The sequence below is a fragment of the Chiloscyllium plagiosum genome, chromosome 16, assembly GCF_004010195.1.
Source record: "Chiloscyllium plagiosum isolate BGI_BamShark_2017 chromosome 16, ASM401019v2, whole genome shotgun sequence".
Taxonomy (NCBI): Eukaryota; Metazoa; Chordata; class Chondrichthyes; order Orectolobiformes; family Hemiscylliidae; genus Chiloscyllium; species Chiloscyllium plagiosum.
The window spans coordinates 30,483,420-30,685,938 of record NC_057725.1 but is presented as its reverse complement, the minus strand read 5'-3'; the positions used below and the strand labels follow the sequence as shown (position 1 = coordinate 30,685,938).

At 40.7% G+C, this 202,519-nt stretch overlaps 4 protein-coding genes and 1 non-coding gene across 6 annotated transcripts in view; 1 reads left to right on the top strand and 4 right to left on the bottom strand.

Moving 5' to 3' along the window:
* Positions 1-13,497, bottom strand: part of LOC122558083 (inositol 1,4,5-triphosphate receptor associated 2-like) — a 47,892-nt gene extending 34,395 nt beyond the window's left edge. Inside the window, exons 1-4 of the mRNA XM_043706403.1 lie at positions 12,974-13,497; positions 11,169-11,349; positions 7,271-7,326; positions 1,876-1,936 (exon numbers count right to left, since the gene is read on the bottom strand). Of these exons, the coding sequence (XP_043562338.1) occupies positions 1,876-1,936; positions 7,271-7,326; positions 11,169-11,349; positions 12,974-13,187 (512 nt within the window). The 5' untranslated portion in view covers positions 13,188-13,497. The remainder of the gene's footprint in view (positions 1-1,875; positions 1,937-7,270; positions 7,327-11,168; positions 11,350-12,973) is intronic.
* A 20,838-nt stretch (positions 13,498-34,335) lies between these two features.
* Positions 34,336-95,040, top strand: ctr9 (CTR9 homolog, Paf1/RNA polymerase II complex component). Of its 2 annotated transcripts, none has more exons than XM_043705683.1 (25): positions 34,336-34,444; positions 39,285-39,383; positions 43,510-43,749; positions 44,378-44,495; positions 45,512-45,601; positions 49,199-49,347; positions 50,829-50,936; positions 51,278-51,385; positions 52,332-52,568; positions 52,672-52,761; positions 54,177-54,305; positions 54,742-54,925; positions 57,226-57,314; positions 59,304-59,489; positions 63,394-63,481; positions 64,599-64,747; positions 65,666-65,782; positions 67,789-67,934; positions 68,023-68,094; positions 69,110-69,245; positions 77,901-78,041; positions 78,281-78,435; positions 82,395-82,497; positions 82,786-82,895; positions 88,739-88,866. In XM_043705683.1, the coding sequence occupies exons 1-25, from the start codon at positions 34,355-34,357 to the stop codon at positions 88,746-88,748; spliced, it is 3,144 nt and encodes a 1,047-aa protein (XP_043561618.1). In that variant the 5' UTR covers positions 34,336-34,354; the 3' UTR covers positions 88,749-88,866. The 2 variants fall into 2 exon arrangements, with proteins under 2 accessions (XP_043561618.1, XP_043561617.1); XM_043705682.1 differs by lacking the exon at positions 88,739-88,866 and adding an exon at positions 94,179-95,040 and having other exon boundaries at positions 34,337-34,444.
* Positions 95,041-122,111: 27,071 nt separating this feature from the next.
* Positions 122,112-149,191, bottom strand: LOC122557736 (eukaryotic translation initiation factor 4 gamma 2-like). Its single transcript, XM_043705681.1, has 21 exons — positions 149,081-149,191; positions 148,442-148,507; positions 146,250-146,318; positions 139,188-139,290; positions 136,502-136,636; positions 136,336-136,402; positions 136,105-136,256; positions 134,141-134,251; positions 133,455-133,538; positions 133,265-133,363; positions 133,040-133,181; positions 132,766-132,926; positions 131,560-131,673; positions 131,005-131,133; positions 130,363-130,461; positions 129,489-129,704; positions 126,805-127,063; positions 126,175-126,379; positions 125,424-125,629; positions 125,118-125,239; positions 122,112-124,937 (listed from the first exon to the last, which is right to left on the bottom strand). Exons 7-21 carry the CDS (start codon positions 136,186-136,188, stop codon positions 124,869-124,871), a joined length of 2,100 nt encoding a protein of 699 aa, XP_043561616.1. The 5' UTR covers positions 136,189-136,256; positions 136,336-136,402; positions 136,502-136,636; positions 139,188-139,290; positions 146,250-146,318; positions 148,442-148,507; positions 149,081-149,191; the 3' UTR covers positions 122,112-124,868.
* Positions 131,291-131,527, bottom strand: LOC122558152. Its single transcript, XR_006314053.1, has one exon. It is a non-coding gene; the product is annotated as a small nucleolar RNA SNORD97 (small nucleolar RNA).
* A 48,100-nt stretch (positions 149,192-197,291) lies between the features above and the next one.
* LOC122557735 (polypeptide N-acetylgalactosaminyltransferase 18-like) overlaps positions 197,292-202,519 on the bottom strand; it is a 242,246-nt gene continuing 237,018 nt past the window's right edge. Inside the window, exon 11 of the mRNA XM_043705680.1 lies at positions 197,292-197,925. Coding sequence (XP_043561615.1) covers positions 197,779-197,925 — 147 coding nt within the window. The 3' untranslated portion in view covers positions 197,292-197,778. The remainder of the gene's footprint in view (positions 197,926-202,519) is intronic.

The window sequence follows — 202,519 nt, the reverse complement described above, 5'->3', positions numbered from 1 at the left end:
GCCCAACAAGTCCACACCGACCCGCCGAAGCGCAACCCACCCATTTCCCTACATTTACCCCTTTTACGTAACACTACGGGCAAATTAGCATGGCCAATTCACCTGACCTGCACATCTTTGGACTGTGGGAGGAAACCGGAGCAGCCGGAGGAAACCCACGCAGACACGGGGAGAATGTGCAAACTCCACACAGTCAGTCGCCTGAGTCAGGAATTGAACCCAGGTCTCTGGCGCTGTGAGGCAGCAGTGCTAACCACTGTGCCGCCGTGCCGCCCTCATCAGTTCCCTCCATCATACCCCAATCCGCTCCTTCATCATTCCTAAAGGTTCCTCACTCCCCATGGCTCATTCCCATGCAATCGCAGAAGTTGCAACACTTGCCCTTTCACCTCCTACCTCTTCACTGCCTGAGGACACAAACTCACTTCCCAGGTGAAACAGTGTTTTACATGTATGTCTTTCAATCTAGTGTGCCGCCTTCACTCTTCACAATATGGTCTCTTTTACTTTGTCAAGATCAAATGCAGACACTGCTTAGCAGGATATGTTGCTTTGTCTGTAAGAATGATCGAGGAGAAAGTGAGGACTGCAGATGCTGGAGATCAGAGCTGAAAATGTGTTGCTGGAAAAGCGCAGCAGGTCAAGCAGCATCCAAGGAACAGGAGAATCGAGGAATAGGAATCCTGAAGAAGGGCTTATGCCCGAAACGTCGATTCTCCTGTTCCTTGGATGCTGCCTGACCTGCTGCGCTTTTCCAGCAACACATTTTCAGCTCTGTAAGAATGATGCCAACCTTCCAATTGCTTGACAATTCAGTAAAACACCTTGCTCCCATGCTAACATTTCCATCTTTGGTCTGCTACAGTGTTCCAATGAAACCCAATGCAAGTTGGAAGAATAATACTTTATTTTCCACATAGGCACTTTACAACCTCTGGTACTTAGTAGGGTTAAACAACTTCAGTGAACAACCTCTGTCTTCCATTTTTCTTACACCCTCACTCTCCCCAGTTGTGTCTTGTTGATTTTGCTGTCAGGAAAGCGGACCTATTTTCTCTTTTCCATATCGTCAGTTACACCTAGTTTACACCTCTATTCCTCCTTTAACATTATCACTCCCTTTGATGTTCCTTTTATCACAGAGGACTGTGTGACTTTGGTACTCGCCACCTCAGAAGTCAATGGAGGAAGGATCATTGAATATTTTAAAGGTGGAGGGAAGATGATTCTTGTTAAGCAATGGAATCAAATCAGATGGTAATGTGCAATTGAAGCACAACCCGGTCAACCGTGATCTTATTGAACAGGAGATTGGACTTGAGGGGCCATTTGGTCTATTTCTACTCAGAGGTGGAATGTTAAAATATGATAGAGCGGTGATGTACTAATTAAAAGATTGCTTCCAATTGCTCCTACTCTCCTTGTATTTCCTGAATGCGCTTTTGAAAATTATTATTGAACTTGATTTCACCACCCTTTTCCTTCATCATTTTAAGAACCTCAATAAATGCCCCCCACCCCCCCTCCAAATTCCATCCTTCTCCAATGAGAAAAAAAACTAGTCTCTCCATCCAAACTAAAAGCGCTCAAGACCAGTTAAGAATATCCCAGGTGTGGCCTGGGATATTCTTAACTGGTCTTGAAGGCTTATAGGTATTGCCTGGGATATCCAGATCCCCTTACTGTCAAGACTGTAACAAGATGGCTACCATCTCAAGAAGAGAAATTACAAACGTAATTTCCAACGTAAAGCAAACACATGACTAAAATTATATTATTAACCACGTCAAACAAAATACCAAGTTTGTGGAGACAGTTTATATAAGTTTCTTTTTGATTTTACTCCAAAAATATTTTGATTCGCTAGGTACATACATTTTAGAGCTGCCCATTTCTTCCTCCAATATTCCTGACATCACATGAGAAGTTTCCTCTCCTGTGAAGAAAAGAAATTATAAAAATTCAGGGATGATCTGAATTGTAAACTTCAAATTAGATGGCACAAATTAAATGCCTCCTGGAACCCGTCCTAAAAACATTCTGATATGACGTAATCACTGAAATTATATCACTGAAATTAAATGCTTCAAACAGAAATTGGCCAACAGGACCAAGTAAATTCCACAATATAAGACCTGGCAACTCAGCTTCTTGAATGTGTTATCTGTGGCCGAGGATATCAAATCAATCCATGTAATTTACTGTCACAATGTTTTATGCTTTGGTTCCATATAAAACTGTGCTGGAGACTGAATTTATCGATTTACTTTCACTGATATAAACAAATCTTCTAAAGTGGTAAGTGAAGTTGATAAGACTACATAAAATCAGACATATAGGACTGAACCTTAGAAGGTGGTGAATATGTGGAATTCTTTACCACAGAGGACTGTCAAAGGAGGGTCGTTAAGCATATTCAGGTTGTGATAGCCAGATTTCAAATCATTGAGGAAATCAAGGACCACAGGGATAAGGTAGGAAAGTAAAGTTGAGGATTATCAGATCAGTGACGATTTCATTTGCACAGCAGACTCAATGGGCTAAATGGCCTATTTCTGCTCCTCTATATTGTGGTCTTTTGGCTAAGTCTGAATTGCATCACTTTTTTTGTAAGTTATTCGCCACCAGGCCTAATGAGTCTTCTCATGACATCTCAGGATAGCAAATGTTGTCCCATTGTTCAAGAAGGGGAGTAGAGACAACCCAGGTAATTATAGACCAGTGAGCCTTACTTCGGTTGTGGGTAAAGTGTTGGAAAGAATTATAAGAGATAGGATCTATAAAGGAACAATTTGCTTAGGGATAGTCAACATGGTTTTGTAAAGGGTAGGCTGTGTCTCACAAACCTTACTGAGTTCTTTGAGAAGATGACTAAACAGGTGGATGAGAGTAAAGTGGTTGATATCGAGTGTGGAAAGAATTATAAGAGATAGGATCTATAAATATCTAGAAAGGAACAATTTGCTTAGGGATAGTCAACATGGTTTTGTAAAGGGTAGGTTGTGTCTCACAAACCTTACTGAGTTCTTTGAGAAGATGACTAAACAGGTGGATGAGAGTAAAGTGGTTGATATCGAGTGTACGGATTTCAGTAAAGCGTTTGAGAAGGATCCCCACAGTAGGCTAATGCAGAAAATATGGAGGCATGGGATTGAGGGTGATTTAGTGGTTTGGATTTGAAAATGGTTAGCTGAAAAAAGACAGAGGGTGGTGGTTGATTGGAAATGTTCATCAAGGAGTTCAGTTACTAGTCGTGTACCACAAGAATCTGTTTTGGGGCCACTGCTGTTTGTCATTTTTATAAATGACTTGAATGAGGGCATAAAAGAATGGGTTAGTAAATTTGAGGATGACACTAAAGTCAGTGGAGTTGTGGACAGTGCAGAAGGATGTTGCAGGTTACAGAGGGACATATAAGCTGCAAAGCTGAGCTGAGAGGTGAAAAATGGAGTTTAATGTAGAAAAGTGTGAGGTGATTCGCTTTGGAAGAAGTAACAACAATACAGAGTACTGGGCTAATGGTACGATTCTTGGTAAAGTAGAATGACAGAGAGATCTCTATGTCCATGTGCATAGATCCCTGATTGATAGGTTTGTTAAGAAGGCATACGATGTATTTGCTTTTATTGGTAGAGGGTTGGGTTTCAGAGCCATAAGGTCATGCTGCAGCTGTACAAAACTCTGGTGCGGCCATACTTGGAGTATTGCAGTTCTGGTCATTGCATTTTTGGAAGGATGTGGAACCTTTGGAAAGGGTTCAGCGGAGATTTACCAGGATGTTGCCTGGTATGGAGGGAGGGTCTTATGAGGAAAGGCTGAGAGACTTGAGACTGTTTTTGTTAGAGAGAAGATTAAGAGGTGACTTAACAGAGACATACAAAATGATCAGAGGTTTATATAGAGTGGACAGTGAGCATCTTTTTCTTCAGATGGTGATGGCTAGTATGAGGGTACCTCGCTTTAAACTGAGAGGTGATGGATATGGGACAGATGTCAGAGGTAGGTTCTTTATTCAAAGAGTAGTAAGGGCATGGAATGCCCTGCCTGCAAGAGTAGTAGACTTGTCAAACTAAAGGGCATTTAAATGGTCATTGGATAAATATATGGATGACAATGGAATAGTCATTCTTCCTTTTGACTGTGGACTGCATTTACACAAATGCAAAAGCATACTGGGTTTTCCCAATTAACTTGGTTTCTCTGTGTACAATTATAATCTCTTCAATGATTGATTGTCACCCCTTCCCCATGATATCAAGATAGTTGGCCTATAAGGCGGAATCTTTTGGGTCTGAGCGATGTATACTACGGTGAAGTGTGTGGCAGAATCAGGCAATATGTGCAGCAAGACCCATCTCAGCATTGAGATCATCCTGTTCCATCCTTTAAGCTTTTTACAAACAGTTCAGCAAGGTTCTCACTAGGCAGCAGCAGATGCCAACTGATGGTGATTATTGCTTGTTAAACAGTTGCAAACAGCCCAACCTGCCTCACTAATGATCAGCTCCCATCATACCAGCTTCGCCAAACAAGCTGGGCATCTAAAATACTTGCTGAAGAAACCAGAGCTATCACCAGGCAGATTCAGTTGACCACATGCTCTAAGCAACCTCCATGTTAAAAACCAAGCATCTACATGTCAGGGCATGTTCTATGGACACCAGCCTCACACAACCCACATTCATGGACATTCACCTGACATGTGCCAGATGCTAAGAATCCATGTGGTATATCTCCATTTCACTTACAGGATGCTTCAGCATTTCAATGCTGACAGTTGATCGACACCAGCAACAGTGTAACGCTGCAGCAACGTCATTGTGTACTCAGGGACACAAACCCAATTCGTCAACTGAACTAGGAAGAATCTCCAGTCTAGCTTTTCACTTGTTGTCATCATATTCACACTCTAAGTTTACCTCGATACTCACAGCATCCTGTCTTGCGATGCCTTGACATTTTGCACTTTTCCTCTTCAGACAGGCACATTTTACCACTGTCATGCCTTGCAGTTTAGTGGAGGCACAGTATCAGGAAGCTTGTCATAGTTGTCAGCTATGGAATTCTTTTTTGTATAATCAAAAGTGAAGTCACTGTGTCTTGACTGTCCTCTGGGATGGTCAATGAACGCTTGAAAAAGCTTTTTTAACACCTGTCCCAGTATCTGCTTAATATGGCTCTGTGTCAAATGTTGTTTGATAATGCTCTTGTGAAGTGTATTAGACATTGAAAGTGTATTCAAATAGCAAGACATTGTTGCTGTGGGGAGTACTTCCAAAAATACGTACAACTGAATATGGCCACCTCACAGAGCAATTGGGGATCCAGTTTAATATCTCATCCAAAGTATGGCAATTTTGACAATGCACAAATCCATCAGTGCTAACCCATATGCCTCTGAGCATCCTATAATGCACATTGTCTGATTATTGCCCTTTCAATAATCACACTCTCTCATTCCTCCTACAAGGGTGCTCCTTTGATTATCTGATAATCTTTGGTGCTGCATCTCCTTAAGCATTCCATAAGACAATAAACCATAAGAAGTAGGAGTAGAAGTAAGGCCATTTGGCCCATCGAGTCCACCCAGCCATTCAATCATGGCCAATGGGCATTTCAATGCTACTTACCCGCACTCTCCCCATATCCCTTAATTCCTTTCAAGATTAAGAATTTATCAATCTCTGTCTTGAACACATTTAATGTCCTGGCCTCTACTGTAGTCCATGGCAGTAAATTCCACAGGCCAACCACTCTCTGGCTGAAGAAATGTCTCCTCATTTCCATTCTAAACTGACCCCCTTTAATTCTAAGGCTGTGCCCACGAGTCCTAGTATCCCCACCTGATGGAAATAATTTCCCAGCAGCCACCCTTTCTAACTTACCCTTTGTAAGTTTCTATTAGATCTCCCCTCAACCTGCTGAACTTTAACGAATACAAGCCCAGGATCCTCAGCCATTCATCGTATGTTAGGCCTACCATTCCAGGGATTATCCATGTGAATCTCCGCTGGACACACTTCAGTGCCAGTATGTCCTTCCTGAGGTGTGGGGCTCAAAACTGGACACAGTGTTCTAAATGGGGCCTAATCAGAGCTTTATAAAGTCTTAGTAGCACCTCACTACTTTTACATTCCAACCCTCTTGAAATAAATGACAACATTACATTTGCTTTCTTAACCACAGACTCAACCTGCAAGTCAACCTTTCGAGAATCCTGTACTAGTACTCCCAGATCCCTTTGTTCTTTGGCTTTATGAATTTTCTCACTGTTTATAAAATTGTCCATGCCTGTGTTCTTTTTACCAAAGTGCAAGACCTCGCATTTGCTTATAATGAATTTCATCAACCATTTCTTGGACCATTCTCCTAAACTGCCTAAATCTTTCTGTAGTCTCCCTACCTCCTCAGAACTACGTGCCTGTCCACCTAACTTCATATCATCGGCGAACCTCGCCAGAATGCCCCCAATCTCTTCATCCAGATCATTTATATATAAAGTGAACAGCTGCGGCTCTAACACTGAACCCTGCGGGACACCAGTTGTCACCAGTTGCCATTCTGAAAAAGAACCTTTTATTCCAACTCTCTTCCTTCTGTCAGACAGCCAATCCTCAATCCATGCTAGTAGCTCACATCAAACACCATGGGCCCTCACCTCACTCAGCAGCCTCCCGTGAGGTACCTTATCAAAGGCCTTTTGGAAATCTAAGTAGTTAACATCCACTGGGTTTCCCTGGTGTAACCTACTTGATACCTCTTCAAGGAATTCTAACAGGTTTGTCAGGCAAACCTTACTAAATCCATGCTGACTTGTTCTAATTCGACCCTGCACTTCCAAGAATTTAGAAATCTCATCCTCAACGATGGATTCTAGAATTTTACCTACACCTGAGGTTAGGCTAATCGCCTATAATTTTCCATCTTTTGTCTTTATCCTTTCTTGAACAAGGGGGCAACAACAGCGATTTTCCAATCATCTGGAACTTTCCCTTTCTCCAGTGATTTTTGAAAGACTGCAACCAACGCCTCCGCTATTTCTTCAGCCACCTCCATTCTCTCAATATAGCCCCTCTAATGGTGCAGTGCAGTGACTCTTGTTACAACCGCTGTGTCCCTCAGTACTGCTCCTCTAACCGTGCAGACGTCCTCTAGTACTGACCCTTGGTCTACCATATTAATTTAATCTCAGCAACCTAGCTTAGATACACTCCATTCCTTCTTTATAAAAAATTCATGTGAACACTGGCATCTGCAAAAGTTTACTTACTGTCTATTGATTGAACAGAAGAATGTTCTCTCATATCTGCTTTATCATCAGATGGCCTGGAAAACAAGCATCAAAGACACTAAAAAGCATAAAGCACAGCCAAATTACATAAAGGAGGTACTGGTAAATCTAGTGGGGAATTCAGAAGAAACTTGTTCACCCAGAGCATGGTGAGAATGGAGAACTCTTCACCAGACAGAATAGTTGAGCCAAATAGCAAGGATGTATTTAAGGTAATTCTGGATAAGCATATGAGGAAGAAAGGAATAGAAGTATATTTTGATTGTAAGACAAAGACTTGTCTGATGAAGAATCACTGAACTTGAAACATAACTCTGCTTTCTTCCCACAGATGCTGCCATTTCTCCAGCAATTTCTGTTTTTTTTCTCTCAAATCTCCAGCATCCACAATTATTTTGTTTTATTTTAGTATACAATTCAATGGAATTTTGGAGCAGGCTTATGGGGTTAAATACCTTCATCCTGTTTCTGAAGTTCACTGATCGTCAATAGGCTGTTCAGTCAAGAAAAGCTCATGATGAAATTAATCACATCCTCACCAATATTTAAACAAATTTGGTTTGGAACAAAAACAAGAATAAATGCCCTACCAGAATTTTCTGTCCAGGATCACAGGAGGTGAGATGGTTTTTACTATCAGCCCCAAGAGAGGTCAGTTAGAGTGGCAGAGACCAGAGTTGGGTCTCAAAATCATCTCATTTTGTATGACATAGATCCACACACAGTAGAATGTGTATAATTCAATCCATTGGTAGAATTCCCACATAGGATTGACGGAACTGCAGTGGTTCAATGAGAAAGACCACAAGCTTTCTGAGGACAATGAAGTCCAAGCATTAATTGTCAGCCAGTCAATCTCCTCAAAGTCCCCAACTCAAATATAAATAATACTTTTCTTCTTTATGATTTGATTGTTGTGGTGAGTTTATATAATTGTTGTAAGCAACAACAGTGGGCTTCTGCTACCATTATCATCAAATATAAAATAATGAGGGGCATGGATAGGGTAAATAGACAAGGTCTTTTCCCTGGGGTGGGAGTGTCCAGAACTAGAGGGATAGGTTGAGAGGGGGAAAATGTAAAACGGACCAAAGGGACAACTTTTTCATATACATATACCCCTGTATATGAAGGAGCTGCCAGCGGAAGTGGTGGGGGCTGATACAATTACAACATTTAAAAGGCATCTGGTTTAGAGGGATATAGGCCAAGTGCTATCAAATGGGACTAGATTAGGTTAGGATATCTGGTCTTCATGGATCGAAGGTCTGTTTCCGTGCTGTACATCTTTATGACTCTATGACTCTATGATCAATACATGTTTACAAGGGAAGAGACTTAAATAGGAAGACAGGGGTATAGGAAGTCGGAGCAGGAGCAGGCAATTCAATCCTTGAAGACCACTCTGCCACTTAGCCTTTTGTCCCATTTTTCATCAGAAACATATCCATTCTTTCCTTGAATCTGTTGATTGACTCTGCTTCCACTGCACTCTGGGACAGTGAGTTCCACAGATTCTCAACCCTCTGAGAGAAGTAGTTTCTCCTCATCTCAGTTCTGAACCTACCTCCTCTTACTCTACATCCATGATCTCTTGTTTGCAATTATCCCATAAGGGGAATATCTGTTCACATCCACGTCATCAATTCCCTTTCACATTTTATATACCTCAACCAAATGTGCACCCCATCGCCACCATTTTCCCCGACCACACTCACCCAACCCCCACCATTCTTTTTAACTCCAGATGTACAAGCCCAAGCTATTCAACCGTTCCTCTAACAACAGCCGTTTCATCCCCGGAATCAACCTGGTGAACCTCCTCTGAACTGCCTCTAGTGCCACCACATCCATCCTCAATTAAGGACACCAAAACTGGACATCATATTCCAGGTGTGGTCTCACCAATGCCTTATATAATTGTAACAAACTTCTTTACTCTTATAATCCAGTATTTTTGCAATAAATGCTTGGATTCCATTTGCCTATCTGAGTATAAAGATCAACTACCACCATAAATTAACTGGATTAAATGGCTTGCTTCTATGCTTTCCTATGTAACTAGGCCTCAAAATTATCATTGATAAATAAGGTGGACTCATGTGTAATCCATCCACATGACATTCTGCCCGATTGGCTCATGAAATAGTTAATACATTAATTTTACACAGGTCAGCCACAACAACTTGCAGTTTTAACATAACTAAACCTGTCAAGGGGCTTCACAGGAGAAATTATCAGACAAAATTTGAGACCGAGCCCCATAAGTGGATAGCAGGCAAATGGTCAACCACGGAAAGGTAGTTTAAAGGAGCATGCTAATGGAGAAGAGTTTGAGAAGAGGTTTAGGGAGAGTATCCTAAAGTGCAGGAGTCCATCAGCAGGCAGCTCAGTCACCATTGGTGGAGTGATCAAATCACTTAGAAGGCACAATTTGAGATGCACAAAGATTTGTGTTTGACTTCACAAAAATACTTGCATTTACTTATGATTTGCAGATACCTGTGTTGGACTGGGGTGTACAAAGTTAAAAATCACACAATACCAAGTTATTGTCCAACAGGTTTAATTGGAAGCACTAGCTTTCGGAGCACTGCTTCTTCATCAGATGGCTATCACCTGATGAAGGAGCAGCACTCTGAAAGCTAGTGCTTCCAAATACACCTGTTAGACTATCACCTGGTGCTGTGTGATTTTTAACTTTGCATTTACTTAGCTCTTTTTTGCAATCTCATGGTATCTAAAAGCATTCCCAGATAATGAGGATCTTCTGAATGCAGTTTCTGTTGTGAGTAGAGAGTTTACACAACAGATACACGGGTGAGAACTTTTATTACACAGCAGAGAAGTCATGACCTGGCCAGAGCTCCAAAAGCTAGTATTTCCAAATAAACCTGTCGGACTATAACCTAATGTTGTGTGATTTTTAACTATGAGAATGGTGGAAACAGAGACAATCAATAATTTCAAAATGAAATTTTATAGCCACTTGATGGAAATAAACCTTCAAGGTTGTAAGGTTATGGAGGTTTATAAAAAGTCATGAGGGGCATGGATAGGATAAAAAGACAAAGTCTTTTCCCTGGGGTAGATGAGTCTGAACTAGAGGGCACAGGTTTAGCGTGAGGGGGGGAAGAGTCCTAAGAGGCAACTTTTTCGTGCAGAGGGTGATTTGTGTATGGAATGAGCTGCCAGAGGAAGTGCTGGAGGCTAGTACAACTGCAACATTTAAAAGACATCTAGATGGTATATGAACAGGAAGGGTTTGGAGGGATATGGGCCGGGTGCTGGCAAGTGGGACTAGACTGGGTTAGGATATCTGATCGGCATGGACAAGTTGGACCGAAGGGTCTGTTTCCGTGCTGTACATTTCTATGACTAGAACAAGGGAAGGGACTGTCTGAATTGCTTGATAGTAACTAGCATGGACTCAATTGTTTAAATAGCCTCCATAATGAAACTATAGCTCCAATATAGAAAAATACAGCAGAGAATTTGCATATAGAAAGCTCCAACAAACATCAAAGTGTTCAGGTTAAACGATCTACATTTTAAGTGATGTTGCTTAAGGGATAAATATTGGCCAGGTCATTAAAAAGAACTGCCTTACTCTTCTTCAAAATAGTGCTAACAGATCTTTTATGTTCATCTGAAAAATCAGTCCAGCGGTCAGGTTATTGCTTCATCCATAAAATAGAGGCTCCAATACTTTAGTGTCCAGCACTATACCAGAAGTGTTCGCTGGATAATGGATTTAAGCCTATAGAGTTGGTTTTGAATCCACAATCTCATGAACCAATGATAAATGTGTTTACCTATCACACCACAGTGGTTTCTATTTTAAACTATTAGAATTTGCTTTTATTTTTCAGATTACCCTTCCTGACAGCAAGTTGCAATCCATCTTTTCATTGTGGAATGGAATCGTTCACGGTCAACAGCAACATCCCTTTTGTTTGGATCAAGCATGTTGTACAATACATGTAGTCTGCCATACTTGTAGCTTTGTCCCGTCATTTCTTGCAAGTAACGAACAATCACTGATGTGGGAACTTTTCCTGTTGAACAAAATAAAAAGTCCAACCTTCAAGAACAGTGCTTCACAAATATCCTACTGTAGCTCAAAGGCCATATACACAAACTGCCTCATCCACTTGGGAGTACCATTCAAATATTATAGGTATGAATGGCAAACTACAAGGGGCCGTACACATGATTTCTCCAGAAACATACTCATAAGAACACAAGATCGTTTATCCCTCAAGCTTGTAATCCAATTAGATATCATAACTCTATTTACCTCATAGCTTGGTCCCATGTTGCCAGTGCGTCCTGACAGAATCTTTGAACAGCCTGGCTCTAATTTTAGAATATGATGCTTAGTTATGGACTCCCCACTAGAGGGACTTATCAAGCCGACCAAATGCACTGATGAGCTTAAAAATATCATTTCCATGATAAGTCTCTGGGAGAATGGCTAAGACATTTCCACCCACTCCTTCTTTGTCTCCTTATATAATTATCCAATTTCTTTTCGAAAGTGACACTTGAATCCTTCTCTGCCACACCAACAGGCTGTTGTATTATTGCACAGATCTCAGAAAGGCACTATAGCTTTAAGACAACTAGATGCCATCACAATATGTGATGGTCTAATATAAGAGATTTCCATTTTACTCTCTGTACAGAAAGCAAGCAGACAAGCAGTCAGTTAATTAGTCTATTAATGAGCTCGTCCACTTTCATGGATAGGAGGAAACTTTTACCCTTCAGTAGAAGGGTCAGTAATCAAGGGGGCATAGACTTAAGCTAAAGGGCAGGATATTTACAGGGGATTTGAGGAAACATTTTTTCACTCCAGAAGATATTTGAAATTTCTTGAAAGGGTGATAAATGCAGGAACCCTCGCAACAGTTCAGAAGAATTTAGATGGACACTTGAAATGCCACAGTATACAAACCTAGAGGCCAAGTACTAGAAAATGGAATTTAGTATATAGTTGTTTAATTACTGGCACAAACACTGATGAGCTGAAGGGCCTCTTTCTGTGCTATAACACTCTTTGAAACTAAATTTTTTCACTGAGAAAGTGCAAATCTTTGGAATTCTCCATGCTGTGTTGATCAGTATAGTCAAGTCAGAGAAGAATAGGATTTTGGGCACCAAGGCAATGTTGGGATTTTGGAATATGCTGGAAAAGTGGATCTGACATAGAAGATTAGGCATGATCTTACTGAATGACAGAGCAGGGTCAAAGAGATATATGGTGAAAGTGAGGACTGCAGATGCTGGAGATCAGAGTCAAGATTAGAGTGGTGCTGGAAAAGCACAGACGGTCAGGCAGCATCTGAGGAGCAGAAAAATTGATGTTTCGGACAAAAGCCCTTTTCCAGGAGCACTCTAATCTTGACTCTAAACAAGAGATATATAGCCTACTCTTGTTTCTATTATTCAAATACATATGGTCTTATATTCTAAGAATATTGGTTCTACTCTCAGATTATAGGTTTTGTTTTAAATGCCAAGAAGTCTTGATAAGTAACCAGAGGAAGAGTCAGACAGGAAGATATAAAGAAGAGAGAAAAGTAAAACAGGAAGAATCAGTCATGGGGAGACAGGACATGAGGAACATTTTACACAAATATCTCAAAAAGGAGATTTTAATATTTATAAATCATGTACCTGTGCCCTCTGTGTCACAAACTTTGAAGGTGAAGTTCAGCAAATCCTCTTCAGAGCAAATATTTGCTTCATTATCACTTTCTAATCTTTTTTCTGAAGGTAAGGTTTCAATGTCGCCTGTTGGAAGTTTATCACAAGTTAATAAATAAGCTAGATAAATGCTTTGGTGAACATACTGCTTGCAAAAGGTTAAAGCAAGCTGCATCTCACACATGCCTTAATGCCCAGCAATAATGATCAAAATCATACCACTGTGGGAGTAAGTTTTAAAAAGTGGGAAAGTGGGAGATAGGAAATTAGGGGACTGGAGATGCTGGGAGTATATTACTGCATGAAAAGTAAAAAGACAGATGAAGAAGAAAAAAATACATATGAACAAAAAGAGAATTTGAATTCTAATCCCACTGTAGCTGGGAATTCCATTTAAGACCTGGGAATTAAAAACTTGCTTTCAGATAAGTGATCATTGAAGATTTTGGATTACTGTAAAAGTGCAATTAAAGATGTGGATTGATGAGGGCAGAGCGGTAGATGTGATCTATATGGACTTCAGTAAGACGTTCGACAAGGTTCCCCATGGGAGACTGGTGAGCAAGGTTAGATCTCATGGAATACAGGGAGAACTCGTCATTTGGATACAGAACTGGGTCAAAGGTAGAAGACAGAGAGTAGTAGTGGAGGGTTGTTTTTCAGACTGGAGGCCTGTGACCAGTGGAGTGCCACAAGGATCGGTGCTGGGTCCACTACTTTTCATCATTTATATAAATTATTTGGATTGTCAGCATAAGAGGTTTGGTTAGTAAGTTTGCTGATGTCAACAAAATTGGAGATGTAGTGGACAGCTACATTAGATTACAACAGGATCTTGATCAGATGGGCCAATGGGCTGAGAAGTGGCAGATGGAGTTTAATCTAGATAAATGTGAGGTGCTGAATTTTGGGAAAGCAAATATTAGCAGGACTTATACACTTAATGGTAAAGTCCTAGGGAGTGTTGCTGAACAAAGAGACCTTGGAGTGCAGGTTCATAGCTCCTTGAAAATGGAGTCGCAGTTAGATAGGATAGTGAAGAAGGCGTTTGGTATGCTTTCCTTTATTGGTCAGAGTATTGAGTACAGGAATTGGGGGTCATGTTGCAGCTGTACAGGACATTGGTTAGGCCACTTTTGGAATATTGTGTGCAATTCTAGTCTCCTTCCTATTGGAAAGATATTGTGAAACTTGAAAGGGTTCAGAAAAGATTTACAAGGATGCTGCCAGGGTTGGGGGATTTGAGCTATAGGGAGAGGTTGAATAGGCTAGGGCTGTTTTCCTTGGAGCGTCAGAGGCTGAGGGGTGACCTTATAGAGGTTTATAAAATCATGAGGGGCATGGATAGGATAAATAGACAAAGTCTCTTCCCTGGGGTGGCGGAGTCCAGAACTAGAGGATATAGGTTTAGGGTGAGAGGGGAAAGATATAAAAGAGACCTAAGAGGCAACCTTTTCACTCAGAGGGTGGCACATGTATGGAATGAGTTACCAGAGGATGTGGTGGAGGCTAGTACAATTGCAACATTTAAAAGGCATCTGGATGGGTATATGGAATAGGAAAGATTTGGAGGGATATGGGCCGGGTGCTGGCAGGTGGGACGAGGTTGGGTTGGGATATCTGGTCAGCATGGATGAGTTGGACTGAAGGGTATGTTTCTGTGCTGTACATCTTTATGATTCTATGACTTTATGGTGCATAACTGTCCTTTTAGGGAATATAACCTGCTATTCTTGATCATTCTAGGTCTATATGTAACTCTAATTCCACACAGCAGTGCAAGTGACGCCCCCGATCACTCTCAACACAACATCGTCATCTAGCTCACTCCCAGTTCCTAATGTCTCATTACTCCTCCAAACAGCTAATCACAAGTGCAAACCTAGGATTGATGCTCATTCTTGTAGCAAATCCTTTGGCCCAATGACCAGAAATATTTACTTTGCTTAGTGAGGAATTACAAATACTCAAATCCTGCCAACCTAGTCAGTGAGTAGCATTACATTTAAATTAGATTTCCTACAGTGTGGAAACAGGCCCTTCAGCCCAACCAGTCCACACCGACCCTCTGAAGAGTAACCCACCCAGACCCATTTCCCCTCTAACTAATGCACCTAACACTATTCAGCTAATTCACCTATTCACAATTCACCTAACTTGCACATCTTTTGGACTATGAGAGGAAACCAGAGCACCCAGAGGAAACCCACACAGACAAGGGGAGAATGTGCAAACTCCACACAGTCGCCCGAGGCTAGAATCGAACCTGGGACCCCGGTGCTGTGAGGCAGCAGAGCTAACCACTGAGCCAACGTGCCACCCTTTTAATTAGTAGAATCAAAGTTCAAGTTTGAACAAATTTGGCTCTTGATTATTTGTTGTTCAAACTTACACTTTCTGCAGTGATGCAATAATGGAGATTCCCAAACTGCTATATCATTTTGTTTTCTATTTTTAATTGATTGTTACTTTCAACAGGAAATTGGATGACTTGATAGAAAAAATGGGAAAAGAGCAAGAGATGTGTTTGGCTTCACAAGAACCAGCTTAGACTTCATATACTGAATGGTCTACTTCTGCACAGCACTATTTTACCACTCTATGGCTTTTCAACCAGTGAATGCCAATTACTCTATTGAAACATATAATTTGCATTTATATGTCTTATTTCAGAAAGTCTTGTGGCACTGCAGGCTGCCATTGCTAGTTTTGTGATGTAACAACCATGATAAACACGAAGTGCTATTCATATTATCATAATAACACTGTCACAACAAAGACTGGAATGTTTCAAAAGAGCCCACCACTACCTTCACAGGAATAGGCATTTACTGATTACCTTGCCAGCGATTCACAGAACCTGAGGAAGAACTAAAAACAAGCATTAAAATGACTTTTTTTTTAAAAATGCTCAAAATACTCAGTAGAGAAACAGATTAACATTTCAGGTGTAGGGAAGATTCACAAGTTTGAAATGGGTGGGTCTACATATCAGAAAAGGATTGACAGGCTGGGTCTTTTCTCTCTTGAAAGAAGAAAGCTATAAAAGGTCTTTAAATTTTGAAAGGTTTTGACAGAGTGGATACAGACAGAATGTTTCCCCTTGTGGAAAATTGCATAACCAGTGGTCTTCAGTATAAGATAGACACCGAGAAATCCAAATGTAGATTCAGAGGCAACTCCTTCAACCAATGAGTGACAAGAATTGCAACATTTGTTCCCACAAGGCACAGTTGAAGTGAATGGTATAGAGGCAATTAAAAAAAAGCATATTAGAGATCAGGAAATAGACATTTACAATTATAAACTTAAATAAGAAAAAGTAAGAGGTGGAAACACAGGCACAGTCTGATACGGCCAAAAGGCCTAAATTTTTGTCATACATCATCCTATTTTGCTTCTGGACCAGTTAATCTATTCTTGTTGGTGGTAGTTGGGGAAAGATGTCTACAAAAACCTTCTTCTTCAAATAGTGGCATTGGAATGTTCCTGCCCTAATTTATGACTTTGTCATCACTAGATTTGATTATTCGAACACACATCTGTTGGTTTCCAAAACCTAATTCCATCCAAAGCTTTGCTGCCCATGTCTTACCTCACAGCAAGTCTATTTTCCTATCACTCTTGAACTCTCTGATCTCATTGGTGTAAGGCAGGAAAGTGGAATATAAGATTATCAGACAGACAAGATATCATTGAATTACACCACGTTTTTTAATGAGTCATATGGCTTACTTCTGCTCTTACATCTTATAGTCTGACTGGTGGAGTGGTTTCCAGTGATGCAACCAATAAAGATCAGGTGCACCGAGGCCAGAGTTGGAGTACTACAGAGATCATGGAAAGTTATAGTGCTGGAAGAGGTTACAGAGATAGTGAGGGGCTAGGCAATGGGTGCACTTGAACAACAAGGATGAGAATTTTAAAATTGAGGCATCGATAAACCTTGACTTGCATGCATCTAGTGATTTTAATGACTTAAAGTTGTTACTGTCTCAGTTATCAAGTCACCAACTAGCTGAACTAGTTTATTCTGATTAACTTCTGTTCTTTATTAGATTGCCTCTTCATCTCCTTTGACCTAATTAAAGGAAAATAGTTTTCTTTTCTCATCACTGAGGCCTTGATCCACCTTAGTCATTCTATTCTGCACACTCTCCACATTTTTCCAATATTCCAAACATTAACCAAAGGCTGAAGAGAATAGCCTTAGGAATGATTGCTACAAGTTTAACATTGCCCTTTTTTTTGTATGATCCCAAATATACAACCTAGGATCTCAAAATACTTCATTTCCATTGTTTTATCAACTGGTCAAACCCTACTGGTAAGGAAGGCAAGATGAAGGGTGAGCGACCGCCCCCCCCCCCAACCCCACCCTCCAAAAGAGTTCTTGATGTGCAGACATTGTTCACAAGTCCAGTAAGTAACAACAATAATTGTTAGCCACCTGGTTACTTACCTTGGAAAAGATGAGCCTTCAATAGGAAAAAAAATGTTGATCTTTCATAGCGAAGGAGTGCATTATAAGCTGGCAAAGCCTCTCAATTTTAAAATTTAAATATAAAATATTTTTTGAAGCATAGTTTCTTGACCCATGGAATAAAGTTGGGGCTTCCAAGGGAAAGTTTGGATGAGAATAGTGGATGCGGGCACAGTTACAACATTTACAAAAAAACATTTACATAGATGTGTGAATAGGAAACATTTGGAGGGATGTGAGCCAGGAACATGCAGGTAGAACTATTTTAGTTTGAGATTATGTTCGGCATGGACTGGTTGGGCCGAAGGGTCTGTTTCCGTGCTGTATGACTCTATGCACAAATACAAGAAACACACGAGGAGTCTGAGCAGCTTATCTCCACCTGATGTTCAATATGAGCATAGTTGATCATCTATCTCAACTTCACTTTCTCATTTTATCTTATTATTTTCAATCAGCTAAGAGTGTTTGAATGACTCACAGCCTTTATCAATGAAATCCACTTCTTCTCCTTCATAGATTTCATGAACTGCATCCTCTCCAGGTTTATGCATATTCACTAATGAGACACATTCAGTTGAGTTGGTGTCATTGTTCACATCCACAGATGAGCAAACTGTTCCACCTCCCAATCCAGAGTCTAAACATGTGACAGAATTGAATACTTGGGTCTGTTTGTGTTCATTATCAAATGCTTGGCTCCTCTGGAGAGATGGAAGGTTGACACGGCAAGAGGAATACTGCACACCATCAGACTTGATTTTAGAAGTCATTTTATTATCAGAAAACCTGCAGAAATGAATCAGAACAGCAGGATAGTTATGGAAATGGCATTTCCAAAATGTTGCAAGTTTTTTTTAGCAGCAGTGCGATGCTCAGGACTGCAACACTGTACAGCAGGTCTACTTGGAACTGTGTCAGTATCATCATTGCAACACCTACAAGCCCTCACAAAACTACCATAGAATCTAAATTGGATGTAGTGGTCATGGAGGGGGTGCAGCTCTGATTCCCAGAGTAATACTGGGATTAAAAGATTTAAATTCTAAGAACAGGTTCAAAAAACTAGGTTTGTATTCCCTCAAGTTTGGTAAGTTAATATCTGATCTAAATTGAGGTGGTCAAGATTACACAATTTGATGGGTTAGATTGAGATTTGATTTATTATTGCCACATGTACTGAGATACAATGGAAAGTATTGTTCTCCATGCTAACCAGACAGATCATTACCTTACATCAGGGTAATAGAACAGAATGGAGAATATAGTTTTACAGCTACTGAGAAGGCACAGAGAAAGATCAAATCTAATACATGAGAGATCCATTCATAAGTCTGATAACAGCTGGGAAGAAGCTGTTGTTAAATCTGTTGGTGTCTTCAAACTTTTGTATTCTCTGCCTGATGGAAGAGGGTGGAATAGGTTATAGCCGGGGTGGGACAGGTCTTTGATTATGTTGGCTGCTTTCCCAAGGCAACAAGAAGTGTAGATAGATTCAATGGAAGGAAGGCTGGCTTTCATAATGGACTGGGCTGCGTTCACAATGCTCTGTAATTTCTTGCGGTCGTGCCATACCAGTAGGAACAGCAGAATGCCATTTGGCTCCTTGAACATGCTTTGCTATTCAGTCAGAGCATGGCTAGTCTTCCAACTCAATTTCTTTCATGTCCAATACCCACAGCTCTTGACTCCCCAGAGTCCAAAAATCTATCTTTAATGCCTTGAAAAATTGAGATTTTTTTGTTGTAAAGAACTATGGCACCAAAACAGGTAGATTGAGTTAAAGTACAAATCAGCTATGATCTAGAGATTAAATAGCCTCCTCCCATTTCTATGGCTCAGATTGAGTAAGATTGGATTCAGTTACATAGCTTGACCATTGAAAATATTCCACTAATCTTGGACACACTCACAAACAGGAAAATATCCTGGAATAGGATCAATGGTGACTCTAATTAGGTATTAGTGGCTCATTAATACTTAACTCTAAAAGGTCCTCATTTTCCACAATAATTTTAGAAAATTAAGGCTTGTTTCTTCACAAGAACATAGAACCTCTGGAGATCTGATTGAGGTCTTTAAAATAATGGAACAAGTACAAAAGTACAAAATTGACAGGCAGGGAAAAAAGAACAACTGGTCCATGGACCCGGTTCCACACTATGATGACCAGAGCATCATGACTAAATAATTCCCACCCCTTGCAACACTATAATATCATGGAAGAGGGAAAGAAACAGATAAAATACATGTCCAAAATAAGGGGAAAGAAACTCAAAAAAATCCCTCTTCAACCTGATCAAGCAACTGAAAGCCAGTTTAAGAGAACAAGTAGTAGGCCTCATCTTGAATGTGACGGATGGACTATTTGAGTTATTACGTTAAGGAGAATCAGAAGACTGGCATTTCTGTAATGTAAAAATTGAATTGGATTAGATTATCACAAAGTATTTACAGCAAACAAGCTGGAAGAGGTTAAAAAGGATTTACTAGACTTACAGCAAAACTGAGAGGACATAGGAGGAAAGATTGAACAGATTGGAATTCTTTTGTCTCGAAAAAGAGAAGGTTGGAGGATCTGTTAAAGGTCTTTAAGGTTATAAAAGAGTTTAATATGGTAGACTTGTTAGGAAGACAAGAACTAAGGAGTATACAAATAAGATAGTCACAAATAAATCCAACAGATAATTCATAACAAGACTTTCACTGAGAGATTAATGAGTTAGTGGAACTCACCACCACATGGAATAGTTGAGGCAATTATAATGGATCCATTTAAAGGGAAGCTAGATAAATACAGAAGGGCAGAGAATAGAAGAATAGACTGATAGTGAGAGTTGAAAAGAGGTAGAAGAAACTTGCACAAAATATAAAAATCAACCTGGACCAGTTAGGCTGAATGACCAGCTTTTGTGTTACAATTTATTCTCCAAAAATAGGTAATTGTTTTACCTGTCCATGGAATTTTTTTTTTAAGATACAGATGGGGAGAACTTTTAAAGACAGTAAACTGCAATGCATACATCACCCATGATGTGTATCTTGACCTACATATGCAATGTATATTTGTTCCTTATCTATGACTTTGTTACTGGTAAACTTGACCATATTAACACATAACTGCCTGGCCTCCCATATGCTCTCTGAAAACTTAAGGTCATTCAAAACCCTCTGCCCAATTTGCATCAAGTACAGTTAATCAGTTTTCTCTATCCTGACTGGTTTACACTGGCTACTGGTTAAGACATGGATTAACTTTAAAATATTCATCCTTGTTTTCTAATCCCTTAATGACTTCACCCTTGCATGCTTCTATAACCTCCAACCCTACAATGGTCTTACATCGTTGTACTTCTCTAATTTGGACTCTTCAACATCCTTAATTGCTTCACCTTCAGCTGCCAGGAACTAAGCTCTGGAACTCCCACATTAGATTGTTCTGCCTCTCTAACTTTCTCTCTCTCTCTTCCTTTAACACTTCCTAAAGCCTACCTCTTTTACTAAGCTTTTGGTCATCTGCCCTGATATTGCCTTATGTGATTTGGTGTCAAATGTTGTTTCCTAAAACTCTTGTTTTGTGAAGAATCTTGAATGTTTTATTGTTAAAAGTATTACATAAATGCAATTACTTACCAACAAAAAAAAATTACTAATATTGGGCTATACATACAATATATGTACATTAAAAGTTTACAATATACACAATGTACTCTTAACAGCAATATGCATCTGTGCCTGACCAAGGGCCTACTTATGCAATATAAGCCTGATAAAGGTTCTACATTCCCAAACATTAGCCTTGACCTTTTATAAATGCTAATGTTATATTTTGTCTTTCCAGTATTTCATGCTCTCTATTTGTACGAGTAACATAGTCATTATCGCAAGATACTCAGGTTACAAGGGTTACACCAAATAAACTGGTGGACAAAATACAGATAGTGAACAGAACCTGTTGCAAGAACCAAAGATTTCTGGAGACTGGATTGGGAAATTACTGGCAATAAACATTTATATTGAAAGAAGCACAAACACAATGAGAAATATTAAGAGAATTTTACCTTTTACAAACATTTCAGGCCATAAATGTCCAGTTCCTCTGTTAAAAAAGAACTAACTCCAGGCTTATGAAGGCAATATATTTATTCAAGTTAAAATGGTTTTGGGATTAATGAAATTTAGCACATCACAATTTCGACAATTTCACGCAAACCTTCCTACTCTGGAATACATATCAAATATTGAAAGAAAATCACTAGAAATTACACGATCGTCGATGAATGCTGGTGTCGTATTGAATGAATCAAACCTTACTTCAAAAGCAGCTGACAATGACAGCTCCAATCTTTTCTGTTCCAGCCAATCCATGCATTAAAACCACCACAATAAATAATGGTTTCAAACCATGGGAACGGGAAGAAACCATTCAGCCCCTTCAAGACTGCTCTGTCATTCGATAAGATAATTGCTGATTTGTACCTTAATTCCAGTCCTTAACACCAACAAAATGCTATCAATTTCACTTTTACATTTATCATTTGACTCTGAGCCTCAACAACATTTGGTGCAGAGTTCCAGATTTACACTACTCTTTGTGTGAAGAAGTGCTTCCTGATTACTCCTGAATAGTTTAGCTCATTTAATTCTGCCCCATTGCTCTGAGTTCACACCCTTGTCCCTCGAGCCATCACATCCTTTAAGCATATTAAGCACTTCAATTAATCTGCCATTTAATATTTTATTACAGATATTTCAGGTGGTTTGTAGGCTGGAGGTGGTTAGAGTTAAGAGAGGATAAAGGATTTTGAACATATTTGAATTTTAAAGTTGATGCATTGTCAGGCTTGGAACCATATTGGCCAGAGAGCACATGGGTGATGATCTTGCAACTCTAATCTTGGTGTTCCAACCTCTCTCCTAGCAGTTACATAGAACTTACAGCTCAGAAATTAGAAATTTGGCTCTATAAAAGTGGGAAAAAAAAGATAAGAATGCCATTCCAATAATTGTGGGTAATTTTTATCTTCAAAAAGTTCGATCAAATACGTTTAAGGATAAGCTCATAGAATCTGTTTGGGACAGTCTCTAAGAACTGTACATTGTGCAAGTAACCCAGGAAATACTGGTACTTTTGGTGCTGGCAATTTGTAATGAAACAGGATTAAAGGTATTAGGCAAGAACTTTCAAAAGCTGATTGGGGGCAGATGACGACAGGTAAAGGGACGGCTGGAAAATGGGAAGTATTCAGAAATGAGATAACGAGAATCCAGAGAAAGTATATCCCTGTTAGGGTGAAAGGAAAGGCTGGCAGGTATAGGGAATGCTGGATAACTAACAAAATTGAGGATTTGGTTAAGAAAAAGAAGGAAGCATATGTCAGGTAAAGACAGGATAGATCGAGTGAATCCTTAGAAGAATATAAAGGCAGTAGGAGTATACTTGAGAGGGAAATCAGGAGGGCAAAAAGGGGACAAGAGATAACTTTGGCAAATAGAATTAAGGAGAATCCAAAGGGTTTTTACAAATATATTAAGGACAAAAGGATAACTAGGGACAGAATAGGACCCCATAAACATCAGCAAGGTGGCCTTTGTGTGGAGCCACAGAAAATGGAAGCGATACCAAACGAGTATTTTGCATTAGTATCTACTGTGGAAAAGGACATGGAAGATATAGAATGTAGGGAAATAGATGGTGACATCTTGCAAAATGTCCATATTACAGAGAAGGAAGTGCTGGATGTCTTGAAACGCATAAAGGTGGATAAATTCCTCGGACCTGATCAGGTGTACCCTAGAACTCTGTGGGAAGCTAGGGAAGTGATTGCTGGGCCTCTTGCTGAGATGTTTGTATCATTGATAGTCAGAGGTGAGATGCCGGAAGACTGGAGGTTGGCTAACGTGGTGCCACTATTTAAGAAGGGTGGTAAGGACAAGCCAGGGAACTATAGATCAGTGAGTCTGACATTGGTGGTGGGCAAGTTGTTGGAGGGAATCCTGAAAGACAGGATGTACTTGTATTTGGAAAGGCAAGGACTGATTAGGGATAGTCAACATGGCTTTGTGCGTGGGAAATCATGTCTCAAAAACTTGATTGAGTTTTTTGAAGAAGTAACAAAGAGTATTGATGAGGGCAGAGTGGTAGATGTGATCTATATGGACTTCGGTAAGGCGTTCGACAAGGTTCCACATGGGAGACTGATTAGCAAGGTTAGAGCTCATGGAATACAGGGAGAACTAGCCATTTGGATACAGAACTGGCACATAGGTAGAAGAGAGAGGCTGGTGGTGCAGGGTTGTTTTTTAGACTGGAGGCCTGTGACCAGTGGAGTGCCACAAGGATCGGTACTGGGCCCTTTACAGAGGAGGAAGTGCTGGATGTCTTGAAACGCATAAAGGTGGATAAATTCCTAGGACCACATCCTGATCATTTATATAAATGATTTGGATGTGAGCATAAGAGGTACAGTTAGTAAGTTTGCAGATGACACCAAAATTGGAGGTGTAGTGGACAGCGAAGAAGATTACAACAGGATCTTGATCAGATGGGCCAATGGGCTGAGAAGTGGCATTTGGAGTTTAATTCAGATAAATGCGAGGTGCTGCATTTTGGGAAAGCAAATCTTAGCAGGACTTATACACTTAATGGTAAGGTAAGTACAGGAGTTGGGAGGTCATGTTGCAGCTGTACAGGACATTGATAAGGCCACTGTTGGAATATTGCGTGCAATTCTGATCTCCTTCCTATCGGAAAGATGTTGTGAAACTTGAAAGGATTCAGAAAAGATTCACAAGGATGTTGCCAGGGATGGAGGATTTGAGTTATAGGGAGAGGCTGAACAGGCTGGGGCTGTTTTCCCTGGAGCATCGGGACCTTATAGAGGTTTACAAAATCATGAAGGAAATGGATAGGGTAAATAGACAAAGTCTTTTCTCTGGGGTGGGGGAGTCCAGAACTAGAGGGCATTGGTTTAGGGTGAGAGAGGAAAGATATAAATGAGACCTAAGAGGCAACATTTTCACGCAGAGGGTGGTGCGTGTATGGAATGAGCTGCCAGAGGAAGTGGTGGAGGCTGGTACAATTGCAACATTTAAAAGGCATTTTGGATGTGTATATGAATAGGAAGGGTTTGGAGGATATGGGCCGGGTGCAGGCAGGTGGACTAGATTGGTTTGGAATATCTGGTTGGCATGGACGGGTTGGACTGAAGGATCTATTTCTGTGCTGTACATCTCTATGACTCTAATTAATAATCTCATGATAAAAGTTGTTCCAGGGATAAGAGGCCATAACATATTATAATTTCACAGTTAGTTTGATGGTGAGAAATGTGGTCTAGTGTCTTTAATTTAAATAAAGACAATTATAAAAGATGAAGACAAGGGTTGGCTAAAGTGAAAAATAGATTAAAAGGTGATTCAATACATAAGTGGTGACAGACATTTAAGGAGACACTCTATAACTTGCATCAGCTATGTAGTTCCATTGAGAAAGAAAGAAGCTATGACAGGGATAAACCATCTTAGGGTTAGTGAGGAAAGTAAGGATGGTAGCAATTGAATAAAAAGGCATGCAATACTGTAAAGATTAGTGGTAGGCTGGAGGTTTGGGAAATGTTTAGATTCAACAAAATACGAGTAATAAGTCATAAAAAGGAGAACATAGATTAAACAAGTAAACTGGAAAGATATATAAAAGTTCAGAATCTATAAGTATACAAAGGGAGTAGCTAATGTAACTATTGTTCCTTTAGTGGATTTTTGTTATTCATTCAATGGATGTGGACATTGCTGGCTGGCCAGCATTTATTGCCCACCCCTAGTTGCCCTTGAGAAGGTAATGGTGAGTTGGCTTCTTGAACCGCTGTATTCAACCTGCAGTGGGTTGACCTACAATGCTGTTCAGGACAGAAATCCATGATTCTGACCCAGCAACAGCGAAGGGACTGCGATATGTTCCCACGTTAGGAGAGTGAGTGGCTTGGTGAGAAACTGCAGGTGATGGTGTTCCCATGTATCTGCCCCCCCTTGTCCTTCTGGATGGAAATGATTGTGGGTTTGAAAGATGCTGTCTGAGGATCTTTGATGAATTTCTGTGGTGCATCTTGTATATAGTACAAGCTGCAGATACTGAGCGCTGGTGGTGGAGAGAATGGATATTTGTGGGTGTGGTGCAAAGTGGGCCACTTTTTCCTGTGGTGGTTAGATTGCCTCTTATTGGCGATGGTCATAGTATGGCACTTGTGTGGTGCAAATATCACTTGCATGAATGAGGCTCAATAATTCATTGAGTGTGTTGCTGGGAAAGCACAGCAGGTCAGGCAGCATCTGAGGAGAAGGAGAATTGACGCTTCGGGCAATAGCCCTTCATCAGGAATGAATCAGGCTTATGCCCGAAACGTCGATTCTCCTGCTCATTGGATGCTGCCTGATCTGCTGTGCTTTCCCAACAACATGCACTCGACTCTGATCTCCAGCATCTCCAGTCCTCACTTTCTCCTAGGGAATTGATTGAGGGAAGTATGTAAATTACAGATTATGAAAAATATTTTATGTTGGTATTCACTGTAGAAAGCAGAAAGAGCATTGCATTAATGAATAGTTGAAAATTTAGGACAAAAAGAAAAAACTGTATCATGAGAGAAACAGTATTAGACACGTCAATAGGACTAAAAGTTGACAAGACCCCGGGACCTGATGACCAGAATCTTAGAATCTTAAAATAAATGACTGCAGAGAATACAAATTTATCACTTGCAATCTTCCAAAAATCTTCCTTAATCAACATAATAAAAAGTGGTTGTAGTTTTCACATTGCTGTTGTGGAAGTTTGCTGTCTATAAATTGACTGCCTCATTTCCTGCAGAACAGCAGTGATCTCACTTCAAAACTATGTTAATTGGCTGTAAAGTATTTTGGAAATATCTTTTTATTTAAAATTCCTTAGATTCTGGAACTGCCCCAGCAGTTTGGAATTTTCAACAAATATCTCTATAAGTGAGAGACACAGAAAGCAGGAAGCATTAGGCCAGTTAGTCTACATTTGTGGCTGGAAATACAGTAATCCATGACACAAAGTAGTAGCATGACATTTAGAAAATTATTGTTGTCTTTGGTTTCTCCTCATGTTCAAAGATGGCCAATCCTTCCAAGTGTACATCATCTATTGTGAATTCTAAAGTGGCTGTGGAACCTAATTGCAGACCTGCATGGCTTTCCTTAATGCCTGCATGGATGAACTAACTGATTTTGTTGGAATTCCCTTTTGTCTTTTTCTGCATGTATTGTGTGTTGTTCTGAGGTAGCAAGGCCATCACTTGCACTTGCTCCCCACATAGTTCTTTCTTATGCATTTTTTTCCCAATCAGTGGTGGACTTGGCACATTCCCGAGGTTCATCTTTAACAAGTCCTTGATTCTTAATTGCAGCCAACCTAACTGAAGTGATACCAGGTGCATAAGCTACACGTCCAATGACTGGCTGATTGATCCAAGTAGAATGCTCCTTTTGTTATTTGTAATGACAGATTATGGACCAAATTCAAAAAGCCTGTGCTTTGAATAGCCCAAATGATGATGTGAGGTGTGATTCAGACAGGACAGCTCTTTCTGAACAATCTTGAGGGCACTACTGGCTACATTTGCAAACAATCAGTCGAGCTCATGATTCATTCGCTCTTACTAGAAATTACCTATGTTCAAACACAGAGAACCAATTTCTAAACAAAAGGAGCATGTTCAAGCCTTCTATCTTTTTTTGCTATACCTGGGAGCTTAGGGAGCTACTGGTTTTCAGTTGCTTTGTCCATGGATATGCCTCAATCAGAATCCACTTGCCACCGATGTGCAGCCCTTTCTCCTGTAATTGTTCTCATTGTTTGATATTTGGGGTTCATTGCAATGAGTGTAAAACTTAATCAGCCACATGTTTCACTTATCAGCAATATTCAAGTATTCTAGTTGTAGCCGATCCAGAGAAGTATAGAAGTTCAGCATTAACTTCCCTGCTTTTGTACTTGCCATCTACATGTGAACCTTAAAATCCCATATGGTTTGCTAGCTGCTCTCTCAAAGCATTCAAAAATCTAATAATGTGTGTTTCCAAGGACCCTCTTCCCTGTGTGATTTAGCCTATATTGCCTCCCCTATCCTTTTGGCTAAAAAAAACTCACTTCTAAATTAAATTCTATTTTGTCACATGTCTGCCCATCCCATTAGCCTATCTATGTTCCTGTTGTAGTAGGTTAGTATAATCCTTCTTCACCAGGAACAGAATGTCTGAAATTGATCCATTTTATGATTGTCCATTTTGATAAAATCAGAAGCACAAATAAAGAGATTAAGGAAGACCAAATAAAGAATCTGAGCATTCTGTACATCAAACACAAAACAAAGTTTGGAGGTAATAACAAGTAATTTAAGAAGGCAAATGGAATGTTGGCCTTTATTGCAAGGGGATGAAATATAAAATGGGGACACGTGCTAGAACTGTACAGGGTGCTGTTGAGATGATATCTATACTTTGGCATACATTTTTATCTGTTCATTGAAGGATGGATTTACTTGCATTGGAGAGAGTTCACAGAAGCGTCATTAGATTGGTTCCTGTGATGAAAAGATTGGCTTATGGGGAAATGTTGAGTAGATTGGGACTACACTGCTAGGAATAGAGATGTTCTTATTGAAACATATAACATCTGTTTCTCCTGATATGGTCTCCTCTACTTCGAAGAGACCGAGTGCAAACTTGGGGACCAGATGTTAAGAAGCACTTCGACACACAAAGGATGGAGTGGAGATGACATTTTCATCTGCATACTGAAATTCCACAAGTGATGTCAGTGTAATTTTCCTCTTGGATTTCAAGCAATTGAGGTTGCAATGTTTTCTGTCTATCCTGTACATGATGTAGCTGCTGAGAGGCATTTCCTAATGTTAATTTTGAATAGCTTCTCCATTTAAGGTAGAGAAGAGGAAGAAATTTCGATCCCAGAGAGCTGTGGAAGCTGAATCATTGAATATATTCAGAGCTGAGAGAAGTTTTTAAACTACTGGGAACATCAAAATTTAAGAATGATATATGGACTGCAGAGGTTAAGTTATGAGAAAGGATTATATAATTTAGGCCTGTTTTCTCGAGAATACAGAAGATTAAAGGGTGATCTGATCGAAGCCTTCAAGATATTAATAGGGAAAGATGGGTAGATAAACTATTTGCACTGGTTAGCAATTCTAGGGCGACGAGCCATAGTCTGCAAATTAGGTCCAGATTATTCAGAAGAGATGTTAAGAAGCACTTCGACACACAAAGGATGGAGTGGAGATGACATTTTCATCTGCATACTGAAATTCCACAAGTGATGTCAGTGTAATTTTCCTCTTGGATTTCAAGCAATTGAGGTTGCAATGTTTTCTGTCTATCCTGTACATGATGTCCACACCATTGGGAAACTTATTCCTAACAATGTGAAGAATGGTGGCGATGAAAATGGAGAAAAGGATGGAGTCAGTGATACATTCCTGTTGATTTCAGTCTTGACGCTGAAGGTTTCTTTTACATTATCATCACTGAAAACATGCCAGTTGAGACCTCATTGAATGGCAGAATAGATTTGAAGAATGAATACAGTTTCTCCTGTTCCTATATTTCTAAAGTTGGCTTTAAAAATAATGTAGGAAAAGAAACTGAATAAAGGTTGCTGAAAGATAACACAGTTCACCCTTTGAAAATAGGTATATTGCATAAAGATCAATCTCCACAATCCATAATCTGCTGTATATTTATCAAAATTCTAGAAACGTGCCCCAGGATTTTCTGGGGTGCTGAAGCCTTCAAGTAAAACATTCAATAGAGTTAAACATTTTACTTGAAGGATCATGGATAAAGTGTGGAGCTGGAAAAAGCACAGCAGATCACACGTCAATAAATAGAGGGAGGGTGAGGGGTTTAGATTAGATTAGATTAGATTAGATTACTTACAGTGTGGAAACAGGCCCTTCGGCCCAACAAGTCCACACTGCCCCGCCGAAGCGCAACCCACCCATACCCCTACATTTACTCCTTACCTAACACTACGGGCAATTTAGCATGGCCAATTTACCTGACCTGCACATCTTTGGACTGTGGGAGGAAACCGGAGCACCCGGAGGAAACCCATGCAGACACGGGGAGAACGTGCAAACTCCACACAGTCAGTCGCCTGAGTAGGGAATTGAACCCGGGTCTCTGGCGCTGTGAGGCAGCAGTGCTAACCACTGTTGCCATCGTGCCGCCCGTTGGGGAGATGGTAGGTCAGATGGCATAGGTAGATGCAGGTGATTGTGATTGGTCAGTGGGAAGGGTGAAGTGGATAGATGGGAAGGAAGGGAGATAGGTTAGATCAAGTCAAAGGCGAGAGACAGAGAGGGTAGGCTGGACCTGGGATGAGGGAGATTTGAAAGCTCATGAATTCTATGTTAAGGCCATATGGTTGTAAGCTCCCAAGTTGAAGATGAGGTGTTCTTCCTCCAGTTTGTATGCCGCCTTATTTTGATGGTGGAGGAGGCCCACCGTCTTGGGAGTTGGGAGGGGGAGTTAAAATGGCTGGCAACCGGAAGATGGGGTTCACTGGAGCATATAAATCATAGATGTTCCCTGACTGGTCCCCAAGTTTGCACTCGGTCTCTTCGAAGTAGAGGAGACCATATCAGGAGAAACAGATGCAATAAATCAAGTTAGAGAAAATGCATGTGAATCTCTGCCGGACTTGAAATGATTCTCTGGGGCCTTGGACCAAGGTAGGAGGAGAGATGTGAGGGCAGGTTTTGCAAACTCCTGCGGCTGCAGGGAAAAGTGTCAGGTGTGGAGGAGAGCTTGGTTGGGATTGTGAACCAAACAAGGAAGTTGCACTGGGAACAGAAGGAAAACGGATAGAGATGGAGAGGGAAATATAATTTTGGTGGTGGGGTCAGCTTACAGGGGACAGAAATTGTGGAGTTTATGTGCTGGATTTGGAGATTGGTTGCCTGGAATGTGAGGATGAGGAGGACTCTATCCTTATTGTGGGTGGTGGGGGCGTGCGGTTTGAGAGCAGAGGTGTGGGAAATGGAGGAGATGCGGTTGAGGGCATTGTTGATCATGTGGGGGAAGTGGGGAATTACGGTCCTTGAACTAGGAGGACATCTGGGATGTTATGGAGTGGAATTGCTCATTCTGGGAGCAGATGTGGTGGAGGCGGAGGAATTGGGAGTAAGGGATTGCATTTTTGCAGGATTGGAGGTGGGAGGAGGACTAGCCAAGGTATCTGTGGGAGTCGGTGGGTTTGAAATGGATGTCAGTGCTGAGTCAGTTGCCGGAGATGGCGACAGAGAGGTCCAGGAGAAAGTGTCAGAGATGGTCCAGGTGAATTTGAGGTAAGGATGGAAGATGTGGGTGAAATAGATTAACTTTAGTTCCTTGTGGAAGCATGAGGCAGTGCCGATATATTAATCAGTGTAGCGGTGGAAAAGGTGGGGGATGCTGCTGGTGTAGCTGTGGAAGAAAAACCGTTCCATGTATCCTACGAAGAGGCAGACATAGCTCAGACTAATGTGGTTACCCCTAGCCACCCAGCTGGCTTGTAGGAAGCGGGAGGATTGAAAGGAAAAGTTATTAAGGGAGAAGCTGAGAGTGTTGGTGGAGGGGGACTGGTTGGGTCTATCGGAGAGGAAGAAACAGAGGTCTTTGAGGCCCTCCTCATGGGAAATACAGATGTAGAGAGACTAGATGTCGATGGTGAAGATGAGGTATTGGGGGCTGGAGAATTCAAAGTTGTGGAAAAGGTGGAGGGCCTTGGGTTGTGTCCCGAACGTAGGTGGGGAGTTCCTGGACCAAATGAGGACAGGATGGAGTCAAGATAAGACTCAAGATAAGTCAGGCAGAACTACGTTGGTGGCCATTGCCAAGGACAAGATGCTAGAAAAACTGAATGGCCTGAAGTTGGATAAATCACTTGGACCAGATGGACTCCACCCAGAGTTCTGAGGGAGATCACTGAAGCGATACTGGAAGTGTTAGTGGTGATCTTTCAGAAATTACTAGATCAGGAACGGTTCCAGAGGACTGGAAAATCGCTAACATGACAACTCTATTTAAAAAGGGAGTAAGGCAAAAGATGAAAAATGACAGACCCAATTAGCCTAACCTCAGTCATGGGTAAGATCCTGGAATCCATTCTGAAGGATGAGACTTCTGAACACTTGGAAGTATATGGTAAAATATGGCAAAGACAGCATGGTTTCATCAAGGGGAGGCCATGCCTGACAACTCTTCTAGAATTCTTTGAGGAAGTAATGAACAGGTTAGACCAAGGAGAGCCAATGGATATTATCTACCTGGGCTTCAAGAAGGCCTTTGACAAGATGCTGCACAGGAGTCTACTGAGTAAGCTAAGGGCCCATGGTGTCAGAGGCAAGGTGCTAACATGGATAGAAGCTTGGTTGTCTGGCAGAAAGCAAAGAGTGGGGATAAAAGGTCCTTCTCAGGATGGCAATAAGTGACAAGTGATGTTCCGCAAGGCTCAGTGTTGGGACTTTTCACTTTATACATTAAAGATCTAGATGAAGGAACTGAGGGCGTTCTGGTTAAGTTTGCAGACGATACAAAGATAGGCAGATGGACAGGTAGCATTGAGGAGGCAGGGAAGCTGCAGAAGGATTTGGACAGGTTAGGAGAGTGGGCAAAGAAGTGGCCAATGGAGTACAACATGGGAAAGTGTGAGGCCATGCACTTTGGTAGGAAGAATAGGGGCATGGACTATTTTCTAAATGCGGAGAAAATTCAGAAGTCTGAAGTGCAAAGACTCTTGGGAGTTCTCGTCCAGGATTCTCCAGAGTTCTCTCAAGATAAACTTGCAGGTTGAGTCAGTAGTTCGGAAGGCAAATGCAATGATGGCATTTATTTTGAGAGGACTTGAATATAAATGCAGGGATGTACTTCTGGGGCTCTATAAGGCTCTGATCAGACCACATTTGGAGCTTTGTATACAGTTTTGGGCCCCATATCTCAGGAAGGATGTACTGGCCCTGGAGTGCATTCAAAAGCGGTTCACAAGAATGGTCCCAGGAATGAAAAGGTTAATGTATGAGGATCGTTTGAGGACTCTGGGTTTATACTCGATGGAGTTTAGAAGGATGGGGGTGAATCTAATTGAAACATACAGAATATTGAATGGCCTGGACAGAGTGGATGTTGGGAAGATGTTTTCATTAATAGGAAAGCTTAGGACCAACAGCATAGCCTAGGAGTAAAGGGAAGACCTTTTAGAACTGAGATGAGGAGAAACTTCTTCAGCCAGAGTGATGAATGAATGGAATTCATTGCCACAGAAGACTGTGAAGGCCAGGTCATTGAATATATTTAAGGCTGAGACAGATAGGTTCTTGAGTATCAAAGGTTACAGGAAGAATCGGATGAGAAACTTATCAGCCATGATTGAAGGCAGAGCAGATTGATGGGCTGAATGGCCTAATTTCTACTCCTATGTCTTATGGTCTTAGGAGAGGAGTTCAGTGGGAAAGGTGCAGGCAGAGACAATCGGTCAACTGAGGCAGGAAGGTTTATGAATTCAAGGATGAAAGAGGAGTAGAAGCCATGGAACTTTAAGGAGTGAATTCCAGAACTGAGTGCGTATGAACTTAAAAATACAGCCACCAATAGTGGAACCATTAAAATCATGGATGTTTAATATACCTGAATTGGAGGAGCACAGGTATCTTGGAAGTTCTCGGGCTGGAGAAGATGAGAGGTATGAGGGCTGAGGGCAATAGAAAAACTTGAAAGCAAGGATGAGAGTTTTAAAATTCACTTGTTTCACCAGAAGGTAATTGAGTACAGGCATGATAGATAAATTTAATTTGGTCTGAGTAAGATCATGGGTAGCAGAACTTTGAATGACTTCTAGTTTAGGGAAGGTTAAATGTGAAGGGTCACCAGGAGTGCTTTGGAATAGTCAATTCAAAAGGTAACAAAGGTCACCAGTCAAAGTCCATTCTTGAATCCTGACCATTGTGTTTGGAGTAGGTTCAGTGTTATGACATGCATGTAAACTAAAGGTGCCACACAGGGATACCACACTCACAAATGTCACTATGCTACCTGTTTTCCCAATGGCACTACCTGAGCCTCCAATGTGTGAAAAGATACTGAGATAGAGACATCTACCACTTCCTCTAGCAGTTCATTCCACATAACATTGTGCATGTGTGAAAAAGTTGCCCCTCGGGTCCCTTTTAAATTTCTCCTCTCACCTTAAAGTTATGACCTCTAGTTTTAAACTCCCCCCTCCTAGGGAAAATACATTTGCTACTCACCTATCTATGCCCCTCATTATTTTATAAACCTCTACAAGGTCACCCTTCAACTTCCTATGCTCCAGTGAAGAAAGTTCCAGCCTCTTATTATAACTCAAATCCTCCAGTCCCGCTAATATCTTGTAAATCTTTTCTGCACCCTCTCCAATTTCATATCATTTCTATACCAGGGCGACCAGAACAGTAGGTCTACTTCAAAAGTGGCCTCATCAATATCCTGACATCCCAACTCCTATACTCAATGGTCTGAACAATGAAGGCAAATATCCTCGAAGGGCTGAATGGCCTCCTTTATTCCTAAAGTTTATAGATTACATTCAGAAAAGTAGAGCTGAGACCAAGGTTTGATATAACTGAATTTTAAAACAGGTCCAAGAGGCTGTTTGACCGACTTCAACTTCTTCCACTGAATGCAAACATTATTTATCTTACATACAATTTTTCCTTCACACACCTCCATGTGGTAACCCCACTGGAACTCGCTCACTTGGTACCACCCCCTTCCCCCCAGCGGCTTCCGGTGCCCGCACCGTGCCCCGGATGCAGACTCTGGGCCCTGGCTCCGGGGTTAGAGAGGCCGCGATGCTGTCGCGCGGATCCATCGAGATCCCGCTCCGGGACACGGATGAGGTGAGAGACCGGCAGCGTACGGCGAGGAGGAGGAGGAGGAGGGGAGGGCTCCGGAAGCGGGCCGGGAGGAGGGAGAGTTACCGCGGGGCGGGACCAAGCTCGGCAATCAGGCGCTGTCGGCCGAGACTTTACCCCGAAGGCCCCGCCTGTTGTGGCCGGGGGAGTGTGAGAGGTGCAGGGGCCACTGCTGGAAGGGGAGCGGTGGGGGAACCGGGAGTCCTGGCATTAGTTTTATTCTCAGTTAACATCAGTAAGGACAGTTTATAATATGATCGTTGTCGGATTGTTGTTTGAGTAATCTGGGCTGCGGGATCTTGCCGTATGCCCTTTAGCTACCGGATCTTAACTGTGTCCCAATTTGTCATTTGGATCTTGCTGTGTGCCATTTTGCAATGGGATCTTTTTTCCTGTCTCCCTACTGGCTGACACCTTTCCTAGTAATAAGTACTTAGTAGCAATGACAGTTCATGGCTGTAAACTGTTTGGGATGTCCTCAGATTCTGAAAGGTACTATGTAAAGGCAACGTCGTTCTCTTATTTTTGTTGTCTCCATGCTCATCTTCACAAACTTTGGGTTATTCGAAACTGCTATCCATGCTTCAGACTTTTACAGTGATGTCCACTAGCAATTTTACAAGCCAAGAGACAAACTCTTGGAAGTGAACTGATTTGGTGTAGAAAGCTGAAATTGGACCCTGCTTTCAAATTTTAAAGTTAGTCAAGTATGGTTTACATGATTTATTCAAACTTTCAGGCTCTTGTACCTCAGCTTCAGCCTCCTACCCTGTGTTCCCTTATATCCAAAAATGTACCAACCACTGTCTGAATAAACTCAATTACAGAGTATAAACAGTTCTGTGATATAGAAATTCCAAAAGGTTCATACCCTCTGAGCAGCCTTCCCTCTAATTTTCTTCCCAGCTGTACAGGCACCAGAGGTCCATGCATAGCAGTGACTTCCAGAAGCAAAAGTTCATGACACTGTCCACAAACTGTAGATTCCCCAGCAAAGGGAAAGGAAGCTTTTCTCTATCTAATTTGTCAAACACTTAGGAATTTTACGTGTTTCAATTGATGGTGGTGTATAAGCCTCATCAGTGATTTGTTTGATATATTAGAGGTCACAGCTCTCTATTAGAAACAATATTATTCCACCTGAAATGCTTTAAATAAAGGTTCCAAACAAAGTAGAAAAAAAATATTGTGCATGCTGGAAATCTGCAGTAAAATCCAAAAATGCTTGTAGCATCCAACAGCATCTGTGGAGATAGAAAGGAAGTTAACATTTTAAATCAAAGTGTGATGAAAAGCCACAGACCAGAAATGTTAACTGTTCCTCTTTCCATAGATGCTGCCAAGCCTAAGTGTTTTCAGCATTTTCTGTTTGCTTTCAAAGGAAAGCTGCTGTTATGGCTGCCAAACTCTGCCTCTTAGTTTAGTTTTATGATAACAACTGAACAAAAGTGATAATGTTAAGTTCTTTGAGTTTCTTCAGATTTTAGTCCTTTTTATTAGTTGTGTTTCTACACCAAAGAGAGAATTTCTAACTGACCATGAGAGCTCAATACTTCCTTTTTGGTTAATTAGAAAGGTCAACAAAAATTACCTCATGCAACATGCAGCTAAAATAATGCCATTGTGGCCTGAGCATTGCAAGCACGCATTATCTGTTTAAGAATTTAAAGAGTTATGGGCGAAAAGCTGGCAAATGGGACTAGACTAGTTTAGGATACCAGCATGGACGAGTTGGACCGAAGGGTCTGTTTATGTGCTGAACATGTCTATTACTCTAATTATAAAATATGGGATAAGTGGGCAAGGAGGGATCAAGTAAATGCTGGAGGGACTAGTATTGTGTTATTTTGGTTGGCACAACAAACATCACTGAAAGCATTATGAGCAATGTGCAAACGTGACTTTTGGGTGAGGGAGTAGAGAACCCAACATAAAATTTGGTTGTGGAGTGGAATTGGTCCTTTGATCAGCAGCATATGAACAGGACTGAATGAAACCAATTATAGTACCTCAAATCTAGCAGCCTTGGGAACAAAGTGTGCCAGATGTCAAATATTTTGAGATCTTTGGTCAAACATTTGGGCTGATGGCAGTTCGGGTCAAGTCAGGTTGGATGCTGTCAGGGTAGTTTGGAGCATAAGATAAAATGGTAGGAAAGCAGTAGAACCTATCTGAAGTCTCACTGCACCAATGCAGCCCTCTAGCCATAATTGTCCACTAAATTATTTTTAATATTTTACTAAATGAAAATTAATGCATTGAAGGGTATAACAATGGCAGGTTTCAGACATGGCTGGGATTTGGGTACCTGGGCTTGAGTTGCTCCATCTGTATTTGTTTTGCATTCTTTAGTGGGAGGTGAAAAAAGAGACTCATTTTCTGGTGGTGGACATGTCAAGAAAATCCTGAGATTTAGGCATACTATTTTAAGATTATGAGTGAGGCTTAATTTTATTGAGAAGTTATACCTCATAATAAATTTGCAAGGGATCGGTGCAAGATCACTTTTGTTTTTCATTTATGTAAATGATTTAGATGAGAATATAGAAAGCAAGGTCAAGGTTAAGTTTGCAGATGACACCAAAATTGGTGGTATAGAGATCTTGATGAGTTTGGTCAATTGGCTGAAGAGTGGCAAATGAAGTTTAATTTGGAAAAATGCAAGGTATTGCATTTCGGTAAAACAAGCAAAGACAAGACTTATTCAATTAAAAGTAGGACCTTGGACAGTGTTGTAGAAAGAGTCTTAGGAGTTCTGGTACATAATTCTTTGAAGTTTGTATCGCATAAAACTAAAGGGCATAGGTTTAATGTGAGAGGGGAAAGGTCTAAAAGGGACCTAAGGAACAACTTTCTGAAGCAGTGGGTGGTGCATGTATGGACTGAACTATCGAGGAAGTGATTTAACTGGTACAATTACAAGATGTAAAAGGCATCTGGACATGTATATGAATACAAAGATTTAGAGGGATATGGGCCAAATGCGGGCAAAGGGACTAGATTAATTTAGGATACCTGGTTGGCATGGAGGATTTGGATGGAATGGTTTGTTTCTGTGCTGTACATGTCTATGACTATTTAGACAGGGTGGTTAAGAAGGCATTTAGTATGCTTGCCTTCATTGCTGAGACTCTTGAATTAGGAGTTGGGGTGTCATGTTGAGGTCATGTGGGTGAGGCCTTTTCTGGAGTACAGTGTCCAGCTCTCATCGTGTTATAGGAAGGTTATTATTAAGCTAGAGAGGGTTCAGAAGAGATTTGCCAGAATGTTGCTGGGATTGGAGGGTTTGAGTTGTAAGGAGAGGCTGGATAGGCTGGGACCTTTTTCACTGGAGAATGAGAGATTGAGAGGTAACCTCATAGAGGTTTATAAAATAATGAGGGGTACAGATAAGGTGACCGGCAGGTGACTTTTCTTTAGGGTGGGGTATTTCAAGACTCGGGTATATTTTTAAGGTGAGAAGAGAAAGATTTTAAAAAAACATGAGGGGCAATTTTTTTTTACACAGTGGTTCGTGTGCAGAATGAACTTTGAGAGGAAGTGATGGATGTGGGTACAGTCACAACGTTTAAAAGACTTCTGGATAAGTATTTGAATAAGAAATATTTGGAGGAATATGGACTGATGGACCCAAGCACAAGCAAGAAGGACTAATTCAGTTTGGAATTGTGACTGGCATGGACTAAAGGGTCAGTTTCCGTGCTGTATGACTGAGTGGACATGTCTGCATTGACTTGTTACCCTTCTACTCTGTGTCTGCCAATGTATAGATTTTAAAATCCTTGTTTTCAAATCCTTCCATATCCCCTAAACTCCACTATCGGTAATCATGCCTTCAGCTACTTAGACCCGAATTTCTGGAACTCCTTCCCTAGACTTTTCCAGCTCTCCTCTTTTTCTTTAATACACTCTTTAAAACTTTCCTGTTTGGCTAAGTTTTTGGTTACCTGCCCTAATAGCTGTTTATATGGCTCTGTCTCAAATTGTTTTATAATGAATCCTGTGAAGCATCTTGGCATGGTTTACTGTGTTAAAGGTGCTTTATAAATGCAAGTTATTGTTCTTTGTTACTAAGCTGTTGGTTACCTTCTAAACTTTGAATGATCAGTTTTCCACATTTCTGTGGAGTATTTTGGATATTTCCATAAATGCAGACAGTCTTGAAGGAATGTACCCATCTGAAACTTCAGCTCAGTTTTTTTACTCTTAAAGATAATAATATTAAAAGTTTGAGTGTTCTGTACCTAATTCAGATTTTCTGCCTCCATTAAATTAATCAAGGAAAATGCTTCCTCCTGAAAACCGATGAGGATGAAGTTTGGCCAGTCATTTTATTTGAGTATTGCCTCTGTTGGCAGAGTGATCTGGTGCTAAGCAGTTTTTAAAAATGAATTCACAAGATGTGGCTGATGTTATTCATGTTAACATTTACTGTCCATTCCAAGTTGCTCGTAAGGAAGTGGTGAGATATCTTGAACTCCAATGAATAGCTTCCCAGGCCATTTCAGTGAGTTGTTAAAATTCAAACCATTGTTGTTGATCTGGAGTCACATTGGACAGACCAAGTAAAGACAACAGATAGTGAACTAGATCGGTTTTGTGACAATACAGTAGTTGACGGCTATTATTGCCAAGATCACCTTTTTCTTTCATGTTTTATTTTATTGATTTTAAATTTTCCATCTGTTTTTAAATCAAGCCTGTGGATCATTGGTCCAGCCTCTGGATTACTAGTCCAGTAACATAGCCACTATGGCAACATTAATTGGTTGTAAGGGAGTGGCGGATAGCCATATCTAACCTATATTTCACTGTTGTTCCTTAGGTCATTGAGCTTGATTTTGACCAGCTACCAGAGGGAGATGAAGTCATCAGTATTCTCAAGCAAGAACACACCCAGCTCCACATATGGATGGCCTTGGCGGTTTGTATTTCAGTACTTCTTACGGAGATGTAAAGAAGGACAATTATAAATATCCAGCAATAATCTGACCGTCGATTTGAATAAGAGAAATTTAGATAAGAGAATGTCACTGAAAGGTTGGCATCATTTGGTTGAAATGTCCCTGGTCTACTTGAGGTGTCTTGATGAACTAACTGAGGAGTTGACATTGTGGAGGCTGTGAACCCAAGCTTCTAATCTGCCTGAGATATGGGGTGGTGCTAGATGATCAGAGGATTACAAATTGCATCTGTTTGAGAAAAAGATAAACACATAATTGGTCAGTTGGGCTAACAGTGGTGGGCAATCTTATGGAAGCTAAGATAAATTAATTGTCACTTAGAAAATTTGTAAGTGGCAGTCAACATAAAATAGAGGATAGTTGTTTCTAATTGAATTGTTCAATGAAGCAATGGAGAAAGGTGTGATTGTGTCAATTTTTAAAAGACATTTGATAAAGTACCACATTGTTGTATTAGCAAAATTATAGCCCATATGCTCAAGGGCAGTGGCAGCTTGGATGCAAAATTAACTAAGGGTCAGAAACTCTAGAAGAGTGATGAATGGTACTTTTCAGACTGAAAGGCAGCATGCAGTAATGAGACCTGAAGGTTTACTGATCTTACTGATTAATGACCTAGATTCAGATATACAAGACATTTTTCAAAATTTGCAGTTTGCATGCAGCTTTCAGAGGTTGTAAACTATGAGGATGATAGTAGCAAGCTTCTGAAGGGCATAGATTGACTACTGAAATAGGCAGACACGTGGCAGATGAAATTTAACTCAGAATTATAAAATAAACATATTTTTGCAAAGAAATCAGAGAGGCAATATAAACGGGATGGTATAATTTTACAGTGGGTGTGGGAACAGACACATAGGCATAGGTTCACAAATATTTAAAGGTGGCAGCACAGCTATCAAGAAAGCATACAAGTTCCTTAGCTTTATTATTTGAAATGTAGAGTACACTTCAAGGAACTTGTGCTTTTCTGTATAAGGACCATTATACAAGGCAATGTCTTTAGTGTTAAGGCTTTGGAGGTGGGGCAAAGAGTAGCATTAAGATTAGTGACTTCAGTTATGTAAAAACTGGAGAAGCTAGGATTGTTTTGACTAGTACAAAGAACATAGAACATAGAAGAATACAGCGCAGTACAGGCCCTTTGGCCCTCGATGTTGCGCCGATCCAAGCCCACCTAACCTATACTAACCCACTATCCTCCATATACCTATCCAATGCCCGCTTAAATGCCCATAAAGAGGGAGAGTCCACCACTGCTACTGGCAGGGCATTCCATGAACTTACGACTCGCTGAGTGAAGAACCTACCCCAACTTCAGTCCTATATCTACCCCCCCTTAATTTAAAGCTATGCCCCCTCGTAATAGCTGACTCCATACGCTGGATTAGATTCTGGAGACAGGAATAGGGATGGATGTAGGGAGAGGCAGGCAGTCTGAGAGGCACAGACAGGGGGTGTTTCAGGGAGGAGAGTATTGTATATACTAACAGAGATATGGAACGTTATAGTGATGGAAGACATTTACTGTTATAAGAAGGCTTCTAGGTTCTGAAGTCTATAGGAAGGCAATGAAGAAAGCCAGGTTACTGGGATAGATTGAATTCCATTTGCCACCTTTCTGCCCAGCTCTGCAGCTTCTCTATATCCTGCTGTAACCTGCCACATCCTTCCTCACTGTCAACAACTCCTCTGACTTTCGTATCATCCGCAAACTTGCTTACCCAACCTTCTAACCCCTCTTCCATGTCATTTATAAAAATGACAAACAGCAATGGTCCCAAAACAGATCCTTGCGGAACACCGCTAGTGACGGCACTCCATGAAGAAACTTTGCCATCAACTACTACCCTCTGTCTTCTTCCATCCAGCCAATTCCTAATCCAAACCTCCAACTCACCCTCAATGCCATATCTCCGTATTTTCTGCAGTAGCCTACCATGGGGAACCTTATCAAACGCCTTACTAAAATCCATATATACCACATCTACCGCTTTCCCCTCATCAACCTCCTTCGTCACCTTTTCAAAGAATTCAATAAGGTTTGTGAGGCACGACCTGCCCTTCACAAAACCTTGCTGACTATCCTTGATCACATTATTCCTATCTAGATGTGCATAAATCCTATCCCTTACAATTCTCTCTAAGACTTTGCCCACAACAGAAGTGAGGCTCACCGGCCTATAGTTACTAGGGTTATCCCTACTCCCCTTTTTGAACAAGGGAACCACATTTGCTATCCTCCAGTCTTCTGGCACTACTCCTGTCGACAAAGAGGACATAAAAATCAAGGCCAATGGCTCTGCAATCTCCTCCCTTGCTTCCCAGAGAATCCTAGGATAAATGCCATCAGGCCCAGGGGACTTATCTTTTTTCACCTTTTCCAGGATTTCCAACACCTCTTCTCTACATACCTCAAAGCCATCCATTCTACTTATTTGTGACTCAGTATTCGCATCGACGACAATGCCCTGTTCCTGAGTAAATACTGAAGAAAAGTATTCATTCAGTGTCTCCCCAATCTCTTCCGCCTCCACACGCAACTTCCCACTACTATCCTTGACTGGACCTATTCCTACCCTAGTCATTCTTTTATTCCTAACATACCTATAGAAAGCCTTAGGGTTTTCCCTAATCCTACCGACTAAGGACCTTTCATGTCCCCTCCTTGCTGCTCTTAGCTCTCAAGGGAGGTTAAGGGAAGGGAGGTATTCAATTTAATGAGCGATTTTGTTAGAGTAAATAAGGAGAAGCTGTTGCAATGGCAAGGGGTTCCGTAACCAGAGGGCACAGATTTAGCTAAGGTGGGGACAAAATCCAAGGTGGAAATAAGACATTGTTTTCCATAGTAGACTGTGATCTGGAATGTGCTGCCTAGAAGAGTGGTAGAAGCAGATTCAGTATGAACATTCAAAAGAGATTTGAAAAATACTTGATTTTTTTCCAAAAAGGGCTTTAGGAAAGACCAGCAATTAATAGTTAGTTCTTTCAAAGAGTCTGCACAAATATAAGATGGGTGGACTGACTTTCTTCTGTCTATAATTCTAAAAGTCATAAGTTATTAAGTAATATCACTTGGACATTTTATGATCATTTTATCCTTCTGTATTGGAAGTGTGCATTGCTAGTAAAGCCAGCATTTATTGTTCAGTGATTATTGCTCTTGAACAGGTGAGAATAAGCCTCCTCCTTGAATTCCTGCAGTTCTTTTGTTATAAGCAATGTTGTTAGGAGGCTATTCCAGGATATTAACCCAGTGTCAGTGAATTAATGGCAATAAAGTTCCAAATGAGTGTTGCATGGCTTGGAGAGAAACTTTCAAATGCATCTGCTGCCCTAGCTCTTCTTGGTGGTAGAGTCATAGGTTTGGAAAGAGTTGTCAAAGAAGCCATTACACATTGCTTCAATGCATCTCACTGCTGCTACTGTGCACCGCTGGTGGAGGGAGCCAACATTTAATATGGTGGATGAATGGTGACTAGCCACATGAGTATTATTGGAACTTATTTGGCTTGACAAGTGGAGGTTGCTCATCTAATTAATGTCACTTATAGAGACATTAATGGAATCTGTCACCAAAAATAGATTCCAGATTAGAGAAAATTAGCATGGATTTGTGATGGGTAGGTCATATCTGACTAAATTGAAGAGATTAAACCTTTTTGGTTGGTGGCAGAAATCTAAGAAAAAGGCTTAACTTTGAAATCAGTGTCAAGCCAATCAAGACAAAAATTAGGATACACTTCTTCATGCAGCAGTTGATAGAAGTGTGGAACTCTTTCTGACAAAAAGCAGCAAATTCTTACTCAATTATCAGTTTTAAATCTGTGGTCAGTTGATTTTATTTATATACTAGCCAAATGTATGAAGATGACTGAAGTGAGGTCATGGAGAAGCCATGCCTTTTTTGACTGTTTTTCCCTGATGTTAGCTATAGGACTAGCTATGCATATCGATTATTTGGCAAGAAAATATTGGTTTTAAAAAAGTATTGGATTGAAAGTAATCTTATGATGAAATTAAAGGGCTCTTAGAATTTATTTTCATTCTCACAGGCAAATTAAAACCTTTCTTATCTTATAGCTGGAGTACTTCAAACAAGGAAAGACAGAAGATTTCGTAAAGTTACTAGAAGCTGCCCGTATTGATGGAAACCTGGATTATCGAGATCATGAGAAAGACCAGATGACATGTCTGGACACTCTTGCTGCTTACTATGTGCAACAGGCTCGGAAAGAGAAGAATAAAGATGCAAAGAAAGAGCTTATCACGCAAGCTACCTTGCTGTACACCATGGCTGATAAAATCATCATGTATGACCAGGTAAGTTTTCAAGCTTTGAGGATAAGGGATGGTATATACTGATCAAGTAAGAGATTGAGGGAGCTTAGGGAACCATGAAGTACAAAAGTTGCATGACACACACACACTCTGCATTAGGCATAACCAAGACTCAAATTACTCTCAGATTCAATAGAAAAAGGCAACTTGCTGAATTAAATCTTGCTCCTTTGCATTTGAATGAACTAACATGTCCTTGTCATAGAGTAAGATTGAGAAATACTAGCCCTAGTTATTCTGGAAACTAAGTCTGAAATACTCATTTGAAAAGTTTTTAAAATTATGAACATTTTGAAAGGAAAAGATGCATCAATTTATGGGGGAGATCAGAACTAGAGGCAATAAATATAAAATACCAAAAGGGAATTTCAGGTGATATCTAACTTGCTACCCCAATGAGTAGTAAGAGAGAAAAGCATAAATGGATTTTGGGGGAAAACAGATAAATACGTGAAGGAGGAAGGATTGGAAAGTTGTTGGAATGAGATGAAGTGTGGTATGGAAATATTGCCTGGAATAACCTGTTACTGTGCAGTAAATTCAATATAATTGACGTATTTTCTGCTTGCAGAGTGTACTGTCTGACCTTGTTCATACTGTTTGTCTTTAGAATCACTTGCTGGGTAGAGCCTGTTTCTGTCTGTTGGAGGGGGATAAAATGGACCAAGCTGAAGCACAGTTCAACTTTGTGCTAAATCAGTCACCAAATAACATCCCTGCACTCTTGGGTAAGAACTTTATCAAAGTGAGTTTTCAATGGTTTTTGATTCTGCTGAGAGAAGAGGCAGATCAGCAAAGTAGAATTGATTATGAGCAGTTAGGTCAGGAGAAGTGTCCAAATTCTTTATAAATCGTATGGGTACATGCCATGGAGCCACATGTCAGATTCAAACTATATAGTGTCGCTAACCTGCAGTTGGCTACAGCTATGAAGAAAAAATATTACGTTTGAACTTCTTAAAGGCTGTTTAGAACTAATTAAGTAGTAATTCTTGGTGTACTGAAGGAATTACAGCTGTGAATTTGCTCAGAAGAAGCTCCTATCAACCGCAGTAAGCTAAATATGCAGATAATTTGTTTAGCTGTTAGTTGATAGGTGAAAGTCAACCAGGGCAAATACCACTATACCTCTTCACATAGTATTGTTTGTTCTTTTTTTGCATCCACCTATTTCTTACAATTGAATGTAAATAATAAAACAACCATAGGTAGAAACAGACTGATACTGTGGTTGTCTGTACCATTTATGTCTAAGAATAAATGTAAGGGAAGATTGGCTCCAGCTTTTTCTTCAATGCCTAACATTTTGGAGCATAACACATCTGACAGACAGACAGGCCTTTGATCCATGCTTAACCCAAATCAGCACCTCTGACAGTTTAGTGTTCCACTAGTACTAATGTGGAACTGTGGGCCCTGATTATGTGGTGAAACCTCATGTTGTGATTGAACCTAAAACCTTGAAACTCAGATGAGGGTGTGAGCAATGTAGACAAGGCTGTAGGCACTAAGCCACCTGGTTAGGCATTTATCTAATTTAGTGTTTTATTTGCCAATGAGATAATGATTTCAAGAGTGTCTAATTTTAAACCTGCAATGCACCAAACTCAACTAGAGCAAATTTATAAACACAGAACTGACTTCATGACTGGACTGCTGGGTCTCTGAAGCTGCAGTTTTAAAACCCTCTGAGTGAATAATCAAGTTAATTTTTGTTGAGCGTCTCTTTATTTTCTCTTCTCAGGTAAAGCTTGTATTTCTTTTAATAAGAAAGATTACAGAGGTGCTTTGGCCTATTACAAGAAGGCCCTTCGGACCAATCCTGGATGCCCAGGTGAGGAGTAATTCACACTGCTGGCCCCAGGCTCAATGAAGATTCAAGTAAACTTTATTAACAGTGGGTTAACCCACAACTACCTTCTTGTAAATATGCCATTTAATTTACCTTTAATAATTGTTGTGAGGATTTAGACTGTACTGAATACAAAAAGTTTGTTTAAAGTATGAATTGCTGTGCAAATCGAAGCATAAGATCATAATTTGAAAACCATAACTAGGGTCACATCTATCCCTCTAAACCTATTCCTGAATACATTTACTTCAAAAGCCTCCTTTGTAAGCCCATACCCACAGGCAGATACAGATTGGCAGTGATTGTGATATTGAATTAATAATCCAGAGAGTGAATTCACATGTAACAATTTTTGAACTCTTAAGTTCAAACAATTTTGATATTACTTCACAAATTACTAGATATAGCAAGTTTCCAGGAAGCGCTCAGATTGGTGCAAAATGTCAACTGTTTTACTAATGTCCATTAGGAAAAAGAAATAAATCTCTCCTTATCTCATTAAAACCATATGTCACTTCTGTCTGTGTTACTCGAGTCCTGCACCCCTCCCCCCAACATGGTTGATTCTTAACTTCCCTTCAAAAAGATCCAATAAGTTAGTGAGATTATCAACCTGCTATTGGCCATTGAAGTCCTCTTCAGGACAAGATGGAATGGGCAATAAATGGCCAGCTTGATAATTCTGTTCATATTCTGAAATTTAATATTCAAGAATACCTTTCTTAATGCTTCCTTTGCAACCTCCTTGTATTCTTGTCGGTTCTGACCAACTAATTTTTCACCACTTGCAACTTATAGAACATCTTTAACATATTAAAATGTTTCAAGGTACTTCACAGGACTATTATGAGACAAAGTATTACACCAAGTTATACAAGGAGATACTCAGTCAAATGATATGCAAGGTGGAGAGCTGTAGGAAGAGAATTATAGAGCTTGGAGCCTAAGCAGCTAAAGATGTGACCACTAATGATGGAAGAATTATTGGTTGAGAGAAGTGGTGTTGGAGTGGAGCTGGGTGTTGTCAGCGTACATGTAAAAATGAACATCATGCTTTCAGACGATGTTGTTAAATGCAGGAAGAAGGCGAAGTAGAAGGGGGGTTGAGATGGTGTGGTGCTGGAAAAGCACAGTAGGTGAGGTAGCATCCAAGGAGCAGGGTAATTTTGCAAAGTGGAAGGGGTCCAAGGATAGAGGATTGGGAACACCACGGATAATAGTATAAGATCAATAAGAAAATCCATTACAACTGATGTTCTGTTTACAGTGAAGATGATATTCCCGACAATGTGGAAACAGGCCCTTTGACCCAACAAGTCCACACTGACTCTCCAAAGAGTAACCCACCCAGACCCATTTCCCCCTGACTAAAGCACCTAGCACTCTGGACAATTTAGCATGGCCAATTCATCTGACCTGCACATCTTTGGACTGTGGGAGGAAACCGGAGCACCCGGAGGAAACCCACACAGACATGGGGAGAATGTGCAAACTCCACACAGACAGTCACCTGAGGCGGGAATTGAACCCAGGTCCCCGGCGCTGTGAGGCAGCAGTGCTAACCACTGAGCCACCATGCCGCCCATTAATAAAAATTGATAAAAATTGAGCCATATAAAAGCAGTCGCAGTAAGATGGACATTGGGTTGTGTGGGATGGGGTTGATGTGGCTAGTCAGGAAACCTGACATCAGTTGTTCTTGAGCTCACTTGAATTTAGTGGTGGCTAATAAATTAAATTTCATTCACAAGACTTTCTATGCCTCCTGTAGGCCATTGAGAAAACTCTGGCAGCCTCAGTGAGGGAGTGGGTGTTATTGAATTCAAATTTCACCATCCGTCATGGCAGTATTCAACCTAATCTCCCCAGGATATTGACCTGGGGTTTTGGACTGTTAGTTGAATGGCATTATTACTAATCCCCTGCCTCTCCTTAGTTATAACAACAAGTTGCAAGGACTGGGCTTGTAATCTCTTGCATGCAAATGATTAAAGGATGAAAGCAAAACAGTGCTGGCAATCTGATTTGCCGGAAATACTGACCAAGTGAGATAGCATTTGTGAAGTGAGAAACAGACCTTTCAGGTTGATGACACTCTATCAGAACTTGAAAAACTTTCAGGTTATAACAGTGTTTGTGCAAGTAGAGAGACTGGGACAGGATAAAGAACAAATGGGAAGGTCTTATAGTCTGTAATGAGGAAGAGATTAAATATCAAAGAGATTATGGTGCAAGGAAATAGGGATAGTACGAGGATAAGTATAGAAACTGTGTGTCTTTAAGAATTGTACAATAGTAACAGCATAATCATTACTCTGCACCAGCTATCTGAAATATACAGGATCTGAAATTATTGAACTTAATGTTCAGTTCAGAAGTTGTGAAGTACCATATTGAAAGATGAGATATTGATTCATGATCTAATTGCATTGCTGGATAAAGCATCAGTGGTTGGATGGGCTTCTCCAATTCCTGATAATAAATAGGAAGCAAGTAATGCTGTTGAGACTCCTGAGCACCCTCCCTTGAAATTTCTACTTGTATCTTAAAAAATAGTGGATGTGGGTAACTTCTCCCAGTGCTTTATTCTTCGGTTTGAAGCAGTACCCTGCTCTTTACTTCCTCACCCTCTCCAACAAAAACAGATCAGAAAGCGCTATGCTCATGCCCTAGCTATTGTAGCTTTCAACTTTTGCTTCTCATTCCTGCTGCTAAGTTTTATAAGATGTTACAGTCTTCCTGCCTTATTATTTGGCACCTTTTGCTGCATGGCACTAAACAGAAAACCAGCTTACCCATAAGGATCATCCTTACGTCGAAATCAAACTTAATACTATACTTGACTCTGTCCACTTTATCACCCAAGTTTCAAAATAATTCTAACAGTACCATAAACCTTCCTAATAGGATTGTATTTGATTTGGAAGGGACTTTGATGTTGTGGAGTTTCCATACTCTTGCTGCCCTTATCCTCCTATGGTGGTGGAAGTTGTGATTTGGAAGATGTTGTTAAGGAAACCATGAGAAATTGCTGCAGTCTGTTTACCAGATATTGTCACTCTGCCTCAGCAGCAGATGGAATAAGGTTTTAAGTTATAAATGCATATGGCAGCAAAAGTGGCTGGTTGATAATCAAATTGGGAATTCAGTCTAGCTTTCTACTCTAATTCTGCCTCAGTTACATGAAGTATATGTCATTTAGTATATTGAATCATGGAATTGTAGTCTATAGACAGGTCATTTACCCTATAATGATTGTGTTGGCCTTAGAAACACCTGTCCCTCTCTACCTCTTCCTAGGTACTTCTAAATTTTTGTTTGTCAGCTATTCAGTTGTTTTCCACTAATTTTTTTTCTGTATCAAAACAACTCCATATATTTTTAGAGAACACTCATTCCTTTTGTTCTTCTCACAATGAATTTATGAGCTCTAGTGCAGATTGTCAGACCAGTGAAAATGTTTCTTTTTCCAGTTTGCCCTGTTAAAATCCTTTAGAAATATCACTTCTTGCATGAAAGAATAAGAAAATGTTTGTGTTAAGTTGATCACATCGTGATTCGTGTTATTTGTTTCCATAGCTGAGGTTCGGCTGGGAATGGGCCATTGCTTTGTGAAGCTAAGTAAACTAGAGAAAGCTCGCCTTGCATTTGGAAGGGCTCTGGATCTCAACCCTAAATGTGTCGGAGCACTGGTGGGGCTGGCTGTCCTGGAACTGAACAACAAAGAAGTGAGTTACCTATTTGGGATTCTATTGTACTCTGGGAGCGACAGCAGAACTGACAAAGAACAGGTTCACCAAATCTGTCAAACATAGTTACTTTTATCACTAGATTTAAAATGGATAAATGATGACTTGCATTCACAGAATGTCTTTTGTTGAATAACATTTCTCAAGCGAATCACAATTGGACTAATTTGTAAGGAAACAATTTTAAAGTATTTCTACAGGCAATCTAATGCAACAGAACAGTGATATTCAAAACTGTTGGAGATCCCAACAAAAAAGCCCTCTCAACCCCAGAATAGCTGCATCATCCTAACTTCAGAAATGCCAGATTCCTAAGGATAGACAATTATTTTTGTCTTCGTAGAATAGCACAGAAGGAAACTGTCTGGCCATTATACCTTCTCCAGCTGCTTTTTCTTTAGTCCTGCAGTTGTTTCCTTTTTAAGAATTTACTCAATGTTTATTTAAAACTTTGAATTATTTTTTCCTGCTCTTCTCCTCTATTCCTTTTGCTAATTACCTACAGTTATGATTCAGTGGGTGGTGCTGAAATATCTGACTCAACATGTTTTGGGTTCAAGTCCCGCATCAGTGGATTTAAGCACTTAATGTAAACTGATAGCCCTAGTACATTATTAAGAGAGTGCTGCACTTTCAGTTGAAAAATTAAACTAAAGCTTCTTCAAAACTGCTCAAAGAGTAGGAGAGTTCTGTGTCCTGGACAAGTATTTACCCGTCTGTCAGCATTACCAAATAGGATTACATGATTATTGTCCTGTGATCTGTACGATCTTGCTGTGTATAAATTGACTGTTCAATTTTCTACATTTCAACCAACCATGATGGTATTTTATTGTAAAGTGTTTTGGAACATTGTATAAATCCTATACAGAACAACCTCGATTATCCGAACGAAACAGACGGGGCATATTTTGTTCGGATAACAGATAAAATTTTTACAGCACCTTGAGATCTTGTTCGTATAATCCGAAATTCAGCTAATTGACGTTCGGATAACCAAGTTTGTTCTATAAATTCAAGTTTTGCTTTTTCCCTTATACCTGTGTTCATAGATCACTTATCCCACCTGCCTGCCCACATTTACTGTATCAGATTATTTTGTTGTGGGATAAATTAATGGGAAACAGAGGGTTCAAGGAGCAACAAAATCTGTTTTCAGGTAGAATGGATGGAGAGAAATTATAGTTACACATTTATTTGGTTCTACAATAAAGTCAGAACAGGTTTGGTTTCATGTTCTCTTTCTGTTCCTGAAAGTTTATGGTTCTCATGTTCACATAATTGATTGTGCAGGGTTCCCTGAAAACGTGACATTCTGTTGGCAAAATGAGAGGTGTCTAAAACCAGTCAGGTGAATGTTGATTTGTGGCATTAATGTGGCTGAGCTCACTGTTCATGTGATCATTTTGTGTTGAGTGTATTGGCTAAATTGAACTCACAGCCCTTTGTTATTTCCCAAGGCTGATTCCATCAAAAATGGCGTGCAACTACTCTCAAGAGCTTACACAATCGATCCCAGCAACCCCATGGTATTAAACCACCTGGCCAATCACTTCTTCTTCAAAAAGGTACAAAGGTGTACGTATATGGATATGGTGTTGTAGTTGTGATGTTGACAGATCATTAATCTAAGATCCTGGGCCAGTAATCCATCACACATAGTTCAAATCCCACTAGCGCAATCTCAGAAAATTTGAATTCAATTAAAGTGACAGTGAAGCTGTTGGATTGTTGGAAAAACCCAATTGGCTGAGGAATGATTTTATGGAAGAAAGTCTGCTACCCTTCAAACCATCAAGTAGGAAAAACTGAAGATTCAAATTTTTATCAGTCACACTCACACATGGTTTGTTTAAAATATGGTGCCATAGGGTTCAGTTTCTTGATTTGTTTCTCTGTCCCTTCCTAGGATTACAGCAAAGTACAGCACCTAGCTCTTCATGCCTTCCATAATACTGAGGTGGAGGCTATGCAAGCAGAAAGCTGTTATCAACTGGCTAGGTCCTTTCATGTACAGGTGAGTTAACTTTCTATCCAGCTTGTGTGATCATCGTACCAGTTTACAATAGGGAAGTCAGCTTGTTTGGACTTAAATATTAACCGACAGCAAGTTAGTAACAGCAGATGGCCATGCATTTTCTTGAGCCTCCCCTGCCATTCAATTGAATTAACATCTCAATTCCATTTAGCTGCTTTGATTTATTTATCTCTCAATCCTTACCCACCCAATCTCTAAATTGGTCAAAAATTGTCCAAGTTGTCAGTAAAGGTTGGAAAAAAAAAGCCTTGTTTTTAGTAATGGGATTTCAAGATGGCCCCTTATAGTTTTCCAGTTTGTGAAGACTGTCAGTTGAATTAATCAGATGAATGATTCACCATGCAACAAGGTGGAAAATGCAGAAACACAAGTTTGAAAATGAGGAAGCTGGTGAACTTTAGCGTACAGAGGTACAGGATAGTGGGTTATCAGAAGACTATTGGGAGTTGACATTACAAATGGGTTCAGTCCACAATTTGATAATCTTTTTATTCAGAAAGGAAAGAAAGATGAGTTGGCTGAGTTGAGATCAGAAGTAAAGGGAGGAAGAGAATCATTGGACCCTTTTGCTCTTTCTAAAAATTCTTGCAGCAATCAGGAAAAAAAAGGGCAGAGTGAGAAATTGAAATTATTTAACTTCGGGTAAAGAATTAGGTCAATGTCTGACTGATTCCCTTCCTGCAACTCCTGGAGTTTTGTGAATTATTGGTGAGGTCTGTTCTTCATTTTACCTGAACGAAGGTGTGACTCACTTGCCCATGCACTGCACTTTTTATACCTAATTGAGAAAAGGCAGCTCCATTTCTATATATAAATATAAATTAAAAGGGTCTTTTGCCCTGGTTTGTTGAGTACCTGGAGTGTGAGCTAAGCTTAGGACCTCATCGTTGACATACACCATACTTCTTCATTTGTGTGTTCGCAGGGTGATTATGACCAGGCTTTTCAATACTACTATCAAGCCACCCAGTTTGCTTCCACTACCTTTGTCCTGCCTTTCTTTGGCCTGGGACAGATGTACATTTATCGAGGGGACAAGGAGAATGCAGCGCAGTGCTTCGAGAAAGTTCTCAAGGCCTATCCCAACAATTATGAAACAATGAAGATTCTAGGTTCACTGTATGCCACCTCAGACGAGCAGGAGAAGAGAGAGGTTGCAAAGGTAAGCACCTGGGAATTATTATTTTGCTCAGTTTAGCTCTACTTGTTTTATTGTGTCAATAAATTGTTGCAAATCTTTTAAACTATATTCTCTTGTTTTTAAGGGACATTTAAAGAAAGTGACTGAACAATACCCAGATGATGTAGAGGCCTGGATTGAGCTAGCTCAGATCCTTGAACAATCAGATATTCAGGTATAGATGTAAAATACTTTGCTGCAAATCAACAATAAGGGAAGGTGCTGAAAGATACTCAGTGCATCAGTATCTGTGGAGAGAAAAGTAAACTTGATGTTTCAGATCTTTCATCCTAAGTGGAAGATGTTAGATGTGTAACAATATTTAAGCAAACACAAGTGCTTCGTAAGTGTGCAGTGGCATTTAAAAAAGGGTAGGTTCCTAAAAGGCTACAAAATAAGAGAAGTTTAAGAAAATGAATAACAAAGTAAAGCAAAAGGACGTAATAATGGAGCAGATGAATACAACCAAAGATGGTTCAGTTGGAGCTGCAAATGACAAATGGTAGAATAATTACCAACAACTGTTGCCTGAAAGAAATGGAGATGATGATTATGATCTGTAGTTATTGATATCGCTGATCAATATTCTGACTTATTCTGTTTCAGTAGGTAGATGTTAGAAAAAGAAAAGGTTTGTATTTATATATCACTGTGTCACCACCTCAGGATGACCAAAAGTGCTTTACAACCAGTGAGGTTTTGTCCACAAATGAAATATATGACCAGTGTATTTGTTTGCAGCAGGTCAATTGTTTTCCAAACATTTTTGCCCCATGTTCTTTGCTTTGCATTTGTCAGCATTGATCTAGAGTAGAATTTGAACCAGCAATCTCTATCTCTCAAACTGACACTGGTATAGAGAACATGGGCATAGAGGTAAACTCACTAAGGCTTCTTTACCAAGAATTTCAAACTCACCACCTCTAATTCCTAGAACTTCCTAAAAGCGCTGTGAATGTACTTGTACAACACAGACCGCAGCAATTCAAGAAGGCAACCTTTTAGCAGCGTTAAGCAACCACAGTCCTTTCAAAGTCATTTAGTAATACATGATAAATGCTGGCCTTGCCAATGATGTCTGCATTTCTTTGAACAAAAAGAATCACACTGTTGTCAGTGATGGCAGTGGAAACCAGGGACAGAAGCTGCTTTAAGTTTTGATTTGTTGATGCCTCTGTTCTGAAGAGATGGCCAAGCTTAATGTCTCTGCATTAAATTTCAATCTGCTGTGCACTTGCTAATTTCATCAGTCTTTATGTATCCTAAAGTCCTATATTATCCTCTTTACATTTCCAAGTTTGTGTCATCTGCAAACTTTGAAATGATGTCATGCGTATCCACGTCCAGGGTATTTAAAGTATATCAAAATTTAGATTAGATGATGGAATAAGTTTCAGCAATAGTCAATAAATGCCTGGGGTAATGTCAGGCATAGTATCAGTGACACAGAAATTATAGGGTGTCAGAATGGACTGCATGGCCTTTCTTCCTCCTTCGTTTTTCATGTATTCCTGTGCAATATTCACACATGGGGGCATTTTCCGACACAACTATATTAATTAATGGGGCCTTGCTGAATTCTGTTTGTAGGGTGCCCTATCAGCCTATGGGACAGCTACAAGAATCCTTCAGGAGAAGGTGCAAGCTGACGTTCCTCCTGAAATCCTAAACAATGTTGGAGCACTTCATTTCCGACTGGGAAACTTAGGAGAAGCCAAGGTAATCAGGCATTTAAATGAGCATTTAAATCAGACATTTACAATTCTCCCCATAGAACTTTGAGAGCTAATCATTGCATAATATAAAATGCCATCTTCCTTACCTTGCATTTTGCCGTTCTCCTTCCATCATCCATTTACCCTATCCCTTTCCTGTCCCCTTCCTCTTATGCTCCTCTCCATTTTATTAACTTATGCTCCTCCTCCCCCTCCTATTCAGCCAATTTGCACACAGTAAACTGCCACAAAGACCATTGAAATATAAAACCAGGTAATTATCTTTAGTGATAAATTGGTAGAATGTTAAATATTTATTCAGAATACTGGGGACAACACTCGTGCTTTTTCGAATAATAGATATTCTATAGTTATTGACCCTTTCAACAGACTTGATGCTTTTTAAGTTGCGAATAAAATGAGTTGTCCTTTTGTGGCAGAAATACTTCCTGGCATCACTCGAACGTGCCAAGGCTGAAGCAGAGCATGACGAGCATTACTACAATGCAATCTCAGTCACCACTTCCTATAACCTGGCCAGACTCTACGAGGCCCTGTGTGAATACCATGAAGCCGAAGTATTATACAAGAATGTTTTAAGAGAACATCCAAATTATGTGGACTGTAAGTTTACCTTGGACCTATTTTATTTTCTTGGGTGAAGGGGAAGTGATGCTTTTCATATTTAGTCAAGGGTAAATCTATGGTTTTTAGTCATGGTCTGTAGGTTTTGCATTATATTTGTTTATACAGTGAAGTCATGTTGTAGAGAAAATCTGCCTATTATAGCTGCTATGCTGATCATGATTTTGAGAAGATGCTGAGTGATTTGAGAAAAAAGAGGAACAGAAAGGTGACATCCAGATGTCCCAAAGGACCTTAAATGTAATTAAATAAACTTGAACTGGAGTCACCATTGCAATTAGGAAACCCAGCATCTAATTTTGTGCACAGTAAACTCCCACAAAGACCACTGAAGTATATAAAACTAGATGATAATTTTTAGTGCTTAATTGGTAGGATGATAAATATTTATTCAGAAAACTGAGGACAGCCCTCGTGTTTTTTTTTTAATAATATATTTGATTTATGTCGACTAAGTTAATAATCAAGAGAATGAGTTTGGATGCCACCATCGCTTTCAGAATTCACAGTTTAGCTTTTTTTTGGAATCTGGAAGAAAACAAGTGGGATCAGTGAAAAGAAAGCTACAATTGTCATTAAAAATCACTTGATTCACCAGTGTTTTTACCCACCCTGGGTCTATATGTAACACCAATCCCACACCAGGAGTTAATTGCCTTCTGAAGTATTCAAAATGAAACACTCCATTATACAAAACATGCTAGCAGCAGTTAGAAACATAAGACTTAGGAACAGGAGTAGGCTGTTTGATCTTTTGAGCCTGCTCTGCCATTCAATGAGATTATATCTGATCTAGTTGTGGTCTCAACTCCACTTTCTTGTCTGCAATCTATAAAAAATAACCTTTGACTCGATTGTTTGTCAAAAATCTATTTAACGCCGCCTTGAATAGATTTAAAGATCCAGTCTCCAGCACCTACTCAAGAAGAGAACTTTATAATCTTAACCCTTTGAAAGATTAGAAAAAACTTATCTCTATTTTTAAACAATGTCCCTTTGATTAATTCTTTCCTACAAGAGGGAACATCTTCCAAGTATCAATCCTATCCAGTCCCTGAATATCTTACATGCATCAATAAGATGATGTGCATTTTTTTAAACTCAACACAGGCTCAAACTGGGGTGGTTCTTTCATTAGGTAAGCCCTTCAATCCAGGAATGTGTCAACTGAACCTTCTGTGATTTGCTTATAAAACAATTTTTTTTCAAGTAGCTGTACACCGTACTTGGGGTGTGGTCTCAGTGTCGTGAAACTTTACTACTTTTATGTTCTACTCTCCTTGCACTAAACAACAACTATTAATTTGCCTTCTTACTGTACCTGTATACTTCATGACTAATGTACCAGGTCACCCAGCGTGCTCTCTACTACAGAGTTCTGCAGCTTCTTTCGATTTAAATATTATGCTGCTTTTGTGTTCTTCTTGCCAAATTTAACCGGTTCATATTTACCACATTATTCTCCAGTTGCAAAATGTTTGTCCAATTAACTTGCATATCTCTCTGCAGACACTCCACCTTTTCTTGACAATTTACTTTCTTGGTGTCATCAGCAACTGTAAATACATTATATTTAGTACCCTTATCTAAATCACCTGACCTATAGACTGTAAGTAGATAAGGATCCAGCAGATATATTTGGAAGTCCGCTAGTTCCAGTTAGCTAACCTGAGATCGATCCACTGAGTCGTAAGGCCCAGCACCAGCCTCTACAACAAGCAATGGACAGTAATTGCCAGCCTTAGCAGTAGCAGCACACAATCTGAAAATGAACTTGATAGAAGTGCTATTCGTTAAGAAAACTGTTTTAAGTGTTTAAGGACTTATTCAAATTCCATCACAAAATGCAAACTTGTGGCTTGCTCCATTTTGTGACTTCCCAGAATTTGCAATGAACTTCTTAAGATTAAGACTTGTGTTCCTGAAATAAGTGGAAGCATCATTTGCAAGTGTTGTGCATGACTGTTATAAGATCTCTAGTTCAGTGTAATGTTTTTCAGCGAACTAGTTCCTTGAAGGGGCTGTACAGTATTAAGTAATGTTAGGATATATTAATATCAATTCCTCGCATGTTTAAGAGTTCAAATAATCATATCAATTCCTCCTTGCTTTGTAATGTTCACATAAGTAGCCATTTAGGCATAAAATAAATGGCAGAGAATCCTTTACCCTTTTTTATTTATTCCACCATAGTTCATTCGCCTATCCTGAATTCTTTGTAGCATGACTTAATGAGAGATTTTATACTTACTTTTTCTCTCTGAACAAACCCCATACAGGTTATCTACGCTTGGGCTGCATGGCAAGAGACAAGGGGAATTTTTACGAAGCCTCTGATTGGTTTAAAGAAGCTCTACAGATCAACCAGGTTGGCTCAAGTGAAATTCCCAAAGGGATTTGTGGGTTCTTCTACAAATGAACCGATGAGATCATGACTGAACTAATAATCCTCAACTCCACTTTCCTGCCAAATTCTTGATTTCCTTACTGATTAAAAATCTGTTCATCTCTGCCTTGAATATAATTAGCCAATCCTCTACATACCTCTGTAGTAAAGAGTTCTACAAATTCACAACCCTCCAATAGAAGAAATGCTTCCTTATCTCTGTTTTAAATGGGTGACCTCTGGATCTGAGATTATGCCCTCTGATCTTGACTATCCCACAAAGGGAAACAAACTCTGTATTTAAACTGTCAAGCCCCTAAGATTCTTGTATGTTTCAATAAGGTCACAATTCCAATAAGTTCAGGCCCAATCTATTCTACCTCCCTAATGGTAAAATCCTTTTGTACTTTGGCTCAATCTAATCAACCTTGTCTGGATTGCCATTAATGCCAGCTTAGCATTCCTTAGGAACTAAAATTCACAGAATTCTAACTGTGCCTTGTCTACTCTTGGCAAGATTTCTCTATTTTTACAGTCTGTTCCCTTTGAAAAATTTTTTCTATTTCCTATTTTTCTTTCCTGTAACAATGCTGAACTTGCGTGCTAGCTCTTTCCACGAGTGCACAGAGGGCCCCAAAACCCTCCAAGGGTTTCTGGCAATCTTTCTCCATTTAAATAATTTTCAGCTACTTTATTCTTCATGATATAGTACATAACCTCCTATGTTTCCCAAATTATATTCCGTCTACCAAGTTTTTGCCTACTCACCTAACTGTCTGTATCCATCTATAGACATTTTGTCATCCTCACCACTTGCTTTTCCAACTATTTTTGCATCATCCGCAAACTTGGTGAGAGTACATTTACTTCTCTCATTCAAGTCATCATTATGTATTGTACATAATTTTGGCCCCAGTACTGATCCCTGTGTCACTGTGCTAGTTACAGTTTGCCATTCTCAAAATGGCCTCTTTATCCCAACTCTCTGTCCTCGATTAATTCGGCAATCCTTTATGTTAATACACCTTCCCAACATCATGAGCTCTTGTCTTACTAAGTAGTTTTAATAAGTAACCAAAACTGCATACAGTACTTCAGATTTGGCCTCACCCTGTACAACTGCAATATGTCATTCCTACTTCTGAACTCAAATTCTCTTGAATTGAATGCCACATGCCATTTACCTTCCTAATTGCTCAATGGGGCTATCTCAATTTTAATTAACTCGCATACTAATTAATAATTTAGCTCCTAACAACTCAGATTTTGTCAGCAGAACCTCCTTTATTCCCTCGATATTCTTGGAATCAATGTGAACAATGCCAACTGGATTCCTTCCTTCCCACCCCTATTTCTTCTCCAGCCCTGAGGGGATGTCCTTTAATGAAGCAAGTAGGCCTCATGATCAAGCTAAACTATTTTAAACCTTAGAGCCAAGTAAACTGTGATTACTTGCCAGATCCTCACCCATTAACTGGCTCTTTTCCCTGTGGAAGAGAAAAAAATCAATATCCGGAGGCTGAAATGTTTAAACGAAAACGACCAAACCTTTCTCTCCCTTGCTCCACTTCAGTCCCTGAAGCACTTAACTCTGGCAGTCTATCATAAGTCACAACTTTCCGCAGTTGGCAAAGTCTTATTCCAGTTATTTTTCACCTGATTTATTGACATCACCCTTCGATCTCTATATGCAAACCTTTGCACATGTAGGCACATTATCTCATATACATTCATTAAGCATTGAAGACCCAGTCAAGGTGAAAGCATCGATGACATTCATACAACTTTCTGCTACACTGTGATTTGCCCAGCAGTTGTATTGAACTACATCTATTTATTTCCTTTTGACTCTTGTGTAATAATGAAATTCGAGCTGCTGCTGTGAAGGAGAAGTCTTTAGGGATGCTTATTCATGAATTACTCTCAAAAACAACATTTTAAGTTAACCATTTGTTTTAATGTTATCTTCAGGATCATCCAGATGCATGGTCACTGATTGGGAATCTTCACTTGGCTAAGCAGGAATGGGGACCAGGACAAAAGAAGTTTGAAAGAATCTTGAAACAGCCATCAACTCAAAATGACACCTATTCCATGTTGGCCTTGGGTAATGTTTGGCTTCAGACTTTGCACCAACCAACTAGGGACAGAGAAAAGGTAAGAGAGAATTTATATTTAGATTGCATTTTTCACAATTCCAGGGTATCTTAAAGTGTTTTACAGCCAAAGCAGTTATTTTAAAGTATATTTTAAGGAACCCGTAGTCCTTAAAATAAGTCTGTGGAGGAAGCATTTGAACATTTTCGTGGCAAACCAAGCCAACATTTTAGTAGGTGCCTTAAAGCACTCACTGTTTACAAAATGTCAAATGAAAGCAGGCATGCAAAGCTTGAAGAAGGAGATAAAAGATGAAATGAAGTCTTTAATTTTGGACAGACTGTTTCAGGAGGCCCCATGCTTAAAGTTTCCTAGTAACAGCCTTTTTGCTGTTTCAGTACACACCTAGGTGTGTCAGTTCAAAGAAAAAACTCAAAGAAAATCTGGTGGTAAAACGAAAGACCTCTCTCCTGTAATTTCTATATATTTATTTTAGTAAATTACATTCTGGAAACCTGAAAATGTTCCAGAAATCAATACCTTTAACTTCCTCCTAAACTGTAAAAACTGAACTGTTGCTTCTAATTGACTCCCATCTAAACTAAAGAATGATTTAAAATTCTACTGCACTCAGAACAGGGCAACCCCAATTATCCGAACAGCATGTTTGGGGAGTATTCTGTTCGGATAATTGAATGTTCGGATAATCAAATGTTCAGATAACAGTTTACCCAAGCATTGCGACCTAGAGACCTTTTTCGGAAAATCTGAAATTCTGATAATTGGTGTTCGGATAATTGAGGTTGCACTGTATTGGGATCTCAGCGACAGGAAATCCATTGGACCATGAAAGTCTTCCCAATTTTTTAGACTTTATGTTTGAAATATTGGCTCACCAGAGTGTTTTTCCCATTTTTTGCCTTTTTAAAGAAAAAAAGTAACGTTTTTTCATAGTTGTCTTGTGTCTAATGTGAATGTGAATCTACACTGCATCCCTTCCAGTGCAAATCATTATCTTTCCTATGGACCAGAACTGTACACAGTACTTCAGCTCTGGCTTGGCCAAAGTTCTGTACACCTGCAACATAACCTCCCTGTTTTTATAACCTGTGTCTCGACTGATAGAACCTAATGTACTTGATGCCGCCTTAACTACCCTGTTAACCTGCCGTGTCACTTTTAGGGATTTGTGCTCAAGCACCTAAGATACCTCTGAGTTTCTCAGTAGCCCCAACATTCATACACTAGTTCCTTGTCTTGATGCTTCCAAAATGGTGCTTATTTAGACAGGTTGAGAGAGGGGCAGCTGCTCAGCAGGTGAGGTATAATGTGGATAAATGTGAGGTTACAAAACATTTGAATGGCAATAGTTTAGGCAACAAGACCTGGGTACCCTTGCGCACTAGTCACTGAACCTAAGCCTATAAGTGCAGTAGGCAATGAGGAAGGCAAATGCTATGTTGGCTTCATAGTGAGAGGATTTGAGTACAGGAGCAGGGATGTCTTACTGCAATTGTACTAGGGCCTTGGTGAGACCACATTGGATTGTTGTGTGCAGCTTTGTTCTCTGTATCTGAAGAGGGGAGTTCTGGCTATGGAAGGAAAGCAACAAATATATATCAGACTGATTCTGGGATAGCACAACTGACAAAATGATGAGAAACTGTATTGGTTAGGACTATGTGCACTAGAGTTTAGAAGAATGGTGGGGGAATTCATAGCAACCTTTAAGTTCTAACAGGACTAGACAGAGTAAACACAAGAAGAATGTTCCTGATGACCAGGGAGTCTAGGACCAGAGGTCACAGTCTAAGGATACCAAGTAAGGCCATTTAGTACTGAGATGAGAAATTTCTTCACCCCAAGGCTGATACGTCTGTGGAATTCTCTACCACAGAAAGCAGTTAGGAATGTTTTCAAGGAGATAGGTAGAGTCCTTGGGGTTAAAGGGATCATAGAGTATGGGGAGAAAGCAGGAGCAGCGTACTGAGTTGGATTGTCAACCAAGATCATATTAAATGGCAGAGCAGGCTCAAATGGCCTACTCCTCCTATTTTCTATGTTTCTGTGTTACACTTCCCTCATGCCCAATTTTGGCATCAAGAAGCCAATGAGAATTGGGGAAAACTCCACTGGTTGGAGTCATATTTACTGCAAAGGAAGATAGTTGTGGTCATTGGAGATTTCTGCAAGAGTTCTTCAGGCTAATCATTCTCAACTGCTTTGTCAATGCGTCACCTTCCATTTGTGAGGTCAGACATGAGGATGATTCTGCAACAAAATGGGACTAGTTTAGTTTGGGAAACTTGGTCAGCTTGGACAAGTTGGACCGAAGGGTCTGTTTTTGTGCTGTATGACTCCATGGTTGATCAGAAAATTGCATGATGTAGTGTTGAGTACCATTTGAGAATTCTTAAGGTATTGAAGCAGCCCATGTCCATGTGCAGCAAAACATGAACACCATTTAAGGCTTGGGCTAATAAATGCCAGGCAATGACCACCTTCAATAAGAAAGAATCTGATAGCAGCAGCATCTCTGAATCTCACACTATTAACATCCAGTAGGTTACTGTTAACCAGGTAGTTAGCTGGACTATGTACTGTCAACAAGAACTGGTCAGAGAGTGGGATTTCTGAGACAAATTACTCACCTCCTGACTCCCCAATGACCATCAGTCATCTACAAATACAAGTTAGGAGTGTAATGGACCACTGTCCACTTAGCATGGTGAGTACAGCTCTGACACCCAGAAAGGAACTTTTGTCACTATCCAGCACAAAGCAGCCTGCTTGATTGGCAATTCTTGCACTGCTATTAAATGGTAGCAGCAGTTTATAATATATACAAGATTCAATGTAGCAATTTACCAAGGCTATTCTTCCAAACCTGCAACCTCAACCAGTTAGAAGGATGAGGATGGCAGATGCATGGATAAGCCACTGCCTACAGGTTTCCTTCCAAGGCATGTGACATTTCAAGTATTTGCAAGTATTTTTTTCACTGTCACAGGATCAAAATCCCGGAACATGTTTCCCGGCAGCTCCATCAGTGCCAATACTACAAGGACAACAGCAGATCAAGGAACTGGCTTGCCATTGCCACCTTGAGAGAGTAATTATGGATAGGTAATAAATGTCAGTGATGTCCATATCCTATAAAATAATTTTAGCAATTTTAACAAATGGAGGGTGTTAAAATAGAATTTTAGCACCAAAATCATGTTATATTTTAACATGCTATAAGGCTCTTGGTTATCACAATATGTTGTCTGACTCAGTATGTGAAACACCCTAGAGCATTGCCTGGCATGTACAATTTACAATATTGCATTTAGGTCAAGGTCTTCATTCTAAATATCACAGAACTACAAAATTATCTCAGATAATTTTGGATTGGGATATCTGGTCGGCCTGGACGGGTTGGACCGAATGATCTGTTTACATGTTGTACGTCTCTATGACTCTATAATCATTTCATATTGCATTCATATCATCTGGAATTAAATCTAGCAGCCCCTCATTCATCATATGTGACCACAACCAGCTAAATTACGCATTGAAACTATTCAGATTATGCTCCAGGGGTAATGTTGAAGGTCTTGCAGTGTGGACAGCAAAAGATGCCTTTAAACATTTAAGTACAAGGCTCAACACAGAAGGGCTTATGCCCGAAACGTCGATTCTCCTGCTGTTTTGATGCTGCCTGACCTGCTGCGCTTTTCCAGCAACACGTTTTTCAGCTCAACACCAAGTATGCTGAGTCTCAGAGTCTGTGTTGGAGCAAATGGTGCATGATAATATCTGTAAATTTTTAAATCCCCAGCAGATTAATTAGCTCACTGCTTGAGTGTGTGATAAAAATATAAATTGATATTAACCTGGAGAGAATATATTTTATTTTGTTAGTACTTAGTAACTTGAGATGTGATGTTTTTCATACTTTGTCTGCTTTCCCATTTACTAGGAGAAACGGCACCAGGACCGGGCACTGGCAATCTACAAGCAAGTGCTTCGGAATGATCCCAAGAATTTGTATGCTGCTAATGGCATAGGTAGGTGCTGTTTAACATTTTAACAGAGGATGAGGAATAGAGGGCACCAGTTAGAGATTGGTTAGCCTAACTTTTATTGTTCAATATTTGTTGGACTCTAGCATTGTAGATAGGGGAACTGAACATATAGTCATACAGCACCGAAACAGACCTTTCGGTCCAACCAATCCATGCCGAACATAATCCCAAGCTAAATTAGTCCCACCTGCCTGCTTCTGTCCCATAGGCCCTCCTTCATCTTGAAATTGTTCAGCTAATTCAGAATACAGTAGTTTTCATGACAGTCGGACATGCCTAATAAATTTGAATTATTTTGAATAGATGACTAAAGTGGTTAGCATGAGTGTGTCTAAGTATGTTATTTTTATGAATTTACAAAAGATATTTAATAAAGTTTGACAATTTAAAAAAAATTGATAGAATTTAAGTATTGCTAGCATAATAAACTGTTAACCAAATTTGAAGCATTTGGAATCAAAGCCATATTATTGACTTGTTTAGGAATTTAGCTGAACAGAAGAACACAGTAGGCATAATCTATTGGTACTTGAATCAGCAATATGTAGCAAGTGATGCCATGCATGGATTTGTTGGAGCTTCAACCTTCACTGTTTTTATTAGTAAATTAGTTAATGGGATAGAAAGTCATATGTTCAAATTTGCTGATGACACAATATAAGATTTTTTCGCTTTCATAGAATACAAATATCACCGCAATTATCAACATGCCTTGCGTATCCCTAATTGTCCTTGACATGATGGTGATAAACTACTTTAGACTCTGGTCTAAGTACACCCATGGTGTGGTAGGAAGGAAGTTCGAGGATTTTGATCCAGCAACAATGAATGAATAGTGTTACATTTTCAAGTTATATGGCTTGAAAAGCAACTTGTAGATGATAGTGTTCCCATATATCTCCTTCCCTAATTCTGCTAAAAGTCAATGGCTGCAGTGCCATCAGAGAAGTTTAGTGGGTTGCTGCAGCGCCTCTTGTAGATGCTTTTGCACTTCCCTTTTTGTATAAAACCCAGGATCATACATGCGTTATTACTTTGTTGACCTGTGAACACCACAACAGTGATTTGAGAAAGTTCTTTTTACCTTGTCTCTTGATAGGTGCTGTATTGGCACACAAAGGGTATGTTCGTGAAGCTCGTGATGTATTTGCCCAGGTGAGGGAGGCTACAGCAGAAATAAGTGACGTCTGGCTAAACCTAGCACATATCTATGTAGAGCAGAAACAGTATATAAGTGCTGTCCAGATGGTAAGTGTCAACTATATATTTTATATAAACATTAGGGGGATCCTTGGCGGATGTAACTAGAGAATTAATAATGGGAGCAGAGAAATGATAGACAACTAAAACCAATTTTAAACTAACATCCCAAAGATAAAATAAAAAGGCGTTAATGGGAAGAAAGATCTTGTAACAGCCTCTATCAAAAGGGAAAATATATTTGACAAGCTAATGGCACTGACACCAGACATGTCACCAGGTCCTAATGGCCTTCATTCAAAGGTTTTAATGGGTGTGGTGACAGTTTTCTAAATAGTCCAACTCATTGGATTTGATTAAGGTTCTAGTGGATTGGAAAACTACAAATGTGACTCCCCGTACACAACAGGAAGGAGACAGAAAGCAGCAAAACGATAGGCCAGTTAGCTTAAAATCTGTCATGTGGAAAATTCTACAGCCCATTATTAAGGAAGAAATAGGGCATTTAGAAAAGCTTAACATAATCAGAGTCAACATGTTTTTGTGAAAAGGAAATGTTGCTAGAATTCTTTGAGAAAATAAAAACAAAATTAATAAAGGGGAGCTGGTGATGTAGTGTATTTGGAAGTTGGTCAGTGATCGGATTCTTATTTTTTGCTGCAAATTGCTCCCATAAATAGTATATTGCAGATTGTTCTTCCTATGAAAAGACTTAGCTGGAAAATGCAGTGGGAGACTGCACAAATTCACTTTTTATGGGCTTGTAGTGCTAACCATTGGCCTCAATTGGATTGGCAGAAAAAAGATTTCTATAACACCTTTCATTATCTCGAACTCCCAAATTACTTTCCAATCAATGAAGTACTTTTGAAGAATGATCACTGCTCTAAAGTAAGATTGGATCCCAGATTCCAGAATAGAAGTAGTGGGAATTTGTGACAACTCTTGTGTTTTTGTTTCCATTAGTATGAGAACTGCTTGAAGAAATTTTACAAACACCAGAGCACAGAGGTATTGCTGTTCCTAGCAAGAGCTTATTTCAAATGTGGAAAGCTTCAGGATTGCAAGCAGACTTTGCTGAAGGTAATTCCTTTTTAAGTTTGGAAGCGTCTAATTTTTGTGTCAAGACTTGGAACACATAAAGCCCATAAAGAGTCTTTGTGGTTATGACTCTGTTGTTCTTAATATTTTTGAACACTTCAGCCCCTATTTGAAATTATGTAATATTTACAGCGCAGGTATAGGCTGTTCAGCCCATCTGGTCTGTTTTAGTGTTCAATCTCAGTGAGTCTCTTCCCATTCAGTTTAATTTAGCTCTATTCATAAAACCTTTCATTTCTTTCTCTCGCCCTTGCTTGCAAAGGTATTTCTCTTCATTACTCCATGTGATGGGAAATTCCACATTCTAGCCATTCTAAATTACTTTGGAGAGACAGTTATGCAGCACGGAAACAGACCCTTCAGTCCAACCAGTTTATGCCAACCATAATTCCAAACTAAACTAGTCCCACCTGCCTTGCACTTGGCCTATATCCCTCCAAAAATTTCTTATTCATGTACTTATCCAAATATCTTTTAAACATTGTAAGTACTTGAATCTACCACTTCCTCTGGAAGTTCATTCCACACACAAACCATTGTATTTTTAAAAAAAATTGTTCCTCGTTTCTTTTTATTAAATCTTTCTCCTTTCACCTTAAAAATATGCCGCCCCCTTAATCCGCAACCTAGGGAAAAGACACCTGCCATTCACCCTATCGATATCCCTCATGATTTCATAAATCTCTATAAGGTCATCTCTTAACCTCCTATTCTCCAGTGAAAAAAGCCCTAGGCTGTCCTATTTGTGCTCTGAAAACTCCCCATCATTTTGTTACTTCCAACAGGGTTGTTGCATTGATCCCAACTTCATAACTTAACAATTCACTTCTGCACTTTGGTTCTGAACATCTATTGACCTTCCATTTAGAGAATTCGGTGATGAATTGCACATGCTCTCACATACTTTTATTTTGCTTGAAGGTAAGGCTAAAGCATTTGTAACCATCTTCTGTATAGTGATTGATCCATCGAACCGCCTCCAGTTGTCTCCATTGTAAAACATTTGAATTAGGTTCCTCAAGCCTTTTCTGCCATTCAATGAGATTATGGCTGACCTGATTGTGACTTCAACTGCACTTTCTTGCCACCCTTTAGCTTTCCTGTCATTCAAAAATCTGTTGATTGCTTTAAAAAAAATTCATTCACCCTCCCTCCATGACTCTAGGGAAGAAACTCTTAAATCTCAAAAGAAAAAATTCTCCTCATCTCCATTTTAATTTATTTTTAAAATCCGTTAATCATCCTAGATTACGGTCATCAACAATTCAGTTCACTTGATGCCATATCAGGAAACAGCTGGAGGATGCATTAAAGGTCAGAGGTCTGACAACATGCCAGCTATAGTTCAGAACCTTTGTGTTCCAGAATTAGTTATGCCCTTATTCAAATTGCTCTAATATAGCTACAGCATATGGACTGCATCAATTCAGGAAGACAATTTACCAATTTCCTTGGAGTGGCTCATGGGATGGTCAGTACATGCTGGCTTTACCAGCACTGCTCACGTCCAAAGGACAAATTTGAAGAAGGTCTTAAAATAATACCTGGTATATTGCTGATTTTCCTCTTCCAAGCACTAGGTCTAAGAAGGTCAATTGGAACAACTGTGTTGCCACACTAGACAATAAGGACAACGTGCATAAGACTGGGAATTGAGCCAATGATGTCTATAATCTGAAACAACCCAGCATAACTCCATGTTGTATGCAGGGGTCCTAATTTAGGAATACGATCCCATACAGGGGTGATTTTAAAGATCTGACAGACAAGCGCTTATGAGCAGCTATTTTACATTGTCATGCACTATGTTCCAACTTGTGTACGATTTGGCTTGTGAGTGGACCCAAAAACAGAACCTGTTTGGAACTGAGGGATCCCCTGTACATTGAAATGCTGGTGTATGAGATTTGTGATAATTTAGGAAAGCAGATAGGATATCCACTTAAGAGCAGAAGTTCAACAAATAAAGGAATGGTTTGTGTTCACAGGCCAGGCACGCGGCCCCTAATGACACCGTGCTTATGTTTAACATGGCCTTGGTGCTACAGAGATTAGCCACCTCTGTCCTCCGAGATGAAAAGAGCAACTTGAAGGCAGTATTGAACGCAGTCAAAGAACTGGAACTCGCCCATCGGTAAGATGTGGTGCATAGAGTTAAGCGCACAAAAGCTCAGGATGTGTTCCTTTCTTTAAGTTCTAATCCTGTGTTTTTCATCTTTCAGGTATTTCAAATATCTCAGTAATGCCGGGGATAAAATGCGATTTGATTTGGCTCAAGCTGCTGCAGAGGCAAGGTGCATGTCTCATGGTGCTAATAACTTGCATTTTACAGTGGGCTATCATTTATTGTACAATTTCAGTTAGTTGTAAAGGATGGTGATATAACCAAATGATCTGCTAGAAAGAAATTAGAGTAAATCTAGTAGGTTTGGAATCACATATAAACCAAAACCAAGAAAGATGACAGATTTCCTTCTCTAAGAAAAAGTAAAATGCCCAAGACAATTAACAGTAGACAAAAAATTCTGTAATCCACAAAAAAAATTAAGTTAGAGGATCTAAAGCTTTTACTCACTTCTCATTTCCATGCTTGCTGTTAATCAAGATTCATATTCTCAATCTGCCTTAATGTGGTTTAAATTTGCTCTTGATTATTAGTTCAGTATCACCAGATCACCATGACTTTTGTTTTATACAGCACCTTTAATGTCATAAATGGTCAAAATCTTTTGAAGAAAGTGTAGTCAAGACAAAAATTGTCAGGTATGAGACCTTGAGATCATAGAACCGGTGACCTTAAAGCTGGTCAAAGAGGTAGAATTTAAAAGAGTATCATAAAGGAGGAAAGAGGCCAGAAGGAAGTCCAGAGTTTCGCAGCACAGCCGAATTAATGCAAAAAGGGTATAACATGTTGAAAGAGACCACATTTTAAGGAGCGAGGAAATCTTTCATGTTTAGGCTGGAGGAGTTTACAGAGATAGGAAAGGATGTTGATTTGGATGGAGCTGGGTGAAGGGTGTGGGAAAAGGATGAGAATTTTAAAATTGAGGCTTTGCTGGACTGGAAACCAATGTAGATCAGCAAACACAAACATGATGGATGAATGAGACTGGAAGCAAGTTAGGATACTTTATCCTGGCATATGTTTAGCAATGTTTTGAATGAGCTGAAACTCACTAAAGGTTTAAGATGAGAGGCCAGCCTGGAGAGCCTTACACTGTGCAGGTGATAAAAGCATGGATAACTGTTTCAGCATTTTGCACTTGTTTATTACCCTTGGGTATTTGTCTATGTATGTGCATATTTCAGACAATGCTCTGATCTGATGAGCCAAGCCCAGTATCATGTGGCTCGTGCACGCAAACAGGATGAAGAGGATCGTGAGCTGCGCTGCAAGCAGGAGCAGCATAAGGAAATGCTGAGGATGCAAATGGTCAAAGAACAGGTCAGTAGCTCCATGACTTTTCAACCAGGAGCCCTAGTTTGTGACCACACAATGGAATCTCATGGGGCTGCACTTAAGGGAGAGATTTCTTATATAAAAAGACCTACGTTGATAATATTTTCTGACTGCCATGTGTTTTTGATTTATGCATTATTACATTACAGCCATAAGAACATCACTTCCCAAATTTCCTATATCCCAACAACTAAAATGAGAATGATTCCTGGCTGAAAGTAGTCACTCATATTCAAGGACCTGAGTCCATTTTAACTTGGAGTAATAGAGCAGACTGTGTCCAAATGAAGCAAGACCTGGACAATATTCAAGTTTAGGCTGACAAGTGGCAAGTAACATTTCTGCCATGTAAATGCCAGGCAAAGATAATCTCCAACAAGAGAAAATCTAATCGTCGTCCTTGATGTTCAATGGCATTACTATCTCTGAATTCCCCATTATCAACATTTTGGGTTAGTACTGATCAGAAACTGAAATGGACTAGCCATATGTGGCTACAAGTGCAGATCAATGGTTAGGAATCCTCTCTAAAGCAACTTATAAAGCAGACTGATTAACACCAAATCCACAAACCTTCACTCCTTCCCTCACCCATGCTGTTTGGCAGCAATGTGTGTACCATCTACAAGATGCACTCCAGAAACTCTCCAAGGTTTCTTAGACCCACACCTAATACTATCTTAAAGGACAGGGGCAGCGGATACATGAGAATGTCACCACCTGCAAGTTCCCCTCAAGACACTCACCATCCTGACTTTGAAATACTTTGCTATTTCTTTTGGTCTTTCTGGGTCAAAATCCTAGATTTCTGTGTTTCTGTACTTTCAACCTGAATCTAGACAAGATTCTGAGGCAGAGATCACATAATATTGTAAAATTTTTAGAGTGCAGGCACAGACCACTTGGCCTTCCTAGTCCATGCCAGTTTCACATTCCATGTGAACTACCTCCTGTCTCTCTTCATTCAATTCCCTTATCAAACCCTTCTATTCTTTCTCACACATAGTATCTACCTGTGCCTTAAATGCATTTAGGCCATTGCGTCAGTGATATTTGGTAACAAATTCCATGTTAGCTTTTTCCAGGTAAAGACATTGCTCATGAATTCCCTGTTGAATTTGTTGATGACAATGTATTTGTATTTCCTAGTTTTTTAGCTTGTCTGAGATTTTCTCTTTTGTTTTAACCTCTCCTGGGAAATTGCAAAGTTTTGTGGGGAGTTGTGGACAGAAAATTTCCACTGTGGCCACTGTGGTATGGAAGAGGCTTGATGGGTCAGCTAATCTTTTCCTTCCCATTTCATTTTGTATGTACATGTAGATGGGAGCAGTTAAAACTGGGCTTCAGGAAACAGATGACCAGGGGTTAGGACTCAACCTTCAATTTGGATTGCTATACAGAGTCAAAATTCTGCTTGATACATTGCTCATAAGTTAATGTTTTTGTTAATGAAATGTTTATTTGGTACTGTTTACCATGGCCCCAGTTAAATCTCTCAGCCAGCTGCCTCTAGTGTGGGTTCTTGATGAATGGGACAAGTTGATGCAGTGAATTTGTTGTGGGAGATCTAATTTTGTTTGGCTTAATACTGCTTTGGAAAGTGCTGAGGCATTATTTATTGGATCTGCCTATTAGACTCATTCGTAACTATTTGTATTTTTGGCCTTTGGTTTTGAAATCTCTCACAGATAGAAAACTGACTTTCCCTGATGGCTTTAACTTTTGAGCTGTATATCTCATTCAGTAATGCAAAAGAACACAAAATGAAAACTGGGCCAGTAGTAGTTTCTAAGTAATAATTGACAATGCATTTGAACCTTTGAACACTGCTGGAAGTGGTACCAAAATACAAGGAGAGGAGAGAGCTCTAGTTATATATATGTGTTTGTAAAAGACCCCATGATTTTGTCGAAGAAGAGCAAGAGCATTCTCCTGTGTCAGTATTTATCATACAGCATCTTTGAAGCAGATTATCTGGTCATTAACACATTACTATGTTTATGGAGGTTTACTGTGTGATGTTTGACTGTAACAATTCCAATATTAAAAATTTTGAAGTGTATTGCTGTGAAGCATTTTGCAGTGTCCTGAGATCGAGAAAGGCACTGAAGAAGTTCATTCTTCTTAAATTCAAATCCATTCTTTAGTTATTCTTACAATGAGTTCTATAGCATGTACTGGTGAGCTGTCCAAGGGTAGGTAGAACATAGAACAGTACAGCACAGAACGGCCCTTCAGCCCACAATGTTGTATCCTCATGTATGTACCCTCAAATTTCTGTGACCATATGCATGTCCAGTAGTCTCTTAAATGTCCCCAATGATCTTGCTTCCACAACTGCTGCTGGCAACGCATTCCATGCTCTCTCAACTCTCTGTGTAAAGAACCCGCCTCTGACATCCCCTCTATACTTTCCTCCAACCAGCTTAAAACTATGACCCCTCGTGTTAGTCATTTCTGCCCTGGGAAATAGTCTCTGGCTATCTTCTGCACAGGTTGCAGCCATGAGCTTTCCTGTTTGATTACTAGAGAGAGCTTCCAATTTTCAACTTTTGTGAACAAAATGACAAAGGAATAGAATATATTAAGTGGTTTTTCATTGTGTTCCTCATATCTGCATAAAGGAAACATAACTCCTCTTCCTGTAGAATCCTAAACAACTGAAAACTCATTGGTTCCACTGTTAGGCATGCCTCACACCCATAGCTTGGGATGCTTACCTGGACTTGGCATCTTGCAAAAGGTCAAAGATGACCACTCCCTAACTTTTTATGTGACCCTGCTACCCATTATGATGTAGAATATACAATATAAAACAGGTCCAGCCATCCACGTTAGCAATAATGCACAACTAAAGACCTACTGCTTATCAACACTTCCTCTTCTTTTCTCCCTCATTGAATTTTTACTGCTGTAAAGGAGGAGTACAACTAGTGCCACATACCTGTCTTTGCCATGTAGCCCTGCAAATATGTTTTTTTCAGTTAATGATCCAATTTCATTTTGAAAGCTTCAGTTGACCTGGCCTCCACCACACACTCGGGCAGCACAGTCAAGATCTGAAACCCTTCATGCTGCGACAAAGGTTTTATTCATGTTGCTATTGCTTTTATTTTTAGCCAATCATTTTATATCAGAGTTGTCCCTAGGGAGCAGTTTGTACCTACTCTGTTCAGACCCCTTGTAATGTTGAAAACCCCTATCAAATTTCCTCTCAACCATACCTTCTCCAAGGAAACCAGTCCCACTACTCCAATCTTTCTAAATAACTGAAGTTTCTAATCCCCGGAATTATTCTCATAGATCCTTTGTAAAGCCCATAACTGAATGCAATACTCCTTTTGAGGCTATACCAGTATTTTACATGAATTTCATATAATGTATTTGCTTTTTTTCTATGTCCCTGTTGTTCAACCCAAAATGCTCTTTATATTTTAATTAACCTGTTGATATGTTTATGACACCTATAGGAGGAGGCACAAGTGTCTGGACCAGACCAAAATACTGTGTGCTTTAATAGTCATGATTTGGAGATGCTGGTGTTGGACTGGGGCGTACAAAGTTAAAAATCACACAACACCAGGTTATAGTCCAACAGGTTTATTTGGAAGCACTAGCTTTTGGAGCACTGTTCCTTTATCAGGTGACAACCACCTGATGAAGGAGCAATGCTCCGAAAGCTAGTGCTTCCAAATAAACCTGTTGGACTATAAACTGGTGTTGTGTCATTTTTAATTTTGTATGCTTTAATAACTGCTCTGCCAACTTATCCTGCCCCCTTCAGTGGTTTATGCATACCCCAGGTTACTCTGCTCTTGCATCACTTTAACATTTTATCCTTCATTTTATATTGTATCTCTACATTCTTCTGAACCAAAATGAATCATCTCTCTGCACTAAATTTTATTTGTCACTTGTCCTCCCACTTCAACAATTTATCTCTAATCTTTTGAAGTTTCGAATCATGTGCAGATTTTGAGATTGTGCCCTGTGCACCAAGATTTAAGTCATTGATTTATACCCAGAAGAGCAGCAGTCCTAATTTTGATCCTTGGAAAACTCCATTATAAACCTTCCTTCAGTCCAAAAAGCAATCAATTACCACTAATCCTTGGCCACTGCCTCTAATTCCAGGAGCTGTAAATTTGTTAATATGTCTCTTTTTCTCTCGTGTTCCATTTTATCGAATTATTTTTGAAGTCCTCAAATACCATATCAACAACGTTGGCCTCATCAACCCTCGCTATTACCTGATCTAAAAGCACAAGCATGTGAGTTGCACTTAACATCAATGTTTACTTTCCTCAATTAAATTGCATTTGTCCAAGTGACTATTAATTTTGAAGCAAAGTATAGTTTCTGCAAGTAATTGCTATACTGAGAAAGCACTTAACATTTTGAACTCTCCAGTCCTCTGGCACAACCTTAGTCTAAGAAAGATTGAAAAATGATGGCAAGTGACTCTGCAATTTCCACTCACTCCCCTTAATATCTTCAGATGCATTGGGGCTCATCCTAAAAAGTGCAGACATCCTATACAAACTCATCTGATCAATTTTAAACCTTTTAGATGTCTGAACTGCTTCCTCTTTTATTACGACTTGAGCAACAGCATCATCCTTGGTAAAGGCAAGTGTCAATATGTGTCCCAGGCATGTCCCTGCATCTATGCATAAATCCCTTCTTGGTCCCTAATCAACCAACTCCTCCTGTTGCCCCCACACTGTTCCTATTTGGATTTTCTTGTATGTACTTCTCTATTTGTTTGCCTTCCAAACGTTCTGGATTTATCCTGGTTCTACAACTTACATTTGACTTTCTCAGTTTCATCTTAAACCATATCATCACCGAGGGACACCTGGGTTTGTTTGCCTCACCCTTCCCTTTTGTAGGAGTATACTGTGATCACATTTAAACTGCCCTTTGATTCCATTTTATCTGGGTCGCATCCATCCTTATCCCAGTTAATTGTTCTAGCACTGGTTTGCTTGTTGTCCTTTTCCATGGCCAACCTAAACATTTTATGAACATTCATGTTCAGAGCTGGAATAAGTCGTTCCAACCCGTAAATCTGTTGAGAAAGTCAGTAAGATCATGGCTAATCTGAACACTGCACAGTCCTGCCTGCCCCAATAACATTTCACACCCTTACATTATCAGGATTCTGTCTGCCTCTAGCTTAAAAATACTTAAAGATTCTGATTTCACAACCCTTTGAAAAAGAGCATTACGAAAATTTCTCCTATATAACTGAAACATAACCTTCCTTGCTACTGTCTAATTCCAATAAATAACGAATAGCATCTGTTAGCTTTTCCTAGTTACTTGCTGTAACTTCATATTAAACTTTTATGATGTATGCATTAGGACACTCGCATTTCTCTGCATCTCAGAGCTCTCTCTGTTTAGATAGTTATTTTGTATTCTTGCAAAAATGGACATATTACATTTTTCCACATTAGACTCCGTTTGCCAGATCTTTGCATACTCATTTAATCTGCCTCTACTCTCTTCGTCCTGACCCCTATGTCCTTTTCACAATTTACTTTCCCCAACTGATTTTTGCCTGCAGCAAATTTAGTAACGTATATTCCATCTCAACAACCAAGTAATTTACATAGTTTACAAAATGTTGAGGTCATGGCACTAATCCTTAGTGCATTCTACGGAATGCATTTGTCCCTTCTATCCCCTTAGACATCTACCAAGGCATTTCTGTTGACCTACCTCTTTGTCATGACACAATGAATCACTTTCCCTGAAACATTCCTGTTGACACTTGATTCACTTGGCCCACCTTATTCCCACGTATCAGGTCTAGCATTATTTCCCTTCCCATTGGAGTGAAAGTATACTGCTGTTGAAATTTTGCCTGAACATACTCTTAAGACATCTTGCCCCTCTCTATTCTTTACAAATCTAATCTGTTCTGTATTCTGATAATTGAAATCCATCATGATAATTCCTCTACAATGTTTACTCTTTTCTGTAATTTCTTGTAAACTTGGTCCTCTAAGTCAGGGTTGTCCAATCTTTTTGTGTGTGGGTAGCCACATTTCAACTTTTATCGCAATTGGGGTTATTTGACAAGTTTGATGAAATAACAGGTTTTCCATAACAATAAACATAAATTTCAGGGAGAATATTGTAATATATAATTCAAAGCAATAAATTGACAGTTTAATATTTTATAAAAGTGATCTTTTTTTAAATGTCAAGCTACAGGAGTGAAAGTAATTGTTTTGTATTGTCACAGGATTTGTAAGCCCTGCAGATGTTCTGAGAATGTGGGTTCAAATCCCCCCCTGGCAGATGGTGCCATCTGAATTTCATAAATCTGTATTTTTGTTTTTAAAAAGATGCTTGTCTAAATGGCTAACTAAGAAAACGATTTTCTGCCTTTTTGGTTAAGCTGGGTTAGAGAGAGAAAAAGACTAAGCTGCAAGTCCTTCTCACCAGAACAGGAGTTGAGAACCAGGGCTATGTAAAAACAAAAAGTTGAATTTGGCTAACACTGACCTTTGTCTCTGGTGGGGCACATTCTGAACTAGCCTCCCTAGACTTCACATGAAAGTGGGAGTCAGAAAGGCTGTTTGCCTTTCAGCCTGGGTTTCCTCATCTCCCAACCTGCTTTATAAATGGAAAACATTGATTGGATGTGTTGCTCAGCTTCCTACTCACTCACTCTATCACTGGCTTGCCTTCCATATCTGCTGGAAGGCTGTTCTACCCCAGTGAAAGGTTGACCTGTCATTAGCGAAATACCAGTCACCAAGGGAAAAAAAATGTCCCTTAATAGACTTTTGAATATTTAAACTTAATTCCTTGAAGCGGGAAGTAAATTTGAAGTCAGTCCAAATTACCTGATTGGGCCTCCACAATTTTCTCCATCAGTCGCTGACTGGGATGATGGACATACAAAGAAGGAAGAACAAACAGTGCTCAAACACTTGCTGATGTTGAACACACTAACACCTACACAAACACACACACCCCGACCCCTTCACACACATGCCACTCGTGCAATAACTCAACCCAAAGGTTGGCTGCCCAGCTCTTGTTTCATTCCTCCCCAGGTGTCTCCCAGTCCCAGAGGCTCAATATCATATCTCAGGTCTCTAGCTGAGTGGAGTCACTCGCATTGTGCTGCTCCTCAGATACTCGTTGCTAATTATCCCATCAGCAGCCAGCGATGAAAGAGAAACAGCCTGTTTTTGGAAGAGTGACTCTTTCTAAAATCTTCTAGAGCTCATCTAGATTTTGAACACAGGCTGTAGGGGCCACACAGGACTCCTTGATGGGTCACATGGTAGTCCATCTTTCCTACTAGTTGGTGGCTTATAAACTACACTGCATAGTGTAGTGGCACCATTTTGTTCTTTAGCTGTAACAAAATAGATTCTGTCCAATAATAAAGATGAAATTTATGAATGTTTGAAATCTGCCATGAAAAGAGAAAATGTTGGAGAAACTCAGCAGTTCTGGCAGATGAGCTTCTCCAGCATTTTCTCTTTTTTTTTAATTTACATTCTGTCCTAGAACCTTCTAGGATATCCTCTCTTTTCAGCGCTGCAGTGTTTTCTTTCATTAACATGATCACCCCTCCTCTTTTCCTGTCTTTCCTGAACATCTTGTATAGAGGAATTCTTATGTGCAGTTCTACTTTTTTCTGAGTTCTGTATCACTGCCACTGCATCATTTTTTTTCCCCACATTATTATTGTATCTGTAAAGTTACCAATATTACTTACCATTCTCCACCTTTCTCTTTGGTGCATCTATGTTACTTATCTGAATCCCTCCTGCTGGTAGAGTGTTCTATGTTCTCATCACTCTCTGGGTAAAGAGATTTCTCTCTGATTTTCTTGTTTAATTTCATAGTGACTCTCTTGGTTTCTACTTTTACTCTGCCCCACAAATGGAAATAATTTCTGTCTGCCTATTGAAATATTCTCATTTTCTATTATTAATAACTTTAGGATAGACATACAAGACAAAAAAAGGTTGATTTATTATTGCAGAATTTGCTTTCTTTTTTGGGGGGCGGGGGGGGGGGGTGAATTTGCATTTGCCAATACTTTCTATTTTGTTCAAAAAGCACATGATCTGTAGACAATCAGTCAAAGTAGCATTTTCTACTTTGGAAATAAAATCAGTCTAACGATAACAAATAGATTTGAAACATTGCCTCACACCTAAATTACGTTGTCTGACCAGAGGTGTCACCTTTATTCTGATAAAACCGGAAGTTAACTTGGGATAGTGACATGAAAGAAATCCTAGGATTTACATATTAATCAATTGAAACCTTTACCTCCATTCTAACTGATTAAAGACTTAATAGCCATCTAGGTTTGTTCAATACATTTGCATAAGTTATATGACCCTTTGATTGTTTACTTATAAATTCTGTGTCTGATGTACTCTATCTCAGCTAGCTGCCTGGGGAAGGAGCGGGAGCTCCAAAAGCTTGCAGTTTCAAATAAACCTGTTGGACTATGGCCTGGTGTTGTGTGATTTTTGATTTTGTCCACTGGCACCTCCATATCATAATTGTTTTTCTGACATGGACTGCACTAATTTATTCAGCTGACACACTGGGTCACTCTCACTCTCTCTCTCTCTCTCTCTCTGTCTACAGGAGGATAAGAAACAGAAGGAGCTAAATGAGCAACGTAAGTTACTGGAACAACGAAGTCAGTTTTTGGAAAAAACTAGGAACTTGTTGGTATTCAATGAGGAGATGGAAACCTCAAAGGAGAAGAAAAAGGGAGGTGGAAAGGTGAGAGACAACTTCTAACCTTCTGCCATACACATTCATAATACTACAGAAACTCAGAGTCAAGCATAGAAGTACATTTTCCAGTTCAGCCTGTCAACACTTACCCAACTTGAGAAAATTGTCTTGGCCAGATCCATATGTCACATCTTGGTGGCCATGCTCACTCCTGGCAGTGTTTCTATTACCACATTTCTTTCTCATATCATAATATTTTTATTTTTATCACATTTCTCTCACAGCGTGGGAAGAAAGGAGAATTTGAAGAGTTTGTTAATGATGATTCTGATGAAGACTTGCCATTGCCCAAAAAGAAGAGGAAGCAAAGAGCGAGTGGCAGTGAACCGGAGAACGGAGATGAGGAAGGCCAACAAAAGAAAAGAAAGAAGAGAAGACGGTATGTGAGGGCCATGAATCCAGGAGTTCACTTTGAAAATGGCTATTTCAGTTTGTGTACAAGCTAATATTTTGAAGATCAAGGAGTAATGTCATCGAAAATGCTTGACTTTTTTTATATATCTGAATCTATTTTAGCATTCTTTGTTTGAGTATAGAAGTATAAATAGGGGGATTAACCTAGAATTAGATTAGATTACATTACAGTGTGAAAACAGGCCCTTCAGCCCAACAAGTCCACACCGACCCGCCGAAGCGTAACCCACCCATACCCCTACATTTACCCCTTACATAACACTACGGGCAATTTAGCATGGCCGATTCACCTGACCTGCACATCTTTGGACTGTGGGAGGAAAACAGAGCACCCAGAGGAAACCCACGCAGACACGGGGAGAACGTGCAAACTCCACACAGTCGCCTGAGGTGGGAATTGAACCCGGGTCTCTGGCGCTGTGAGGCAGCAGTGCTAACCACTGTGCTACCGTGCCGCCCCAATTGACTTAATCAAAGAGAGTAGAAGAGCAGAGAGTGCCATTTTGAAGCACAAACCTGTTCCACCATTTAATGAGATCAGGGTTGATCTGGGACCAAATTCCATATGCCTGCCTTTGCTCATAGTATTTTTATATCCAAAGGTATTAAACTATATCAGTATCGAATCTAAAGTTTACATTTTCAGAATTGAATTGGCACTCTTCTATTTGAACACCACTTGGAGGAAGCACTAAGGGTGGCAAGGGCACAGAAAGTACCCAGGGTGGGGGACTTCAATTCCATCATATCCATCACCACTAGGGCAGCACAATTACTCAGTGGTTAGCAATACTGCCTCAAAGCGCCAGGGACCCGGGTTCAATTCCAAACTTGGGTGACTGTCTGTGTGGAGCTAGCATGTTCTCCTTGTGCCTGCATGGGTTTCCTCAATTCCATCATCAATGGTGGAGCAGTCCAGTAAATAAGAAGAGGCTGAAGCGCTTGCGAGAATTCTGAACCAGAAGTATTGAGTTCACGTTGTATCTCAGCAGTGGGGATGTTCGCTGATGATTGCACAATGTTCAGCACCATTCCTGACTCCTCAGAAAGCAGTCTTTGTCCAAGTTTGGAACAATATCCAGGTTTGGGCTGACAAGTCACAAGTATCATTTGTGCCACATGATGACCATTTCATTGACAGAATCTGGTGATTACCCTTTGACATTCAATGGTGTTACCATCACTGAATATGCAATTATTAACATACTGGGTTTATTACTGAGAAGAAACTAGGGTATGCATATAAATACTAACACGACAAAAGCACATCAGAGGTTAGGGATTAGATTAGATTACATTACAGTGTGGAAACAGGCCCTTCGGCCCAACAAGTCCACACCGACCCGCCGAAGCGCAACCCACCCATACCCCTACATTTACCCCTTACCTAACACTACGGGCAATTTAGCATGGCCGATTCACCTAACCTGCACATCTTTGGACTGTGGGAGGAAACCGGAGCACCCGGAGGAAACCCACGCAGACACGGGGAGAACGTGCAAACTCCACACAGTCAGTCGCCTGAGGCGGGAATTGAACCCGGGTCTCAGGCGCTGTGAGGCAGCAGTGCTAACCACTGTGCCACCGTGCAGCCCACAAGCCCACCGTGCAGCCCGTGCAGTAGGTGACTCTCCTGAGCTTCCAGTACCTGTGCACCATCTGCAAGGCACCAGTTATGAGTGTGAGGCATCCTCTTCACCTTGCCTGGATGAGTTCAGCTTTAAAAGCACTTAAGAGGCTTGATGCCATCTAAAACAAAGCAGCTCACTTGACTGGTACAATATCTACAGTCAATTCCTCTATTTCCAATTCAGATTAGTAGCAGATGTACCATCTACTTCACTGCAGAAATTCACCAAGACTCCTAAGACAGCACCTTCCAAACACATGACCACTATTATATTTTAGGACAAGGGAGCAGATATACAGGAATGCCACCAGCTGCAAGTTCCTCTTCGAGCCACTAAACATTTTGACTAGAAAATATATTGTCATTCTTCCGTTGTCACTGGGTCAAAATCATGGAACTGTCTCCCTAACATCATTGTAGGTGTATCTACCAAATGAACTGCATCTATTCAAGAAATCTGCTCACATCTGCCACCTTGAGAGCAATTGAAGATGGGCAATAAATGTTGGCCTAGCCAGCAAAGCCTATGCACCCTGAATGATATTTTTAAAAAAACAAGAAACCTGAATTCAAATTCCACCAGGGTATTTTGAGAATTTTAATTAAGCTTTTAAAATAAAACAAAATGGAAATAAAATGATAAAGTAATATGATTGAAAGTAACCATGAAGCTGTCAGATTGGGAATAAGAACTAAAACTTTATTTCGCCTGAGGCCCTATTAAATGTTTTCGGCAGTAAACTAGCAGTTAGACTCTACTGGCTTGAAATGGGGCAGCATGAGTGATTTGGGAATTTGAATCAAAGTGGGAATTTAACTGTTAAGACTTCCTCATGTTTAATTTTAGATTAAGAATCAGAATCTGGCATAAACTCAAGAACTAACTAGCCTTCACCAAATTAAAATCCCCTTGTTAGATAAGAGCCTGCCTGGTACTTGTAGTCATCTGTCTATCAGCTGAAAGCCCTTGGTTAATTTGTGTTAACTACTATAGTAGGAGGCTAAGTTAAAGTTACCGGTGACTCGCAAGAGATTTCTAAGAGGATTTTTCTTAAACTGCACAGTCAGATTATGTCAGAGTGAGACAAGATAAGACTGGAAAAATTTGATTCATCTTGGGATTTTGGAGTATACTGAGGAAAAAGTGTCACTGGCTGCTCGAGCTTGTGATGTGGGTTTTAGAACTTGGGTAACGGCTGTAGTCACTGTGGGGCAAAGTAGTACATGGTGAGCATGGTCAGAGTGGAGTAGGAGTATGCAGGCATGTAGAAAATCAGTGACCACCAGGCAGGTAGTGCAATATCCCCTGAGAACTTGTCAACTAGTCGGTTTTCCAATCTGGTTACTGCTGAAGGTTGTACTTCGTAATGATTACAGCAAGATCCAAACTTGTGGCACCAGAATGTCCCACCTATTCGGGTGAAATATAAGATGTGTGCAACAACAATAGTGATAGGGGATTTATTAGTTAATGTTGCCTCCCTGGCTTCAAGGTCAAAAATGTCACACAGTGGCTGCAGCACATTCTTCGCCGTGGGGGCAGGGAGTGAGCAACCAATGGTCATGCTCCACATTGGTACTCATGACATTGGTATGAAGGCTCCTGCAATCACAATTTACGGAGCTTGGTTTAAAAAAAATGTGGCAAGGCAGACCTCAAGTAATTATCTCTAGATTACTCTCAGTGCCACATGCAAGTAAGTATAGAGACAGGAAGATTGCAGCAAGAGTAGGCCTTTTTGTCCATCGAGGGCATTAGATGTTCTATTTGAATAGAAATAATCTTCAGGGCTATGAGGAAAAGGCAGGAAAATGATATCATGTCATAACATTCAGTGAGCAAGTGCAGATAAAGGGTCAAATGGCCTCCTCTTGTACCAAAACAATTCTGTGATTGTAGTAGTCTAATAACTATTTCTTATTCTCCCTCACTCCATCTAACCCCTCTTTTATTTCTTGCCTTTCTCCCCATTTTGCTCTGTTCTTTGCCATCCCGTTCCTCTTCACTTCATCTACCTCTCCTCTTTCTCTCATTTTCCACCCTCCACCTTGCTGTCCTCAACCCTCCTCTTCTCCACCATCTATTCCTCTCTGTCCTCTGAATAGACCACAGAGAGCTGCTGAGGATGGCAGTTTTATTTCTTGCCTTTCTCCCCATTTTGTTCTGTTCTTTGCCATCCCGTTCCTCTTCACTTCATCTACCTCTCTTCTCTTTCTCTCATTTTCCTCCCTCCACCTTGCTGTCCTCAACCCTCCTCTTCTCCACCATCTATTCCTCTCTGTCCTCTGAATAGACCACAGAGAGCTGCTGAGGATGGCAGTGAGGATGAAGAAACTGGCTCGCAAGCCAAGAAGCCACGCAGACCCAAAGCAGGAGAGCGGAAGAAGAAAGAGAAGGTTTGTGTCAATCACATGGCAATAGTTAACTCATTCCTGATGAAAGGCTTATGCCCGAAACGTCAACTTTCCTGCTCCTCGGATGCTGCCTGACCTGCTGTGCTTTTCCAGTGCCACACTTTTTGACACATGGCAATAGTTTCTTCAGTGATCGCAATTCCAAATGTCTGTTCTGTACTGTTAAACTATCTATTGATTTCTTCCATCTCCGTCGAACATAACCTCTATATTGAATTAATTTACTTGGAATATGTTACTCAGTGGATTAAACATTTCTGTATTCTGTAGGTTAAACCTGAACGACTCCCACCTTCCATGAAGGGTAAAATCAAGTCAAAAGCAATAATTTCATCTAGTGATGATTCCTCTGATGAGGGAACACTGAAGATAGCAGAAGGGTATGTAATTGTAACATCAACCTTTTAATGAAGTTTCTGTCATGGGGTGTGTATATGTACATGTGAATATATGCACTTTTATGTCGGTTGTAACATTTGAATGGTGACTTGGTGGAACTTGCCAGCACAAGGAATATTTGAGATGAAAAGTGGAGATCCATTTAAGAGGGATCTACCTATATACGAGAAAAAACGAAGTAAAAGGATATGCTGGCAGAGTGAAATTACCTCTCATGGATGGGGATATGTATGGATCAAAAGCACTGGCAGTGAGCATTTAATTAATTCGTAGGACCTGGGCATTGCTGGCAATGTAAATTGCCTTTGAGAAGGTCATGACTGTTTCTTGATTCACTTGCAACCCAGATGGGGTACACACATTGCGGTGCTGCTAAAGACAGGATTGCAGGATGCCACTCCAGTGACAGTGAAGAAACGGTAAAATGTTCCAAGTCAGGATTGTGTAACGTGGAAGGGAACTTTCAGTTGGTGATGTCACCATGTGTCTCCTGCCCTTTTCCTTCTAGCTGACAGAGGTCATGGGTTTGGAAATTGTTGCCCAAGGAACCTTGGCAAGCTGCTCCACTGCATCTTGTTGAGGTGAATTGCACATTTTCATGCAGTGTATTCAATGTGGTGTGATGTCCACACAGTCGAGTAACAGGCAAGGTGCCAGATTAGAAGCTAGGGAAAAAAAAACAAGAAAAGGAAGAAAAAGAATTATTAAGAGTGCGGTGGATTTAACAATCCAGATCTAATTTTGTAGATTAATTAGATTTTGGTTTTGGTGAATATCACATCTGAAATGTAGGCTAATAACTTCAGCATTCTGGGGTCAGTATCTCTGCCCAGTCCATAGGCCTGAATCTCAGTCTTTTATCTGAATATCTTCATACTTTTCAATGATATGCAGGAAAATGTTAGCTTCCTTGGCATTTTCAGTCTTAATTCTCAATTTGGGTTATATATAATGTTTCCTTGAATGTCTCTTTGCTGTGTACTGCCACACATGCATGCATCCTAAAGGACCATTACTTATATGGTACCTGTTTCATTAATATATTAAAAAGCAAGAGCAGGCCATTCGGCATCTCAAGTCAGCTCTGCCACTTAAGATCAAGGCAGATCTGATTGAAGACTTCAATCCATATTCCCCATTACTCTGATAATCTCTCACCTCCTGTTTAACAAGAAGCTGTGCACCTCTGTCTTAAAAATGTTCCAAGATTTTGCTTCCACTATCTTTTCAGGAGGAGAATTCCAAAGACTTGCAAATTTCTTCAAGGAAAAAATGTCACCTGATATCTGTTTTAAATAGCTTACCCTTTTTTCTGTCATGGCCAATGACTAGTTCTGGATCCTCCTATAAGAGGAAACATCTTTTCCATATCTGTCCTGTCAAGGATCCTCAATCAAGACAGCTCTTTCTCTTCCAAACTCAAGCAGATAAAGCCTAGCCTGTCAAACCTCATAAAACAGTTCAACTCTTCCAAATTTTAATCTGATAATCCATCTCTCGGATCTACTTCCAACACATTTGTGTCCGTCCTTAAATAAGGTAGCAAATACCGTACACAGTGTTCCAGATATTATCTCGCCAGTGCCCTGTATAACTGAAGCGTAACCTCCCTATTTTGTATTTATTTTCCCTCGCAATAAATTATAACATTCTGTTAACTTTCCTGATTACTTGTTGTACTTACATGGTCATCTTTTGCAATACATTGATTAGAATCTCCACTTAGAGTTATACAGCATGGCAACAGACCCCTTCTGTCCAACTAGTCCACACAGACCATGTTCCCAAACTAAATTAGCCCCACCTGCCTGCATTTGGCCCATATTCCTCAAAACCTTTCCTACTCATGTACTTATTCAAATATCTTTTAAACTTTTTAACAGTACCTGCATTCACTACTTCCCCTGGCAGTTCATTCCACACACGAACCATTCTTTTTAAAAAAAAATGTTATCCCTCATTTTCTTTTTAAACCTTACTCCTTTCTCTACAAAAGTGTGCCTCCTTGTTTTGAACACCCACACGTTAAGGAAAAGATGTTTGTTACTCACTTTATCTGTGTCCCTCATGATTTTATAAACCTCTATAAGGTGACTCCTCATAGATCACTCTGCATCTCCGAGCTCTGCAATTTCTCACCATTTAAGTAATATGGTTCTCTTTAAATATTTGTATCAAATTGTCCTCAGTTTGGCAGATCTTCACCTATCAATTGTTTTAGTGAGGGGTTGGTTAGCTCACTTGGCTGAGATAGTTGGTTTGTAATGCAGACTGATGCCAACAGAATGGGTACAGTTCCTGCACTGGCTGAGGTTACCAGGAAGGACTCTCCTTCTCAACCTCACCCTTGCCTGAGGTCTAGTGACCTTCAGGTTAAGCTCACCGCTAGCCAGCTCTATCTAATAAAGAGCAGCCCTTTGGCCCTCTGGGACTAGAACATGTGCTGACCCGTGGAACCAATCTGAAGCCTATCTATCCTACACTATTCCATTTTCATCCATATAATTACCCAATGACAATTTAAATGCCCTTAAAGTTGGCGAGTCTACTACAAATGCAGGCAGGGTGTTGTACACCCTACTAATCTCTGAGCAAAGAATCTACCTCTGATATCTGTCCTATATCTATTACCCCTCAATTTAAAGCTATGTCCCCTCATGCTAGCCATCTGAGGAAAAAGGCTGTCACTGTCCACACTATCTAACCCTCTGATTATCTTATATGTCTCAATTAAGTCTCCTCTCAACCTTCTTATCTCTAACAAAAACAGCCTCAAGTGCCTCAGCCTTTCCTCATAAGACCTTCCCTCCATTCCAGGCAACATCCTAGTATGTCGCCTCTGAACCCTTTCCAAAGTTTCCACATCCTTCCTATAACACAGTGACCAGAACTGTACGCATTACTCCCAAGTGTAGCCGCACCAGAGTTTTGTATATCTTCAACATGACCTCATGGCTCTGAAACTCAATCCCTCTACCAGTAAAAGTTAACACACCGTATACCTTTATAACAACCCTATCAACCTAGGCAGCTACTTTCAGGGATCTATGTACATGGACACAGAGGTCTCTCTGCTCATCTACACTACCAAGAATCTTAGCATTAGCCAAGTACTCTTTATGCCTGTTGCTCCTTCCAAAGTGAATTCCCTCACACTTTTCTGCATTAAACTCCATTTGCCACCTCTCAGCCCAGCTCTGCAGCTGCTCAATGTCCCTCTGTAACATGCAACACCCTTCCGGACTGTCCACAACTCCACCGATTTTAGTGTCATCTGCAAATTTACTAACCCATCCATCCAAGCCCTCATCCAGTTATAAAAATGACAAAGAGCAGTGGACCCAAAACATATCCTTGTGGTACACTGCTTGTAACTGAACTCCAGTTTGAACATATCCCATCAACTACCATCCTCTGTCTTCTTTCCGTTAGCCAATTTATGATTCAAACTGCAAAATCACCCTCAATCCCATGCCTCTGTATTTTGTGCAATAGTCTACCATGGGGAACTTTATCAAACGCCTTACTGAAATCCATATACACCACATCAACTGCTTTTCCCTCCTGTTTGGTCACCTTCTCAAAGAACTCTAAGGATTGTGAGGCATGACCTACCCTTTACAAAACTGTGTTGGCCATCCCTAATCAACTTATTCCTTTCTAGATGATTATAAATCCTATTTCTTATCACCATTTCCAACACTTTATCCATAACCGAAGTAAGCCTCACTAGTCTGTAATTACCAGGGTTGTCTCTACTCCCTTTCTTGAACAAGGGGACAACATTTGCTATCCTCCAGTCTTCTGGCACTATTCCTGTAGACAATGATGACATAAAGATCAAAGCCAAAGGCTCTGCAATCTTCTCCGTGACTTCCCTGGGGATCCTAGGATAAATTCCTTCCGGCCCAGTGACTTATCTATTTTCACACTTTCCAGAATTGCTAACACTCCTCCTTGTGAACCTCAATCCCGTCTAGTCTCGTAGCCTGTACCTTAGTGTTCTCCTCATTGTCTTTTTCCACTGTGAATACCAACGGAAAATATTCATTTAATGCTTCTCCTATCCCCTCGGACTCCACACACTACTTCCCACTACTATCCTTGGCCCTAATCTTACTCTAGTCGTTCTTTTATTCCTGATCAAGGGTTTTCCTTGATCCTACCTGCCAACAACTTCTCATGTCCCCTCCTGGCTCCTCTTATTTCTCCCTTTAGGTCTTTCCTGGCTAGCTTGTAACTCTCAAGTGACCTAAGTCTTCACATCTCGTCCTAACATAAGCCGCCTTCTGCCTTTTGACAAGAGATTCAACTTCCTTAGTAAACCACGGCTCCCTCACTTGACCACTTCCTCCCTGCCTGACAGTTACATACATATCAAGGATACTCAGTAGCTGTTCCTTGAATAAGCTCCACATTTCAATTGTGACCATCTCCTGCAGCTTCCTTCCCTATCCTATGCATCCTAAATCTTGCCTAAATACATCATAATTGCCTCTCCTGCAATTATAACTCTTGTCCTGCAGTCTATACATATCCCTTACCATCGCTAAAGTAAACATAACCAAATTGTGGTCACTCTCACCAAAGTGCTCACCTACCTCTAAATCTAACACCTGGCCGGGTTCATTACCCAGTACCAAATCTAATGTGGTCTTACTCCTTATTGGTCTATCTACACACTGTGTAAGGAAACCTTCCTGCATACATTGGACAAAAACTGACCCATCTAAAGTACTCGAACTATAGTATTTCCAATCAATATTTGGAAAGGTAAAGTCCTCCATAACAACCACCCTGTCACTCTCGCTGCTATCCTATCCTCTACATCTCTGGAACTATTCTAGGCGTATAGAAAACTCCCAACAGGGTAACCTCTCCTTTCCTGTTTCTAACCTCAGCCCATACTACCTCAGTAGACGAGTCCTCAAGCATCCTTTCTGCTATCGGAATAATGTCCTTGACTAACAATGCTACACCTCCACTCTTTTACCATATTTTCTTTTACCATTCTGCAACAACCATTCCTGTCCCAGCTCTATCCATGTCTTCGAAATGGCCACAACATTGAAGTACCAGGTACCAACCCATGCTACAAGTTCACCTGTCTTCCAGATGCTCCTGGCGTTGAAATAGACACACTTCAAACCAACTTCCTGCTCCACAATGCACTTTTGCAACCTTGAAACCGTATTTCTGATCTCACTACTTTCAACCTCCTGGACACTGGAACTTCAATTTAGGTTCCCATCCCCCTGCTGAATTATTTGTAACCCTCCTGAAGCATATTAGCAAATCTCACCCCCCCCCCCCCAGGATATTGGTACTGCTCTGGTTCCAGTGTAGACCATCCTGTTTGTAGAGGCCCCACGTATCCCAGAGTGATCCCCCATTATCCAGGTATCCTCCTGCACCATTCCTGTAACTCCATGTTCAACTCCTCCCTCTCCCCCTACTCCTCGCCTTACTAGCATGTGGCACAGGCAACAAGCCAAAGATAACAACTCTGTTTGTTCTAGCTCCAAGCTTTCACTCTAGCTCCTGAAGTTCTGCCTTAAATCCTAATCCCTTTTCCTGCCTGTGTCATTAGCGCCCATGTGGACCACAACTTGGGGCTGTATCCGAAATGGTATACAGAAGAACCGCGGTTATCCAAACGAGATGGGCGGGCATTATTTCATTTGGCTAATTGATTATTCGGATAATCGAGTTTAGCTTTAACAGGGGAAGCCATACTGATCTAACATTGTGCTCTACTGGAGAATTTATAATTTAATGAGTCTGCCATTTAAACAAACTAATCTTTGCAATCTGCAAATTACAGATTAAAATGAGAAGAACTAAACCCTTACTATAAAATACCGGCATTAAACAAGGTCCTGAACAGCTTCTACGATCGCCAGACCACTTATATTATCAGTTTCCGGGAGCTCAACCTTGCGATAGAAAAACGGGAGTCCCACCTCACACGTGCGTTTATATTCTCCGCCTTTTCTTTTAAATGAACGGCCTGTTAAAGTGCTAGGAAAACACAGGCAGGAAAAGGGATTGCAAAGGGCGCTGTGAAACTCCCCTATCCTAAAAAATATCTAGTCGCTGATGCTTGAGCTGCTTTTGTTTCTTTGTTTTTGCCAGCATTTTCACATCATCTTCAGTACACGTAAATCAAATACACTTACCTCTTTGATGTAACATTATTGCAGGACCTTGAAATTTTCTTTGGATAATCCAATATTCGGATAATCAAGATTCCTTATTAGGGGAACGCCCACAGAGGATCCCTGTACTGTCTGCCGGTTCCCTTTCCGTCTCCTGACTGTAACCCAACTTTATGGCGGCGTTATCTTTTTGTAGCCTCCTTCATCATTTTCACCACTTAGTTTCCTACCTATCTTAATGTCAAATTTACCTTTTTATAAAAACCATGCCTTTCATCTCTACATCCAAATCATTTATGTAAATTGTAAACTGTTGAGGTCCCAGTACCAATCCCTATAGTGCAACTCTCAATACCTTTCCAACCTGAAATAGATCCATTTATGACATCTCTCTGCATCCTGTTAACCAGCCAGTCTTCTGTCCAAGCCAATATACTATATGTGCATCTTTTTATTTTCCTCTAATAATCTTTGTGGCATTTTACCAGATGCCTCTAGAAATCTGAGTGCAGTGCATCTGCCAGTTCCCTTTTATCCACAGCACATACTTCCTCAAAACCAAAGATTGGTTAACCATCATTTCCCTTTTATCAAACTATATTGACTCTGCCTAATTGTATTTAACTTACCGAAGTGCCTTTTCTATAACTTCTTTAATAATAGTTGCTTCTAACAATAACCTTATGCTAGTTGTTAAGCAAACTGGCCTGTAGTTCTTGCTTTTTGCCTCTTTCCCTTTTTGAATAAAAGAGTTATATTTGCTTTTATGCAATCAAATGAGACATTCCTCCATATCAAGGGAGTTTCGAAAAATTAAATCTGCTATCTCACTAGCCATTTCTTTTAAGACCCTAGAATGAAATCCATCAGGGCCTAGGCACTTGTCAACGATTTACTCAGTACCACTTCTCTAATGATTGAGATTTTTCTGAGTTCTTCCCTCCCTTCCATTTCTGACTGATAGCTGCTTTTCTGATAAGCTCACATTATCTCTTTCTTTCTGCTCCACATTATTGTGTTAGCTAGGGGACCCTACCAACACAAGTGACTTCATTTCTCATCTCTAGCCAAATTGTTTCCACATCCTGCTTTCCTGAACTTAGGTCCTCACTCCGTGTTGTGCTAACACTATAATTAATTCTGACAATTTTTCACTTTTTCTTAGCTGCCTATCCTTCTTAAATGTCCTGTACACTTCAGTATTCAGGAATCAATCCATATGGCTGCAGGATAATGTTTCTGTAATGGCTACCTGATCATATGCAATTATTTCTATTTGTGCACTCAATTCATCTGTTTCATTTTGAATGCTACATGGATTCACATACAGAGTTGTTAATTTTATCCTTTTATTCTTTCTGTGTACTTCAGTTGTTTTATCTGTTGTTTTACTCTTAGATATGCTTCCCTGTCACGTTCTGTTTATCATTTCCTGTATTAAATGACTCCTAAGGCGAACAGCTCCAACAGAGTGGATGGAGACCATCCCGACAATACAGATTCCACTTTTCCCAGTGCTGATGCCAGTGTCCTTTGGACCCCAGTCCAGTTTTCCTGGTCTGGAGTGGAGATGTTTGATGATTGCGTAATGTTCAGCACCATTCGCAAAATGCTGAGATACTGAAGTAGTCCACTTCCAAACACAGTAAGAGGTGGACAATATCCAAGCGTGGGCTGACAAGTGACAGTCGTGCCACACAAATGCTGAGCAATGACCATCTTCATTAACAATAACTTCCTTGACTATCCTTGACCTTACCTTAACTGAATTAACATCTTGGAGATTACCATTCACCAGAAACTGAACTGGGCTAGCCATATAAATGCAGTGGCAGGTCAAAGTCTAGGAAGACAGAAGCAAGTAACTCACCTTTTGACTCCCCAAAGCTTGTCTGCCATTTACAAGGCACAATTGAGGAGTCTGATGGAATACTCCCCACTTTCCTGGATAGGTGCAGCTCTAACATACTCAAGAAGCTTGACACCATCCAGGACAAAGTAACCTCTTGATTGGTACCACATCCACAAAGAAACACTCTCTCCACCACTAGCACTAACAGCAATGTGTTCAATTTACAAAATGCACTGCAGTAATTCACTGAAGATTCTTTGACTGCACCTTCCAAAACCCTACTACTGCCATCTAGTAGGGCAAGGGCAGCAGATACATCGAAACAGTACCACATACAAGTTTCCCTCCGAGCCACTCACCAACCTGACTTACAGTCGTAGAGTCGTAGAGGTATAGAGCACAGAAACAGACCCTTCAGTCCAACTTGTCCATGCTGACCAGATATCTTAAATTAATCTAGTTCCATTTGCCAGCACTTGGCCCTTATTCCTCTAAATCCTTCCTATTCAATTACCCACCTGGATGCCTTTTAAATGTTGTAATTTTATCAGTCCGTACCACTTCCTCTGGCAGCTCATTCAAAACATGTACCATCCTCTTCGTGAAAAAGTTGCCCCTTAGGTCCCTTCTAAAACTTTCCCCTCTCACCCTAAACCTATGCCCTCGAGTTCTGGACTCCCCTCACCCAGGGAAAAGACTTTGTCTATTTATTGTATCCATGCCCCTCATGATTTTATAAACTTCTTTAAGGTCACCCCTCAGTCTCTGATGCTCCAGGAAAAACAGCCTCAGCCCCTCTCTATAGTTCAAACCGTCCAACCCTGACCGAACCCTTGTAAATCTTTTCTGAACCCTTTCAAATTTCACAACATGCTTCCGATCGGAGGGAGACCAGAATTGCAAGCGGTATTCCTTAAGTGGCCTAACCAATGTCCTGTACAGCTGCAACATGACCTCCCAACTCCTGTACTCAATACTCTGACCAATAAAGGAAAGCATACCAAACGCCTTCTTCACTATCCTATCTACCTGTGACTCCACTTTCAAGGAGCTATGAACCTGTACTCCAAGGTCTCTTTGTTCAGCAACACTCCACAGGACTTTACCATTAAGTGTATACGTTGGAAAAGTATTGCCATTCCTTCAGCATTTTGGATCAAAGTCCTGATATTCCCTCCCTAGTGGCATTGTAGATTACCAAAAGGCAGTGAAAGAGGGCAATGTAAATTACCTAAACTAATACTTGGGATAAGAGGACTGTTTTATGTCTATTATAAAAGACTTAATAGCACTTGGAAAACAGTGACAGTTTTGGACGGAGTCAGCTTGGATTTATAAAAGGGAAACATTCTTGACAAACCTCAATGTTTTGAGGATGTAACATGTAAAGTTGATAAGGGGAGTTAGTGGATGAGATTTATTTTCATTTTGACAAGGTTTTTAACGAAGCAGCTCATAAAAGATTAGCCTGTAAAATTAAAGTGCGTGGGATTGGGGATAGTGTACTGATATGGATAGAGAACTGCCTGGCAGACTAGAAACAATGAGTAGGAATACATGAGTATTTTTCCAAGTGTAAGCATTAACTAGTGGGGTGCCACAAAGATGAATACATGGACCCCAGCTATTCAGAATAGATATTAATGATTTAAATGAAGAAGTAAATGTAATATAAGTTCACAGATGTCCTAAAACTAGGTGGGAGAATGGAACTTTGAGGAGGATGCAGAGATGCTTCATGTTTTGGACAAGTTGATTGAATGGGCACATGCATGACACATAAAGTATAACGTGGATAAATGTGAGGCTATCCACTGTGGTAGCAAAAACAGAAAGGCAGATTGTTATCTGAATAGTGATAGATAGGGAACAGGAGAACCCCCTGGGCATCCTCGTACACTAGTCACTGAAAGGTATGCAAATGTACAGCAAGCGATGAAGAATGCAAATGGTTTGTTGGCCTTCATAGTGAGAGGATTTGAGTACCTGAAGTGTATGCAATTTTGGTCTCCTTATCTAACAAAGGATATTCTGGCTATGGAGGTTGTGCAATGAAGGTTTACCAGACTGATTCCTGGGATGGCAGCCTACATATGAAGAGAGAACTGGAAAGGATAGGATTATATTCACTAGAGTCAAGATTAGAGTGGTGCTGGAAAAGCACAGCAGGTCAGGCAGCATCCGAAGAGCAGGAAAATCGACGTTTCGGGCAGGAGCCCTTCAGCAGGAAGGGCTTCATTCCTGGTGAAGGGCTCCTGCCCGAAACATCGATTTTCCTGCTCTTTGGATGCTGCCTGACCTGCTGTGCTTTTCCAGCACCACTCTAATCTTGACTCTGATCTCCAGCATCTGCAGTCCTCACTACCGCCTTATATTCACTGGAGTTTAGAAAAATGAGGTGGGGCTATTTCACAGAAGCCTGTAAGATTCTAACAGAGCTAGATGTGGTAAATCCAGGGAGGATGCTCCTGATAACTGGGGAGTACAGAACCAAGAGTCCCAGTCTAAGGATTCAGGCCATTTGGGACTGAGATGAGAAATTTCTTCACCTAGAGAGTGATGAGTCTGTGGAATTCTCTGCCTCAAAAAGCAGTTCATAAAATATATCAAGGAGTTAGATATAGTTCTTAAGGCTAAACGAGTCAAAAGATATGGGGAGAAAGCAAGAACAGGGTACTGAGTTGGGTGGTCAGCATGATAGTTTTGAATGACACGTCTGGCTTGAGGGGCAAAATGCCCTTCTTATTTCTAGTGTTTCCGTAAGAGGGTGTTTGCCCTGGCTGGAGAGAACAGTACTGGAATTAATGGTCCACCATTGTGGACTGTAATTAGCAATCTGTTTACTCAGGTTTGTGAATCTTTGAATGTCTTCGCTATGTATGTTCAGTTGTTCAATATATTCAAAATGGAGTTTGCTATATTTTTGAAATTATGGGATATAGGAATGGGTTAAGGAAAGTGGAACTGAGATCGGAGAGCAGTTATGATTTTATTAAATGATAAAGCAGGCCCATGGGATCTGAATGCTTTATTCCTGCTCTGATTTATGTTCTTATGAATCCCAACATTGACATTTGAGTTTTTGGGATGTAGCAGTTGCTGAGTAGCCATTCATAGTAGTCTCTTAAGCTTAATTTTAATATGGGCCATAGCATAGCTGCACTGTAATCATAGTCCAGCCACAGTGTAATCCTAGTGTAGCCAGATGTAATGATCATATGACCGCAGACTAACCAGTGCTTCATTCTTTCCAGAAATGCACGGGAGAGTGGGTCAGACGAGGATGAATCCACTGACAAGCACAGGAAGCGAATCGTGTCTGAGAGCGAGTCAGAGGATGGGCAGAATCAGGGCAAGTCAGACAGCGAGGTGGGCAGCAGCCCAAGATCAGGGGCTGCGCGTTCAGTTGCCAACTCTGACAGTGAGCAGTCAGCCAATGGACAGCCACAGTCAGATCACTCGGGCAGGAGTAAATCTGCCAGCTCGTCATCAGAAGTGGAGGAGGAAGAGTCTCGCCCTGCTTCACGGGCCTCGAGGGATTCAGACCAGCAGTCTTCTGATGGAGGAGGTTCAGGCCAAGGCTCAGCTGTTGAATCGGATCAAGAATCTAATCCTGGGGATGCTCACCAAGGATCCGCGTCTCCCACACAATCAGATGATGACAGTGACTGATTGCTACCTGCTCTGATGGTTCCTTTGATCTCAGTTGACCTTGAAATCTTAGCTCAGTACGATCGATCTGAGAACTGAGTTGATACTGAAGTTTAGACAAGAAGTCCCTTTATTTTATTGGAAACTGTGAAACATGGATTTTCATACTTTGACAGATGATTGTGATATCTACTCATAAAATTATTTTTGACTCTATGTTTCGTACCAGAGATGGTCCAAGGTTTGACAGCAGTCAGGTGCTGTTAAAATGGTAAAATGCTTCGGGATGTCGGTCAAACTGGTGCAGGCTAGATCCTGGTTTATGTTGATCAGAAAAGAGCCAATATTTTAGGTGACAGGCACTATAGATATTGATAAATGTGACCAATGATTTTTTTTGGAAACCCTTGTAAACCAAGAGATGCTTACAACATTTGTTAAATAAATGTTTCATTTAAAATGAAAGTATTCCATTGAATAATTGTTTCTTTTTGCTTTAAGTAAAAGCTGATGGGTGTGTGTGGATTGAGATAAGCGTGGCAAGTTCATTCTCTGATTGCCACTGAATTAATCCTCTTCCTCAAACCCTTAACTCCATTTGCCCACCTTGACAACTTAAAACCTGAATACTCTTGCATAACCAGCACCTTTAGGTTCTGATTAATCGATTCCCACCTCGAACAGCGTCCGTATTTTGAATACTCTTTGTGTGAGAAATGCTTCCTAAACACAATTCCTGAGTAGCTCAGTTTTGCCCTTGGAGGAGGAAATGTTTTTACTGTCAAACCTCTCCAATGATCTAATGAGTCTAGACTGCAGTTCGCAATCTCAGTGTAAGGGGCATGCAGTTTAACACTGACACAAACAGAAATTTCTTCACATGGTTGATTGTGAATGTTTGGAATTCTCCATCTCCAAGAACTGGATGCTTACTCACAAATTTTATTTAAGACAGAATTTGATAATTATGGTCATTAAAGGAATTGACAGACAGGGCAAGCAAAGTTGGGGCAAGAAATCAGCCATGATCATACAATATTGAATGGTGATGCAGACATGAGGGGCTCTGTGGTCTTCTGTTGCTCTTATTTATTTTGTTCAATATTAATCATAATCACTGCCTAATCTTCTGACCTCAAAGGAATTCAAATTTAGTTCTCTCCATTAACCGCAAAGCCATTTAGAAAGTCCTGCAGAAATTTATGTTTATACAGCAATATTTCTTACTAGCCTGCATGACAGTATAACAACAGCTTCCTTTTCAACATATTGAAGTCAAGCCCCTTACTAATTCAGATGGACATGAAGTAAGGTACTGTGATTGCACCAAATAAAAGCAAGTTACTATGGATGCTGGAAATCTGACATAAAGCCAAAAAGTGCTGAAGAAACTTCAGTAGGTCTGGCAGCATCCAGGAGAGTTAAACAAAATTAATGCTTTCAGTCTGATGTGATTCTTTTTTGGAACTCTGTTCTGAAGAGTCATATCAGTCTCAAACGTAATTTTGTTTCTCCACATGCTGACAGACCTGCTCGGTTTTTCCAGCACCTAATGGTTTTGTGTGTGATTATACCAACTCTATTCACTACCATCCCTCAGTCTGATCATGGATCTCATTCATGATCAAATTTTACAAGGGATTGTGATTTTGAGTTGTGGCTTGACAGCAAAGTCTTTCAACCTCAATGGGTTGAGGGCCAACACCAGAGTGATCCTTCAATGCATTGTCAACGTAGAATATGGCCATTGCTGACAGAAATATTCAGTCCATCCTCAGTGATTGGTCTCTCTCTCTCTCTCTCTCTCTCATCATCAGCTGGCCGTACCCCACCCCAGACAAGCAAATATACATCCAGCTATTGTATTGATGGGAGACTTTAGAAGACATTGAGCATTTCCCACATCATAGCAAAAAATAATTGTCAGAGGGGATTCAGCACACATTATCAGTCGTGCTAGGCCAGCACAACACACATTGCATATCCAAGTTTTCAACAACACAGATCTCCATATCAGAGTAAGCTATCTGTCTACAGTGCAGTTGCCACCACCCTTCAATATGAGAGTGGGACTTGAGTCATCTTTCAAAGGACAGTGGAGAGAAGCAAGTTCTTTTTTTTCCCCCAAAACGGTTCTGACGAAAGGTCACAGACTGAACATTAACTCTTCTCTCTCTCCACAGATGTGCTAGATCCACCAGGTATATCTAGCACTTTCTTTTCACCTATTGAACTTGTTTAGCTCCAATTCTGTGGTGTTCTGGAATCTCGATAAGGGAATTGTAATTTTTTACCCAGTCATCACTCTTCATTTCTCTGAACATTTCTATCTGCTTAACCCCTAACCACCTCACCTCCAATAAATGTAAGTTTATCCTTCATGCAACCCAGTTCTCACTCCAAACAACCTCCCCACCACCAGCAGCTCTATCTTCTAATTCATTAAGTAATGGTCTTTCAGGATGGAACCTTATCCCAGGCATCCTATTCCTAATGAATGGCTTTAGTTTCAAGTTCATTCCTACTTGCCTCTCAAATGACACATGAATCATATATCAGGATTGTTACAGGCTGCATTGCAATCATCATTCGAGGTCAAAACTGTGTTTAGGATGTTCGATGACTAATAACCTGGTGCCTGTGAGAATGTCCAAGAGACAATCGCCCGGTGGTGGCCTAACTGCTTTATCCAGAGCGAGAAAGCCCACACACAGTTGTAGTTCCCTACAGAAGATAATCTCAGTGAGCAGTGCTACCTTGAATGGTAGCGTTCTGTCTTACACAGCTGCTCGGATGGTGCAAGGTCAGACAGCAGAAGGAGACTATCTGAGCAACTCAAAGAGCTCGCAGTCTAGTAATGTGCAGGTGCTAAAAGGTGTTGTGCGCCCAGCAAGTGCTCTAGATCCTGGGGGAGCAGTCTCCCGGTTTCGCCAACTGCAGGGGGATCTTGTACGCAAAAGGAAGGTAAGTCTTTGCTCCCCTCTGGTAAGTGAAGAATCTGCATTGAGGTATCTTTTTCTGAAAAAAGTAAGGGGCCAAGTCTCTCAGATATTCTTGGGAGATGGTGTTTTTTTTTAGTTGAACTGAGAGTCTTGTACGAGTGACTCAATAAAAATCTCCACGATGCTAGCAGGTTCTCATGACGCAAATTGTTTCCATTTGTGATTTGAAAATGATACTGAGAATTAAATTATTGCTTGCTATGTTAATATTAATAAATGTGTAGGGGCAAGGGGGAAGTGAGGTTAGACAGATATTGAAGGGTATAGGAATTGAGCCGGAGAATGGGATTAGACAGTGAAAATCTCTTGGCAAAAATATCTGGCACAGACTCAGTGGGTCCAATGGCCATTTCCTGTGGTGACACATTGAATAATTCTAGAATTTTCCCAGAGTGTTCGACATCCAGTGGATGTCCTTTTGTTATGTAAAAGAAAATCTCAGTTTTCCATTTGCATTTAGCACAATCCCTGAAGCACCAAAGTAATGTGAGAAATGACTAAATACCCTGCTATAAAGACAAATTTTGCCAACAAAATTGGCAGAATCCAACTGTTCATCTTCCGCTTGTTGAAGGGGTTTTTGTATACTCATCTGGATATGCAGATGAGGTCTTGGTTTATTGAGAAAGACAACACTGGCAATTATGGAGCACTTCCTCAGTACAGACCCTCTAATGGTACAGTAGTCTCTCAGCTCTGACTCTCCAAAGTGCAGGACAGTTTTAGCAATGATCCTCCAATTCTGCAGCTCTCCCTTTGTATTGAACCTTGACAGCAGAGCACTCCCTCCATATTGATCTTCCAACACTGTAGCAATCAGTCCATACTGAGCTTCCAATAGTGTAGCATTCCCTCCATTCTGATTTTCCGACAATGTAGCATAGCTTCTGTACTGCTGTGAAAGAATCATTCTGGATTCGTCCCCCGTCATTCTAAATCCATGATCAGAATCGCCAGCTAGCCACGGTCTGTTTTTCTCTAGTGTTAGACATGACTCTGACCTTGACCACGAATATTCTGTTGAGAGGGATTCAGGCATCCTTGCTCACAAAATGCAGAAAGCTAACACCCAGATAGTGCAGGCAAAAAGGAAATCTGATAACACATTGGCTCTCATTACAAAGGTTTGCTGTATGAGGAGCTGGGTCTATACTGTCTGGAGTTCAAAAGAATGCAACTTGATCTCATTTAACATACCAGATTCTGAAGCAGCTTAATGGGTCGGACATCGAGGTTGTCACCAGTGGCTGGACATTGCCTCAGGAGTAGGAGCTGATCATTTGAGACTGAGATAAGGCAAAAGTTCTTCACTTAAAAAAGCTTTGAATCGCGGTGTATCCTCCTTTCACCCAGTCAATTACCCTTTACTCCTGTAAACATTTTCAGAAGTTACTCCTTAACCATCTCCAGTAAAGCTAAGTTTACCCTGATTTTCACTCTAATCCCCTCTTCTATTTCATTAAGCAATAACCTGTCAGAATGGAACCTTATTCCAAGGTGTCGTGTTTCTTAAGAATACTTACGTTTTGTGTTCATTCCTTCTCGCATTTCAAGTAACATGTAAATCATACACCAGGGTCACCAGAATCTGTACGGTGTATTGGATTGAACTAGTCTTTTGAACAATTGCAAATGCCTGAATTCTGGGTGCATTAATAGATATAGCTAGTGTGGATTTTTGTTTGTCTATGTTTACAGTCAGAGACAATTTCAGACCTCCTTCAGAGAGGTCAGCATTTATTGCCAATCCTAAGTTGTTCTTGAGAAGGTGGTGCTGAGTCACTTATAGCCAATTTTCTTAACTAATTATTACAGTTTGAAGTTTATAAGATTATCATATTTATCAAAGAAAACCTTCTACTTTATAAGATTATTATAGTTTGAGACTGTAAATGCAATGGATCATAGAATATGTTCTGCAGTCTGCCTGACAGTAGGCCTTGGTGGTTTGATTTTTAAAAATTAGTAAAGGCTTGGATGTTTTGGTGAGAAAACGGTGCAAGGTTTTTATAGTTGGAGACTATTGCAGTGGCAAGTTTGCAATGAGTAGACTCAATCTCGCAAAGTCTCAGAAAGGTATTGAAGGTAATGGGTTATGCTGTAAACTGTCTATTTACTTCTAAGGTAAAAGGGAATTGAGATCAAGAATAGCTAACTAGCATTTATATCTCGATACCAGGGGAAAGGGGCAGAAGAAGCCATTTATGAAATCATGTTCTTTTTAAAAAAATCATTCATGTGGGTATCACCAGCTAGAAGAGCATTTATGACCCATGCCTAACTGGCCAGTGGGCAGTAAGAGTCAGCCAGGTTCTGGAGTCAAATTTGGATCAGACTAAATAAGAATGGCAGTTTCCTTCTCGAGAAGACAGTAGTGAACCGTTTGAGTCTTATTGACAATTAGCTGAAAATGTGTTGCTGGAAAAGCGCAGCAGGTCAGGCAGCATCCAAGGAGCAGGAGAATCGATGATTCGGCATGAGCCCTTCTTCCTGATCTCTGATCTCCAGCATCTGCAGTCCTCACTTTCTCCTCTTATTGACAATTGACAGTGTTTATGTGGTTGCTACTCTCTATTCCAAACTTTATAGAATTCAAATGTCACCATCTGCTATAGGATTCTATCCCATTGGCCTGGGAGTCTAGATTGTTAGTCCAGTGACATTATCACTACTTCACCGTCTCCCCTCCCCACAAACCAGTGAACATTGCAGACAGACGGTGGGTGTTGTGTGTGGGCAGCAGAGTGAAAAGGCTGTTTGACTTGGTGAACTACCATAACTGGATGTGATATTAGCTTCCTTACAGCATGGAAACAGGCCCTTCAGCCCAACAAGTCCACACCAACCCTCTGAAGAGTAACCCATCCCCCTCTGACGAACCACCTAACACTATGGGCAATTTATCTTGGCCAATTCACCCTAACCTGCACAACTTTGTGATTGTGGGAGGAAACCGGAACACCTGGAGGAAACCCACACAGATACGGGAAGAATGTGCAAACTCCATACAGACAGGCACCTGAGGCAGGAATCAAACCTGGGTCCCTAGCGCCGTGAGGTAGTAGTACTAACCAGTGAGCCACCGTGCCACTGGAGATAGATATGGAAAGGAGAAAGTCTCTAGTTAAAAAGAGTCAAGCCCTGCAGTTTTATACAGATTCTAGGAAATTTGTTCTAGCATGGCCAAGGTGTGAAAAGCTATTGTGACAGGCTTTCCTGTTTAAGAAACTCCAAAAAGCTCATGAACGTACATGGAGACAAATGCTCACTGTCAGTCCCAATGGAGGACAAAGGATAATGGCAGTAACTGTGGATTAGTTGTTGTTGGCTATGTTTTTGTGTGAAGTGTTCCTCTCTTTAGTTTAAAGTATGACTTCCTTGCAAAAATGTGTTTAGTTATTTGTAACAATAAAAGCTTTAGAAAATGGGTTTTTTGCAATGTTACCCTTTCCGCTGTTAGCAGGAAGCTTGAATCTCCTCTTAAAAGTTATTAATCTGTATGAAGATTGTAACACAATGAGAGTTAAGGATTGAGAAAGATACAGAGGAAAGACAGAGAAGGAAATGGGTGAATTAACAGTGAAATCAAGACTAAAAAGATAGTCAAGAAGGAAAGAATGGATTATGAAAGAGAGAAAAGACAAGTAAAAGACAAGGACAGTGTGAACTGTCTTCTTGAACCACTTACAGCACATTTGAAACAACAGAGTGGTTTGGCGACTCTTTTCACATTGTAGTGAAGAGCCAATCAAATTTCTTTGATCCAGATCTGGTAAAGACAGTACATTTTCTTCCCAAGGATAGAATTGGGCATTTATCAACATCCATTAGCTTAAAGGTCACCTTTTCTGATCTTGGCTTGGCAAACCTATTATCTGAAACAGAAGAATGTGCACGACTATGGGGAGCAGGCAGGGGAGTGAATTGTTCAATTCTGTGAGCTGACACAGACAATCTGAATGTCTTCCCTCAGTGCTAGAGCAAGTCTGTGATTCTGCATTCAGTAATATTCTCCACACAGATGGATGGAGAAGTGATGCAAGTCCTTGCTTATGGTCTGTTTTATCTCTTGTTTTCAAACTGTCTGTGACCACGAGGAAAGGAAGGATTAGGCAGTGATGGCAAAACAGGCAAATGTTTAATGCACTGCTATTTCTCTTCCAGGTGATGTTCGCTCCTCTCTCCTGACATGATTTGTTTTAATCTTATGTCTTGTTCACCTTTATTGTTTACTACCTCCATCCCAATGTTGGATAAGTACTTGCTAAAACTCACTTTCACAGCCACACCTCCTTCCTCAGTGACTCCACTAACTGATGTAAACCATCCTTTACATTTCAGCACCAGCCAGGATTTTAGGTTTCTCTGAGACATACAAATTTCTCCAGACGACTGCTCCCATTGCATCCTGAGATCCACTCTCACTGCTGTGGATCATCACGTGCATCGCTTTGGATCACTGTTCCATCATCTCCCCTGCCCACAGCTCAATGAATATCACAGACAGACAGTGGGTGCTGTGTGCGGGCAGCAGAGTGAAAAATACCATCTCATACGACCTCAAAGCTGTCCCAGTCCCCAGGGGCCAGTTCTACTTCATTCATCATCTCATCTGACACCTTAACAAGAATCTTGTTCTTTTTCTTTCGGGTATTAAGGAACAGTACTGAAGAGTCATACTGGACTCAAACAGTGACTCTGTTCCTCTCTCCACAGATGCTGCCAGACCTACTGAGTTCCCCCAGCAGTCTCTATTATTAGCATGTAAATGACCCAGCAACTTGTAGTGAGGAAAATGTATCCTGTAAATTGTGAGTTCCCACAGAATATGTAACATTGCACCCTTAATCGTGCATCAGTGACCGCTGATCCTCCACCTTCCAGGTGTTTTATGAGATTGCTGCATTGACTACCCAGGATTCTGCTGCTGAAAATTGAACTTAGAATGTTAAAAAGGACCTTTTTAACAGAGATCGGTGTTCTTACAAATCATCAAACTTGACCAGAAAAGGCTCAAAAAGACTTTATATTTCATTCTTGCAGTGAGTTAATTGTTCATGGAGATTAGAATATGAATAACTTTCTTGAAAGTTTTCTGTCTTTTCTCACTCATAATCAATTTTTCTTTCCCTCTTCTTATCTGAACCTGATTCTATTCCAAATCACCCAATTTCCTTCCGATATTTCCTTCTACATCCCTTTCTCAAACCTCAAATCTCATTATTAAAAATATAAACTATTTATCCCATCATTCCCTGAGATCCCTGATTCCCTGTTGCCTTTCACCACAGTTTTTGATTCACTCACTGAAGTTACAGAAGCTGCATTCAAGTTGAAAGCTGAGAAGAAACAGCCCTTAACAGGGACTCCACTCCAACTAAATCTGTGTTCTCATCCACTTGAATTAATTTCTACTGCTGCAAACTCACCCTTCACTTTCTGCCAATGCCTTTCTCACCCAATATCTTCCTGACAAACGACTACACTGGCTTGTGTGATGAGGTTAACTGCATATGGAAAACATATTTCTATTGATTCTACACTTTGGGAGTTCAAAAGATATTGTCGTTAAAATGATTCCAATTTGTCTTTATATTCAAAGGCAGATTTATGTCCTATTGAAAAATCTGTAATGTGTTAATAAGTGATGGTCCTTTTCCCAAAGGCATGGTTTGTACCGAAAGGTTTAGGAGAAAGACTACATTAAGTTTAAAAAAAAAAAATTTATATTATGTGGAGGTAGAACAAATCTCCAAAGTAAAGTGTAAAACATGTTGCATCTTTTATCATCAGGAATGCGAGGAACTTAAAAAGTCCAACAATTGGCTGGTCAAAGAACTGCATGCTGAAAAGGTACTGCTCCGAGCAGAGAGTGAGCGGACCATGAGAAACCTGAGAACCTTAAATCAGAAAATGCATGCTACGATCAAAGAGGTAGGTAATGCAAAGTCAGCAGCAATGTCCCTTTGCCCACCCCTCCAGCAGAAACTCATTCCTTGGCAAGGCCAGGAATCTCAGTTGAGCACCACACATAAGGAATTGAGTAAGATTCCACCAATCCTAAACAGATTGGTATTCCCTTGAATGTTAAAGATTAACAAGTGATCTAATTGAGATGTTTTAGTTGATTAATGAACTTGTTTGGGTAGATTGAGAGGAATTATTTCCTCTGGTAAGGGGAATCTGGAATAAGGGGGCAGAACATTCAGATTAGAATTGAGTTGTGCAAGGGTGATGTCAGGAAACCCCTCCATACGCAAAGGAAATGTGGAATTCCTGTCCTTGAGTGTTCTTGATGGTGAACTTCAATTAAAAATGTCAGAACAAAGATTGATTGGGCAAGAATATTTTGGGTAATGGAACCAATGTCGGTAGATAGAGTTAGGATGCAGAAGTATAGCATGTATAGCATGGAAACAGACCCTTTGGTCCAACTTGTCCATGTCAAGCAGATATCCCAACCTGACCTAGTCCCATTTGACAGCACCCAGCCCATATCCCTCCAAACCCTTCCTACTCGTATACCCATCCAGATGCCTGTAAAATGTTGCAATTCTACTAGCCTCCACCACTTTCTCTGGCAGCTCATTTCATACACGTACCACCCTCTACGTGAAAATGTTACCCCTTAGGTCTCTTTTATATCTTTCCCCTCCCACCCTAAATCTATGCCCTCTAGTTCTGGACTCCCCCGCCTCAGGGAAAAGACTGTCTATTTATCCTATCCGTGCCCCTCATGATTTTATAAATCTCTCTAAGGTCACCCCTCAGCCTCCAACACTCCAGGGAAAACAGCCCCAATCATGCCACAATCTAATTGATGGTGGAACAGGCTTAAGGGGCTCACAGATTTCATACGACAAATTATTTGAATTAATACTCTGTGCCTCAGAAACCTTGTCCAATGCACCTCCTAACCCCTGCATAGTTGTGGATCTGATGTTTTATCTTCGTTTTGCAACGGTTTCAAATAGTTTTCTTTAACTCTTTCTTTTGCACCACAATCCATTGAGATTCCAATCATTTCTTTCTTGTACTGAACCCTTGTCCTTTGATCAATCATCAAGAGGGAGCAGGGAGGATTTACTCAAATGGTGTCCGGCATAAGGAACTTCAATGACGTGGAGAAGCTGGAGAAGTTAAGATGGTACCCCTTACAGCAGCTGAAAATGTGTTGCTGGAAAAGCTCAGCAGGTCAGGCAGCATCCAAGGAACAGGAGAATCGACGTTTCGGGCATAAGCCCTTCTTCAGGAATTATGCCCGAAACGTCGATTCTCCTGTTCCTTGGATGCTGCCTGACCTGCTGCGCTTTTCCAGCAACACATTTTCAGCTCTGATCTCCAGCATCTGCAGTCCTCACTTTCACCCCTTACAGCAGACAAGGTTAAGAGGAAAATTGATAATTGTGTTCAAACGTATGAGGGGATTTGATAGAATAACTGGGAGAAACTGTTTCCTTTATCAGAAATGTTGATAACCAGAGAATACAGATTTAAAGGATAGGTAAATAGAGGCAGAGTAAGGAATGATTTACACACTGAGAGTTATGATCTTGAATGTATTGTTCTGTAAGGACAGTGGGAGCAGAATCGAGAATGACTTTTTAAATAGAATAGGATAAATTTGTGAAAAGACAAAAAAAAATTCCAGGGCAATGGAGAGACAGCAGAAAAGAGTGGGGTTAATTAGATAGCTCTTTCAGAGACCTGACAGAGGTACAATAGCCGAACAGTGTGCTGTGAGATTTTATGAGGTATCAGTGGAAGTGTCTACATATTCCCAAATGTTCCCGGTGGTTCACAATGATCTCTGTCATTGAACTTAATAAGATATTTTTCACAAAGGCTGCCTCTAACCTCCAGAGATTGGGATTCAGACATCCTCATAGGAGCCTGGGAGCAAGAGAAATCATCAACTCCAATTTTCCTTCTTTATCCTATATTTCTATATTACCTCAGACTGAAAATCTATTATTAATCTCTGACCTGAATATACTTAGTGACTGAACATCCACAGCTCTGAAAGCATAAAATACCAAAGATTCAATGCTCATTCAGTGAAGAAATTTCCCTTCACCTTAGTCTTAAACACCTGATTCCTATGTGATCCTGTGTTCTAGCCCCTCCTGTAGGGGAAGCAGCCTTGCAACATCTACCCTCTATCCACTTCTGAGGATTATATACCCTCAAAGCTTCTCCCACCACACCCTCTACAGATGAAAGTTTGACAGAAACTATGTATTTTCTCGAGTGTGTTAACAGTGAGACGTCACTATTATTGCTAACCCAGGATCTAGCTCTGTATAAATATGGGGCATGTGTGCAACGTGGGGCAATCTTTTTAACCAGACTGTCCAGTGGGAAATCAAAGTGAGGTGAGAAGATTGAACACTTATCCCCATATTATTATATCAACACCTAAAGGCAGAACCACCAACAGTGAAACAATGGATTTTGTCCAGCTCTGTAACACTGACAAACATACCTACCAACCTGACAAAACACAATCCTGCCTCACCTCTCTATTTAGGGTAACAAAAGGACTAAACAACACCAAAGTGAATCTCTGAGATAGATCCTGAAGCCTTTCACAGACTGTGAAGTGCTGTCACTGTTGTCACATAAGCATAGTAATCAGCTTGCACTCCACAAGTTAACATATATGACCTTAAGAATGAATGTCCAGTTAGTCTACAGACAGTGGTTTTGTTTAAAGGATAAATATTGTTCCAAGACACTGGGGAGAACTCTAACACTCTTCTTCCAGTGGTGTTACAGGATCTAGTATTGTCCACCTCAGAGGGCAGACAGGACGAAGTTTAATATCTCCTCATTTAAAGCGTAACATTTAAGTTTTATATCAATGAATATTCAAACAATGATAGCTTCCTTCAGCAAACTATTCTTTCTTTATCAAAAAAGGTAGACATTTCTCCAAAAACATCTTATCTTTCTAATGTTCATCTTCCTGATGCAGTCAGAAATGTTTTTGTTTCAATATGATTTTATTCTTCCTGTTTAATTGTCTGTACCACTTCTATCATTGCAGAGAAATCAAAAAACCCCTGTATGTGAAGAAAGAATGGAACATTGCAAACTGGTGGTAAATTTTCACAGGTTGGCAATTCAGTAACAGGGTGCAATCTGAGGGTCACCACTAGAATATTGAGATGGTTTGAAGAACGTTATCACAGAGTTATCTGAACACAGAATAACAAGTCAAACTGGAACTTTGCTTAATAGAAAATTGGATTAGGACAGCTCTGAACTAAAGGGTTAGCATTGACAACAGATATGATGGGTTGAATGGTCAACTACTATCCTGTAAATGGCTTCAGATTGTATAACAGATCCCATTGTTTTTGTAGTGGCCATCAAGTGATGCACAAAAGCACCTGACTGTGACTTCCCTTTTAAATTGTTCCTTTGAATTCCCCCTTTAGGAGATTGACATTTACTTCAGGCAGTTTCACCCAGCCACACACACAAGGCCTATGATTATTAACCTCCTCACATTGTCCTTGGAAACAGCTGTTGGCAAATGTTTAATGTGGATCCAAGACAGTTGTCAACCATGGTCCAGAGGCCAACATTCTTGTCTCTGAATCAAATCGTTGTGCATTTGAATCTGACTCAAGATACCTGAGCACATAATCAAGACGAACACTCCCAGTGCCTTTCACCCGAGAGATGGTATTGGTGGAGTGTTGCACAGATGGTCAGGACTGAGGGGTTTAAATGAGAATGTTGTGAAAGCTGACTTTGAAAACAAGTGAAAGAAACTTGTCCCTTCCCCCCACTTACCCACTCTGAGCGTGACTCTAATTCCACAACAACATGTTGTCTCTTGTGCACCCTGTGAAATGGCCCAGCAAATACCACAGTTTATTAAAATATTATGAATGGGTCAAGAAAAAGATCCACCTCCTTCATTTGGGAATGGACAACAAATGACAGCCTTGCCATTAACATCTACATCCTGAGAATAAATATTTAAGAGGCATTTTGAATTCTTCATTCCTTGATATTTCTGATTAAACTGTCCATTTTGTAACTAATTAGAACATACAGCACAGGCACGGGTCATTTGGCCCAATTAGTTTGTGCACACCATCAACTACATAACCTCAACCTCTTTAGCAATATTTTCTATTCTCTTTTCTCTCATGAACTCACCTTTTGAAAATATCTCAGCAATTTAACTCAACAAATACATGGAGCAGTCAGTTCCTATTGGATGTATCGATAATATGATGAAGGTTTCTCTTGGATTATTTGGAATCTTTGGTTCTAAAGTAGATTTTTTTTGTTGCTTTCAGTTATGTGAATGTAACTTTATTTAACAGTCAGAAACTTTCTTTTTACTGATGTGTCAAGATGGTATTTCCAATAAATCAAATAATTTAAGCTAAATGCCCAATCAAGCAACCTAATGAGATAATTGCTTAATTTAGTTAGTTTAAAATGTAGGACTTTGATAGGGACAGAAAGAGAGTTGCCACAAGTATGTTCAGTTCAGAAAGAGAAGATATATACTAGTGGAACGGCAGTTTAATTTTGGCAGTCTCCAGACCATCAGAACTGGAAAGAAATCTGAAGCTGTTTTAGTAGTACAGGCCTGGGAAAAGCCCTAAGTCTCTAATCTAGACTCTGATCTCCGGCATCTGCAGTCCTCACTTTCACCATGTGCAGCCTTGTCAGTTGAATAACAAGTTAAAGAGCAAGGAAAGGAATGATATTTCTTTGGGGTTGTGTTTGCAAAAGGTATTGTTGGGAAAAAAAAGATTAAGACTTTCTTTTTGTTCTTTATACTACAATCTTTCCAAATTGTTTTATTTAGCTATTTTCTATCTTGTGTAAGACACTCTTTTGTTGAAAGTATATTGGCAGTCTCTTATGAATATATTCAGTGACTGACCATCAAATTGAAAATACAAAATTTTATGGTCTACCAAGCCAGATTTCAATCCAGTTTCACCATCAGTTGAGATTATAACAATGAATACCTTGTTCCCTAGTTTTAGATTCTTCAACAAGTGAAAATATTCTCCCTCCACCAACCCTGTCCAGCACATTCATTATTTGAAGATATCAAGACTCCCCTAAACCTTCTCTATTCTGAAAATCAAATGCTTCCTAACAGCTGTTATCTCCCAGTTCTCACTGATATATAATACTCAGAGAGTTTGATTGGTTAGCTGCTGAAAAGTTGATTCTTCTGGCTGGAGAGTCTAGAACTCGAGGTCTGAGCTTGAATGGGGAATTGACCATTTGGGAATGAGAGGAGGAGAAATTTCTACACACGGATGATTGTAACTTTTTGAGATTTTCTACTCCAGAGGGGAGTGGATGCTCCGTCGTTTAATATCTTCAAGGTTATGATAGACAGTTTTGAACCCTCAGGGAATTAGGCCATCATCCTAATGAAAATTGGAGCAGTTAGGAGAGCCATATCATCTAGTCCTTTTTTTTTACTTTATGTTCTTAAATATTACTGGTTCTGTCAGTCATGGACTCACCCTCTCGTCACTTTTCATTCTCCCAATCTTTCCTGTCACACTCCTCCCTTTCCACTTCCTTCCATCACCCTTTACGATCCACCCCCACCCCACTCTCCACCTCTTGCTCCAAATAGCTGAGACAGAAGGCCTCAGAGGCTGAAGCCTTGTCAGAGAGGTTGCAGAAGGAAGCTGTCACCAGTCGTGAGGAGGCAGACTGTGCTCGTAAACTGGCTGAATCCCACAAAAAGGAGGCAAGCGAGGAGAGAAACAAACTACAGACTCTGAATATCAGACTCCAGGAAGAGAATGAACATCTTCAGAGTAAGGTAAAGAAAATCACCCGGTGGCTAAAATGTGTTGGTGCCACTTTTTATCTGATGTTGTACCCACCTAGGTATAGAGCAGAATCCACTGCATTCCTCTGATCCGCCATCTTGATTGATTACTAGGTGCAGCCTTTTTTAAATCCCTCCCAAAGGTCCAGTTAAACTCAGCAACAGACTTTAGGAGACAATGGCACAAGATTTATAAGTTTCTTCAGAAAATGGTAACATTTTCCATAGAGTACAAAGTGAAGGATCCACGATTTGATTTGTACAAAGCACTGGTTAGATGAAGTTAGAGATAAGGTACAGTTAGTTTGTGCACATGAAGATAACGGATCCAAAAGCCAAAAAGAATACACCGAATAAGATTCATTTGGGGTGGAAAATAAAGTTATGGAGGTATTGGAGATTTTCATTAAAGAAGGCTGTGATGTAATTGATAAAGGCTTTCAAACTTAGAAGTGATTTTAATAAAGAATGAACAACTGTTCTCTCCATTTGTTCTTGCTTCTTCCCTCACTCACCCTCTGTCCTCCTCCTCTCCCATTTTCCCTTTCTTCCTCTTCTCCCCACTCCTGTCTCACATACTCTCTCTCCTCACTGTCTCCCTCCTTCCCTCTTGATTTTTCCCTTCATTCTCTCTATTGGCTCACTCACTCCACTCCCCTCTCTCCTCCTCCCACTATTCTCAGTCTCTCCTTCTCTCCCTTGCCTCCTTTCCTCAAAATCTGCATTTCTCATTCTCTCGTTTCTCTTTTCCTGTCTCCTCCTTTTCTTCCTTTTCCCTCTCACTTTCCCCTTCCACCTTTTCCTCTCCAGTTTCCCCTTATATTGGGCTGTCTGACAGGGATGACCAATTTAAATGGTCACAGAGATTGGGATTTTGGATAAATGTCTTGCATGAAATGTTGGTAATGATTTACCATAGGAATGGATTAAAACAAAGACAATTACATCTTTATTAGGGCAAATTAAATAAATAGTTGAATCAGAAGAGGATGTAAAACTATGAGGAGAAAGAGTGGGGTTACTTTGAGGTAGATACAGGGCTATGAGGAGAGTATGCAATGGGAATTAGTCTGGGATTAGTAGCACTGATGCCTCCTGCAAGTCCATTGGCAATCTGCTCCAATATCAGTGACCTCTCTCAGGCTAATATCTCCAGAATGGAGCTACCGGTTATGGTCAGTCGGCTGCACTTGGGTCATATTGTGACCAGGCTGGACATAAGATTTCCAACACAATCTTTCCACGCCAAACTTCATCATAGTTAAAAATCACACAACACCAGGTTATAGTCCATCAGGTTTAATTGGAAGCACACTAGCTTTCGGAGCGACGCTCCTTCACCAGGTGATTGTGGATCACCTGATGTCCCTTCATCCCAGGTGTCATCTAAATCAATTGTCACTAACTTTCATTAATGTTCTATTTTTCAATAAAACAGAAGCCCAGCACTCAGCTCGGAAGGTCCCCTTTATCCTTTAAGTATTACATTCTTCTATTGGCATACACTAATCAGATTGCAGTGTCGGTCACTTACTTTCCTTGACAATTTCAGTGAACATCTTCCTTATTGTTTCAACAACAGAAATGAAATGTTTGCTTGTACATAGCACCTTTTACCCTGCCAAAAACTGCTTTACAGTAAATAATGTATTCTTGAAATATAGTCATTATTGTAATGTTGGAAATGAAGGCAACCAATTTGCATATACTGACTCCCACAAACAGCGATGTGATAAGTTACCATATAATCTTGTTTCTTCTTGAAGTCCAATCTTTTAATCTTTTTCCCTTGGCCTTAGATCTCTTATTTCCTCCTTTAAATCCTGATACTGAATTTACTCATTTTAGACTCCTAAATCCCATAACATTGCCAGATTGTAGTTTTGATTAATTTTTTGGGGTCTAAAGAGAAGTGCATTTGTTCTGTAGCTAACAGATGTAGAATGTCGATTAACAGTGACAGAGAGAAAATACTTTGAAAGCAAATCGATGTTGGATCGGAGTACATGGGAAAACCAATTGAAGTCAGAAGAAATCAGCAGCTTGGAATTAGAGAGAGACAGAGAGATGCTTAGAAGCAAGGAGCTGTTGGAAGAAGTTTCTAAACTCAAAGACAGGTTTGGCTTTTTCTGTTGCCTCCTATTTGTGTGAGTACAAATGATCGTTACTGGTAGTTTGAAGATCATTGCCTTTCCATCTCCTCACTCTTACCTCTCTCTTTCTCTTCCTTTTTCCTCCCTCTGTCTCTTCATTACCCCACAAGCACCCATTGCTGTTCACCAAGACCGCATAAGCTTTAACGGCTCAAACATTCGTTGTGCCAATTTCTTACTGTACCAGCAATTGTGCCACCCACCCCAACCCATCAAGAGTGAGTGCTTTATCCGTGACAGTACTGACAGAGAACAGTACTGAGGGAGTGCTGCACTGTTGGAGGTGCTATCTGTCAATGACATATCTAAGGTGATATTGTCTGATACCTAAGGTGGACATTATCGATCTCCTAATATTAATTTAAAGATCTGGGAAAGTCACTGTGTGCAAAATTATTTGAAATATTGGAGGTTATGAAATGTGCTGCATAAATACGAGCTTGTTCCTTTCTTTCATTGACACTGTGAACTGCCATTGTGTTGGCAGAGAAGCTGTTTTCAGACAAGCAGCCGTTGCAGCTGAGGAGGCCTCTGATGAAGCCACCCGGCTACAATACAAGACAGAGAGATATTGGAGGCTGGCTGAGCACGAGAAAGAGGAGAAGAGCAAAGAGTGCGAGCTATGGCGTCAGAAATACAATGTCCTCCACGACATGCTGAGGAGTCAAGAAGAAGAAAAGGCTAAAAGACAAAATAAAGCTGTAGGTTTTAATCTTCCATCCATTCTGGGTAGAACTTCTGACAGAGAGGGAGGGCATTCGGCCCATACAGTCCACATTGGCCTTCACCCTCCACATGGACAAATAAGTTCTAATAACATTTACCATTCCTGTTCCTATATTCTTCCAACACCATTTTTCTTTCATCCAGCTCATTCCAAATACTGGCAAAAGTTTCTGTCTCAAACACCATATCCTCACATCTCCCTAAGTGAGGGTGTTTTTCCAGTCCTCTGTTCTCAATCTCTTCCTTTAAGCTTTGAAGCTTCCTTTCCCTCACTCTTGACTCCTTCGCAAAATAATCTGCTTCAGTTGATCGTGTTCTTTGGAAGGATAGCACAGAAAGAGGCCAATCAGCCTGTCAAAACTCTCTGAAAATGCCATCCAAGTCCTTCACCATCCTTTCCCTTTTTCATTTTCTCGACTGAAAATTAAAACCAGTAAAGGTGACAACTAGCTGGCAGATTGTCATAAAACCCCCAAATGGCTCATTAATGCCTGTCAGGAAAAGGAACCAGGTGTTCCTGATCTCTCCAGACTCTCACCAAATGTGATTGACTCTTAAATGACCTTTGAACTATCATGAGAAGGCATTCAGTTGCATCAAGGTTTTTATGAGGGGTTTAAGGAGCTGGCTCACCATCACTTTCTCAAGGGTAACAAGGGATTAGCAACAATGTGGACCAAAATAGTGGTGCTCACACGTCAAGAACGAAGAAAAATAGCAGTGGTTCAAAGTGCAGTCCAGTGTCCCTCCTTGGGGAAAGCTGGGTACGGACAGGAAATGTTACATTTGTCCATAGTATCCACATCCCAGCACTGAATGATAAAATATGATTGCTTTCTTCTGTCTCCAGTGTCAAGCCAAATTCCAGACTTACTTCCTATGCAGGACAGAATGTGACCAGCAGGTCAGTATTGCAAGAACAAACGATGGGACTCCAAAGAGTTTTGTGGTAAGCTTAGTAATAAATGTGTCAAAATCGGTAATTATCAAAATGATTTCTTATTAACTCCCCAGTTATAAAAATAAATCACTGTCAAAGTCAGATGTGATTACAGAATCACAGAAAGAAGCTATTCGGCCCATCATTCTGCACTGGCTCATTAAAAGAGCAAAATAGGAGCAGAAAGTAGACTATTCATCCTACTCACCCATTCAATATGATCAGGATTGCTAAGATCACAAGGGGTTGGGGTAATTTATTAGCTTGGATAGAGGATTGGCTAACCAACAGAAAGCAGTTTTAGGACAAATGGTTGGCAAGATATAACTAATGGGGAGTGACAGAGTTCACTCTTTAGGCCTAAATTATTTACAATCTGTGTTCATGACTTGGACATAATAATAGAATCTACTGTAGCCAAAATTGCAGATAAAACCACATAATTTTACAGTACAGGAGGCCATTCGACAGTATGAAAATAGGCGGGAATCAATATTGCAATGAGGAAAGTGCAGTTGAGGCCAAGATGAGATTAGCTAAAGTCATATTAAATTGCGGAGCAGGCTGATGGGGCTGAATCATCTACTCCTGCTCCCAATTCTATTTTCCTGCCCATTTCCCTTAGCTCCCCGGGAAATAAAAACTCTGATCTATCGCAGCCTGGAATATAATCAACGATGATGCATTCAGAACCCCCAGGTGCAGACAATTTCAAATATTTACAACATTTTGAGATAAATAATTTCTCCTTCTTTCAGTTTTTGATAATTGACACCTTACTTTGAGAATGTGCCCCCATATTCCATTCCCCAATTGAGGAAACAAGCTTCAATATTTAACATGAGAGCATATAAGGCCAATTCATTCAGCCTGTCATCATTAGAAGACAAACCTAATCCCAGGAAGAAAGCAAGCCAGCTTTTGCTGCATCATCCTCAAGTATATCCTTCTTTAGATAAAGAAACCAAAACTATGCACAATATTCCAAGTTCCACCTGACCAAAGCCATGTACAATTGTAGCAAACCTTCTTTATTGGGTATAGAGGGATATGGGCCAAAAGTTGGCAAATAGGACTAGATTAATTTAGGAGTTGGACCAAAGGATCTGTTTCCATGCTGTACATCTCTACTTAAGAATAAAGACCAACATGCCATTTATAAGAGGCTCATTAGATCATACCTGGAGTAGCATGTGTAGTTTTGGTCTCCTTACCCAAGGAAAGACATTACAGCCAGAGGGATTGCAATGAAGGGTCGCCAGAATTGTTCCCAGGATAGTGGGAATGTGTAATGCAAAGAGGTTGGGTGACCCAGACCTGTATTCTCTAGAGTTTCAAGAAAATATGGGGAAATCTCATTGTCTATCTCTAAGCATTTTGTAGGATACAGTGTACATGCAAGAAGGAAGTTTCCCCTCGTTGGGAGTCTGAAGTAAGGGGAATGCTACTTAGATTGGAGATAAGAAGCTACTTGAGGGTTGTGAACATTTGGAATTCTCCACCACAGAGGGCTGTGCAGTTCAGTCTTTTCAATATGCTTAAAAGATAGAGGTTGATAGTTTTTTGAGTATTACTGGTATACAGTCAATGGGATAGGGTGAGTAAAAGGCATTACAAGAGTCAGTAATCCATGATTATATTGAATGGCTTACAGGTAGTTCTTCTATAACGCTGTAGTTGCATTCCAGTGAAACCTCACTTAATGGAAAACCGTTGAATATAAATATTGGGGCCTATGGGAAAAGTGGGATTAGGGGCAGAGCAGCAAAAAATATCATTCACGATCACTCAGAAATCACCCAAAAGTCTAACACAAAGTATAGCACAGTCTGAATGAAGATTAAAATCATATTTATTAATGAAAGTAAATTTAACAGTACATTTAAATAAAAAAGCTCCTCTATCAGCAGCTGACATCACGCATGCGTAGAATGCCACAGAGATTTTGGCATGGACCTTGGCGCGTGCGCAGAATAAAGTGTGCAAACCGATCCCCGCTGGAACCGCACTATTGCCAGTGGAAGTAAATACCTTTCGCTAATTCTTCCGTGAAGTTATAGCCAAATCGTGCTGCCAAAACACACATTATCCCAGAACTACCTGTACTCCAGTTCCTATATTCCTCTGCCTTTCTACTCACAAGCTTACCTGCACACTCAAGTCATGTTCCTTGTATAAGTGTTCTCAATTATCTAAACAAGATTTCATTCCTTTTAAATTGTTTTTCTAGTTTTGCTACCAAAATGAATTAAACATTTCCTTGTTGGTGGTTTTGAATTGTAGGAGTAATGCAATATCCCAGGTTCAGTACAATGAATCATTGCATTGTTGAGGGGGCAGTAGTAAAAGAGTGCTGTTCAATCAGAAGTTCAGTACTGAGAAAGTACTCCACAAGACAGTCTGTATGGAAGGGGTAGTCCTGGCAGAGTGCTCAGCAATGGGAAAGGCAGTGCTGAAGGGATGCATACTGTAGGATCAATATAAAGCTTAATAACGTTTAGGGCAGCATTCCCTCAGTACTGACCTTCGATCAGAAATATTACCTTTTGATGATGGTGAACAGAGGCCTCGTCTGCTCTCTGGTGGACCTCTTGGTGCTCTCCTTCTCCAAGTCATTTCAAACTCATGATTGCGAATTCAAATATATTGTAAGTGTGGGGGGAGGTGGATGTTAAAAAGTCAGTAAATAACATGGAGCAATGTTACACATTAGCTCTGTCTGTGGATTATTTCAGGAAGGAGAGTCAGTGCACTTTACTGAACCTGATGCCCAGGAGTATAAAGTAACTCCTGAAAGGTAAGCTTTTGATGTTTGAATAATGAACAATTTCTCAAGTTTGGCACCCATGTCGGGTATAAAATGGTTGGCAGCAAGAGGCCATAAGACCATATACAGAGTCGTAGAGGGGGCAGAGGTATAGAGCATGGAAACAGACATTTCAGTGCAACGGATCAATTTTGACCATGTTTCCTAAACTGAACTAGTCCTATTTGACCCTAAATCTTTCCTATCCCTATACACTCATCCTACTGGTCTTCTAAAACATTGTAATTGTACCAGCCTCCACCACTTCCTCTGGCAGCTCATTCCACATAATTACCATCCAGTGTGTGAAAAAGTTGCACCTAGGTTCCTTTTTAAATCTTTCCACTCTGATCTTAAACATACACCCCTAGTTTTGGACTCCCCTATCCTAGGGGAAAGACCTCAGCTATTCACTTTATCTATGCCCATGACTTTATAATTCTCTATAAGGACACCCTCCACCTCCCACGCTCCAAGAAAGAAAGCCCTAAGCCTCTCAGTCACGGTAACATCCTTGTTAATCTTGTTCACACTCTTTCCAGTTTAATGGCATTCTTCCTATAGCATGGCAACCAGAATTGTATGCAGTACTCCAGATGTGGCCTTAACAATGCCTTGTACAGCTGTAACATGACATCCTAATGAAGCAAGCACACTCTGTCTTTTTCACCACCCTGTCCATTTGTGGCACCACTTTCAAGGATCCACATACCTGCATCCTTGGGGCCCTATGCAACCCCTTCCCTGCTTTGTCTTTCCAAAATTTAACATTTACCTGAACTAAACTCTATCTGCCATTCAGGAGGCCCAGTTGATCCAAGATGCCATTGTACTCTCAAATAACCTTCTTCACTTTCCACTGTACATCACCCTATCCTCTGGTACTGCCTCTTTGCAGCCAGTGCTGTGGAAACCACTATGAATGCTTTGCTTTACCTCTGGAGATTTCACTTCTCAATCACTTGGGTTGGTTCTTCAACCTTTCACATGAGCACATTGTTGATTCAGAGCTATGCAGGTCAATTTCCTCTTCACAAGATACTCTCCTCCATACATCCATCTCAAATGACAGTCCCCTATCTAATCCATTCCCTATCCCAACCAATGAAAGGTAGGTAGGCAGGCGATCATTACCAACTTGGTAATCCGAGTAACCATCAGCAAAGTCTCAAGGGGTTGAATGGATTCCTCGTCCTTACAGATTCAACCACTTCCCTCACTAGCCTTAAGTGTACATTTTGATCTCTGTACCTACCAATGAGAAGGCCTCCTCAAGCTCTGGTGATAGATGTTTATCTGTAAGAAACAGGAATAGCAGTAGGTTATTCTGCCCCTGGGGCCTGTTCAATAGGATCTTTCCATTTGTGTGTTTTTCCCTGTAACACTCAATTACCCTTGATGTTGTGAACTCCACCCATTTCATGCCTTAGAAGAGTACAGTTTTCCAAAGGTTTAAAAGAAATTTCCTTTAGCAGGTTGACATACTGCACATCGCCTGGCTGTTCGACCAAAGAGGACCAGACACAGGGTTATTTTGGCAATCTCACACCCATCGACCACAAAGAAATAGCATCTCCCACTAAATGCAGGAAGTTTGTTAATTATTTCTGGATTTCTGCTGACAAAGGAAATTAAAAGGTAATAAAAGCAGTGCCTCAACTTTAGAATTGATGTTTGTTATTGTTTAACACTTCCAATTTTTGGAATTTACTGCCAAAACACGTACAAAATCTGAATTGTGCAATCTTCACGGAGGGAAACAGGACAGAATAGACTCCAGGAAGTTTCTATAGGCTGGTACAGAAAAGTCCACTTTAAGTCAATTATATGTGTTGTATCCATAGCCCTCACCTCCCACCCCCTTAGCTCCTAATACCACTCATGCCAAGTTAAGCCTCATGTTAAGTGAACCACTTCCCACATTCCCCCATAGCCCTTTATGACAACTCACTCAGGAATGTGGCACAAATAAAACGTTTTGAATAACCCAATAGGTCACCCCTGCATTTGACAATAAACAAATTTCATCGTAGAACCCCATTTAAAGCTTTTAAAGGAAGCATATGTCAGATATAGACAGGATAGATTGAGTGAATCCAAAGAGTATAAAGTCAGTATACTTAAGAGGGAAATCAGGAGGGCAAAAAGGGGACATGAGATAGCTTTGGCATATGCCTTTGGATTCTCCTTAATGGTTTTTACAAATACATTAAGGACAAAATGGTAACTAGGGAGAAAATAGGGCCCCTCAAAGATCAGCAAAGCGGATGTGTGTGGAACTGGAGATGGGGGAAGATACTAAACTAGTATTTTGCATCAGTGTTTACTGTGGAGGACATGCAAGATATAGAATGTAGGGAAATAGTTGGTGACATCTTGAAATGTGTCCATATTACTGAGAGGAAGTGCTGGATGTCTTGAAACATATAGAAGTGGATAAAGCCCCAAGACCTGATCAGGTGTACCCTAGAACTCTGTGGGAAGCTAGAGAAATAATTGCTGGGCCTCTTGCTGAGATATTTGCATCAGAGTCCTTCTGATCAAGGTGAGGTGCTGGAAGACTGGAGGTTGGCTAACGTGGTGCCACTATTTAAAGAAAGGTGGTCAAGCCAGGAAACTATAGACCAGTGAGCCTCGTGTTGGTGGAGGGAATCCTGAGGGACAGGATATACACTTATTTGGAAAGGTAAGGTCTGATTAGTGATAGTATGGCTTTGTGCATGGCAAATCATGTCTGTCAACCTTGTTTTTGAAGAAGTAACAAATAGGATTGAGGACAGAGTGTTAGGCAAAATCTATGGACTTCAGTAAGGCATTCAACAAATTCCCCATGGAAGACTGGTTAGCAAGGTTAGATCTCATGGAATACAGGGAAAACTAGCCATTTCTATAAAGAACTAGCTCAAAGATAGAAGACAGAGGGTGATGGAGGGTTGTTTTTCAGACTGAACCTGTGACCAGGGGAGTGCTACAAAGATCAGTGCATTGTCCATTACTTTGTCATTTATATAAAGGATTTGTATATGAACATAGGAGGATGATTAGTAAGTTTGCAGATGACACCAAAATGAGAGGTATAGCGGACAAAGGTTACCTCAGATTACAACAGGATCTTGATCAGAAGGGCCAATGGACTGAGAAGTGGCAGATGGAATTTAATTTAGATAAATGAGGTGCTGCATATTGGAAAAGCAAATCAGAGGACTTAATGATAAAGGTCCAAGGTAGTGTTGCTGAAGAGACCCTGGAGTGCAGGTTCGTAGCTCCTTGAAAGCAGAGTCGCAGGTAGATAGGATAGTGAAGGCGGTGTTTGGTACGCTTTCCTTTATTGGTCAGATTATCGAGTACAGGAGTTGGGAGGTCATGTTGCAGCTGTCCAGAACCAGAAGGCATAGGGTTAAGGTGAGGGGGGACAAGATAGGAGACTGAAAGGGCAACTTTTTCCACAGGCTAGTACGTGCGTGGAATGGACTATCAGAGGAAGTAGTGGAGGCTAGTACAATTGCAACATTTAAAAGGCATTTGGATGGGTATATGAATAGGAAGGGTTGGGAGGGATGTGGACTGGGTGCTAGCAGGTGGGACGTCTGGTTGGCGCGGATGAGTTGGACCAAAAAATTCTGTTTTCATGGTGTAGAGTAACCTTATTAGTTGTCTATAAAAGGCAACTAATCCTTAAAATCATCTGAGCACACTGCTTTTAGAACTTTGTCAAAGAAACATTCACAACATATGGCTTTCAGAAAAAAAAAATCAAAATCTCAAACTGTATGAGCTGTTGCTATTTTGTTTTCTAAGCTACAATTGATAAACTACTGAATTAATTCACATTTTAAAACTCTCAAACAGCTGCAGCCTTGTTTAAAGTACAGGGAATTTAAATAAGTCATGGGTTATAGTGGTGTCAATGATCCTTCAGAGTATTTGTGACTAGCCTGGAGTTTAAACTGCACTGCTGTATCCCTCCTGTGAGGATGCTGCCCCATGTCTTACCAGCAAAAACTGGATCTTTCAATAGTGAAAATACTTTAGAAATGCTGAGAAGTCTAGTTGCAAAAATCTCCAGAGCCCTCCCAACTGTAAATAAAGCAAAAACTGTATTTTAAAGTGAGGAACCAGCTGTTATAAAGGCAGTTGAGGAAGGCTGTTTAAAATATCAGTATGCATAATCCCTGCACAACTTTTAAAAAAGGGTCAGATTATCTCATCTCTCCTCATTCTTAATGTTATCAGTTCATTTTGTGTAAATCTACCACATATCTACATCAGATAGTTTGCAATATTTAGTTCCTTGTCCAAGACCTATAAAAGTCCAGGTAATAAGTTTCCTCTAGTCTGAAAAATAACTTCAATAATATTCTATTTGCTGTCCTTTTGCTGATTAGCAATTTGGCCTTTATTTCCATTAGAGTTGTTGGTTCATCCAAGCTAGTATTCCATCACACTCCTGACTTATGCTTTGTAGACAGAATACTCTGAAAATTTGACTAAAGGCTGGCAATAGATTTGGAAACCAAAGGATTATGGGTATGAATCAAAATTAGAGGAGAAAGTGAGGACTGCAGATGCTGGAGATCAGAGCTGAAAATGTGTTGCTGGGCGCAGCAGGTCAGGCAGCATCCAAGGAGCAGAAGAATCAACGTTTTGGGCATAAATTCCTGAAGGGGGGCTTACACCCGAAACGTCGATTCTCCTGCTCCTTGGATGCTGCCTGACCTGCTGCACTTTTCCAGCAACACTTGATTCAAAATTAGCCTATCACAAGTTTCATTTATCCATCATTTTGATGTTACTGCCCTCCAATGACCCCTTCCTCAGTTACCACCACTGCACAACAGCCCCATTACTTTTGTTCCTATCGAAAAAAATCATTGCAAATATGGAATTCAATTCAATTGAGGATAAACCTGCAACAGCATGAGCAAATGAAATCTGAACTTTTTTGAAGTGTAAACAATACTGGACTCTGCCTTTGTGGTTTTGAACTTGCCTTTCTCCAATGTGGGAACTAAAGAATAGGAGGATTCTAAAACTAGCTGGCAAGCAGAGATGACATCTTGGTGTCCACAAACAAAGATAGCAGGCAAACCGGAGTTAACATTTCAAGTCCAATGACTTGTTCCTTCCTCAGAACTGATGGTAGCTCAGAAAATGTTAGTTTATGTGCACATAAACTGATATTTTCCTAGCTACAGTCAGTTCAGAGGGTCATTAGACCAGAAACATTAACTTTGATTTCTCTTCATTAGATTCTGCCAGACCTGAGCTTTTCCTGCAACTTGTTATTTTGTTGATTTACAGCATCCACTTTTAAACAAGATATGGACATTTATAGAGATGGGATACAAAAACAAATTACTGATTTTGTTAGAACTTATATTGAAAAAAAAATCACTGGTTGTTGCCACTAGAATACATGAATAATTCTGGACACAAACTTCAAAACAAAAAGAGTAAAATCCTGAATAAGAACACAGGTTTGCCATGCATAGATGAACTTTTAAATGGTGATTCGAGATAGATCATTTTCTTTGGAATGGAGAAAGAATGAATCTTAAAAATATTGTCATTAGGTAAAATATCTAGGAATTGCTCATTTTCCTTTCAAGTTGAAGGAATCTGGAACACATGAAAAAGCTGTAATCCCATAAAATTTTGATAGGTAGGACAACAGGGAATTTAAAATTAGGTTCTAGACCACATTCCCGCTGTTTACATGCAAAATAATAATAAAGACCAGCAGATATGACCATCCCAAGTCTGTGATCCCATCTGGTTTCGGCTAGTTATTTTACTTAATATAGTGCTCTGGTCACCAATTCAGTAACTAATGTGTTTGTGAAAAATGGGACTTCAAATATCCAGAATTGACTCAGCTAAGGTTAAATCACTATATTTAGACAAATTAATTGCTCCAAACTGAAATAGATACTCCAACCATGAACTTCACCAAAAGAGTTTTTCTTCAACCTACTCACTCCTAACTGGATGTCAAATTGTTACTCTGGTCAGAAAGTTCAGGCTAAGGTGCTCAATACTGTAATTAATTAAAAAAAAAGTCCAAAAAAGTGAATCACAGCACATCCAGTTTTATTTGCATTGATAAAACCTTAACACTGGGTCAGAAAGCATTTCTGCTACAAAAAGTTTAAAACTGAAATATGGCTTGTCACAAGGAACCAACCTGTAATTACAAACTATTCAAAAGGAACTTAAGTAGCCCAGCCTCATGGTTGTGTCAATTGAGAAATCATGCTCAAATTTCATCTTAAAAACAAAGATTTAGATCCTTTTATGCGCTTTATAAAGCCAATTATAATTCTCCAATCAGATTAACAATTTAAAATAATTTGACTGCCTGAAAGCTTTAATCCAGATACTATGTAGTATCAACTGTGGGTAAGTGCTCAGCTATAAACTTAAAGTGCACTTTTAAAAATAGATTCTAATGTTTTGCACAATAGGTTAAAGAAAGCTGTTTTGATACATTTAAGTCAGTTTTCCAAATTTAGTCCAAATTGATTTGATCAATAAAATTGACAGCAGAACAAGCTAGGGTCAAGGGGCTGACTGATTCCAGTGTAAAGAAGATCTACAATAGGAACAAAGACTTTAAAACTCAAACATGGTTAAATCACCTTGAGGAGACAAGATTCCTCCTGCCTCATGATTAATGTCTCCTAAACAAAAATCAGTGGGTTTGCCTTCAGCCATCATTACAATAATTTCACTTTTTTTTTTGAAAGATTACAAATACAGTATGGATCTTGTCACAAAAAGCAGGAATGACTATAGTCTGGTGACAGAGAAAATACAATTGCTTATGCAAATGAGCTCAGAGGTATTTTCATATAGATTTGACCTAGATGATATTCAAAAGGAATCAATCAGTCATGAAAACCAGGCATGTATTTCAAAAAAAACAAAAGTCAAGCCTTGGAAGAATTTTAAGATAGATGCCTGGATAACTGATGGACAAAAAAAGAAAAAAGGCAGCAATACTGCACCATTAAAGTCAATGGAATTCTTTACATCTCCTGCATACAGCTGCTTATTTCAACTTCAACCTCATTCTCATCTCCAGAGTGCAAAATGGCAGCAGTGTAGTCAGAACTATCATGCAGTCTGCTATTTGGCTAAAATTCAGGTCCTTACCAAAATCTCATTCCTAAAAAGTTAGTCTTTAAAATGAGTAAGTGATTGAATGCTAGATTTATCTCAACTGTCAAGGCAGTTAGTTCCATTGTATGCAGTGCAGACATTAAATTTTTGCTCAATGCTGCCTCCTGTTATCTTTAAAGACTTAACAAGTAATGAAACTTAGACTTCATTTCATATTTGACCCTTGACTCAAAGGCATCAGGCTGGGCTTTCCACCTCTGTTTAAAAAGACATAAACAGAGATCCATTCTTATCAATCAAGTGGGATGTGTGCTTAGTGGCAAGTGAGTTCTTCAAATTTTAAAAACATTTAAATTTTGGATGAAAGACCAAGTTTGAAACTGGTATTAACCAAATAGAAATAGAACACATCAGGAAATCACCCTGACTTATTCTAGCCTCGGTAGGAAAACCAAAGTTGGAAAGCGTATACACTGCATATTAAGTAATAGGCAATTCTTCTATGTATCAATCTAGCATATCAAAATAATAAAGTCAGTAATAACAAAGCTATGTGCATTAACCTAATGAAATGCAGTTTATTCAGCATGTACGAGTCATGTCTGCTGCCACAAGAGGCTAATGAGCCCACCTCTTCAGCAAGCATTTAGTTCCTTACATTAAGGCTGTATCAAAGAAAGATTGAGCACCATTTATATTTACGACCATTTTTGAGTGATTGTACATATCATGCAATAACCACAGCAGTATGAAGCTCAGCATAAACAGACACTCCAAATTTCTAACCAAAGGCAAACAGACAAGCTGGTTCTTTGTTGCTAAAAGCTGGCACCCCATTAATGTTACCAACTTCAAACAAAAATCAACAGGAAAAGACATCAAGTATCACAATGTTTATTATAGATACAAGTTACTTGTACAAAATCAGGGCAAGTGAACAAGTAGTGAACACAAATTGATAAATTAAGTAGGCTTCATTTTGTTACCATCATGTAAAAGGGGTCCAAAGGAAAAAAAGGTTAGTTCCATTAATCTCAGCATTGAAGTTCTCTCCCTCCCCATGTTATCCAAGCACTTTAATGTCGTTTACCATGTCACAAGTGAAGCTTTATGCAGGTAAACTAGAGATTAAAGACTTGTGCATATGCCAAAGCTGTGGGATTTAAGCATCACTAACCCGGGCACACACCTTAAAACAAAGCCCAATAGTGGAGGTAGAAATTTAGGCAAATTAAATGTTACAGCTGCAACCCACTGATTACAGATTCCAATTTATTTAGGTTTTTTTTTTAAAAACAATCCAAGGGAAGAAATCAAATATTGCAACGACTCAAGTATTTTGCTGAGCAAAGTGCATTTCTACAGTGTCTTGGTGTTACTATTCAGTTTGTAAAAATCAACCAATGTAGAACAGCAGCCAACAGCATTTTCTTCATTATAACTACTGCTTGCACTGAGTAAATTTAGGATTCAGTTATTGCATGCTTTTCATAGGTCATGAAGTTGCCTAAAAAGGTACTGTAATCTTAAGATTCAATGGTACACTACACTTAAGACATAAACTAAGGTTATGAAGAAGAAATGAGCCATGAACATGCTCCTGCGCTAAATACTGCAAACAGTGGAATGAATCTCTGCAGTGGTTGGACGAACGCAGTTACATCACAGCAACAGTATATTTGCACTATTTTAAGGCTTTGGCCGGTTTTCAGTCACCTTCCTCTTCCTCAGACTCCTCCTCTTCTGCAGTTTCCAGCCAGGTTAGCCACTGATTCACCTGCAAGATCAAATCAGGTTTAAGTCAAAACAAAAAAAGCTCCAAATTTAAATCTACACCAGTGTCCATTGTGTAATTTAGCATCAGCTCCAAATCAGTCAGCAAAATGTACATAAATTGGTCATGAGTTTGAGTGTTATCTCTCCTCTGAAGGTTTAGCTTAGAAATCTTTTCAGTTACCTGGAATAAAGCTTTGCCTTTTCCTGGGAATTCCTGGCTGATATCCTCTTTCCATGCTAAGAAGGCTTCCTCTTCTATTATTTCCATGTCATAAAAGTTCACAAAAAAGCGCAGTAACATACCTAGAAGCAAGAAGCAGTTCACCAGTTAACATTTTAGTGAGCAGAACAATTTAAACCAAAATGTTCAAACTAGGGACCTGTAGCTATAAATTTCTGCTTTGTCCAAAACTGGCTGAAAAAAAGGGAAAGTTCAAAATAACTTTTGAACAGATCAAGTTCAGACTTTCATTACACAGAATCTTACCTTTAGGGAAGTTGTGATTATAGCAGTGCACCTGCAATGCATACAAGGCGCTAACCTGCAGCTCAGTGTGGTCATGCAGGAACTTCTGCATTACTGGCTTAAAGGACAAGAGTAGCTGCTTCTCCAGTTCCAACATTTCTTTGGAAGGAACACTTGTTGGGTCACTAGTTTCAGCAGGAGCCATCTTTGAAATGTGTTGCAGGAAGCTAAAACAGTAGGTTAGGAACAATTAGTGGAGCACAGCATTAGTCAGTCAGTCAGTCAGTCAATCAAGTCAACAATGACTACAAATATAGAATTTTGCACATTGTTCTAGTCATAGTCCAGCCATACCAGTCCTCAATCCAAAAATCCTACGTCAGATTTCAGTAGCTGCCCAAAAGAGCAAGCCATAAATACATCCTATTGTTTCAGATACAAAAAATGAATGAAAATGTGTTTCAGAGAATACATTCAGAATATTTTAGTTCAATTTCATTCAAAATAAAGGAAACAGATACAGAGATACACCTAAATTGGGGGGAGATTGCATAACATTGAAAATGTTCATGACAAGTTCAGTACTCTTATCAGAGGGAAGATATCATGGATGAGGGGCAAGGAATTCTGGTTTTAAAAAAAAGGACATTACCCAAGCCAAAAAACACAATTAAAAATTGGCCGCTCTATCATACTTCTCCATCCCAGAAGTGGGAGTGTAAGGTGGAGGCAGTAAGTTTCAGGACAGACCAACTTATTGCCATGCACATACCTGGTTAAGAGAATATTGACAAATCCTTTATCTGTATGTAATTTGGGAGAAATGTTATCCTTGATCCACTTATAAATGGCTTGAGGGGATGGGTCATTTTTGATCTGTTCTGCCAACTCTTTCTCCAATTTTAGTAGTGGGAATAAGAAACTGAGTCCTTTCCCCTCCAGAATCTCCAACATGCGATCCTTATTTTGGTCAATCTCTGAGAGAAGACAAAAAAAAACTCGACAACCAAAGTACAGTTTGGGAAGTTAAAGACCAGCAACCAAAGCTTTTAATTAAGCAGCATATTGACAACATTCAAGTCACATGTACCTTTTTAGGTACTTGTAATTAAAAAGCCAAAAATAGCAAAGCTATGCAGAGTAATGCCAGAGATGGGTTTAATAAACCCAACTGATAACTACAAAACAACTCATCTAAGACTTTCCGCAATAATCCTAATAAACCTTCATTTCAGTTTTCCAATGAAAGCTTCACTTTGGGCAAAGGAAGTTACAGTAAAAGTCAAATTTCATTGCTTTTCATGCAACAGGGTAGAATACTGACTCAGTTCCAAAACATCACCCCCCGAATTAAAGAAAGTTGATTTATTTTCCCATTTACAAGGATACCCAAAGCACACACCTGGCAACATCTTCTGCATGTTGACCTTGCTCTGTTGAAAGAGGTCAGTCAGCCACTCTCGATCCTTTAATTTGGCAAGCTGCTGTAGACAAAGCAGGAATAAGGGGAAGTGGGTTCCATTCTCAAAGGGCTGGGCAAGCTCCATGAGGGTCACAAGTTCAGAGATGACAGCACGTGCTGCAAACTGGGCCAAGTACGATTTCACCAGAGGGATATCCCCCTCCAGCTTGGGGCACTGCTCCAATACATTCAGGAAAGCCTGCAATGGAAAGTCATGGGAATTTACAGCTTGTAATAAAATCACAAAACAAATTAATCTAAAAATAATCCAACCAGTTAATAATACACCCAAAATAGCTTACTAAAGCTAATTACACATTGCAAAAGACAAAAAATTTTTTACAAAATGACCCTGCATAGGAGCCAATCCTTCAGAATTTGAAAAAAGATAGATGATATGGATACGAGAAAATAATAGTTGCCATATTTAACCAAGTAAATATAATTTGCTTTGCTTTCTTACAATTCCTTTCTCTTCCTCCAGTTCCATTTAGACTCTGCCTGAACCAAATCAAAACTTTAAACAGCAGACCTCGAGTTAAGAGAGTAGAGGATTCCCAAATGAGTAGGAGACTCATGATATGGAAGCTAGAGAACTTGGGGAAAATAGTGATATCTTGAAAAATGTCCATTGTGGTGCTGGATAAATCCTTGGGACCAGATCAGGTGTACCCTAGAACTCTGTGGGAAGCTATAGAAGTGACTCAAGGCCTCTTGCTGACGTATTTGCATCATCGATTGTCACTGATGAATTGCAAGAAGACTGGAGGTTGACTAACACGGTACCACTATTTAAGAAAGGTGGTAAGGAAAAGCCAGGGAACTACAGATTGGCAAGCATGACAATAGTGGCAGATAAGTTTTTGGAGGGGATCCTGGAAGGACAGGATTTGCATCTATTTAGAAAAGGCAAAGACTGATTAAGGATAGTCAACATGGCTTTGAGCATGGAAAATAGTGTCACTAACCTAATTGAGTTTTTTTGAAGTAAAAGAGGGTTTATGAAGGCAGAATGCAGTCTGCAGTAAGGTGTTTAACAAGGTTCCTCAAGGTAGACTTGTCAGCAAGGTTACATCACATGGAATATAGGAAGTACCAGCCACTTGATTAAAGAATTGGCTCGATGCTAAGAGACAGGGTGATGGAGGGTTGCTTCTCAGAGTGGAGGCCTGAGTGCACCAGTGTGCCACAAAGATTGGTGCTGGGTCCACTTTGTCATTCATGCAAGTGATTTGGATATGAACATAGGGAATATAGAGTCATAGAGATGTACAGCATGGAACAGACCCTTCGGTCCAATCCGTTCATGCCGACCAGATATCCCAACCCAATCTAGTCCCATATCCCTCCAAACCCTTCCTATTCATATACCCATCCAGATGCCTTTTATTATAGAAAGCAAATTTGCAAAGAACACCAGAACTAGAGGTGTACTGTACAGCAAAGGATGTTACCTCAGCACACAACGAGATATTGATCAGATGGGCTGGTGCCAAGGAGTGGCAGATGGAGTTTAATTCAGATAAATGAGGAGGTACTGCATTTTGGGAAAACAAATCAGAGCAGGACTTATATACTTAATGGTAAGGTCCTAGGGAGTGTTGCTGAACAAACAGACCTTGGAGTGCAGATTCATAGCTCCTTAGAAGTGGAGTCGTAAGTAGACATTAGTGATGGCGACGTTTGGTATACTTACCTTTACTAGTCAGAATACTGGCTGCTAAGTTTGCAGACGATACCAAAATTGGAGATATAGTAAACAGCAAAGTAGTACAACAAAATCTTGATCAGATAGGCCAATGGGCTGAGGAGTGGCAGATGGAGTTTAATTTAGATAAATGAGAGATGCTGCATTTTGGAAAGGCAAATCCAAGCAGGATCTGCACACCTAATGGGAAGGTCCTGGAGAGAGTGTTGCTGAACAAAGACCTTGGAGTGCAGGTTCATAGCTTCTTGAAAGAACTATCGCAGGTATACAGGATAATGAAGGTGGTGTTTGGTATGCTTTCTTTTATTGATTACAGCATTGAGTATACAATTTGAGAGCTCATGTTGCACCTGTACAAGGACATTTGTTAGGCCACTTTGGGAATATGCATTCAGTTCTGGTCTCCTTGCTGTAGGATGCAAAAAAGATTTACAAGGATGTCACCAGGGTTTGAATTAGAGAGGCTGAATAGGCTGCAGCTACTTTCCCTAGAGCAGAGGCTGAGGAGTGACCTTAGAAGTTTATAAAATCACGAGGAGCACAGATAGGGTGAATAGCATAGTCCTTTCCCAAGGATAGGAAAGTCCAAAACTATACAGCATAGGTGTTTGGGGGGGGGGGGGGGAATATTTAAAAAAGGGGCCCAAGGGACTTTTTTTTCAATGCAGATGTACTACTTGTACAGAAGAAGGAGTTGCTAGAGGCTGGTACAATTACAACATTTAAAAAAGGCATCTGGATGAGTACATGAATAGGAATGGTTTGGAGGGATTTGGGACAAATACTATGAAATGGGATTATATTGATTTAGGATATCTAGCTGGCATGGACAGCTTGGACTGAAGGGTCTGTTTCCATGCTGCACAGCTCTATCACTCCAAGAGACTTCAGCCCTTTAGACTTTAAGTGTACTTACTTGCATGAAGTTTTCACCAGTTACAAGCCCCTCCTGTCTGAGTGCATTTATCAGAGTACTGGCTTGTTCTTTATCCTCATCAGAGCGATCCAGAGTGTACACAATCATCTTGCTCAACATTTCTGGCAGAAAAGGCTTTGGTGCCTTCATCTCCTTCACTCCATTGACAGCATCTTTAATGTTAAGATTCGTCAGGTACTCAGTTAAGATAGTTTCCTACAGAAAGAATTCCAAATGTGAAATGTAAAGAAAACTTAAGCTGCAGGATGAAATCATGGAATGGTATTCTTGTTTGTTATAGAGAGGGGAAGACAGAACTAAAAACCTAGTGCAGCATCACCAGCAATGACAACATTTAGAAGTCTAGCTGGTCTGTCACATTCGTATTAGTTTTCAGGACCAGTGTATTTTGACTGTGCAAGGTCAGGGCAAATAAAAGAAAACTGCTTTAGAAACTCAGGAGTTCTGACAGTGTCTGCAGAGAGAAAGAATTAATATGGAATCCGGTCATCCTTCAGAACAGACATAGCTAGGAAAAAAAGTGGTATTCATATTGAGGACTGGGGTGGGAGTGAGAAAGGAACTAGTGGAAAGGTTAAGATATTGCAAAAGCAAGAGAAGAAAGGAAAAAAAGTTAGGTAAGGAATGGATGAAAGTAAGTCAAAGAAGGGGAAAAAAGCTTACATTGAGGACAATGAGGTGGCGAAAGTGGTTTGGCTAAAGCAGCCCAGGTCAAAGTCTAGGGTGTACAGGCGGGACAAAAAGGGCATGGAACAGAGTGTTCAGGCTCTAAACCTAATGAGCTCAATATTTAGGCTGCAGGGAAATCTCACCGCTTCCTATTCAAAAACAAGTAGACATTCAAGCTACTCACCGTCAGTTTCATCAATTCTTCTTTGGAAGGTGCTTTCTTGTTCTTCACAGGCTTCTCCTGAATCAAGGGTGGATTGGTTTTGAGACCTAGTTGAGGGGGCTAACAGGCAATATACAATTATATTTTTTTTTGCAAGAACTGAATAGTAAAGAATTATGGTAACTCAAAAACTGCATGTTAACAATCAGAAGGCATATCAAAAGCCCCATTTTGAAACTGTTCAAGATCTTAATACTAAATTGGTTCATAACAGAAATGGAGTAGGCTGTATAGCCTCAAGCTCCCACTTCCATTTAGCAAGATCATAACTGACCTCCAGCCTCCATTCCACTTTCCATCAAGTCTCCATATCTTATGATCAACCCACACAATCCAAAGTCTGTCTCAAATATACTTAAAACTTTCACAGCGTCTAGGTTCAAGAACTCCAAAGAAGAGTTTTTGAACCCACTGAAGAAATTTATCTTCAGGAACCAATTCCTTATCCTGCAATTGTGATCCCTAATTTCACATCTTTCTAAAATTGAGAAAAAGGCTTATTTAGCCAGTCAGGTCTCCTGTTGTTTCTTCAATGAAGAGATATGATGTACTCAAGTAACAGGAAAGTTGATAGAAAAAAGGTTTTAGCGGAACAAACTGTACCTGCCCCAGTGGTGGCGTTTGTGTTCGAGGAGGCTGTGCACTTGGTGGTATCATAGTTGGTGTTTGTGGTTGAAGCTTGTGCACTAGATTTTTATTCAGCAAAAACGACTGTGCAGGCCTCAAACTGATCTACAAATGGAAGATATAAACATTAATGTCAATAATCACTTACAATACACAAGTTAGTACCGCATGCAAATAAGTAGCACTTTGGTTTAATACTGTTTAAATACAAATCCAAAATATCTGAAGAACAGATGGTTATTTTGCCTGGTTCAAACTGTGGCTGCCCTCATTTTTCAATCACGCTCATAGGACACTGGCCAGCTATCCATAAAAGTTATATTAGAGGAGCAGAGAGTAGTGAAGAGAAAAAGAGAGGAAAAGAGGAAAAAAAAGATAAAGAAAGAGAAAGGGGGCAAAAGAAATTGATAAGTGGTGGCAGTTAAGGTGGGGCAAGTGGAAAGAATAGCCTGCCAGATTAGTCCTCGCAATAACGCGTCATTCCTTAATCATTGGGCACCGAACCATTGAATATGTCCAGATTCAGATTACCTCATCTGCATTGATCTGTCCTTTCTTTATGAACCGAGGAGGCATGCCCTTGGATTGTGTTGGTTGCTGGGATGAGTGTCCCTGGTTTTGTCCATGGTAATGCTGGTTCTGTCCCTGTAATAGAACACTGTCACTTCCTTGTGCCAACACTACCTGCTGCCAGGCTCAGCTTTAAACAGGACAAACACACTCAACTAGAAGTTGAGTAGGTCCTGGATCCTGGTCCACTCCTTCCAATAGAGCTTTGTTTGGACATCAGCAACTAGAGTCCAGAAGTTGGCTTTCAGAGACGAGCTACCCCAAACAGGAGGTATTCAAACTGAATCTACAAAGCAGCATGAAAGCAAGGACAGCCTCAAACATGTACTCCACAACACCACAGCTGCCCTACAACCAGTGAAGTCAGTACTTTACTGCTCATCAAGGTGGCTTGCATAAGTTCATCTCGGCTAAGAGTCTCCATTCAAAACTAAAATTACTTCTCTAAGAACAGTCCAATAATTTCGAGATTCCAATCATGTACCAGCTTCCTCAGAAACATTAATCCTACCTTTGCTTTCCAGATACTAAGTTTTCCCTGGATGTTTTATTTCACCTTGCATATCCTTGGCATATGCCCTTTAAAACACACAAGAAAAGCAGAATTGCAAATGCACCAGATCAATTAATCTCCAGACTCAATGCGGTCTTGCACGTGTTGGAACAGTTGCTCAAGATACTTCAGCCTAAAATATTACCTTAACACTTCAAGAGCAACAAAGCTGCACTCTCCACATTTATTGCGTTGTCCTAAACAGATGACAACGATTCAGCCTTACATTGGTTAAGCCATCATTTAGGTATACCTCAACTCATACCAGAGCCTGGTCTTTAACCACGTCTTCAAATTCACATGGCCCATAATTAAACAAACATGTTCCTCAGATTCCAGTGGGAGGGGAAAAGCCAGCAATCCAAAAGTGCTTTTAAAATTTTAATTATATCCACCTCTACACAGCATCAGGGTTTAATCATTTGCAGCGTCCCATATTAATACCAAGAGGCATGCCTCAAATTCCACAGAAAACCATTCTCCATTCTGAATTACTGGAATAGGCAGTGCCCAAAATTAAATGCTGGTATGGTAGGCAATGCAATCCATTAAAGTAGTAGTAAAATGAGCTATTAGCCATCTTTTCGAAAGGACGTATGTATTTTATTTCTCACCTGATTAGATTTAAGGAAAGACTTGCTTCCCATTTCCCCAAATTGCGACTGAGGTGGTACATGCCCACCATGCCCATTAAAAAGTTGGTTGGAACGATGACGCCCCATGGTAGGAGAGAATCTGTCTTGAATTACACCTGGACCAGTACCAATTCCACTACCTTTATAAAAAAAAAGGTAAATTTAGTTTTGATTTTCTAAAATCCTCAGATGCAACAGGGTTAATAATTCAATCCTACAACACGGATGTTGAAATCCAAAAATCAATACCTACCTGGCATTTGTCCAAACATATCAGCAAGCCCTCCAAGTGGATCTCTATCAAATTTCCTTCCTGGTGATATAAAAGGACCCTCCAGAAAGAAGTCATTCCTCATTCCTTGAGCCATAGCTGGTGGAATGAAAACGCCCAAATCCTGTAGGCAACAGAAGTTGGAGTTAGTCACATAATGCACCCAACATTCAACAATTCCAAGTTTTGAACTATCCAAAAACCCACCTTTACTGCATCTTGACGAATCTGGTTTATCGTCTTTGGTCCATTGTCAATAAAAGCCTTGCGAGGAACCCAGCGGTGCTCACGCAACTCCACAGTATCCTATTCAAGATGTGGAAAGGATGTTAGCTATATTCAAGTTAGCTTTAAAAAGCACGTTTTGAAAAAGGCAGAAAATAAAAAAAAAAGTTACCTGCAGCAGGAAACGAATCCTAGCTGGCAATTCCTTATTTTGCATCAAGGAACGCATCCGGGCAAAGTACTGATCCATTAGAGACTAGGAGGGGCAGAAAGTTAAACTATTTATCACAAAGTCAAACTACAGTCGTTGTGCTTGAAATACTAATGTTGACGGTGAATACTTCAATGCATTTAATTTTTTACTCAAAACATCTTTCAAAAAAAAAAAGCTGAACAATACAAGGACACTAAATGAAGGTCACAGACATTCACAAGCACAAGTTCTTTACAAAGCATAACTAATTGCTATGCTGGTATTTGTATTTACTAAAATTGCAGCCAAGATCACAGAAACACTAATTTAATATATACAATCAATCAATAAGTTCACTCCCCGCCCCCCCCCCCCAAATTGAAAGACCTGAATTGATTTACAGCTAGAGTATGAGCCTAGAATCAGAATGTCTCACACTGACCAAGAAGCCCCAAAATGAAACTTGCTTCAGATATTTATTCTTCATCCCCAGCCCAAGATCAATCCAAAATTTCACAATTCCTCATTCCCATCTGCAATCCTAGAAGGACTACATAATTAGTATACTAGGCTAGCAACAGCAATTGAACTGAACAAATTAGTATCCTTAAAATACCCGTTTCTGAAACAAATGGCATGCACAAACCACGGAGAACAAACTTTACCTTGGCCTTTTCATGGTCTAGTCTAGGTCCTACTGTCCTCATTATCTGACAGAGGCACTCCAAATCCTCCCCCATATCCTTAAGTTGGATTCTCTTCTTCTTTTCCAAAAGCTAAAATTAAAAAAATATTTACAACTGACCAAAATGCAAACAATGAAATCTTAAAACCAAGAAAATTGCATTTGTATGGCAGATCTTAATGCATCATGACTAATACCAACTGAAGTCAATAATTCATTAGTGGCGAATATGCAGAAACTGGAGAATGTTACAAAGGGAGGTTAAAAATATTAACCATGGGTACCAAGTGATCAGAAGCCTTGCTTGCAAGGAACAAAAATGAAGTGCATAATAAAATACTCCTGTGAAGTGACTCATGAAAGGAGAATCAGAACTTGGACAGGGAGGGCTTCAGCAAGAATACAAATATTGTTAAAGACACTCAGCAGTAGATTAAACAAGGCTGAGGTTAGGCTGGCCGATTCTCAGTTTGGGGAAGACCGAAGAGTTGACAGCAAAACATAAGTCAGTTTTAGCTCTTATTTTAGGAGGAAGTTTCAACAGAAATGGATGTTAGTCAGTCAATCTATTCAATGAGTAGCATTGGGCAATATACATGTTGTGGAAGCAGCTAATGCTGGCACATGGGCGAGAAAGAGGTGGCAACTGATAGTAGTTCAACACACAAACCCCATGCCAGATTGCAGAGCAATATATTTCGACTTAGTTGAATTGGATAAAGCAGAAAGGAGCATCTCATGGCCCAACATTTCAACTCCCCTCCCACTCTGCCGAGGACATGGAGGTCCTGGGCCTCCTTCACCGCCGCTCCCTCACCACCAGATGCCTGGAGGAAGAACGCCTCATCTTCCGCCTTGGAACACTTCAACCCCAGGGCATCAATGTGGACTTCAAGATTCCTCATTTCCCCTTCCCCCACCTCACCCTGGTTCTAAACTTCCAGCTCAGCACTGTCCCCATGACTTGTCCTAGCTCCTTTTCCACCTATCCACTCCACCCTCTCCTCCCTGACCTATCACCTTCATCCCCTCCCCCACTCACCCATTGTACTCTATGCTACTTTCTCCCCACCCCCACCCTCCTCTAGCTTATCTCTCCAAGCTCACTGCCTTTATTCCTGATGAAGGGCTTTTGCCCGAAACGTCGATTTCGAAGCTCCTTGGATGCTGCCTGAACTGCTGTGCTCTTCCAGCACCACTAATCCAGAATACAATTCTAGTAGTTAAATATATGCCAAAGCTTATTCCCATTGAAAGGCAATGCTGATGAACAGGATGGGTATCTGCTGCTTTGTTCAGGAAAAAAAAAGTGAACAGGCTGTTGTCAGAAGATATGAAAACCATAGCAAAGTAAGAAAATGTTCACTTACACCCACTTAAATAGTATTACGTAATCACTCCATATTTTAGGTAGTATCCTCACTAGATAATAGATTGCTTGAAGCTGGTTTCCCCCACTATTCTCCAGTATCAGCTGCACTCTAAAATGTGCAGGAAGACTTTCAGATTTCCTCCCAGAAGATAGAACATACACCAACAGGATCAAGAACAGCTTCTTCCCTGCTGTTATTAGACTGAAGAATAGACTAAATTCAAATCATGTTGATCTTGCTCTGTAAAATATATACCTCGTTCGAAGTATCCTATGATTTGTTTGCTATGAGCTGTCTGTACCACTTGGGAAAAAGCTTTTCACAGTACTTAGGTACACTGGACTACAATAAATCACAAAAAAATCTCTACCCAGATGCTCTAGTTACTTACTATTCCATTGCATTTCCATCTGATAAGCACCATGTGCAATCAAAACTGACTTCAATACTTCCAAATACTTGATTCAAATAACAGATTTTTCCCTTCATTGAGTTTTGCCATTAAACCAAGCTTCAAAAAGGTCTTATGAAACTATATAACAGATGGTCAGCAACACAAAAGCCCACTTACTGTTTTGATGCACTTATGAAGGATAGATTCGTGGATAAGATCAAGTTTGCCAAGCTCTCCAATGAATTTGATGTTGCCCAGCATTTTGATCTTGGCAATAGCCCGTTGCTCTTCCTCTTCATTTGAGAGAGGGCTATCATGCTTGTCATAGACTAAAAACAAAACAAAGACAAAATTTAAAGATTTCACCAACTTGCACAAAGATTAAAAAAAGATTTATACGATACTTACTATCGACATTTCTGGTACGATTTTCAAATTCATCTTGAAGCTTTGAAATTAAAAGGCGTCTGAATGTCTGAAGTGGGAACAAAGGATGGATCGGTGGGTTGTATTTCAATATCAGTACACAAAAACTGAAACCAACCGATATAAAAGATTAGCAGATGCTGCTTACCGTACTTTGCTTGTGGTGTTGCAGCAAACCCTCTGGAGTTGGGCCATCAAAGTTGGGAGCATCCTCTGCTAGACGCAGACATAACTGAGCATACAGTGAGCTATACTTGGGCTCTTCAAGGGCTTTGTCTACAATCTGCAGTAGAAATTCCAAGTAGAGGCATCTTTAAGTGCTGGGCCACGATAAATCAAAATAGGATTTTCTCTTAACCTAATACTTACGCCAGTTTACCTACATTTACAGGTTAGTTAGAAAGATTGAATATTGTAATAGTTGAACACAAAAGGGAGATATGGCAAAGATAGGCGACCACAAGGTCTTAAGGCGACAGATCGTGGAGTGGATTGGATTGCATATAATATTCAAATTCCTGGGATGTCAAGAAGGTTCCAGTGGATTTAAAAAGGGCCTTATTGAAAAAGGGAGGCAGAAACTAGGAAACTACAGACCAGTTAGTTGAACTTGAGGGGTTGGGAAATTGTTATAATCAGAGAGGTAATAACAGGGCATTTGAAAGTCAAAACAATCTAGGACTAACATGATTTTAAGGGTAAATCATATTTGATTAATTTGTTAGTTCAAATATTGAAGTGGGTAATGAGGATCCTGCAGAGCACAAGAGGTATAGTTAGTAAGTTTGCAAATAACACCAAAACTGGAGGTGTAGTGGGCAGCCAAGGAAGTTACCTCAGATTACAATGGGATCTTGATCAGATGGGCCAATGGGCTAAGTGGCAGATGGAGTTTCAGAAAAATGAGGTGCTGCATTTTGGGAAAACAAATCTTAGCAGGACTTATACACTGAATGGTAAGGTCCTAGGGGTTGTTTCTGAACAGAGACGCCTTGGAGTACAGGTTCATAGCTCCTTGAAAGTGGAGTCGTAGGTAGATAGGATAGTGAAGGCGACGTTTGCAATGCTTGACTTTATTGGTCAGAATAGGAGTACAGGAGTTGGGGAGGTCATGTTGCAGCTGTACAGAACACTAGTTAGCATCGGTTAGGCCACTTTTGGAATATTGCGTGCAATTCTGGTCTCCCTCCCATTGGAAGGATGTTGTGAAACCTGAAAGGGTTCAGAAAAGATTTACAAGGATGTTGTCATGGTTGGAGGATTGGAGCTATAGGGAGAGGCTGAATAGGCTGGGGCTGTTTTCTCTGGAGCATTGAAGGCTGAGGGGTGACGTTATAGAGGTTTATAAAATCATGAGGGGCATTCATAGGATGAAGAGAAATTCTTTTCCCTGGGGTGGGGAGTCCAGAACTAGAGGACATAGGTTTAGGGTGAGAGGGGAATGATATAAATAAAAAGAGACCTAAGAGGCAATTTTTTCTTGCAGAAAGCCTGCGCGTATGCAATGAGCTGCCAGAGAAAGTGGTGGAGGTTAGTACAATTGCAATATTTAAAAGGCATTTGGATGGGTATGAACAGGAAGGGTTTGGAGGGATATGGGCCGGGTGCTGGCAGGCAGGACTAGTTTGGGGTGGGATATCTGGTTAGCATGGATGGATTGGACCAAAGGGTCGGTTTCCATGCTGTAGATCTCTATGACTTGTATTGTACATCCATCAGGCAATGATAAGGATGCCATAAAAGGGTTTATACAAGATCACGGAGTTGAATAATTATTTAACATGGATAGAAACAGAATCAGGATAAATCGGGTATTTTTCTGGTTGACAGGATAACCGGTGGTGCGCCAGAGTTCAGTCCTCTGGCTCCAACTGTATGCAATCTACATCAATGACTCAGATGTAGCAATAGAATGTATTTTAGCAGACAAGACTAAAAATATGTGGGAAAGTTGCAATAAAGAAACAAGATATTCACAAATGGATATTCACAGATTAGGGGCATTCGAAAGGTGAAGTTTAATATGGACAAATGTGTAAGGTTATTTGGGGGTGAAGATAACTGGGGGTCAGGATGAGGGAGAGAGGGATAATGTTGCATTGAAGGTGTTTCACTGGATTGATCGATTCCAGAGAAGGAGGGTGCGGCTTCGGAGAACCAGTAGTTTAGGCTATACACTAGAATTCAGAAGAATGACTGAAACTCTAATGGACATACAAGATGCGCAAGGATTGGAACATTGGACAAAGAAAGTTTCTTCTCGTGGGGCAATCTAAAATGGGGAACCATAGTTTTAGGCTAAGAGGTAGCAGATTTTTAAAAAAATGCATGAATTTGGCATTTACCCCAGTCTAGAGTGCTGTGAATACCAGGCCAAAGTAAATTTAAAGGAGGTGGACAGAATTTTAATTCTTAAATGGGATAAAAGATTCTGCAGATTGAGCAGGAGAAGTACAGCAAAGGTGAAGATGAGAGCGGACATGATTGTATGAAGTGGCATAGCAGACTCTGAAGGCTGAACTGCCTACATCTGCTCCTGGCTGTGCAAGTACACCAATTCTCCAAATTCATGTTCTACAATGATTTTCTGGTAAGATTCCCACTTCAGAATGGAGAACACATTCAATTCATGGACCACATGGAGAAAAAAAATATGCATTTATAAAGGGAAGCTGGACAACAAGGAATGTGAGAAGGGATGAAACAAGAAAAGATCAATGGAGGAGAGATGTCATATGCATAAACATCAGCTGAACTAATTAGGCCAAAATCCTCTTGCTGTGCTCTAACATTTTGATGAAAACATATTGAAATTACTATTAGAAATAGCTCACCAATAAAATGATCCCTTTTAGGACCAGTTTAGAGTCTACACCCACATTGAGGAGCTCAAGGCATAGCTTGTCAAACTTCTCTGGAGTAAGCTTGTTCAAAATGCTAAAAGAGAAAGGATGTTGATGATTAGTGCCTCAGGCTTTAATTTCAACCTTCAATGTTTAAACCTGGGGAAGAGAACATCCATTAATCTGCTTAATGAAATAATCTCAAAATTAGAACACTGCAACATAAATACCAAAACTACTTTTAATTACAAATTACTGGAAATGCAGACAGTTGAATTATCAGAAACACAACAGTGAAAACAACCAGTACTGCTTTTGTACTTAAAATGCTGGAAACAAAGCTGACCTGAAATGTGATTTTTGGTGTAGGCCAAAAACATTCTGGCCATAAACAATTCTTCATTTAAGGCATGGAAAGAAGACCATATCTGGCATTAGTCAACAGAAAAGGATTCATTCTAGAATTCTGTAACACTGTGGGGTTAACAGGCTATTAACAATGCCTCGTTTTCCCAAACTCCAGTTTAAGATTAGAATCAGTAAAACGTTTAATATCTCTATGGAGACTTAGCTGGGATTGAAGCAAAGGTAAGTGCAGGTCAACCTTCTCGCCAAGTCTACTTCACAATAGCTGCCAGACTATGCCCTCAGGAACTTTTCAAATTTTTCTTAATAGTGATATTAATTTTTAAAACAGACCCATTTTAAACAATTGCATCAAAAAACATCAAGGCAACATGAACTGAACACTACAAAAGCAATTCCATATAAACAGATTTCAAACTGTACAAAAACAATACTATAAAAGCAGAAGCAAACAATACAGAAGAAACTCCGCAATCTGGCAACAGTGTGGTGTGATTTAATGTTCTGAGGTCATACAGATACTACTAGACCTGAGGGTCTCCAGCATTCCCTGCATTTTTTTGCAGGTTTCCAGAATCAACAATTTTATACCCATTAAAAACCTGGTTTTAAAACGTCATTTACTCAACAGAAAGTGTTAGGTACCTGTAACTGAATTTGTTGTCAGGCAAAACAAGTTCACAGATTACCAAAAGGGCTGAAAATGTGTTGCTGGAAAAGCGCAGCAGGTCAGGCAGCATCCAGGGAACAGGAGAATCGACGTTTCGGGCATAAGCCCTTCTTTAGGAATGATTCCTGAAGAAGGGCTTATGCCCGAAATGTCGATTCTCCTCCCTGGATGCTGCCTGACCTGCTGCGCTGTTCCAGCAACACATTTTCAGCTCTGATCTCCAGCATCTGCAGACCTCACTTTCTCCTCAAAGATTACCAAAAGGTACAAACAACTGAAGTGTCTACTCAATGACAAAAATGTAAATAGGCACATGCACATCTTTGCTAACATTTCAGGAATGAGGATATCAATTTTAAATCCTCAGACACATTGGTGTACATTGTATTTGACAATTCTGGGAGAAATACAACTGCTACTCATTAACCACTCAGGAATTACACATCAAACAAACCATTCTTGGGTTTCAATAGCTGAACAAATTCATTAATCAGCCCAAGAATGGATGCTTCAGTCAGCTAGATCAGTGCAGACAAAAACCATTCAATGTTGAAATCAACCTGCTACTCTAATGGCATGGTTTTTGAAAGATACTAAGAATCAGGAAATTGCCTCAATACAAAAATCTTGTACTTCCAAATGTTACCCCTGCTCATTTATCTATGCAATGTGATATTTGCCAGGTTTCCTGCACTGCAAAAGGACCACATTATGTAACTCATTAAGGACCTTGCAACAAGTCAATATTGTTTAAGACCAGCAAAAGAGAATACAAAAGTTACACTAAACTCCAAGAACAGCAACGCAGGAAGAAGCAGATAATCTGACAACAGCATAAACATTGGTCAGAATACCCAGTTTAATTGCCCTGCTCAAATGCAATCTTTCACAACTGGAGTCAGTTGCAATCTGGAACCTATTGCTGATTTTAGATGTACAAATGCTACTGAAAAGTCATACCTGAAAGAATACATCACCTAAACGAACAACAGAATTTTCAGAGCACAATTCATTTATAGGTGACCAGCATTGTATGGTACATGAGGACTAAGTATCAGAGCATCTCGAAACTCTGCATAACAGTCCAGGTTGAGCACTGGCCATTGAAGAAATACCGTTAGCTCTAAGCAAACTTCAGCGAGTTGAGACTAGACAATCCAGGTGACCAAATGCATCCCCAGGCAGATCCAGTTTTCTCAACTCAGATAGCTAGTTATCAGAAACAATGGAATACACTTCAAAGACTCAGTAAGCTCATGCATCAGCAGGTGCTTAGCTAATGGATGATTTTTCTCCCAAAATGAGAACTGGTTCACGAAGCCTTCAGTCACACAAATTTCATGGTGAGGCAACAGGATAAGACAACATAAAAGCCAACCTCAAAATGTCAAATGTTTGGCATTCTTAAGAGTGTTCAGTCTAAATAGTCTTGCAAGGGACAGAGACAGGGTAAAAGTAATGGGTAATTGAAAGCTGCATGAACCATGCAATAACTGTTGCCAGACCTGCCACTTAGGTCATGCTATACTGCAAAAACATCACCAAGACAGTAGCTGCTCATGCAACTTGATGCAAATATCAGAATTAGGACTGACAGGAACATCTAAAATTGTGTTAATAACTATCAGAAAGGTATTCCTGTGTTTTTGCTCAACAAAAAAAGTCTCAAAACATCTATCCTTTCCATTCTCACGAAATGGGCTGACTACACTTGAACACAACTAGGATCAGGAGTAAGCAATTCAGCCCTTGAACCTGCACTGCCATTTAGTACAATCATAGCCAATCTCATGTTGGCCTCAACTCCACATTCCTGCCCACTCCCCATAACTAAATACTTCAACATCCACTGTACTCTGAGGCAATGAATGGCCCTTAGAGAAAAGTAATTCCTCACTGGTTTTAAAATCTGCCTGCCTTTAACCCAAATCTGACCTCTCATTTAAGTTGCCCCACAGGTGTAAACATCTGATTTGTCAACTTCTTTACCATCTTATAAACCACAAAATGGATCTTCTGTCCTTCTAAACTCAAGTACAGGCCTCAGCTGCTCAATCTCACCATCTCTGAAGAATTAATCCAGTATATATCTTCCGAGCTGCCTCCAATGCAATTCCATCCTTCCAGTAAACAGCCAAATTGTAAGCAGTATTCCAAATGCAGTCTCAAGCCTTTTAAAGTTGCAACAATTTCCTTTTGTACCCCATTCTTTTAAGCAATAAATCCCAAAATTCGATTTTCCCTCCTTATGCAGGTCTGAGTCGTATTAGCAGCCTAACTCATACAACAGGTTAACCAACTCCCTCTGGATTAAAGCATTTTGAAGTTTCACCCCATTTAAAAGTTGTCTTTTCATTCTTCAAATAAAAGAGGTAACCTCAACTATCCATGCTAAACTCCACTTTAATTGTGGCCCATTCACCTGATCTAGGAGAAAGTGAGGACTAAGATACCAGAGATCAGAGTCCAGAATGTGGTGCTGGAAAAGCACAGGTCAAGCAGCAGCATTGACATTTTGGGCAAAAAACCCCTCATCAGGAACGAGGCCTCATTCGTGATGAAGAGCTTTTGCCCAAAATATTGATTCTCTTGCTCACTGAATGCTGCCTGACCTGCAGTTTTTTTTCCAGCACCACATTCACCTGATCTACCCATTTCTGGAATCCTTATTTCTTCATTGCAGCTTACTTTCCTATTTTAGCGTCACCTGCAAATTTAGGTGAACTACAATCTATTCTGGGGTCCAAGTCATTAAACTGTAATGAATTTGGGCCCCAAGGACTGAACCCTGGGGCATCCAGAGTCATACTGCACAGAAACAGACCCTTCAGTCCAATTTGGTAAAAACAATGACTGCAGATGCTGGAAACCAGATTCTGGATCAGTGGTGCTGGAAGAGCACAGCAATTCAGGCAGCATCCTGTCTTCGGATGCTGCCTGTATTGCTGTGCTCTTCCAGCACCACTGATCCACCTTCAGTCCAATTTGTCCATGCCAAAAGCAAGTTTCTTAAACTCAACTCCCAAGTGGCAGGGTTTGGCCCATATTCCTATACAACCTTTCTTGTTGACTTACTATCCAAAAATGTCTTTTCGATGTTGTGACTGTACCTGCATCTACCACTTCCTCTGGCAATAGATTCCACATACAAATCAAAATCAAAAAGGTTTGAAAACAAAGGAACCCAAGAGATAACTTTGTCCTCTCACCTTAAACCTATGCTTTCTAGTTTTGAACTCCCCAAACCTAGGAAAGAATCTTGACTTCTGCTATTCACCTTATCTTTGCCCCTCATGATTTTATACACTAAAAGAAAGGACACCCCTCAACCTCCTATGCTCCAGTGAAAAAGTCCCAACCTTTTAGTCCATTTTTGTACCTCATACCCTCCATTCCCAGCAATATCCTAGTAAATCCTTTCTGAACCCTCTAACTTAATATTCTTCCGATAGCAGGGCAACCAGAACTGCACTGTACTCTAAAAGTGCCCTCATCAACATCCTATATAATCACAACATGGTTTCCCAACTCCTATGTTCAAAACGGTCAGAGCAATGAAGGCAAGCACACTAAGCAGCTGAACCATCCCATCCACCTATGACCTGAACCCCTATGTCTCTGGTTAACACTGCCCAGGGACCTACCATTAACTGTCCTGCCCTTGATTGATTTACTAATATGCAATACTTCATTTATCCAAATTAAGCTCCATTTACCATTCCTTAGCCAACCTTAGTTACAGCTTGCCAACAAAAGATCCATTTATCCCAACTTCGCTTTCCATTGGTCAATCCTCTCATTCAAAAGAATGAATTACACCTAACCCAACGTGACATGTTTTTTAAATTGCACTTTGTCAAATGCCTTCTGGTAGTTCAGATATATTACAGCTACACGACCCCCGTTACCACCTTTGCTTGTTACATCTGAGGAAATCAGTGAAGTATGATTAACCCTTTATAAAACCATGCTGACTAGATTACCTCCACTTTCCAAATGACTAATTTCTCTCTTAAATAATGAAATCTAATAATTTCCCAATGACTGATATTAAACTGATCGGTTTCCTTCTTTCTGCTCCTCTCCCTTTTTAAATGTTGTGATGTTAACCGGAACCTTGCTCTAATCCAGGGAATTTCTGAATATAAATTATCCTCTCAATATCTGAAGTCAGTTCTGGTCAGACCCCAAGATGTAGGCCACTAGGCCCTGGGGACTTATCTGCCTTCAATCCTGATAGTTTGCTCAGTACTTTTTCCCTAGGTGATGGCATTGCATTAAGTTTCTGCACTACTGGGTACTATTGGTGGTTTCAGAGTCTCCCACCATGAAAACTAAAGCAAAATATTGAGTTAGTATCTGCATATTTATGCTCCCCACCACCAACTCCCCAGTCTGCCATTGAAGGGACCAACATTCACTTCAGCTACTCTTTCTTTCACCATCAATAAGACAACACTACAGGTACATTATTGCCCAAATGTATATCAAGGTGACAACCTGCAACAACAAGACAAAGTGACTACGCCTGACTGACCCAAGTACAACTGTTGCAGATTATATTGTACTTTGGAGTTGCCAAAAAGCTTCAACTGCCAAGACAATTAAATTGGACTCACTTAGAGACACTTCATATACTTTCTATCGTCACTGTCAAAGAGGAATTCTACAAAATAGAAACCTCATGGAATCCAATTAGAGTAATTTTGCAGCAAGAACCACAAAAAAAATTCATTTTCTTGATAGTTTACTGTGGATAGCTTTAAATTTGTTACATTAAAATAATATTTTGGATTTTGAAAACTGGTAGTCCCAGGCTTCAATCTTATGTAAAGCCCTAAAGTACTTTAAGCCAAGAGAACTCACCTGCACGTGACTACAATCAACCAGAATACAACATGGAATACAATAATGTAATGCGCAACTTACAAGTACCAAAGGAGGCTTCAGAATAATTCACTCAGCTACTGTAGATAAAGGTAAAATGATTACTCTACATAAGCTAAAACAAAAAAATGGCCCAGCCACTTGTAGTCATCCAGGTGGTGTCCAAGAGAAGCCATGCAATTTAATTCATACAGAAACAAATCAGCAACTTACTTATAAGCTATTAAATAAAAAAAAAAAATCATTCCCTGGTCACTTTCAAATGGACCATAACCTTCAAGGAAGCGAAACAAATATAGAACCTGACCATGTCAACTGAAGGACTGCAATTTATTAAAAACATTGCTTAAAACGTTCTGTAATTAGACATTTCATAATTAATACCAGAGTCAAATTTCAGAAGGTTCTTCCACCACCTAAACAGGAGGGCGTAGAGAAATGGAATTGAAGTAGGCTCTGCTCACGATGTTTCTGCACATCACTAGAGAAAGATTTAAAAAGTAGCCACACAAGAAAATAACTTCCATCCAAGAAAATCACCTTCCATCCATGAAAAAGCTCAATTAGAATTTGATGACAAGTTGACATTTTATATAAAATTTGAAGAACATGGCTCAAGCACCACTAACCTGTCAACACTAACCTTCTTTATAAAACACTAGTTTCAATTGTGAATTGTTCAGAAAGAACTGTCTAACCTACCTAATTTTCCACAAGACCTCCTCTGAACTGACTCCAAGAATATCCCCCCCCCCCCCCAATTATGTCCCATAGCAAGACTGGTCTTATATTGACCTTCTCTGCAATAAAGACCAACACAGGTTGCTGTGATAATTTTGTAATTAAATTAACCCAGTGCAATCTACGTTTGGGCCTAAATAAATCCAGTTTGGGTTCATCCTATTTCATAGATCAGAAATATTGAAGGTGAAAATAAAGGATGTAAAGTGCCATTCCTAGGTTCCTCACACAATTTTTTTTTTTAAAAAACCAAGAGAGGGGGCAGCACTCAGTTCTGTACGGTTGAAAGCCATTTGGCAGTGAGGTGACTTACCTGTCACATGGTAGGGATACAGTAGCCATTCTGCCCCAAGGGCCTACTTCAACATTCAATTTAAATCATAACTTACCCTCTGACTTTCCTGAAGATTCCATCTTGTCGTTCTTTCTCATTCAAGGAGTTGGCATCTCGTTTAGTGCTTCATGAACGAACCCATCTCTGTACGCTAGGTCCTGGGGTTTCCCCCAGGATCCGGCTGTAGAGAGATAGGAACAAAGTCTATAGCAACTGTTCAATATAATTGTTACCTCATCTATGCATTATTTGAGAATGTAAAAAGCTTAGTCAATAAGAGATATAGTTCAGTTAGGCTACAACTTCAGCACGCCACAAAATAAAGTTCAGATTCAACTGGTTTTTGCTAAGCTGGGTCAGTCATGTCAATTCAGAAGCCTTTCTGTCCCCAACAACTTCCTGCCAGAAAAAGCAAACCGGCACAGGGATGCACAACTGAAGACAAATAACTTGAGATTTGGCCCAGAAATTGGCAGACTTGTGGAAAAAGTACAGTAGAAGTGGGCTGATTGCTGATTCAGTGAAAGAGCAATCACTCCACAGGCAAAATGGCAGCCATCCACGCAACATGCTTCTTCGTACTGGTATTAAAAGAGGGACAGAATTTGAAAAGCTATTAAATCTGTTTCTGGAACAAACTACAGTGTTGTGCCCTACACAAAAAGACATGATACCTTAACATTTAGCTGTTGCAGATATTTAATAGATATTAGTTACACAAGTTAATTTATTTTGATGAACAATTTCATATTTGAACACAAAATTTAGTTTGATATAAAATATAACCAAAATGCAGCTGGAACACAACATGTGGAACTATTTCAAGGACAGTAGGGTAGATGATATAAAGCTTTAAAAACAAAAGAGGAAGAAGCGTTGGCACAGTGGTTAGCACTGCTGCCTCACAGCGCTAGAGACCCGGGTTCAATTCCCGCCTCAGGCAACTGTGGGTGTGTGGAGTTTGCACATTCTCCCAGTGTCTGCATGGGTTTCCTCCGGGTGCTCCGGTTTCCTCTCACAACACAAAAGTGTGCAGGTTAGGTGAACTGGCCATGCTAAATTGCCCGCAGTGTTAGGTGAAGGGGTAAATGTAGGGGAATAGGTGTGGGTGGGTTGCTCTTCGGAGGGTCGGTGTGGACTTGTTGGGCCGAAGGGCCTGCTCCCACACTAAGAAATCTAATCTAGAGGTATTGAAGAGAACTCCAGAGCTTAGGTGGTTGACAGCACAACCAATAGAGCAAGAGCAGCTGTTTAACGTGTCACTTCTACCAGATACAACAGAAAGTAAAAACAAGACAGCACTCCTCAAAGACAGAGGGTGCTAAGTGGACAGCACAGACCACACACTTGTGTATCAAAGTGAAAAACAAAAAGAATTGCTGATGCTTGAAATCAAACAACAGCAAATACTGGAAAATCCTAGCAGGTCTGACAGCATCTGAGAGCGAAATCATACTTAACTTGTCAGGTCATGATCTTTCTTCAGAAATTCTGAACAATCTGTGGCCTTGAAATGCTAACAAATTTCTCTCCACAGATGCTGCCAAACCTGCTGAGATTTTCCAGCAATTTCTGCTTCCGCTACAACCAAAATTAATAATGCCCAACTAGCAAAAATGGAAAAGTATTCAAGAATTATAGGATATTTAAAAAGGCATTTGGATAGGTGTATGATTAGGGTGGGTTTAGAGGGATATGGGCCAAGTGCTGGCAAATGGGACTACATTAGTTTGGGATATCTGGTCAGCATGGACATGTTGGAATAAAGGGTCTGTTTCCATGCTGTACACCTCTATGACTATGACTGGTAGTAGTTAAAATACTGGGAGAGAATGTCATGGAGGGGCTTGAAGGTAAGATGACAATACTGAAAAATCAGTTTTATCAGAAAACAGTGAAAAGAGACTCATGAATGCCTGAAAAGTCTACATGATAACTGAGCAAAAGGGAGGCCAGGGCTGTTTAGGAATAACGAAGTCAAAATAAGACACGGATGAGGGTTTCAACAAGTGCGTTAGGTGACTTTAAGAGGTAAAAATAATCTATAGATATTGCCTTTTGGGCATCCGTACATGCATTTATGGACAATGCAATTAATTATACAAGCTCAGAGTTAAACAGGGGAGTATGGAAGGAAATTTTGTCAGGGTAGGGCAGGCTTAGATGTGCCAAAATCAACCTCTTGTTTCAAAGAATGTAGATAGGAATCTAACATTTTAATAGCCCTTTCCGAGAATTGATAGATACCTATTGCTGGCAGTCTTGGGATAGTGCTGAGGCGCACCCCTACCTCCTCCTCCGCCCGAAGAAGCACTAGAAAGACAAGAAAATGTGTCAGTTTTTGTAAGTTTTGTTTGAATTAACACCTTAGCTTAACTGCCACTCATGCTAGGACACTTTACATTTGAAAGATCAATACAGCATTTAAGGTCTCATGTAATTCTCAGCACCGGTTCCTGCAGACTTGTCAAAAAAAAAAGGATGCAATACTCAAAGCCAGTACTTAGGTCACTGGAGCCCATAAATATCTACTTAAGCCAAATGCCATTACCACCACAAGGCACAACTTTAAGACTTTGCTACAGAATGTGACAGGAAGGGATCAGTCATGATATGCAGAAATGTCCTTTCATTACGTTACCATAAATGATCAATGACATGAAAGCTCAGTAAACAAAGCCACAAGAAACTGTCCACTATTCACTTTCTAGCTTGTCTACTATGCGATCTTGAGCAGGAATTAAGAACCTGTCAAAGTCAACAGTGGTCAGGTTTTAAATCAAGTGATTTCTATGGTACTGACTAATCCACTAAAAGCACAAAACAACTTTTGTTTGCAAAAACTAAAACCATTTACTCATAAGCAAATCAAAGCTATATAGATACCTGAAACGAGAAGCAACCCCTTCTGCAATCACACTCTCCACTTTGGCGGCTTGACACAACGAAAAACTTCCAAAAGAAGATTTTTTAAAAAAAGGGAAGGGTGGGGAAATGAGTTACCTAGGAGAGAAAATAAAAACAATTACCACACCCTGCTCAATTTAAGTACAAGCAAAGTCAAACTCCACCCACCCCACCGCACAAAAATATGATTGTTCCGGCTAAACAGGGGAAATGCAGAAAAATATGGCCAGCTTTTGACTGAGTCAATGACGCAAGGCAATTACAACAGGATTATTTCTCAATCTACAGATAGGAGGATCTTAATAGCAGAACTAGAAATACAGGTTGACAAAGCAAAAAGGATAATGTGGATTGGGGGGGTGGGGGCACAAGAAAGAAAAGATTCAGGATTGGAGACAAACCAACAGAAAAAGTTTTAAAGCCATTCACCTCAATAACCCTAAACAGTGAAAGCAATCAAGGAGCTGGAAGAGGTGACAACAGGGAATCGAGAAAGCAAAGAGTCTAGATCAAGACTATTTGAAGAAAGCCTAGAGAAGGATAGTGGGCTCACAGAAAACAATAAGGGTGTTGAGGCACCCCCTCCCCAAACAACTTCATGAAACTGAGTAGAGGAAAACTGGTTTGGGGATAGGGTTTTAACAGTACATCAAGTGTGGGGTGGGAAAGAAGAGACACAAACAGATTAGATTTCTTCTAAATGGATGGGAAAGAGCCAGTTTCTCTCCAATCACTCGATAAAGTGTTTCCTAACGCCCAGGATCTCAACACTCCAGTCTCACACAGGAAGAGAGAGTGATGGTTTGGGTGATCTACTGGATAGATGGTTTGGAGGGAAAGAGAGGAGGAAGAGGGAGCGAAGGATCGAGAGAAAGCCAAGAAAGATCGAGCCCTCCCCACCAGAAAAAAACCTCAAGAATCGAGCAACACTTATCCACAAACACAATAAGGCAGGGAGAGCAAAGAAATCAATACAAGGCCATTTCAATAAAACAAGCCCTGAACAACAATCGCTATTTCACTCGAAGTCCAGCCTGTCGTCGCCTCCGCCATTTTGTCCAGAGCCGCTGAGCAGAGGCGCAAAATGGCGGCCGCACCGCTCTCTCCCCAACCGAGCTCGGCCCCACCTCACCTCACCGTCCAAGCCGCCCAGTCACTCCGTGTAGATCTTTGCTTCCCAAATGAGAGAAAAATAAATAAAAGGGGGAAGGGAAGGGGGGAGGGGACATCAAATTAAATTGAAATAACCCCGATCCGCATAGATGGCAGCGCAAACTGGTAGCTCAAAATCACCAGGACAAAAGAGACTGAGCTCCACCACCAGTTAGCCGAATTGATTCTCTTACCCACAATACACCACGCCCGATCGTGCAGCCTAACTTTATTTCCGGTTTCACGCCTCTCCAATTCCCTACTTTATTCTTCCACTTCCCCCCTCCCCCTAGCCCACGCGCCGGTTTGGCCACAACCAAACTTGAATCGCGCGTCACGCTGATTGGCAGCCAGCCCTCACCAGTCACGCTGGCTCGTTGTGTGATACGGCCCACCCCCTCGGCCAATCAGGCGAGGCGGGCGGGGGCCCGGCTGGAGGCGCCCGCTGATTGGCCGGCGGCTTCAATGCAGCCGCACTGCGGATTGAGGCGGTTTGGCCCCGGCCCGGCGACCCGTCCTGCCCCTCCCCCACCGTGTCTGCCCGAGGCTGCTTTGCCACCGCCCCCAGCGTTGCAAGTCAGTTTACCCCACTATTCCCCGAACCCGGGTTCCACCTCCCCCAGCACGGGATGCCTACCCACGGGAAGAGACGGCCCCACTTACCCCTCCCCTTGCTGTCGGGGTGGTGGGGGAGTGGGTCTCCCGCTCTCGTCGGCCTAGGAACCATCTGTCAATGGCGCATCGTTGCCACCAAGTCGACGCTTCCTCCGCCAAACAATATTCGAAATGAGAGTAGGAATTGCTGCCGAAACTCAACAGGCCTGGTAGCACGCATGGAGACAAAGCCGAGTCAACGTTTGGGGCCTAGCTCCAATAACACTCCCTTCCCCCGCTGTGAGCTAGGACCAAAGGCATAATGCTAAATGGAATTACAACAGTCGCATCAAGCTTCCATTGAGAAATGCAAAGAGCCCCGAAACCCTTAAGTCCTCACCTTCCTCAGATGCTCGTGTGAGATTGGTAAAGTTTTTGGTTGGTCCCCACGTTAAATCTGGCCTTTTCACTAAAGCTGATGAGCTAATAGCGCAGATCAAGGTTGCATTCAACTGAGTATGGAATCAATGGGAATCGGGGTTAAACTCTATACTGGTTGGAAGTCATACCTGGCACATACGAAGATGGTTGTTGGAGGTCAGTCATCTCTGCTTCAGGGCATCTCTGCAGAAGTTCCTCAGGGTAGTGTCCTAGACCCAACCATCTTCAACTGCTTCATCAATGACCGTCTTTCCAACTTAAGGTCAGAAGTGAGGATATTCACCAATGACTGCACAATCTTCAGTACCATTCACAATCCCTGAACCAGTCCATGTCCAAATGCCGCAATTCCTGATCAACATCCAGGCTTGGCCCGTAACATTCATACCGCACAAATGCCAGGCAAAGACCATTTCCAGATTTAGGACTGAATTGAGAAGGAACTTATTCACCCAGAGGGTTATGAATCTGTGGAATTCCCTGCCCATAGAAGTAGTTGAGGCTTCCTCATTAAATGTTTTTAAAGCTAAAATAACTTTTTGAACAGTAAAGAAATTAAGGGTAATGATGAGAGGGTAAGTAGAGCCATGCCCACAAAAAGATTAGCCATGATCTTATTGAATGGTGGAGCAGGCTCGTAGAGCCAGATGGCCTTCTGCTCCTGGTTTATATGTTTTAATAAGAGACAATCTAACCACTACCCCCTAAAATTCAAAGGTAGTACCATCACTGAATCCTCCATTATGAATATCTTTGGGGTTAGCATTGATCAGAAACTCACCTGGACTTGGCATATAAATACAGTAGCTACAAGAGCAGGTCAGATTCCAGCAAGACTGCAGCCAGTAACTCACCTGACTCCCCAGAACCTGCTCGCCATCAACAAGGTACAAATCAGGAATATGGTGGAATAATCTCCGCTTGTCTGGATGAAAGGGACTCCAACAACACTCAAGAAACTGTTTACCATCAAAGCAGACTGCTTGACTGACACTCAGCAGCAGTATATCAATCTACAAGATACATGGAAGAAATACACCCAAGGTTCTTTGCATGTTCCAAACCACGATCACTTCCATTTAGAAGAGCAAGCAGGGTAGATTTCCCCTCCACCTCACTCACCTGACTTGGAAATATATTGCCATTCTATCACCATCACTTGGTCAAAATTTTGGAATTCCCTTCCTAAAGATACTGTGGGTCTACCTACAGTATGTGAACTGCAGTGGTTCAAAAAGTCACCACCACCCAGGAATGGACAATAAATGCTAGCCAACCAGCCCCCACACCTGTGTCCTGTGACAGAATAAAAAGAACAATTACACACTATAAAATGTCTAATGAATCTCTAGTAAAGAATAGTGTATATACTATCGTAGGCATTATCTCTCGGAGTTATAAGTGTTTGTATTTGAAGGCAAGTATTTTTAAGAAAAGAAATTTAAGAATAAATGTGACTTCTAAATCTTTGTTTTCTGGGGGTATGTTGAGTGAAGATAAAGATGCCCAACCTCCAAAGACAGAATGCAGTAGTAAATGTCTAACAAAATTAATTCACTTACAGAGGTATCAGGACAGGTGACTAAAAGTTTATAGCGAAGGGAATAAGAATTTACATTATCATAAAATCATTGTACTTAAAGGAAGGTAGAAAAACAAGAGTTCCATAGATAGGCATTTCTAAAAGGGCTGTGCTTCACAAATATTTTCCCTTGGTGACCCCATTTTGAGACTTGCAAATTGTTGTAATCCCTCAGTGAGAACTGACAGCAGGGCAGGATAGCTGTATAACTGTTATAACTAGGTCAGTGCTCCATGGTAGCCAGTGTTGCTCAAAATTCACACCCCCAAAATTTCAGCTTGCAACTTGGGATCCCAGTTGTCATTTTCAGAAGGCTTTTAGATCTGGGATCTAAACCCTATGAGGTGCCCAGATGCTTCAAGCATCTGAAGACAAGGCCAATAATGGTGGATTTGAGGAGTTCAGCAATAATGAAGGGTGTTACAGAGATAGGAAGCAGCATTGGTGTGGAGAGATTTGAAAACAAAGACCGAAGTTTTAAAGTTGAGGTGTTTCTCAATGTAGATAATTGGCACAGGATGATGATGATGTACAAAACTTGGTATGAGTTAGGAAATGAACAGTTATGAGATGAGTTGAAGTTTATGAAGTATGTGTAAGGTGGGAAGCTGGCCAGAAGTGCATTAGAGTAATCAAGCCCAAAACATACAGAGCAAAGATGAGTCTAGGGAGTGTTGGTAGACTCGCATAGTGATGGAGCATCAATGGGATATGCTCAGTGTGAGATGATGGCAATGAAGGAGGGAAGCTACCAACCGAACTGTTTCCTGTCCTGCATGGCCTAGTGTCAGTTGGGTAGTTTGCATGCCGAGTAACATAAAGTGTATTAGTTCTTGTTTGAGAAACCGAGATCTGGACACTTTTGAGATGCAAGCCTAATAAATAAGTATTGAGAAATTGCAGCTTAGTTTGAGATACTTTGACTAAGCCTGTGTAGCTTCCTCTAACACTCCATTCAAAGTAGGGCTGTTGAAATGCTTTTGTGAATGTATTTGAAATGTATGCAGACAATACCTGAGTTTAAGTCAGCAAACTTTCTACCTTTGACCCTTGACAGAATCAACATCTGAGGTCCTTACCAGAAACATCCTGGCACCTCATAGGGTTTAGATCCCAGATCTAAAACAATCGTTCCTTATACATTCTCTGAATATGGGCACCATTTATTGTATATTCCAATACAACACAATGACTTACCAGAGCATTTAGAGAACAGTCAAGATCCAGCGGCCTTTTGTGTGATACTGGACTTGTACATCGAGGCTGGATAAAGGCAGCAGATGTATTTTGAAAATGACTTAGTGAACCAGGTGAGTTTTTACAACAGTCCTGTATTTACATTGTCATTATCACTTATACTTGCTTTTATTTCAGGTTTTGGAATACTGTGTGCAATTCTGGTCTCCCTCCTATTGGAAGGATGTTGTGAAACTTGAAAGGGTTCAGAAAAGATTTACAAGCAAGTTGCTAGGGTTGGAGGGTTTGAACTATAGGGAGAGACTGAACAAGCTGGTGCTGTTTTCTCTGTAGCATCAGAGGCTGAGCAGTGATGTTATAGCAGTTTATCAAATCATGAAGGCCATGGATAGGGTAAATAGACAAGGTCTTCCCTGGGATGTAGGAGTCCAGAACTAGAGGTCATAGGTTTAGGGTGAGAAAATAAAAAGGGACCCAAGGGCAATTTTTTCACATATTCCGTGCATGCATGGAATGAGCTGCCAGAGGAAGTGGTGGAGGCTGGTACAATGATAACATATAAAAGGCGTCTGGATGGATATATGAATTGGAAAGGTTTAGAGGGATATGGGACAAGTGCTGGCAAATGGGACTAAATTAATTTAGGGCATCTGGTTGGCATGAATGAGTTGGACCAAAGGATCTGTTTCGTCTCTATGACTCAATTCAATGGTCCATGGTAGGATTTAAATTTCTGTGCACAAATCATGAGGCCAGCCTCTAAATTGGTCCAGTAATATAGCTATAATACTAACAAACACACATTATAACTGATGCATTCAGAATGAAGGGTACATGATGTTTCACACAGGTCTCTACGTTGGAGACAAAAGACAACATAAAGAGACAAAAGAACATATATCTCAAATGGATGTGCAAGATTCCATGGGATAATTGAAAGAAGAGCAAGGCAATTCTCATCAGGTCCTGGGCCAATATTTATCCCTCAATTCATCACCCGAAGCAAAACACATGGCAACTTTCCAACCTTGGAAGTCTGCTGTGCACAGATCAGCTACTTCATTTCCTATATTACAGTAAAGTCATCGTAACCTTACCAGACCATAAGGCTACTCTCTCAATAGAGAGAGACAGTTTTTGGTGGGGTTTAACCTGAGGGTCATGGTACCTCAGAAAAAGGGTCAGGGCAATCCTTCAAGGTACCCTCAGCCAATGTAAAAATTAAGCCCATGTTGTTAGAGTTGGTCTGTATCAGAGACCAACCATCCAGCTAACTGAGTTAATTGACTCCCACTTTACAGCCTACTCAGCTCCAGATCTAATTCACAGATTTGGTCCAAACTTGGACAAAGAGATCTGAGCTTGAGAATTGTGGTGAGAGTGGCTGCCTTTGACATTAAACCAGCATTTGACTAACTATAATGTTAAGGTGGTGGAGGGTTGTTTTTTAGACTGGCGGCTTGTGACCATTGGAGTGCTGGGTTCACTTCTTTTTGTCATTTATATAAATGATTTGGATGTGAGCATAAGAGACATAGTTAGTAAGTTTGTAGATGACACCAAAATTGGAGGTGTAGTGACAGTGAGGAAGGTAACCTCAGACTACAACAGGATCTTGATCAGATGGGCCAATCGGCTGGGGGGTGGCAGATGAAGTTTAATTTAGATAAATGCGAGGTGCTGCATTTTGGGAAAGAAATTGTAGCAGGACTCATACACGTAATGGTAAGGTCCCAGGGAGTATTGGAGACCTTGGAGTGAAGGTTCATAGCTCCTTGAGAGTAGAGTCGCAGGTAGATAGGATACTGAAGGCGGTGTTTGGTATGCTTTCCTTTATTGGTCAGAATATTGAGTACAGGAGTTGGGAGGTCATGTTGCAGCTGTACAGGACATTGGTTAGGCCACATTTGGAATATTGCGTGCAGTTCTGGTCTCCTTCCTATCGGAAGGATGTTGTGAAACTTGAAAGTGTTCAAAAAAGATTTACAAGGATGTTGCCAGGAATGGAGAATCTGAGCTACAGGGAGAGGCTGAACAGGCTGGGGCTGTTTTCCCTGGAGCGTCGGAGGCTGAGGGGTGACCTTATAGAGGTTTATGAAGTTGTGGGGTGCATGGTTAGGATAAATAGACAAAGTCTTTTACGGGGTGGATGAGTCCAGACTAGAGGACATAGGTTTTGGGGTGAGAGGGGAAAGATATAAAAGAGACATAAGGAGCAACTTTTTCATGCAGAGGGTGGTGCATGTATGGAAAGAGCTGCCAGAGGAAATTGTGGAGGCTGGTACAATTGCAACATTTAAAAGGCATCTGGATGGGTTTATGAATAGGAAGGGTTTGGAGGGATATGGGCTGGGTGCTGGCAGGTGGGGCTAGATTGGGTTGGAATATCTGGTCGGCATGGACGGGTTGGACCGAAGGGTCTGTTTCCATGCTGTACATCATTTTGACTCTGACTCTATCAAAGAGCCCTAGCAAAACAGGTCTCAGCGGGAATAAGAGGAATACTCTGCTAGTTGGAGTCATTCCTAGCAAAAAGAAAGATAGTTTAATCGTTGGACACCAATCATCTCAGCCTCAAGTTATCCCTGTAGGAGTTACTCAGGGTACATATCTTCTAATCAAATTGTTCAGAGATATTATTACAGTCCTCTGGAGCAGGTTGGACTCTGAACCTGGGGCTTGTTGCTCACAGCTAGGGACACTACCACTGTGTCAAAGAAGTTCCTCGTTTTTCAGGGTAGATATTACTAATTAATCTTTGGTTGGCACGGTGGCTCAGTGGTTAGCATTGCTGCCTCACAGTGCCAAAAATCTGGGTTTGATTTCACCCACAGGCGACTGTCTGTGGGGAGTTTGCACATTCTCCCTATGTCTGTATGGGTTTCTGCTGGGTGCTCCAGTTTCCGCTCAGATCCAAAGATGTGCAAGTTAGGTGGATTGGCCATGTTAAATTGCCCATAGTGTCTAGTGATATGTAGGTTAGTGCGTCAGCCATGGCAAATGCAGGAATAGGGTAGGGGGATGGGCCTGGGCGGGATGCTCTTCAGAGGATCGCTGTGAACTCGTTCGACTGAATGGCCGATTTCCACACTTTCGAGATTCTATAGAACCTGTTTGGAGATTTTATGGCTCACCTCTGGAGCAGTGGAACTTGAACCCAGGCCTCCTGACTAAAATGTAGGAATGCTACTACGGTCACAAGAGCCCCTAGTTCTTCAGGGAAATGTGCTAGGCACAATCATATTCAGCTGCTTCATTAAAAGATTTCTCCTGTATCTTAAAGGCTGTTGAAAATGTTTGCTGATGATTACACAATGTTCAAACACCTCAGATACTGAAGTAGTGTGTGTACATATGCAGTAACAGCTGAACAATATCTAGGGATAGGCTAATAAATAGAGAAAGTGAGGACTGCAGATGCTGGAGATCAGAGTCGAAGAGTGTGGTGTTGGAAAAGCACCTCTGGTCAGGCAGCATCCAAGGAGCAGGAGAATTGAAATTTTGAGCATAAACCCTTCATCAGGAATAGACTAATAATTGGCAAGTGACACTCATTTCACACAAATCCAGGCAATGGATGTCTCCAACAAGATAGAATTTAACCATTCAATAACATTATCATTGCTGAATCTTCCATTTACAACATCCTGGGGGTTACCATTGATCAGAAACTGAACTGAACCAGTCATATAAACACTGTGGCTACAAGAACAGGTCAAAGGGTTAGGAATTCTGTGCTGAGTAACTCATCTCCTATATCCCTAGTGCATGGACGTCATCCATGAGGCACAAGTCAGGAGTATGTTGTAATTCACTTCACTTGCGTGAGTGAATGCAGATTTAACAACATTCATAGAAAAGAACAGCCTCTATCCACTGCCCACAACATTCACTTCCTCCATAACCAATACAAAGCGGCAACAGTGTATGCCATCTACAAGATGCACTGTAGAAAATCACAAAAACTCCTTTGACAGCAACTTACAAATCCATGGCATCTATTACCCAGGAGGATGCCCATGTTCCATTAATGTATAAGCAAATTCAATGGCAATAAGTTTGAGATCATTTAAAAGTCAACTGCCCTTCTCCTAACTGATATCAAGACTTGTTCATCCTTTGCCCCCTGGATACTGACTAATGTACATTGGCTCCTGATTAATCAGCACCACGATTTTAACATTCTCATCCCCTATTTTCAAGTCCCTCCAAGGCCATCACTTTCTCTGTTTCACATCTCCTTCAGGCACTCCACACTCTGAGGCTTCTGCATTCTTCCTCAATCCTTGATTTTAGTCTCTCCACAATTGGTGGTCATGTCCAAAACACTGAAATTCCATCCCTAAACCCTTTCTGTCTCTATATCATTCACCTATTTATGTACCTTGAAGCATACCTCTATAACTAAGCCTTTGCTTATCTGCCCTAATATCTCCTTATGCAGCATGATGTCAAACCTTTTTCATTATGTCCCTTCAGACATAGTGTTGCATTAAAGTCACTATACAAATAGGTTTTATTTATTAGCCTATGTTGAAATTGTGCTTCATATTAACCAGAAAATGTTTAGTTGGTTTATATACTTCCACAAGCTTCCTTTATCCTTTAGCTTTCTGTGATATAAACCAATGTGTCCATGGTATCCAGTATTGAATGACATGGTCATGCAACCTCTCTAATGTACACAACTACAAGAAGTAACATGAGGAAAAGGAATGTACACAGCAAGTTGTTGTGATATCAAATATACTATCTGAAAGGACTAAAGAAGCAGATTCAATAGTAACATCTAAAAAGGAATTGGATAAATACTGGGAGAGAATTTTGCATGTCTACAGGAAGAAAGCAGGGTACTGGGACGAGTAAGATTGCTTTTCAGAGTACTAGCACAGGCACAATGGACTGAATGGTTTTCTTCTATGCTGTAGAATAATCCAATTAATCCATCCAGTCATATGCTACAATCATTTAGATCATATTGCAGCCGCATCTGTCATACAATTTTCTGGAAGAGTTCATATTAAAATTGGGTCAATTTCAGTGAAACTTTGGGACTTCCCTGATATGTCACCCCCAAAATACTGTGACATCAAACAATGCTTCAGAAGACTGCTGCAAATTCTGAATTCCCAAACTACTCACAGCTTTCTCTCTATTATGGGGGGATGGCCTCATCTCTCTGCAACTTGTCCAGCTCCCTCTGAAGGCCTGCAGGGAATTCACCCTTGGATAATCTGTTCCGGAGAGTAATGATTCATTGTGAAAGGAAATACTCCTGGCATTCTAAGCCAGCCCACATATTTCACACGCAATCATGCCCCTGTCATCCTGTCATCCAGATCCATTGCAAAGAGCTTAAGAGACTGGAAGGAATGAATCCCTTCATCATTTTAAAAGCCACAAACTTTATAATGAACTAACTGTATAGCTATAACAGTAACAGTTTACATTTATGTAGCACCTTTAATGTAATAAAACATCCCAAGACATTTCACAGGGTTGTTAATCAAACAAAATTCATTACGAAGCTATTAGGCCAGATGACTAAATGTTTGGTCAAAAAAGTAGATTTCAAGGTGTGTCAAGGGACGATCAAGAAGAGAGACAGAGAGGTTTAAGGAAGGAATTCCACAGCTTAGAATATTGATAGCTGAAGACGAAGCTACCCAAGCGGATCAAAGAAACTTGGTGTTACACAAAGCTTTCAATGAATTTTAAGTCCTATGGGTTGAGATCTTGCTACTGGTGCTAGGTGCAGAGAGAGTGGAACATTGGGAATTAGAGAGGAGGAGAGCAGAATCAGAATATGGTACCAGATTTGCATTCGTTCCAAACTGACAACTGGAATGCATTGATGTAGATCAAGCCCAGCAATTATTGTGTGCAGCTAAAATGTGAAACTAAAATCACTCCTCTAAGCAAACATTAATAGGCAGCCATCTTAATTAAGATGTTGCCACTTGTGTGGCATTCTAAACCAGGGTCAACAATATAAGATAGTCATTAATAAATCCAACAGGGAATTTAAGGAAAAAAAAACTTGTTTACTCAGAGTGGTTAGAATGTAGAACCTCCGACCAAAGGGAGTAGTTGAAATGCACTGCAGGTGTATTTAAGGAGGAGCCAGATAAACACAAGGGAGAAAGAAATAGAGAATTTTAGGGTAGAAACAAGAGTTCAGACAGATATGTTTTCATTATGGAGAAGGGACTGTATAAATGGGAATCATAGATCTGCCAGAGTAGAACTGTTTTCAGATAAGTGGCCTTTGATAGTTGACGTGGAGATAGTGGAGGGCGCCAAGTTCCTAGGTGTGATGATTACTAACAATCTGTCCTGGATACCCAAATTGATGCAACAGTTAAGAAAGCACAACAACACCTCTACTTCCTATCTAGATGCATCATGACTTGGTATGGCAACTGCTCTGCCCTGGACTATAAGAAATTGCAGAGAGTTGTGAACACAGTCCAGTCCATCATGCAAGCCAACATTCCATCCATTGACTCCAACCATATTTCTTGCTGCCTCGGAAAAGCAACGAACATAATCAAAGACCCTTCCCACCCCAGTTATAATTTCTTCCAACCTCTTCCATCAGGCAGAAAATACAAAATGATTAAACACACTTACCAACAGAAAACTTCTGAATGGGCCTCTCAAATTTCAATTTTAATGTTGACCTCTTTGTGCATCTTCTCTGCAGCCAGAATTTTGTATTTTTACTCAGTTCTATTACTCTTATGTACGTTGTACGATATGGTCTGTCTCTACTGTATGCAAAATAAAAATCACCTGGGTGCATGTGAAAATAATAAATCAAATCAAAAAAATCAGAACTTGCTTTCTAGCTGTAACCAGAGGATTACAGAAGTAGAAGTTATAGGAAGAGAATACGAATCAGCCCAAACTATGAAGCCAGACTCCTGTTTGACCCATTAAGTTGCTGTCTAACTTTATGAGATAATGCCTTTATAGCTTCATAAACATGTCCTGAGTTGCATCACCAGATGGTCAAAATTTCAAATGAACAAATAATTATTCTGTGAGTGGAGATTCACAGAAATTTGATTTAAAGGAAAATCAAAGTTTACAGCACTCTAAAGGGCCAGGTTGCCATTGTGTTATCTGTTTTTCAAATTTTATCTCTCGCTTCTCTTTGAAAAGAGTGTGAGTGTATTCCAGATCCACTCCAGGCATAAAATCTAGACTGATACATCCAGCGTAGTATTGAGGTGTGCTGCACTATTGGAGCAACAGTTATGAAGGAGTAGTGCACTGCTAAAGGGTCAATACTGAGTTGCAATGTTTAAGGTACAGTACTGTCGGAGATGTTGTTTTTAAGTGAGGCTATCCACCAAGGTTCTATCTCCCTTTTCACTTGAATGCAAAGTACTCGTGACATTATTTTAATGATGAACAGGAGAGTTCTTCTCAGTGTCATGACTAATATTTATTTATAACATTCCTTATTTTAAGTATTATGGTGCAGTTTAGACACAGTCCTAGATTTCGCTTCACTGTCCATTTCTGAAATCAGGAGAGACAGCAACAGGATAGTGTATTTCAGATGCGAACTACTCGCTGTGTGAAATGCTTTTTCTCACATCTCTCCTGCTTCATTTGCATATCAGAGTTGAAGCATGGAGTAAACATTTAAAAGTCCTGTATATAAAACATGTTACCCATGTAAAAGTGAATATCATCCCTGTATAGATCTGAGATAAAATACATATCAGTCATCAATTCTCCAGGGCTTTCTTGGAGTCTCCAGGAATTGAAAATTAATCTCCAGGATAACCCACAAGATTGCAACTAAATATATCGTTTCTTTCAAGATCTTTGTTTAATGGTTGTTTAATCAAGACTCATGATCTGTCCAGTTGGATATCATTGATTCTGACTAGGAAAAGAATGTGTGTGGTAGGTTGCAATAAAATAATTACATTATCTATATTGTTTCTGCATCAATCTATAAGTTATTAATCTGTTTAGCAGAAGAACAAAGCCATTGTCTTCAGTTACCACCACAACGTAATTTCCCAGGAGACTTCATAGAACAGTACAGCACAGGAACAGGCCCTTCAGTGTATGATGTCTGTACTAACCACAATGCCATTCCAAATTAATCCAACCTGCCTGCACATAGTCCATATCGCTCTGTTCTCTGTTCCTGCATCTATCTAAATGCCTTTTAAGCATTGCTATCACATCTGCTTGTACCACTGGCCCTGGCAATGTGTTCCAGGCCCCTATCACTCTCTGTGTAAAAGAAAAACTTGTCTCACACATCTCCTTTAAACTTTCCACTTTCACCTTAAACCTATGCTCCCTAGTATTTGACATTTCCAGCAGAGGAAAAAGGCTCCAACTATCCACGGTGGCTCAGTGGTTAGCACTGCTACCTCACAGCACCAGGGACCTGGGTTCAATTATCAGCCTTGGATGACTGTCTGTTGCACATTCTTCATGTGTCTGTATGGGTTTCCTCCCACAATCCAACGATGTGCAGGTTAGATGAATTGGTCTTGCTAAATTGCCCATAGTGTTCATGGATGTGTAGGTTAGGTGCATTAGTTAGAAGTAAATATAGGATGGTAAGGGAGTGAGTCTGGGTGGGTTACTCTTTGGAAGGTTGGTGTGGACTTTTTGGGCGGAAGAGCGCATTTCCACACTATAGGGACTCTATGATGTCCATGTCTCTCATAATTTTATATACTTCCATCAGGTCACCCCTCAACCTCCAACACTCTAGCAAAAACAGTCAAAGTTTGTCCAATCTCTCTTTATATCCAATATTCTCCAGTCCAGGCAACATCCTTGTAAACCTATTTTGCAACCTCTCCGAAGCCTCCACACCCTTCCTATAATATGGTGACCAGAATGGCATATTATACTCCAAATGTGGCCGAGATGAAGTTCTATACAGCTGCTACATGACTTGCAGCTTTTTGTACTCAGTGCCCCGAGCGATGAAGGCAAGCATGCCGATGCTTTCTATGCCACCTTATCCACTTGTACTGCCAATTTCAAGGAGCTATATACTTGCACCCTAAGATCCCTCTCTATGTGAATACTTATAAGTGTCCTGCCATTTACTGTATACTTTCCCCCTGCATTTGACTTCTCAAAATGCATTGCCTCACACTTGCCTGGTTTAAACACCACCTGGCATTTCTTCACCCATCTTTCTAACTAATCTATAACCTGCTATATCTTTTGGCAATCTTCCTCACAACACCACCAATTTTCATGCCATCTGTAAACTTACTAATCAGGCCATCTATATTTTCAAGCAAATCATTTATGTATTTATTCTAAACAATAGAGGTCCGAGCACTGATCCTTGTGGAATACCATTGTTCACAGAACACATTGTTCAGGAAAATGTCCTCGACAAAACCTGTTGTCTGCCTTTGTTTTATGACCAAGCCAATTTTGTATCCAACTTTTCAACTCACTATGGAACCCATGTGAGTTAATCTTCTGGACCAGCCTAACATGAGGGACCTTGTCAAATATTTTAGTAAAGTCCATGTAGATAGCATCCACTGCTCCACCCTCATCAATCATCTTCGTCACTTCCTCAAATTTGTGAAAAAAGCCCTATCCCGCAAAAAGCTATACTGACTATCCCTAATAAGAATCATCTCCAATAATTTCCCTACCACTGACGTAAGGCTCACGGGTTTATAATTTCCTGAATTATTCCTGCTGTCCTTCTTCAGCAAAGGAACAACATTGGCTATTCTCGTATGGTTAAAGAGGATACAAAAATCTCTCCTAAGGATCTAGCAATCTCCTTCTTTGCCTCCCTCTGAATCCTGGGATAAATTCTATCAGGTGCAGGAGACTTATCTACCTTAATATTTTTGAAGACACGTGACACCTCCTCTTTCTTAATATCGACATGCCATAGAATATCAATATACTCCTCCCTAATCTCAGCATTATCCATGTCCTTCTCCTAGGTGAATACTAATACAAGGTACTCATTAATGACTTCATCCACTTCCTCGGGCTCCAAACATAAGTTACCTCCTTTGTCCTTGAGCAGCCCTACTCTTTCTCTACCTACACTCTTGCTCCTAATATATGCAAAAAACATCTTGGGATTTTTATTAACCCTACTTGACAAGGACATTTTATGGCCCTTTTAACCATTTAATGACTTGTTTAAGTTCTTTCCTGCTTCCTTTATATTCCTCAAAGACCTTGTCTGATATCAGTTTCCTAAACCTTATGTATGCTTCCTTTTTCTTTTTGATTAAACTTTCAATACCTCTTGTCATCCAGGGTTCCTGAATCTTACCATCCTTATCCTACATCCTCATAGTAACATGCTGGTCCTGACCCCAATGAACTGGCCTTTAAATGAGTCCCACATGTGGATTTGCCCTCAAAAAGCTACCCCAAACTAATTTTTCCAGTCCCTCTCTAATATTGTTGTAATTAGCCTTCCCCAGTTTAGCACATTAATCTGAAGACCAGGCTTGTTATTGTCCATAACTATCTTAAAACTTCAGGAATTATGATCACTGTTTCCAGAATGCTCCCCCACTGAAACTTTGATTACCTGGCTATGCTCAATCACCATACAAGGTTTAGTATGGCCCTCTCCCTAGTTAGACCATCTACACATTATTTCAAGAAACCATCTGAATGCACCTTACAAATTTTGCCCCATCCATGTCCTTGGCACGAAGGGAGTCCAAGTCAATCTTGGGGAAGTTAAAATCACTCATTCCTTGGGAACCCTGAAATTAAACTAGATTATTTCCAATCTTGGTGTTATGATTTACCCTGAGATGATGTACTTCTAACTATATATTTCTGCCATCATTAGGATGGGCCATTTCCACTTTCATAACAGCATCTGATGGTGCCCATGCCTTAGCACATCTCCTCATTCATACCTTTGTCACCTCGAGGCTTAACGCCTAACTAATGTAATCCTGGCTGGTCCCCACATTTTCTCTCCATAAACCTGAGACCATTCAAAAGACCTGTGTCCTGACTATACCACCACTTATCTAAGATGTCTGTGCTTGTTGACTTATGTAGATACTCGGTTAAATAATGCCACAATATTAAAATTGTTTTCCTTGTTTTTAAATCCTTCCATGGCCTCTTTCTTCAAATTAATTTCTTTTGCCGAAGGATGGATTCAATGTTGAGCTGTCGATTCTGCATTGGGCAACATCATGTTTACAGCTAGGTTTCATTGCTAAACTAGGATGAGACCTGACAATGTCCCAATCTTTAATGAGGTTCACTCTATGAGGAAAATTACCTTGATGTGTTGGACACCTTGTTGGTATTTGGCACCAGAACCATTGTCCTTTGTCTGGGATTATCTGCCCTCACTATTCAAGACATTATGTATTTAGAGAAAAGTTGCCAAATATACCTGCATCAGATAATATTTAGTTTCACTCGTCAGCCAAGGTGAGCTCACAGGATACGCACATTGGTGTTCATTGCCAGCTACTTGGAGGCATACTTGAGAGCTGAGGATATTGAGGGGTGCCATTGAGTACTAAGAACATTCGCAAATGCCATACATTATATGGTTGTTAATGACTCAGGTGCTGTCACAGACATCCTCCTATATCCTAAGGCCTCATCTCTCCCAATCTGTGTAATTTCCTCCAGCCCTATAATGATCTACATTCTTTAAATTCCTCTAATTTAGGCCTCTTGACCATCCCCAGTTTTAATTATCTCCATAGCTATTCCGTTAGTTGCCTGGACCCATAAGCTCTGGAATTCGCTCTCTCAAACTATTTGTTCACTACTTTTTTATCCTCCTTTAAAATGCTCTTTAAAATGTCCATGTCTAAGGTTTTCGCCCATGCTAGTACATCTTTATATGTCCCAACAGTTTTTGTTCATGCAACTTATCTTTTCTATGATAAAGGCATTCACAAGTTGACGTTATCCTGTGTCTATTAAGAGCCATTTTAAAAGAAGAGACAGAGGCAGAGAAGTTTAAGTCGAGATAAGAATCTGAAGGCAGAGATATAAATGTGGATAGGAGGGAGTGAGATCATTAAATGTTTCAACAACAAGAATAAGAATTTCAAACATAAACCTTCAGTGCCGATGAAGAGGCAAGGTAATTGAAAGAAGAGAATGACCCAAGTTCTTCATGAGTTTTAATGGCTTGGAGATGTCCACATAAAATAGCATATGTGAAAGTAATCCTTGAGTGATAATAAATCTTGATTGCTATGCAAGGCACAGTTGGTGGTTGAGTGACCGAACTGACTGGATATTCTATTTTTTTAATGCTGTGAATTGAGGAGTAAATATTGGCAAAGTGTTATGCCTTGGATAGCACATTGGACATCATACCCCACTATTCCTGGAGTAATCACAAAACTTAAGATTGGATAAAAGTACAGAAACTTTCCTAGTTTTCCTGTCTTTTAGACCCAGGTTGATAGGAAGCATGGACCCCGTTTTCTTTTTATCACTTCATGTCTCGACAATGCAGTATGCCCAAGTATATCTCTATAGGTTATCTTATACTTTCTCAGTGTATAACCATCCAATCTTTCTGTGTTAAATTGTCGAACTGTAGGAGATTCTCTGGGAAATTTTTCTTGCCTTCTATCCCACTCCTATTATCTTCATCATCTTCCACTTCTCTTCCCATGGGTTCCTCCTTATCTTCTTTATGTTTATGTGATGTGACTGATTCTTCTTCCTTTGATCAGGAGTATTTATCAAATAAATCACTTTACTAACTCTCTTAGCTATTTTATATGCACCACTGAATTTCACTTTCAGAAGCTCACCTTGCAAACACAGCAATACCAATACTTCATGTCCCACAGGAAACACTCTAGTTGCTGAATGTTTATATTTTCACTTGTTAAACTTACAAATACTCTTGTGCTGTCTTACATGCTGCAGTGAGTCTTTCCAGAAACAGGGATACCCAATTCAACATTGAGGATTCATCTTTATTTTGGTTCAAACATTTCTCCCTAATTAATTTTAATGGACATTGAATCTCATGACCATAATCATCGAGTCATAGAGATGTACAGCACGGAAATAGACCCTTCGGTCTGACACGACCATGCTGATCAGATATCCCAACCCAATCTAGTCCCACCTGCCAGCACCCGGCCTATATCCCTCCAAACCCTTCCTATTCATATACCCATTCAGAGGCCTTTTAAATGTTGCAATTTTACTAGCCTCCACCACTTCCTCTGGCAGCTCATTCCATACATGTACCATCTTCTGTGTGAAAAAGTTGCCCCTTAGGTCTCTTTTATATCTTTCCCCTCTCACTCTAAACCTATGCCCTCTAATTCTGGACTTCCCTACCCCAGGGAAAAAAGCTTTGTCTATTTATCCTATTCATGCCCCTCATAATTTTATTAACCTCTATAAGGTCACCCCTCAGCCTCCAATGCTTCAGGGAAAACAGCCCTAGCCTATTTAACCTCTCCCTAAAGCCCAACTCCTCCATCCCCAGCAACATCCTTGTAAATCTTTTCTGAACCCTTTCAAGTTTCACAAAATCAATTCAAAGTGGCTAAACCCTGTAAATACCTTTGTGGAATCGCTGGTAGCAAATAGGAAATAAAATCTAATGTTTTGTCACAGACCACAGAGGTTGAATTATAAGGAGAGGCTGGTTAGGCTGGGACTTTGTTTCACTGGAGCATAGGAGATTGAGGGATGACCTTAAAGAAATTTATAAAATCATGAGGGGTTTAGATAAAGTGAATGACAAATGTCTTTTCCCTAGGATGGGGGATTTCAAGACTAGGGGCATATTTTTAAGGTGAGAGGAGAAAGATTTACAAAAGACACGAGAGGCAATTTTTTTCCACAGTGAGTGGTTCATCTGGGAATGAACTTCCAGAGGAAGTGGTGGATATGGGTACAGTTACAACTTTTAAAAGACATTTGGATAGTACATGAATAAGAAATATTTGGAGGGATGTAGGCCAGGTGCAGGCAGGTGGGACTGGTTTAGTTTGGGATGGACTGGTTGGACTGATGCATCCTGAACTGGAAAAGTGAGGGCTAGGGGTTGCTCCACTGAATACATTTCACCCTGCCCTTTCATACAATCTCTTCCTCGCCTTTGCCTGAAACCCCCATTCTTCCCTCAATCACCTGTGATCATAATATTCTAAAAAATAAGGGCACATTGATCAGTTCAGCCATTCAACAGGTTTATGGCAGATGGGATTTTCACCCTCCCAGTCCTAAATCTTGCAGAAAGCCAGTCTGGAGCAGTTAAGTGCCTAATGGGCTGCTGATTCCATTAGGCCTTCTGCATAGAGGTGACACAAGATTCTGATTGGTTCTCCAATGTTATGCTCCCTGTATTATGCAAGAAACATAGGAACAAGAGGAGAACATTCACCCCATCAATCTGTTCTGCTATCCAATTAAAATGGTAAATTTTACAGGACTATGGGGAATGTGCAGATACAATGACAACTGGTTGCTCTTTCAGAGAGTTGGCACAGGCATGATGGGCTGAATTAATTCCTTTTGTAATATAAATATAGAGTGCTAGAGAAACTCAGCAGGGCTGGCAGTATCAGTTGAGAGAGAAGCAGAGTTAACACTTCAAGTCCAATGTAACTCTTCCAAAAGAAAAGCCAGAGCTTCTTCACACTTTCTGTTTTTATTGCAGATCTCCAGCATCTGTAGCATTTTGATTTATTTAAGCGAGTTCCTCCTGTGTTGATTGAGTCTATGATTTGAAGTACAAATGCACATTGATGTCTTCAGCACATTATACATAATATCTTCATTCAACACAGAATTTTAAGATGAAGCACAAAGCTATGTCTATCGAATTCTTTAAGAGTGCAGAACAATTCCACTTAAAATTTATCTTCATGCACAAATGCTTACTAGCTAAAAATACATGTTGAAAAGTCACCTCTATTCGTTATTAGTGTTTTAAATGACAATTTCACTGTTTCTGCTTGAGTGATTAAGTTTGCAATGTGTTCACCAAAAGCCAACTCAGTAATAATGAGAAGGAACAGCCAATTAGCATTCACAAATTATTTCTCTTGAGGGACCAAAATACTATGCAGATATGATGGTCAGAATGTTAATGTTAAGTCTGTATATAGTATTTAACCAGTTTTGAGCTAGTGGGCAGGTGCTGCACACTCTTCTATGTTTAAATTAGCCACAGTCTAATAAATTTATATCAATTCTTAGCCAAATAACATCTGCAAAGAGATATTATCGATCACTAATATTCCATTGAGATAGGCATTGTGGGAATTGATTGGCTGAAGAATTCAGTTCAAATGACCACTAATTATATACTTAACATGCTTTCAGAAGCAGCAGCATATTTTGTCTTAAGAAAGATCTTTGTTTGGTTTCCATTTCGTAGTTTAATTTCTCCACATCCTCAACAGATTTCAATATTTTCCAATTTTGTTGACTGAGTATGGAAACTTCAAATATTAAAATAAAGAAATATTTGTAACAGGAACAGGCCATTCAACATTTAAAATCTGCTCCACCATTCAATTGTTTTGCTTGAAGGACCCATTTTCAACTCAGTTAAGAGCTGGGCAAACTGTATTCGTGGCTTCACCTTTTAGATTGAAATGGTACTTAAATAAAAGCTACACTGATCAAGGCCATGGTGCAGCTAGGCCCAGCAATGCATGAGGAAAGCAGTTTCAGAAATTTGACCAAGTAACACTAAAGGAATGGTGATATATTTCCAAGCCAGGATGGTGAGTGGTTTTGGGGAAACTTGCATGTGATGATGTTCTTTTAAATCTGCTGCTCTTGTTCTTTGAGATGTTTGTGGTCATGAAGGTGTTGTCCTAGCTTTGGTGAATTTTTGTAGTGTATCTTTGTAGGTAGTGCAAACTACTGCTAATGAGCATGAGTGGTTCAAGCACTGGATGTTTGTGGGTGTGGTGCCAATCAAGTGGGCTGCATTGTCCTGGATCCCAGCTGTGGCCTAACCAATGTTTGATACAGTTCTAGCATAACCTTGTGGCTCTTGAACTCTCTGCCTTGATTGATACCTTATGTCTTCTTAATCACTTTACCTACATGTCCCAATACCTTAAGGATGTGGTGGAAATGCATGCCAAGGTCCCTCTGATCCTTGGTATTTCCCAGGTTCCTACCATTCGTCATGTATTCTCTTGTCTTTGTTTGTTCTTCCCAAGTGCATCACTTCACATTGGCCCATTCACATTGGCACATTGAATTCCATTTATTACTGATCAGTCCATCTGACCAGCTTGTCTACATCCTCCTACAGTCTAAGACGATTCTCCTCACTATTTACCAGCCCACCAATGTTTGCATCTCAATCTTTGTAACTCAGATGTAATGTAACCAGCTATTAAGTGCTACGTTACAGACCTATCCTGTACAGCAAGGCCACACCTCTCTTCTGCAGAAGAGATCATGTGGGCATTATTCTCCACTTTGCACCAGTAACATAAATTAATGTCAGTAAGAAAGACCGGTGACAGTGAACCTAAACAGTCCTAGAGAACGTGACCACCACATATACTAAAGGTTCCCATTCAAATCAGCTGTGGTTTGGGAGTAGCTGTTTTGCCATGATTCAGAACTTTTGAGTTCAAATCCAACTTCGAACTTGACCACAAAAATTGAGATTGGCACTCCGGTGCTGTAATGAAGTAGGGCTACACTGTTGTTGATCATTTCTGATGAAGGGCTTTTGCCCAAAACATCGATTCTCCCGCTCCTTGGATGCTGCCTGACCAGCTCTGCTTTTCCAGCATCACACTCTCGACTCTAATCTCCAGCATCTGCAGTCCTCACTTTCACCTACACTGTTATTGGTGCTGCCTTTCAGATGAGATGTTAAACTGGGGCTCATGTGCTCACTCACCTGAATGTAGGAACTCCCGTACACACATCTTGAAAGAAGCACTGTGGAGTTCACTGTGGTGTCCAGAACCAATATTTATCCTTCAATCAATCAACTTCATTACATAACTTTTTGTTGGTTATTACTGCATCGCTGATTGTGGGAACTTGCTGTGCACAAAATGGCTCCTGTGTTTCCTACACTGCAATAGTAACTGCATTTCACAAGTACTTTGTTGGCTGTAAGATGCTTTGGAATGTTTTGAGATTGCAGAAGGTACTGGAGAAAGCAATTTTTTTCCACACTTTCTGATTTTCCACACTTCAAATCACACGCACCTTCACAAATGGGTATAAGGCAGAAATGGTGTAGCAACAACACACTGAGTGCAGTTTGTTTGCAAGTATGCAAACTGGCTTTGAAATGGCTGCAGTGCTTGTATTTTAAAAATGTTGCCAAGATTGATAGACCTATGAAGGTTCATTATATATTTCCAATTTATAGAGGCTCCAGAGACTGTCACAATGTTACTGAAACATCAGTTTCAAGCATTGATCCCCATTTCCCTCCCCACAATCACAAGAATTGCTTAAAAAAAAACTATTTAAAAAGCTGTAGAAAATAAAAGGAGTTAAATTTTCAGGGATGTGTATTGGCAGTCAGAATTTCTTGTCTTATCATATCTGTTTTGGGAAAGTGCCCTTTGCAAAGTTAGGATTTTAGTTTTGCATGTGAAGAACAGCTGGAGTTATACCAGTTGCCCCTGGAGGGATGGTACAGATAGCACAACAGCTTGCTGAATGCCCAGGCCAATTGCTTAAAAGGTGCCTGGTGCCTTATGCTCAGGGACTTTGTACCAGATACAATAAAATCAATAAAACAGACCTCGAGCCCTTGTCCCTCAAATCTCTCACTCTCCACTCACTTCCCTGTGCCACCTACACCCTGCCTCCACATACTACACAGGCCTACCTATACCACTCAACCCACCTCCATTTGACTGAGGGCCCAGGTATCCATTAATCTATTGAAATAGTTTTTCCTGAGTTACAACACTGCTTGATTGCAATTGAGCTGGCCAGGTTGGGAGTCCAGGATATGCCTCTCAACACACACAAGACCAAATTACTGCAGAGATGCTGGAATCTGTACTGTAAACTACAAATGCTGTAGCGGAAGAGAGAGCAAGCAAATGTTTCGAGTCTAGATGATTCTTCATCAGAGCTGAAGTGGTGTGTAGGGGCTAGCATTAATGTTATAGTTTGGGAGTGGGTGTCAGATACTAGTGGAGAAACGCTGCTGATAGGTTAGATTAAGTGATTGGAATGTGAGAATGGCAGAACAATGGTGTGTCTAATTGCCAGATTGAAAGAACAGAGCTGGTCCTGAAGAAGCATTACAGCCGAACTATCAAAAATCACACAACACCAGGTTATAGTCCAACAGGTTTACCCCTGTATTTGGAAGCACTAGATTGGAGTATAAACTTATACTCGACAATCACTTGATGAGGGAGCAGCGCTCCAAAAGCTGGTGCCTCCAAATAAATCTGTTGGACTGTAACCTGGTGTTGTGTGATTTTTAACACCGGCATCACCATATCATGACCCGAAACGTCGACTTTACCATCTCCTAATGCTGTCTGGCCTGCTGTGTCGTTCCAGCCTCCTGCCTGACAATTCTAGACTTGAAAGGACAGACACTGGGCTGGGGGGAAGGGAGAAAGGATATGATAAAAATCTAAAAGGGAAGAAATGGGAGATGGTCCACAATTTGAAGGTGTTGAACTCAATAATGTATTAATTCCAGAAGAATGTAAAGTGCCTAGTCTGAAAATGAGATGCTGTACCTCTAGTTTGCGCTGTGATTCATTGGTACACAGCAGCACGCCGAGGACAGACATGTGGGTATGTGAGCAAGAAGCTGTGTTAAAATGACCGACTACAGGAAAGTTGGGGTCATGCTTGCGCATAGACTGGAGGTGTTCTGTAAAGGGGTCACCCAGTCTGCTTCTGGTTTCGCCAATGTAGAATAGGCCACATTGAGTGCAGTGAAAACAATACACAAGATTGGAGGAGGTACAGGTGAAATGCTGCTTCACCTAGAATAACTGTTTAGGTCCTTGAATGATGAGCAGGGAGGAGGTGAAGGGCAGGTGTTGCATCTTCTGTGGTTACATGGGAAGGTGCCATAGAGAGGGAGAAGATATTGTTGGTGGTTATGGAATGGACTAGAATCTCCTGGAGGGAGCGATCCTTACGAAATGCAGACGGGGGAGTGAGGGGAAGATGTGTTTGGTGGTGGCATTATGGCTAGAGTTTTCTGAAATGGCAGAGAATGATCCTTTGATGCAGAGGCTGGTGGGATGAAAAATGAGGACAAGGGGAACCCAAGTATGCTGTTGAGTGATGGGAAGGGGCAAGTGCACATGCACATGTGATAGGTCGGATGTGATGGAGGCCTTGTCATCCACAGTAGACGGGAAACCAAGTTCATAGAAGAAGCAAGCCAATGCCTTTATCCTCCACTGGTGAAAGATGAAGCTGGAAACCCAGAAATAGGTGCTGGCTGCCATTTTTAGAAGTCTGCAGATTCTCCCTCTGTGTGCAAAAAATCTGACTCTATAAGAGGCAGATAGATTCCCAAGTGCACAAATGTCCTTAGAAACCAAATGTGAAACCTCCTGTGGATGATTGAAACATATTTGAAAGCTATCTGTCAGCAATCTTGGTTCAAATATTCGTTTGAATCTATTTAACATGGTTGAGAGTGAGGTTAGAAATTCCTTTATTCAGAGGTTTCTTGAAGGTTTTGTGGTAGGAAGTGCAGGAAATAGAAGGATAATAGGTGTAGAAGGTCAATGGACTGACTCTCAACCTGGAGTGTAATCCCAGCTGTGCTCACTAATCTAGACAAGCTTCTGGACTGACAAAGCTTCAGTTTTAAGATTCTTATCCAGATTTTCATATCCCTCCTCTTCGATAGCTCTACCCTTTCTTTGTAATCTCTTTTATCTTACACTCCTCCAAGGCCCCAGACAGTCTTCTAGATCTGGCATCTCATGCATCCCTGCCTTTAAGTACTCCACCTTTGAAGGCCATGTTTTCAGCTGCCTGGGTCCCAACATTCAGAATTCCCCTCCCCCAAAATCACTCGGTCTCTCTCTCTCCTCATTTAAGATGTACATTAAAACCTGTCTTTCGGGCAAAGGGTTTGGTCACCTGCACGAATAGATCCTTTAGTAACTCAGTGTCAAAATTTGATTGATATTTGCTCCTGTGGAGTGCACTACAGCAATTTATTACAGTAAAGGTGTCATATAAATGCAAATTGTTGTTGGATGATAGATGGACAGACTTGGCAGGCAGTGAAATCGATGTGAAAGTGATGGATGGGCAGACAATGGCAGGGTAATCAATGGATAAGTGATGGATGAACAGACCCTCAGCCATTTCTCTGCATTATCAAGCTGTTTCTTTTCCTGTTTTGAAGTTGTTGGGGGCAGTGTTCAAATGTTACACTCAGCTTTTCACATTAAACTTTAAAGAAAAGATGAATAAAGCAAAAGAATCCCTTAAACAGCCAACTGGAAAGAATAACACCAACAATAAAATTAAAATAAATGTCCATCAAAATGCCTGCCATGGAGAAATGCAAAGTTAAACAGATCAAATTAATAAAAATATTGGATGGGGGATCTTATAGGGGCCTAAGTGACAGAGGCTATAATGAGATTTGTGGCAGAATAGCACGAGAAGTTTACCTTGTAGGTTATTTTGGACATTTGTCAAACTGTGAGGTGACTTTCTTACTGGGCAGCAGCAAGTTACCAATTAAGGAAGGTTATAGATTGTTAAATGTTTTGCTTAAGCTCAAGCTCATCTTGTCAATATACAATTTCCATTCTTGCCAACCGCACTGAGCAAGCTAGACATTGAGAATTCTTGACCTGGAGTACCTTGAGATTTCAGGTAGCCGCTGCTCTAAACAATCTCCTCATTGGACACTGGGCACTGACCTTGGGGCACCCTCCATGAGCACTGGCCACAGGCACCCAAAGTCCATGGACATTGGCATCTGACATGTACCAACCTTGATGAACCCTCATGGCACATCTCCAATCCACTTGCAATATGCTCCTGTCCTTTTATTTCTAGTTCATGATGGATGACATCACTAATTGAGTCAGGAGCTGGTGGAGAGCTTTTATTGCAATCTATGCAGTGCCACATTGCTTTTAGGTAGTGAGTTTTAGATTTTGCTGAACTAACAGTTAATACATTTCCTCATAAAGACATTGTGAGACTTAATGGCAATCACTTCCCACCAGCCTGCTTTCCTTGACTTTCTTGGTGCTGGTGGTTGCAGGTTCAGAAGGTGTTATCGATGAAAGACACCTTTAAGGAAGATAGTAATTACTTCAAACCCTTCTCAAGGATTCGTACTCATAACATAAGTTACATTAGATTTAGAGGATTATTTGACAGTCGATTTTAAAAAGTCTTCATTCCCTTTTTTGATGAAAAGTTTGAGCTAGTTTCAATTTTGATCCATTACCAACACCATTAAGAAAGAACACTTGCAACACAGAGGTAGTGCCCCTATCTTTGGCCCAGAAGATCTGCATTTAAGTACCAATTGCTCAAGATGGGTTTTACAACATATCTGAACAGGATGATTTAAAGTATCTATGTCTGGGTTTCAGGTGCCAAAAATAAAGAACACCTTCATATTTTAAAAAAAGCCCACGAGGAGCATTTCCAGGTGGCATTTATCATGTTGCTGTTGATGGGATCTTGCTGTGCACAAAACTGGTGTCATGCTAATGCAAAGTAATTCACCAGATGTGAAATTTTCTAGGGTAACTCTGGGAGATGAAGAAAAATGATTTAGAAATGCAAATGTTAAAATTGTTAATGGCTGAGCAGCTGATATGTGAAACAATCCATCTCCTGTTTGTTAGATAATGCCATCTGCCCACCTGTTGTATTGGTGTCTCTCAGATCCCACAGTTCATTTAAATGTAAATCTGATCTCTCTTCTGTCTCTGTTTGATGCTACAGTCCATGGTTTTTGTTTGATTTTAAATTTCCAGTTCCTAGGTATCCATTATGTAAGTTGTAATCAGTTTGTGCAAAACATTTCTTGATGCTGGATGCTAACTTTGGCTTGTGCTCATTTTTACATGTGTCTCTCAGGACTGAGGTTTTCTACAGTATTCATTATTTCCACTGAACTCCTGGAGAAGTTGCCTCAATTTTCCAGAATTTCTTTACCCCTCAGTCCAATTAGGGTTTGTCTTGTCTCTCTTGGTACTTGCTGTATTGTAACTGAGACTTTCCAAACTGACTGTATTTCAGGATAGATCTTGAATGTAACATCAACCTTCAAAAGAGTGTCTGATCCAACTCAATCACATTTATTTATTTTAAGGTAGTAGACCATAGTTAGTTGTAACTTCCTTACAAATACAGCTGTTCTTAAGTGCTACTAGAAGCACATCTCTCCACCACATCTCAGTAAAAATTCGCTAAGCTTCCTAATAGCAAAAGCACTCTCCCTTGAGGTGTTCACCTCATCATGAATACTTCTCATGTGCAATAAAGTTGCACAATTCCATATTTCTGAGATCCCTTTGGGATTGTTGAGGTAATGGCTGTCCACAGCTGATATCTAAGGTTGGAAATGGATCCTAGTGGGTCTGCCATGATGTTGCTCATGATAATTTCAACAACTGCAAGGCTGCGTATACTGCTTTTCCCTAATTGTCTTTGAGAAAGTGGTGGTGAGCTGCCTTCTTGAACCATTGCAGTCCATGTGATGTAGGTACATGCAAAGTTATTGTTAGGCAGGGAGTTCTAAGATTTTGACCCAGAAACAGTGAAGGGCTGATGATATAAGTGTAAGTTTAGACCGTATAAAATATGGTGGAGAAGGTGGCAATGTTCCAGTGCATCTGCTGCCTTTGTCCTTCTAAGTGTAGAGGTCCTTCAGGTTTGGAAATTGCTGTTACAGAAAGCTGAGCAAGTTGCTGCCGTGCATTTTTGTAGATGTTACACACTGCCAGAATGCATAATGTTGGGGCGTGCAAATGATCTACGGTGGTGAATGGGTGCTGAACAACTGGGCTGTTTGTCCTGAAATGTGTCAAGTTTCTTGACTTTCATTGGAGCTTCACTCCACCTAGTATTCCATCACACTCCTGATCTGTGCCTTGTCTTTGGGTGTCAGAGGTGAGTTTCTCAAAGCAAAATGTCCAGCCTCCAGTCTTATAGTCAGAGTATTCATATGGTTTGTCCAATTCATTTTCTGGTCAATGGTGATCCTCAGGATATTGACAGTCAGTGATTTCAGTCTTGACAAAACAAGACTGATTGATTTCGCATTGAATGTGACTATTACTTGTCACTTAGCAGTCCAAGTACAACGGTTGTTGAGATATTGCTCCATAACAGCATGAACTGTATCTGAGAAACCGCAAATAGTTGTCAAATCATCAGTGAACATCACCACTTCTAACCTTTATGATGGATGGAATGTTATTGATGAAGCAACTGAAGATAGTTGGGCCTAGGACAGTATCCTGCAAAACCTCTGCAATAATATCCTGGGAATGAGATGATTGGCCGACAACAGCCATAATCATTATCTTTTTGAGCTGGGCGGCAGGGTGGCACAGTGGTTAAATTCCAGCCTCAGGCAATTGACTATGTGGAGTTTGCACGTTTTCCTCATGTTTGCTTGTGTTTCCTCTGGGTTCTCTAGTTTCTTCCAAAGATGTGCAGGTTAGGTGGATTGGCCATGCTAAGTTGCCTTTAGTGTCCAGGTATGTGTAGGCTAAGTGGATTAGCCATGGGAAATGCAGGGTTATGGGATAGATGGTGGGTCTGGGTTCAATGCCCTTTGGAGGGTTGGTGTGGACCAAGAGGCTGAATGGCCTATTTCTGCATTGTAGGGATTTTTTTTTTAGATTAGATTACAGTGTGGAAACAGGCCCTTCGGCCCAACAAGTCCACACCGACCCGCCGAAGCGAAACCCACCCATACCCCTACGTTTACCCCTTACCTAACACTACGGGCAATTTAGAATGGCCAATTCATCTGACCCTGCACATCTTTGGATGGTGGGAGGAAACCGGAGCACCCGGAGGAAACCCACGCAGACACGGGGAGAACGTGCAAACTCCACACAGTCAGTCGCCTGAGGCGGGAATTGAACCCGGGTCTCTGGCGCTGTGAGGCAGCAGTGCTAACCACTGTGCCACCGCAATTTTATGATTTTAGCCAGAATTTTCCTCTGATTCCCACTGACTTCAATTTTCCCAGGGTCCCTCACGCCACACTTGGTCAAATGCTGTTTTGATGTCAAAAGGAGTCACACCCATCTCTTGAATTCTGCCGTTTTTTGTTTATGTCCTTACCAAGGCTGTAATGAGATCTGGATCATGGTGGCTCTGGCAGAACCAATACTGAGCTTCAGTGCTGATAAATGCTGTTTTGATAGTACTGTCAATGACGTCTTTCGTCATTTTGCTGATGATTGAGATTTGTTCCGCTTTCTGAGGACAGGACATGCCTGGGCAATTTTCCACATTGTCAGGTAGATGTTAGTTCTGATAGAGAATGTCTCTTACTAATGTAAGGGATTCAGTTCAGTGCTTAATCTCTCCTTGGCATGTTCCAGATTTCTTTCTCTGCCAGTTGTTCCTCCTTGCCACTTTGAAATCAAAGTTCCAGTTTAACTCTGAGGTGTGTACATGTATTGGACACGTGGAAACACAATGAAGTCCCCATTTGTAATCTATATTCAGATGATGAGTGGGGTGGTAGCCCAGGACCGGGAGACACATAATTTTAGAGAAGAATTTAGAGGAGTAATCTTGGGACATGCAGAAACCTTTAATAAGTGATCTTAAAAACCAAATTTAGTCAGGCATTTGAATCATCGTTGCCTGGTTTTTTAAAGTTAATAATATTTACCCATCACATATCAGAATCAGTGAGGTGAAAATGATGGCAAGATAGGTTCTGAGGGAATGTCACAGGAATTGCCAGATCATGTTGACAAAAGGACAAAAAAATTAGCCTGAATTAATCACCCAATGGAAAATATGTGGGAAAGGAGGAAGGAGAAACAATTCCATGCAACTAGAACTGTATGTACACAAATATTTATTCCCAATATGTGAACCCAGAATCTAGGCTGTCACTCTACTGGAGGGAGCAGGGCGCTGTCAGACAGTCCGTACTGAGTAAGTACTCCACTTGGTCAAGTGGGGCTTGATGTACAGTACAGAGTGTTAGAGAGGGAGCGTTGATAGGATGCGACATTGCTAGAGGGTCTGTCATGCACAATTGCTACACTGTAAGAAAACAAGTGTCAAGAGCATTGCACTGCTGAAGGTCAGGGCAGAGGTAGCCCTGCACTGTGGGAGGGCATACTGACAGCACTGCACTTGGGTAGGATGATTAGAAACCATGATTGGCAAAACAACTAAGGGTAAGATGAGAATTTTTTATGCAATGGGTTGTTCTGATGTGGAATCAGATGCAATAGCAACTTCTAAAGGGATTTAGATAAATATTGAACAGGGTAAAAATTGCAAGGTTATTGGAAAAGCCCAGGAAAGGGACTTGTTGAAAATATTTCAAAGAGCTGGCACAGACACCTCAGCTAAATCACCTTCTTGAATTTTGTGTCATTCTATGAGTTAATTGTTGTGTTACAATGTTGTGCAAAATAATTTCAGGTCAACCAACACTTGTGAAAATGCAAGTCAATTAATCTAGATCCCAGTTCAGTGTTAGTTTAAACCTACAGTTTACTTAATGAATAAAATTAGAAAGACTTTTGCAAAATGTCAGTTTGCAGCTGCATCCAACCTGTAATTAATTCTGGAGGCAAGATAAAATGTACATTTCAGAGTGGTATCATGAGCTGTAGTTACAGAATAGCATCATAAAGATTCAGCAAAGAATTCTCAATGCATTGAACTCAAAGCTGGACTTGACTGAGCAGCATAACTCAGACTAAAATGAAACAAAGGAACTGTCTCTTTTGTGAATCGATGGACAAAATGGACAGAAAATCTGTTGCAATTCTTACATTTCTTTCTTCCATTTACAACTGCATAGGGGTTATGTTTTCATTTACTGAGTGTGAAATGCGTAATATATAGGATTTGTTGCTCGAAATATACCTCTGTTGATAATCATTTCAAGTAATGTCACTGTAAGTGAATGACATCCAAATGATGAAAGGCATTTTTATCTCTTTCCTACCTGACAGTTTGTGCTAATGTAGGAATCGCAATCGAATTGCCACAGCAATTGCCTCCTAAACAGACATTTAACGTGGCAAACGTGAGGACTGCAGGTGCTGGAGATTAGAGTTGAGAATGTAGTGCTGGAAAAGCACAGCCAGTCAGGCAGCAGCTGAGGAGCAGGAGAATCAACGTTTTGGGCAAATGCCCTTCACTCATTGATCAACTTCAGCAATCTCTGATCATCCCAACAACTTTCTTTAACCCTGATATGTCTTATTTTCTCAGGGACAGTGGGAATGATAAATTTCATGCATCAGGTTAACATCTCAACCAACAATTCCAACAATGCAACAGTTCCTCAGTGCAGCATTCCCTCAGTACCACCCCCCCACCCAACTCACCCAACCCCAGGAAGTGCTTGCCTTGATCTTGTTCTCAGGTCTATAGAGTGGGAGGTGGAACCCATTACTTTCTGAATGAGATATGAGAGTGCTACTCATTCAGTCACTGCTAATACTGTAACAAATAAGAAAGCTTGGAGGGGTTTGGGCTGGGGTAAAGGTAGCTGGGAGTGTGCTAGGTAGATGGAGGTGGAGCTAATGGCAATAGTTTGGAGAGGAGGGTGGAGTGAATAGATGGGAAGGAGGATGGACAGGTAGGACAGGTCATGAGGGCAGTGCCGGGTTGGGAGGTTGGATCTGGGTTAAGATGGGAGGGGAGGGGAAATGAAGAAACCGGTGAAATTCATACTGATGCCTTGGGCGGAAGATGAGGCATTCTTCCTCCAGATGTTGGGTGGTTAGGAAGTGGTGATGGAGGAGGCCCAGGTTCTGCATGTCCTTGGTGAAGTGGAAGTTGAAGTGTTTAGCCACGGGGCAGTGGGGTTGCTTGGTGCAGGTGTCACGGAGATGCTCTCTGAAGCATTCTGCAAGTAGGTGTCCTGTCTCCCCAATATAGAGGAGATTGCAACGGGAGCAACAGATACAATAAATGACATGTGTGGAAGTGCAGGTGAAACTTTGATGGATGTGGAAGGCTTCTTTAGCGCCTTGGACGGAGGTGTGGGGGAGGTGTGGGCACAGGTTTTGCAATTCCTATGGTGGCAGGGGAAGGTGTCGGGAGGGAAGGGTGGGTTGGTGGGAGGTGTGGACCTGACCAGGTAGTCGTGGAGGGAAAGGTCTTTACGAAAAGCGGATGGGGTAGGGAGGGAAATATATCGCTGGTGTGGGGTCCGTTTGTAGGTGGTGGACATGGTGGAGGATGATGCAATGTATACAGAGGTTGGTAGGGTGGAAGGTGAGGTCAGGGTGTGGGGGTTCTGTCCTTGTTATAGTTGGAGGGGTGGGGGTCGAGGGCAGAGGTGCGGGAAGTGGATGAGATGCACTGGTGGGCATCATCAATCATGTGGGAGGGGAAATTGCCATCTTTAAAGAAGGAGGCCTTCTGGTGTGTTCTGCGGTGGAACTGGTCCTCCGGGGTGCAGGTGCAGTGGAGGTGGAGGAATTGGGAATAAGGGATAGCGTTTTCACAGGAGGCAGAGTGGGAGGAGGTGTAATCCATGTAGCTGTGGGAGTCGATGGGTTTGTAGAATATGTCCGTGTTGAGTGGAGATGGAAAGATATAGGAAGGGGAGGGGTGTGGCTGACATGGTCCGGGTTAACTTAAGGTCAGAATGGAATGTGTTGGTGAACTGTTGATGAACTGTTCAACCTCCTCGTGGGACCATGAGGTGGCGCCAATACAGTCATCAATGTAGCAAAGGAAAAGATGGGAATGATGCCAGTGTAACTGCGGAAGATGAACTGTTCCACATAACTGACAAAGAGACAGGCATACCTGGGGCCCATGCAGGTGCCCATGGCTATCCCATTTGTCTGGAGGAAGTGGGTGGTTTCAAAGGAGAAATTATTGAGGTTGAGAACCAGTTCAGCCAAATGAATTAGAGTGTCAATGGAGGGGTATTGATGGGGACGATGAGAGAGGAAAAAACAGAGGGCTTAGATTAGATTAGATTACATTACAGTGTGGAAACAGGCCCTTCGGCCCAACAAGTCCACACCGACCCGCCGAAGCGAACCCACCCATACCCCTACCCCTACATTTACCCCTTACCTAACACTACGGGCAATTTAGCATGGCCAATTCACCTGGCCCTGCACATCTTTGGACAGTGGGAAGAAACCAGAGCACCGGAGGAAACCCACGCAGACACGGGGAGAACGTGCAAACTCCACACAGTCAGTCGCCTGAGGCGGGAATTGAACCCGGGTCTCTGGCGCTGCGAGGCAACAGTGCTAACCACTGTGCCACCGTGCCCACCATTACAATTCGATTCACTCCACATCATATCAAGAAATGATTAGAGGCATTGGATACTGAAAAGCCCATGTGCCTTGACAAGAGTCTGGCAATAGTACTGAAGACTTGTCCTCCAGAATTTTCTGCTCCCTTTGCCAGTATAGTCACAACGCTGGCATCTACTTGACAATGTGGAAAATTGGGCAGGTATGTCCTGTACACAAAAAGCAGGACTCAAATATGGCCAAATACCGCCCTATCAGTTTCCTCTTAATCATCAGTAACGTGCTGGAAGGTGTCATCAATAGTGCTATCAAGCAACACCTGCGCAGCAATAACCTGCTCACTGATGCCCAGTTTGAGTTCCCCCAGAGCCACTCATCTCCTGACTTCATTCAAGCCTTAGTTCAAACATGGACAAAAGAGCTGAATTCCCTTGGTGAACCCTTGACATTATGGGTGCAGTCGACTAAGTGTGACATCAAGGAGCCCAAGAAAAACTGGAAGCGTGGGGCAACTCTCTACTGTTTGGAGTCAGACCTTGTACATAGGAAGATTGTTGACATTATTGGAGGTCAATTATCTCAGCCCTCCAGAACATCTCTGCAGGAATTCCTCAGGGTTTAGTCCTAGGCCCAACCATCTTTAGCTGCTTCATCAATGACCTTCCCTCCATCATAAGGTCAGAAATGGGGACATTTGCCAATGATTGCACAATGTTCAGCATCTTTCACAACTCCTCAGATACTGAAGTAGTCCAAATGCAACAAGATCTGGATAATATCAAGGTGTGAACTGATAAGTGGCAAGTAATATTTATACCACACAAATGCCAGGAAATGGCCACCTCCAATAAGGGACAATCTAACCACTGCACCTTGACCAGTATCAATTTCCTGGGGTTACAATTGACCAGAAACTCAACTGGACTCACACATAAATACTCTGGCTACAAGACCAGGTTCAAGGCTAGGAGTACTGCATCAAGTAACTCCTAACTCCCCAAAGGCGAAAATGAGGACTGCAGATGCTGGAGATTAGAGTTGAGAGTGTGGTGCTGGAAAAGCACAGTAGATCAGGCAGCATCTGAGGAGCAGGACAATCAACATTTTGGGCAAAAGTCCTTCATTAGCCTCATTCCTGATGTAGGGCTTTTGCCTGAAACGTCGATTCTCCTGCTCCTTGGATGCTGCCTGACCTGCAGTGCTTTTCCAGCACCACATTCTTGACTCCTGACTCCCCAAAGTCTGTCCCCTATTTACAAAGCACAAGTCATCAGTGTGATGGAATACTTCCCGCTTGCCTGGATGAGTTCAGCCCCAACAACACTCAAGAAGCTTAAGTCCACCGAGGACAAAGCAGCCCACTTGATTGTGGATGTGGTGCCAAACATCTACTCTCTACTGTCGACATTCAGTAGCAAGCAGTGTGTATCATTAACAAAATGCACTGCAAAGATTAACCAAAGATCCTTAGATATCAACTTTCAAACCCATGACCACTTCAATCTAAAAGGACAGGGGCAGCAGATAAATGGAAACACCAATATCTGCAAGTTCCACTTCAAGCCACTAACCATCATAACTTGAAAATATAGTGTGGTCTCTTTACTGTTGCTAGGTCAAAATTCTGGAATTCCCTCCCTAAGGGTGTTGTGGGTCAACCTACAGCACGTGATTTTCAGCAGTTCAAGATGCCAGCTCGCTCCAAACTTCTCAAGAGCAACTAGAGACGGGCAATAAATGCTGACCAGCCACCCATGTCCCACCAGTGAATAAAAAAAAAGGTCTTGGCCTGAGATCCAGATTTTGTTGAATCCCGAATATCCTGGCTCTGGATTGAGATTTGAGTAGAAAGTTACCAGTCAGTAAAAGTAACTTTTAAAGTTAGAAAAAGGAGTAGCCACCTTGCCGACATCAATTCCAATAGATATCAAAACTGTACAAATTGTATTCTACCATTCTAAAAATAGGAATTGCTGTGTACAGGACTTAAAGGAAGAAGTATTTGATTTAAACCAACTCATTGTGATTCTGGTTTAAGTTTTGGAGGGCTTTTTAACCAGAATATTATTGGGTGCCATTAGTCTTTTTTTCAAATAAGTGTATTGAAAGTAGCGTAATATTCCCATCGGGACTTTGATACGACTGCTTTTTTCTCAAAATTCTGTTTGAAAGGCTTTTGACTGCAATATAATCCAGAATTAATAGAAAACTTACTGAATTTCTTAAAGATGAGTTATTTTAAAACTGCAATGAATTCAATCTATTTTTGCTATTTATCAATGATTAGAATAGGTATAGGCACAGCTGAAGAAGTTGCACTGGGACAGAAGTGCTAAGCAACAATCCACCGAATAACAACCTCAAACACAATGTTAAGCAAAAGCAACCCCTTTCTCAAAAACAAACATCGAAACAGATTCACTTCAGAACTGATCTCTCGGTTTCAGAAGTGGGAATCCTACAGTAATTAATGTGCTACTAACAGTTCCCTGTAGAGGTTGCTGTGGGACTGGCCGTAACCAAGTTAGAAGTAAAGGGCAACGAGGGAACAGAAAACACTCAGAAAATGCGGAGCAGCTTACACTGCCTGCAACATGACTTCATCAAATGTCCTATTTATCAGGCTACCCAATACGGTGAGCTTGTTTGGACTCAGATCAAAGGGAGAACATAAAAGCATTGGAATGCATTGTGTATTCACTGGGATGTCCCTGAGGATGAGAGAAAGCTCCTTTTTCAACAGAGTCTATGCTTTCAGCAGGTTGTAAAGCTCAAGATGTGACCTGGGTTACATCAGGACAAAGCTTCCGAAATACCCATAAGGGCAGAATTGAATTGAGCATGCTGGGGCTGGCAACAATGGTGGGGGAGGGGGAGAATTAGGTGGGGGTACATGTATCAGATCCTACTCATGGGGAAAACAGTGTCCAATTAATCTGGGCCAGGGACATCCTTACAAAGGAATCCTGCCTACCAGCAGCAAGGTGCCATTTAAGATCTTAGTAAACCACTTGACACTAATTGTCCTTGAGAGTATTGCTATCCAGGGTTTTATTGGGACTCAAATTGCTCTTCTCTGGCTCTTGAAAGCAAACTGTGTAACCCCTATTGGGTACCAGTTCGAAAGGAGGATGCCTTGATCTCAACCTGTTGTCTTGCCCTGATAGTACCCAGACTTCTAATGTTGATCCTCAGACTAGAATGTTGAGTATTACCAGCATGGTTAGAGACAAAAACAGGAGGTTGAGGATGGTCATGTTGGAAAGAGATTGATTCGGGGAATTGAAGTGGGCGGTGACTGGGAGGTCCGGTCGGCCCCTGCAGGCCCAGCTGAGATGGGTCTCTTCCAACCTCATTTACTGCATCAGATGCTCCCGATGTGGTTTTCTCTACATCGGGGAGACTGAACACAAACTAAGGGAATGGTTCACCGAGCATCCCAGCCGGGCCCGCAGGGGCTGACCAAACCTCCCAGTCACCACCCATTTTAATTCTCTAACCACTCCTTTTCCAACATGACCATCCTTGGCCTCCTCCATTGCCACAATGAACTACAGCACAAATTGAAGGAACAACACCTCATCTTCCACCTGGGCAACCTTCAGCCCAGAGGACACAACATTGAGTTCTCCAACTTCAAATAACCTTCGTTCCCATCTCTTGACTCCCTTCCCAGCCCCTCCCCTTCCCTTCCACTGCTCCCTGCCACTAGCTGGATTCATTCTCTCATCGACCAACCAGGACGTACCCTCTACCTGTCTTCACCCAGCCCCACTTCACCACCCTGCCGTCACCACCCGCTTTATTCGCAGCTCCCCCCTGCCCATCCCCAGTCCTGAAGAAGGGTTACAATAAAAATGTCAACTTCTCCACCTCCTGATGCTGTCTGGCTTGCTGTGTTCTTCCAGCCTCCTGCCTGAGTATTACCAGCAGTCATTGTTCCCAATGGTACTGCCAAGAATGGGGAGCTGCCAGCCTTGGATTGAATGACTGGTGGAATTTTCACCACCACTGGTGCTAGATTACTTGGGAGACCTGATCCTGGGCACTAAAGTACCTAAGGAAACCTGAATGGCCTCCCACAGAATAAATGTGGGGCTCCCACCCGGCATCCTGTCAGTAGAGGGGCACTCCCATCACTGCAATTAAATATCAGCCCAGGAGTCATTCTTGTGTAGGAGACCATTCAGCCCATTAAGTTAATGCTTGCTGTCCAGGGAACAATCCAATCATCCTATTCTCCTATTCTACCTCCAGTAAATCTGCAAATTTTATTTCTCTTATTGCCACCAAATTTCCTTTATTAAAATCATTAATTGTCTCTGCTGTCACTGCCCTCCTTAGGCAGCAAACTCCTAGTCATTACAATTCACTGCATGAAATGTGTATCCTTACATTCTCCCACACTTTCTTCCAAAGAGAACTCTCTCTCTCTTCCCCTCTCTCTCCAATTAATACATGCACAATGGAGCATACTACTGTCTTTCTCCTAGAGTTTCTGCCCAAATATCATCTCTCTGACAGTTCAGCACTTCCTCAGTGCTTTCCTTCAAACAGCACAGCATTCCCCCAACAATGTCACACTGGTCCATACTAAGTAATGTACTCCCTGACAGTCTTTCTGTCAGTGGAGCACGTGCTCAGCACTGTCTCTCCAGCAGCATAGTACACTGCCTTGCTGATAGAGCAACACAAGCTCAGTAAGGACACTCCAACAGTGCAGCACTCCTTCAGTACTATCTCTCTGACAATGCAGCATTTTGTCAGTATACTGCACTTAAAATAGCAACTGTGGATGACTGGCTCTCGTGTGGGACTTGAAACTACCACTTGCTTGACTCAAAGATAGAAGTATTGCCCACTGAGTCACAATTGACACTTTCAAGTTGTAGCACAGCAGATTCAACATAAATGCTTCTATTCAATCATGGCAAGGATCCTGAAATTTGACCAAGTCTTGATGAAGACTTTATAAGACCTCACAGTGAAAAGCAAGGTCAAGGCTTTGGTTGAAGATGTATAATCGTAATTATATTTTACTTGATTCATTTCTTGTGCCTTTAGTCTTGATACAGTTGGGACTTAGTGTTTCCCACGAGTCCAAGACAGCCGAAGACATAAAACCCATATTTTCTCAAAAGAACACGTCTCTGAAAGATGTTGCTATGGTAACTGGCGCTGAAAAATCCTTAACTGAAGTACAGTGACTGAAATACATTTTTGTAAAAAGCAATCTAAAGTAGAGCCTGTGTATAATCATTGAAGTGTTTTGAAAAAAATCCAAGAAGCCATTCCAGTCAATGAGCAATTATCCAAATTCACTTGAGTCACATTTATTTCTGATCATTTCTTTTCATTACCCAAAGTATCTGCTACAACTACTCGGGACATTATTGCAAATAAGCTCTTTAAAGCATAATATCAGTGAGATTTTTCAGTCAGTAATACATTCAGTGAGTAATTCATTGTCCATAGAAATTCATAAGTGCAAAATACAGGAGGAGGCCATTCTGCCAATCATGCCTTTACTGGCTGTTCACTCGAGAAGCATATAACAAATTTCCCTGCTTCTGCACTTTTCTCTGCTTATGGTATTTATCCAATTTTCTTTTCAATGGACTCACTTCTGTGACAAATCATTCAATTTTCAAATTCCAACCACCACCTGCTCTGCAAAGCTTCAAGATCTCTGCTCATGTTAAATTCTGGCGTGAGCATCTCTCACATTAGAATTGCTACCCGATTGGATTCCATTCTTTCAAATGTCTGGTTCCTTGCACTAAAATTCTGTATAATAATACATCCTTTTACTGTCATGTGTACCCTCCTTTAAGCTCTATACACCTTGCTGTCCTCTTAAGATGCTTCTTTTCAAACCTACTTTTTGACCAAGCATTTGATCACCTGTCTTACTTATGTATCTTATGTAGCTAGATATCAAATTTTGTTTGATAATGATTGTATATAGTGTCTTGGAATGTTTCACCACTTGGTTCCGGTGGCTGGTTTGCAATGCAGAGTGACACCAACAACGTGGGTTCAATTCCTGCACTCAGCTGAGGTGACAATGAAAGACTCTCCTTTCAACCTTTCACCTCACCTGAGGCACGGTGACTCTCAGGTTAAGCCTCCACCAGTCATCTTTCTTTAATGAGAGTGCAGCCCTGTAGTCCTCTGGGACTATCGTGACTTTATGTTTTGTTATACAAATTATGTTCCTATTTCATTCTTATACCAAGATCCCACAAACAGCAATGTGATAATGATTAGATAACATGGTTTGTAAAGACCTGTCAGCTGACAATTATTAGCTAAGATAGCAGGGAAAACTCCCACGATCTTGTTCAAATTGTGCTGTGGCACCTATTGTGTCCAGCTGAGAGTGATGAGTGGGCCTCAGATTAACATGTGAAAGATATACCCCAACAGTGTAACTTTTTTTCTGTATGGTCCTTCCAACTCACCCTTATTAACATTAGAATGGTTAATGTTCTATCTCAACAGCACACGTTCAGTACTGCCTTTCCAACAGGGCAGTGTTACATCATCATATTCCTCTGTTAGTATCACACACCTATAATACTGACTCTTCAATATTTGCACAATCCTTCAGTACTGAGTCTTTGAAAATGCACTCTCCCTTGATGCTGACCCTCTGACAGTGCAGTGCACCCTCAGTATTAACACTTCCAACAGTGCAGTGGTCCCATGATGTGATCTCTGCGATAGTTCATTGTTCCCTCAGTAGTTACTGTGATAGTTCATTGTTCCCTCCAGGAGTGTTACATTACCACATTGACAGTGCAGCACTTCCTTAGTACTGGCAATGGAACATGTGTGCAAATAATGAATTCGGGGAAGGTTTCACTTCTATCTTTATCTTTATTTGTTGTGTGTAAGCTTTTTGGATTGCTTCTAATTTCCAGTTTATTTTTAACAAAAACTGTAACTTGAATTCATATAACCTAGTGTTGTGTGATTTTTAACTGAATTCATATAGGGGTTTTTGTTGTAATAAAACATCCCAATGTCTTCAGAGGAGTGTTCATCAAACAATATTTGCCACTGAGTCACATAAAAATATTAGTACAGATGACCAACACCTTCCTCAGTAGTTAGGACTGCTGCCTTACAACACCTGGGACCCAGGCTCTATTCCAGCTTTGGATGACTATCTGCATGGAGTTTGCTTGTTCTCCCTGTATCTACGTGGGTTTCCGCTAGCTGCTCCAGTTTTGTTCACTGTCCAAAGATGTGCAGGTTAGGTGGATTGGTAATGCTAAATTGCCCCATAGTGTCCAGGGCTGAAAATGTGTTGCTGGAAAAGCGCAGCAGGTCAGGCAGCATCCAGGGAACAGGAGAATCGACGTTTCGGGCATAAGCCCTTCTTCGATTCTCCTGTTCCTGGATGCTGCCTGACCTGCTGCGCTTTTCCAGCAACACATTTTCAGCTCTGATCTCCAGCATCTGCAGACCTCACTTTCTCCCCATAGTGTCCAGGGATGTATATGGTAGGTAGATTAGCCATGGGAAATGTTGGTTTATGGGAATAGGGTGGGGGGGAGGAGTTGATCAGGGTGGGACTCAGCTCTGATCTCCAGCATCTGCAGACCTCACTTTCTCCCATAGTGTCCAGGGATGTACATGGTAGGTAGATTAGCCATGGGAAATGTTGGTTTATGGGAATAGGGTGGGGGGGAGGAGTTGATCAGGGTGGGATGCTTTATGGCCTTTTTCCACACTAGGGATTCAAAGGTTATAGGTGTTACCGGCTAGGCCAATATTTATTGCCCATTCCCAAGTTCCTCAGGGGGCTGTTGAGTCAACCACATTGCTGTGGGTCTGAAGCCATGTAGGCCAGACCAGGCAAGGATGGTAGATTTCCTTCTCTAAAATACATAAGTCAATCAGATGAGTTTTTAAGACATTCAACAGTGTTTGATGGTTGTCATCAAGCCAGCTTTTTATTCCAGATTTGTATTGAATTCAAATTTCACCAATAACCATGAATAGACTTGAACCCATGTCCCCAGAATATTTGCCTGAGGCTCTGGATTATCAGTCATACATCACCATCAGTTATCAGTGAATATCCCTGTTTCTTATGATGGAGGGAAGGTCATTGAAGCAGCTGAAGATGGTTAGGCCTTGGACACTATTTCAAGGAACTTCTGGAGTGGTGTACTGTCACTAAGATAATTGATCTTAAACAAACACAACTCTCTTCCCTTTCTACTAGATATGACTTAAACCTACAGAATCTTTTCTCCTTAATTTGTTTTAATTCCAGTTTCATAGGGCTCTTTAATGGCATAATCTATTAAATGCTGCCTTGATGTTTCCTATTGAGTTTAGCTCTTTTGTCCAAGGTCATAAACTGAGTGTTCCTGGCAGAATTCAAACTAAATGTCATTGTTAAGAATCATTTGATAGTACTGTTGATGTCACCTGTCTTCATTTTACTGATGATTGAGAGTAGACAGATGAGGTCATAAATGATAGGTTGGATTTGTCCTACTACGTGTGTACAGGACATACCTGGGCAATTTTCCATATTGTTGGGTACATGTCAATGTTGTAATTGTACTGGAACAGGAGAAAGTGAGGACTGCAGATGTTGGAGATCAGAGCTGAAAATGTGTTGCTGGAAAAGCGCAGCAGGTCAGGCAGCATCCAAGGAACAGGAGAATCGACATTTCGGGCATAAGCCCTTCTTCAGGAATGGCATAAGTACATTTTCAGCATTGTACTGGAACAGTTTGGTTCCGGGTGTGGCTGGTTCTGGTGCACAGGTTTTTTCACTATTATTGCCAAAATATAGCCTTTGCAGATTCTAGTGTCTTCAACTGTTTCACGATAACAGATGAGTGAATCAAATTGAGTTGAAGACTGGAATCTGTGATTCTGGGATGGGGGTTTGAGGAGGAAGCTGAGGTGGACTATTGATTTGACACTTCTGACCTCTCATCTCAGGCTAATATTCTGCGGACATGGGTTCAAGTCCTTTCATGGTGAAATTTGAATTCAATACAAATCTGGAATAAAAAGCTAACCTGATGACAACCATCTAACCACTGTTGAATGTCTTAAAAACCCATCTGATTGACTAATGTCTTTTAGAAAAGAAAATCTACCATCCTTACCTGGTCTGACCTATATGACTCCAGACCCACAGCAATGTGGTTGACTCAACTGCCCCCTGAGGAATTTGTACATACTTTAGCCCTCCCTTTTACATTTACATGCTGGTCTCTGCCATCATTGAATATATTTGTGGAACCTCCTTCTCCAGTGAGTTAATTAGTTGTCCATAGATATTTCAAGACTCAAAGTGGCAGGACTCCAGAGATTGGATCTGATCTCTTGGCTATGGAATCATTTATCCTTTCTATCACGCTGTTTGGCAGACAATAATTCTTCCGTTGTAGCCTCACCAGGTTGACACCTCATTTCCATGTATGCCTAAAACTGCTCATGGCATACCCTCTACACTGTCCATTAATCCATGGGTGATCCTTTGGCTTTTGGTAATGGTAGAGTAATGGATATGCTGGGCCATGAAGTTACAGATTGGTTCACAGTTCCTCATGGATGCCCTGTCCTGAGTTGTTATATTTGTTGTAACATACCCTCTAATATGAAGGCAATAATTCATCTCTATAATGTGTGTGCAGTAGTAACTTCTACCAATGCTGTCACTATACCAATACCGGACAGATGCATCTGCTCCAGGCAGATTAATGACGATTAGGTCAAGAATGCTTTTACTTCTTGTTCATTTCCTCACCACCTTTCCACAGAATCAGTTTCACTACTAGGTCCTTTAGAGCTTCCAACTTGGTCAGTAAGGTACAATTGAGCCACTCTTGGTGTCAGATATTATAGTTCCCCCAACCAGAGTACATTCTGTGTCCTTGCCACTTCAAGCATGCCCCTATTTTAAATGATGTTTATGGAGGAGTACTGATTCAGCAACTGAGTGTAAGGGAGAGAAGGTGCAGAGTAGGTGGTAATCCACAAGCGATTTCACTTCCCATGTTTAACCTGATGTCATGGGACTTCATGGAGTTCAGAGTTAATACTGAGGACTCCTAGGGTAGCTCCCTCCCAACTATATACCACTGTGCCACTACCTCTGGTAATGTGGTGATGATGTTGTTGATGTCGTCTGTAAGGTATGATTCTATGCAAATGACATTCAGGCTGTAGCTCGTCTGCAGAACAGCTCTCTCCATTTTGGAAAAAACATGACGGTCAGTAAGGATTAGAGTCAACAGGGCTGTGCTGTTTTCATTTCCTGTACCTTGGTTAATGCTGTCCATCCATTTTGTTCCTTTTGTCATACGTTACAGTAGTTAGATACAACTGAATGGTTTGCTGGACCATTTAAGTATCTAAGTACTGTGGAACTGGAGTCACATGTAGACCAGGCAAGGACAGCAGATCTTTCTTCCCTAAAGAGCATTAGTGAACTGATGAGTTTTTACACCAATCACCAATGGTTTCATGGTCACCACAATTCCAGATTAATTTATTGAATTCAAATTTGTTGGGATTTCAACCCAAGTTCCTAGGTTTTGAGTGTTTGGATGAATATTCCAGTGGCAATTCCACTGACTGCCTTGATCAAAGAAGCAAGAATTAATGAACATCTTAAGTCAAAGTGTTTAGAGAAGGAGTTCCAATACTAACAATTGCAATATGGTCATGTCAAAATGGCAGAGCTGGTTTGAGGGGCTGAATTGTCTACTCCTGCTCCTAATTCTTGTGTTTCCTCCTTTAAAATGGGTATGATGGCTCAGTGGTTAGCACTGCTGCCTCACAGTGCCAGGGATCCGGGTTTAATTCTAGCCTCGGGTGACTGTCTGTGTGGAGTTTGCACATTTTCCCTGTGTCTGCGTGGGTTCCCATGGGTGCTCTGGTTTCCTCCCACAATCCAAAGATGTGCAGGTTAGGTGAATTGGCCATGCTAAATTGCCCATAGTGTTAGGTGTATGAGTCATGGGTAAATACAAGGCAGGGGAATGGGTCTGGGTGGGTTACTCGTCAGAGGGTTGGTGTGGACTTGTTGGGTCGAAGGGCCTGTTTCCATACTGTAGGAAATCTAATCTAACCTTAATTGCCCATAGTGTTCAGGGATGTGTAGATTAGGTGCGTTAGTCAGGGGTAAAATGTAGGGGAATGGGCTTGAATGAGATACTCTTCGGAGGGTCGGTATGGACTGGTTGGGCTGAAAGACCTGTTTCCACACTGTAGGGATTCTAATTCTAATTCTTAAGTCATTCCTTAAAATCTATCTCTGACCACATTTGGTCACCTGTCCTAATATCCCCAATAGGCTTCAATGTCGATCTTTGTTTGTTTGTGCCCATAGATACTTTACACATTTGAAAGCTCTCAATAAATTGATTTGTTTTTTTGCTAGGGGAGATGCAACTATGATAGCATCTATTAAAAAGAGTTTGTAGTAAATGTGACTCCCAGGATCATAACTGGTAAGTATTCAGCCCCAGTCACTGCCACATGAACAAAGTGTAATTGAACACATTCTATGTCATGGAATGCTATGATTCACTTTCCTCCAAAGCAATCAAGGGTGGGTTTCAAGTCTGAGGTTGATCGAGTTTTATTGTATAGCAGTATTTAGGGTTGTGGATCCAAGCTGGCTAAATTAATAAATAACTCAGCAGAAAGTAGAGTGGTGAGAATGTGGAACTCACTGAAGCACGGAGTCACTGAGATGAATAGTAAGGTGCATTTAAAAGGAAACCAGATGTGGAAGAAAGGAACAATTCCTGTGATCCCCAAAATACCACAGACAAATTCTAGGAACCCGATCATTCAGCCGTAAGTGTCCATCACAGAACATAGAACAGTACAGCACAGTACAGGCCCTTCAGCCCTCGATGTTGTCATCTTTTTAATCCTACCCTAAAATCAGACAAACATACATTCCCTTCAGGCCTTTTGTGTTATGGAAAAAGACTTGATTTGGTTCCTTCAAGAACGATTGATGTCTCCAATGAACAGATGCACTCCTGAGGTTTCATGGGATAGCATAATACCTCTGATTGGAGAAAACCATTCAGCCAGTTTATTCAGAGCAACTCCTGTCTCCCTGGTGCTGCATCTAGTTGTTTCTTAAATGATATAGCACAGAACTCTTAAATACATACTGTGTGTAAAAGAATTTCTCGGCATTGATGCTATATTTTACTGGGCTGAATTTGATCCTGGTATTGTACCTCTACAATTTATATTAAAGTAGATTCCTGGAGAATTGTAGCTCCTCATCAGCTCCTTCTTCTGACAACAGGGATGGAGAACAAAGAACAAAGAGAACAAAGAACATTACAGCACAAGCCCTCTAAGCCTGCACCGATCCAGATCCTCTATCTAAACCTGTCACCTATTTTCTAAGGACCTGTATCCCTTTGCTCCCTGCCCATTCATGTATCTGTCTAGATACATCTTAAATGATGCTATTGTTGCTGCCTCTACCACCTCCACTGGCAATGCATTCCAGGCACCCACCACCCTCTGCGTGAAGAACTTTCCACGTATATCTCCCCTAAACTTTTCCCCTCTCACTTTGAACTTGTGACCCGTAGTAATTGAGTCCTCCCTCTAGGAAAAACTTTCTTGCTATCCAAACTGTCTACACCTCTCATGATTTTGTAGGCCTCAGTCAGGTCCCCCCTCAACCTTCTTCTTTCCAATGAAAATAATCCTAATCTACGCAACCTCTCCTTATAGCTAATACCCACCATACAAGGTAACATCTGGGCGAATCTCCTCTGCACCTCTTCAAAGCATCCACATTCTTTTGGTAATGTGGCAACCAGAACTGTACGCAGTATTCCAAATGTGGCTGAACCAAATTCTTATACAACTGTAACATGACCTACCAACTCTTGTACTTTATACCCTGTCCAATGAAGGATAGCATGCCGTATGCCTTCTTGACCACTCTACTGATCTGCGTTGCCACCTTCAGGGAACAATGGAACTGAACACCCAGATCTCTGTGCATCAATTTTCCCCAGGACTTTTCATTTTTCTGTATAGTTCACTCTGGAATTGCATCTTTCAAAATGTATCCCCTCGCATTTGTCCGAATTGAATTCCATCTGCCATTTCTCTGCGCAACTCTCCAATCTATCTATATTCTGCTGTACTCTGTGACAGTCCCCTTCACTATTTGCTACTCCGCCATGTCGTCTAACTAGTTCTCTATCCATCTAGCTAGAACACCCTGGACCCCATGTGACTTCACCTTCTTCATTCGCCTACCATGGGGAACCTTATCAAACGCCTTACTAAAGTCCATGTCTATGACATCTACATCCGTTTCCTCATTAATCAACTTTGTCACCTCTTCAAAGAATTCTATTAGGTTTGTATGACATATCTTCCCTGCACAAAACCACGCTGCCTATCACTAATAAGCCCATTTTCTTCCAAATGGGTATATATCCTATTCCCTAGTAGCTGTAGCAGCTTCCCTACCACTGACATCAAGCTCGCAGGTCGTAATTACCTTGATTATCCCTGCCATCTGTCTTAAACAAGGGGACAACATTAACAATTCTCCAGTCCTCTGGGTCCTCCCCCATTTTCAAGACTGCTGCAAAGATATCTGTTAAAGCCCCAGCTATTTCCTCTCTTGCTTCCCTCAATAACCTGGGATATATCCCATCCAGACCTGGGGACTTGTCCACTTTAATGCCTTTTAGAATACACACTTCCTCCCTCCTTATGCTGACATGACCTAGAAAAATCAAACATTTATCCCTAACCTCAACATCCACCATGTCCCTCTCCTCAGTGAATACCGATACAAAGTACTCATTAAGAATCTCACCGATGCATATCTTTCCTCGTTTGTCCTTGAGTGGACCAACCCTTTCCCTCTTGCTCCTTATATATGAATAAAAGGTTTTCCTTAACCCTGTTCGATAAGGATATCTCATGACATCTTTTAGTCCTCTTAATTCCTCATTTCAGATTGGTCCTACGTTCCCGATATTCTTCCAAAGCTTTGTCTGTCTTCAGTCACCTAGATTTTATGTACGCAGTTTATGTACAATAAATGCCAGTGTTGCCTATATCCCCAGAATTAATTAAAAACACAATCCATCCTTTTTGTAATAAGTTGGAGATGTATAAATATTAGATCAATTTACCATAAAGCCAGTGTGGAACTTAATCCTAGCTTACTACTGCAGTTATTGGGATAAATGGAATGATTGTACGTTCTCAGTTGTTAGTCACATTCAAAGGTAATGCTTCCCACTGAGCAGGGAAATCTGATTAACTATTTTGCAGCATACTGGAATGATATCTTCTTTAAGAGAGTATAGATGGTCCATTGAAGTTCGGTACACTTTAAAAGTAAAGGTTGGAACCCAAACCCACCATCAGGATTTCCTTGAAGCTGCAGAAATCTGAGGTTCTGTATAAGAAATATGACAAAGCCAAAATATTATGGTCTGTAAATTCAACAATGTAAAATGGGTCTTTGAACTTTGGAAGACAGGTTAAGTGCTAATACAGGACATTTTCCCCCTGCTATATTGGTATGACGACAACTTTAATAGCACTTTCCCCATGAACTTTGTTAGTTTTGTGGAATATCATAGTGAGACCACCAGAGGTGATCCATATTTTGTGAATGCATATTCTTCCAAAGGTTCAGTCCCTTTTTACATCTGCCTATTAGTCCCTGATATATTTTTCAGAGTTGTTGAGGGGATTGTATGGAATATTCTTTACTCCAGTATTTAGTTAGTGATGTAGCATTTTATTGTCATTTTGCTTACACCAAAAATCAACAATTTTCAGCTGAGCTCAAACTAGAGGAGCAAAGAATTTATTGGAGAGATTTTTACACCTACATGGGTTTCATCGACTAGATGTCACTGATTTGATGAATGGGGTCATTTCCCCAAACTATTTGCTCACCCACATCAAAACAGATATTTTACATCATTACATATTAACATGAAACCCATTATAAATATTGTCTATTTGTCATGTGTCTATTTACACATAGAAAATATTTAACTATTGTGTCTCCAGTTTGATCCTTCTGACAAACAATTATCTGTAAATCATGTACAACTTAATTCTGAAATATGAAAAAATTGCCTTTTTACCCATACACAGACCTGAGACATCAAAGAAATGTACACCAGAAACTTGCAAAATTGTGCTACACAGTAGCACGAGGACAATGAGAACAAGTGGGGGGAAGAGGCAGAGGTTCATTAAGAGGATGTCTTCTTTAAGACACTACTGATGGTCCAGCGTTGGCCACTACACTTCTGAAGTATAGGTTTGAACCCAAACTCATTGTCAGGACTTCCTTGAAGCTCCAGGCACCGCTTAGATTTTCTGTTCTGTATCGAACCACCCTAAGAAACATAAGATCAAAACATTATGGCCTATAAATTCAATGATATATCCAATGTTGAAGGGCAGTGTGACTGCTATATTGGTCTGAAAACAGCCATTAACATATGAAACACTCCATGGTTTGTCACAGGAACATAATAAAACAGAGTTTTGATCAATGAAACATTGTTTAAAGGAGAGCCTTAAATGGGAATAATGGTCATAGAGTCACAGAGATGTATAGCATGGAAACAGACCTTTCGGTCCAACTCATCCATGCCGATCAGATATCCCAACCAAATCTAATCCCACCTGCCAGGAACTGGCCCATATCCCTTCAAACCATTCCTATTCATATACCCATCCAGATGCCTTTTAAATGTTGCAATTGTACTAGCCTCCACCACTTCCTCTGGCAACTCATTCCATACACGTACCACCCTCTGCATGAAAACATTGCCTTTAGGTCTCTTTTATATCTTTTCCCTCTCATCCAAAACCTATGCCCTCTAGTTCTGGATTCCCCTACTCCCCTATCCATGCCCCTCATGAGTTTATGAACCTCTGTAAGGTCGCCCCTCAGCTTCTGACGCTCTAGGGAAAAGAGCACCAGCCTATTCAATCTCTCCCTATAGCTCAAATCCTCCAACTCTGAAAACATCCTTGTAACTCTTTCCTGAACCCTTTCAAGTTTCACAACATCCTTCCGATAGGAAGGAGTCCAGAATTGCATGCAATATTCCAAAATAGCCTAACCAATGTCCTGTACAGCTGCAATATGACCTCCCAACCACTGTACTCAATACTCTGACCAATAAAGGGAAGCATACCAAACGCCTTCTTCACTATCCTATCTACCTGCGACTCTATTTTCAAGGAGCTATGAACCTGCACTCCAAGGTCTCTTTGTTCAGCAACACTCCCTAGGACCTTACCATTAAGTGTATATGTCCTGCTAAGATTTGCTTTCCCAAAATATGGCACCTCACACTTATCAAATTAAATTCCATCTGCCACCTCTCAGCCCATTGGCCCATCTGATCAAGTTCCCATTGTGATCTAAGGTAACCTTCTTATGTGGATCAAGACATCCAGCACTTCCTCCTCTGTAATATGGATATTTTTCAAGATGTCACCGTCTATTTCCATATGTTCTATATCAGGCATGTCCTTTTCCACAGGAAACACTGATGCAAAATACTCGTTTAGTATCTCCCCATCTCTTGCGGCTCCACACAAAGGCCACCTTGCTGATCTTTGAGGGGCCCTATTCTCTCCTTAGTTACCCTTTTGTCCTTAATATATTTGTAAAAATCCTTTGAAGTTTCCTTAACTCTACTTGCCAAGGCTATCTCATGTCCCCTTTTTGCCCTTCTGATTTCCCTCTTAACTATACTCCTACTGCCTTTATACTCTTCTAAGGATTCACTCAATCTATCTTGTCTATACCTGACACATGCTTCTTTCTTTTTCTTAACAAAACCCACAATTTCTTTCGTCATCTAGCATTCCCTGTACCTATCAGCCTTTCCTTTCACCCTAACGGGAATATTCTCTTTCTGGACTCTCGTTATCTCATTTCTGAAGCCTTCCCATTTTCCAGCCATCCCTTTACCTGCGAACATCTGCCCCCAATCAGCTTTTGAAAGTTTTTGTGATTGATGGCAGTTTTTGGGAGGGAGGAAAGTTGCAAGTACAGTCACATAGATAGGCTAACTCCAGGAAAGGTAAGAGAGGTAGGCGAGTAGTGCAGAAGTCTTCTGTGGCTATCCCCATTTCAAACAAGTATGCTGTTTCGGGAAGTGTAAGGGGTGATGGATTCTCAGGGGAACATAGCACGAACAGCAAAGTTTCTGGTATTGAGACTGGCTCTAATGTAATGAGGGGTACATCGGGTTCCAAGAGATCGATCGTGTTAGGGAAATCTCTTGTCAGAGGCACAGACAGACATTTCTGTGGCCAGCAGCGAAAAATCAGAATGGTGTGTTGCTTCCCTGGTGCCAGGATCAAGGATGTCTCAGTGAGGATGCAAAATGTTCTCAAGGGGGAGAGAGCCCAGCAGTAGGTCATTGTACACATTAGAACCAATGACATAGAAAGGGAAAAGGATGAGAATCTGAAGGGAGAATATAGAGCATTAGGCAGGAATTTAAAAAGGAGATCCTCGAGCATAGTAATATCTGAATTACTCCCAGTGCTAGGAGCTAGTGAGGGCAGGAATAGGAGGATAGACCAGATGAATGCATGGCTGTGGAGCTGGTGTATGGGAGAGAGGTTCACATTTTTGGATCATTGGAATCTCTTCTGGGGTAGAAGTGACCTGTACAACAAGGACAGATTGTACCTGAATTGGAAGGGTACTAATATACTGGCAGGGAGACTTGCGAGAACTGCTCTGGAGGATTTAATCTAATAAGGTGGGGGGGTGGGACCCAGGGAAAGAGATCAATCTGAGACTAGTCCAGTTGAGAACAAAGGCGAGTCAAACAGTCAGGGCAGGCAGAGACAAAGCAGACAACAAGGTAAACAAGATAAATTAAACTGCATTTATTTCAATGCAAGGGACCTAACAGGGAAGGCAGATGAACTCAGGCTACGATTAGGAACATGGGACTGGGATATCATAGCAATTACAGAAACGTGACTCAGGGATGGACAGGACTGGCAGCTTAATGTTCCAGGATACAAATGCTACAGGTAGGACAGAAAGGGAGGCAAGAGAGGAGGGGAAGTGGCGATTTTGATAAGGGATAAAATTACAGCTGTGCTGAGGGAGGATATCCCAGAAATAAATCCAGGGAAGTTAGTTGGGTTGAACTGAGAAATAAGAAAGGGCTGATCACCTTATTGGGATTGTATTATAGCCCCCCTAATAGTCAGTGGGAAATTGAGAAGCAAATTTGTAAGGAGATCTCAGTTATCTGTAAGAATAATAGGGTGGTTATGGTAGGGAATTTCCAAACATAGACTGGGACTGCTATAGTGTTAAGGGTTTAGATGGAGAGTAATTTAAGTGTGTACAAGAAAGTTTTTTGATTCAATATGTGGATGTACCTATCAGAGAAGGTGCAGAACATGACCTACTCTTGGGAAATAAGGCAGGAGAGGTGACTGAGGTGTCAGTGGGGGAGCACTTTAGGGCCAGCGACCATAATTCTACTAGATTTTAAATAGAGATGGAAAAGGACAGACAAAATCTAAAAGTTGAAGTTCTAAATTTGAGGAAGGCTAATTTTGATGATATTAGGCAAGAACTTTCAAAATCTGATTGTGGGCAGATATTCGCAGGTAAAGGGACAGCTGGAAAATGGGAAGGCTTCAGAAATGAGACGAGAGTCCAGAGACAGTATATTCCTGTTAGGGTGAAAAGAAATGCCGATAGGTGCTGGGAATGCTGGATGACTAAAGAAATTGACTGTTTGGTTAAGAAAAAGAAGGAAGCATATGTGAGGTATAGACAAGATAGATCGAGTGAATCCTTAGAAGAGTATAAAGGCAGTAGGAGTATAGTTAAGAGGGAAATCCGAAGGGCAAAAAGGCGACATGAGATAGCTTTAGCAAATAGAATTAAGGAGAATCCAAAGAGTTTTTACAAATACATTAAGGACAAAAGGGTAACTAAGGAGAGAATAGGGCCCCTCAAAGATCAGCAACACAGCCTTTGTGTGGAGCCGCAGGAGATGGAGGAGATACTAAATGAGTATTTTGCATCAGTGTTTACTGTGGAAAAGGACATGAAAGATAGCGAATGTAGGGAAATTGAAAAATGTCCATATTACATTGGAGCAAGTGTCTTGATCCACATGAAAGTGGATAAATCCCCAGGACCTGATCAGGTGTACCCTAGACCTCTGTGGGAAGTGAGGGAAGTGATTGCTGGGTGCCTTGCTGAGACATTTATATCATTGGTAGTTGCAGGTGAGGGGCTGGAAAACTGGAGGTTGGCAAACGTGGTGCCACTGTTTAAATAAGGTGGTAAGGACAAGCAAGGGAACTACAGACCGGTGAACCGGACATTGGTGAGCAAGTTGTTGGAGGGAGTTCTGAGGGACAGGATGTTCATGTATTTGGAAAGGCAAGGACTGATTTGGGGTAGTCAACATGGCTTTGTGCGTGGGAAATCATGTCTCTCAAACTTGATTGCGTCTTTTAAATAAGTAACAGAGGATTGATGAGGTCAGAGCAGTGGACATGATCTATATGGACTTCAGTAAGGTGTTTGACAAGGTTCCCCATGGGGGACTGGTTAGTAAAATTAGATGTCATGGAATACAGGGAGAACCATTTGGATACAGAACTGGCTCAAAGGTAGAAGACAGAGAGTGGTGGTGGAGGGTTGTTTTTTCAGACTGGAGGCCTGTGACCAGTGGAGTGCCACAAGGATCATCGCTGGGGTCCACTACGTTTTGTCATTTATATAAATGATTTGGAAATGAACATAGGAGGTATAGTTTGTAAGTTAGCAGATGACACCAAAATTGGAGGTGAAGAAGGTTACCTCAGATTGCAACAGGGTCTTGATCAGGTGTGCCAATGGGCAGAGAAGTGGCAGATGGATTTTAATTTAGATAAATTTGAGGTGCTGCATTTTGGGAAAGCAAATCTTAGCAGGAC

Coding starts and splice junctions, on each gene's coding strand:
- ctr9 (XM_043705682.1), top strand. CDS start 34,355: ATGCAGACTCTGGGCCCTGGCTCCGGGGTTAGAGAGGCCGCGATGCTG. Junction 54,306..54,741: donor GAAACTTAGGAGAAGCCAAG/GTAATCAGGCAT, acceptor CTTTTGTGGCAG/AAATACTTCCTGGCATCACT. Junction 82,498..82,785: donor AGCGGAAGAAGAAAGAGAAG/GTTTGTGTCAAT, acceptor TGTATTCTGTAG/GTTAAACCTGAACGACTCCC.
- LOC122557736 (XM_043705681.1), bottom strand. CDS start 136,188: ATGCTGGGCAACATCAAATTCATTGGAGAGCTTGGCAAACTTGATCTT. Junction 133,364..133,454: donor GGATTCGTTTCCTGCTGCAG/GTAACTTTTTTT, acceptor CATCTTGAATAG/GATACTGTGGAGTTGCGTGA. Junction 132,927..133,039: donor TATGTTTGGACAAATGCCAG/GTAGGTATTGAT, acceptor TTTTTTATAAAG/GTAGTGGAATTGGTACTGGT.